Genomic DNA, 256,632 nt, shown 5'->3' with positions numbered 1-256,632 from the left:
AGAGTGCTAATATATGTAGAGCCCACAATGGAGATGGAAGTCATGGAGAAAGAGGGTCAAGGAGGTTGACAGGTGCTAGGATACAGAAGACCCTGCCTATGCCTTGTCAAGGACCTGATCCTGAAGCTCTGGAAAGCAGAGAAGTGTAGGTTGTAATCAGAGTTGGAGGATGGACAGTTTAGGGAGCTATGGCATTAATTCAGTGGGGATAATGAAGCCCAAACTAGATCAGTGACAGTGGAGGCTGAGAAGAAGAGACAGCAGATAGATTTAGGAGGTAGAAACAGAAGAGCCTGGCCTCAAATGGCTGAAGACAATTAATATGGGACAATCCCCAGCTTGGAGCTTGGGTGTCTGGGAATCACAGCAGCACTGATCACTGAGCTAATAATGATAGGAGAAATGGGCATCTGGGGATCCTCAGGGTGGGGGAAGGGTGGGCAGCAAGGCCTTCAGTTAGACATGATCATTGAGGTCCCTTTGGGAAACCCAACGGCAGATGTCTAGAAATGAAAGTTTAAGAGTGAGCTCTAGGCTGGAGCCAGAGAAGCAAAAGTCAACTGCAGACCAGTTGCTGCTGGAGTTGTGCCTGGAGGAGAGGTCAGTCCGGAGAGGGCACAGAGTGAGGAGCCTGGAGAAATGAGAACTCCCCATAGACCATCCACAGTTAGGACTCAGAGACATGCATGCATTCAGTGTCCAGATGGGATTTCCAGAAAGAGAGAATGTGAGGAGATCAAGGTGGATGTGTGTACAAGGTGAATATATCTATGAGGATGTTTATCTTGGCATTGTTCATATTTAAAATTTGAAATAGCTTAAATATCCACAACAGGAACTAAATCATGGTATGACCATATGATAGGGTTCCATGCAGCTATTAAAATATGAAAAATGTATATATATACAAAACACCAGGGGCGCCTGTGTGGCTCAATCAGTTAAGCACTGGACTCTTGATTTCAGCTCAGGTCATGATTTCAGGGTCATGAGATTGAGCCCCACATTGGGCTCTGTGCTTAGTATGGAGAGTCACTTACTAAGTGACTCTCTCTCACTCTTAAATAAATAAATAAAATTTATTAAAATAAACTTTAATAAATAAAATTTATTTTAAAAGAACCACTGGTGGAAAGTACATCAAAATGAGTAGTAGGAAATACTACTTTAGTATTTGTTTCTTATTTCTTATTATTTATTAAGTTGTCCTAGTTGCCTTCTCTCTTTTCTGAATGGTATTCAATAAACTTGTATGACATTTGTGAACAGACCCAGCCAAGGAGGCAGGACAACATTGCTGAAATGCCCATTGGATTCTGCATGTGGAAGTCATTAACTTGGTAGTGCCAAAGCTCCTGAGGGGTGAAAGGGAAGAGAGGAAGTAGAAACTGCAAGTTTAGACTTTTCTTTGAGGATGGCTGTGAAGGAAAAGGGAGACCAAGGGGGCCATGTCTACCAGGGATAAGAAGCTGAGAGAATTACTTTCTCAGGTGGGGAGTCTTGACGAGGTCCCTATGTTTAAAAGAAGAATCGGTCAATGAAACAAGATGGGATTGGGAGGGAGACAAACCATAAGTGACTCTTAATCTTACAAAACAAACTGAGGGTTGCTGGGGGGGAGTGGGGTTGGGAGAAGGGGGGTTGGGGTTATGGACATTGGGGAGGGTATGTGCTTTGGTGAGTGCTGTGAAGTGTGTAAACCTGGTGATTCACAGACCTGTACCCCTGGGGATAAAAATACATGTTTATAAAAAAATTTAAAAAAATTTAAAAAATAAAAGAAGAATTGGTATCTCAGGAGAGGTTGCAGGTTACAGGTATGAAGAGGATTGTTGACTGGGCAAGGAAGGAGAAGAGGAGAAGGAAGAGGAGTCCAGAGCTGCTTTTAGTGATGACCTGTGGGCGAGAGATGGGGAAGAGGGTACAAAGAATGCAGACAAAATCGATGATGAGTGGCTGTGGAGAGGGAGCCAATGACGTGCATTTTGGAGTGAGATGACTTCTTGTCTGAAATCCATGTTTAAGTACTGCAGTGGAAGAGGGGTAGGTAGGGGCGGGGGTAAGGGTTGGGATGGATGAAACAAGATCAGTGAGTTATTGACATTTGCTGAAGCTGGGGAATGGAAGCTTAAGATTCTGAATACTTTTGTGAAATTTCCAAGATTATATAAAAAATGGCCCTATCGTTACTTGAGGATACCAGCTGAGTCTGATCTGCATACTCCTATCTGAAGCTGTTAAGCCAAGTGCTTCCTACCTCAGCATCCCAAACAGTAGATGCGTTGGCTTCCTGGCTGCCTTATTTCCTGTCCTAACTCCTCTGGGGAAGGGCCCCCTACCCCACCCCACAAGGCCCTACTACAACTGGATAGCAGTTTTTGCAGCAAGGATTCAGTGGCCAGATGAGTCAACCTGGGATGGGGGGAAGGAAGCTTGAAGGCAGAACCCCCAAGTAATCCTGGGTCAACAGTCTCAAAACATACAATAAAAAGTAAGTGGGCTTGTGTGTCTTCCAACTCCCCCAGGGTATTGTGTTATTGAGAGGTTCTGTGGGCTGCTGGGTCTCCAGGTTTGAACATACTGTGGACAGTACGCTGGGAAAGAACGATCACTTTGTACTTTGTCCAGATGTCCCATTCCCACGTCCAGGAGCCGGGGGCTTGCTCTGAGAGGCCTTCATCTTCTGAGGCAATTATGGTACCCAGAATAAAAAGTTGAGACCTTTTTCCTTGAGAGAATACTTTTAAAGATTTAGGCACATAATGAATGTTCAGCAAATGTTAGGTCATCGTCATCATTGTCATCATCACGACTAGAGCAGAACTTTCTTTCTTTTTTTTTTTTTTTTAAGATTTTATTTATTTATTTGACAGACAGAGATCACAAGTAGGCAGAGAGGCAGGCAGAGAGAGGAAGGGAAGCAGGTTCCCTGCTGAGCAGAGAGCCTGATGTGAGGCTCCATCCCAGGACCCTGCGATCCTGACCTGAGCCAAAGGCAGAGGCTTAACCCACTGAGCCACCCAGTCGCCCCTAGAGCGGAACTTTCAAACAACATAATGTTTTAAAGCGGATACGATCTCAGAGTTCCTTCATTATCAAATCACTCGTTTCGTAGATAAAGAAACTGAGCTCAAATGACTTGTCCCGGGTCACCCAGTTGTTAGTGGCAACCTTTCTCCTTGAATAAACCAGAGTAAGCATCTAAATCTGCTTGTCACCCTTTCAAAGCCTGGGCCTAAGTGGAGGGTGGTGTGGTAAAAGAAATACTGTTCAGGAGCCAAAAGCAATGCCAAACCAGCTGAAGTCCACTGTTGAACCTTCTTTGAAACTTTCAAGACAATCCCGTTCCATAAACCGTAGAAAAAATGATAAAATCTCTTACCTTCATCCACCGCATCCATCTTACCTCCCACAACCCCAGAATATCACACTCTATAATTCAAGCTCCTCCCCAACATGGCCTCTCTCCCTCGCCCCAGCCGTTCCTTCAGAAGGAAGCCTCCTCCATCTTTGGGAGGGGGAGACAGAGGGCGCCTGCCTGACAAGTGGCAGGTTTGGTTTTGCAGGCTGGCGGAGGGGGCAAGGTGGAGGACGACTCCCATGATAATCGCCTCAGAAGGGCAGCTGGGGTGGAGAGGGCAGTGGTGACAGGCAGGGTCTATGGGACCTGGTTAATGCACATTCGAGGAAATACACTGAATTGAGAGATCGGAGACAGTAATGAAATGATGTGGTGAGAGCAAGACTAGGGGATACAGAGAAAGTAGTCAAGTGGGAATGTCTTCTCCATGTGCCAGCTCCTTCAACAAATCAGGAGTTGCTCCCTCCACCTATGGCCTAGAATTGGGTGATGCCCCTGGACACCCTCCTAGATCCTCTCCCATCAGCTTTAGTGTCCGAGCGAGTAGATGAAGCTTTTCTCTCCCATGCATGTGTATGTCTTGGCTTCTTGGCTGTGATTCCTTCCCAGGTAAGCTTCAGATTCGGGGAGGGTCACCCAGGGATCCTGGCTCACTCTCTTTGTTGAGCTGTGCTGTTCAGTGGCCAAGGAAGGAGGTATATCCAGGTCATTACCCGTGGCTGATCAGGGTGGGCCCTGCCATAGAGGAAGAGGCACCTGGACCTTGTGGAGGGGCTGCCCATGCTATGCTGGGTGCAGGAGAGCCATGGAGATCTATGGGGGGGAGGGGTGAGCCTGTGCCAATTGTTACAGCTCTATCCAGACTTTCTGGAGGATCTGGATGGAGTGGGAACCACTCAGCCTATATTCCTCTCTTTCTATTTATGTGAAGGAAATATTGAGGACTCAACTATATTTATCTTCTTAGGATATATGAGCTTAAACACAGAAATAAATAAGGCAGACAAATTCTGTAGATAAATGGGCAAAGCACTTTTATCCAGTTTTATAATTAAGGATTAAAATGCTCCACCCTCACAGAAAATCTGCCATGTCTCATCAAGACTAATTACAGAATTCATCACTGCCACGACTGAGTTGTTCCTTCCATCCAGGACAAGCTGCTCACAAATCACAAGTTCCTGTTCCACATGGCAGGTAGGTGAGAGCAGTGGCTTTCTCATTGAGTTTTCAGCCAGTAATCAATCCGGCATCTTACTGAGCTCATACGGTTAAGGAGGGGTCATTGTGGAGGGGGTAGAGTTGATCACGGCTAGTGGGGAGGCCTCCTGTTCTTTAGGTGCATAAAGAATAAAGAGAAGGTAAGGCTAAGTCGTGTGCAGCCATCAGAGAACAGACTGGTCTTTCGTAAGGGCCTGTTGCATGGACTGTTCGTTTCTTCATTCATTTAACAAATCTTTTTTTTTTTTTTTTTTTTTAAGATTTTATTTATTTATTTGACAGAGAGAGATCACAAGTAGGCAGAGAGGCAGGCAGAGAGAGAGAGGAGGAAGCAGGCTCCCTGCTGAGCAGGGAGCCCGATGCGGGACTCGATCCCAGGACCCTGAGATCATGACCTGAGCTGAAGGCAGCGGCTTAACCCACTGAGCCACCCAGGTGCCCTAACAAATCTTTAATAAAGAATTTGGGGTATGTGCCAATACCAGGGATAGAGCAGAGAAGAAAACAAATCCCCGACTTTTATGGATGGTATATCCTGGGGTCGGGGGCAGAGAGCATGAACAGATAAATAAACATATGGCATATGGTAATAATAAATGATAAGGGAAAGGGATGAAGAGATTGCTATTTAGGGTGTGTGGTCCAGGAAGATCTTTCTAATTAGCTGGCAACTGGACAGAGTGGAGAGGGGGCGAGAGCCCCGCTGATACCTGTGGGGAGAGACTCGGAGGAAGCAATGAGTGTCCAGGACCCAGACAGGAGTTTGTTAAGGAGGAAGCAGTGTGTTTGCAGGGAAGGGAGTGTAGGAGAGTTGGTGGGGGGCAGTGGGTTTGGGTCTGAAGAGCCCTGTGGACTATTTAGGACATTGACTTTCAATAAGTGACTTTCACTGAGCCACTGGGGGGGTGTTGAGAGTGTGTAAGTGTTGCACATGGGTCTTAGGTTTTTTAGGGCTATTCTGTGTGGAGATTAGGTGGGAAGTAGGTGAGGAGTAGAACGGAGTAGGTGGGGAAAGCTGGGTATAACCAGTGGCTCACGATCTCCAGGGAAGAGCTGATAGTGCCTTGCCCCAATGCAGTCATGGTAGGGGTTGAGAAGTGGAGGGATTATGGATGCATTTTAAAGTAGAGCCAGCAGGACCTGTTGACAGATTGCATGTGGGGCAGGGGGTGTGGGGAGAAGGGAAAGAGGCAAGGATGACTCCAAGACTGAGCATGAGCAACTGGAAGAAAGGAGCTCCTGCAGAGGTTCTAGAAGGGATACAGTCACCGGGAGGGTGACCAAAGGGCTTGGACCCCAATGACTCATGGCATCAAAGAAAAAACTCAGAGTGTATTTATTGATGAATGTGTCTACTTGTAAGGAGGAAAAGGTTGCACATTGGTGGCCCCTGGGCAGAATCTGGCTGCAGACATGTTTGGTTTGGTTCTCACAGTATTTATCAAGCAACTGAATTAGTTGATACTTAAAACCAGTAGGATTTTATATACAAATCTGGATTTCCTGCTTCTTTTAGGAAAGTGGAAGATTTGGCAATGCAGGTGAGGGCTGGCTGGCTCTGAATGACAGTTGGCCCCTCTGGTAGGGCACACCCCCCACTTGCTATTCTCAGATCTGCTGCTCTTCTCTCTCAATCCCGGTCTCCTCATTCGAAAAGAAGAATCACGGTCGTACTTACCTCCTGGTGGTGTTAGGAAACTTAATAGAGATAACTCACGTAAAGCCACTAGAATGCACGGTGTCTACTAAATGTTCAAAAACGTTTGCTATTATTGTAGGTATTATTATCTGTCTGGTCTGGCAGGGCTGTGAGTTTGCAACTCTTGCCATGAGAATTTCAGAAAGCTGGAAGATGATTCTAACAGGGGTTGAGAGGTGAGTGAAACTTCCCTTAATAAAAAATGGCACCAAACCAGAAAGCAGGAGGGAAGGAAGCACAGCTCCGAGACACTTAGAAAATTGTGTCTGCCTGAGCTCTATCAGCCCCACAGATCAGGGTTCATTTCTCTTCTTCCGCAGAGCTGGGCATAGTGGCCTGGATCACCCAGTGACTCATCTAATAGCCCGGTGAGTTTGCCCAGCTTACAGCATCACAAATTACATTTGCAGCCTCCTTATCAGGCAAGCTAGGAAATTAAACCTAAACGGCTACGGCGTTGCTAAGTAATATGGCTGCGTACACAGCCGCCTGAGGCTGAGACCATCACAGCCCTGTTCAAGCATCATTTCCCACTGTGGCTAATACGGTTTGAGACCTTCAAAAAAACCAGTTCTCTTTTAAGGTCAGGAAACAGGGTGATCTGGTTGTAAGCAAGAGAGAGAATTTCCCTTCCAGATGCTAGGTGTGTGTGTGCATGTGTCTGTCTGTGTGGGTGTTTGTATGTGTGTATGAGTATATGTATGTTTGTGTGTGGGCCTATCTTGGAAATCTATAGTCTTGAGGCTAGTAAAAGCAAGGGGCACGGGTAGATCAGAGATAGCATCTTGCCATCCTGGACCTCTTTGTCCTGGGCCATCTATGTCCATTTCAGGGTTAGTATCCTCATGGCCCCACAAGGTGTAGAGCTCCAGGGCACAGACCCAGGGAGTGAGGCAGTAGCTCCATGGCCCCCTGAGTTCCTGCAGTCGGGACCTAGCATGTGTGTATCACATCTCCCCACTGTGGCTCTTCTTAACCCAGTAGCTATGCTGGGTGAAGTGTGGTCAGGGAGTTGAGACATCTATTGCCCAAAGGTCCTCCACAACTTCCTCTCTGAAAGGACTCCCTTCAATTTCTCTGATGTGATCTCCTGGGAAGGAATGAGGGAGTGAATTCCTCTTTAATTAGTATCTTCAATCACATCTTCTTCATAAGCTGCAGATTATATTTCAAGACTCATTTGGGTAGGAGGGCACCCACATACTTCTGGTTGGTAAGAAGAGCTTATAGGCCACTGGAGGGGGATGCCTGCAGGACAGAGGGTGTGTTTGACTTGGTTGGCTCTGAGGTAAGATCTCAGCTCCATTCTCTGGTAGCTCTCAATAATCTGACCTAATCAGTCCTGATCTTCTCTAGGCAGAAGAACATGGAGAATTTCTTCTGGCCTTTGTTGTGTGTGAGACATGGCTGTGCCTAGATGGGACAAGGACTTTCAGATGTCTTCAAATCAAACTTTCTATATGGCATTCTTTCCATTTAGTTGGCAGGCATGGGTCTGTCTCCCTGGGGGTGGGGGTGGGGGAGGCTGTGCTCTGAAAGAACAAGACGAACCCTTGGCCATTGATCTGACTGAGACATCCTCGTACACCACCTTCATGTATCCCTCAGGAAACACTTGACCAAGCAAGGGTCAAACTTCAGTCCCGTCTTTTGTGTTAACAAACAGCTGAGGGTAGATATTTATATTCAATCATTAAACCACCAACCCATCCCATTTTGTAGTGCTTTACAAACAATTGTGTAGCTGTGAGCTGTGACTATTTTCACATGAATTTGCATTGGTACTTGGGTCTTATTGGTTAGTTTTCATATAATATATAACTATCTTTGCCAAATGTTTTCACTACCGACGGGTTGCTTAATAAGTTAAATCAACAGCTTCATGATTTGTATCCCTTCCACTTGAAGGCCATATTTAAACAGTGCCTCTTCCATTTCTCCAGAGGGCCACCACTGGTTGAATATATGTGTTTCTTTCAGTGGATCTTTCATGACTCATGTTGGTCTGTTGCCCAAAAGACTTCCAGAGAGTGAGTTGGCCCCAAGCTGCCTCAAGAGTGCCTCTTTAGCTCTGCTTATCTTCTTCTTGATGACTGGTGACCTGCTAAGAACATGTCTGCGTGTCTATGTACTTGCCCATTTCCAAGAGTCAACTCCATCTGAATTCTCTGAGCTGGTACAGAGACAACCTGGGTTAAGGTCCTCCAAGGGGAAGGAAGACCCTGCCCCCACTGGCAGCTTCCCGGGGCAGAACAAGAACAGCTTCAGGACATCCTGATTCTCCAAGGACCTCAGAAGACACCATTCCTACCTAGAATGGTGGCATGTCAGTGGAGCAGCCTTGTGTTTTGGGGGCAGTCTCTCCTCATTCAGAATTATTTCTTCTCCACCTCTGTTGAAATGTCCTGGCCAGCTCTAGGGTCTCGGATTTCTTCTTTTCCTTCAAAGTGAAGACTGGTCAGAACCTCAGAGATGGTGATGCACCTTTAACAGTGAAAGCCTTTTACAAAATTCTGATGATCAACTATTGCAGTGTCATGGTGAAAAATGCTGAAGATACAGAAAAGTACCATAAAGAAGATAAGAATCGTCCATAACCCATCATTAAACTACAGAATACCATTACTAACATTTTGAAATATCTAGTTCAGGATTTTTTTCTACTCACGTATAGATACACCCACACTTACATATGCTTATATGTATAAATTAAAAAAGGAATCATGCTATTTTGTAACCTATTTTTCCCATTAAGATTATATTGGCATTCCTGTGCCATTAAAGTAGTCTACATCATCATTTTGTTTGCCTGTCATTTGTGATATGGACACATTCTGGTTTATTTAGCCAATTCCCTATTGTGTGACATTTAGGTTGATTCCAATACTTTTTTCTTGTCATTAGAATCTTTGCTGTAAGGAATACCCTTGAGCTATGTCAAAGTTTAGCCCATTTTTAAAAAGACTGTGATATTGTCAAATCATTCTCCTGAAAGGGTAGACGTATTTCTGACCAACTGCATATGGATGCCTTTTATTACAATTTAAAATGTATTTGCCAATTTGATGGGTGAAAAATGAGCATCTCCTTGTTAATTTTAATACCTTGGATTATGCGAGGTTAAACATTCTCCGTCATTAAGCAGCTGGCAGGGATATTTTGTGCTCCCCTGCTTCCAGACGATGGAGTTTAAGTGTTGTTAGTTACCACTTAGGAAGATGAAATTGGGGTGTGCTGCCAGGCAGCGGAGGGCAGTGAAATTAGTCGCTATTAGCCTTAGGAGCCGAAAACCAATCTTCCTAAGTGTCTGTTTTCAATTTTTGCTAAGCGGGCCTCCTGATCTGAGGGAATCTTCTCCTCCAGGCTTCCTGTAGGACAGAACTGGATGGAGCACGATGTGGGACCTAAGAGGCTTGGGATGGCTTCAGGATGCAGACAGGGCGCCTGGCTCACTAATAGATCGATATCCTTCACCTGCAGTCATCCCCCCGTTTTCTTCCTCTCATTCATGCAGATAATCACATATCAAATAGCTTTCATTTTGTTTTGTGGTGTCAGCTCCCTTCAATGATGGAGTCACTTGAGTGTTTGGAGCTATTGCTGATATTTTTGTGTCTGATTTGGGTGGATAATCTGCCCAGGAGGTGGTTTAGGACTTGCCAGGCTTCTGTTGCTCCTAGGCGTGCAGGCCGTCAGGACTAGGTGAGGACAGAGGTCACAGCAAGGGAGCTGGATTTGGGAGGTGCCTTACAGGCGTGCGGTCCGCTCCGGATCAGATCTGTGAGCTGTGATGCGTGATGCGCTGGGGGGCCCAGCAATCCCGGGTTGGTGTGGCTGGGCTTTGAGGACATATTGTGGCACCGTGCTCCTTTCATGATACAAAAATGACTTTAGTGTCATTCATTCCAATTAGAAAGTCTAGGGGTGGATCTAGAAAACAGAAATCACGAGGTATTTTTCCAGTTTCGATAACCAAGTTTATGGGGGAGAAAAGCAATGGCTGTGGGGAAGGCCTGCGAGGTGGTGAAGTCTGAGGGGATTCTGGCTGCCCTCCAGCTGAAGCAGGTGGTGTGAGCAGCTCTTGTGAAGGCTGGGCTAGAATGGCCCCTCCATCATCCCAAACTGGCAGGTGCTCCCAGAAAAGCCGCTGAGGTGTGAGAGAAACGGCCTCGTTACCTGGAATGTGGGAAAGAGCGTGGAGGTTTTATGTATAATTTTCTTTCCTCAGAATCCAAAATAGTCATAAATAAGCCCAAAGAGGCAACGGGCAGGAGAATTAAACATGAATGCCTATCATTTCTGAGGAGCTGGAAGCTGAGAGGAATTCAAATAGCATCTTTCACTGTGGGTTTTGACTCTAAAGTAACTTGGCCAAAGCTCCCTGCTGTCAGCATGTGAAAAGGGATCTGCAAGGTGACATCATGCCACAGAGATGAAGATTTTCGCAGTGGAAAAAACAAGTTTGGCACAAGTGAACTCCTTGGTGTGACGGGACATAAGGCCTTTCGGTGTTGACTGCACACAGGAGAGGATTTGGGAGGGACTGGTGGCCCATGCAATTGGCTGCCATGAAGAGAACTGCCTCTTGGAAGAACCTGGAGGCATTCGGTTGAACTTAGTGGTGGGCCAGGCTTTATTATTCATCACAGTGAGACTGCTTTTTCTTTTTCTTGTTTTTCCTGTAAATCTGATTTGATCTTCATCATATAAAATATTTACCACAGGTTTATTGAATTTTGGCTTTTCAGTTGGGATTTGAACACCTGCTGAGGCTCATGGGAGGGGAAGTTTATAACTGGTGTGGGGAAGAAGAAGGTACGTGTGTTTTATAAGTTATGGTAGCACATGTGTAAGGAGTCAGGCACGGACCCTCAGTCCTGTTGGGGGTGCTGTGGAACAAAGGGGAGAGTGAAGACTCCAGAGTCAGACCATAGGAGAGCGGTCTCCTTTATCTGTGGTCCTGCTTTCTGGGATCTCAGGTACCCGCGGGTCAGCTGTGGTCTGGAAGGAGAGGATCCTCCTTCTAACATATTGTCAGAAGGTCACTATTGCCCAATGCCACGCCAGAACACCTCTGTCATTCATCTCACTTCATCTCTTCATGTACGTGTTTTATTGTCACATGTCATTACAAGACGAAGTAGATTTAGAAGTACAGCGCTCCTTTTATGATACAAAAATGGGCTTTCACGTCCTTCATTTCAGTTAGAAGGTCCGAGGATGGATTTGGAAGATGAAAATGATAAGATATTTTGAGAAAGGAAATCACAATCACATAACTTTTATTACAGCATATTGTTATAATTCTATTTTATTATTAGTTGTTGTGAATCTCTTACGGTGCCTAACTTATAAATTAAACTTTATCGTAGGTAGGTATGTATAGGAAAAAACATAATATTACAGATGGTTTGGTACTGTCGGTGCTTCCAATCATTCCCTGGAGGCTTTGGAACATGTTCCGTGTGGATAAGTGGGGAGAGGGGACCACTATAGGTGCCACTGGAACCTCACCTCCCACTCCACCTGGAGGCATCAAGGTCTTGTTTTCTGTCCCAGGGTCTGTGTGTAACTGGAGTGGGAGGCCCTTTTACCTGAGAGTTATTATCCTTGCTGCTTGACTTGAACCCTCCTGACCTTCGTTCTCACTTGTAAAATGAGATAATAATAGTATCCAACTCAAGGAATCGTGTGGTTAACTGGGTTAATACCTTTAAAAAAAAAAAAAAAGAGCACTTAGAGCACAGAGTGAATACTCCCTGCATGTTAAGTATTATAATGACAGTAGTAGTAATGACCGCGAATACTGGATGTCTCAGATGGAGGGAGCCTGGGATGGTTACCTGCTGTCCCTATCTTCTGGCAAGGTTCCAGTGAATTCCCACTTTACACCTCTGTGGCTTTGCTGAGGACATGGTAAAGAGTACCAGGGCTATTGTTCTATGTACTTCTGGAAGGGGCTGATGGAAATGTAACCAGACCTGTGAGTTTATACAATAATACAATAATTGGTCAAAATGGAGAACTTGATCTTGAGACTTTCATTAATCTCTTCAACGGCATTGAAGGGAGCAAGAAAGTGACTTCTCACATGGATCCCCAAGATTTGAAAGAGTGAATGCTGTCCTCTAAGTCTTTGCCTTGCCCCCATGAGCTGTGTAACCTTGGGCTAGCTACTCAACCTCTCTGAACTGTGGTTTCCTCATTTGCAAAATGGGAAGAATATAGCATTGTTAGAATTCTGAATCAGGTAATATCTGTAGCACTGAAAGCAAATTAAGTTCTTAGAGCCTGGTGAGGGCTCCATAAAAGCCTAGTATCACGCCTATTATTATGTTTATTATAAATGCTTATAGTTACAAACTACCTTTATAGTTTACAATTTAGAAGGCAGGGAACAGGTGACTTTCACACTAGGGCGTGTCCTGGGATGACCTTCTGCCTCACCTAAAAAGATGTTAAGGCTCACAGGAACTCCCTCAGCTTGGCTGAGTCTGATCCCCAGAGCTCAGCGGTTGTCTCTGTGAAGACGGGGCTCGTCCATGGGAAGACCTCCATGTGAATACACATTCACACCTTGTTGCACAAGGTCCAAGTCGTCCTGCCTTTGTATGTGTCTACAGCCCCAGGAAATAACTCATGGCTCCTATTGGATGATCAGGACTTTTGAGGCTTTTTGAGGGTTCTGGACTCGGACCCTCCTCACCACTGACTCTTTCCATTGGGCAAATTCCTAGGAGGAGACTGGCAGGATTATATAGTAAGTGTATGTTTAACTTTTTAAGAAACTGCCAACTGTTTTCCAACATGGTTGTAGCATTTTGCATCCTCACCAGTCCCAGTCATTCAATATCCCCAGCCACTCATTTTCCATTCTTTCCCTTACAGCAAAGTTGGTGCTTTTCAAGCTTAAAGATATATCTATATTTAAAATTTTTTTAAAGAAGTAGAACCTTAAAAATAAAAAAGGCCATACCTAGATTCCCCAGTAAGTAAAGCAAATAGGGAGACAGGTGCTTTGGCTGGAGGTTTGGGGAAGTGCATGGAGCCTGAAGCCCTGAGGCACCTCTGCCCACTCTGGGCCAAGGGCAACACAGAGTGAAGACCCCTTCTGGGTTACAAGCAGGGGTGAGGTTTGGCTGAATTTGACTTTCTATTGAATTCTGGGCCTGCCAGAATAGCCATGATGCTGTCCAGGTTCAGGCTACCCACGTCTCTGCTAGCTGTGCTGGAAGCCTTCCGGGGGGTCATCCAAGCTGGTGGCAGAGGGCGAGTCCCTCAGCGATGGACCAGACCCTGCAGACAGACTAGAACCAGCCCCTCAGAGGTGGACCAGACCCATCGCTCCAGGGATGATGTTTCTTGCTGGATGGAAAATGTTTTCAGGATATGAACACTTTTCCATCACCATGGCGTGTCAGTCAAACTTACTCCATCTGCAGGACGAATATCAGAAGCTGTGGGACTCCAGATGCCGGGGAACAAAGAAACAAATTGGGAACATTGTGCGCAAAAAAGATTTTAATAAAGATTGAACTGGCTCTGTGCGTAGATTCTGCCACTCTTCTTATTGTGATCTTGACAGTGATGCAGGGCAGGAATGAAAAGCCTGAGACTGAGGCGATTCGTATTCCTGGCGCTGATGGGTGAGTGTCACCTGCGTGGTGGCTGACAACAGAGGTGCCTTTGCAGGGGGCTCCAGGGGCATCTTCCACCCTCGACAGGTCTCCCCTCTCTGCCCTCACCACCCAGCGCCCCCTGGCTCAGGGCCCCACAGCTGAGGCCTCAGTGTGCCTGGGGGAGCTTGATGAAAGCAGATACCTTCATTCAGTACCTTTGGGGCAGGGACCTGAGGAAGCTGAGTTCTCACCAAGCCCTCTGTTGAGAGGAGCCTTCCTCCTCCACATTCTACTTTTATTATGGAAACATTTAAACATATACAAGAGTAGATAGAATAACATTACAAACCTCCATGTATCCATAGCCCTGCTTTAACAGATCTTGATATGGACAATATTGTTTTGTCTTTAACCATCTCCCCACCTTTCCCCTTGTATTACTACTTTTTAAAATAAGGAATCAAGCCTAGCAAGGTTAAGTGACTCCTTTTTTTTTTTTTTTTAAGAGTTTATTTATTTATTTGACAGAGAGAGACAGTGAGAGAGGGAACACAAGCAGGGGCCGGGGGAGAGGGAGAGAAGCAGGCTTCCTGCCGAGCAGGGAGCCTGATGTGGGGCTTGATCCCAGAACCCTGGGATCATGACCTGAGGTGAAGGCAGAGGCTTAATGACTGAGCCACCCAGGCGTCCAGACTTTTATTACTTTTGAACCAAATTCCAGACATCCCATTATGTCATTTATAGATAGGTCAGTATGTATGGCTAAGAGAGCAGAGCTTTTTTTTTTAATTAAAATATCCACAGTATCAAACCCCACCTGAAAAAATGAACAATAACTTCTGGGTGTTTCTTATGCAGAATCAAGTGTGAGGACCATGGTAGTAAGCTCTCTGTCCTAGGGGAAAGTCCCCTCGCCAGCCAGCAGGAGCCACCCTGACACATGTTGGAGGAGGATGTGTGTTTTTAAAGCTGACAGGAGCTCTACTTCTGGAAATCCACCCTCACAAGAGGAAAACAGCAGAAAGTCTGTTGACTGATGATGTGCATTGCAAAAGCACCCCTGGCTCTTAGGCCTAGGAATCTGGGAGTCTTGTAGTAGAAGCCTTCTGTTTATTTCTCAAACAAATTTTATATTTTAACCTGAAGGGCAGAAGGGAGCAGACCTTGAGTTTCTTAGGAATAGTCTTTGGGGCTACCAGTATGACGTCACTCTGGGGGCTCCCTGAAATGATGCTTGCTTTCACATGTCCAATTAGGAAATCTGGGTTTCCTTCACGGCTCTGCAGTTTATGTGCTGTGTGGTTTTCTTCAGTGAATTAGACAGATGAGGTCTTCTGCCCCAGTTACCTCACGGGGTGTTTGCTTGAAATAATGACAGTAGATCCCCTGCCTGGTTACATATGTGCTGGAGGCTGGGAGGGTGTGCTGATGCTGGTCATGTGCTCCCCGACCTTCCATGCCAGGCTCCAGTCATGGTTCCTTTTGGGTGCTCAGCAGGAGACAGCCGGGCTTTCCTGACACCCAGAGCCCCCAGAGCTGGCAGGCAGAGCTGGTCCTGCTGGGACTCTTGCCTTGCTTGACCCCCTTCAGGAGCCCTCTACAGTGTGCGGTGTGACTCTCCCTGACTGACTGTCTTGTCTCTTGCTGGTGAAAGCACTATTGTCCATACACAATGGTCTCCTCAGAAGTAAGACTGGTTTGGCCCTGGCTAACCAGGTATCCCTTGATCCCAGCTGGGGATAAGGAACGAGGCAAGGGAACCTTGCCAGAGGAGAAGACTGCATGAGGGGATAGAGACGTGCCAGGTTCTTCTCTTGCTGTCTCTCCTCAGAGACAGGTGGTATTCAGTAGTAAGTGACCACGTAGATGGGCTCACCTGTGTGGAACCCAGGGCAGTGGGGTCAAAGTCTCAAAAGTCCCTGATAACAGCCTTTTCCTCTCAGCAAAGGCCTGATTGTGTCTGGAGAGTGGCCAAAGGAGTAGCTGGGGACAAAGGTCACTTCTCTGCCTCCGTTTTAATGCCTGGAGAGGCCAAGGCATGTCCCCAAGAGCCTAGTCTGTTCAGGAGCTACTGCTTGCTGACTGGCTGGACATTCTATCTCTAGAGCCAAGCAGACCCTCCTCCCCCACCCACCCCAAAACCTGGGGCTTCTGAGGAGGTTCATGAGAGCCTAGTGGTGCAGCTTGGCCACCTGGTGAGTATCCACCTGGTGAGTCCTAGTCATGACTTTGTAGTGGGGAGTGTCAGAGAGGAGGCAGGCATGGGGGAGATGGGGCTGGCTTTGGAATCCGGAGATCCCAGCTTCCATTCCCTCACAGCAGAATGTGGGGGGAGGGCGTGTCAGTACACCGATAATAGAGGGAAGTTTGATGACATCACTCAAAATCACAAATGCACATATCCTTTGATCCAGCAACTCCACTTGTGGAAAAAGACGTACACACAAGGAGGTTCTCTGTGGTGTGTTTGTAGTAGTGGGAGCTCAGCAACATCTAAATGCCCATCAGTAGCCGTTCTTCCATACGACAAACTCTGAAAAAGAATGAGGCAGCACTATGCATTTACGGCTACAGAAGGATCTAGAGATATTGAGTGAAAAAGGCGAAGCTGAGAAGAGCGTTTGCTTTATTAAAAAGATTCCTTTTATTCACACAGAATAGGTATGGACAAGTAGCCAGAAACTGAAAACCCAGTATATCTTTGGGGTGGTGACCTGGGGGGCTAGTGGTGGGAGAGAGATGTGTTTTTACTGTAAACTCCTTTGTAAAATTTGAGTTTTGTACTATTTGTATGTATTTAAAATAAAGTATATTTCAATGAAGTCTCTGACATTTATGGGCTGTGTGACTTTGGGCAAGTCCCTTCCCTCGATGAGCCTCCTCTGGAAAACCAGACGAGATTTACGTCACGGCGTTGCAATAATGATGGGAACTAACGGGTAAGCAGTGCCTGGTGCGGAATGTGCGCATGAGGGGAATTCAGCCATGGGAGCTTCCGTGATCGTTTATGATTCTGTTGAAGTTATTAGCATCTGGATGCCAGGGTGGGGAGAACAATCCCACGCTGAGGTGACTGGGGAGACCGTGGACACCTCAAGGGCGAAGATAGCGCCTTCTCATGTTCATCCCCTCCACGCCTGAGGCGTCGGGGACCTGGGAGGATTGGGGTTGTGCCGTTTCCAGAGCGGTCTCTGGCCGGCGAACGCACGAGTCGCTGAGACTACTCTGTCCGCTAGAGGGCGTCTGCGGCTGCGTCGTTTTCCCTCTCCTTTCTGGAATCTCTTGGGCTGTCACAGTGTGACAGGAGATTTGCCAGGGAGAATGTCTAAGGTGACCTTTTCCTCCTGACGGTGGCCATGAATACATTGCTTATTGGTTGCTGTTAGGCCTGGGGGATTCCTAATCACCAGCAGTGCTGCAGGAACTGGCATAACCCTGGGGATGAGTGTGTGTGTGTGTGTGTGTGTGTGTGTGTGTGTTTGTGTGTGTGTGCGCGCGCATGCACGCACTTGTGTCGATGTGAATGCAAGGGCTTGCACGGTGTACACGTGTATGTCTGTGCACACATTTGCATGGGTGTGTGGGGGTGTATGTGTGTACACATTAGGCTGTGTGGTATGTGTATGCATGAGCACGCATGGTAAACGTACAGATGTGTGAGTACAGGGCCCTGGGCTGTGAGTTCCGGTCCGTTAGCCTCTGCCTGGAGGGGCCTTCTGCCCTGAAATGGACTGAGTTGCCCCAGGCAGGCTTCTCTGCCCCTGGCAGGCAGGCTATAGGACCCATACCTTACATTTGGAGGACGCCTTATATTCCCAGATAGCCCCCTTCCTCCCCTGGACCCCAAATTCTTTCTGGTTCTGTTTATCTGCCATTTCTCACCGCCCCACAGCTTTCTTAATAACCTCTCCCCCAAACAGGAGGAGGAATGAATCCCCAAGAGAATTCCAGGCTCCACATGCTCTTCTCAGCAGGATGGTTTCCACCGGCCCTTGCTGGTGCTGCTGCTGGCGCTGGCCGGGGCACCGAGTAGCCTATGCTTGTGCCCTCTGCCTCCACCTCCCCACTCACAGCAAACACAGAGGGGCTAGGGGACATTTTGTCCCAGGAGCCTCACAGTGACCGCTTCATGGGAGCTCACAACTCCTGACTTTAAGATCAAGTCTCCAAGCCTAGGTAACAGCTGTGGATACCAAGAGGAATGGAAAAATGGTCATGGCCTTTGCAGGCACCTCCAGGTGGGGGGAGGGCGCTGGGAATGACCCCAGGTTCTGACTTGTGGCCATCTATGACCCCTGCCTTTGACTAACGTGGTGTGGACTGGACGGGACTTGGGGTTTGTAATAATGATGATATCAGCTATGAACACTCAAGAGCAAGTCCCGTGGGTGAGGTGCTGTTCTAGGTGCTTTGAATACATCCCCTCATTTAATCTTCTGCCTTGCCAGCTGTTTAAGACCCCACTGGGTGTTACCTTTATTTCACAGATAGGGACATGGAGGCAAAAAGATGGGATGTGATTTACTCGAGGACACACAGCCGGAAGGGGCATAGCTAGGAACTGACCTCAGGAAACTGAGCTGAAAGCCCTAGTGATTTGAAGCCAGTCTATTCAGGCTGGTAGCATTTGTTCAAGGCACCCGGATGGGGAGAAATCTATTTTCAAGGTGAAGGAAGCTAGCTTCCAAAATGAATACAATGCTTCCAGTTTCCTGGGATTTTCTCCGATGTCCTGGTTGAGGAACTCCCCATTCAGAATAAACATGAAAAACAAAGCACCTTGAATATGGGCCCGAATTGGGGTGGGGGGGGGGAGCGCGTGCTGGGAGCAGAGACCCTTTCCTGCTCAGGAACCAGTGTCTCAGAGGCAGTGTCTCTGAAGGTACAGCTGAGACCGCAGGAGGCTGCGGAGGCCTCCCACACCTTCTGCAGCCGGGGAGGGCAGCCGGGGAGGGCAGGCCGTTCTCCCTCGGGGCCTCCCCCAGCTGCAGGGAGGGGAAGAGCTGAAGCCTCTTCCCTCGCAGCTCTGGTAGTGGAAGTGGGTGGGAAGCCGCTGCAGGCACTTTGGCTGCTGTATTGGCGGTTCCTTTTAATTTAATTTAATTTTTTTTGAGCCAGTCCCTCAAACGACCAGGTTTGCTGGCTTCCTGCTGGCTCTTCACAGAACCTAGCCTTTGAATGGGAGACTGAGTCCGAGCAGCCTCAAACGTGCCCCGAAGGTGAGAACTGCAGCTCATAAAAGCACCTTTCAGAGCATTAAATTCCTTTGCTTCTGAGTCTTTGAACCTGGAGTGAGCCACAGGTTGCAGCCCAGCTGGAGATGTGTGATAAAAGAAACTGGCCTGCTTACAGTCCTGTGGGAGCTGACCGAGGAGGAGAGTTTGAAAATGTGAAGCCGGGCCTGCAATGGAGACCCTGGTGACTCCTCAGCATGGGTGGACAGGAGGTCACCCTGCCATTCAGGACACCCCCGAGCCTAATGATATCACTTCAAGCTCCTCCAGACTGAAGAGCGGCAGTGAACCCAGATTAAATGACCTGAGCGTGTCTACGTACGTAATGGACCCACGTTCCTCAACGGTGGGGATGGATGTGTAGACAAGGGTCCCAGAGGATAAGGATAAGGGTCCCTTATCCATCATGGCCCAGGGTAGATGGTACTTCCCAGTCAGATGCAGCCATGACAATTTCTGTGGCAGATGAAAAGTGAGCTGGTGGAAGCCACATCCTTCTTTCCCATGACTGAGGCGCAACGTCAGTGCTCCCATGGGGGGCAGCTGTGCCGAACGGGGTTCCAGAGCGTGTTATATGAAACAGAGGGCCCAGCTAGCCTGTGAGGGTCATGCAGCTGAGAAGTTGAGTCTTTGTGGTTTTAAGCCCCTGAGATTTGAGGGGTGTCTGTTAATGCAGCATAATTGCACTGGTACATACATGGATAAGCAGATCGATGAACTCTGACTATGGAACACAGACTAGTGTGTTAGGCATCCCAAGCGACAAAATGTATGAACCCAAAGAGAGTACACAGGACTTCCCAGATGGAGTCTTCATGGTAGACGCTGCACGCACCACTGCAAGCCACTGGGGAGAAAATTGGGAAGTGGCTCCGAGCAACTAAACCCCACCGCTTATTCTGCCTGGCTTAGAGACTCTAAGTAGGTAGGACACCCAAGCACTGTGATGGGTCAGGTGCTTATTTTTAGTTCTGTAATGAGTCAATGGAAACAGCCACCTTTTGCTCTCATCTGTTAAAGCTACAGAAGCATATCAGAGGCCACTTGAGTAAAGAGGAGAAGCAGGTCTTCTTAATGGGTGGTTCTCACGTTCGCTACACTTTAGAATCACCGGGAAGCTTCAAAGCCCCATGGCTGGGCAATGCCCTAGACCAACCCAGTCAGAGCCTCTGAGGGCGGGCCGGCGCCAGCAGATGATAAAGTTCCCCGTGTGAGGAGCCTTGGGGGCTCCTCTTCTTCCACTGGGGACCATATTTTCACCAATGCCCCGAGATGTCAATTTGCAGAATCTGCTGCCTACACACAAGGTTGTCTCAACCTTGTGTCTCAGGCTACAACCAATGCTGGAAAGAAAAGGCCTGGAGATGCACTAGGGTCTCTCCTTAGTGTGAGGGCTCATAGCAGCCATGGTCCCATCCTATCAGGATTTGGCGGGAGAGACAGGCCTGGATTTGAGGCTCTACCCCACCCCTCCCTCTAACAGTTCCGCAACCTGAAACAATTTGCTTGACATCTCTGAGCCATCTGCAAAGTGGGTCATCTGATGTTGGCCTTATTGGCCTAGCACAGTAGATTCTGCATAACTACTGGCTAATTATTATTTCTCCCAGGTGACTTGTCTTGAGAGATGAGGTAGGTGAAGTAACAGCAAATTCCATCGCTGCCTTTACCCCAGCCCACTCCTTCCCTGGGGCATGGGACCCCAAATCCTCAGCTGCCTAAGCTGGAAACTTGGGAGGCATTCCAAAGTCTTTAGTCTCTCCCTTAATTCCTACACCCAACCCATCATTAACCATGATGAATATACCCCCTAAGAATCTCATAGATCTCCCAGTTCTCCCTATTCTTACTGCCACTGCCTTTCACCACCCCCATGCTGAGTGTTGTCTGCACTCAGCAGAAGCCCCTGGTGGGTCTCCCCAGCTCCCCACTTTGATGCTCCTCTAATCCTCTTCCCAAAAAGTAGAGGGATGTCTCTAAAACACAAATCTCCCTACCAATATGAAAGTAAATTTTTAAAGTTGTCATAGATTAAAACAGTAGGGGTGCTGGTGCATGAATAGACAAACATTATCAATGGAAAGAAAAATAGAAAGTCCAGAAATAGACCTCAATATACAAAGGAAGTTTATATATTTTAAAAAGTAGCATTTCAAATTAGTGGAGGAAAGATAGATTATTCAATAAATAGCATAAGCACAACTGGGTAGTCATCCTTGCATAGAAATAAAATTGGATCTATACCTCATACTTCATACAAGGAATGGTTCAATGATATAAATGTAAAAAAATGGATCAGTAAAGGTACTGGAGGAAAACATAACATATCTCAAAGTGGAGGGGGCCTTTTAAAATATGACTTAAAATCTAGAAGCCAAAAAGGAAAATAAAAATCAAGAAATGCAACTTAAAAAAAATTCTCTATGGCAACAGTTGCCATAGGCAAAATCAAAAGACAAACAAACTGGGAGAAATATTTGTAAATCATATCACAGACCAAAGGTTAATTTCCACAACATGCAAAGAGCTTCTACAAATTAATTAGAAAAAGAGCAACAACCCAATGGTGAAATGGACAAATATATGGAGTGTTGAAAGAAAAATACAAATGACAATTAAGCATATAAAAATCTGCTCAACCTCACTCAACTAAGAGAAATGAAGATGAAAAGGACACTGATACGTTTTCACATATTAGATTGGAAACTATAAAAAATGCTGATGACATAGGGATTGCTGAGAGTGTAGGTAAAAAAAGCATCATCATTCATTGCTGGATGTATAACTCTATGGAAGTCACCTTGGGAGAAAGTAGTGAAATGACAGTGATGCCTGTGTCATTTGTCAACATGGAAAGGCGATCGTACCCAGTTAATTAATCCAACACTAATTTAGGTGTTGCTGTGAAGGTATTTTTGTAGATGTGCTTAACATCTACAATCAACTGACAGTAAGTAAAGGAGATGCGTCTTGATGTAGGTGGTCCTCATCCAATCAGCTGAAGGTCCTAAGAACAAATACTGAGGCTTCTGGCAGAAGGAGAAATTCTGCCTCAAGACCGAAGGAGCAGCTCCTTTCTGTCTGAGTCTCCAGGCTGGGGTCTGCCCTACAGATTGTAGACTTGCTAGCCCTCACAACCAATTCTTTAAAATAAGTCTCTCTCTCTTCTGTGATCTCCTAGTGGTTCTGTTTCTCTGGAGAATCCTGAATGATATGATATCCTTTAATCCAGCAACCCTGCTTTCCCACTTGTGGGAACCTTTGCACACAAGGGAAATGACCCATGTACAATTTATTCATCGCAGCACTGTTTGTAACAGCGAAGAAGGCAATCTGAGTGTCCGTCAGTAAGGGGCTGGTTAAGAAGCTGGGTTAAGCCACAGAGTGAGCACTGTGGAACCATCAAAGAGTATGAGGCAGTGACAGAGGATGGTTTCCAAAACCGATTGAAGAGAAAATAGAAAAATGCCACAGAGTGAGGAATGGCGTAGTATGCTCTTTTGTGTGTAAAAGGGGAGGGGGGATATTTCAGTGTTTATAAATATATAAAATATCTTTCGATGGGCACACCGGGAACTACCACTGCATGCCTCCAGGGCAGAGAAGTGGTGACTGGGGAATGGGACAGGAGGGAGACTTTCTACTTAGGCCCTTTTTTTTCACAAAACAAAAATCCCTCATGTCTCACTCCCCAACAAGGAAAGCGATGGTCCTGTAGGCAGAGTCTCCATTTTTCACCCTGGTTTATAAAGTCCTCTACCACCTACCTCTGCCTCCATCCCATCCCTGCCCCTGACCTCCCATGGCTCCCTATTCTCTGCATTCTCCATACCAGTCCCATGTTTACTCATCTCCATTCCTTAAACTCACATGCTCTCTCTCGGCTCAAACTGGGAATGCCCCGAGGCTCTCTGCACAGTTCCCGTTTTTTGTCCTTCTGGTATTGTTTCCTTTCTGCCTTGTGCCCTGAATGACAAGGCTGGTGTTTGAAGTTCCTCTACCGTGAGCTTGGCTTCCCCAGGGAACCCAAAGATGAGTACAGAGCTCTGCCCACTGGCTTTCTCTGGGCTCTGGACTCTTACAACCATCCTTATTCTCCCTCTTGTACTCTCGGGGACCCCGGTCCCTGAGCTCATCTCATTCAGGCTAAGAGACTCACAAGACCCGTAAGGGGGACTGCTGGGGCATCTCTGTTTTTCTCAGGTAGATGTAGGGAAGAGGCCTCACTGTAGCTGAATTTCACCTATCAGTTCCAGAAAGAACTTGGCATTTGTGTCTTGCAAGGTCTCCTCGGTCTTCAGATAGCCAGCTGGTTAGCACCCAGTCTTCAGGAAGTCCTGTTGTAGGAGGAAGACAGCAAACCCGGGGCCTGCTGTCACAACTTGAGCACTTTAAAGGCAAGCCTGGATAAACACGGTGAACTAGGGCTTAGATTCTGTGTCTTAGGAAAGGACAGGGGAGCGAGTTAGTAGATAAAGCAGGCAGGATCCCAGAGTTCAGGGATGGGGAAGACATGTAGGGTGTGCGTTCTCTGCCCATGGGTTGAATATATGCATTTGGTGATGGATGGGGGAAATGATTTGTCATGTATACATTTTATTTCTCTCAGTCACAGTTTGCTGACTTTGTACATATTCCAGTTTGGAATAAAGTGGTGGGGTCTGATTGGACAGACTGGCTTTGGGGGTTTTGTCCTTTCATCGGACTTCACTCCGGAGCCTGTTAGAATTTTCTTGCATGGATGGGGTGCCTGGGTGGCTCAGTGGGTTAAGCCGCTGCGTTCGGCTCAGGTCATGATCTCAGGGTCCTGGGATCGAGTTCCGCATCGGGCTCTCTGCTCAGCAGGGAGCCTGCTTCCCTTCCTCTCTCTCTGCCTGCCTCTCTGCCTAGTTGTGATCTCTCTCTGTCAAATAAATAAATAAAATCTTAAAAAAAAAAAAAAAAGAATTTTCTTGCATGGAAAACTGGAACCATCTCCTAAAAATGTTGACGTAAACAGGGACACCTAGTCCTGGGGTGTGGTCCCCAGAGGAAGACTTAACTGGAACCTCTCTGCTGTCTCCAGACCCAGCAGCTCCGATGAGACCATTTCACTCACCAAAGCTGTGATTTTTGTTTCTCCTGGATAGGACTTAAAGAAAATAAAACTTCAAAAAACTGCGGAACACACTATTTAAAAACATGCATTCTGAGTCAAGCATAAACACAAAGCTGTCTTTTTATAAAGTCTGAGCTTTATGAGGCTGCCAAAATGTTTCTCCGTCAGTTTTAAAAATTGAAGTAGAAACCACTTAAGAGTGAAAAATATTCCGTGGAGGAAATTCTCAGATGTTGAATTCCCAGGTTTATATCACAGAGAAGTCACTATCTGTGTGTGAGAGCCTTGTGGGCAAAGCTGGTCAGATGGAGCCCTTGGGCCAAGTTATTACCTGGGAGGACACTGTGAAAGACCACTGATTCCAGTGGAACACCTCAATAATTGAGATGTCAGGCTTACGTTCACCAAAATTCCCCAATTTCCCAGTCACCCACGTTTCCTACTTCGTGTACCTGTATCCTAAACGTGCAGACAGACAGACACGCACAGAAGAGCCATCCTCCATTCTCAACCCATCTGGGCCAGAATGGAGCGTGGGAGACACATCTCGGGGGTTGCTCTGGAAACAGTGCTCTATTACTTGTTCCATTTCCAGAGACTCCAGGTTCAGGCTCTCACCTCCCACCACCAGTCCCATTACCTTCTGGATTTTCCTCTTCCTTCCCTTCCAACGTGTCCCCTTTCTCAACTGTTTGTTTTCAGCTCTTAGAAATGAGTGGAGAACAAAGCCATCACTGTTCTTGAGCCCACTTCTGGGTATTTCTCAGACCCGACAGGCACTTCTCTACTGTGTTGTGGGCGTTGTTGACCTGGCATGAGGATCCATCATCTCATCCGGAGGGCAATAGCCCAGACTGATTTTGCACACTCGCCCAAGAGCTTAGGAAGCCAGCACAATGCTACTTTTTTATAGCAATTTGACAAAATAATCTTGTTGACTCTAGTATGATATGGGGACTTGTTTTTAAAATAAATGTTTCTCATGTTTTACAAAAGAATTGGGACTATGTGGATTCAAAATAAATAGCCACAACTGCAATTCATAGATGGTTTTGAAAAACAGAGCGAGCCAGGGCACCCTAGAGCTGCCGTTGACAATCCAGAGGCTGAAGTGCTTAGGGAAGGGGTGGTTTTCCTGTATTGGGACGTGTGGCTGGAAAACAGAGAAGTACTTGTGGAAGGCTTTGGAGTGACATGTGTGAGGGGACCCTGGAGTGTGATGGGCCAGCACTGCCCCCTGGGCACAGTGCAACAGATGACATATGCTTCCCGGTGGGCCAGATCCACGCGGGCCACTCCACGTCTTTGTAGAGAAGAATGAGGTTCTAGTTATGGGTGAGGTCTTCGCTGTCCTCAAGCCGTCCTCTCAGCTTCTGCAAGTCTTGGGCTGATAGGGAGTCAGGGTCGTGGCTAGATGTAGTAACTGTTCAAGGGACCAGGCTAAGGTGTTTTCACAGGAGTTTGGATTCTCCTTGTATTGCCCCGTTGGTAGTCTCCTCACTGGCTTAGAGAGCACGAGTTGATAGTGCCCACTTGTGCTGCTTCTGGATTCCTTACACAAGCTCACCATAGCCTCTTCTCACCCAGTATGCTATAGAGGTGTTACTCATCCCCCTCTAATAATGGAATTACCTCTCTTCTACAGAGAAGACCATTAGGGGAAGTCCTAAATGCTTTATTATGTGAATAATCTCTCCAGGATTGAACATTCCATTACTAAGGTCAATGGCAAAGAGCTGCAGCTTTGCTGATAAAAATCACTAACTCCTTTCAGGCACCATGCTGAGCCCTGTTTCTCTTCATCTTATACCTTTCACATTTACCCTCATTTCACGTGTTGGAAAAGTGAGGGTCAACTTTTCTCTTGCACATTATCCCTTTCTTTTTAGAATACTCTGGTCATACACTGAGCTCTATCTCATTTGAGTTATGAGAATTTAATTCTGGGCAGAATTTCATTTAATATTTCAGCTTATGAGGCATTTCTACATGTTTTCAGGGAGTGTTTTGGATTTTGTGTGTCACTTGAGCAGCTTGAGCCTGGTGAAAAGAGAGTCGGTGTGTGGTCATTCTTACAATGTCAAGCTGTGGTTGCCTTGGATTGCTAAATTTTGGTGGCAATAACTTCTATATACTATGTTTCTTTTGTCTTCATATTCTTTTTTGGATTACAGGTTTAATTATATAAACCTTGAGTATCATAGGCCAAAAAACAAACCAAACCAAGGCTCAGAGAGGTTAAGTAACTTGTTGAATATCGCACAGCCAGAGATTTCAAACCCACATTAGGCTCTTCAACCATTTGCTTAATTGCCATTATTTGTATCAGATATACTTGAATCAGAGGTATTATGAGATTCAAGCCATATGTAGTTAAAATATCAAGGTTCCAAGGAAGCTGTTGTTTCTTTATACCATGGTTAAGGGGTGAAATATGATCTCAAAGACATTGAAAATGGAGAGGAAGCTATAAACATTATCAACCACAAGGACAGAATTTGTAAACCTGGTGATTCACAGACCTGTACCCCTGGGGATAAAAATGTTTATGTTTATAAAAAATAAAAAATAAAAAAAATATGCCTTCAAGTCAGGTGATGCATATACTGACTACTCGGGGCACATATCAAGTAGCATAAATTTTTATACCTCTACCCCTCCTCTTTTGTTTAAAAAAAAAAAAGGGAATCATAGTTGAAGACAGTTTGCATAGACTGGTCAGGTGGTAATTGTTTACAAAGATGTCATGCTCATTCTTCCTTGCTGGCTTATTTCTAAGATTCAGTTCTTGCTTTCTAATCGATCATATCGACAAACAGGAGAAAAGACACACACACCAGTGTTACAAAACCTTGTATTAATCATTTCCCTTCACTTTCAATATAACGTTGATATGAAATATAGCCATGATTCTTAGTTACATGGGAGGAAATGAGTAATAAATACATTGTAGCAAGTTTAAACCACAAGGGTGTTTCACTGGTAACAACATTTGAAAACTGTACACTTGCAAAGAACAGCATCTTCAAACATTAGTATATCTGTATATCAGTAAAGCTTTACATGTAACAAACATGCTATTTCCATATATGACAAATTTAAAAAATATGCATTGCTTGGCAACATGAACTAGGCAAAAATAGTTCTTTGTTCACTAACTTTATACAGGAAAACAGGACGAGAGGCATGCATGTACAATAGGGATGCCTGCACGGGGCATGCAACAAAAGAAAGCTTTTTAAAAGTCAGCTTACATTAGGCATAAATACATGAGGGTTATATATTAATAAGGGAGGAAGTCTTCTGTTTGACATTATTAACATTCCTGTTTTCTTCCTATTCCTCCCAGAGGAATACACATTCACCTTTAAGTAAAGATAAAGGAATTACAAAAAAATAAAACTCACTTTGCAAACATCTCTGATGACTTGTAAAAAAAAAAAAATCAACATTAGTGTTATCACAGCCCCATGTGCAAATGATCCTTCCGCAGGTCCTTCTTGTAACAGGCACGCCTGAATGCCTTGGTCAGGCTGCTTCCCTGTACCCAAGCCGCAGCTCCCTGCTGCAGACATCTCCAGAGGGTCAACGAGACTGGGACCTACTTTTCTGCCCCTCGCTGCCCTTCTGGTTGCATGCCTATGCATTCAGCCCAGCTCGGTCCCCCAGCCCAGGCTTTTGGGGGACTCCCGGTGCTAACTGGGGAATGCACGTCTACAAACCTTGCACTGGCAGTCGCTACAAGAGGTGCAGAAGAACACAGGACCCGGAGAAGGCTCCCATTCCGTAAAAGGCAGCCAATGACACCTCAAAAGAAAACCTTGTTTCCCTCAGTGTCTCTTCAAAGGAATGGGAGATGGGGGCCCAGCTGTAGTTCCAATCCTGAGTACCAAAAAGGGACCATCAATACACAGGATTTGAGAGCTTGGTGCAAACAGCCGCCCTCTGCAGGCAGACCCAGCAGCGTCTATTTTGCTTGCTGGCCCTTGTTCAAAAAGTGAAACTCAAAAAGCGTGTGGAAAAAGACACATTATGAGCAGCAATGTTTCAATTCTTGTACACAGTTCATGTGTGTCTTCCTACTGTTTCTGGTAAGAAACCACTATGAATAAAAAGCACCAATAAAACATCATACATGGTAACAATATCATAGACCACCACTGTCCCTAGGACAGTGTAGAGGTGCCAAATACATACTGCTTAAATCAGAAAAAGGGGGGGAAACATGTAGTGAAATAGATTTTCCTCTAAGATTTTTTTAACGTTTACTATTAATATAAAACAGTTGCATTTGGGGGTCAATGGGTAAATACAAAAAAAGGCACTGCCGCTTTATTACTAAATATCCGACTTCACAGCCTTACGCATGCAACTGTTTGATTTTTTTTTTTTTTTTATAAATAAAGTTCTTTTGCTTTAGGATTTTAAAATTGAGCTGTATACCTGCAGTCAACACAGGACTCAAAACAAGGTGGGGACAGGCTCCTAAAATTTATCAGAACACTCAACTTAAAAAAAAGAAAAATTGAAACATTAATAGCAAAACACAACTAAGTAGATAAATCTATACACAGTCAAAGAAAAATAAGCTTTTCTTTTTTTTAAGAAAAGAATTATGTTGTTATTAATAACAGACTTTATCATGGTTACCAGCCATAGCAAGTTAATAAGTAACATATCCAAAATAATATCTCTAATAATCAGATAACCATTGTTTCTATATTCAGTGAAGGAATAAATAGAAATCCAGATTTGCAAATACTTTAAGGTCTTCTTCCTTTTAAAGGATTCATGCTAATGTGATTGTGTTCACAATCTGTTTTCTGAACAACCCAAGTCTTTATGGATATATGTGTTTTGCAGCAGATCTGAGTGCTTTCTCATTTCCCCACAAGATGTGTAATACCTTTGCTTTTTCTTCTCTTTATTAACTTTCTTAGCATCCAAAAATCACCTTCACAAACCCTCTGGTCTTACCTTTGGCCTTCGACATTTTTGATCTTTTCTTCCTGCCTTACATGTGATCGTCCATCCCAACACATTCCCCAAGCAACAGGAAGCTTGTTTAGAAAAGGGGTGTGGAGGATGAATGTTAATGGCACTTGGTTAAAAAAACAAAAAAACAAAAACCAAAAACAAAACACACTAAAAATTGCTGCCCCTTTCTGCACATGGATTTGCATGTTTAGAATGTAGTCCCCGAAGGGGAGGTCGGTCTGTCTTAACGCAAAATGTGATGTGGTAGGTTCAAGCCCCCTTCCCTTGCTAAAGGCTCTCTACGGTTAAGATGCTCCCACCTTTTTAAACCTTAGAAAACTTCAAAAGCAAGGCTGAACGGGGTGCACATTTTCAATCTTGAAGGTAAAAGAAAGTTGTTTAAATTTCATTAAGGCCTTTTAAATCTGTATTTACTTCATTAATTTTTTTTTTTTTTTTTTTTTAAAATAACCGTAGGCAAGCACAGTGATTTTCATGGTCCAATCTCTCCAATTTCGACGCTGCCTTCGCCGAAAGCAACGGCACCAGACTCACCCATTTAATAAACAGGCCTTAGATCGTCTCCCCGCTCTCGCCTCTGGCGGAGCATTCATACCATCATTTACACAAACCAATTTTCCAGTGCAAAGCACAACTCCTCTTTGATTTCCTTTAATACCCTCCATTGCCTCGAATCCCAAACATAGTCTTTCTTGCCCTTAAGAAACAGAGCTATTACTTCGCGGTAGCACAGTTTGTTAATATCTCGCCAGGTCAGGGCTGGTTTTCTCGCTCTTCTGTGCCGCCCGATCGACGACACAGCGAACCCCTGACGTACACGTGGAGGGAACCACGTTTGCATCCTGAAGCCGCCCTTCCTCACATCTTCCTTCACAGCCCGCCCTGCCGCGTGGACTGCACGTCTCCCTACACGCTCTCTCTGCCACTTGCTGACTGACTCACCCTTAGACACTGTCCTGGGTCTGGCTCTCCTCCCCTTCCTCAGCAGTGAGCGAGCCAGGGGGACGCGGCCCCCAGGCTCAGGTCCCTCTGCGCAATCGCAGTGGAAGTGGTCTTTTGAGCTCCTGATCTGACATGAAGGCCTTTCGCAAGGGAAAAATGTCGGTCCTTGTCATTTTTCCTCCAGTGGAACTTGAACCCACGTGTGTGTGTGTGTGTGTGTGTGGAACCTGAACCCGTGTATGTGTGTGTGTGTGAAGTGAGGCAGAGGGCGATAGGATGAAACCCCACCATAGGGTGGGGAGGAAGAGGAAGCAAATCCAGCCCAGAAAGGGGCCGCAGGATTCTTTCAGCGTCTCACGGTGACCTGCGAGCTGACCCTAACTGATCACACACACGGTGCGGTCCTTCCCCGCGCTTCCGGTCACGTGCTCTCCCCACCAGCCCACCTGTTTGCAGAGCGCGGCCGCGGTGGAAAGACCGACGCCTCCTCGGCCTACGTGACGCGTCCGCCTTCCCGGCAAGCGCGGCTTCGCAGCCATTTTGAGAGACAACCCTGCTGCTATTATAAAAATAGAGGAAAGAAATGAATCCATATCAACAAATCCTTTACAAAAACCATAGTATGAAGAGAAGTTCTATCCAAACTCTTTACACATTATGTACCCTTTAAAATTGTTATGTAAACAATACACAAATCAAAGTTTCTCTGAAATTTTGTTGGAGGGAACATTCCCCCCGCTCTGCCGCCGGGGCCGTGCGGCCCTCTGCTGCGGCTCGACTCCAAGCCGGGTCCTCAGGGAAAGCCGGTCCTGGCGGCAGGGAGGGCGGGCCGCCATCTTGCTTTGGTCGCACTCGCCCACGACAGCGTCCTGGGGCCTGACTACGGAGGCGGGCTGTGAGGGGCGCCTGGGCCCAGGGTTCAGCCTCCCTCCCTCGTCTCTCCCAGCTCTTTGCCAGCGGTACTCTTTTGTTCGTTTCTCCCCCTCTCTCCATCCAGGAAGCCACTTGCCTTCCCTCTCCATCCCCTCCCGGCCCCACCTTTCCCTAGAGACCCCTCCCCACCCCGCACACCAAGCCATCCCGTGACAGAAACAAATGACAAAATAACCAGTCCCCGGTCTACTGATATGTTTACAAGGACGACCTACGCTCTCACAAAATCAAAATGGGAGAGGGACCAGGGAAAAAAAAAGGCTGCAAAGTATCTCGGAGGATTCTGTGCAACCCTGAAGATGGCTGACACTGGACCCGCAGCAGTCGATTTCACGGCCAGCGCGGTCACTCTCATCTTCAGCTTCTAGATTGTGGAGGTCCGGTCAACCCCGTCTGGGAGAGAAAGAATTCATGGTGGGCACAGCTGAGCAAAACCGTTCCCTTCACGGCCACCTTGTCGCACACCCTGCACGCGGGGCTTCCCGGTCTCTGAAGACAGGTGAAGACCACACTTCCCCATTCATCCACCCCTTCATTCACACACTCACCCACTCAACATCTGCGGAGTAGCCATTTTTCCAGGAACTGTAATGAGTCTGGGAACCAAGACAGGAGACCTAGTCCTCACCCTGTAAGTACACACATCCTCGTCGGGACAGCTCTGTAAAGCCACGGGGATGTAGGAGGCATCATTGCTATGATGGAGTTATGTACCAGGCAGAGCAGGAAAAATGGAGGAAGAGTTAAGATGTCCCTGGGAGTCAAGTGCAGTTTAACGGAGAAAGAAAATAACTTTTGTAAGGTGGTGCTTGTAGGAGAGGAGGAGGCGGCAGGAAAGGAAGAGGGTGTGGGGAGGGCATACAACTCATGTACAGGTGTGGTGTTGGTCATTAATTGGTGGGGCAGGGGCTAGATGGGAGGTTTATTTAGAGTGTGGGATGGGGGAATGGAGGAGTGGCAGGAGAGGTGCTGAGAGCTGGCAGGGATACTGAAGCAGACATGCAGGTGGACCTGTCTAGCTCACATCCCTTTCTTTGGTAGCATCCTCCTCCCAGCGAGTCTGAAAGCCGGGGCATGAGGTGGTTGTGACTCTGAGCCCCAATCATAGCTGAGCAGACCAAGGGGATGCGGCTCACCCAAACTGATCTAGATTCTCTGTCTCAAGAATCTGGTTAGGGGCAGACAGCCTAGTTAGAGGTGTGGGCACTGGGAAAGGAAAGATCCTGTGGAAGTGGGTGAATGCTATGCTATGCAACACAGGCTGTGTCTACACAGTCTACACAGAGAGTCAGTGAGACCAGGCTGTAAAGTGGAGGATGTGCATGTCCAACACAAGAGGCGATGAGTGAGACAAACTGCTGGGGGAGCCGAAGGCTGCCTAGCTCCTTTATGGTTGTCTAACACATGGGACTATAGGAGGATCCCCAGAATGAGGCCATAAAGGTCTTGTATACTATGAACAGGAGCTTGGACTTGGTAATTGGGCATTCTAAGCAGTAGAGTAATTAGGTCTGATTTTAGAATGGTTTCTCTGGCAGCTGTGTTAGAAGACCTAAAAAGGGACAAGGCTGGTGGCAGCAGGGCCCCTACAGTGGTCCACGCTAGGGCTTGTCTGACAAGGGCTTATCCAGTGAGCAGAGAGAAGCATGGATGAGCCATTGTAGAGGCAGACATGACTGTGTTCAGTGGCCAGTAAATGAAGGCCAGGGAGAGAAGCAGGATGCTTCCCTGGTTTTGCTGATATCCAAACATCAGCAGGTATGTCCTGGTCTGAGCCTTGATGTCACAAACCTGGTTTACTAGGAGGAGCACCTAGATCCAATAGACAGAACTCAGGTGTGAGAGGGGAGTGGCAGAGTGTTGTGGGAAAGCTGGAAGACCTAAGTGATGGGGGGGGGGGGGTTACTGAATCCACTGTACAAGCCTCCTTGCCTCCCAATGGGTGGTGCCAGTCTGGTGTCTTGCCAGCAAGGACTTGAAGGAGACATGTTTAATTGAAATTTTGACTGAGATTACTGTAGGTTCACATGCAGTTATAAGAGAGTATCGGGTTTCTGGGTTTGCTGGGTTTCTCCCAATGGTAACATTTTGCAAAACTATAATATTACCATGAAGATACTGATGTTGACACAATTCACTGACCTTACTCGGATTTTCCCAACTTTACTTGTACTTGTGTATGTCCATAAATTTCCACATAGTTTTTGGAGAGATTTTAAAAAAGAAAAGCAAATGACCCTGGGAGTGTTTATGATAATCAGGCCATCAGTCCTTGAGGCTCCCAGATGTGAACTTACAATCATAACGCTGCCCTGACTTCTGCAGGTGTTAACCTGAGCCTCTTATGGTGGTTCTGCAATGGTAATGGGTCATGGGAAACAGTGGGTGCATTAAGTATACACACATGTGTTAGTGTGTAGACATCACTCCCTTGTCTGTAGGAGTGAAGTGCACACACTTGCCAGGACTCATGGCCTACTCATTAATGCCAACCCTTCATAGCTGTGTAAGTGGGGAGCGAGAAACATAAAAATCCCAACTAATCCACCCCTAAACTGCATTTTCACTTAATTCCAATCCTATGCTTCATCCTCCAAGGGTGACAGTACTCATCTGTAAGGAAATGACCCACAGGTAAGTCCAGATTCACTATTTACAGTTGTGTAAGGTGTACAACTCCAGGGAGCACCATTTTCATGTATTTGTTGTGAGTTTTATAGTTAATTATGACAAGTAACAAATCAGTGGCAGAACAGCATGTTAAGAAAGTAGAGCCTTTTTCTAATTTACACAAAGTCTGGTATGGTTCAGTGGGTTAAGCCTCTGCCTTTGGCTCAGGTAATGATCTCAGGGTCCTGGGATCAAGCCCGGAGTCAGGCTTTCTGCTCAGCAGGGGTCCTGCTTCCCCCGCCCCCCACCCCACCCCTGCCTGCCTCTCTGCCTATTTGTGATCTCTCTTTCTGTGTCAAATAAATAAATAAATAAATAAAATCTTAAAAAAAAAAAAAAAAGTCTCCATATCAGCTAGAAGTGAGGCTGTTAAGTCTCAAGAAGGAATAAGGAAAGAAGGTGAGAAGGAATGGCAAGGGAATCATGTGAAATCCATGAATCCTGGACCACCAGAGAGTGGATGGGACATTCCTCTTTATGATGGAATTCACTGCAGACTCTGTCCTGCTTAGACAAGGCTTGCTTTTGTAGCCATGGCTGTTCCTGCCCATACAACCTCTGTGCAGGAGGAAGATAGCAGCCAGGCCACCAATAAGGAGCAGGTCCAACAGAGCCAGCTGAAAGCCTTCAACCAAGATGGCAGAGGCAGCCCACCTCCTTGGCTTCCTCATGTTGGAGGGGTCAAGGGGAGGGCAAAGAAGAAGCAGAAATGGAAAGCCAAAGAGAGAAATGGCTTAGACTGGCACCAGGAGGGTTGTAGTTAGTGTAGGACACTGAAAATAGAGATGTCAGCATAGAAAGATGGGCCCCTCCAAGGCCTGGGGCCCATGGACTAGCCACATTAGAAAGTCCATCATAGGATGTGGTATCCCAGAACTTGGCCACCCTCCCATCCTGTCCTGAGACACAGGCAGAGGAACCTCTTTTACTTTGCTTTCCTCTCCATAATTACATGTCCTCCTGTAAAATGATTTAATTCATTGGCATTCTGTTCCCAGCGAGGTCATCTTCCCAGCACCTGGAAGAGGTGGGCCCAGCAGAGAGGAGCAGTTTCATTGTGGGGCGGGCTCATGGCCACTGTGCCCAACGGGGCCACCCTGAACTTAATTTTCATTCTCTGCTCTGGAAACTGCTTACGAGGCTTCCTACCAGACAGGATTATTGAGGAAAAACACAGCAATAAGAAGGCTTAGGAGATTAACAAGATGAAAACATTAGCAAAAAACCCCATCAGTTCATAGAGGTTTTCTGTAAAAGTCGAAGAATGAGCTAAAAAATGAAACCTTTTCAATGAAAACCTCCCTTTAATAAAGAGCATTTGGCATTCTTGCTACTAATGATGATAATGTTAGCACTTAGCAGTTTGATAAGGGCTCCCAAAGTGCCAATTATCGGAGATATATCAAGCCCTGGGGAAGAAGGTCAGTTATCCTTGCTGACTCTCAAAGGCGGAGGGAGTTCCTCACCCACCAGCCACCGTTGGGTGGGCGGGAGCTTGGGCTGCCTGAAGTGGGCTGAGCTTGGCCTGAATGCTCAGGGCCTGGGAGGCTTCCCTTTTTGAAAAAATTGAGATCTAATGTGCATACCACAGATTTCACCCTTTTAAAGTATAATTCCGAGGTTTTCGTATATTCACAGAGTTGTGCAGCCATCACGACTGTCTAATTCCAGAACATTTTTATCCAGTATCCATCAAGCAATCACTATCCACTTGGTAGTTCCTTCTGGCCCCTGACAACCACTAAACCATACTGTCTGTTTCTGCAGATTTGCCTCTTCTGGACATTTCATAAATTCTTAAATGGAATTGTATACTGTGCGGCCTTTTGTGTCTGGCATCTTTCATTTCGTGTAATGCTTCCAAGGTTCATCCATGTTGTAGCATGGATCAGAACTTCATTCCTTTTTAAGCTGAACGATATTCCACTGTGTGGCTATAATGTATTTCGTTCATCCATTTCTACCTGTTGATGGACCTTTGGGTTGTTTCCCATTACTCATTAGGGGCTACCAGTGTGCTGACCCAGTCTCCTTGGTTAGCTGGAGAAGAGCAGTTGGTGGCATCTCCCCACAGAGGGACCAGGAATGGACCAATGGTGTGGTAAAAGCTTCTAGGATATGAGTGGCTAAGAGAGAGAGCAGTGTTTGCAAATAGGGTTCCTGGAACCCCATGGAGGTCACATTAGAAGCTGTGCCTTCCCACCATCTGTTCAGTCAGAGGCTCTGGGAGGCCTTGGGATAGCTCGCTTCTGGTACTGAGTGGAGGATTTCTTTGGGCCATGGAGAGCCCTGAACAGCTGAGGTCAGGTAGGTACAGTCCTTGCTTTCCAATCTCCTCCATGCTGAGCATTTGTTGGTCTCATATTTGGTGTCAGGATAAGACTGTGTTTGCAGGGACTAAAAATCTAAAAGTCCCTGGTCAGGAGGACAAAGCCCGCTGGAGCAGCAGCTGACAGCAGCCTTTCTCCCCACCATGGCTAGATAGCGCACATTTTGGCTTTAGGTGTCCTGACTGCCCATCTCCAGGGAGGGTGAGCGCATCCCGACTGGAGAGGACTGTTGGGAAGGGTCACAGGAGGCCTCTCTGACTCAGAGCCTCCCAGAGGTTGGCAGGAAGGGGTGGACATTGCTCCTCTGCCTGCCAAACATCCCCAGGGCTGGCGCAGAGTTCAGGCTGGAGAAAAGCACTTGGTTAGTACCCGGAGGGCACTGAAGGCCTCCCGGGGCTCCAGTGATGACATAGGGCTTCGACCAGACAGGCAGAGGACAACCCAGCTGCTTCTGGGGCTCCTTGCGGGGCTGCAGCCCACAGGCACATGGAACTAGACCATCCCTGTCACATTGTGAAGGACGTCTCACTGCTTGGGGCTCCAGGCATCGTGGAAACCATTTGGAGCAAGGAGATGTAAAAACAAGCAGAGATTTTTGTTTCAAAAATTCTATTTTTAGAACAAGCTGGGATACGCTTGGACCAGACGGGGAGATCTAGTGCCGAGAAGGAAAGAATCCAATTCTGTTGGCGGCGGCAGGGGGGGCGGGGGGGGGGGTTGTTGCCACTAAAAGCCATGTCTTGTGTTTCTGACTCCTCTGGCTCCCAGCATTTGGCTGGGACAGCTGCTGCGCTAGGACATCAGAGTGGGTGGGTGGCTCTGAGGAAAAAGGGACAGCCTTGGTCTCCGGGTCCCTGACTCACCTCCCAGAAAAGAAGGAGCAGGGCATTGTTGGCTCCTCAGTGTGGTATGGCTTGACAAGGATCCAACAGCACCCTGAGGCCATTCTCTCTCTCTATCCCCTGCCTACCTCTCCTTATGCCTTTCCCATTCCTCCTGAGCTATGGCCAGAGTGTAGACAGCAGATGGCTGCTAGTTCTCCCAGGCATACGGTAAAAAGCAAGGAGGACTCACTCACCTCCCAGGGCGTGCTCGGTCATACTGAGGCACAAGGACTCCAGCCTGTTGTTGATGTCAGGTTCAGTCACAGGAAGCTGGAATTCTGCAAGGGACAAAGGGTTATCTTGGTGATAGAGACTCTGAGAACAAGGAGAAGGTATGCACGGTGCTGTGGGGCACCACCCTGTCCACCCTGGAGCAACTTGGGGGGCTCTGAGGATCAGCATGGAGGCAAGTTACACTCTGATTTCAACCAACCTATGAGTCTGTTAGGCGCACGGAGTCCATTGTGAACATGGGCAGCTGGAAGAAAACTGCTAACTAAAAATAGCTGGTCAGTCTGTCAGTCCTCTGCTCAGAACCCTCCAGCAGCTTCCCATCAGAGTAACAGCCAACCCCCTGCCATGGCCTGCAAGGCCCACATGATCGGACCCTTATTAACCCTTCCCCGTGTACAGCTTTCCTCGCCCTTCCTTCCTTCCCAGGACCTCTTCTGCCCGTTTTTGCACTGCTGTTCCCTCTGCCCAGAATGGTGGTCTCTCGATACTTCCATGACTTTCTCTCTCCCTGCCTTCACATTTCTGGCTCTCCTGTGTCTTTAGAAAGGACATTAGAGATAAGTAGAACTTTCCCAGCCCTATTCCTTTTCCTCTGCTTGCTTTTTCTCCACAGCTGTCACCAACATCTGACCCATTCTTTATTTGCTGCCTGCTCCCAGTTCCATGTGCACTTCGTTGGAGCAGGACTTGGCCCTGCTGCTCCCCGTTCCTAGAAGCGGGCTTGGCGCATTTCTGATTTGTTACAAGGAAACAGAAACCATAGCATGGCACAGTTCTCGAGTGGTCTTAGAGTGACTGGCCAGGTTGGCTGGCTAACACAAGAACCCACAGAACCCACAGGGGTCTGACTCCAGAGCTGGCTCTCCCCAGCATGCTGCAGCGACTAAAGTTGCTAGTCAGTCCTCGCTGCCTCCAGCCACTTAGAAGGTCAGAGATGTCCACTGGGCAGACTCTCACTGCCCAGGACTAGGCTGTAGGCCTTATAGTCACAAAGCCCCCTCTACCATCTGGACCTTCCCTCTCTCTCCAGGCTCCAGTTCATCCTCCGCCAAGCAGGAGGCAGCCGGTAGGAGCCTCCTCCTCTGTTCTGCTGGGCCCCTCACTGTCAGTACGTCCCTCTCTCCCAGTCCCCGTCATCCTGGGAAGCTCTTGAGTGTCTTTCACTGGTTTGGAAGCACCTTGCAGACCGTGACAGTGCTCTCATCTCTTTCTGAACCTCGCCTAATTCCAGCGATGGTCTTCTGGCACACTTCACACATGTCTATTGAGTGATGAAAAAGATGGAAACTCTTGACAGCTAAGAACTGTGAAATCCTATAGTGGGGGTTAGGGGACAGACAGAAATCAGCAGTGGGATATGTTCTGAGGGCCTGGGAATCTCAAGGTTGCCACTGTCTTCATATGTGACTCTGGGAAACTTCTCTTCTTCATTGGGCCTTCCCTCTTCAGTCTGGAAGTGGGGAAAGGATCCTGGTGGCCCAAGCTTCAGGCCATTTCCTCGCTCCTTTTAATCTCCACCAGAGGGCACTTGGGGCTGGTGGGCGGACGACAAATGAGGTTAGGTTGGTGGTTTAGTGGGATAGGAAGTTGAAACCAATGGCTAAACCAAAGTATTTGTTTTCCTTGATGAGCTACACATTTAGCTTTTCTCTGCAATCTGTGTTCCCCATCACCAGCTAATTCAGAGGCAGATATCATTTCTGTTGTTTAAAATTCTGAGTAGATGGGCAAAATGGATCAATACGAAAAGCACTGGGGAGCAGACAGGGTTCTTTCTGACACAAGTTCCAGCATCAATGGGTTTGAAAGGCAACTGTTGCCAATTCATGAACAGAGGATGACTGGGCTTTCCGGGAAGGGGGGCTGCCGGGAGCCAGGGAGAATGGGAGGGTCTCTCCCACCACCACCCATTGTTGCTGTCAGAGTAGGGTCGGGGCAATCAGACAATCCAGAGGGAAGAGTATTTTAGTATTTTCATCCATTCATGTGAAAATCATATGCATGCAAAATTAGCAGCCTTCAGGGTGTGAAATCTATAAAATAGAAACACAGTTTTATATATAGCCAGTTAGCAAATATGAAAAAAAAAACCCTCAGCAATTATAACCATCCATATGCTCATTGTAAAATTTAGTTTACTCTCTAGCACTCCCCTTTAAACAAACACTGTGGAGAGATTTGGATAAATAAAGATGCTCGACATTTGGAGAGAAGAGTTTCAGCTGCAGGATTTCTTGCCAACACGCAGCAAAATGCCATTTTCCAAGCCTAGGACTGCGTGTTCAAAAAGGGGGCTGAGAAATGCGGGGCTCTCTGCTCTAGCATCTCCAAACCTTAGTGGCTGCTCTTTTAGGTTGAAAGTTGGCACGGTTGCTTTTTCTCCCTTGGCTCTTCCCTCTGGTGCGCCAGGGTGTCGCGACCCCCACCACTCTCAGAGAGGCTCCGAAAAATTCTAAGTCTTGGGAGAAGCCCATATGTTCACACTCCAGAGTTTCCTAATAGTGTGACTTTTTAATTGTGTATTTGATAAAAACAGATCCGTGGCATCTCCCCACACATACAAGACAGAGGGAGACCAGCTGGGTAGATAACAGCTTCCATCTCAGGCTAGAAGCCCTCAGCCAAGTGTGGCTTGGGTGGGCAGAACTCTCAAAGCCCCAGGAAGCATTTGGGCAGCTCCCGCCACCCAGGCACACATGATGCACCAGGCCAGCTCTGCTCTGGCTCCTGCTACGCCAAAGGCTCATTGCATTGAGCCTGGGTCCCTAGCTGTAATGGGACAGGCAGGTGCAGTTTTATGTCCTCAGTAAGGCAAAAGGGAAAGACTGAGCCTTCTCTGCTGTTGCTGGAGGCAGGCCTGTTTCCTTAAGTCAGATGATATCTCTGAGAACAGGAATTTTTCCCCTGACCATCAGCACATTCCAGTATTTAGTGAGAGTTCTCCGTCCTAGGAAGCCCAGGGTCTAGGCTGACCTGGGCCTTTTTAAATTGTGCCTTTTCAGAAGTCCCGTAAGTAGAAAGCCTCGTGTACAGGCCCAAGGTCAAGGAGATTCTGGAAGGGAGCAGCTGCCCATGCCTAATGGAAGTGCTTCTGGAGGGTCCACCTGGAGGGTCCAATGTGGCTTTTTCTTGGCAGAAACCAGCCATCCTAGCTTAGTCTCACATGTGTGGCACGTATGGTACAGTCTACAGCTCTCTCTCAGTCCCTGTGGCTGTGGCAAAAAGGCCAGTGTCTTCAGTACTTTATAAAAAGAAATGGGGTATCCTAGCAAAAACCGCTAGAATTCGACTTTGCCAACAACAGCCTAGGATACTTGTTGAATAGCTAGGAAAGCTTCAAGTTAAATGAAAAATGGGGTTGCTGGGAGGCTGAGGAGGACAGAACAGAGGGTGGAGAAGTGGGATCCGGACTGGGTTAAGGGGTATAAGAAAGAAAGGGAGACAGGGAGGATGGGAACCAAGCAGGACGGGGGAGGGTAGTCACAGAAGGAAAAGAAATCAGTGTGGTCAGGGCAAGAGAGCCACGCTGATAATCGCAGAGACAGTCATGGCGGTCGTGGCAAGTGGCAGAGGAACATGAGTTGCACCCCTGAGTCTGCTATGGCAACACAGCTTGTTCTCTGGTGGCCTCATTCCTAAACCTGCAGAAGTTTGTGCTATGAAAATCCTCTAGGATGCACACTTTCATGAAAAATGATGAGAATATAAGACGATATTGTACTGTCTAGGTCTCCAGACCTAGAGGGACCACCTAGACTAGAGGTTGGGTCACTCTCAGTTGGACTTTCAGAGGCAGGGGAGCACGGCCCAGGTGCGTTCTTGGCTGTGATACAGTTGAGTCATTCATCAACCTCTCTACCTGAGCAGAATTGTTTGCCCTGGCCTACTAGAAGGCAGAGAGCAGAAGTGCACCAGGTACTTTAAGTGGGTCCCTGTTCTGGTCCCTTCCTCTGCATGGCGGCCCCTTGCATTCCCCTAATGGACCCAGTGTATGTACGGCACTCTCCCTCTCCCCACTCTTTTGAAAGGCAGTTCTCTGAAAGGGAGAAACTCACACGAAGGAGGCAATGAATGACAACAGCTTGGGGCACTGTGTTCCCTGGTATGCAGCATTCTAATGGTGGAAGAAATACAGTCACGAGCTGGTGCGTAGGGGAGGTCTGCTATGGCGAACAACTACGATACTTCATGAACGGCTGCCATGCAAGGCACCTTATTACCCATCTCACATCTGGGGCAGTACAGCACCAAGGATGGTTTGCAGATGGTTTTGTGCAGGAAGGAACTCCAAAATAAAGCTCTGTGAGACTGCCCAGACTGCCCTTCCTCAGGCTTTTCTTTCAATGTCGGCTTCTGGTCCCTCAGCCCCTTCCTGTCAGGCCCTCCAGATGGTGAGGAGACTTTGTGGCTTCTCAGTGCTACACCCGGGCTGTTTTGAGATCCTCTCTGACTGGATCTCAGTGACGGCTGAGCCTTGGTCAGCAAGGAAGAGATCTGCTTCCAAGAGAAGGTAGTCCTTCTGCAAGCGATTTCCAAACTAATTTTCCAGTTGGGAAAACACCCTGCCTTTTTGGGAGAACATTACTACACTAGGCACCACACCTGTTTTGAGCTCAAGTTACCCCACTGGTGAGTGTAGAAGACCCTTCTCCCTCTTGCTCTGGGAGGACCAGCTTAGTGTTTCTTACTCTTGCCACAGGCCAGTGAGAGGCGGCGATCACTTAGTGGCTCTCCTTGTTTATCCCAGGAAACATCTAGAAAACTGTTCCTGTGGGAATAAACTAAAATACCACTCCTGACGTGGCCTTCAAGGGGTCCACAAATCCTGTAGATCCAGGAAAGAAGAGATTGTTTTGCAAATTTGTGCCAGGTGACTGATTAATTGATACACAACTCGGGAGCTTGTTCTAGCCCCCAGACTATTCTATATTCTTTGGAGACATTTAAAATTTTCCATCATTTTAATGAAAGCATTTTAAGTTTGAATTGTCATCTTCAAGATCTACCCATCTGATTTAAAATGGAACATTCTAAAGATATTCAGTGGCCAGGAGGAAGCCACTGTGCTGTATTATAATGGTTTTCTGAGGATCTAATTTAGGGTTGGTCACACATCTCTACTCCATTTTGTGTTCACTACCACTTCTGCTTGTGTAAAGATGAAAGCCACTTGCTGCCTTCCTAATTTTGACTCCCTGACATGATACTTGTAGTTTGGTCATGAGCCCCCCCGGCTGTCAGCCCCTAGACACCTGCCAAACAAACAAGGACATGCTGCTCTGAGAGGCAAGGCCCATCCTGGATAGACCCTGTCTATCTAGTACAAAACTTCGTCTGGGCCTGACTATGGCTGTTAGCTGTGGTAGCCCTGTCAACAAGGCTGACTCCTCAGGAAGAAGGAAGAGCTCTGATGATGACTTGTGGTCTTAAAAACCAGTGTCTGATCTGCCAGGGGCAGGAATGATCTTGGAGACTAAGGCGCCTCCCATGGCAGTGACTCTGTGCAGGGTCTGTTCTCTTCAGCCAGGAATCCCAAAGTCGTGGCTGTGTCTGCCTTGCTCTTCATGACCATGTCCTGGGAAGAACCACCCAGCATGGGCTGAATGTGCTGGGCAGGACTTAAGAGTAGCTCCTGCCCAGTACTCACCAGTTTATTTGCTTATGCAGGAGGCTAATTGAACCCCTCCCTTAAAAAAAAAAACCTCCAAGCATTCTGGAGTTCTAAGTCCCATTTATAAAGAACATCATTTAGAGAATTTGAGTTAACTACCAGGAAAAGTGAAAATAATTTTAAGTGGCTGTCTCTGGGAGATGAGACTGGGGGCCTAGAGGGGGAGGGGAAGGGGACAGTCACTTTTCCTTAAAAGCCTTTCTATATTATTTGATTTTTTTTTTTATTTTTTTTTTAAATTTTTTATTTTTTATAAACATATATTTTTATCCCCAGGGGTACAGGTCTGTGAATCACCAGGTTTACACACTTCATAGCACTCACCAAATCACATACCCTCCCCAATGTCCATAATCCCACCCCCTTCTCCCAAACCCCCTCCCCCCGGCAACCCTCAGTTTGTTTTGTGAGATTAAGAGTCACTTATGGTTTGTCTCCCTCCCAATCCCATCTTGTTTCATTTATTCTTCTTCTACCCACTTAAGCCTCCATGTTGCATCACCACTTCCTCATATCAGGGAGATCATATGATAGTTGTCTTTCTCTGCTTGACTTATTTCGCTAAGCATGATACGCTCTAGTTCCATCCATGTTGTTGCAAATGGCAAGATTTCATTTCTTTTGATGGCTGCATAGTATTCCATTGTGTATATATACCACATCTTCTTGATCCATTCATCTGTTGATGGACATCTAGGTTCTTTCCATAGTTTGGCTATTGTGGACATTGCTGCTATAAACATTCGGGTGCATGTGTCCCTTTGGATCACTACATTTGTATCTTTAGGGTAAATACCCAATAGTGCAATTGCTGGGTCATAGGGCAGTTCTATTTTCAACATTTTGAGGAACCTCCATGCTGTTTTCCAGAGTGGCTGCACCAGCTTGCATTCCCACCAACAGTGTAGGAGGGTTTCCCTTTCTCCGCATCCTCGCCAGCATCTGTCATTTCCTGACTTGTTGATTTTAGCCATTCTGACTGGTGTGAGGTGATATCTCATTGTGGTTTTGATTTGTATTTCCCTGATGCCAAGTGATATGGAGCACTTTTTCATGTGTCTGTTCGCCATCTGGATGTCTTCTTTGCAGAAATGTCTGTTCATGTCTTCTGCCCATTTCTTGATTGGATTATTTGTTCTTTGGGTGTTGAGTTTGCTAAGTTCTTTATAGATTCTGGACACTAGTCCTTTATCTGATATGTCGTTTGCAAATATCTTCTCCCATTCTGTCAGTTGTCTTTTGATTTTGTTAACTGTTTCCTTTGCTGTGCAAAAGCTTTTGATCTTGATGAAATCCCAGTAGTTCATTTTTTCCCTTGCTTCCCTTGCCTTTTGCGTTGTTCCTAGGAAGATGTTGCTGCGGCAGAGGTCGAAGAGGTTGCTGCCCGTGTTCTCCTCAAGGATTTTGATGGATTCCTTTCGTACATTGAGATCCTTCATCCATTTTGAGTCTATTTTTGTGTGTGGTGTAAGGAAATGGTCCAATTTCATTTTTCTGCATGTGGCTGTCCAATTTTCCCAGCACCATTTATTGAAAAGGCTGTCTTTTTTCCATTGGACATTCTTTCCTGCTTTGTCGAAGATTAGTTGACCATAGATTTGAGGGTCTATTTCTGGGCTCTCTATTCTGTTCCATTGATCTATGTGTCTGTTTTTGTGCCAGTACCATGCTGTCTTGATGATGACAGCTTTGTAATAGAGCTTGAAGTCCGGAATTGTGATGCCACCAACGTTGGCTTTCTTTTTCAATATCCCTTTGGCTATTCGAGGTCTTTTCTGGTTCCATATAAATTTTAGAATTATTTGTTCCATTTCTTTGAAAAAGATGGATGGTACTTTGATAGGAATTGCATTAAATGTGTAGATTGCTTTAGGTAGCATAGACATTTTCACAATATTTATTCTTCCAATCCAGGAGCATGGAACATTTTTCCATTTCTTTGTGTCTTCCTCAATTTCTTTCATGAGTACTTTATAGTTTTCTGAGTATAGATTCTGTGTCTCTTTGGTTAGGTTTATTCCTAGGTATCTTATGGTTTTGGATGCAATTGTAAATGGGATTGACTCCTTAATATCTCTTTCTTCTGTCTTGCTGTTGGTATAGAGAAATGCAACTGATTTCTGTGCATTGATTTTATATCCTGACACTTTACTGAATTCCTGTATAAGTTCTAGCAGTTTTGGAGTGGAGTCTTTTGGGTTTTCCACATATAGTATCATATCATCTGCGAAGAGTGATAATTTGACTTCTTCTTTGCCGATTTGGATGCCTTTAATTTCCTTTTGTTGTCTGATTGCTGAGGCTAGGACCTTTTTTTTTTTTTTTTTAAACGGTAAGAACAAGAGGGTGGAAACAATCTTAGGGTTATTGTTGCTCTGAGCATTAGCAAGTGACAAAGGTGCAGATAGAGGATATGTATCTACAGACTCAAAGAGTCGTCCTAGGGATGGCCCAGCTCTTCCTGGTGGGCCTGGTCTTCCCAATTCACACAGGAGAATGTGGGGGAAAGTAAGGTGAGAAGAGAGGACTGAGGACTTGGAAGAAGCCAAACGAAGGGACAGGGGCTTAGAAAGGAGCAAGGAGGCCACAGGTGTATAGAGACTGAAGGAGAAGGAGAATGGTCAGCTGTGCTAGGCCTCCCATGAAGCTGCAGGGTGGCTGGTATGTCGTCCCAGGACGGGGCCTGAGATCAGGGTCGAAGGATACTTCAAGGTGAAAGATCTCCTCGTTCCCAGGATATCTTCAAATCTCATCTAGCTTCTCTTTTATTGGAAGTGGATTATACAAAATTCTGCATGAAAACAGAGGCTGCGACTACAAGACCCAGGGAGAAGACCTTCACAACCCCTAAATTTCATCAAATATTTCTTCCCGGGAAGCTACAAGTATCAAAGGCATTTTAAAACAAACATGCACAAACAGTAAATGTTCTAGAAGAAGCAAGTTTAAACAAGCATTTGGACCATCTTCCTTTCCTGACACACCTTACCTCGCCTTGCCATTCCTCCTCAGTGTCTCCTGATCTCCGTCCCACCTTTCCCTCACTCCACCAGGCACACTCCTACTCAGAATCTTCCACACATTCTCCACTGAGAGTGGCTGGGGTCCGAGCTCCTTGGCCTTGGGTTCAGAGCCCCTGTCATCAGCCAGGATCTTTCCAACTCCCTTGTTCTACTCACTGCTACTTCAGCTTGACCCTTTGGCTCAGCCACGGCTTCTGGAACTCACTGAGGTACTTGGTACGATTGTGGTCTTGCTCCCTTGTCTCCTTCTGCGTGCAACTCCACCCTCCTCTTTCCACGTCTTCACTCTCCGTCCCCTGAAGCTCAGCTCCAATTCCAAGAGGCTTTCTTGCCTACCCAGGCCACAGCGACACTTCTTCTCCTCAAACTCCTGTAAGACTTGCTGTTCAGAGCGTCCCTCTTGCCTAGGGTGGGTATTTTCCTACAGGTACAACCCCTGTACCTGTCTGATTTTCCCACTTAGAAAGCCATCAAGCTAGATTCAGTCATTGTTTGGATGGCTCTATATTACTCACAGACTCTTAAGAGGTTGCTGTCTCATAGACAAAGTGCAAGTGATCATTGTCTGTGCATCGTTTTGGTAACCCTGCTTTTAGGAGGCACGGTGAGAGATGCCACTGACTTGAAGTGACCACGCTGCTCTTTGACCAAGAAAAGGGAAGATGGCTGGTCCAAGAAGTCATGTTTGCAAGGTGCTCCCCAACCAGGGGTAAGTCTCTTAGCGTCAATGCTGTGGAAGTTTTCTCTTTCTCTGTTTTACTTTCTGCACATCCCCCCGACATACACCCAAAGTAAACACACACACACACAGACATGCACATGCATACTGCACATGGAACCCCTCCCAACTCCCCCAGATACCCTCCAGTGATATCTCTGGTTTAATCAATCTAGAAATATGACTAGTATCAAAAATATCCCCGTCAGATTGCAACCGACTCTGGGGCTCCATGTGCTGGCTCCCAGCCAACCAGCCGCTATTCATGCTGGCAAGGCACAGTTTAAAAAAGGAAAGGCTTCTATAAGCTCAAAAGAATGCGTGGTGACAGTCGAGGCTAAGCACTTTCCGGCTGGGTTCACAGGGGCATCTATTTTGGCGTCCTGGCCTCCCCTGTGTGTCAGGGGGAGGAGAGAGGGAGAGATCAAGTGCAGAGCCCTACCTGGCTGCTGGAACATCAGCATATTCTGTGGAGAAGTGTGCACGGGCAGCGAGCGGGTCCTTTGGACTGAGCTGTGGGTGCGGCTCGGCATGCTGTTGCTGCCCCCAGGGTTGGCGAACCATAGGTTCTATGAGAAACACAAAACGGGGGACCCATTAGCTCACACACCCTGGGGTCTGGGGAGGGTTGTGGAGCAGGGCCGCCAGCCAGAATGCCAGAGGCAGATACCCCTGAAGAACTCTTTGCTAACTTCTGGGAGAGGGCTCGTAGGCTCGTGCTGCCCATCCACATATTTATAGAGAGGGGGGTTGAGATTCCATTCATTTTCTTCCCCTCTCCAAGCCCCAGGCCTCTCTAAACCCCAGCTTAATCTGGACAGCTTTCTCTTTCACGATCTCCAAAACTCTTTTTATCCCTTTTGTTGCCTTTGCTTTTCCTATCACTTTTTTTCGGAGATGGAAAGAGTTCTATAAATGTTTGCAATGAAGAGCACAAACTATTTCGGGGCTCTCATTTGATTTTCTTTTTGAGATTCTTACAACTTACTACAAAGCGAGGGGGAGAAAAAAGAGTCTTTCAGCTGGCACTGAGCTGGCACACTGAGCTCGCGTTTATTATTATGCGGGTGTCCTGGTGGTGACTTCCTCTTGAACTGATGTGGGGCTTCCCACAACGGTCAGCAAGTGGGGCTTTCTCAGACCTTGTGGTGTATGCTCTGGAGAGGAAATCCTGCCCATTTTCCCGGGAGCTCTTCTCTTGTTTTTAAACCAATCATCCCTTAGTTTCTCATGACAATGCAGACCCACTCGTGCCCCTCCAATCCCAGCCCCCAACTGTGGAGCCCCACAAAGCCTTTCCATCCACAAAGCCGGGCACATAGATGGAAGGTATTGGGCAGGGTGCGAAATGGGACTGGTGGGTGGGGAGCCGTGGGACAGAAATCAAATCTAAATCACACAGTAAAGACCTCTGGGGCAGCCTGGTCTTGACAGGTGGAGGATGTCCCGCTCTTTCTCTGACAGCCTCTCAGGCTCCTCTTTGGATTCCCCACCTCAGCTGGGACGGTGACAAAGGAGCTTTTCGCAGTGAATAAGGCTAAGAAAGCTCCTTAGAACTCTGGAACCCAGATCCGGAGGTGGTGAGTTCTGCTGGGGCAGGTCAAGGACCAGGGGCACATAAAAGGTCTTGCATTTCCTTCTACAGGGTGCTATGTGCAGGGCCCCCAAGGTTAAAGTGGCCAGAGGGCATCCTAAGTAAATCCCACGAAGTCAGGTGCAGCCATGGGATTGCTCGGTCTCCCAGAGAAACAGCACAAACCACTGGCTACTTTCGAGCACAGGGACCCCTGTATCTCAGCGCAGCCCTCCTTGGCCTCTGTGCTCACCGTGGGGTCATGTAGGGATAGGTCCTGAAGCCTGGGGCCCTGAGCCTGGCGGCCTACCCCCCTCCGCAGACACAGAACCAACCTGTCTTCCTTGCTTCATGATGGTGGGGTTGGCCGCGGTGCTGCGCTGGGTGGAGCTGACGAATCCACTGGTGCCCAAGAGGCCGAGGCGGGCGGATGGGACGTTCCGGGAGGGGATCTGGTACTGGCGCGGGTTCCGCCGGCCCATACCACCGCCAACAGAGCCGGCTGTCGGGAGGGAGTTGGACTGCCCAAAGCCGCGGCTGCGAGGGGGAAGAGAGCAGTGAGAGGCTGTCAGCCACCCAGTGTAGTTCCCAAACCCCAGGCTGCCAGTGGGCTGCCTTCCCGGAGTCTGCTTGCGTTTTGACAGTTATGAGGTCTCTCTAGGGCCACAGGGTAGCTGCATGCAGGAAAAGGCTAGGATTAAGATGACAGCTAAGAGACATCTGAGAGGGACTATCACGTGCACCATCCTGGGGTTTTGACCCTGATTCTTCAGTCCTCACGAAAACCCGAGGAAGTAGGTGCCCTATCCCCTTTTACAGCTGGAGAATAAACACTGAGTGCTTCGTGATTTTGCAAAGGTCCCGCGGGCAGAAGGGGACAGTGCTGAAATACGAGCCTGGGAGGTTGGCCGGGGTGCTCTTCAGCGGTCTTGCCTGCCGGGTCCTAGGACCCTGAGCGCTCACGTGCCCATCCCAAAGCCACATAGAGCAAGAGTGCAGAGCCAGGATCCGTGCACCTTCTGCCACACCACAGTCTGTTTCTGATGTCTGTGTAGCACACTTGTAAAGGGTAGCCTGTGAGCCCCGCTAGGATAGCAGCTCTGAGACAGAAAAGACGGCATCCATTCTCAGCAGTCCTGCATGGCCCAGGCCGCTGGCTCCCGGCACAGTGAATGCACGCTGAGTGAATGAACGGACATTCACCTCTGCCATCAGGATGCTTCTCCCTGTGGAAGCGCTGACCCCATGTCTGGGGCTCTGATTCCCAGCTTGAGAGTGGGGAAGGGGAACAGAGATGATGATGTTTGCAAGTATTCTGGACCTAGGACACTGATGGCTCCCCAACTCCACAGGCCCTCCCTGTTGCAGAAAGATGGGGAGGTCCCATGCTTCCCCACATGGACCCAGGGAGGCCGCCATGGACCCGTGGCATGGCATTGGGACACCGTGCTCCCACTTCTCCAGTGACCTCAGCGCTCAAGAACTCCTCCTTCTCCAACATGCTTCAGGTTCCATGATGGTGCGCGGCAGCCAGTAGGGTTTCAGAACCAGCACATTCTTTCCAAGAAGAGTCAGCTTTAGTCATTCACTGATGTTTAACTCGAAATGCTTTACCTCCAATGGCCACAAGATGGAACAGACTTGCTTTCCCAGCCACACAGGGGAGGTTCGTACCAAGCCTGTGAGGGGACTCCAGCAGACCGGGATAATGACGTAGTTTAACCAGCTGAAGAATTTAATGGGGATTTGGGGGGGGGGGGTGGTTGCAAAATAGTAATTTCCTGCGAAAGAGAATTGTGTGGGGGGGGCATCTAAGCCATTAGACAGGTGATCTCAGAAAATGTTTCTCTTCTCCCCAGAATGCCTACATTTCCTAGGGGGAAAGGGGGCGGGGAAGAGAATTCCACAGGTGAGCTGGCTGCAACTGATTTCTGGGCCTGTGTCTTCCCACTTCCAGGTTTTTGGGGCAAAGGAAAGGGTTCCTGATTCCTGTCAGGGACTTATCTACATGTAAGTAGATGGGTCTCCCCCACTTCTTCTTCTTCTTTTTTTTTTTTTTAATGAACATTAAAATTTTTTGGTTTGGAAGAAATCTGGGCCTGGAGAGGGTAAGAGCTCCTAGATCACACGATCTAGACGACCTCTTTTGGAGGACAGACAGTCTGAGATCCATGATAGGTGGAAACAAGAATCAAGTGGTTGTTTGTTTTTTAAGCGATGAAAACTTGTCCTTTGGCCACCTGGCAGATGATTCAGTATTCTAAGACTTTTCCTTATTTAGTGCAGATAGTTTTTTTGCTCATTTTCCTTTTTGGTCGGATTTTTAAAAAGTTATTTCATATGCAAAATACAGTAGTCAACGGGTGACGTTAAAATGATTTGTGCTTCCAGGAAGGCAAGATGATATCCTCGAGCAATATCATGTGGGTAGAAGATTCTGTGATGGGACACTTAGTCACTGAAACCAGGGCTCCAGGGACTCCGACAGCTAGGACCCATGAGCTGGGCTGTATGTGGCAGGTAGAGCCCAGAACATTATGGGATCAGGCTAGATCAGGGGTAGAATTTGGCTAGGCCATCTTTCTAATGGCTGTGGGACCCTACTGTGAAACCCTTAGTTGGTTATTACAAAGCCAGAGTTTTGAGGGTTACTTAAGATGACTAGGCTTAATGATCTAATCATTCTTTCTGGGGCGGGGAGGGGGAAGCAAAGTGACACTAGTTCAGTTTTCATTTCTCATTCTTTTGCTCAGCCCATCTGTGTCTTTCTCGGATTCCCTAAATCTAGCCAACTGACTTCATTACCTTGAAATGCGTGCACAGGCTGATTAATAAGAACCAATTAAGTTGGTTTTTCTGATCATTCAGGCAGGGGCTGGGCGGCAGTTACCTTTGTATTATGGGAGAAACGGTTCTTCGAAGCAAATTAATAGCATAAAAAGACCCCAGAAGTAATACTTATGAGAACAAATGATTTTTCTAGAGCTTTAGCCACTTCCACAACTGATGATTGAATTCATTCTTATCTCATCAAGAAAAACAGGTCCATCAAGACTCCAATATGGCAAACTTTGGGTAGCCCAATACACACGTTAGTTAGTAACACTCTAGAGAGCTCAGGGTTCAGGGGAACTCCGATATGCACCCCAGACAGAGCAGAGCTGACAGAGGCAGCTCTTCTCTTTTGAGAGAAGCAAAGAGCTCAAAAGCTCTGTCTTCCTCTTTATCCTCTAAATTCCTTCTTCCTCTTTCAACATGTTTCCTGAGGGCCTGGAGGTACAAGAGGGATCTGGAACCTCATCCTCTCGCTTCAGAGATGTACGACTGCCTTTACAAGAAGGGAGAGCGAACCTGGGTAGGGGGCAGTCCCCAGGACAAGAGACCTACTAGCCTGTCTTGCTTTTCACCTGGGCCCCTGGGAATCCTCAGAGTGCACAGGTGGTCCCAGCCCATCTCCCCGGGGAGGGCAACCCCAGAGAGCTCGGATCCAGGGAGTTGCCATGAGGGGGCCGCTCTGCCTTATGGTTTTTTCTGCACATTGGCTGGAGAGCATGAGGGCTGCCTGGCATGTGTAGTGGGTTAAAAGCACGGACTCTGCAGCTGGTGCTGGCCTGCCTGGTCCAAATCCTGGACACCCACTGCCTACCAAGTCCTCTGTAAATGGAAGTTAATAATAGCAACTCTACCTCATATGGTTGTTGCAAGGATTAAATGTATTAATATTCCTAAAATGCTTGGATACCACTTGGCATACAGGAAGTGCTAAATGTTTGTTTAATAAATAACAGTGTAATGTATGCTGGCAGGTGATAACACATCAACTTTTCCATTAATCTTTAATGAAAACTTTCCATAAATCCCAGCTATCCTTATCTCCCCCAGATGATATAAAACAGTGATGATTTAAGACATACTTCTGCAAATAAATGCCAAAATTGTTAATGACACAGAGCTTCTCTGTGCGCACTGAGAAATGAATTCAGAACTTTTCAGGTGCAGGTGAAAAATTATTTACGCGCTCATGTTTAAAAATGTAAAACAGAATTGATTTTTCACGATGCTTGTACCGTCACCCTTTGTCTCCCCCTAACTGCCTGTCACTGCTGAAGGCTTCACCCCACACCTCCCTAAATTCCTCCCCCGGACTGTCGCTGTACTTCACCTCTAATATGCAATCGGATTCCTCCATTTAAAACCAGATTAAGGTAATGGGTTCTAAAGTACAACGAGGCTTATTTTTAACCGCATCCAAGAAGCGGAAGTACTATGAAAACTCAAGAATGGTGCTGCTTCACTCTGGGACTGCAGCTCAGACCAAAATAGACCAGCACTGGGCTCTTCACCCTGCCACCAACTATAATTAGCTAGTCTGCAGCGAGAAGGGAGAAAGAAATGACACTACCTCAGAAGGTGCTGCTGGAACAACCCATTTTTGTCCCTTTCAGGGCCCCTTTTTGCGGACAACCCCCAACGTGCTTTGCGGGCAGTTCCTTCAACTGTATCCATCTCCCCCTCGATGCCCATCTGGCCCAATGCTGTCATTTTGATCATGTAAAATGCGTTACGAAAGATCATATGTGGTTCTTTTTCTGGGAACGCTCTCTCTCTATAGCCTTTTCCCAACTCCATCTGTTGAAGGAGTGCGATCTGGAACTCCTCACAGGGCATCCTGTGGACCAGGAACGGTGCCCTGCCACGGTCCTGCACAGGAACCAAGGGAGGCAGCAGCCGGCTAGGGAACCACCACCGTGCATTAAGAAGAATGAAATCCCAACATACTTTCTTTGCTGTCGATATCCTGATATGTCTAGAAGGGTTTTCCGAGGGAAAGACCGAAAGAGCTTCTGCACCTGCTGTTTCCATGACAACAATCTTTTTTTCTGAGTCTCTGTAAATGCCTGCAAAAACAAACAGGACTTTTTAATGGGTGGCGCAGCCTGGCATTACAGGGAGGAAAACGCAATTAATAGGGGGGACATCAGAGTCTCTGCAGCTGCCTTTGCTTCACCTGCTTCCCACCTGGTCCAAACAGCAGTCAATTTCACTCGGGAGCCACCTGTACCGACAATTTAACATTTGAGGTGCCTGGTTAAGTATGTGCATTAAGCTTTCGACGACGTTTATTTTTGGCTGCATTTCTGGCAGATCTGTACTCATCTTCGCCTTCTTCCTGACTCTACTCTGGACTCTATAGATTAACCAAGAATGAATAGTAAAAATGGATTGTTGTATAATCTGGCTTTTTTTGCAGGGCCCCCTACATTTTCATAATCAATGGAAATGCTAAACCACTCCAAAAATCAATCAGCTTGATCGTGCGTGGTCTGCAGGCTTTCAAAAAATGGCACATGGTCTCCGCTATACACTACACAACACTGTACTATACCATAGGCCAGGACTGGTGCACTGGGGTTTTTGTAGGGCACGGGGCTTTGCTGAGAAATCTCCAGTTAAGGGGCCCCATGCCTTACAAAAAACTCCACTGCACCAATCCTGACCAAAACTTTTCCTAAAGTTTAAGGAAACAGGTAGATCTGATGCCTTTTCACATGTTTTTAGTAAAAGTGGCACTGAGGCTTGTTTTGCCTGCTTTATAACACACGACATGTCATCTGTATCACATGTACTTTTGTGTACCCTGAACCCCGGGCAGTGACTTTATGGGAGTTGTGAGTCCCCAAGGTGGAAACGCTCAAATCTGGGATACAGAATCCCTTAAGAAAACTATTAAATGCAGATTCCTAGGTCCCTTCCCTGATTTAATACATCTGGACAGGAGTCTAGAGGATGTTTGCAGCAAGTGCCCTGGTAATTCCATTGCCAATGGAACATGGGCATGTGGCATTCTACATGGGTTAAGGGCCTTACATTCAATATAGGAATGTCCTGTCAGGTGCCTAGAACCATGGTCTACAAGCTATGGGAGAGCCTGCAGCTCTGATTAGCAGTAACTGTGATAGAATACCCGTATAGTTTTATCAATAAGACATGAAATCCTTTAAGTAGCAATAAACTATAACTTAGAGTAACAGACTATATGAGTCTTTCCCATAAAGGAAACAGATTCCTTAAACAGAGAAAATATGACAGCTTAATTTTTTCCAGATGACATTTAATCTTTAAGGACCTAAACACAGGAGAGCTATAAGAACAAAAGCAAAAGATGTTATGTTGTGAAAAAATTACTGACTTGCAAAAACCTATTACCCCTGGATGACCTCAGCCAGACGCCTTTAAGGATCTTCATCAAGGAGGGCTACCCAACTAAGGGACTCCATGCTTCCTTAAAGAGGTGAAGACACTGCGCAAGGTACATGGTGGGTTGGTCTCATGGTTACACGGTGAGGCCACGGTTCTACTTTGTGGTCCCTTCTCATTTGTTGGCAACACTTGGTGAGTGTCCAACTATACATGAATGCCTCTGAAAGCCTGAAAGGCAAGCATTTCTACTGGCCGAATAAAGAAAGGGATAGATAGATTCTGCTTTTGACTGGCTTCCTCTGCCAAAGGTTGAGTGAGAACACAGGATGCAGAGGTGCTGATCTAGATGACTTGGGGAGGAGAGTCCAGCCCAGCTGGTCGGGGGAAGGCTCTGGATGGATATGGGCAGGGCTTGAATCCCTACACATTCTTATGCAAGTTCCTTTACCTGACACTCAGTTCCTTTGAAAAACCCAGGATACTATCTCCCTCCAAGAGATGTCGTAAGGGTTAAATGAGATAACACATGAGATACACTTAGAATACTTAGGACATGCCTCGGCTTAGTAATGAGCCACTTAGAACTGCAACTCGGAGATCCTCTACTCAGGTTTTTGTGGTCACACAGACCAGACCTTTGGTGGTGGTATATGAGTGTTTGTCACATTTGGCATTCAGCAATCACATTTAGCCCCAATAAATGACTTCAAGTTCTCAAAACTACAATACCAAGCTGGTCTGGAGCCAGCTTGAAGGACAGCTAGCCTGAGTTTCCAAGGGACAAAAGAGGAAATGGCTCACTTTATAGACAGGCCTTCTAAGTGCTTCCAAGGACACCAGTTCATACAGGACATCTCCTGTGGTGGCAAAGACCGTCCAAGAAGATGGAAATGTTTATACCCCAGCACCACCCGGAGAAGTGAGCTCATTCACTCAACACAGGGCAACACGCTCATTTCGTTCCAGGCTGCAGAGAGGACTAAGGCCCTTGTCCATGCTGAGTGAGTGTGGTGGCCACTTCTCAGTCTTGGAGGCTGCAGCTGGGAGGCCTGGAGAGGAGCTAGAGGTCATGGCTGGCAATAAGGGATTTCTAAAAGCTGGTTTGCCTGTATTTGCCTGAAAAGTAGCCCTCCATTGTGGGAGCTCTTCTGCCAGCTGGGATGGCTGACACCTCACTTCAGCCATTCCACTGGCAGCTCTGGCTTGAGCTGATATCTTCCTCAGGGAGTGGAGGGGAAAGAAGCATCCATACAACACACTGACACAGCCAGTCGGCCTCTTCCAAGTCCTCTGTCTCTGTCAGGGCCAAACCAATGAGTCTGTCTGGACGAAGATGGCTAGGATGCACCCTACAACTTTCGTGTAGAGTTAAAGGGCTCAGAAATGGGCAAAAGCTCATCTCCACAGAACCTCCTTGGGATGGCGAGGAGGCAAGAAGCTGGGGATTATAATCTAGGAGATGAAATTCAGAACTTCTCTGTCCTCTCTTCTGTTACTCTACGGAGTTGGTCCCTTTGTCCCTGGGGAGGAAGGAAGGGGTCTAGGTTTGCTCCCATCCAGTCAGTTAAGGAATGGCTTATTTGGGCTGTGAAAGGGAGTCTTGTTTCATGGGGCCCAGGTGAAATTCAGCCAGGATGGAGACTGTCGTGCCTCCATGGAGCCTCACAGGGAGGGAGTGTGCTCCCCACACAGAATATCCCAAGCCTGTGGAAAATTATTCAGACATGTTTCCTCTTTCTTGAACTAAAATAATAAAAGTCTTGCACAACATTTTCCCTTCCAAGACAGAGTGCAGGCCCCCTCCATCCTGACATGAATGCAGGCAAGCAGACGTGGCATGAGCTCTACTTGGCCCAGGACTCCCATCAGCCAGAGGTCCCTCTACTGTCGTCAGGGTCTCTTGCCAGCCGATGAGTCTACATGGCGCCATCTTTGCATTTAATCACTTGGGCAGGCAGCGAGGAAAAAACCAGGAATTTCTCTAAATGTTCTAAGGAAATGAAAAGGAGAGCCAGGTTGCCCAAGGAGGGCATGCATGATGGCTGGAAGGTGAGAAGGATCAGGCCCCAGTTTTGGGGCTGGTGGGATCCAATTAGGAAGCATGAGCACTGTCCAGTGGAGGCCACTGGAGGGCTCATTACTTTGTCTTATGGGCAAGACAGAAGGTAACTTACAACTTGTTCTCTGGTGTCTGGAAGGCTCGGCGTGAGCATGGGCGTGGAAGAACATGCAAGGTTCTAGTTCTCTTTATGAAAGTTTTTAGATCATCCCCTCATCAGTGCCCTCCAAAACCCACTCCAAATGTTCTCCTGCCCAGTAAGACACAGGGGAGCGCTCCCTCCTGCTTATGCAGTGAGTCTGTACCACACCAAGACTCGGCTTCCCTTTTGTGCCTAGCTTGGAGGCGGTTCCTCTGAGGCAAAGCCATTTCCGGCTCCTGGTTTGGTGGCCTGGCTCCTTATCTGGGTTCTGCGGGATGCCAGCACAGCCCCAGCCTCACGTGTGTGATCACCCACCCTCCTTTAGTCTTCCCCGCTACCCTCACACCATAAGCTACCTAGCCAGGGACAGGGCCTAGGCGTTTAATAAAGATCTATGGAATGAATGAGTTCTACAATTCTTTAAGTGCCCTTGCCTTCTCTTCTTCCTGGTGCTTTTTGCTGGCCGAAATGTGCCGTGTCAGGACTGAAAACACCAAAGGGTGAGTTGGGGGTGGAGGGGAGGGACGCATAAGAATTTGCACTGCTGAGAAAGGAAATAGCAGAAAGGAGAGTTTAGGGGATTGTGGGGCAGTGGCTGGGAAGGTAACCCAGAAGGAGACCGTGCTCGTGAGCGGTGGGTAATCAGACCGTGGAACGGTGGAGGACCCAATGAACTGGCCTTGGACAGATGCGCCTGTGTGGCAGCTGGAGGGTGGGGACAATGTGAGTGGGATGGTGGGTGAGGGGGCTAGACCTCTGCCCTGGGTGTCTCCTTTCGCTGGGGCCCACCGCACTTCTGGAGCTCAGGATGCCAACCCAGCAACTGTGAGCAGACTTGGCGGGGGGGGCCTTTACCATCTTATTCTAACATTAAAATCCAACAAAAGGACCTCAGTGCTCTTAAACGTCTCTAAAGCCTACACTGTGATTCTTGTCTCTGTGACTGTTTGTGGAGGAGGTGTTCCCAAAAAACCACTAGAGTCTCGGGTCTGGGGCAACCCCCTGTCTGCACATGCACCTCGCGGCAGCCGGCCAGGCAGGTGGCTGTCCCAGCAGCAGCCCCCAGGACCTGCCCTGCTCTGTCAGGGAGACGGCGCTCACACTGAGTCTAACGGGGCACAGCTCCAGCCTGCCTGGGTCCTCTTGCCAAAGGACATGTGGCTCAACACGATTCCCATAAAAATCACAAATCGAACCACATGGAACATAAACACAAACACATTATTTCTTTTGTACACTCCCCAACCCTCCCCCAAGTTTCCCTGAGTCGAAAGGCAAAAATTTTCAACAGAAAAATTTTAAAAGACTCGAAAACGCCAAGGCAAGGTGACAGGGCCGGATGTTCCCACCTCAGGCTTGGTCACTCAGGGATTCTTCTAGAGCCAAAGTTTCTCTCAGGCATTCACCCCCACATCAGAGCTCTATCTAGATGAATTTCTAGACACCACCGTGTTACAAGCTGTGCTTAGGTTTGAAACCATCATAGCTGAGTTCTGCCCGGGTATTATTTATGCTTGTCTAGTCTTCAAAAACAAGTTGTTGGAGACCCAAAGGATCACATCACAGAACCTCTGAGAACCATTCCTAAGCAATGAGAAAAACAGTTTTGTGAAACCCATTACTACTCACCTCATGAATTAGACATTTGTCTATGAGCTGTAAATAGGAACTTATATTTTCCTCATCAGGTCTGGAGACCAAGAGCTGTGTGCACACTGTGAGTTAAAAAAAAAAAAAAAAAAAAAAAGAGCAAAAAAAGAAAAGATGAATTAGAAACATGTATAACCATTCCAACCTCCAAGATCTGCCTCTGATTTCCTGTCAGGACCAATATTTTGAGAGGTATGTGAGCCTGTGGTTTTACGTAAGGTTCACAGAAAAGGCCAGGAGGCTCCTCATTCCACTGAAGTCAAAGGCTTGGTCGCCACGGGAGCCCTCGCCTTGAGAAGCCCCTTCGGTTAATTCCAGGCATACCATTCTATATTAAGCCTTCTGCAATCCAGCCTGAGACAGACACTCTGGGAGAAGAAGAATGCAGCCATGTCCTGAGCCCTCTCTCAAAAAGAGGCTCCTTTTGAGAAGGGAGTTCAAAGGCATCAAAGACCGTGGACATCATCAGAGCGCTGTCTCCATAATTTGATGAATGGACTGCGTGCCTCATTTGGAGGCGTGAAGCTCTGGCACATCTTCTAGCACACAAGGTTTGTGGGCACGCACACGAGCAGGACACCTGCTACTCGGTTACTGGAGGGTTATTTTCTCAAAGCGGTAACACACTTACACACATGTTGGTCCACCCACACACACAAGTAACTGAAGTAATAAAATCAGAGAAGGGTGGGTCTGCAGGTAGAGCACACTGCTGCTCACTCCCACCCCCTGCCCCCTGAGCTTCCCACAGCCACGCTAGTATGGCCCGTTCGAATCTCGTCCTGGAGGCTCTGATGCTCTGATCTCCATGGGGGAGTTTTGAAGGCCATAGCACAGGTGGTTGGACAGAAGATGTCCATGAGAAGGGAAAATGCCTTACACTCAGGTAGACCATGCTTGAAACCTAGGCATCATGATTCCTTTCTCCCCCTAATTCTGCATACCCACTCTGTTGCAGAATTCTGCAAATCCCATTTATACCCTATCTTTGCACAGAGACTCTGCACAGTATAGCATTGTTTGTACTAACAAAAATTTGGAGACCATCTCCATGTCCGTTCTCTGGGGCCCTGTCAAATTATGCCTTATGGGTAACAGTGGAACATGGCATGCAACCTTGGAAAAAGAGATTGGGTGGTGCTATGGTAGTGACAAAATACTTTAAGTATACAATGTAGAAATACAAGCTGCAGAAAAACATGTAAACAACACTTGCTTGTGGATAAAAAGGATACTCGTGTGCTTGTCTAGGACTATTAGGAAGTTTCTGGAGAGGCAGTCCAAACCTGTTTAGAGTGGTTACCTCTGCAGAGGAAGAGGGTGGCACTTGGGGAGAGAGGTTATTTTTCACTTTCCATCATATTGTTTCATTTTGAGTTTTTATGTTGAGCATGAATTGATTTTATAATTTATTTGAAAGTAGCCAAAGTTTAAAAAGAAGCCATGCCAGAGGAGTTTGGGTGTCTTGAGGACAGAGCCCACCATGGACGACTCAGGCATCCACCCCCACACGTATCTTCACCCTTGGGGTCATCCATTCTAATCCCCCACAGCAAAGAGCCCACTCGGGGGTGGGAGGTCAGGACTCTGAGGCGAGTGGGGGGAGACCAAGGACCCACCCTGGCCATCAAGCTACTGGCATCTCCCCTCAAAAGGATATCACAGGTCATCTCTGAACCAGATTTCTGTGACTGGACATCTTTATTAGGATGTGTATACACCGGGAGTTTCTCACTGCACCTGTAAGACTCAGGTGTCCATTTCTTTTGGTAAAAGCTTGGTTCTTGAAAATGACTGGACAACCAAGAAAAAATTGTTTCTCCTTCCAAAGGAAATGTACGGGCATTCACTGCATTTTTAACATAATCACATTTTCTCGTGCAACACCGCATTGAGCACAAATTCTTCTAGCGTTGGGACTTTTCAAGGATAATCACGTAATCATGGTGCCATTCACGGGGGAGGCCCAGGGCAGTCCAGGTAGAAAGGGTTCTCTCACCGAGAGGACCACACGAGAATTCTATCCCGCCCTCAAGCAGGCATGAGGCATGGCCATGGTGCCAGCCAGGCACGGTCTCCCATAAGGGCTGACTTCCACCCAAGGGCTGATTTCCGCCCACAGGCCCAAAGGCTCCACGAGCACTCACCCTACCAGGTGGGCCCAGCAAGTCCCGGTTGAGGGAGTGGGAAAGAAAGGGGACTGGAGTAAGGAAAGGCCTTTGGGGATTAGAGGGTCAGAGTTCAGATCCAAATGACCACCTCTGAACCTCACTCTCCTCGTCAGTAAATGGGCAAATGGCCTCTACCCCGACAGGTTTATCCAGCACTCTGGGAAAGCTTCTCAGGGACCCAGGGCTCTGGTTAGTGGTGTTGGAGGTGGGGGGGGAAGAGGCGGGAGGTGTGAGAATCAGGCTCTACCTTTCCCCATGACACGTGTGAACTGCCCGGGGAGATCCCCCTCCGGCAGCGGGGCGACGGCCAGCTCCCCATCACAGCTACTCAGCTGGTGTGGCTGCAGCCCCCCGCTGGCCCCAGCCGAGGTGGTTGCTGGGACCCCGGTGGCCGAGGCACTGTCTTTGCCATCAGGGCTCTGGCCCTCAGGACCCATCAGCGAGGGCGTGTGCGGAGCCTGGGGCTCCCGGCGGCGAGCCTCGGGGGTTGTGCTCGGGGAGCTGTAGGCCTTGATAGGAGTCAGGATCATCTGGTGCAGTTCCTGGAGTGGGACGCGCAGGTTGCCCCCCTCGATGATGTCCTGGAGGGTCAGAGGGAGAAGACCTCTGTTAGCGGCAGGAACAGGGGTGACCCAACTGGGTGCCTCCCCTCCCCTGTCCCGAGCTGTTCCCAGATAGGACTCACAGCTGCTGACCCCTTCATTGCAACATTCTTTGGAAGTGCAATCACTTTAATTTTATCGTCCTAGGATTAGCCCAGGTAGAAAACTTGGAAAATACGGATAGGCATATCCGTATTTGCAGCACCTGCAAATCCCACCATCTAGAGGTGATCATTAAAAGGATGTGGCACATTTCCTTCCCTGGCTTCTTCAGTGCATTTCTAGAAAAAGCATTTATATCATCGACAGATACAGACTTTAGGAGCTGTATAAGAAAGCTGGGTCATGCGGTAACGTCCTGTCCTGCGTATGATTTGTTGTGTAGGAAGGAACCTGTACACTCCCACCTTCACTCAGCCCCCAACACAGGCATCGCGGGGCAATGGTGAAGGATACATATCGGCTCTAGGGCCCGGCGAGGGCAAAGGCTGAGGCGGGAGCCTGCCGGGAGAGTGTGAGGCAGAGCAAGGTGGCCTGACATGGAGCCGGATGGTGAGGGGAGAGGGCAGGAAATCAGGTCCAAGTTGCTACCGGGGCCTGAGCATAGAGGCATGAATGCTGGAAGGGTTTCTAAATGAGAAGGGACATCAGGGAAGGTTTTGAGCAGGGGAGTGACACTTTGGAAGAATCATTCTAGAGAGAAATATGTATAATCTATGTGTATAGGATATACAGCTGACCCTTGAACAACGTGGTTTTGAACTCTGTGTGGTCCACTTACCTGCCGATTTTTTCAATCAATGTGGTGCAGTATTATGAATTTATTTTCTCTCATGATTTTAACATTTTCTACTCTCTAGCTTACTTTAAGAATATAGAATATAATATATATAACATGCAATATGTGTTAATCCACTCTTCTTGGTATCAGTAAAGCCTCCAGTCAACCAGTAGCCTATTAGTACTTGAGTTTTGGGGGAGTCAAAAGTTATACATGGATTTTGAACTGCATAGGGGGTGCCTGACTACCCCATGTTGTTCAAGGATCCCCTGAAGTTATCTATAATATATAAAGGGCTTTATATATTGTAGAATATAGTTGGGTCCTTCTGTACCTACTGTTTGATCTACTGGCCATTATGTATTAGAAAAGGAGTGAAAGTGGATTTTGATTGACATTTATCTGTGCCCCCGATGCTCACGGAGGCACAGAACAGGCTCCAAGTCTGGGCGCCGGGGGTCAGCTACTAGGAGTCTTTTGGATATGGTGAGCAGCCTGGCCCTCTGCTCCGCTGCTGTCCCAGTGCCTCTGCAGCAAACCTCTCCCTGGGACCCAGGAAGGTCACTGACAATTGGGGCCCTGATTACTAATGAAGCACTTGGTCTTCTGAGAGCCCAGAATAGCAAGGACGTTGCTGTAAAAGCCTGAAGCACAACTACCAATCCATTCCTGGGATCCTCTCTTACCAAGGAAAATTGTTGGATGATGTCAAGGAACACAAACCCACGGAACACAATCACGTCTACATCCTGACTTCCCAATCAGTCAATTAGAAAAAGGAAACCTGGGGATGAGAGGCTTGGACAGGCAACATTTCAGTTCTAGGCAGTAGACCACCAACAGCCCAGTCCTGTCTTTGGAGGGAACCTGCTTTGCTCAGGATGCTGGAGGCAGAAGCTTAGCTGAGTTGGCACTCAGGGTTATTGAGGAAAGTGAAATGTTAAGTAGCCATCAGAATTGTTTCAGTCTTGCTCAGAGCTACTGTCCAGCCTATTTTAGAGGGGATGGTCCATTTTTCTTTTAAAGAGGAGGGTTTTAGGGGTGCCTGGGTGGCTCAGTGGGTTAAGGCCTCTGCTTTCCGCTCAGGTCATGATCCCAGGGTCCTGGGATCGAGCCCCGCATCAGGCTCTCTGCTCAGCAGGGAGCCTGCTTCCTCTTCTCTCTCTGCCTGCCTCTCTGCCTACTTGTGATCTCTGTCTGTCAAATAAATAAATAAAATATTAAAAAAAAAAAAAGAGGAGGGCTTTAGAGTCTACTGCCTTCCTTGTAAGCCTGGCAGATATGGCAGAAGTTAAGACTAGCCTACTGCCTGTGCTGGCAAGCCTGATGTGGGAGGCTGGTGGGCTAGGGCGGGGCTGGGGGGTGCTCCTGATCACTCCCAGTTGTCCTGCTGCCCGGACTGGACCAGCCTCTTCCAGAGTCTAGGGTGCAGCATGCAAATGGTTCCTTGACTTAGGACATGGTGATCCACCTGGGCAGGGTGTATGGAGCTAAGCTAGCTGGCCCACAGCAGAAGAACACCTGTTGTCTTTCCCAACTCAACTGTGTGTCAACTGGGGAAACCCTGCGTCAAGGTCCTCCACTTCCGGCCAACTGCGTAGCTGGCACCTAGGACATGGGGGGTTCTGATCTTGCCCCCTGACTGAGCCAGGTGAGTGGGAAAGGAGAGAGAAGGGATGAAGCTTCCCCCAGAGTGAGGCTGAGTAGGCAGAGCTGGCCAGCCTATTTGGGAGATCACATGCCTCCCTGCCACGCTACCCCATGTGCCAGTGACCACTGAGTTGACATTTTGTCACCTGCCACCAAGCAACCCCCGCCCGCTCCTGTCACCTGCCAGAAGGCTTCTGTAGTTACTCAGTGATGGAGGAAGGAGATTCTGATTATGCTAAGAGCTGAACTCCTAGAAACAGGAAACATACAGGTGCCCCAAGTTCAAATCTCATTTTATTCCACTGGAGACAACCACCCCAGAAAGGAATCCATAAACCTAATGAATAATGACGGATGCTCTCTGTAAAATATCTTATCAGGAATCATGAAGAGTTTTGTTTTGTTTTGTTTCCCACCCACAGCCTTCAAACCATTGTCTCCAAGAAAACACCTGGCTACCAACAAGTTAACAATGACCTTTAGGCCAGCTCCCATGGGGTTACATGTATGACCCTTCAAAATCCATTCTAGAACTTAACACTCCATTCCCAGGTTGGGAAGGAAGCTAGAAAATGGCCCGAGTGGGACTCACTCCAGTGTCCTCAACTCACTATAGGAATTAATTCTGCATGTTGACAAAAATAGGGAACCAACCCAAGACTCTATTGATCCTTCAGACAATAAATATAATCCTACATTATAAACACAAAGAGGCAAAATGAAGCTGTCTGTTCACCTATGGGCAGAGCCAAGGAGCTCATGGCAGAGCAGGTACCATGAGACCTGTCCCAGTGCTCTGTTCAGGGGTCACAACTCAGGGCTTGCATGCAGGAATGGGAGCTACTTGCCGACCCACCCCTTGCCTGGCTTTCTTAGGTCTTGGAAGAAGACTGCTTTGGAAACTTTCACAAGGCTCGTGATGGCAGCAAGGGGCAAATCACCTGGAAGACAGGACTCGGGCAGCCAGCATCCTCTGCGTGGGAAGCCCTGGACTTCTCATGCAGGAGACAGCAGGCTGGCATTGGCTGAGACCGGCTCCCTCGCCACCTTTCATTCACCAGACCCCAGCTCAGCCCTACCGGGAGCCATGACCTAAAGCAAATTCAGCAGAATCCTCGCCCTAAGATGCTTACTGTTCCTGGGCCCATACAGTGTTAGCATGCTGCTGGGACCCGGAGCTGTGGGAACACAGCCCAAGTGTGTGTGTGTGTGTGTGTGTGTGTGTGTGTGTGTGTCTCCTTTCTCCAGGCCAGGTTCCCAGAGAAGGGTCCACCTTTCACAGTTTCGGAGTGAGTTGCAAAAAAGACAGTGAATGAAAAGCATGTGGGAACATTTTTAGTATCAGAGATCAATGTTGAAAAGCCTGTCCCAGCGACAGGCTGATTTTCCCTTTTCCTTTTCCACCAGACATCTTTCCCCGATGACCTTCTCACCCATCCACACTCCCTGGCTCACGGGTTTTTGCTCTATCCCTCCATTCTCCTGGCGACCCTCCTCACAGGGGCTACCAGTGACCTGCCGGTGGCTGATTTCGGGGAGCTGGGGTGGGTAGTGTTCAGTCCTCGTGGTATGGGACACATTCAGGACCCCTAATGGGATTCCCTCCTGCAAACACTATCTCTGACCCTCAGGGCAGCTCAGCCTCTGGCATTGTTCGGTCCCTCCATCTTCTGGTGCTCCTCAGGGTCTGTCCTCAGCTCTTACCACTCAACACACACTTCTTGGAAACCAGCTGCCATTTACACACAGATGAACCACAGTGAGTCTTTCAAACCCTTGTGGACTCCAGCGTTGTGCTTCTGGCCACTAACATGCCCTTTGCGCCGCAGTGTCCCATTGGCACCTCAGACAATCTGTCCAGCTGACCTCCACTTCTCCCGCCCTGGCAACTCCTCCTCCATTTTGTTTCCAAACGGCACGACACCCAGGCCAATGCCCGGACTTCTGCTAAATGACCTCCCTTGTCCCTCTCCACCTTCACGCCCCCCCGCCTTAGCTCAAGGGACCACCAAGGCTGGCTCTAGGCTCCTGCCGGGTCTCCAGCCCATGCCGGCCCCTCCATACTCTCCCTCCTCCCCGCGGCAGAGTGCTTGGTTTTATCCCAGGAAGCCCCCCCACCCCCGTCCCCGCCATCAGCCTCGGCGATGGCGCCCATCACAGGGGATTGTGAGAGCACCACAATGTCTGTGTGACATATCCATGTCGCAACATGCATCTGAGCTCCGCAAAGGCAAGAAACACGTATTTCTGTATTACTCACGGTTAGTCTCCAGTGGATGGGGGTAAATCTAGTCCAAGGCAGCTGCCTAGTACGTATTCAGTGAGTGAGTGGAAGTGCTCTGGACCTAGAGCTTACCTGCAGCGACTACTGATTATGAACTAGCCACGGGCGGGGTCCCAGCTATCTCCTTAGAAATCTCTGGGTTCTATGTGAGGTAAGAATGCTGTCGGCAGGGGCCTGATGACAGCATTTCCAACAGCATAATCAGCTCGGGACATCTGGGAATGCCAGAGAAAGGGCTGGTGCGAGTCTGTGGGAGGAGACCTAAGTGGCAACACAGTAGGGACAGCTGCCTCCCTCCAAGAGCAGGAGGGACCTGGGGCCCAGAGGAGAGAGAACAGAGGCGAGGGCCTGAGTCCTCAGTGGATGCAGGATCCCTACCCCCAGGCCATCATTTCCTGAAGGGATGAGCATACTGGTGTCTGAGATCAGGCGTTCTGAGGCAAGGTCAACGCGTTGGTCTGAAACACACACAAGCTTTCTTCCCCCAAGATGTCAAAATAAACTCCTTACCGCTTTTCTCTTGGCCATTAGCGGCCCTCAGACTTTGTGTGACTTTTGTCATCTTTTTAACAATTCCCATTCCAGTGAGCCTGGCAGAAGGTATTTTTGTGGAATTAATATTATTCAAGGTGTGAAATGGCAACGGGCTTCTCAAAGGCCAGGCAGAAAGTGAGCGGCATGTCAGGCCACCTGTGCCACCTTGCTGCTCTTGTGTTTCCACACTGAGTTGGCCCAAGGCCACAGGGAGTAGAACAAACAGCAGTTCTGTCTCTGTCCCTCAGGTCCTTGTGTTTCCTCAGTGACAGCGTTCCTGTGAGTTTATGAGGAAAGCTCCAGAGATAAAGGGGGCTGATCCCTCTCTCGCCTAATACTCAGCTGTCTAGTCCTTGGGCAGAACACTTCCTGGGCTTTCTAACAAAGACAGAGAAAACTGGCATTTTCATGGTCGACAACAGAATGGGTTCTTATATTAAAGATGGCAACAATCACTCAGTCAGACAAACTGCTTTGTAAATGAAACAGAATTAAGAATAGCCTTGGTTTCAGTCAGATAGGTCGCTTGTCATCTGTGATTCACTTTAAGGACAGGCCTCTCAGTACGTACGTGCATGTGAGTAGTCTCTCCCCGTCTATCTATCTCAAGGCTTTCAAAGCCACCTTCCTTATGAAGTTATATATGCATATTCTGTAAGTATATGTTACTTTATATTTTATGAGATATGCATTCAGGGTAGCTTTATATATTCTATGTAAAATTATACCCACACATCTTTGTAAATCAGTTAAAAAAAATCCTGTTGCATTATAAAATTTTTACATGCTCACAGAACTTGTGTTAGCCCCACCAAGCTCCATACTTTCTTCCCTTCCAAAGGCACCCTGGGATTGCAAGAGGACATCACTGCTCAGGCTGTGCAGGGAGCACGTGCCTACGGAGCTCCCAGCCCGCCAATCCCAAGCACCTCCCAGCAGCAGTGCCTGTACCAGAATTCCAGGTTGGGGCAGAGGCAACACGGGAATGAGTCTTGCTCTCTTTTGCCCCTCAGATGAAATCATAAAGTCACCAAATCCCAAAAATGATATTGGTACGAGGGCGATGTCTGTATACAAAGATAGGAAGAGAACCTGTGTAGGCAGCAAACAAAAAGAGACAGTGGCAGCTGATAAGTGCTTATCACCCCAGTGATTCTGATGCCTTCTGTTGAAGCCAGAGTCCCCCGGGATGGCCAGTCACAGGCTGCCTGGACCCAGGGAATAAGTATATGGCAGTGGTCAGGTTACACAGGAGTGTGGATAACCAGGAAACTTGACTTTAAAATCCTTTCATTCTTTTTCTGCCTTTGGTAAGGAAACGAGGTGAAAAAACTCTGCAAGGTATGTCTACCCATGACACCTTCAGCTGAGACTTTTCCCATCATGGCGGCAGAGACACGCCCTCCCCTGGCCGTCACTCACCCTTTCCAAAGACTTCAGGAGGTTTTGTCTTTCTTTGAGCTTCTGAATACTGATGACAATTTTGTGTCTTGCACCTTTGGTAACATTCTGTAATTAAATAAAAGTTACACTTAAAAACATATTTTTAAGAATAAGTTTAGAGACTCCTGGAGGCTATTCAGTACTTCACTGTCTTCTTGGTTCCTACGTTTGTGGACTAGTAAATATCCATCAGTCCCCTCGGTCACAAACCTCCCCTTACTAAATGTTCTAACTACATCTGGCTATACATTTGCCTGTGTCCCTTGGCTGTGACCTTTCGGAGAGAAAAGAGAGAGAAAACTAGAACAGCCAATTACCCACCCAGCATAAAATTTCTTGTCTTCAATGATCATTTTAAAGTTATACACTCTTGTCTGTATTTTGTCATTTCATTCCCACCCAAGGTTGCTTGAAGGTTCCAATCCCATACAGAGCTTCATTGTTTTCTCAAACCTTTCCTGGGTTTTCCCATCTCTGAAGGCTGGTAATGGTTCTCACAGGTACCGTACGATACAGGGTAATTTTTGGCAGTTTACAGCTCATCTTTGGTCTCCATAAGGAAAACAAGAATAGAAAAGAACCTAAAACTCTTGTTCAGTCATCACTTGAGCTAAATGAGGAGGATTCACAGTTAGGGTTGTGGATTTTGTCTTAACGGTGTGCAGTGGTGAGCCCAAGGATTTAGTTCAGTGCTTGTTGATCAGAGATACAGCAAAGTTCCAAACAGGAGGTCCTTTCTTAAGTCAGGTCTCTAAGGCAAACTTCTGGTGACTTCTTCTTACACCAACTCATAGGATTCCTCTTACAGAAGGAAAAGATGGGAACACCAGAGGCATCTCCTTCAGAGATATTAACACTCGAGTGATAGCAAAACTCCTTCTCTAAGATGAAGTGCTGAGGGCAGATTTCTCTTTAGCCTTGACTTGGGGTTCAAGTGAATTAAATTACTCTGCATGCCTCTGGCTTTGCCCTCTCTGTCAATTAGGTCTTGTTTTTTCTCAAGTCAAATAACTGAGGACTTAGATTTTTTTTTTTTTCTTAACTCTGACCCAAATAGCAAAAAATGCTCTTAGAAGTGGGTCTCATCAATCCCTGGGATTGATTAAGGAACAATCAAGAGCCAAAAAGTGGTGGGAGAAGTGTTGGGAAGTTGAAATTAGTGCTTTTCATTCTCTTAGAATGTACAGTGACTTTGGGCTTTGCCTTGCATCTCAATACTGGTATTCACCCAGGCCTGCAGAGGTTAACTGAGGGTACTGATGATGCAATGGGAAACCAGCATCTGCTGGGAGGTAGGAGTCGAGAGCAGTGTTGCCCCAAAGGGTACAATCTCCTCTTCCTGCGAAGGAAATATTATTAGCCTGTTCAGACATTTAATTCTTTTAAATCATTGCTCAAAAGAAACTGAGGTCAATTTGAAACATGCAAATGGCATTTTAAATAAGGGAAACAAAGACATCAGTCAGATTTATTTATTTGAGCACAGCATGCTAGGAAACATGATCAGTTTCGGGGGGTCTGTTGACTGGCCTAGCCTTTGGCATCCAGACTTGGGGCAAAGATGCCTGAGAAGGAAGGGGAAACTTTGTTCTTTTACGGCACTCAAAAGGGAAATGAAACCAGAGACCTGGGGTAATCCCATTCTCTGCGTCAGTCCCATGTTATTCAAGGTAGTTAGAAGAAAAAAATATTTGGCAGCACTTACTCTGATCTCAACTATGTCCAATCTGCACATGTTCTTGGAAAAGTGCTGGGGAAGGTCTGAGGCATGACTTGGTGTTTCTAATTACTAACTACTAGAAGTTAGCTGATTTCTTATCAGACTGGACAACAGACAACCAATCTGTCATAGTCCAAATAACCCCTTGTCCCACAGACGGAAAAGCAAGGGCAGGGACCCAGACTCTTTGGCGCCTTGGTCAGATGTTCTTTCTAGGCCACTCTACCTTGAACTTAGAGCATGCACCTAGGTATTACCTTTTTCATACTCTTTCTCACTGAGCCTTATTTGCCTTCCAGTTATCTGTTGGTCCCCCACCTCCTACTGAACGCTGAAGACAAGAACTCAGCCTTACTCACCACATAATGTGGGCCAGCACCTGGCAGTTCCTAGAACAAGGCAAGCTACTGGGTGAGGATAGGTATGGGTCCGAACAAGGTCTGTCTTGAGCTGGAACTTCAGGTTCCACCTGGGGCAACTTCTCAGGGAATGGTCACCTGCACCCCTTACCTGAGCCTCCAGCTGGCACTCGGTAAGGGCCATCATTTCCTCGTAGGTCATCTGGGAGAAAAGCGCAGCGTACTTGTGCAGGCGGAGACTTTTTAACCAGGCTGGAACATCTGCAGGGCAAGGTGCGCGAGAGATGGGGAGAGAAATTGAAAGGGAACAAGAAGAGATGACAAAAGATGTGGGAATAGAGAGAGGACAGGAGGGTGATGGTCAGAGGGGAAAAAAGAAGAAAAAAACCCTTTATGTTACTACTTGTTCAATTCCATTTTGGCAACAAATTATGGACTTCGAAGTCTTGGTCTAGCCCTGACATTCCCACTGTCAGGCTCCCTTCTTCTATTTTAGACTAGGGGTTGCTACGTTGGGGTCCATGGGCTGCATGGCATATAGGAATTCCCTAGAATTATATCCCAATTTGTGAATATAGGAGTATTTTTCTGGTCAGAGGTCATCCATAGCTTCCATAAGATCCTCAAAATGGTTCATGGCCAAAAACATGACAAAAACCACTGCTTTGGCCAGACTATTTATTACTGATTTGGAAAGAGGTGACTTAGAATGTTAAAACTACATAGGATGAGGCTTCCTCTCCAAGGTTTCCTTTTAGGTTCAGTGTAGCTCTCCATGTGTTCTTTCTGCCACTTCCACAGAAAAGAGCTCACCCAGGCAACTGTGAGAGTCCATGGGTGGAGTTGCTGTCATTCTTAGCCTAATCTTTCTTCTGCCTTTCTCCACCCCAGCGGGAATAAGGGCATCCTAGACTCCAAAACTATTACTCCAGTGTGTGTGTGTGTGTGTGTGTGTGTGCGCGCGCGCAGTTGCAGTGACCATTTCTCCAGGCCATGGAATGTGTCTGGATGTGTCTCAGACCTTTTCCTTGAATATTAACCACAAATATACCAGGACTGGAAAGGCCCCCAAATTGGCTACATCATAGGATAATAGAATCTCCAAAGCATATCTGAAATAAGCCCACATTTTGGATTCTAGAGTTGGAAAATTAAATAGTAACTGCATCAAGATCCATGAGAATTATCACCTTGCTAAGTTCAACCAAAACAAAGCACTTGCCCCTGCTCTTTTAATTCAGAGTTTTTGAGCAAATAGGATCTTTGAGAATTCTTTAGAATCTCCTTCCCCCACCCTTCACCCATTTCACAGATGGGAAAGTTAAGTCATTGTCTAGGTCATGGAGCAAGTATATGATGAAATGGGGCTAGAACCAGGCCTCCTGCCTTGTGGCTTTTTCCTGCCTTGTATCAACTTCTTGTGAGAGGAGGACCACACAGTCCATCAGTGGTAGGGCTGGGGAAACAATGACATCAAAGTACTTTGAAATGTTAAAGCATTGGGTAAATGTTATTCACGTCTCCTATCAAGTATTATCCATTACTAACCATGTTGATCACAAGATGCTATTGTGCCAAGTGCTTTATTCTGAGGCACTGACGAACACCCAGAGTAAGTGGGACACTTCCAATTTCCGATTTTTAAAGTAGTTAACTTTGATTGATGAAGAAAACTGGCCCACTCTGTAATCAGGCCCAGCACCCCCCGCAGAACCTGACCTAGGCTTATGGAATGTGGGTATTTGATATCTCCCCAAATTCAAAGATTACAAGGGGAGGGTAGGCCTGGTAAGGTTACCTCATGATCTGCCATAATGTGAAGGCTGAAGAAGGGGAGCCTGTAGAGAAACAGAACTGGATATCCCCAATGCCTTTGGAAGAACAAACTCAGTCATCTTAGGCAAGAAATCAATTTGATTCTGTGCTTCTAGGCCCTTCCTTCTACCATGACAAGCACAGAGTCCCTTTGGGACCATCAGGAACCACAAAGAGACAAGGCTTCCCCAGGCACAGAGTACCAACTACTTAAGTCCTTCTTGACTCAAACTGTGGTTGCATAGATTCCAGGCCCTGCCAGCTCAGGTTCTGGTACTTTCCCTCCTGCGGCATCCTGGACCCATCTTACCAGACTTTATTCTCCACCATGTTTTTTTGTTGAATCAATGCTGATCCTTCTGCAGTGTGAGCAGCAAATAACCACAGCTCCAGCTTTGGGGCCAGTGACTTATCAACGCTTTGGCATCAGGTTTCATGTTGGCTACTCACATCTTTGAAAAGTCCCAACTTGCTGCTCAGAAAACTCAGTGATCATGATTCAGCAAAGTCTGAGTGACCCTATGGCACACTTGGGCATAATCTGTCACAGAGTATGGAGCATCTCATGGGCCAGACTTTTCACCGGTGCCCTAGTGTTATCAGGCAAAAGCCACTCATGGTAAAACAGAATCCTGAGCTACTAAATCATGTTGAAAGAGTGGGTATTTTATAAGCCAAGAGGGCAATATGGTGTTTTGAGAGTTGGGGACAGTAGGGTATAAATCTTGACTCAGCAAGACTAGCACTCCAGTCAGTACCAGCTCCTTTCTATAAAAGATTTGGACAACTAGAATTCCTGTCAGAGGGTTGGAAGAGCCTGCCTCACCCATTTAGTGAAAATGTGGGCCAGAGGGAGTTTTCTTCCTACCAACTTCACAACATGGTGAGTTAGGCCTTCTGGAGAATTTATTTGTGTATATCTTCCTGGTAAGCACCCATTGGCCACTGTTCCCTGAGGCAGGCACATGTTGACTCTGCTTGTACAGCAAGTGTCTCCATGCCTTGCTTGGTGTTCCATGCTTAAAGAGCTCTCCTTCCTCAAACATGAACAAAGAAGAGAAAATCCCAGTTCTTAAGAACACAGCCTATTAATCTTTCACCCCCTGCTTGGAGACAAGGCGCCTTCTTTTGCCAGAGATTAAAACAAAACTCCTTTAAGAGGGAAAAAAAACCCAGAGAGGTGTGCACCCACACCATTCCACTCCTCCCAAGCCAGGAATCCCAATAATTTGGATGCTAGATTCTGTTAAGATGCTACCCAGAGATGAAGCCTAAATGAAAGTTCAGATCCTTTCCCATGGTCCAGGTGCTACAGGTGGATGCAAAGCTGAGAACCATCTCATATAACCTCAGACATTGTTTCTTCATTCTGAAGAGCTATGGCTATGGTTGAACAAAAAAACAAGTAGGGGTGTTTCTCGAAGGTGCTGATACATGATTGGAGGCATGCATGCCTCCTGGGCTCCCCCCTCTAACTGGCACACAGCCATTTAGCCTCCACGGGGCTGCTTCTGCTGGACTTGCCAACGGAGGTCCCAGACTAGAAAGTCACTCTCTTACGCAGTGTGAGAAAGATTAAGATGCTTTTGCTATATGCTGGGTTGACTTCCTTGCCACGTGTGAGCATCCTGATATTTGCCCACTCAACCCTTACTGAGTGTTTTCTATGGGGGCCAGGCATGTCCCTGCCATCAAAGAAATTTTAATCCAGAGAGAATGACTGACTCAAACAATACATTTATAACAGTTGTAGAACAAGTGCTAGGTCAACTCCAAGTTCTAGGCGGGCACAGAACAATGAGCATTTTGATTTCCCTTGGGGAGTGAGGGATAACTTCACAGTAGGAGCAGCCTGAAAATCACTGGGCAGATCACAGTGAGGAAGCCTCTCTGGAAGCAGGAACAGCATATTAGCAAAGCACAGAGCCAAGAGAGCATTTGGGGCCGAGCAAACACTTGGGTGGGTGATAGAGAATGGCTAGTAGAAGGTGGAGCACACAGGATCTGATGATTGAGATCTGTAATGCTGAAACAAGGAGGGTAGACCTGGTCTTTGGTGATGAGGAACTGCTGAAATCTGAGCAACAGGGGTACAATCCGATGAGGATATTAGAAAGATGATGGCTGTCCATGTTAAGGCTGGACTGGAGGATGTGGGAATGGAGGCCAGGAGATGAACTGAAGCCCTGGGAGATGGCTTGGAAGGGCAGTGGCAAGGAATAGGATAAAAAAGGGTAGTATCTGAAGGTCAGGGAAGAATAGAGGAGCCACAGATTTGGGGTGGGAGGGGAGAAATGATGAGGTCCACTTCATGTCTGCTGAGTATCACTGCCTTTGAGCCATCTAGGTGAAGAAGTCGATAGGACAAGATCTCTGAAGAGAGGTCTGAATGGGAGAACTTGTCAGCAGCATATGGTGGTGACTTTAAGCCATGGAAGTGGTAAGATCAGTCAGGGAAAGAACATGGAGTGAGAACAGGGGTGATCCAAGATAGAGCCTTGGGAGCATGAGGTATTTAGGGGAAGGGATGAGAAGAGAAGCCCAGGAAGAAAACTGGGAGGACAAATCCAAAGGGTAGGTTCTGGGAGAAAGTATCACCATTCATATGCAAATGGTGGGTCCCCAAGCACCATCCTTCATGAAGTCCTTTATTGTCCATCCTTCATGAAGCTCCTTCTAGATCTTGCTGCAGTCCACAGTGGTTTATCTCCACATGGCCATTTTTGGTAATAGCACTACACTCAATTTTTACATGCTCTATGTTTACCTGCTGGTCTTTACCAATGGATTCAATTTCCAATTATGTTGGTTTGCCACAGAGAAGCTTTGTGGCACATACAACAGCTCACACAGAGGCTGGGGTCCAATTAGAACCTGAGTTGCTTTTTTCAAATGTTTGCTGCCAGAATGGCTGCATATACCATTCAATGGGCCATGTGTCAACTGCCTCACAAACAAAGAGTCTCCACAAGAATGAAAGATGGAACCAATACTGCAGAAGGGCTCAATATGGGAAGACTTGTAAGGGCAGGGAGTAAGGTGCCACTGGAAGAGAGAAACATGAACAGCCTTGGTTTCCACAATAAGCCTCACCCGTGGTGGTCCTGGTACCTGCAGACAAGAGAGCAACTTCCATTCACCACAGAGAGCTGAGCTACTCTCAGACAACTCTCTCTCTCTCCCCAAGATACAAGCACATCCTTGATCTTTGAGGGAGAGAAGAGGAAACCAGCTGAGGGTAAGAAGAGACATACTTTTCAGTGTTGAAGTGAGAGGGCAAAGATTCCTTTCAAAAACGAAGCAGAAGTTCAGGAACGGCATCAATATTATGGAAGCCTGTCTACTTTTGGTCAGAGTGGAAGGAGCAGCTCAATGCTGCTCCAGCCTCTGGGCAAAAGAAAGACACGCCTTGGTCTCTGTTCCTCAATCCTGGGAAACATTTGCTGTGGCCTCCAAGAAGGGCTCACCTTGATGGGGAGCCTGTGTGGGTCTCAGAAGGAATGGTTTGAGTAAAATACCAACTTAGACCATTCAATTACAAACACAGGAATTAAATTTCTCAATGTTTCCATGAGCTGTGACACTCCTAAGTGGTGTTCTACATGCAGCTTGTTTTGCGTCATTAAGTGGCGGCTGGGTTCCATGTGGAAAGCTGCCCTCCCCAAGCCTGCACAGTTCTTCAAGCACCACAGCTGAAGACTCATGCTTGGTAAGGAATGGTGATTAAAAGACTTCTATCTTTTAGAATTTGGGAGAATCCTGAAACTTTGCAAAGACAACGGGCCTCTGGCCTACCTGAGAAGAGGGGGCACAATCTGAGCCCATGAGGACCTGCCCATGCAGGATATAGGCTGGCATTTGAGAATAAAGAGAGTGAAGGGAATTTACTAACTCTTGGCCTTCAAGTTAGATGAATTCAAGACAGCATCTAGAAAGTCAACATTCAGAACATGGTGGCTTGTTCCCATGAGAGCCATGCTGAGAAGAGTCCCGGCCACACTCCCAGCCCATCACTCACACCCTTATGACCCTAGAAATGCTGGATTCACCACTTTTCTCACAAAGCTTTATCACAGGGTTCTTCATCTTAAAAAGGATCACACTTGTCAATAATTTTTCTAATCGCATTCTAAGAGAGGCAGAGAAGTTCAAAGGTTTACATTTCAAAACCAACTCGAAACCCTAAACTGGCTACTTCAGAACAGGCAATGCATTTCCTTCACTGTGAGTGAAAAACAGTTTACTTCAGTTTCATTGAAGACGCCCGAGCAAAGGCAACCAAGCCTATACTCCCAGTCCCTGGTTCCCTCCACTCTTAACTGCTAGGTTTCTATCAAGGTAACTGGAGCCACAGGTTTCTTTTGAATCTGTATGATGTCTGAATACAAATAATGCAACAGTTTCTATTACCTCCATATTTTGAGCACCACACCTCATAAGGCAACCCAGTCAACGTCCACTCCTGATGGTGAGGCTGAAGCTCGTGTCAAGAGAAACAGCCCCTGACCTCCACCCCTCTCCCGCTGACAGCTGTGATGAGAAAGTCATGGGGGCCTACCACTTTTAGGAGCCCGAATCTATGGGCCTTACTAGCTAGAAATCTGGAATGGAGTCTCCACATCAGCTTCCCCACAGGCAGTCAGAGTGCTAACCTGCGCAGGTGGGGAGAGAAGCTGGGGCTTAGGGAGACCAGCCAGGGAAGAACATGGCACACTGAGGTCTGGCTCAGCTCCTTGGAGTGTCCTCCTGGTTTCCAGACCCACCAGGCCCCACACTGGCCCAGGATCTGTTTCTTCTCTTTGCTATAGAGGACACCATGGGCTATCCAGCTGCCCCGGCAGGAACCTGGGCATCGTCCTAAATTCCTCCCGCTCCTGCGCGGTCTACTTTCAAGAGGACACGTTCAATTCCGAGCTGTCTCAGTTCTCTCGCACAAAGACCATGCCCACACACTCCTTGGACTCCATTCTCACTGCTGCTTGCCTTGGTCCCATCTCTTTTTCCTCCTCCGTTACTAAACAGCCCCCCCCTCTCAGCTGGTTTCCCAAATCAGAATCCCCTGCTCCTCCTCCCTTCCTATGTCCCCCTCCCCGTCTTCCACTAGGGTCCGATTTCTCAGGAGCAAAGGTAAGCAGGTCACTCTGCTACTAAATGCCCTTGACAGCTTCTGTGAATGCCAAACCTTTCGCAAAGCCTGGCTTTCCCCTCTCCAGACTCCTTCCCATGTCCTTTTGACCTTCAGGCTATAGGAGGTACTCGGTTGATCTGTCTCATCACCATGCTTTTCTTGCATCTTTTTCCCTGTGCACAGAATGCCCTTCCCTCACCTTATGTATTTGGCTAACATGTAACCAGGCTCCAAGACTCAGGTCCAGGCCTCTCCTCCTCAGGAACTTCCCTTGACGTCTCTTGACTTGGCATCAGAGCCCTCCTTGGTGCCTACCCTGACCCAGGGCAGGTCTCCACAATGCAGAGTACTAACCACTATACGATCACGGCCCAGGGCAAGTCTCCAAAGACAAGACAATTTCACAGCTGTGCACCTGCGTCCAGTCCGTGTTTGTTGCTCATGGGACGGGGACTCCCATGAGGCAGGTCCCATCTCTTTCTTCTCTGTGTCCCCAGTAAACTAGTCCAAGCCTCTCTCAGCAGGTGCTTAAAAGCCAACTGACTTGATAAGAACTCAAGTAAAACCCATGAACCAGTCTTTCTTCCCTTCTCTCTGCTTCCATAGAACACCGCCCCACCACCTGTTGACAGCCTTTTGAGAAGTCTTTGGATGTCATGTCTCTACATTATTTCTGAGCACATGATGCTGCTATGAGGGGTAGATGTGCTTCCCCAACCAACAGACTTCTGCTCATCTAGGTTTCTCTTCCTTGCAGGACATTAGGGGAATGTCTTTCTTCTTCCTCTGGGCCACCTGAAGGCTTTGCATGAGAGAAGAGGCAAGAGAGCCAAGGGAAAGGAGGGTATTGTGATTGAGAAGCAACCTGGAAATCATGAATCTTTCCCCTGGGATAAGTCATAGTGATGTTTCTGCCAACAACGAGGACAACTGAATTTAGAAACCCCGATCAGCATATCTGGGCCAACAATGTATAACCAGTAGCCTCCACGGGGCATGTTAAGGGGGAAACTCCTATTCCTGTTGTTTCCTACTTCTGTTCGTTATTTTCTCATCGAGTAGCTGATCCTCCTCCTGCTTCAGCCTGAGATTAGTCTGAGATCCCTACCCGGAGGGACAGCCAATCTGGGCTTTGGAGCTGACTTACATCTTCGGGATGGTATTTACTATAAAAGGAAAAACAAAGCAAAGCAGGCAGATGATGTTATTCCCGTGAGAGTGCAAGCTGGTCTACTTGGGAGAGAACTTTGCGACGATCCCTGGCAGGGTGCTGACCCCAAAACAAAAAGAGGGGCGAGATCAGATCGATTGATGTTCGTGAAAAATTAAAAAAAGAAGAATACTGGGCTGTGAGCTTTATTTCACACTCTTGACCCAAGAGGCCCATTCCTAAGGGACAATTCGTAGCCAGGCCTGGCCAGTTTGTCCAGATGAAAAGGAAGGAATGGATGAACACCGTGTTTCCACAAGGTATGCACAGCTGTTGGCAAGAAAGATGAATTCACACTAAATTAAGCTCAATTATGGCGACTTTTTATTCTTTCCCCAAGGTGCAGGGAGAGGGCTGACACGCATCCTCTGGAGATTTGGAACTCCTCCAAATTCAACTACAGATTCCTTGTTGTTTCTGTAAACCAGGCTTTTAAAAGAACTTTAGAAAAATAGCAATTTACTGATGGTGTCCTCAGGTGGACCAGAAAGTAGCCTAAAAGGGTTGATACTCCTGCCAAAAAACCTAGTTACATGGAAGAAGGGGACGTGGATCTGAGGGCAAGAGCTGGCTCTTTTTAGAAGCGCTTCATTTGATTTCATATTTCATTTCTCAGAAAGTATGAATTAATTTGGAAACTTAAACCTGTGTCTGCTCTCGGACTTGGGAACCAAATGAGAAACTCTTGAGCTGGGCCTGGTGAGGGCTGCCACCTGGGCACTGTCCTGGGAGGCCACCCTGTACAGGCTTCACTGACAGAGTTGCCGTCTCGAGAAGACATCTCCAGGCACCACTAGGGGGCTGCCTTCGGCCCCCCACATTCTGGGAGGCCGCTGTTTCAGGTGTGGACGTTTCTATGATTTGACCTATCAGCTGAACTACAAACACACTTTTCCCACAAATACAACTCTCCGTTGTTTCTGCTGCCTTCTTTCAAATATGTTTTGCCCTCTAATTTGCTACAGACTTTATATTTTGAATCCTGATCGAGTTCTTTGGGAAAAGGACAGTTTGCTAGGTCAGCAGAAGGTGGGTGTATATAGAGTCTTCTGTTTTACCTGGTCACCAAATCCCTTGGGCCTATAAAGAAAATCTTGGATGTAAAGCTTATCTGTGTCACTTTCTGACTGAAGGATCTCTGAGGAGACAATTCTTATCAATTCTAAAGAAAAGAATAGAAGATGCTTACATAGGGGATATTCCCTGAACTTTGGAATATTTTAGCTTGTATTCTAAAACAGCAATAAGAAGTTTATTCGGGTTTTCTGTCATTATTCTTTTCTCACCTCAAAACAACAGCACATTATGAGCACACCTTTACCTACTTTGGGAGGATGTTGAAGGTATACATTAAAGCTGAAAAAAAGAACGAAAGAATAGATGTACAGAAGGAAGGAAGAAAGAAAAGTAAAAGGAAGAAAGGAAAGAAAGCAGACCTCTGATAACCAGACAGGACCAGCATTCCTCTCTGGGAGATGTCTGTAACCCAGAGAACAACCTTCTTGTAGGACCCTCCTTGCCCTTGAACACAAGGGCCAAGGCCTCCTTCCCATAGTCACCGATTAGAACCACACGTACACTTTCTTGGAAATGTGCTGCCCAAACACTCCACTAGGCCTAGGAAGAAGCTAGTCCAGAGGAACGACTGGCCCGGCCTCCTGGGGTCCCTCGGGTACTTGGGGGGTCCCCATGACAGATGTCCTACAGGCTTACCTAAAACATGGCTGAGGCTCATTGGTTACCCATCACCTGGGGCTCAGCTGCTAGAGCACAGAACCATACAGCATGAACTCAGAAATGAGTTTTGCTAGGTCTCCAAAATTATGACACATTCCCTCGAAAACTGTGAAAGAGAAAGAGGACACACATCCCCTCCATGCCAAAATGAGCCATTGTTTGTGCTGTCTGTTAAACACCTTTAAAGACCCACTTGTATCAGCGGAAGAAAGCATCAAGACACATCCCACGCACTCTGGGCACTCACCATGGGATGGGGGTGGCATGGGAGCATACGGGCCTGCCGCTGAGGGAAAGGAATGTTCAAGGAAGACACCAGGGAAGGAACTTCCGGCAGCTTTGTTCCCCTAATGGACAGGCTCCCTGTGTCAGCCTGGAGGTCTCACACAACTGGCCCCTGGGTGGCCATGGATATCTCTCTGTGCCACGCTTCCATGGCGGGGAAGGGACTTGGTGGAGAGACTCCTACACCAACACAGCCTTCTCGAGGGAAAGGTTGGAGACAGCCAGTCCTCAGGACTCTGGATGCCAGCAAAGAGGGCCGCTCTCAGAGCCCCCCTGCAGTATTGTACTCCCAAAAGCAAGGCTAATTACTGTTTCTCCATCTAAATCTGTTATTCCTGGGTCTCTGACGAGCATCTTTCCCCGAGGACTTCCCAGACTTTGAACAACTTGGCGTCTAAAAATACAAAACGCATGTATCCTCTTTGAACCCGTCCAGGGTAATTTGGCAATCTCTGTCTCCTGATGAATAGCTTAAGAAGAGGCTAGATTTACAGGGCAATGTACAAACATTTATTTATGCTGTACGCGAAGCTGTTCTCAGGCTTAACACCCTGACATAGATTCTCAGTGGTACTGTGTTCACCTTCCTTAAACAGGTGCAGAGGAAAGGGTTTAAAAGTTTCTTTGCATATCAAAAGAAAAGGGAGAGAGAAAGGAAGCACGCACGACTACCATTCTGCATTAGGAGAGACTTAAAAGAAAGAGCCTGTGGTTTGTGTTGCTGAATTATTGACAGTTCCCTGGCCACAGCCAATGAGGTAGAAGGCTGGAGGAGCTCAGCGCCTTTCCAAACAGGACAGGCTGAGCAATGTACGTGCACAGGAGATCCTACCGCCAGTAGCGGTGACTCATTTAATTGCCTGCAAGTCACTGCATTTAAAAAAAAAAAAAAAAAGAAGAGCGTTGACCTCTCCTGCTCTGGTTCCTGCATCCCAGGTTTTGGCAAGATACCCTGGAAGGGGAATCGGAGCCCTTTCCGCCAGGGTGGACCCTGGAGCTCTGCAAGGGCTGGGTCAAATGCACGAGTCTGGGGAGGGGGCTGGGCTCCTCTCTCGCTGACTACCTACCTCTCTTTTCACCCTTCTGACTCTAAATAAAGGGACAGATTCTGTTCCCAGTGGTTTCTCGTTCGTCACTCACCTTTCATACCACTACCTTCTTCTTGGAATGTGTTACGAGCAGTGTTCTGATCTTCTAAGTGTTCACTCCCACCACTTCCTGAAGAGGCTACACTGCTTTGTGGAGACAGGGGGGCATGATCGGATGGGAGGCACTGGGGTCCTCTAGCTCGTAAGTCCTCATGAGACATCCATCCGTGGCCTAGAGGCTGGTTTGGCACATTCATGGGTGGGGTAAGGGACACAGATCGTTTCAAAGGGCTGTGGTGTGCCTGGCCTGAGAGAACTGGAAAAAAAAAATAAAATGAAATAGGTTATTCCCCCCCCTTTAGCCTGGGCCACAGAGCACCCACAATACCTTTTAACCCTGAGAAATGACGCTAACTATCTGCGGTCCCCGCAGGCTGAATACAGGCCTGGCAGGGGCCTTCCCTTCAGGGGGTTCAAAGGGATGCATCTGCACCTCTTAGTGGGTTGGGTTTCCCCAAAGAGGCTAAACCTACAGGCCCCACCCATCTGGCCTTCACCTCTGTGGGTCCAGATCTGGTTTTCATTCTAACTCTAGAAATCAGGATCCGTGGCAGGAGGCCTATAAATCAGGTGAGGCTTGACAGCCTGGCAAAGTAGCCATGGGCCAAGAGTGAAGAGAACATGGGCTGGACATTCTCTCTCTCTCTTTTTTTTTTGGGAAACACATAGAACCCGACATTACCCATGTCATTAGGGGTGGACTCCTTGAAGGGTAGGCAGGCTGGTCACCGTTTGGGATCTTGGCTGGGCTGGACGAGAAGGTGGACTAGGCCTGGCAGCCAGGAAGCAGGGGAGCCTCTCAGTTCTGGAGGGGTGTGGGTTCCTGGGGGGCCGCAGGGTGCACACACACCTCAGGGTGTGTGAGCGACACCGGCAGCTGTGTGTGAAAGGGCCGATTCTTTCCCCAGCTTCACAGGTTAATGCCAAACTTCACACTGACAACACTGCCAGGTAACAAGGCCTTCATTCAGAAGCCGGTGGGGCGCTTGCAGTGAGCTGGGGACGGTTTCCACCCGCGGGATCAACGCTTCCCCCCCGGTGGGCCACATCTGCGCAGCCCCTGTTTTCCATGTCTCTCTCTTCCAGAAAAGGAGGAAAAAGCAACACAACTCCTGTAACTAGCCAAACTCAACTGAGGTCATTTGAGGGAGGGATTTCACCCAAATCAACGCCCGGGGAGCCGGCGTTACCCTCGGTTGGTTTTTCTGGGCGTTTAAGTAACTTTACAAAATAAGTCTATTCATAAGAGTCTCTGAGGCCCGCTTCCTGACAGGTCTGGGGTATTTTGACTGCAGCCACGCTCACATGGAATTGAGCCACATGCATTTTTAAACATTTTTCAGGGAAGCCATTAAGTTCCATCTCGGGCCTTATCCCCTACAGTGAGGTTTTGCTCTCCCAGGCCCGGACAAGCTCTTCCTGGCTGGTGTGAACCTGTGTTTTTTAGTAAGCAGAGCTGACACCACAGTGTAAGAAGCACCCACACCACAAAGACCTGGGCAGCAGACTACCTTGCCCCCACTTCAAAGAGAAAGGCCAGAGCCAAAAGGCTGGGTGCTTCCAGAAAGCATATTTGGGGGCAGTGGTGGTGTGGGGAGGTAGTTCATGGTCAGCTGGCTTCAACCAGGCCTTGAGAGCAATGGGGTCACATCTCTGTTGTCAATGTTTCCTTCCATGTGGCTTCACGTGGCCAGAAGGGAGACAACTTGTGCAAAAGAGGGACAGCCTGAAAGGCGAGAAGCTTCTTCATTAGCAGAACAGGGAGGCAAAAAGGGAGCTGCCCGAGTTTACCATTTGTAACCTGAGAGATTCCCACCTGAGGCAGATTCTATCAAAGGCAAGGAATTATCACTGGACTTTAAAAAAAATGCAAAGGGAACTTTGTTTAAAAAAATTTTTTTGACCCTAACAATCTGAAACAGCTTGCCTTTCCACTAAATAGGCTAGGGAAGAAACTATTGAAAAAGGTTCCCTGGAAAACGCAATCCTACCTGGTTGGATCAGAATTACCAAGAGAAAAAGAAAAGAAAAAAAAAAAGCAAAAAGGAAAAAAGTAAATAAAAAGGAAGCAGCAGCAAAAATGAAGAGAGAAGCCAATAGAAAAAAAAAAAAAAAAAAAAGCCAGACATCCAGAAAATCCATTTCATGCCTGTCTAAGTATTTATATAAAATTGGGCAGACTTGTTGAGGGCTCACTGAGTGCTGGAACAGTCCAGCTTAGACATCTTAGCTTTCTGATACCTTGGCAACTGTTTCAGACTATCTAACTGGCTGATGCTCCGACCAGGTGTGCCTCAAGTGGAAATGGGGGTTCCTCTTCACAGCCAGGATTAGAGGTAAACCCCACACCACAAAAACAGGCTAAAGAGAGACACCCAGCTTTGAATTGGAAGAACCCTTAGGACCTAGCTTGGTTAGAGGCGAAAAGTGAACATGTATGTAATCATGGGTGGGCACACCACTAAGAGAATCCCCTTCTTTGGGTGCTGACAGCGATACCCCAGATATGTAGGAGTTGAATTCCATTTCTGGATGGAATCCATTTGCATCTTTCCACCTAAATTTTTCTTAAATGCCACGCTACCTCCCCATTGATGGGCATCCTTGGGGAGGCGTGTTGATTGATATCTGAGGATTCTACCAGTTATTGAGAATGGAACAAGATCGTTACCTAACTTAGTGGGACTTATCGGGTTTTACTCATAGATAACTACACCCATGTCTTCATATATCTCTGAGTTTGACTGACATCACAGGGAACATGGCATCCATTTGGCCTCTGCCTCTAATAAAAAATCAATTATAGCCGAGGGAAAACCAGGGCCTTTCCCCAGTGACTTTCTACTGAAGGCCCACCCTGTCTGCATCATAAAGATTCCCGCAGCTGGCACCCAAACAGCAAGGTCTCCTTAGGAGTCAAACTCCTATAGCAACCAAGCAAAATGCCTCACACACAGCTTCCGATTTACAGAGATGGCCATGTGTTTAGATCCAGGCATGGGACCCACCCCAGTAAGAGTGAAGTCATGCTGGGCAAATGCCGCATTTCTCCAAAGAAAACCAGGCCCAGAGGCAAGACCAGCTCGTCTTCCAGTGTGAAGGAGACAGAAGCAGGTGACAGGTGACCTGTCCAATGTGCCATTCTGGGGCAAAGACAATTCTTCAGGTAGAGATAGTAGGTAGAGGCTTGTACCACAAGGCCAATTTTAGGCTTCATGTTCGGCACAAAATGGCAGAGGCAATGATCAATGCCATGGGCAGCATGTAGGCCTCACCGCTGTGGCATGAATGAGGTGGCCAGGGGCACAGCGCTGATGGTCGTCCCCTCACTCCATTTTTTTTTTAACCAAAGAATTCTTCTGATGTGGTGATAAATAGAGGAAAAATGGATATTCAAGCAAAAGTAAATACCTAAATAAAAAATTCCTTTTTCCTGTGAGTAGAGAGGCAGAGCAGTGAAAACAGTCTTCTGGTAGCTGTCCCAAAATGACTCTAGCTAGAGGCAGACCTTTAGAATGACAACAGTCAATGTTTCATTCAGACTTAAGCTGCCCCTGGGTATCCGAACCCTGAAGAATTAAGTACACCTTGGGGGAAAAAAAAATCTCAATATAGATTAGAAATCAGCAGGTTCCGGCAGAATCGAAGTCCTGAATTTATATTGCATTCGTGACTTTAGAATAGTGGAAGTTGGAGGGACAGCGTGTTTCTGGATGGATTTATTATATTGAAAATCCTACTAAAAATTACTCGGGGAACAAAGGTTGCGCCTCTTTTGCCCTTAAAAAACTGAAGCTAAAATTTAATATAGTGTAGAGTATAAATTCAATATTGTTTATTGTTTTTAGAAGGAAATAGAGGTTCAATATTGCTTACGTCTTCTTACAGGAAATTTCAGGAATGTCCACATATTCACGTATGTACACATAGGTTGGCCAATAGAATATTGTGATTTAGGGGGCATTTATAAATCCAAGTGAACCAAAAATAAATAACAAATACTGAGTAAGTCTAGTTGAAATATGGGGGAAAAAACAGCTAAAAATAATCTTGTTATAGCCATGGAGCCGTGTGATACAGGTTGAGAGGGTCTTATAATCTGGCAATAAACTCTGCCATATCATTCTTGGCTAGCCAATTTCTCTGACCTTATTTAAACTTATGATTTCTTTTTCATCTCAAAACATCTTTAAGGAGACTCCTGTCAACGCCTTTTTAGAGGAAAAGACCATACCTGACCCTGGGACCTATTCTTTTAAGTATTTTCTTAAAAACCTGGAAGTCAGATTTTTTAACCCCTTTCCTTTGACCAAACTTGACTTCAGCTCAATTTCAGCTCAAAATTCAGTGACAGGCTTTTGGGGACAGACTCTTTTAAGAAAATTAGGAATAACTGCTTTTTTTGCTTTCTAATGTGACAAATAATAGGGTTTGCAGAAAGAGGAAGTTTGGAGGTACTGGCCCACGAGCTCTTTGGTTCACCGTTAGGTTAGGCATTATACTTCACCGTGGAGCAGAGAAGAGATCCCCACAAGCAAACAGTACAGATAATTGGACTCCACTGTCAGCGAAACTTTATCCTCACAAACTTTAACGGACATCTTTCAAAGATACATTGCATACTTCCCTGTCCTCCTGAAGCTTATGCATTGAATGCAATTTCTGCTTTAAAAATTATTGTTAGGAGCCTAGATTCATAATGTTTCAGAGCTGGAAGCCCCCTGAAAGGTAATTCAAGAATTCCTAAGTCATGAGCTCTGGGCCCTGGGGAATGAAATTCCCTTAAAATCCCTGTGTGCACCACCCTTTGCTCATGAATGAAATACTGTGTTGCAAATAATCTTTATATATAGGCAGAGTATGAACATTAATAAAAGACAAATTAATTTACATGTTGCTGAGTTCATAGCTCTTTTGGTCCCTTTTTTCTATCAGCAGATTCAGGGTACAATTCTTGCTTTTTGGGGACCCCTATTTTTTTTATAACTTAACAACGGAGCCCCAAATTCAACAAATGGTAGAGATGACTGCTATTCTCTGCTTTGCTGACCGAGGTTTTCATGGGCAGTAAAGGCAGCCTTGGGCACTGTCGTGCTCAAAGTCCCTGGCATATCTTTCATCGTCAGGATATTCCTTCCAGTCCTGTCCACCAGCACTCTGCGTTGCTACTACTATGTGTTTCCACCTCCTTATAGTCTTAACATTTCGTTCTAGAGTTTATAATCTAGAAGCTGACTTCTTTTTGTATAAGGGCAGTAAGTGTTCCCATATTCCTAATCACGCCCTCTTTCCTCAAACCTAATAGCTTGATTTCTCAACCCAAACTTGAGTTCTGTCTCGTCACATCTCTAAGAGTTCAGATGGGATTGGAAATCTTAATCTTTTTTACTCCTCAGGCAGTCTCTCAATTTCTAATTCAACAAGCTGCCCTTCTCACAGGAAAACATGTACTTCCTCAAAATTTCCAAATTCTAGATGCTCATATGATAAAACTTGACAAAATTGCGAGTAAACTTGACAAAAATAACTCATTCTAATTTAGGGATTTGAAGAAGTAGAACGAGGAAACCAAACATCAGCACATGATTTTAAAATATTAACTTCAAAGTTTTTTCCTAAATTAAAACATCCTAGGCTATTCCCTACTCTCAGGATACACGCTGGGCATGTCAACACACTATGACAAAGCCTAAGAATATTCTACGTGTGAGCTGCTAATGGTGTAACTTTAACAGTGTCTATTAGACCTACTCCCCAAAGAAATTCAGAGTATCCACAGAACCTTTGCTGTATACAGCAATTTGCTGTATACAGCAATCATACAATTCTTACATTTTGCTATAGGAGATGGTTTGATACTAGACTAGTTTAAAGGAGAAAAAACTCAACCCACTGCCAGCTACAAAATAGCTTCAATTATTGTTTCAAAGTTACTGGGGGAGCAATTCTGATCATTTCTTTAGATTTAAGGGCTGCTTCTCGGGCATTTTTCAGGTGCCATCCAAGAATTTCTTGAGAGTGCTTTCAGGGCATCTAAGGAACTGCTACTAAAGGCTTTCCGTTTTCAAAGAGTAGAGTTCTGTTAACATCACTTGTTTGAATGATTCCAGGCATTTGCTTAAGGGAAAAAAAAAAAAAAAAAAGCCAGCATTTTCGAGGCTCAGTGGTGAAATGATACCAGAGCCTGGATTCCTCTTCTTTAGTTGGTTTTGTGGGGCCACAACCCGTAACCCAAGGCCCTGTAGTGGGAATCTTTGGGGAAGAGAAGATTAATAGTACTGCAAGAATACATTAAAAAACCAAACCAAACAAAAACAAAACCAGAGTGTTTGATCAGTGACATCATGCAAAAGAAGACAAAATAACACCACTCACATTTACAGCCAAGTACAGATTGGTGTAAAAGGAGGGGGAAGGGGTTATTAATTACTCAGGTTAAAATTAACATGCTCTGCCATCATTGCTTCAGGGAACAAACTGAAAGCCCATCTAGAAGGTTTCATGCCTCAACTCTGCATGCTTGCTCTCTGCTTCTTGTTGAAAGGTTTGGAAAACCAGTGCTTACAACATCTGGACACCAGAAGATGATTCCCCCAAAACAGCTTCAGACTCCACCTCATTCTGGGGGAAGGGGAGAGAACAGGCTACAAAGCAAAGACGTGGTCGGTGGATAGGGTGTTCCCGACGAGCCCAAAGGGGAAGCCACACACTCTCAGGAAAGAGAAAATGTACACTTGCCTAAGCAACAAAACAAATGGAGAGTCTGAAAGAAGACAAAGTTGCAAAGAACATCGCGACGCGGTTGACAAATACACAGTGCCAAACCTCTTTTTCCCTATTAAATCTCATTTTCATACAGCATTGAAACAAAAGCATTCTGATGCAGGGAAAAGCACCTGGAGAGGCTTTTTCAATAACGCGAGTCCTTGTCTCTGATGTCAGCTCTTATTACTCTCCGGACGGCTCAGCCTTTGGGCAGAGGAAAGATGTATGTTTCTGCCTTCACACTATCACTTAAACATTTGGGCTTTTAAGAAGTAAATTAGGATGTTTCTGGCAGACTTTTATTGCTGCATTAATCTCTGGTACATTTCATTTGTCCTCTTTTGTCAGTTTCTATAATGGCAAAACTGGGTGTCATCCAGTAGAAAATCTATTTTAGATAACGGCTATTTGACTTTGTATTGTCATTATTTACGAAATAAGCTAGACAAGAAGCCAATATAGACATTTTATAGAAATTGGTTGAGTCTCACTCACAAGCTTAACTTCAAATCAAGCAGTCCTAAAAGGAAACTGCCCAAATCCTCTCATTCCATTCCATCAAAACCAATGACATCAACTATGGAAGTAATCTGACACCACGGAAGCAGATGTTGAAGCCAATTCAAGGGACGGCGGGATCAACCCAGCCACTTCTGAAGTTGGGTTAACTTCTACTTTCCTGCATTTTGTTTCTTTTCCTATCTATATTTATACCTACACGCGTTCAACCCTGAGGCTTGTCCATGGAATTTCTACCCACATAGAGACTTGAAGCGATGAAATCCAGAAAAGAATTTAGACAGAGACACAGAATTGGAATCATTTTGTTGATGACACCAAGTAGAGTAAATAATTGAGTCAAGCCAGTGGCCAGGAGTGGATTTAAGAGGGCATGTCCTTTTTCATTTTCCACCGTATCCATAAAAATGCTCCAGTCATTGTGTTTCAGGAAGAAAGTGGAGACACTCAGAAAACTAGATGTTCGGGACGCCTGGGTGGCTCAGTTGGTTGGACGACTGCCTTCGGCTCAGGTCATGATCCCGGAGTCCCGGGATCGAGTCCCGCATCGGGCTCCCAGCTCCATGGGAAGTCTGCTTCGCTCTCTGACCTTCTCCTAGCTCATGCTCTCTCTCACTGTTTCTCTCTCAAATAAATAAATAAAATCTTAAAAAAAAAAAAAAAAAGAAAAGAAAACTAGATGTTCGATGAAAAAACATCTCTCCTGTCCCTTTCTTAAAAGACAGCTGTCAAATTGTAACTGCTCACATGCCTACCCAGGAGGTCCTTCTTAGCTTTACAAAATGCAATGTCCATCCTCTGTTTAATGACGTTGGGGCTGCTCACTGAGCATGGGTACCAGAAAAGCAATCCTGATATGGAACTGCAAACAGCTGGAATTTCATGATTGAGCAACTCAGACCCTCTCAGAGCATCAGTGCTCCCAAGGCCACAGCACAGTCGCTGAACAAATAGTCAATGACTTCTACAACCTGACACTGCTAACAAGGCTTCTCCAGAGGAGAAGCAGGTCAATCCCTTGAAATGGGCTCACAAAGGCTATTTAAAAACCTTGTCTATGAAGGCAAAGTCTGCTGTTGGAACTTCAAGGCTCCCAGATAAGAGTCCGGTATGGCTTGTAAATGTCATGGCTCTCATTAGGCAAGGACTGGAATCATTAGATGCCTAAGTCCTGCCTTCGGGGCTCAGCTCAACCCCAGCCCAATGCACTACCTGTGCCAGGATTTCTCTGGGCGTGAAACTCTGAACTTTGCCTTGATCAAGCAGAAATCTTTTTTCTTCGCTTTCTAGTGCTAGGAGAAGGGTGATAAATAATTAGGATGTATTATGTGGTCCTGACTAATTCTTAACTTAGTTACTTGATAGAAGAATGAGAACTGGAGTTTCTCAGCATTGTGACTCGCGGGGCAATTTACTGATTAGGGAACTGGTTCTTGTTTTCATTAAAGCATTCAATCTAAATGTCAAATGTAATAATACACATAAATGACCATTCAAAAACCCCACAATTTGAGCTTACATGGCTAATTAGATGATTTTTTGTTGTTGTTAATTAAGAGAAATTGGATGGTTTAAGCTCTCCTGGCTTCTTAATTATGTTTGATTGAATTCACCATGTGATTCAAGACAAGCTATCGAGGCTTCACACATCCCAATTCCCACTTTGCTTCACCTTTGGTATCTCCTCAGATTCCGAACTGTCACAGCCAGCTCCGGTGGGTGTTGGAATGTGGTGATATTGGTACTGTGTTTGTAAAATTGATTTACTGTGGCCTGTAATTACACATACAGATTTGAATTTTTGACTCGACACTGCATTTTTCACTTAAACCGTACTGTTCTTCTCTACCCCAGAGAAACAGCATTTACGTAATTGCTCTCAACTCATCTACTTGGGTATTATAAATCAGTCCTACAATAAAAGACTTCCAGAGACACTGCAGGCACGAGGTTGCTGGCATAATTCAGCCCCCGGGACTGTTCTAGTTTAAGGACAGGAATTGAACAGCATTCATTTCTTATTGGAGATGAGATGGGAAGGGCTGTATGGAGACTTTGGATCCCGGGGGGGCAGAGAGAAAGAGGCCATAGGGCCATCAGGAGGGCTGGCTAGAACCCAGGCAGCCAGTTCAGATCCATAGGTCCCCTCCCTTTGCTCCTCGCCAACTGTCCCACATACTGTATAACGTTTGTGGGGTCCCCCTCACCTGTCCCACAAACTGTGTGACGTGTTGTCTGTTCTCCTATTCTGTGTCTTATCTGCCGTGGATCCTCCATATTCACAGATTCCATACTTGTGAATTCACTGATCTGCTAAGCTTTATTTGTAGGCCCCCAAATCAACACTTGTCTCATTTTCATGGTCATTCGTGGACGTGCTCAGAGGGGCAACAAATCGGAGTCCCTCATGCACAGACTCCCAACTGAGGTTCTGCCTTCCTGTGTTGGCTTTCATCCTGTAAGCAAGTGGCCTTTTCCAGGCCTGTGTAGGGTCATGGTTTTCTCACTTTGGTGTTTATCTTTGGTGATTTTTCTATTTCTGATGGCCCCAAGTGTGGCAGAACTGAGGTGCTCCCTGGTGTTCCTAAGTGCAGGAAGGCTGCAATGTGCCTTACAGAGAGAATACATGTGCTAAATAAGCTTCACTGAAGCATGAGTTATAGTGCTGCTGGCCTTGAGTTCAAGGTTAATGCATCAGCAATACATAAGACACAAGATGTCTTTAAACACATATGAAACAAAGTTACGTACTGATCTGCGGATGAAAATGTGAGGCTTGCAGGAACGTCACCCTCGATCTCCCCTAGGAGCAGTGGTTCAGGATTTGCTAATTTAGTGTTCACAGTGGTTTTATAGACTCTAACTACTGCAAATACTAAGAACTCACTGTGTGCATATGTTGATACCAACTCTTCATCCAAATGCTGAATACAAACTCCACCTCCCATCCTGGGACATGTTGATCACATTTGCCACATTTTTTTTTTTTTTTTTTTTTTTTTTTTTTTGCCTTAGGCTAGTGGTTCTTCACCTTGGCTACACAGTCACCCTAGCTGGAGGCTTTTAAAAAAAAAAAACCTGATGCCCGGGTCCCATTCCAGACCAAAGAAAGAGACAATCCCTGTAGTGGGTTGGAGTATTTGTACTTTTTAATGCATCTGAGGACCTGTAATAGCTAGCCAGGCTGAGAACTACTATCTTAGGCTATCTTTTGGCCTAAGAGTACCCCCAAAGTGGGTCTGCCATCCTGGACATTGCAAACTTCCCCAGGTTGGATGCCATTTCTGCCTGGTCTTAAAAAGATGCCCACAAACAATGGATATCTTGTTTCCTTTTCAAGTGGCTTTTAAAGGACAACATACAAATCTTTGCTTTTCCTACCAAACAAGTCTTGTTTGCTTTGGATTCACATGTAGAATTCTGTTTGGGCTCTTCAGCTCAGGATTTTATCACTCTCGTTCTGCCCTCCAAATAAAATAAATAATATTTTGCTTCCAGAATTCCAACCTGAAGGATACCTGAGGAGAAATTTCTGAAGACTCCTTAGACACATGTTTTTACTCCTGAACAAGAGTGCCTGCTTCTTGCTGTGGCCATTTTGCTCTTGCTGAGTAAGAAGAGAGGATCGGGGTCAGCGGGAGGCCCTCTCTGAACTCTTTAAGTCTGGAAATTTCTGCTGGTGAAAGCAGAAATGATTTACAAACAGCAAAAACTGTGTTCTGACCAGCACCGACACCACCTGGAGCTCTTTCCTTTTTTTTTTTCCCTCGCAGAAAGGCTGGACTCTCTTGCCTTACCTCATACCTACAGAGAACCACGATCTGATTTAAGATGCCAAGGGATTTGTGTGCATATTTAAGGTTAAGATACACTGCCTATGTACCTAGCTCTGACCTGCTAGCTTGGCACCTGTTCTCTTGATGTTGGGACAGGCATCAACCATACAAAAAGCATCCTGCTAGAGTGAGAAAAATTTGGGGTTTGTATAATAAGTCATATAACCTTTCTGTGCCTCAGTTTTCCCCAATATTAGATATGAAAGGATACAGTGTGGGATTGTTGGGAAAAGGCCATTTAATGTACATAAAAGGGCTTTGGGAAAAAAAAGGGGGGTTGCAAAATGTAAAGTGCTACAGAAATACTAGTTATTAGTTGTCAGAGTAAGAAAACCTCAAATGGAAACCAACACTGCTAATGGAAAAATCAACTCAAATTGTTAGCCAATCTAATGACATTCATGGATCATTTTCAGCATATTATGGACAACATGAAAAATATCTCTGATTATTGATAGTGTTTCACAGATTTACAAGAGATAAATTTCCATCATGGTCTGTCATATCAAAAGGAGTATCTTCCTTGCTCTTTCAGAATTCTTACACTGACAAAATTTTCTCTGCCCTAATCAGAATCCTCTTCCTTTGATTCTGACTCAACTGGGTCTTTCCTTTCCTCTCACATGTTTTATTTTTTAAAGATATGTTTATTTTTGAGAGAGAGAGAGAGAGTGAGTGAGAGAATGCACAAGCTAGGGGAGGGGTAGAGAGAGAGACTCCCAAGCAGACTCCCCCATACCCGCCCCTCACTACTGAGAGGAGAGTCCAATGCAGAGCTTGAGTCCAATGACCCTGAGATCGTGACTTGAGCTGAAATCAAGAGTCAGACACCTAACTAACTGAGCCACCCAAGTGCTCCTCCCCTCACACATTTTAGCGTTCATGTTCCATTTCTATTTTCCGGAGGGTCAGGGCATGTGGCTCACCTTCTTTATCATTAGATTTCAGTACCCAGAACTCCTCATGAGACCCTCTCTTTCTTTGTCCTGATGTTGGTAAGCAACACTGATTGCCCAAAGTCTTATTGAAAATGCTAAGTACCTCCAGTATATTTAGAAATTCAAGCTATAAACCTATTATGTAGCTGGGTAACACTGAGTTCTTCATATGCAAAACAAGGGCGTGGACTAGATGACTTAATTAACTCAGTCATCAGATACGTGTTGAGTGCCTACCATGTTACATGCTCTAAAAGCTGAGGGCACAACATCGAAAAAGCCATTACAGCCCAGTGGATGCTCTTTCAGCCCCTCTCTGAGCCAACCTTCTGCAATGGTATTAGCATGTTGATGCAGTGCCGTTCTCATCTGGACAAGGTATTTTCCCCACATTATGTATTTCTGCATATTTTTAAAAAGTCTGCCTTGTAATACCAATAGCACAGCCAGCCAAGGGTGTCAGGGTAAAGGATCTGCCAGCTGCTCACTACAGGCAAGGTTCTGGAGACCGGAAGGCACTAAATTTTATCATCCTCCCCACTCCTGGCTCATCCCAACGCTCTCATTTTTCCCTGCACATTTTAGGATCTCACGAAAGGGTGACTGGATGAATGAATGCCCTATCCCCTAACTCTGCTTCTTTCTTACCTGCCCCAGGGTGGGGTTACTGTACTGTCATTTCCCCAAATGCAATCTAAAAGACCCATCCCTAAGAACCACCTTTCCTGGTCTTTCATTCTCTGAAGAAGAGACCACATGGCAGTGAGCATGGCACCAGCTACAATTTGCCAATGCCACTAAGTGTCAGCTACAGATCGACATTGTTTCATTTAGTACTCATTTAATGCCTTCTGAGGTAGGTTCTACCATTGCTCCTCCCTCCACCCTGCCCAACACAAATTTCACAGACAGCAAGCTGAGTTGCAAAGGGTAAGGGACTCATCAAAGATCAGATAGCTAGGAAGGGGCAAGAGCCAGGGTTCAAGACCAAGTTCCTCTGACTTGCGAGACTGCCTTCTTATGACCAGCACTACACTGCTTCTTGCAGCAGAAAGAACTCGTGTGCTTAGACTTTCAGCCTTGACCCTGAACACTCAATATCCAAAATCTTGAGCAAGTCTATTGGCTCCTCAGGTCTCAGGAGCTCTTGTAGAACACAGTTCTAACGATGGTAATGCCTTTTCTACCGACTTCCCAGGGTTGCTGTGGGATCACATGCTCCCTGCTTCATCCCCATCCACCCATCCATCCATCCATTTGCTGAGCACGTGCCTTGTGGTCAGAGCATATGCTGGGCACTAGGAAGGACGATCAAGAAAGACCCACTAAGATGATAGGTGAAAAACTGCTTTTGAAATTTTTCAAAAAAATTTTTTGAATTTCTTTTAAATTTCCCCTCTTGGGAAGAGATGGTTCAGCTAATCTCCTCATTCAGCAAACACTTAGTGTATGCATAGGACACTGAACTAGTCACCAGGGCCCCAGATGCCAAGGAGAGAATAACAGAAGACAGGGCAGCCAGAAGCCATCGGTATCTTCTACTGTGTATTAAGCCACCAACCGCTATGGTGAGAAGCACATTGCAGCGAGGAGCTTAAGGCAGTGCTAATATTCTAAGTAACACCTTGCACGAAGGTGAAGAAGTGCTGAAAAAGTAAAAATTTTAGGTGATTTCAATTTCAATGAATTCACCACAGTATCTCAAGGACTAATGAGCCTTTTCCAGGAGGTGTAATAGGCCTGGCCCTCTATTTTGGAATGACAGTAACAGGATATTTGTGAAAGTCAAAGCTCTTCTCTCTGGCTTCCGCAGTAAACGTGCATGTTGTTTCCTTGGCTGTAAGTTGGCTATTCCGTACAATCATTTAAAATTCGTGAATCTGAGATGCATGAAGATTCCCTATGACTGAATTAGAAATCACCTGCTCAACCACATGGAAAGCATCTCTTTTCCATTTGGGCTTTCCCCAAATGACTCACAAAGCTTATGGTTTGGGTCTTGTGTGGGTAGTCTGAGGGCAGAGTCAGGCAATCATCTGCATAAAAAAGCCAAACCAGGATCTTTTCATTTTAAAGTAAATGCTGGAAGAGCCCCAGACTTAAAAGAAACAACATGGCTTGTTTTTTTTTCTTTTCCCTTCAGAGAAGTAAGATAACCACATAATGTGTCCCTGAACAAAAAGCTATGCTTCAAAAATGATTCTCCATGAAATGAAGGAAGCCCAACGGGGGTGCCCGAGGGGGTGAGCTTTTCATTCCTGAGGCAAGCCCTCAGGAGAATTGGTCAAGAGCAACACCAACATTTTATTGAAAAGTAGATGTTGCTGTTGTTTGGGTGCCCAGTAGAGTTGGTCCTGATGGAATTTTAATGATGGTGCTACATTTCTTGGGCCCTTCCTCCAAAAATATTTTCAGAAGACTGGAAGGTATAATACTACAATTTGCTTCCCCCGTTTATTTACTCCCTAATTATCTTGGAATTCCAGAACTTTAAAGCAGAGAGGGAGTTGATAAATAGGATTTAGGAATCATCTATTCCACATCGGTCTCTCCCCTCACTGCCCCCCAACCCCTGCATTTTATCAGTTAAAGAATCAGAGGCTTAGAGAGATACAGCGACTGTCTAAGGCCACTCAACAAAGTTGATACTGAAGCTAAGATGAGAGCCTTGATGTTTTTGGTCTTCATCATTCATATTATATCGACAGTTATTAGTCTTCATATCAGTGATATTGATAAAGAGGAATAGAATAATAGAACTGTGATCTAAAACAGATAAGCCGTCATTTAACACCAGAGTAATACATTGCAGAACCCAGCTGTTGAGGACAATAGATTTGTACAACAGCGTGAACAGTGTAACCCACACACAGTGAAGACCTCTGAAAAATGATCATATGCCATCAGAGTTTTTCCAGAATGAGGGCTGTTGCATCTTCACAGATGTCGGCATTTTCTGGATCTGGGCATTTTGTGCACCTGTCCTCCTCCTATTTGCTGTCTACACTGTTTAGCCATCACCAATCCAGATATGCCACAGAACCCTCTCATATTTATCTCACTGCTCAGAGAGAGAGCCACCACTGATGTGAAATCAAGTATTGTTTATAGATTGGAAAAGGCAACACTTTCTTTAGTCAAAGTCTTCACCTGTAGAAGACTTCTTTCTCTACTATGATTAATCCTGCTCATCAGTTTGGGCTTTATTTCCTTAATTCCATGGTTTTAATTAGACAATACATTTATGGAGAGATTTGCAGCTAGGATGTCTATATGTAGACAGACCTAGAAACCACCATTTATATACCTAATTATCTAAGGAATCAACTGATTTGTCCTTTGAAAAGGCTTGACATTTTCACTGGGATGTCACTATTGTCTGACGTGGGCCTTAGAGATGGTTATGTATTATTTATTGACACTTTGCAATTAGCAGAACTGCAGAATCTGTCATTTTTGGTGCTGGAAAAAAACTTCAGAGATCATTTAATCAGTATTTCTCTTCTCTGCAGGCTAGTTCCCAGATAAGAAAGTGGAAACTGAGCGAAGATGGCTGACAGGCTGAAAGTCACATCCGTAAATGAGAGGCACCGAGCTTGAGTTCCAGGAATCCTTCTACTTGGCATGGGACCTTTCAACAGTCTCTTAGCATCCAAATCCAGCCCTTGCTTTAATGGAAATAGGCGACACCCTATCAGTTATCCAGATTGATGGTGAGAAGATCATCATTAGGAAACGTTCAAACTTGAAAAGGAAGTTCTAGGGAACGTAAAGATATTTCAGGTACTCCCCATTAAAGATCTTAATGTAAAAGTAGAAGATTTTGGGGTGCCTGGCTGGCTCAGTTGGAAAAGCATGTGACTCTAGATTGTGGGGTCGTGAGTTCAAGCCCCACTTTGGGTGTAGAGACTACTTAAAATAATAAATAAAAAACTTAAAAGAAAAAAAGCAGCAGGTTTATCCCCATTTAGTATCAATGGCTATGAGTAGCATAAAATTTTATTTCACTGCTTAATCCTCAAAGACAGAAATAGTTATGGGTAAGGTATTATTTTTTAGTGGGATATAGACATTGTACAAAGAGATCTATATCACAAGTATTTCATTCATGCATTCATTCAATAAGTATTTATTCAACATCTGTGATATGCCAGGCAGGGTTTGGACAATAAAAGTACTGCAGGGAACAAGACCAGGCCCCTGACTTCTTGGATTTATATTCAAGTGGAGGAGACAGATCACAAACAAGTAAACAAATTAAAATATACTTCCAATTTATGCAGATGTTCCTCTGTTCTTTCTGGAAGCTCACTAAAATGACAGCAAATGCAAAAACCCATAAGGAAAAGAGTTCAGACGAGATGACAGAAGAAGACAGAAGAAGACACCAGAAGTCAATATTTTGGAAACTGGAAACAGAAGGACATGGGATAACTGACTCAGCAGAGCAAAGAAAGATGACATGTATGTCCACAGGAAGGAGAAGCATGACTATTCCTGCCACAGGAATCCCAAGAAGTTCCGGACTCAGAGACCAGGTATCTTTCAAGGCAGGGATACGGGGAGGGGCCAAAATTAAAGGTTTGGTAGAAAGTATATCGAAAGCACAAGGAGACCCCTAGATTCTCTCCCACACCCCATAAAATCAAGTGACTATCTTAGCACCTTTCTCATAACAGTCCCTAGAGTTCTTGCAGCCAGGCCTGAATCTTCCAGGAGGAGACAAAGATTCCTCTAGGGGAAATGGACTGGTCCATGAGAAAGGAATTATGGCTGGGTGTTTTGTGTGAGCCTCCAACAGAAGCAGCCAGTCCTGTGGTAAAATTCACACATATAAGGTTCTAGCAACTTCCCAGTAAAAGAAAGGACTCTCACTTGAGAGACAGGGTCCAAAGCAAACCGAAAAAAAAAAAAAAAACCCTCTAAGGAAGCACAAGGTTGGGAGCAGAAAAAGACTCCAAAACTCAATTGTCATGTCTTCAGAGCTATTAGCAAAGATTTTGCACCCATGAAACAAGAACAGAATGCAATACAAAAAGGAAGACTCACAGAACAAGAAAGAAACTCTGTCAAAAGCAAAATGTGATAGCAGAGATTAAAGTTTATATAATAGGTTTGGAGGACTAAAGTCTTAGAAATCATCCAGCAAGTAGAACAAAAAGATTGGAAATAGGACAGGAAAAATTAAGGCGATAACAGGATCATTAGAGAAAGGCTATTATGTAATTAAAAGGAGTTCCAAGAAAAGAGAACACAGAATGAATGAGAGGAAAATATTTTTAAAATTTGAGAAACTTTTCTATAACTAAAGGAGACCAAGTTTTAGGGGTACCTGATGGCTCAGTTGGTACAGCATGTGACTCTGAGTCTCAGGATTGTGAGGTCAAGGTGCACAGTGGGCATGGAGCCTACTTAACAATTTTTTAAAAACTTTTTTTAAAAAATGAAGAACAAGTTTTTAGACCAGGACAGAAACGGAAGGATAGGAGACTCCACAAGGGATATCTTTAAGAGAAAACACCCAGAAGACTCTCTTAATCACTCATGGTGGCGATTAGTCCCCTTTTTATAATATGAGGAAATCAAGGCCAAGAGAGGTTAGGGCATTTCTCCAAGGTCACACAGCTAGTAATCAGTGGAACTGGGACTGAAACACAGGTCGGTCTGACTCCAAAGCATGTGTTCTGAACCACAACTGGTATTGCCTGAGATCTTTGTTGACCCTGTTATCTTTCTGTAACCTAGCATATTAATGACCCTGCCAGATCTGTGCCACCAGCACAAATTCCCGAATTCACCAGAGTATGACAAAGGAGGGAATGTTGGGAAGTGCTGGGTCATTTGCCCGGTCATTTGCCCCAACTCTCCCTTCAATCCTAGAAACAAATTTCTCCAGCACTGAAGGAAGGCTCCCGCCAATGACGCTCTGTGACAGGCCTAGAGATAGAACTCCTAGAGAATCCTTACAATCATCAAGAACTGGTTTGAGTTAGAAATTCCACCAAAGTTCCCATTGGGTAGGCTTGGCTTTGGGATTCTAGAGATTTGTTAAGCTGAAGAGAAATCTGGGTATCAAGATGGTTTTTCTTAGAGTTCTAGGTTGGCCAAGGGCCCATTCAAATCTTTGCCAATCTGGATGATTCCAAGGGCCTAGGTCTAAGCTGATCTAAATGAGGGAAAGTCAGAGGGAAAGGTGTTCCTTTGCATCCTTCTTTCCCAAAGTCAGGGTTCCTAATGAACTTTTTTTCCCTGGTGCTTTGTTTCTCTCAGTCCATACCATTTAGGGTGGCAGAGTGGTTTCACAGGGTAGGAGGATCTCTGGAAGTAGACCATTATTTACTCAATAATAAAGTGGAGTTGAAAACATTGACCTGCAAGCAAAAGCAATCTGCTGGGTCAAGGAATTTTAGCAGCCCTTTTGCTTGGAGTCACATCAGTTTGAGAGTTTGACCCCTGAGTATGTAAAGCGTCTTGCTCCCAAGCCATTGCAGGGACAGCCAAAATGACAAAGCCTTGCTTAAGGAAAGGCACTTGTCTTTTCTCTTGGCCACTCTGTGGCTGTGGTTCTGGAGTGAAGACCCAAGAAGTAAACAAGATATCCTCTGCTCGCTCCATCCTGTCAGAAAAAGCATTTATTTCTGGTGTTGACCTTTCTAAAAAGTTTGTTCTTGCAACTGCACAAGGGATGGAAGGCTGCTCCCATGCAGACTGTGGGGACGTGAATGAGGAGAGGGTCATGAGCGTGACCTCGGCATCAAGCCCTCCTGGTTGAATGCTTAAAGAGCTTTTCTCCAAACAACTGCTTCTCTAGTACCCCATAATTAGCCTGCTCTCGGAACTGCATACAGATTGAGTGGCTGGGGAAGAGGAGCAAGAGAATAACTCTAAAAGCAAATAAAAATTATGCAGCTGTCTCTAGCTAGAGAGAGAGAGAGATCACCCACAGAAAATTAGGGAAAGAACTGTGACCATACAAAGTTTTCCATTCTTTTTTTTGCAAATCTCATAGATTGAAAAGAAAGCCTTCAAGCAACACATCATTTGCTTGCAAGACATCTACCCTCTCCGAGTATTGACAATTCTTATTCCTTAACGACAGTGAGCTATGCACCCAGACTTACCTTGAATTGAGGATCTGCAGCTCAGATCCAGCCTTAGGGACCTGCTGGCCTCAATCACGTTCCCAGCTCACACCCCAAGTAGAGACACTTTGGGGAACCAAAAACTCTGACTTTGAAGTTGAGCTCACAGAGCTTTGGGATTTGGAGCTACGTTGCCCAAAGTAAACAAATGTATACATGTGGTCATTTTTACCCAAAGATGCCACTATTACACTTGCAGTGAGCTCTGGCTTTTAGAATAATACTTAAATAGAACATTCAGTTGGGATATTTAAATTATCCTGCTAAAACCAGCAGAGTTAATAACAATATCACAGGCACAGAATAATTTCTTAGATAATGATGAACATATGTGAATAATTAATTCCCTTCCTCACAACCTAGCTCCCTGAGGCCTAATGACTACTCACCAACTCTTCCAACTTCCCAAACATGCTGCAGTCTTGAATGTTCTCCCACTGCACCCAGTGAATCCAGACCCAGGCGTTATTCTAGCCAAGTACTCCCGCCCCATGCCACCCCCTCCCCCGCCAACGCCCGGGGTCAATATCTCTCCTGGTGGGGGGGTTGGCAGGGGGAGAGAGGCACTCTCCACAGTTAGAAATGCAGCCCCAGGGACTTGTTAGAGACAGCAAACCCAAACCAAAAAAAGCCACCTAAACAATTCCACCTTACTAGCAAAGAGGACTATTAATACACATTACAAAAAAAAAAAAAAATCACCTAATGAAATCTTTCAAATATTTGTTATCTTAAGATACTTCACAAATTATTAACTTTGATAGAAAATCTCAGGAACTGAGTTCCTGCCAATGAAGATCATTAGAAACCAGGATAATGTGCACCCCAAATGAAAGTTCTAGTCAAAGGAAAAATGATGTGATTCCAATAAAGGTCATTTCAGGCCATTTTAAAATAATGCACCCAGCACGTAAATGAGACTTGTCTATATTATATGTTCTCTCCTTAGGCTTCACTTTGACACTAATGATAGATTAGGAGTGTGTGCTCAGTGTCTTCTTCTTTGCCACCACTATATCCCTCTTCCCCTGGGAAGCAGAACTTCCGGGCTGTGTGAGATAGTATTGGCTGCTGTCGCCCTCCACTGATGCCACTCAGAGACTGCTCCTCAGGGAATTGGCACTGAGGGATACATGTCTAAATTTATTTTGACTTGGGTATTGAAAAAATTGTTAGTGTGTGTGTGTGTGTGAATCCAAAATGGGTAGTAGCTTTTGCCATAGAGCCTCAAAGCTGCATGTCTCCACTTCCTCTGTGGAAATATTTGACTTAATGGCACAGGAATAACCAGTAGCACTCCAAATGTGTACCAGATCTCTGAAAACAAAGAACCTTCAAGGAGTCCACTTTCTCCCAAAAGAATCTCCTCGAGATGATGCCACAATCACAAAAAAAAGTGGCTCTCAGGTCATCTGTGATGCGGGCACTAGGCAACAGGACCTGTCGATCCTCTGATGTGTCTTAATTCCTGACAGGGCAGCAAACCCACATTTGTCATCGTAACGTGCTCTGGAGTCTCATCACCACCAAGATCTTTACCTATCATTGTTGCCAATTTTCTTTTCTTTCTATACGGCAGAGACCAAAGAACTCATGGTAACGCCCTTCCTATTAACGTGCTTTGATATCCTTCTCAATGATCAAATCACTCCTTATTTAGCCTTATGATTCCAGGCTAGATCACCCTGCCTTTTCTTTTAGATCTTTTTTTTCCCTCTCTTTCTTCAGGAACATCTTCATATTGTTTCCATTTTATATCTTTTTTATTTTTAGTAGGTGGTATGTGGCACTAACATGATACTCATTTCAAAAAGTGTTTCCCCTGCAGTCCCTGTCTGCCAGACTTTTCAGTTCCAGCGAGCAGTTACTGGTGGTCACATTCTTTTAACAACGACGGGAACTGAAATCTTACCAGGTTCTCACTGAGAGTGCAGTTAATGCCAAATACAACCGGGGAGCCTCCCCCTGGCTTTGGCAGGTGCTACTGCTCTAACACCAGCCCAGCCCAGCACCCACCCCCACCCCCACTCACTACAACTCAACAGCAGCAGCTCCTACCTTAGAAGTGTAGGATCCAAATACTAACAAGGGTCCTTACAGTCATCCAACCTAATGCCTTCATGAAGATGTGGGAGTCCCCAAGATTGCAGGATCACACACCCTGAGTTAGAGTAGGGTGACTTTCCCAACCCACTGCTCTTTTCACTATGCCACATTTTTTTCCTTCCAAATATTTTAAACTCTTGGGACCGGCAGCACTTCCCTGGCCTGTATCTATATGCATAGCCTCCTTTGTCTCTCGTAAATCCAGTCCCGTTCCTTAAGTATCATTTTATTTTTTTAAGATTTTATTTACTTATTTGCGAGGGAGAGCACAAGCAGGGGGAGAGGCAGAAGGCAGAAGGAGAAGCAGGCTCCCCCCTGACAGGGAGCCTGATGTGGGGCTGGATCCCAGGACACCGGGATCATCATGACCTGAGCCCAAGGCAGACGCTTAACCGACTGAGTCACCCAGGCACCTCCCCCATCAAGGATCATTTTTATAAATTTGAATAATATCCTTACACTTATCACTAATTTAAAAAAATTATTCCTGTTAGCAGTGGATCCCAAAGAAGTAACAACATATGTTCACCTTACTCTACTCGTGTTTTTTTCTAGTCCATTTTAAGGCTTTAAGATAAATCACTGGAACGATCCTTATGGGTACACTGATATGTGTGCAGGGCAAGCTCTTTATAGAGCTAAGTCAAAGTATCTTGATTTCAATTTAGCATATAAGAAGAGCTTTGTCATAGGGCTACCCCAGGAGCCTAGTCCACCCCCATTTCCTGCAGAGCCTGGCGTGGTGGAAGAGGCAATCCTTACCATATCAGCAATCCTTACCATATCAGCATTAGTACAGAAATAATAATAATAATGAGGGCTATTATTTGTTGAGCGTCTCCTACTGGCAAGAGCTCTACACACATTTCTCATTAAATCCTCACAACAGGGGCACTTGGGTGGCTTAGTCGTTAAGTGTCTACCTTCGGCTCAGGTCATGATCCCAGGGTCTTGAGATTGAGCCCCACATGGGGCTCCCTGGTCGGCAGGAAGCCTACTTCTCCCTTTCCCTCTGCTGCTCCTCTACTTCTGTTCCCTCTCTCACTGTTTCTCTCTGTCAAATAAATAAATAAAAATTTTAAAAATATTTTAAAGAAATAGATCCTCACAACAACCCTAAGCAGCTCTCAGTTCATCTTCATTTAACCAACTTGCTAGACCAACCAGTACCCTCCTTTTCCTTAGACTACTTCCTGAGGCCCATGGTATACCAACTCTTCAACAGAAATTTAATTGTGCACTTCTGCTCCCACCAGCAAACCTGGAGGGGGACCAAGGGTCCATTAATCTTGTTCCCAAACCTGTTTATGCCACTTGCATTTACTGTAAATATGTCACTGAGAAAAGTGTAACAGATGATGACAAAGGAATTATAGAAAGGTTGATTGCACAAAAACTGTGTTACACGATTTAGAAATAGTCATTGTTTTGCTTAAAAAATCCATTGAATTCAGTGAGAAAACTATAAGCTGAATGATAAAAAGACAAAAAGTCTAGAGAGATTCTGTTCTCTGATTGGTTTTTTTGGTTAATGTCTTCACAGTTTCTTGCTCCATTTTGAAGAGATCACAATCATGCACCCAGGGTGTGAATTATGCAGGCAAGACAGAGCAGCCACAGTCAAGAGCGCTATCCTCAAGGAAAGGCCCATCACTCTGCACAGAAGCAGCATCAGAAGGTATGTATTCAGGCTTTAGGTTAATATTTACGATTTTATTCCTTTATGATTCCCTGCTTTAAACAGCTATTACAATCAACACATCAACTACCAATCCTAATCAAATCATTTAAGAGGTCTCCTACTGAAATTCAGTTTCATTTCACAGACAAAGAAAGCTTTGGAGGCCAAGTAACTTGTCCATCACCACACACCTACTCATGGGATGAAAACCACAGCATCTGACTTTGAAGCCATGTTCTCGATCTTCATGGACTGTGCCCTGTAATCTATACCCCAAACTTGAATATCTAATGTTCTACTTAGCCTTGTAATTCCCTTTGCACAGCAACATTTTCCTGTGCAGTGGAGTAGACCGAAGTATAAAATAATCTGTTATGAATCTTTTAGCTCCATATGGATTTGCTGGGCTTTTCTGAAAGGATGCATCTTAGCAAGGCTGGCTGTGAAACAAATCTGTACAGCAAACCCTATGCGCTCATTGGTTCCTCTAATTCTAGCCATGGAATTCGTCTATGGAAATGGGCCAGACTTTTGGCAAAGAATGATTCCTCCAGGGTATGTTAGAAAATCCTATATAGCATTTTCCAGATTTTGGAACTCCCTGCTTCCTTGCTTCCCCCTCTCCATATCCTTTGCTTAATTGGCTTATACCTGAGATTTCCGATACCCAGATACCAGATACCTAGCCATAGATTTCCTATACTTGGACACCGTACCTTACCCAATAGAATGTTGAGAATGGGGGTGGCAGGAACGGTATGTACAGTATTGGAGAGCTAGAAAATATACCCCGAATTGACAGTAAGCACTACCATTAAGATTCAACCTCACTTGAAACCATGAAATTCAAGGGTTTAATTTGTCTGATATTAAAGATGTCAAATACACACACACCACACACACACACACACACACACACACACAAATAATGTATATATTTAAGTTACATTCACAATACATCTTTCTTCAACGTAAACTGAATTTGTCCCTGGAAGTCTTAAAAGTGAGAAAAGAAAAAAACAAGTATAAGATTAAAAGTTTTCTTGTCAAATTTCTTCCTTTCCTTTCCTCTTTTTTCTTTCTTTTACCTTTCTTTCCATCTGTCTGTCTATCTTTCTTTTTTTTTTTTTTTTTTTTTGTGGAGCAGCCTTTGTTATACTATGACCCTAAATCTTGTGAAATAATAGAAATCATAAGACTACAGGGCTCAGGGATGCCTGGGTGGCTCAGTGGGTTAAGCCTCTGCCTTCGGCTCAGGTCATGATCTCAGGGTCCTGGGATTGAGCCCTGCCCTGGGCTCTCTGCTCAGCAGGGAGCCTGCTTCCCTCTCTCTCTCTCTGCCTGCCTCTATGCCTACTTATGATCTCTCTGTCAAATAAATAAATAAAATCTTAAAAAAAAATATACTGGGCTCAAAAAAGTCTTAAAGAAACCACGTTTCATTTCTTCCTCCTCCCTCCCCTCTTCCAGGCTAGTCCAATCCAAGCCATGTACCCCAGCCAGAGCCCATCCTATTTTTGCATTACAGTAGAGAATCAGAACATAGCTCATCTAGTATTTAATAACCCTCCCTAGAATTAGGGTCGAAGAAAAATCCTCCCAGATAAGGGACGGATGGCACAGCGTCCCGACCCAAGGTGCAGGGAGCCCATGGAGGTCTTTGACTTTTCCCAAGCAGTGGGATCTCCACTGACTCACAATAAACCAGCAGACGTCTTGCTTATTGTAGTGTTTTTCTGACTGTTGCCCCAGAAAATTAACATGAAGCATGGTGAAGAAAAGCACAGTCTTGTAAGACCTCTGGATACTTGGAAGGGAAGCCTTAGGTAGTGGCAATATCAGGTCCTCTGAGATCTCACTGAGCCACCTTCACACCGTACTATCCAGAAGGCCAGCACCATGCTTAAAAAAAAAAAAGTTTCCCCTGAAGGGGAAGGAAGCTGAGGCTAAAAATATATCATGCCAGCTGTTATAAATGCTTCTCAAAGGAAGCAAAGCAACCAGAGTTACCTCTTTGAAGAGCAAAGGAGGGGTTAAGGAAATAATGGAATTTTTCAGTTACATGCCAGCTTGGCTAGATTTGGGGGAGGAAGAAATTTTCCAACCAGGAAGTATGTTGGTAAAAGACAAAATAATTCCATGAAGATTTATTTATACGGCACCAGCGGCTTGGGACGGAGAAGATCTGCAGCCTGCAAAGAAGAACTGGGGTCTGCAGGCCTTGCCCTTTCTTTTCAGTTTCCAAGAGGCCACTCCCAAGACCTCGCTTGCTGTCAGGCTACCTACAGTTGTGTGGCATCCCTCCTTCCCTTGAATACCTGGGTTCTGATGGTTTTCTGCAGACTGAGTAGAATGAGCTTGAAATGGCTGCTGGTCTTGTAAGAAAATGCTAAAGGGCAGAGGATTTCTTGAACCAAACATGTATTTCTGAAGGGAGTTGGCCCTGGCTGAAGGGGGTCAATCCATGGGCTCGGGAGGGGTTTTCTCCAGTGGTGGACCAGGGGTTCCCAAAGGAGCCACTTTCCCTGAGACTCATGTCACCCTCACTTTTCCCCTTGCCTGCTGGAGTGTTTTTTTCCAGGTGTTGGCTCCATGGGGCCTAGCCACCCTCCTTCCCATAAATGAATGGACCCTCCACGGTTCTGGAAGGCCAGGTCACAAGGACAAAAGCCTAAGAAATATCCAGATACTGGATGCCTCGGTAGTTTTTTTTTTTCACTTTTAATTTTGAAGTAACTATAGATTTAACAATCCTGGAATGGAGCCCCACATCGGGCTCTCTGCTCAGCAGGGAGCCTTCTTCCCTTCCTCTCTCTGCCTGCCTCTCTGCCTACTTGTGATCTGTCAAATAAATAAAATCTTAAAAAAAAACAACCAAACCCAAACCCAGGAAATCAACATTTATGCAATACAATTAATGAGATAACGGACATGGCTTTGGGTCTCAGGAGTTTTGTACACATATCTGGGGGCGGGTGCTTATAAATTTGCGTACAACCCTATGGCATTTTTTTCACATGAATAAATTCATATAACACCTCCACAATCTCGATCACAGTATGTTATTAAACGTCTGCTAGTACTGAGACCTAGTTGGCAAAATAAGTCATGCAAAAAAAAAAAGCAAGAGTAACGACAAATGTCACTATGAGGATTATGACAGAAGGCAAAATGATCAATATCATCACCAGATATTTAGTGAATTCCCAAGGACGTTTTCTCATTTATTTTGGAAATTCATTAACTTCAAGAACATCTGCCTGGTGAGCCCAGGAATTTATTAAGTTCCTACTGTTCAGCAAACACTTACGGCAGGGCGGCAGACAGGCTTCAGCTCACATGTCATCTCTTATTGAATTACAGTGGCTGCCTTGAGGGGTCTACAGAGGAGGACTGGGAGGCCACATCTGGCCCGAGCATGAGACAGCCAGAATCTAACAGAGACGCGCTACCACGAGAAGATGGGAGCTGAACATGAGCCAGGAAATGACCATCTCCACAGTTTCTGTGACTTTTTGAGCCAAGCAAGTGTTCTAGGTGCTGGGAAAGAGGGATCGAGAAGACATAACCCTTGTTTCCAAGGAGTCTGCCTCCCCAAGGGAAGGTAAACATGTCAGCCAAGAACTGTGACACAGAATGCTAAGGGCTGACATTGAAACATCAGGGTCAGTGCAAAGTACCAGGGAAGGGGGGTCCAATTTGGCAGGATCTTAGATCTGTGCGCTATGGAGAACCCTGCGGTGGCAAATTCAGAGTCAGAGTCAAACAAGGGTCTACTAGCTAGTAACTGAGTCGATCTCTGGGAATAGGATTAGGAGAGACAGTCATGTCTCCTTAAGGAGACTGACCGGAATGAGCTTGAAATAGCTACTGGTCTTGTAAGAAAATGCTGAAGGGCAGAGGATTCAGAACCAGACTCTGGAGGCTGGCCAACTGGGTTCGAACCCCGGTTCATCCAAACTTGGTTGGTCTGTGACACTGGTCAAGTGACTTCACCTCTCTGCTACCTCAGTTTTCCTCCTCTGTCAAGTGGGGATAACAATGATACCCACATCATGGAGGTATGAGGATTAAATGAGTCAATATTTGTGGAAAGGGTTTTGAATGGTACCCAGCACAGCAAACAATACACAGCAGTGTGCTATCACTGTTAATTTACTTTTCATGATCTCTGGTGCCAATATTTTTTAAGGTATTGTTTTTATTATAAGAAAAATCAACTGAGACTAAGAAAAGAAATGCTAAGGTTCCAAAGTGTACCATAAGATTGTAGAAGCAGTTTAAATGGAACATTTTTGAAGAATTTCTGTTACCCAAAGTTTCTGAGTTCTTGCCTCATACTAGGCTGAGCAAAGGGCAGCATGTTTTCAAACCCAAATGTAAAGAATGTGAAGAAAAATCAAGTACTGCAACAATTTGAATAGAAAAAGTTTCTTTCATTCGTAACCATAGTACATAGTTTTTTTTCTAGGTCCACATCCACCAGCGAAGAGTAGAAAATGGTTAGAAAGGCAGTCTGAAAAAAATAAAAAAAGAAAAAGAAAAGTAAAGAAAAAAGGGAAAGGCAGTCTGTCATAAAAGAGGTGGCACTGACCTCCACACAAGGGAATTCTATGGGCTCTTCAAAAAACCAGGAGGTCTTTTCCTGAATGTTCTTTTCCTGAATGGTTTACTGTTTTCTATAGCAGACTGCAGACAGGAAGCAGACGTAGAGATGCTAAGCCAGGTTCTACGCACTTTACAACTGGAATTGCTTATAATGGCCAAAACAAAGTTGACTAAGGCTTGTGTATGGTTTGCGACAGCCAATGCCTTGGTTCTTTCTGGTCCCATGGGCTCATGAAGAAGAATCTGCATGTTCTTGCTTTTAGTGATCAGACACGTGAATAGCCTTAAGAAGAGTGAGGTACTGAAAAGTACAGTAACGCTTTTCAGAAACACCTTGGTGCTATCCAAAATGTTTACTTGACTTCTCAACTGTCCCAACCCATTCTTTGCTTTCTCATGGAAGTTCTGGCTCAAAGGTCTTATGTGGTCTCACTTGATTTAACGCCAGCAACCAATAAAAGTAACTCTTGATTCTGCTTAAATGGAAGAAAACAGGTTAATTCTCTCATACAGGGTTTAGTTTTTGCCCCCTACTCTTAGCCTCATGCTAATCCCTTCCTTACAAAACTTCCCATGGCACCATCATGCACATTTTAAATATCCTCTAAACATTATTTTTCTCCATCTCAATGTTCTAGCACCTTCTCTAATTCAACACACTCCAAAAATTGAGCTTGTAGCTGGTTTCTCTCCCTATCTTGCTTTTTCTCTCTTTGGCATCACTACCTCAACTTTCTTTATCCCTTAAATGCCTACCATGTGTTAAGTACTCCCAATTTATCTCTAATATTCCTTTTTGATAAATCCAGTGGTTAATTCTTGGTCCTCCTTTTCTTGGATATATCAGCAGAATTTTTTCTGATCACTTTCCCCCCTTGAAACACATTCTTCATTCATTTTGCAAGATGCCCACACGCTTGAGTTTTTCCTGACTTCATTGGTTTCTCTGTGTTTCTTTTTACTTTATCCTCCTCTTCCTCAGTCTTCATGTTGAAGTACCCAGGCTCAGTCTTTGGTCCTCTTCTCTACCTACATCTTTGCTTTGGTAATTTCATTCGATTTCAGAGCTTTAAATACTACTTCTGCACTGGTAAATCCCAGATGTCTATCTCGGATCAGTCCCCCTTCGAAACTGCATACTCATACATCTAAATGCCTACGAGACATGTCTGATCATCTCATGGGCTCCTAGATGCATCACCTGCGATGGGATGCCATATCTATCCTAGCTTATTTGGATTACCTGTTACCTGCAAAGGCTTTCCTGACCCTCTGGTCCACAAGGATCTTTCCATTTTATGCTTTCACAGCCCTTGCAGTACAGACCCCCTGTTCCACTGACACAACCCTATATTGCCCGATGACAGCTACTGGGGTTATTTTTTAACTGCACTTTTATGTAATGCATGGGTTATTATGTAAAGCTTTTGCAGATTAGTCTGGCTAGAGGGAGAGATTTCACTTTTAATTGTGAGACTGAGAGATACATCTTCTCTCTCCACTTATATTATTGGTTCTCTGAAAGGGAATCACTTTCTTCAAGCTTCCTTATATTTCCCATGGCCTCAAACAAACACAGTGCTGGGCACCCAGGACAGGCGTAGTGTTTGCAATGAATGGAGGATGCAGGATCCACAAAGGGAGGTGGTCATGGATGCTAAGGCACTTTGCTGGAGCGTAAGGACCAAAGGAGAAAACGTTCATGCGAAAAGCCAAGATTAAAAACCAAAAACTATATAAGGAAGTTGTCTTCTAGTTAGTTTCTTTTCGTTAACTGTCATAAATGTGGTTGGTAATTTGAAAATGTGAAGCACCAATTGATCTCTGTTCTCTTACTGTGATTTATAATCCTGTTGTAGTATGTGACTATCTTTCCCATTTTGAAAGAAGAAAGACATGTAGCTCGTTGGTGCAGCAGGAGAGGTCCAGCAGCCTTCAGCCCAACCCATTTTCTATTGTAGTGAAATGGCCAAAAGTCATGGCATCAGCGAGGACCCCTAGTCTACTCTGCAAGGCCCAGGCTCAGGGAAAGGTGCTTTCATCAGGTGACGATCAGAGATGCAAATGCAGTTAGATTCTGTGGGTCAGTATTAGCACTTTGCTCCTCCGTGTCCTTCCTACTCTCTCTCATTTATTCGCTTAGCAGACGCCATTGCCGGCTCTGACCAGGGCTGGCCATCCACATACAGAATCTCAAGTGCCTTCACCACCCCCCTCCACGATGGATATCATGAATGTTCTCATTTTGCAAGTGAAGACCCTGCTCAGAGAGGTTAAGTAACTTGGCCCAGTTGTAGATCTGAGATTTGCACTTGGTGAGGCTTTGACCTTTGTTCTTTCTACTTCATTAAACCACCTCCCAGGTGCCCAGGATATATGTGATAGAGGCACAAATGAATGAGTGACCCCCAAATTTGTAGCTTTGACAAACACCATTAAACCACCATAGACAATACAGAAGACTAAAGCAGTAGCACTGTTTTGTTAAAGAGATACTGAGATACAAGTGTTGACACAGCCCAAGGGTTTGCATGAAAGTTTCTGGAAGACAGATCTCAGCTTTCTTTGCCAAGGTTCTGAAACAGGGTTCCAGCCCCTTCCCTCTTCCGAGATATGTGATCTAGTTATCTTGTCAAACCTTGAAGTCTCTTTCTACTCAAGTACTACACAGGGACCCAAAGATCTGGGAGGCCATGACAGTCATCTCTGCATTTCCTCCCCTCTGTGGGGCTGGGCGGCGATGGTGAAAAATGAAAGTACCCACGGACAACAATCTGCTAACCACCCCGAAAGTACTAATCTTGTCAAGACTTATAGCTCTGAGTGTGCAAATCAGGAGAGACTGAAATAGGATGACCTAAGATTAATGACATAAAATTCAGTTTTGAGAGGGCAGGCAGCCTGGAACTCGCCTCTCTCCCAGCTATCAAAGAGTTCTGTAATAATTACTAGATTCTGTCCCTGACCCAGGAAACTTGGGCCAAAAAGCTCTGTCATTCAGCCTTCATATGTCTGCCTTAATAGTCCCAGCCACCTTTCTCTGTCACACAGCGGCTAGTGAAAACGTTCCCTGGATTACTAGTCTGCGAAAGAGACTGCCCCCAGACTCTCTTACATTATCAAGTAACGAGCAGTAGTCCCTTAATTCCCCAAATGTATGAGTTATTGAAATCTCGGTGTAAAAATTAAAAAAAAAGGAGAATTAAAAATCTCATGTTGTAGCTTTATGAACACAGTATCTTAAGTATTTCCTTGGTTATTTCAATTAATGTAGTTCTAATTCGATGCTCCTATGTATTTGAGAAAGCCCTTTCAAAGGGCCCATTAGCTGAGAGATCCGAGTGGAGGTTGAGGCCAAGAAGCCGTCACTGTTAATTCTTACTACTCTTAGATCTTTTAATTGGGGGTCCTGCATGTTGACAGGCACGGAAGATGTGACAAAAGCTTTCCCCCGAGAAAGTTATCTCAGTGCTGACACTGTATTCACAGACACAAGCAACTAGCATCAAGGATTTCCGTTTAATGATGTGTGCCCCTGTCCCAGGTTACCACTGTCTGTCACTTTGCTTAACCTAAGTGGGGAACCGCAGAGAGGACTCCTGGCCCTAGTCCCGGCTGTGCTCAGGGGACTTTGCTTCAGTGGTCAAAGGAGCAGAAAGCTGTCCTCTGCTCTCCCCTTCCACAGAGCTGTCCCCGACCCACCTCTCCTAAGTTAGACTGAGCGAGAAAAGGCCACAGCAGTCACACCAGGCCACAGCACAGAGCAGCATTCTCAGTTAGCAGACCTGTTTCCCCAGTCAGGGGAAAAAGTGCCCCCAACAAGGGGGACAAAAACCAGAAAATGCAAGGGAGGGAACATTCCAGGGTGAAATATATTAAAAAAAAAAAAAAAAGGAAGAAAGAAAGAAAAAGAAAAAAAAAAAAGAAGGGAAAAAAAAAAAAGAAAATGCACAAATCCCATGAGGGTGTCTGGTTAACCAGGGGTTAGAATCAGGTTTAGAGAATCACACGTAACTCAGTGTCTTGGCAAATCCAAAAACCCCAGGGTGAAAGGCATTTCTACTTGTGGAAACAGGAAGTTTCCTTCTTTTACCATTTATTCTCTCTCTTATTTAATTTTTAGTGTGTTTGTAACCCATATTTGGACCATCGATCACTTTTACCCACCCCCTCCCACCCCCTGCATTTTTATCTTTCCAGAATGAAAGGAGCAACAAAGACGGGATCCAAAGATCCCTTTCCCACAGCCAATTCCAGTAAGCCCCTCTCTCCTAGGGTTACAGGGGGCTCGGAGCAGACATTCTCAGCAAGACGTGCCACACACAGCAAGTCACCACACCAGACTGCTCTAGAGGGCTTCCAGGGAACTTACTTGTACTTGTGCTGGTTCCAATTGTATTGATTGTGGTGGGGACAGATGAGGAGGAGTAGAGGGGCACGTGGCCGTTCTCACACCCCAGGCTTTTGTCCTGCCAGTTGGAGGCATTGATGCAAATCCCAGAATCCCGAGAGTTCTGCCACCCATTGAGCTTGTCATCGGAGTTCTGTCTTTGGTGATAGTAGTGTGTCTGCCCATAATCCACAGAGTCCGAGCGGCTTCGGTTCTGGCCACCAAAGCTGGTCGATGTGCGGTCCTCCAAGTGATTCAGCCACATGGCTAACGCGCTGCGGTCTTCCAGCGAAGTGGCCGGATGTATCAAAGCATAGGACAGCAGTTGCCTGCTCTCCTCAATGTGCTGGTTGTGTTCAATAGAGTGCGCCAGGATTTTGGGCAGCAGTTTCATATACTCTACTTTTGCATCAAGGTTTCCTGGCTTCAGCAAAGGCAGATGAGTTAACAGGAGGGAAATCACTTTATCCTTGGATTCCTGTTGCCATTGGTTAATGATTCCTGGAAGGGAAAATATACAGGGCAAATAAGCAAATCCACCCACCACAGCATGAAACACCACACTGTAAAGAGAATTCCTATGGGTTAGAGTCTCCTTCTATGTATCCTGGCTAAGTTTTTTTTTTTTAAACAGCCCATGCATTGGATTGGATAACTAACTCCAGGTTGTCAGGAAGCAGTGACATAAAAGAAACACAGAACAAATGTTCTTAGATGTTGGGGTGCCCAATCTAATTCCCACTCACGTCTCCAAAGAGCCAACAGCTACTTTGGTACAATCAAATAGAATTTACAGAGTGGTGTTCTTAGAAAAGCCTAGCTATGCCTTCAGATAGACGGGGATAAGGATTAAGAAAATCTCCACAGAGAAAAGAAAATCTCCACAGAGAAAAGAAGTGTTGTCTTGTCAGAGGTTCATTGGATCCTTGCGGGGGGGGTCAGTCTGCTTTCTCTTCTGAAGACATCTGTGGAAAAGTGGTTTACACCCTAGCCAAGGCATTTGTGTGAAGGTGGCAAAACTTCCTAGATAGAGAAACCTGTCAGGAAAAGAAAGGACTCCCCTCATCTCAGTGAAGTAAGACTACACCTTTCTCATGAGAAGCTGCCTCAGAAAACCACTGTGACCTCAAAGCTAGATCTCAAAGCTAGACTTAGCTCAGGTGGCACTTCTGATCACACGTGAGAAGCAAAGCTATTTTTCTTTACATATAGACAACCTGTTTAGTTATCTTTATTATGGTAAAGTATGTATAACGTAATATTTACCATATTCACTGTTTTTAAGTGTACGGTTGTGTGGCAATAAGGACATTCACAATGTTGTGCAGCCATCCCCGCCATCCATTTCTGAATCTTCTTCATCTTTTCAAACTGAAACTCTGTAACCCTTGAATAACAATTCCCTATCTCTCCCCTCCCCCAGCTCCTGGTAACCACTGTTGCATTTTCTGTCTCTATCTGACCACTCTAGTTACCTCATATCAGTGGCAACCTACAGTGTTTGGCCTTTTGTGACTGGTGACTTCATTTAGCGCCATGTCTTCAAGGCTCCTTCATGAGAAGATCCATTTGTGACACACTCTCAAGGATCCCTTCCTGTCCCCTTCTACCCAAAACACAACTTGTTGCCTTTAGGTAAACGTGGATAAATGATGTGCTTTGACTTTGACTAGCCTTTGAGAAGTAGCTTGTTCTGGAAACTGGTAGCTATCCTGAAAAGTCACTCCTGACACCTGAAGACATTGTCTCTGGCCTACTGATTACCCTATATAGGGTAGGGCAGGACAGTCCTCCTGGCTTTCATGCAGTGTCTGCAGAGTCTCTGGAATTTAGCAAAAGGGCTTCACGATTCTAGTGAGGCACAAACATATCAGGACATACTCAAGAGTCATTGTTGACCAGAAGCATCAGCCAAGTACCGTAAGCCCGTCAAGACCAAGGGTATATCCAAAGAAAATTGTCAGGCAAGGAAGGCATGATATATAATGCAAAAATGTGGGCTCTGGAATCAGGCAACCCTGGGCACGGATCCCAGGTCTGCTACTTAATTTGCCGTGGGACCTCGGTATGTTACTTTGCCTGTAGGAGCCTCAATTGTGCCATCATTTAAGACTGTTACCAGCAGCATCTGTCCCTCCTTGCATGGTAATGTATCAAAATGACAGGTCAAGTACTCAATGGCGGAAGTAATGCCTTCTACTCATCTCTACATTGATCAGGTCCCACATTAGACGCTTGTGGGTTGGTTTCAGATACCGAGGTTTAAAAATAATTACAGAGTCTAAAGACCACCTGGGGAAGGTCATTAAAAAATATCAGAGTTGGAAGAGGTAGGAAGTCAAAGGGTGAAAAGAAAGAAAGAGAGAAAGAAAGAAAGAAAGTCAAAGGGTGAAAGAAAACAAGCCTTATAACTGAACAACAGGAAGAGATGCTCTATGTGGGGATTTCATAAGAAGACGAAGACTCAGCAATTTGAAGTCCAAGTCTTCAAATGGAAGCAGCAGAGATTAAGACTGGATGTGTAGAAGAAATGAAGTGTCAGAGTGACAAAAGACCCAGAGGAGTAGCCAAGGAAGGCTTTATCATATCTGTCCTGGGGGCCTGAAGAATAGAGATAGACGGTCTAGGGAAGCGCTGTTGGGTAGAATGTAATGTGAGCCACACACAGTATTTGAAATTTTCTAGCATTAAAGGAAAAGTGAAAAGAAGGAGATGAAATTAATTTTAATGATATATTTTCTTTAATCCAATATAGCAAAACATTATCTCAATTTGCAATTAATATAAATCATCGATGATACATTCTTTTCTTTCCATCAAGTCGTCGCCATCCAGGGTGTATATTACCACTGACCTCACATCTCTAACTGGGACTAGCCACAGCTGAAGGGCTCAGAAGCCATGTGTGGCTGCCCAGCCACAGGGCTGGAGATATTCAGATGGGGAAAGAGGATGGCAGGAGGGCACCCATGACCTCAGCAGGTCCCTCCCGGCTCCCTAACTCTATATTTAGCTAACCGCCACCTGACAAAAGACAATCCTGGTGCATTCCATGAGTATGGCCTCCCTTTTAAAGCAGCTTTGGGAGACAGAGGAAGCACCCGTTCCAGCTTCCATCGACACATTTTCAGGAAACACCCAGCATGTTTTTAATTATGAATATGCTTCGGACAAAGATGAAATCTATTCATTAAGTCCACAGAACTAAAGAGTCACTGGCAAGAAGCAAAAGGCCCCAAGAGGAAGATATAGCTGTGTCTGATGCCAGCCCAATGAGCAGATGTGGCTGGCGTACATCTGGAAAATGTACGTGTAGAAAGAAAATTCAGGAACCAGTTTCAATACAAATTCACGGGGTTCAGGAACACCCTGGCTTTCTGCAAGGTTACTTTCCTGTTTGGGGATTCTACCCTTCTGCAAAAGGTCAGCCTGGGGGAAGAAAAAAAAAAAAAGAGGAACAAAAACAGAACATAAATAGGACTCGGAGTGCAAACTAACCACGTTATCTCCATGTAAGTACTCTCTGCCAGGGATTAGCAGCAAAGGGGAGAGGAAAACAAGGGCTCTGGCCCTGGTTCCTTCCATGCCTGGTTCCTTCCATGCCTGAAATGGGTCTTTTTCTATCCTTGGGACAGGGCTTGGGTGGTGTGGAACTGGAGTGTAGCCAGGAAGACAACCATGACTTTTGTTTACTACCACCAGGAACCTGGACATGAGGCTGCCCCCTGAGGGCAGTCTTCTGAGGTGTACTACTGGATCGAACGTTTCCTGAAGCAGCTACAGCTACAACGCTCACAGCTAATGGTGTTGAATGGGGTTTATGTGCACTCTTGTAAGCTTTGTGCATGTCATTACTCATTTAATCCTCCCAAGGAACTGATGAGGTAGGTCCTGTTACAGCCTTATTTTACTCATGAGGACAGAGAGGCACAGAGAGGTCAAGCCATTTGCCTCCAGTCTCCCTGGCAGGGGAGGTGGCAGAATGGGGGTATGCAAGTTAGCATAAAGATACATAATGGTTACCATGCTAGAAGAGTTTGGCCATAAATTAGATACATTAATGTTTAGAAATAGGTAAAATGTGATTCTATAATACATAAGATACATAATACATTAACCATATGTAAAAAGTAAAGATGTGTATGATATTTACAAATATCTGAATAGAGTGCATGGATCAGCAGAAGACTTGCCATCTATGGACATGCAGGAAGAAGAGTAGTTACAGGGTGACACTTACTGTGGTTTTAAAATATGTCCACCACTTCCTTGATATTCCTCTAAAAGATGGAGCCTCATTAATTCCTTTCCCATTCAGGGCAGAGCTAGACTTAGGGAGTCACTTCTAACAAACTGAACGTGGCAGAAGTGATGGTGTGTGAGGTCAAGGATTAGGTTTCAAAAGGCACTGAAGGGGCATGTGGGTGGCTCAGTCGCTTAAGCGTCCGACTTCTGATTTCAGCTCAGGTCATGATCTCAGGGTCGTGGGGTTGAGCTCCGGGTTGGGCTCTGTGCTGAGCATGGGGTCTGCTTGCCCCTCTTCCTCTGCTCCTCCTGCTGCTCACACTTGCTCTCTCTCTCTCAAATAAATTAATTAATTAAAAAAAAAAAAGGCGCTGAAGCTTTTACCTTGCTCTCTCTTGGGTTGCTCACTCTGGAGAAGCCAGCCACCATGCTGTGACAATACTCAAACCACCCAGTTAGAGAGAAGGGTCTTTTTTTTTTTTTTTTTAAATATTTTATTTATTTATTTAACAGAGAGAGATCACAACTAGGCAGAGAGGGAGGAGGAAGCAGGCTCCCCACCGAGCAGGGAGCCCCATGCGGGGCTCCATCCCAGGACTCTGGGATTGTGACCTTAGCCGAAGGCAGAGGCTTAACCCGCTGAGCCACCCAGGTGCCCCGGGAGAAGGGTCTTGATAGTGAGGGACTGAGTCTTCCTGCCAACAGGCAACAGTGATTTGCTAGCACTGTGAGGGAACCATCTTGGAAGCAGAACTCCCAGCCCATTGAGCCTTCAGATGACCACACTCCAGACAACATTTGGGAGACCCTGAGCCAGAAACACTCATATTCCTGATCCACAGAAACTGCATGTGGTAACATGTTAACTGTTATTTTAGCCGCTAAGTTCTGGGTTATTTGTTATGTGACCCAAAAAAAACCAATATATCTCTTCAAGAGTCTTCCTCTAGAAAAATGGAAGTGTTAGCCACTTGGCTTTGAGCAGTTCACTCCTTCAGATTCTGAGATCTACTCATGAAGCCAACTGGTGCCCTTAAACATTCACCTCAGCCTCCTTCATCCTGATTATCCATTCGTCAACAACTTTCGGACAGTGACTAATCTTCCAGTGTCTTTAGGGAAAGAATGAATTGATCACACAGATTTAAGGTGTTTCTAGATTCTGTGATGATGATTTTTCAGGGCGATTTAATGGTTTCTGATTGTGATTTGGTTTTCTGTGGAGGCTGCCTTCCTGTTCACAGTATATAGACTTTGAGTACATCTGGTCCCTCTGGTGATGGCTCCTCATAGCAAATTAATAAGCCAGCATTGTGGGGTTTACTTCCCTGCTTCCTCATTAGTACTGAGTCAGTCTCTCAGGGTGAACATCCCCAGGACACTGATGAGAGTAAGCATCTCTACCTCAAAATGGGAGCCAGGTCCTTTAGGTGGGAACTTGGGACATGAATTCTGGGTCCTGCCCACCTGTCCATTGGTCTTCTTTGGTGGCATCTGTGCCATCTTCCAGAGAGCAAGGAGCTTTTACTGAGATGTGTATTCAATGGATTCTCCTCACTGGGGAAGATTTAGGAATCTTGAAAGTTTAAATTAGTCAATCATTTTTGTGATGCAGTTTCTGTTACCATATACCCCAATATCACTCTCTTCAGTAGACACTCTGGATTACAGAGGTTCAAGAATGGCAAGGTTCAATGGTGCAAACTCACCTCCATTACTCTCTCTGAATATTTTCTCTAGATAGGGAGCAAAGATATTATTTGCTAGATGTTTTAAGTGGGTAAAAGTTGATGATTTATAAGTGACATAAGAGTAGTAAAAAAATTCCTAACGGAACTATAATAAAAGACCATGAGGATTAGGAAACTGTCCTAATGATTCTTAGAGTGACAAAGATTGTGTTTAAATACCAAGTCTGGTAATATTACTACCCAATGGTATGTCAATACTTAAGTGCTCCAGTTGTTAGTAAATTACCCTTAAATTGCTATTTTATTATACCTTTGTTTTCTGTTTAATAACATTTACTATAAAAGGGTTTCTCACAAGTATATTTAGGTAATTAGCTTATGTGAGAGATGGCTGGAAAGTAAGTGCACACATATAAGAAGTACTGTTCAAATAAATGCACTAAAAGGCAGGAATACAAGGGGATCTTAAATGGTCAAATTCTCTCTATATGACAAACTCAATCCTAGACACATCGTATAATAAAACCTTCTAAATGAAGTGCAACTCTGCACAACTCAAGGACAGAGAGCACACACTATGCATTTGGTAGGGGTGTGAGCTGACAGGGCACCTAAAAATTGCAAATACCAACATGGCAAACGGTGGGATTCTTGTATTGGCACTGACACTTGCTTACTGTCTCCCAAGATAACTTCTTGAGCTAGAAATGACTAGAGAAACAGTCCCGTGATTTGGTGAAGCCCCGAAAAACATAAGGATTAGACTAGATGTTATGGGGGACCTGGGCAGACTGTAGTTACTGAGTTCCTCTTGTTACAAGTGGTGCTTCGAGCAGATACAAAGGGTATCTGAGTAGACAGAAACCTTCTCTGTTTTCAAGAAGGGTGACTGCCAGCTTTTCAGCTGGCTCCCATTGACTGCTCTTGGTAGTCACACCCTTGTGTACTCTCCTCCCACACTGAATCTAAACAGGTCTATGTGGCCAATGAGTGTGGTAAGGTGTTATGAGATTAGGTCATAAAAGGTACTGTAGTTCCCACCTTCCTCTCTTGGCTCACTCACTCTGTGGGAAGGTAGCTACATCAGCTATGAAGACTTTCAGGCAGCCCTGGGAGAGGCCTGAGTGGTGGGAAATCAGGCCTTCTGGCTAATAGCCAGCCTCAGCTTGACAGCGATGTGAGTGAGCTACCTTGGAAATGGATTCTCCAGCTCTAATCAGTATCTTGTGAGAGACCTTAAGCCAATACTGCCCAGCGAGGTTGTCTCAAATTTCGGACCCCTGGAAAACTGCAAGGGAAATACTGTGTGAAGATATTGGGTTTTGGGGTAATCCGTTACACAGCAATAGTTAACTAATATAGCTTACTCGTTAACTAATTAGGGCTTCACATTATTTGGTAAAAAGAAAAAAAAAATCACTCAAAAATGCTACTGTCTCTAGAATTCACTAGAAAAGAAAGGGATTTGTGTAGCAGACTTCACAGCCCAAAACTAGAGTTTTCTCTGAGACCATGAAGGTCATTAGCTGTTGGACACTCAAAGACACCTGACCATCTTCAAAAGGTACCCCGGACTCCAAAATACCTACAATGATCCACTTACCATTGCAGAGTGATCTGGTCATCTCTTCAATGGGGCCTTTCCATCTTAGTCACGTTTCGTCCTGGGCACTGGCATAGCTGAAGGACCCAGTCCAATAGTAAACTAGTTCTGAGATCTCAGCCAAGAGCTCAAGCTGGGATTCACATCCAGGTTTCTGACCTCTTCCTGGCTATGGCTAACTTTTGTAGGACTGAGACTGCTCATTCCCAGAGGGTGCACAAAGCCAGCCAGCTCCTCTGACCACTTGCCTCCATTCTGACCTCACATCTGTATAAACAACTCCCACATTTGTATCTCCAGCCCAGGTCTCACTCTGTGCTCCCGACCCACACATTCAATTGCATCTTCTATGTCTCCACTCAGATGATCTCCTAAGTTAGTCTTTCCCAAAATGAGCTCCCCCATCACTCTCACAAGATCTGCTCCTTTGGTCCTCTTCTCTATCTCAGCAATGGCTCTTCCATCTGTCCAGCAGCTCAGGCTGAAGGCTTCGAGTATCCTTAACTGCTCTTTCTTACATCCCGTATTTCACCTGTTAGCAATCCTGTGCACCAAATTTTCAAAATGTACCCAGATTCTGACTACCTCTTACAATCCACCCCCTGACCCATAAACAACATAACCATCAGAACAATCCTTTTTATACTAGAATATAGGTCATGTCACTTCTCTGATCGAACTTTCCAATGGCTTCTCTCCTTACTCTAAGTAAAAGCCATACAACAGCGATTAGGCCCTCTGTGATACAGCCCTAGACCGGACTACTGGTCTCTCATTCTTTTCAGTCCATTCTGGCTTTCTTGCTGTTTCTTCAACATGTCAGATACGTGCCTACCCCCCAACCTTTGCTCTTGCTGCTTCCTGTCTAGGCTGCTGTTATCTCCAGATCCACATCTAGCCCCCCCAGTTCTGTCTTTGCTTAAATGTTGCCTTCTTGATGAGAACTTTTATATCCACAGTATTTTAAATTTCCCACATCACTGCCTCACCCTACACTTCCTTATCCCCCATGCCCTGCTTTATTTTCCTCCCTACCATTCATCATGTGACCTGGTATGGATGATACCTATTTTCTGTCTTCCTCCACTAGACAAAGGCTCTATGAGGGTAGTGGTGATAACTCCATTTTCCCATCCGTTCTCATTTCCTTATTAATCACATTTTATAATGGCTATATAAAGTTGTCCCCAGGCATTTTGTTTGATAGTGGTTTATTAGACTTTGGGATTTCTTACTCAAAATCTTTAGCATTTCCTAGAAATTTCTTGTAAATGAAGACTGACAGAGTGGGTGACCTGCAGACTATAGTGGGTACAAAATGTCACCCCAAAACTGTTTGGTCACCCGTTTCTCATTTGATTCTGCAGAATTCTGATTATTTCTAGCTTTAATATCAAATAAAAATAGGAACATGTAAAAGAGGAAAATAAAATGATGAACTTATTTTTCAAAATCTTTAGTTCATTCCCCTCTCAGGATTCTGTTAGGATGGAAAATTTCCCTACGTGCTAGAAAACAAAAGCATAATGGGTGCTTTTCTTGATTATAACTGACACCAATTAAAGTAATCTTCATGATAAAGTATCGTTAGGCTGAGACAGCAGAATTAGATGTATTTAATATGACTCTTTTGCAAACATCTGTTGAAGAAAGAAAGAAAACCACTGCCAATAGGATTGTGTTAAGACTATTGTATATCCAAATTTTTTGGCCATGAGTAATTATGTTCTAATAAAACCTCACAGGAAAGGGTCTCCTAAGGGTCATATAAATTAGAGATGAAGAAAATGTTACCTTACTCCCAACACATACAAGACAAATCCTTATAAACCACATTCGGCTATTTTTTTTATATCAGAAACCCCTCAGAGGAGAGGCTATAAATGTTCCAAAAGCAGGAAGCTTTCCCACTCACTAATCTTCAGTACCATTCTCGTGCTCCCAGACCACCAGCAACAAAACCCCACATACCAGAAAATGAGTCTCCAATAGTATTTCAAAATAATGAATTAGCAATCCTGACACTGACCTTGCAGAGGAGAAAACCATGCTTTGCACTACAACACTTAGATTTGGGCCTTCTTCGAGGAGAAGCACTAGAAATGAGAACCTTGCAAGCAGCACCCTGCTGTCCAGGTAGCCTAACTGCAAACATATTTGTTAGTGAAGAACTCCCAAGACCAAAATCCTTGGCAATGTCCAGATGGGAGTCAATAAGGAGTGCCTTGGGAGGAATATAAACAGGTCAAGTCTCCAAAGAATAGTTTGTGCTGGACCAAACAGACCAAGCTGAACAAGAGCCACTTCCCACAACAGGTTTACAAACCTCACAAAGTCTGAGAAGAGCTGTTTTACCTCTGACAACAGGGAGTCATTCTACATCTTTAAAGGAGTCTGGATCATTAAGTCACTGGGTCCCACACATTCTAAAATGTGGAAGTTGCTTAAAACTTCTAGACAAAATTTCCCATCTTCAGAGATGGGAATCCAAAGTGTAAGTGTGAATGTAAGAACCCTGTGATGTGTGTAAACACTGTCACCAAGGAACAGCGTACATACACCCCCAAAACAGACATGCCAGCAAAGTTGGTAGTAAGACTTATATATCCCTCATTTAGGTATGAAATCTGAAATACATGTGCAAGTTATTCCACGGAGGAGAGAATGGACGATTTTGTGGAGGGGAGATATTCGAATCCATGGTCACAAATTAACTGTCACTGTATTTGAAAAGAAGGGCCCTTGTCCTTGTCACTTGCCCTTACTAGGTATAGCCTCATAGAGGGAGTGAGAGGTATGCCTCCTTTTCTGGGGTTCTCTTGAGCTATTAGCCAAATCCAAGAATTTATGCAAAGGTAAGCAGCTTATGTTCACCTGTTATCTGTGTACCAAACTTGTGTTCAGGTTGGTAGGTCTGTCGATGAAATCAGAACAAGCTTTCACAGATTTTTTGAATAGGGGAGGTCCTTTTTAATTTCTAAAGCCCTCTGAGGCAGCGGGATAAGAAGGAAGACGAGCAGGAAGGACAATGGCAAGGGATAAAACTCTGCAACCAGAAATGAGAGTGGCCAAGGCTGTTCCTCTCCTTCTGGGCATCCCACCGTGAAGTTAATAGGCCCATCAGCCACTGGCTGGACCAGAAGAAGGAGCGCGGACCAGCTGAGGACCCTTTGCTTGAGTAGACTTTGTGGGAATACTGCCGGAAGAGACAAGAGCTCAGAGCTCACAGAAAGATTATGAAGTCCTCTCACTTAACCTTCTTGAGCCTCAAACGCGCTTTCTGGAATTCTAAACCAAAGGAAGACCCAAAGACAGCAGGAAGACTTAGGCAACATTGGTCCAGAGCTGGGAGTGACCACAGCAGCCTATTTTGTTTTAATCTACCTTTACGTCACCACCATTAAGGTAGGTGTATTTATTAAGCTCTTGGGTCTTTATCTTTATCATCTACTCCAATGTAGATGGTGACTGTTAGGATCTGTCCTCTTCGATGGGGTGTGCAGGCTCAGAGATAACCATGGGAAAAGTTTTATACCCCATAGAAATGTCTGCAATACAAAGAATTTGGAGAGAATCAGAGCAGAGAGGTAGATAAAATACTTTAAGAAGGTCTTCAATTATAGAGCCAACTGGCAACTCTGTAAGGAATAGAATCCATTTTCTAAAATAACACCAGAGCCTCCAGCAGACCTCCAACCAGCATCCAACACTGTTTACTGGAAAAACACATAAAAGCTTAATTGATCACCACTACACCAATGGAGACAACTTTGGCTGTTCAAATCTTAAAAGAGAACATTTTTTATTACTCTGCTGCAGAAATGCCTGTATACATCTAAACCTTGGGCCTCCTGACCCCCATCATCATCCATGACATGGTTTAAGAATCTGCCAACTCCCTCGAATCCCTTTGATCTCCTCTGGCCCTCACTGCCTTTCTGTACTGCACAGACCAGCTCAATGACATACGCACTTGTGTGACACTCTCCTCGGTGAGAGTGCTGGCTCCCGGAGGGCAGGGACAGTGCCTCCCCTGATGTGTCTTCTAATGTTTGTCTAGGTCAGTGCTGATCACACAGGCTTGCTGGACCAGACTGGATAAAAGATCCATGTGTTCTTCTATCACAGCCGATGACAAAGCAGATCAGTTCCCTTCTCAGCTTTGTCTGTCTCTGGTTAGGGTGCTCAGTGTTAACAGTGGAAACCTCTGCACCGGGGCAGAATCATGAGAGGATACTGGACTCAGCAGAAGGGGAGTTCTGGCCTCCTTTCAGAGGTGGATGCTCCCAGAATCTTCACTTTCGTCCCTCCAGAGGATCTCTGAGTCTCAGTCGGCTCTCAAACAGCCACCTCCCACCAACCTACACACACACACACACACACACACACACACACACAGATGGGAGCCCAACTGTCTGGAAACTCAGACCCTAAGACACAGGTTACAGGTACCTAAGATGGGCTCAGTTTGCCTTGCGGCTCCCTTCTGAGGTATTCACTTCCAAGGACTGTAGGCACATCAGATGCTCTAAGTGGTTTGAGGAAAAGGGAAAGAAAGGTAATGGCCGTCTTGTATGGGATGGAATCTTGAATCCTGATCTTCCGTTTGGTTAGCTGTGTGACTTTGGGCAATTTACATAACCACTCGGTACACTTCGGTTTCCACATCTGGAAAATGGGATACATCATAGGATCGTCAGGATGTTTGAATTCTCTAATCTGTGTAAAGCAAGGGACCACTATCTGGCCCATCGTAAATGGTGTGTAATTGTCAGTGATAGTTACCATCATCTAAGGAAAATGCTCCATGGACTCCTCTCCTACAGACTTGGGAAGGGGAGGAAGAGAGGACAGGAGAGCTGAAAAGGCCTAAGACACTGGTTCTGAAGTGTAACACCCCCCCACCACCACCACCATACACACATACCTGGCAGCTGGTAAGAAATGCAAATTCTGGAACCCCGTCCTAGATCTACTGAATCAGAAACTGTTTAAAAACCCCTTCAGGTGATCTGGATCCAGGCTTAGGTTTGAGAACCACAGGTCAAAGGAGCTAGGAGAAAATCAAGGCCTCCAATTTCCAGCTTTGGGACGATGAGCAGCTTAGGCCTGATGTGTAACCAGGTAGGAAAAATAATTGCCTACAAGGAGAGGAGCTAAGAGGAATCAATACAAAGAGAGGGGGGAGGGCAGGGACCTATTTTTAAGAGGAAGCTATTGAATTTTTAAAAAGTCATCAACAAATAAGCAAGCGAGATGTCATCATATTTCTAGGACAGGGGTGATCTCTCCAGTTTTCCATCCATAAGCAACCGTGCTAGTGAAAAAGAGTGAGCACTAGACAGGGAGGCCATAACCCACCTCCCCTGAGTTTGCAGGGACCTGTCAGAACAGTACAGTCTCTCCAGGCCTGGGGTTACGGCTCTCGATAAAATGAAGGTGAGAATTTCCGGTTTAAAGCATCTTTCCCACAGAACCGCCCACTCCCAAACCACTTCCCCATTGTCCCCCCCCCCCCCACCTCCCCCGCACGGAGTTCTCTGCTGCTCCCAGAAGGCTGGAGGGGGGCCTGGGAAGCGTTACCTCTAGACGGTTGCTCCGGAGAGCCCTTTGGTGAAGAAGTATCAACTCACAGGTCTGACGGTGAACCACGAGACATGCAGCAACAGGAGCAAAACTCTCTTGATTAGAGGACCGTAAGATTTTGCTGAGTTTGAGGGAGAGGGCACAGACGCTGTACAGGTGATATGGAGCTGACCACATTACAGTTGAACCGGATGTTAGGTGAAAAGCTGTGAGTTGATGGAATGATCACATAAGGGATTGCTCCATCTCCTCCCTCTCCACTTTGTCCTCCTCCTCTTCTCCCCTCCTCTGGTGGCCCCTAGGCACGGCTCCTCATTATTGAGTGTCCAGCTGGGTATTGTGATGTCAGAGGCATCCCCCACTGCGGGCAACGCTGGAGGAGAGAGTGGCGGCCCAGCCGTGTTTGAGGATACATGGCCCTGGTTCCAGTTCCCGTGACACCAGGGGACACCACGCTCCCTCCATTTACCAGTAACATCTCACACTTCATACACATCTCTGGAACCCCTCATTGTCCCCTCTCAAAACCAATATGATGCTTTGGGGAAACTGAGGCACAGAGACGCTCATCCAAGGTCACGCAGCCATGCTCTGGTAGGACTGTGAACAGTGCCAGAGTTTCCTGATCACTCATCCACACCAGTCCAGGGGCCCCGGCTGCCTTTTATAGAAAGTTTCCACACACCTTCTATTCCTAACCTTGATCACAAGCATTGCCGGTCCGCATGCTTTGGAAGCACCAGCAGACTCTGTGTGTCATGGACTTAGTAACGCGCCCCATTTAGGACCATGAGCACAACTTGTTTGCACGGGACGTTCAATTCTAGATACCCTTCAAGGGCCATATTTTTGTTTTTACTTCAAACACAGCTAGCTAACTCAGGTTTTCTACATTTAAAAAAAAAAAAAGCCAACTTCGATTCTCCAAGAAAACTCAGTGGCTTACCACCCACATCCTTTCCAGATCATCTCCAGGACCCCAAAGACATCAGAAATCTGCAGTTTTGAGTAGAAGAATACTTTGTTCCTAACTGCCCATGGTGGGCAGGGCCCATCTTTTTTGGTTTCTTTTTTGCAAGCTGAGAGGAATAGTAACAGAATATGAAAGATGATCTAATAAGTAGAAATCATCACCTCAATACAGTTACATACACCCGCACAGATAGAAATATATATGAAGCTATCAGAATGTCTTAACCTTGAGATCTAAGAAGAGAAGGGCCTTTGGAACAGAAGGATGCGAGCCCCTCCCAGTAAGACCCGTAGGCAAAGGTGAAGAGCAGACATAGAGCCTTTAGCACATGATTTGTTCCACTAATCACTGAACACATTCCAGCACCTAAATAAAGCCCCAGAAAACATACACACCGGAAGAACCAGCTCACTAAGAGAACCACTGATGGGCCCAAACACGGACTGTTCACCAGCCAGTGAGGTGACTTGGTTTCTCAACGGGACAGAGGTACATTTCGACTGTGTAGTAAATAAAATAAAAGTTCATTGTAAAAGGGCCCCAACCGTCCCCCATGTGATCCGTCTTTGCTGCCTCCTCATGTGACTGGCCTCCCAATTTAGAGCATAACCAACTCCCAGTGACCTGTAATAACACCATTCCCAAATTAGAGCTCTCAATTTGACTTGGCCTCGCTCCCTCCCTCAAAGCAAAATAAAGCATCCGTTTTCTTTTTTTTTTTCACATTCATAATACTCTCCTTTTTGAGTTGCCAACTCAAACCCTGCTCAGTCAGATTGAGCCCTTCCTCTATTTTTTTTTTTTTTTTTTTTCTGGTTAGCCAAAGAGCCTGATGGAAAAACACCAAGAGACAAAAACAAAAACAAAATCAGACAAAAATTCCAAGTAAGTGACATTCAGCTGGAAAAGCTATGATTCACATGCAAATAAAAATCTCCCTGAATTCACTGTTATATGACGCAAGCCTCTGGCTTCAACATAAAAAGGGCAGAATGAAATCACCCACAATTAAACTCACTCTGGAATACTGGAATTCTCTGGCTAGGCCTCCCTCGCTAATGATAAGAAAACCCCCAACTGTGACAGAATGGAGCTAATTGTGCTGGATCTCAGGATATCCCCACCTCAGTAGACATTCTCTCCTGAACATTCCCTGGCCCAGCATTCCCCATCTTCTCTAACTCCCTGTCCTGGACCCAGCATAACCAAGGAGGTAGGGCTCAGCCAGGTCTCCCAGAGGCGGCCGTCCTCTCTGGGTACACATGAGGGCACTGTGCTGAGAACCTTGGACTTCACCTCCCACCCCTCAGCCTGGGCTGCTACTGTGCAAGTAAGTTTTCTAAGCAGCTCTGGGAAGTTCTCCCCAAGAGTGAGCAGAGCCTCTGAACTTTACAGTATCATCTGTCTCTGATCTCAAATCCCAGCCAGAGACTGTTCCACAAGTCACTCTCCTGACTGGTACATAATTTACCATCCCATTTCTCCTATTTCTCCTGGAGGCAGGGAGCTGGGAAGGGAGGGAAGTTGATCTAATACCACTTTCATTTCCTTCTAGATGGTTCCCTTAGGATGCTCACTCCATCTACCTGAGAATCACAGAATTCTGGAGATGGAAGGGCCCTCAGAGATTCTCTGGCTCCTTCTTTACTAGCTGTGGGGGTCTCATCCCATGATTCCTCCCCAGCGGTCACCAGGGCCAAGCTCCTCCCTAGCCACCATCAAGGGGAGCTAGGATTATTAAAGCTATCATCGGGCTCTCTGCAACTTCTTTCCATTCAACAAAGGTCATTTTTCTGAAACCACAAAGAATAAATCTAGAGACACTTACACACCCGTGTTCATAGCAGCCTTATTCACAATAACCAGAAGCAACCCCAATGTCCATAGACAGATGAACAGATATACAAAGTACGGTATACACACACCATGGGATACTATTCAGTCTTTAAAAGGTATGAAATTCTAACACATGCTACAACATGGATAAAAATCAAAAACATTATGCTGAATAAAGGAAGCCAGACACAAAAGGACAAATATCATAGGATTCCTTTGTATGAATACCTAGAGTAGGCAAATTCAAAGAGACAGAAAGTAGAATGGTGGTTATCAGGGGTTGAGGGGAGGGGGGGAAGATGCTGTTCAATGTGTGAATAGTTTCTTTTTGGGATGATGACAAAGTTTTGTAAATGGATGGTGAGGGGAATACAGTGGGAATATAAGATAATGGAACCATATGGGCACCTGGCTCAGTGGGTTAAGCCTCTGCCTTTGGTTCTGGTCGTGATCTCAGGATCCTGGGATCGAATCTCACATTGGGCTCTCTGCTCAGCAGGGAGCCTGCTTCCTCCTCTCTCTCTCTGCCTGCCTCTCTGCTTACTTGTGATCTCTATCAAATAAAAAAAATTTTTTTAAGATAATGGAACCATACACTGAAAAATGATCAAAATGCCATATTTCATGTACATTTCACTCCAATCAGAAATACTAAAAAGTTCTATTCCCCCTTTCATGACATAGCTATGTCCCCTGGATTTTCTTTTTTCAGGCTCCAAACCCCCAGTCCCTTCTAATAATCTTTAGATAATAGGACTTCTAGACCCTCACAGCTTCCCGGCCATACTCCTCTAACTGCAGAGGGGAGGGGGGCGGGGGCAGATGGGGGGACCTGAGGTGGGGCAACAAGTCAGCTGAACACACTCAGGCCTTTCCACAGATTTTCCTCGCTATGCTTGTGTTTGGCAAACGGAAACAGGGCAGGCCCAGGAGGCATCTCTCTCCAGGCACTTGGGGGTGTCCCTTGGCAGCCACCCACCACCGGTCTGAAGCCGCCATCATGGTGTTCACCCCATAAGCTGAACCAGCCTCCCTGGGTTTGACACACTCGCCCCTCTCCATCCCTTCTGGAATAGCTTTTTGGACGTTTGAGGTAGGAAAGTTGCCTTTTGCATTTTAAAGTCTGTTGAAACTGAGCAGCCTGGGTGTTGGTCTGATTCCACAAGTGAGTAATCCATTTCCTGAAAGTAAACTGCTCACCCTTTGGAAGTGGACCAGTGATTTTGGGGTGCCATTTGAAGTGTCTCTCACTGGGTAAATATTTACAGGCACAAGCCATGGAGCTTTTCTAGGAATGTCAGTTAATTTGCTAAATTAATGACCCTTAAGGTGGAACCCTTAAAAAAAAAACAAAACGTTAATTCGTCTCTAACGGGTGAGTAATTTATGCCTTGGGACAAGGTATTCGTGGGGGCGGGGGGAGGGTATGCTTGTCTGACTAGTTAGAATAACCACATGTAAATTAAAACCAGGCCTGACTGAAAGTCTCTATCTTCTAATTTTTTTTGACTCCTGATTTTCTACGACTATCTGAGCCAATGATGGGTTGACTTTGGAAAACTCTTTTCCATGCCAATATTTTGCCTGGAGTTTGAAATGACAAGATTTTTAAAAAATCCCTTCTTGGTAAGTCTCCTGGCCTCAGGGATTGCATACAGAAGACCTCATGTATCTGCCACTCACTAAAAGATTGTGCCCACCTGCCTGTACCTGGAGACCTGCCTCCAGTTCTCCGGTGTGGAATAATTCACACTTTAATCAGCTGGCTTGAAAGAGCCTTTTGTCTTAAATAATCAAAAGGTGATTTCTTTGGGGCTCAAATGATCACTTAAACGATCCTTTCAAAAAGACTCCTGTGCCATCTTCTCCCCCCTCTTCACGAGACAGGCAATCTGCAATAAGTCATCGAAATTTTCTGATTAAAAGTATGCAGCTAGATGAGTGTTTTTGGAGCTCTGTTGGGAAGATAAGTTTGTGTGTGTGGTGGGCTCTGGGTGATGAATAAATCAGGCGGAGATGTGATCCTCAAGGCCAGAGTCGTGGAATTTTCTGCATCTGACAGAGAAGAGTCGTTCTGGATTCCCCACCAGCCTCCCTCGAGCACTCTTGTATCTCTGCACAAGCCTGTATAGTAAAGAACTTAGGAATCCCATGTGACTGATAGGCTCAGCTGTCACCACCACCCTTGCCGGCTTCCCAGACAGAACTAAGGGTTCCCCTGACTCTCCCTGAACCCCGATGTGGTCCTGGGCCTCCGACTCTGTCCTATCTTAAAATCACTTGTGCCTGGGTCTTAGCCCAAGCCTATAAGACTCCCTGGAATTAGTGGCTGGCTCCCTGCTATCCCATTCCCATCAGGGGTCCTCAGAAAGGAAAGGACTCTGTGACTCCGAGCGATGACAGCCCTCCCTCCATGTCCTGGAGCTTAAGCCCACGAAGGCCAGAGCATCAGAACACCCCTCCATCCCTGGAGAACCAGGCCGGGTGCTGGCGGGGGACACAGCTTCCCCAAGAGGGCCCATGTCTGATCAGTACCGGAGGGAAGGAAACAGGTGCAGAGAACCCAGGGCTGGTTATCCAGGTAGCCAGCAATGCTGAACACAGTGGTTTTCCTTCTTCGTTCATTTCCTTCTTTCCCACCAGGCCTCTGTATGAGGCATCAGGGCTCGACACGAGTCACTGAACGCCCGAAAGACAACCGGCCGTATTGTCAGCAGAGTAGGGATTTGGTCTTAATTTATTTCCTTTGATGCTTTAATTTGGCCCATGTTCATTCCCCATTCCATTACCTTTTTTATTTATCTTTTTTTTTAAAATTTTATTTATTTATTGGACAGAGAGAGAGATCACAAGTAGGCAGAGAGGCAGGCAGAGAGAGAGAAGAAGAGAAGCAGGCCCCCTGCCGAGCAGAGAGTCCTATGTGGGGCTTGATCCCAGGTCTGTGAGACCATGACCTGAGCCAAAGGCAGAGAGGCTCAACCCACTGAGCCACCCAGGCGCCCCTTTTATTTATCTTTTTAGGAAGGCAGCCACGGCCGGAGTACAGAGACCCACCTCAGGAGCTTGATTATGTGCTGAGAAACTCCATCTTAAATATTTCTGGGAACAAAAGTAAATGCTTAAAATACAACTGATGATTAGTAAGTATTAATGCCACCAGGGTTACCAGGAATTGGGGAATGTCAGGCTCACAAGCCGAGCCTTCAATGGGCTGTGTGCTGATTAAGTCGGGGACCCAGATATGGTGTGTGCGTGTCACTTGGCGACTGTTGCTACCAGCAACCAACAGCCCCTGACAAACTACCTTACTTTGTTTTTCTGTGACTCCCTCCTGTACAGACCCGGTCTGGGGAGATGGAGAGGCCGCAGAAGAAAGCAAACAGAAGGAAACGGTAGCAAAAGGAGGAGGACATGGAACCCAGAAAGCCCCAGCGGCTTCTGCAGCCTTCTGAGTGCTGGGAGTAAGCCCAACTTCTGGACTTTTCTCCCTGATGAACTCACACTTCGACCTTCTTCCATGCACACGGCAGACTCCCCATGACCCTGAGCAGCCGGCCATGTTGTGGGATGAGAACACGGCTCCTTCTTCATCTGTGGATCCCTCAATCACACACCGCTTTCATGGACTGCCCACCTCACGTGTGTTCCTTAATATTTACCCCCACACCCTCTGTAAGGCCAGCCCTGTAACCAAACGTTGTATATATTTTTAAAATATTTTTATTTATTTATTTGACAGACAGAGATCACAAGCAGGCAGAGAGAGAGTAAAGAGGAAGCAGGCTCCCTGCTGATCAGAAAGCCCAATGCGGGGCTCGATCCCAGGACCCTAAGATCATGACCTGAGCTGAAGGCAGAGGCTTTAATCCGCTGAGCCACCCAGGCGCCCCCAAAATGTTGTATATTATGATAGCTCTCTTCAAGAGCTCTGGGTTTCTCCTTAAGCCGGACCTTGTGTTGGCCATCAATCTTTCCATCACTGGGACCAGTGGTCTGTCATAACTTACTTCTACTGCTCGCCTTTGGGGAAATTTCCAATTCTCACTTTGGTTAAACTTAAACTGCTGAACTGAACTGGTCTCCTTGCCTATTTTTCACTTGAGGCCCCATGAAAAGCGACTAAAAACTTTTCCAAAATTACCCGCGTCCCCCACATATAATGGTCAATGCACACATAGAATCAAACTTTTACCTACTTGGCCTCTGGCTTAGTTCCTAACTTAGTCTGTGGAGTACTTTTTCAAAAACTCCGCAACTCTTTGTAAACATCATCACATCTAATTTTCAAAACCAGCATGAGTGGGTGGGGACCCTGAGGCTGGGGGAGGCAAAGGGCCATGTCGGGGGCTCCCCTGCTGCCCTGACTCTGCTCCCCGGGCCCGGGGCCGGCGTCTCTGTCCTCCCACGGTAAGGCTGAGCAAAGGCTTGCTGGGAGAAGGGTCAGCGCAGTGCAGCCCGACCAGTTCATTTGTTTTCTTGGTTCTTCTTACACATGAATCTAAGTCTAGATGGACATTAGGAAAATCATAGCCGTTTAAGAGCAAATCCCAGCGTGTCTCCAAAACAATAGAGAATCAAATTCTGAAAGCAAATAAGACGTTGCTTTATTCTTCTTTTCTGCGGCTCTGCTGGCTGGGTGTGAGTGAGTTGGGCGTGTCGGGTGAAGCAGAGGAGAGCCTCCAGAACATACCATTATGATTATCTAACAATAACAACACTCTCACTGGCAATGTCAACTGAAAAGATTAAAAGCATGCGGTGTCTTTTTACTTTACATGGCAACTAGCTTCTGAAGTTAAAAAAAAAAAAAAGTAAAACTATTAACTGCTTCATTAAGTCTCAGGGATACTGGTTACTTTAAGTACTCTTCACCCCTTAACATTCTAAACTAAAGAATGTGCTGGAACAGAGACTTCTGGATCGTATTTTAACTTGTTACTTTTCAATTTTTAGGAAAGGATAGTTAACACATGTGGTGAAATTTAAGCAACTTCAGCTTAGTTAACTTTCCCTTAAAATAACCACGCCATAAAGTAATCGTACACTAAAAAGGCCTCAGTCCTCACATGACAAACCTAAAGAGGGTCTCTCCACACAGTCCAGAGACGTGCACCATCCAAGTCTCAGTCACAGACTGGAAATTACACCCCACTGGCAAGAAGCAACATTATAGCAGATGCATTAAAAAAAAAAAAAAAAAAAAAGAGTGGCAGCTTCTGAGGCCCGATTTGCCAGGCATCATGTTATTAATTTTATATTTTGAGAAGTAACTTTTTTTCCAAATAGAAAATGTGGCAGTTGGGCGCCTGGGTTGCTCAGTCTTTGAGCTCGGGGTCCTGGGATCGAGTCCCACATTGGGCTCCCTGCTCTTCCTTCTCCCACTCCTCCTACTTGTGTTCTATCTCTTGCCGTATCTCTCTCTCTCTCTCTGTCAAATAAATAAATACAAATCTTTAAAAAAAAAAAGTGACAGTTGTAACAGGACCAACATTTTTACTTCTCACTTGAATAATTCTTATCCTACAATCACACAAAACCTAAGAAAAGATCACTGGGTGCAGAAAGACACAGTGACCCCAGACTCGCTTGTGAGATTTTCAGGCAGACACAACACAGGAATCAGTGGTGGTGGAGGACCAGGCATGCGCCCTCCAGGAGCAGAAGACAAGGAAGTATGGCCCCAATGGGACTCTGGATACACATGTTCCATCTTCTCTGGACACACATGCACCTGTCCCACAGCACCCCCCACCCCGGTATTACCTCGAATTTTTTCAGCTCATTTCCCCCTCCTGTCCTCTCTATCTCAGGTCCCAGACAAGATCCCTTAACCAAATCTTGAAGGCTGTCACATTAAAGTGTTTCCCTTGGCCCATTCGGAGAGATTGATCCGGTAAGGATAAGCAGATGGAAGAGTTACCGTGGAAGAACCAGCAATGCAAAAGCAGGTGCCCAGTGGCAGAGAGGTACTCAGGGACATAGTAGTAGGTTCTTGGTCTGGGAGGCAATCTCTTGTATTTCAGATTTCAGTTTTTGGTTTTCTCATAAGAAAAAGAAAACATGATAACCTTCCTGCCACCAGCCACTTCCAAACAATGACCTGGAAAATAATGGTGTGTGGATCTCTAGAGACTCTCACTGGGAGAGTGAGAAGGCATTCACTTTGAATATGGTTGTCTAAAGATCTTTACTCCTATAAATAACAATCTCTCCCAACCCCATGCTCCCCCCCGGCCCCCACTCCCCCATGCCCATGCCTCAGGGCATCCTCTGAAATCCAGTGTTTGCCTAGAATCAATCCTGCATCATCTGGAAAGGGAAGAGAGTTTAAACATTCTTGGTTGCAGATTGGTATTTTTAGCACTTTTAGAAAAGATTAGACTGTTTTTCATGTAACTCATTTCTCGTAATATTAGCACTTGTGTTTTAAGAGCACGGAGCAGGGAGCTATTGTTAGAGAAGACAGGATCAGAATAAAGTGGCTGAGTTATAAGCTATATTGCTCATTCTTTTCTTTAGCTGAAAATAGCTCCTCAATGTCTACTTTCCTATTAGCAGCTCCCAAATATTCATGGTCCAAAGGACCGTAGATATATAAGATTCACCAAAAACTGACTTTAAATATTTGACCTTCTGTCCCAGCCTGCAAGAATGATGAGAAACTGGCTCATCTGTGTTTCCAGAAAGTCCTACTAGTCTGTCAGACACAAAATTCAAACCTGAGTCAATAAAAAAACAAGCATTTGAAATACCTGTCTTCCTCGTTTCCTCCACTTCTTCCTGCAGTCTATTTGTTGTTGTTGTTGTTTTACAAGCTTATTTTTTATTTCTTCATATAACCCTGAACTGAAGGCAAGATCTACTGCAATGAAAAATAAAGTAGCACCCTCCCACCCCCACCCCAAAAGCGGTTCAGACACATACAATGGATTAATAAGCAAGTCACACGCAATTTTAGGTACACATGTGCTCCTGATTGGGCCCAACCTCCTGCAGTCTATTTTTTGGCTATTTTACTACTTTTAAATTTTACAATGCACAAAGAAAGGGGGAATATTACTTGAAAGAATTTGGGGTGGGGGGCACACCCGTTGGCTAGGCAGTTAAGCATCTGCGTTCAGCTCAAGTCATGATCCCAGAGTCCTGGGATAGAGCCCCACCTCAGGCTCCCTGCTCAGCGGGGAACCTGCTTCTCCCTCTGCCCCTCCCCCTGCTTGTGCTCTCTCTCTCTCTCTCTCTCTCTCTCTCCCTTCTGCCTCTCAAATAAATAAATAAAATCTTTAAAAAAGAAAAGAAAGAAGTTTGGGGACAAAGTTGGATCAGACACAATGTAAAATAAAAGGTTGGGATTATTCAGGGTTTCAATTTTCTATGCTCTCCCAGTAGACCTTATGTGTGTGTATGTATGTGTGTCCGTGCACACACGCACGTGTGTGTGTGTGTATATATACACCACATGCACGCACAAACACAATTACAGATGGGTAGATCAACAGAATGAATGAGCAAGAATCGGAGACTACTTAAAAAGCGTTCAGATACGCGTATACACCCCAGGAGATTAATTCTGTAGACAAAAACGCCCTTTTAACCAAACAGTTCCAACATAAGAGAGAATGTCCTCCTTCCACCAAAGCCAAATATTTTACTGTACATTAAAAGACTAATTAAAACAATATTGTGGTGTTCAAGCACGGTGGGTTATGAAGAGAAACCTTCACTTCATGAGCAAACACTGAGTCACCGGTGAGGCTCATGCAGGAGTTTTGGAGATGTGGTGTGTTTCATCAATATTCACATATCCACTTGGTAAGAGCTGTAGCTTGCAACTATGATTTCCATTACAAAGCCCCTGAAATGCCAGGAATGAGTCATGGCTTTGTGCCTGGGCATTGCGCGGATTTTCTCCATTAACCAGACTCACATACTGACAACTTCCAGGAGAAAAGCTGAATGAGTCAGTTTCAGGAACAAACTGCATTAGAATACTATGTGTGAAGAGGAGTTCGGGTAATCGGAATTGGGGCTTTTTTTGTTTGTTTGTTATTGTTTGGTTCTCCTTAAATAGAAACTTCCATAAAATTCATTTCTCCAAAAAGCAGCAAGCATAGATCCATGCAGTTATAAGGGTTCTAACACCAGGACCAAATTGGTTACCCAAACGCAGCACAGGGTGCATGAACTGGCTGGGATCAATTCTAGCTTTTTGAGGACCATTCTGCAGTCACTAGAACACACACGGTGCTACCTCTGGACCAGTCCCAAATATCTTCTCTTGCCCTGGCTCTCTTCTTCAGGTGTCTTCCACAAGCTGACTTTCGCATGGGAATGGGACTCACAGGGAGACAAGTCAGCTAAGGGAAGGAGGGAAAAGCAGGGCCAGAATTTGGGCAAAGCAGGGACAGGGTCTCAGCAGTAACAAGATCCCTAACTACACAGACAAAGCTCTGGCATCAGGGGGAAACTGAGTGCATTCTGTGAGGCTCCACACTGTCAGGACCCTTGCCTTCTGTCCTATTCCCTGGTGCTGTTCTAGGAGATAGGACTCCAGATCTCTTCAGCTCTCCTTTTCCTTGAGAGTTGTTCCCATATTCAAGAGGTGAAGGCCTAGAACACTGTCATCCGGGCCATCTTTTTAAAAAATTACCTTATCTGGGGTGCCTGGGTGGCTCAGTGCGTTAAGCCTCTGCCTTTGGCTCAGGTCATGATCTCAGGGTCCTGGGATCGAGCCCGGCATCAGGCTCCCTGCTCAGCAGGGATCCTGCCTTGTCCTCTCTGCCACTCTGCCTACTTGTGATCTCTGTCAAATAAATAAATAAAAATCTTTTTAAAAAATTACCTTATCTGAGCATTTTTGGGGAATGGCAAGGTGGAAATATTCAAAGTACAGTGAGCATCAGAGGCTAACACCTTCTCAGAACTTCTGATCTTATCTGACGTTTGAGACCTGGATCATGAAATGCTTTGAAAACAGCAGGATCACGACAAGTGGAGAAAATCTGAATATGGCATCGGCACTTGCAAAGCCACACTGTGAAGTTAGTTAATGAGAGTGATTCCGCGAAGCTGGTGCCCCTCTCTCCAACACGGGCATCTCATAGGCTCCCCCTGTCTAGGATTATATTCTGTTGCTCTACGTCTTTCCTAGGACTGAGCCACAGGCTTACTTTTTCTCTTTTTTAGATTTGGCCTCCAATGTTTAGGCACGAGTCAGCACACACAGAGGAGTGTAGATGAACCACGCTAATTAAGGGAGCCCTCCCATGGAAGGATTCTCTTTTAGCCCTCTATATTTAGTTAAGCACAATTTCAGCGCAAGACACTGAATTTTCTAAACCTTGCGAGCGAGGAGTCTCTGCCATGAGATCTGCCTCCTACGAGGCTCCTCGCTTGTTCACTGGGGCTATGAGGTCCCCATAACCACAGAGCATTCAAACAGGCCAGTCAAGGTGACCTCATTGAAAGGACGGGGGACTAGCTTCACTTCTGTCAATGCAGCAAGCCTGTACAGTGTTGGGATCCAGACTGGTGAATATCCCGATCGGACAAAACCCACTAAATAAAACTTAATTTGACATGACATCCCTACTGAACTGCTCCCAGAAGCAATCATTTTCATTAAACCACAGGGTTCCTAAATTTTACATTTAGTAGCAGACTGAAGATTTTGAAGCTTCCCATTGCTGAAGCATGGATTCTCATGTTCTTACACTGTTGCTCTGTCAGAACTGATACGTGGTGAAGGAATAAGTTTCACGTCTAGCTCTCAAGCAAAAATTTGAGAAAGATTCCGCAGCTTCCTGGCTGTGACACAAGTTGCTTTCCATGATAAGAGATTCTCTGCCTTCTTATAAAATCTCTCCTCATCCCGTTGATGGGAGCATCATTTGGGGCATGGCTACCTCAGTATTAAGGAATATACTGCACTGTCACGGTGACAAAAGTCAATGGGTTTCCTCCTCATGTTTTTGACATTTAAAGACATCTGCAGAAAGGTAGACTCCATCTGTGTCCTCCTGCTGGTAGAGACTAAACACCTGTACGGAAGAAACCAAGCCAGGATTCCGTTCCGTGTCAGGATGGGCCTTTGGAGAACAGAATCAATTACCCTCTGCTTTCTCTTTTGTTTCTCAAAGTCTTGGGCAGGCTGAAGTGGTCACGTTTCACACAAGCTGCTGTTGCGTTCTGGCTTTTTTAGAGAACCTCATGCAGAAATGTATACCCAGAAGCAACCTAAAGGAGCAGCAAAGCTCCTGTCCTTTTCTCCCTAAAAATGGAATACATTTACTTGGCAGCATCTTTGCTTCCACTGAATATATTTACTTCTTAAATGAGACAAATCTCTTGCCAGGCTTCTCACCCACTCTGCAGGGACATAGGCCTCCTTTGCATAACCTCTTCTTCCCAAGAAAAAGAATGAGAGTGCTATGCTTTCATCTTCTGGCATTTCTTGCTGGATGCAAGTAGGATACCAAAACGGATGTAGGTCCCAGGAAGGAGAAGTGAAAGAATCTTCTTCATTCGCTTCCCCCTTGAATCACGTGTGTCCCAGCATGGGGTTTTTACGACTCGTGGAGTAGGCTGCGTTCTCAGAGACTTGAGAAAGCAGAAAAGAGTGGCCTCCAAAGTTAAGGTCTGAACAAGAAACCGGTCCAGACCCATGGGCTGAGTTTGACGTTTTTAAGACTAATGGCTGTGACTGTGTACACAGACAGAAGATGGTTATTTAAGGGTGAAATTTGATCTACCTTCAGCTCAGCCAAAAGGATGATCCAAGAGAAGTGTAATGCTAGGTCTTCTGAGACTCAGCGGCTGCAGGGTCCTGCAGAAGCAGCAGGACTGGAGGGCTGACACCTGCTGCTCCCTCCCTTGGATCCTAGGCCCAGGACCCCATGGCAGAGCTTCCCCTCAATGATACTGGGTGTCCCAAAGGCAGGTGGGGCTTCAGTAGACTTCCAGAATGTTCCTTCCAAGCAGACAGAGCAGGTAAATGAAACTGGTCCAAACCTCAAGTGCTAAAAGCAGCAGGAAGCCTGCTTTGCTGACACTGTCACAAAACCCATGGTCTAGAACAAGGAAGCCATTAGTTCTCTCCTGGTCCAGAGAGAGCTGGTTGCCTGTATTGTTTTCTAGTTTTGGAAACACCAAATAAGGACGACTTTTGGTTCAAGGTAGGAGACATGGCTCTTTTTATGACCTCACTCCTTCTTACATAATATACTAAACAGGCCCGTTAAGCCAAAGTTTAAAAGCTAAATTCTGCCTCTGCCCAAACATGTGTCATTCCCATTGAAGTTAGTGCGACTTGGCTGTCACAGCTGGGGGCAAACTTCACTCTTCAGCAAGAGTGTGATGGATAAGTAATAGTTTCCAAGACTATTGGAATCTAACGTTCTAATAAAGAGACACTAGAGGACTATGGAAAAAATGCCTTTAAAGACCAAATCAACAAATACTTCCCATCATTTAGGAATGTGCTTGTGGACCTTCCTGGGTTACAAGGAAACCCTTGAAAGAGGGCCCAGGCACCAGTCTGAAGAACATTCAAGATCTCTTTGGGAAAGCTTCTACTGCAGGAGAAATCCAGCCGGGACCGGAAGACCCCACTTCCAACAGTGGACGAGCTGGTGTCTCCCTCCCAGTCACTTGGTGGGGAGATACATAGTGAGTTCTAGAACAACAGATTACATTATAAGTCGCACTTTCTCATTTCCCTGCTCCCAGGCTACACACAGACATTTTATGGTATTTGATCTTGATGTGGTACTTATATAGATTTATTGTATACTACGTTGTTCCACAACAAATTTTATTTTTTTAAAAGATTTTACTTATTTATTTGAGAAAGAGAGAGAGAGAGAGAGAGAACAAGTGGGGGAGGGGCAGAGGGAAAGGGACAAGCAGATTCCTCACTGAGCAGGGAGCCAGATGCGGTGCTCAATCCCAGGACCCTGATACCATGTCCTGAACCGTAGTTAAGACACTTAGCTGACTGAGCCACCCAGGTGCCCAATTCCGCAACGAATTTTAAAAGACTTCCATGGGGTCTTAGGAACTGTCCCACATCCCCGTAACACTTAAAAACAATGAATCTAACTTGAAAACAATATTACTTACTTATGATTATTTTAAAAATTGAAGATAGCCTTTACACAGCTAAAGTCAAAAGTAAACCAAACCTGAGGCATTCAAACCCTCCAATTTTCATTTAAAGACCAAAAGAAGAAGTCATCCTCTCGGCTGTGAACACTGTACAGCCCTTTCCCAGTTCCTACAGAATCCTGCTCTAGGTGCCTAGGAGAGGGCAACATCCACATCCTGACAAAGCATACATCTATAGGTCACTGAAACCAAAGTCTCCAAAAGTCAGCTTTAATCAACCCCACCCTACTCCCCGCCACCCTAGCACAGAAGGTAAAGATGACACACGCATCCCAAAGCTCAAAAGAAATAAAACGACACATGAAAACAAACAAAACAGCTGACTATACCCTAAAGAAAAAAAAAATCTGTACCCTAAAAAGGAAGCAGTAGATGGGGGTAATGGTGTGACCTTTCCTGCCGCCCCGCCCCCCTCCTTCTGCCCCTCGCCTCCCTTCGCTCCCCGGTTTTGCTTCCTGCTCAGGCTCCGCTGCTTGTCTTCCCTGAGGTATCATTTCAGGCCCATGTGTTGAGCCCTGTTAATCCAAGTTTCAACTTCATGCCCACTGGCATCTGGTTCATTGCCATGTTCCCTGCCACGGAAATGTAGAGACCTACCCGGAGACACGTTCAGATTCTGGCTTCACACGCACGGACAATGGAACTCTAGAAGACTGATTTCATTGCACATTTTCAGTAAAGTCTAAGGCCCCTGGCCCACACTCCACAACATCCATAGTCTCAGCTCGAGCGGCATTCCCCCCCCCATCTTCTCCCACCCTGTACCTCAGAGCAGGCTCTGCCTTAGTTCCTGTTACTCCTCCATCTAGAAACATTTCTGCCCACCTTTGCTTGGAGGGTAAATTCAAACCTGTTCTAAGCATGTCACACATCTCACTGAATCCTTACACCAACCCTGAGAGGTCGATATTATTATTATACCCATTTTAAAGATGGGGAAGCAGAGGCACAGAGATGTGACCTAGCCTGCTCAAGTAGCCCAAAACAAGGAAGTAGTAAGGCCAAGGTTTGAACCTAATGGCCCAACCCCAAAATCTGTGTTCCTAAGGATCCTAACCAAGCTGCCTCTTTCATAAAACCTGCATGTCCCAACTCCAGCTAAAATTTTGTTCTTCTCCCAAACTCTATAGCCCATGAGTACTGTCTTTCCTATGGTCTTACCATTTTCTACCCAACTTCCTGGATGTTTATGGGCATTTCCTCCTTCCTGGTAGATGGTAAGCTTCATAAGGACAGAATCCATGCGGGATTGAATTTTGGCCCCTAGGGCTCACCTGTGAGCCCCGCACAAGGCAATGGGTACCTGTCAATATATGTGGGTGGGTCCCCGAGTTGGAGAGAAGCAGCTCGTCATTCTTTGTTTTCATCCCTATGTAGTCGCACTTTTATGTTTACTTTTACTGTATTTAGAGCAAGGACAGTGCTCTGGTAAGGATAGCAAGTTGTCTGACGGGTTAAAGCTGTGTCCTACGTGCATGGGAAGAAGCAGGGGTCAAGTTCCCCTTGGTGCTTCCCACATACAAGAGCTGCTTGGAGAGGCCGTAGTAATGGCAGAGAGGACAACAGCAGAAATAACAAGGAAAACCACCAGCCGCCACAGCACACTAGTGCCGGGCACTTCCCATCCAGTGTCTGTGATCCTTTCAATAACCCTGTAAGCTAGGCCTTGTCATCTTGAGTCCACAGATAGGAACTGAGATTTGGAAAAGTGAATTCTTTTGCTCAGGGTTACAAGAAGTTAAAACCCAGTGCGGTAGCGTGAACCCAGATCTTCCTTCAGGGTCGGTCTGGGCTCTGTCCACTCGAGCAACAATGCCTACAGTCCCCTGGGGGCTAAGAACAGCAAGCTACCTGGTCCATTCATTCTTTACTTCCCGGACTCACTCTTTGGTTTTGTCTTTTGGTGAAAAATGACCCTTGCACACACCCAGTGCTTCCAAGAAACCAAATGAACAGTAACCTACGTTCATGTTGCTCAGAGAGTTCTTAATTACTAGGAACAGACAGGACCGTGGTCATAAAAATGTACCAGGAGATATCCAAGAGGGTGGTGCTGATCCGGGAGGGCAGCAAGAGGTGGGGCCAGACAGATTTGCGTGGAGTCCAAGAGGCAGACAGAGAACTAAATGTTCTGCTTAGAAGAAAGATAAATCACTTTTCATCAACCTATAAAGTTGTCTTAGTTGGACCACAACAAACACTTGATGCGTTCACAACATCACCACAAAAATATTTTCGTGGTCTTGGCTGTAAATAATGGTTTTACACAGGAAGAGCAATGCTTTTCACCCTGCAGGGGCGGGGAGGGGTGGGGGGAGAAGGGAATCCCTCAAAATGCAGCACACACTTAAACATGATTCAGCTGTGATTCATCAAAGCTGGAGTAGTATTCTGTTCCCTCTAGGATTCTGGGTGCAAAGTGTTCTCTCAATGCTGGCAAAATTATCTTCCCATGTTCCTGAATGATAGGCCACTTCCGCTAACATGCTCTAAAGTTCACAATACGTTTAAGATAGATTCTTCTGTGTGTAAGGCTGAGCGGCGCTAGCGTGAGCAGAAATCCTAATAGCTACTGGGAGCCTAGTTAGAAATCAGCCACATTAACAGTCATGCTTCTAAAGATAAAAGCTCCCATTCAATATTCTTTATCAGCTTGCTTTAGCCAAACTTGACGCATTTGTTACTCATGTCTAGTTGTGGTGATTTTAAGTCTGTGACTGTTCCCTTGAAGGCAGCCTTCCGTGAAAAGCACAAGCTCTGGAAGGAGCATCTGGGGAGAGAGCAGCAACCGTTCCCCAGCTTAGGGACTCCGGGCTGGGGGCGCAGGAGCGGTTTAACAGTCCCTAGACCAAGCCTCCTATAACGACTGGGATACAAGGCTGCCAATCTGGGTGCCATGCCTTCAGGGAGTCTCACGGCAACCCATGATCCAGGCAGCAGGGACAAACCCCGTGGTCCGGCCATTACTCCTTCTCAATGGAAATTCAAAGAAGACAGAACATGGCAGCATCATCTAAATGTCCTCTGCTCTGTTGTCTTGGGCACCGATCTGAGGCTCATCCTTCTTTATGTATCTTTCCCTGTCTGTCCATCCTTTATGACTTGGCAGCAGAACACGGTGGAAGAAGAGCACAGGCTCAGTGGCCAGACCCCTTGGGTTCAAGTCCTGACACTCACTTATCAGCTCTGTGACCTCGAGCGAGTCACTTTAGTCTCTCTTGCCTTGGTCTTCTCACCTGTAAAATGAGGCTGAGAATAACAGGACCTATTTCGTAGGGATTTCTTTTTTTTTAAGTAGGTTCCACGCCCAGCATGGAGCCCAGAACAGGACTTGAACTCACAACCCTGAGATCAAGACCTGAGGTGATATGAAGAGTCTGACCTTTAACTGACTGAACCACGCAGGCGCCCCCTAGGGACTTAAAGGGAGTCAACTAGAAAGGGGATTAAGTTAAAACAAAAGGGCCATATAAGGGTTAGTTATTACTGTTTTTTCCCTTCTTATCTTCTTTCTTTTGCTTTCTTTCAATAAATACTTATTGATTAACCCCTAGATACAAGGTGCTACGCAGGATGCTAGGTAAACTTTGAATATAGACAGGGTAGAGTCCTTGTCCTCCAAGAAAGGACAGAAGGTAAAACGCTGTAGTAGAAAAAGATCACCAGTCTGGGACTGGTGGGAATGGGAATGGGCCTCTGGCCCCAGCACCATCACTAACCTCTCTGTAGCTTCCTCATCTGGAAGCCCAAGAACCTTCTAGGGATCATGACAACAGAAAGCAAGAGTACCCAGCCAGGCCCCACACACCATACCATCAGTACCACAGCTAGAGGGGAGAGAAAGGATCTCTAGCTGGGCCAGTCAGGGAAGGCTTCGGGGATCCGGATTTATGCGTGGCCCTGAAGGGCAGCTCAGAGGCTGGGAGATGGAATTGCCGAAAGGAAGGATAATGTGCAGAGGCACAAGAGTATTTGGGTTAACAACACATTTTGCTGGCAGCTGAGAACGGGTTTGGGGAAAGCAGAAGGGAAAAGAGACGTGCTTAGTTTTTGGAGGGCTGGTGTGCATACAACGCTGGGCAGGTTACGAGGCAGAAACCCTAGCAGGACGGCGGTACAGGGGACACGTCTGGTGGTGGCCTGCAGAATGGACCAGGTGGAGAGCGAACAGTTGGAAGACAGCTGCACAAGGCAGCCTTAAAGACTGAGAGGCTGGGGAGGGAACCTCCCCACCCCCACAGGACAGCTGCCTGGTCTGGGGGACTCCTGTCTCTTTCTTCTCCACAGTTCTCTCCAGTTAACGAGAGGATGATGGAAAAAGTGTTAAGCACGGTGCCTGCACACGATCAGAACTTAGTACCCATTCTTGAGAAAGCAAAATAATGCGCATGAGAATAGTTGTGAACAAGAATTACTATTCACTTGGAAGTCAGTTATTGGTGAAACGCATAGCAGGTGAAAGCAAAAGGAGGGGACCCATGGAGACCTCGCCCAGGTCACCAGCCCTGTGAGCAGGGAGATATGACAGAGAGCTGGTAATCCAGGAGAATGTCAGGATGTGGAGAAATGGCGTGTACCTCTCCTTGACTCCAGTCCGAATGACGATGGGTTATTGGACGCTGGAACTGCTATGTAGACTAGAGAGAAATTAAATCCAATGTCCTCCCTGGACTTGGATCCCTGACCTACACTCGTGGTCCCTGAGGAAAAGAGGAGAGTTACACCCTCAGACTCTCAGCCTAAAACCACCAATGTTGCCAATCACAGACACCACTGCATCCCGTAAAAAGACAGTTTGTGTAATTGTTCCCATTTTTCAAAGGGAGGAAACTGGCCTGAGGTCACTTGGTGAGTTGGTAACAGCTGAACCCAGAGCCTGGGACTCTGTCATGGACCTGAAAGCCTGCTTCCTTCCCAGCTGTCTCTCAGGGCTGTTCTTTGCCCCAATCAGCCTTCACAAACAGATCTAAAAACCACAGTGCAAAATACAGGAGCATGAAATTGGAAATAAAATAGGTGCTTCTACATCTATTTAAATCTCATTTATTTTTAGTAACTACTGAGGTTAGGCTTTGCATGAAAGGTGAGAAGTTGGTTTAAATCTTGATTCATGTCTTGGTTGACTAGTAAAATACTGTCATTCTGCTCAAGTGAAGAAAAGGCCCATGGAAAATGCCCCACTTATTTAGCTTTTAAAACTAACTGTACATCTCCTGGGCATTTTCTTCTGTGGTCTTAAACCCCTGTGATCTGCCAGATTTTGTTCACCGGTATGTTTCCTTCCTCCAACACGTGCTGATACATAGGTGTCTGTAGGTCTATGGCAACCAAAGGTTTAACGCTCACCTTGTCAGTCACCCATAAGTTCCCATCCTAAATGGGGATCATTTGTCCTCTTATTAAGCGTCTTTGACAATGTTTATAAACTGAAGGCATCTGGCTCAGAACGGGGGCTAATACAATTGCAATAAAAAATAACAGTAATACAAATTGTTTAGCAGGAAAGTCTTCAATATGAGCAAAAACAATTATGTCAATAAGCCTACCCTAATGTGGGAGTAAATGAGAATATCAGGCCATAGATCAAGAAGCTCACACAGGCATTGTTTTAATTAAATCAAACAAGGCGTTGCTGTTCCTAGTACTTCCCATGGGTGCCTCCTTCCTTTGATCTTGGGGGTCTCCTCTCTACCTCCATGGCCTGAAACAATGCTTCTGGGGTTTTCCCACAATCATCAGCTTCTCCTTATACCTTGTTCCATAGCAGGAGTGACCCCGTCTGTCTTGCTTAGTGATGGGCAGTGAGTCTCTCATTAAACTTAATCTAAGAACCCAAAGGTCTCTCCTTTTACCTGAACAACAGCGGAAGAAACTTGTGTCTTAAACTTACTCCCTGAGCTTTCGAATTCATACCCTGCCCAGTTTTGTCCCATTACCAGGAAAGAAAATCTCCCATTGCTCGAAGGAAGGACAAGATTTCAGGTTGAGGTGGCCCCTCTCTTCTAAAAGCCTGAAAAATAGCAGGTGACTGCTTCTTTCAATCTGTTCAGATTGTAGTCAGAACATTTTGGTTATTCTGGAACCAGAAAATCCTCAGAAATCAGAATTCATTACGGAGGGTCAGAGAGATGGAGATGGATAATGGTCAACCAGGAATTAATGAGGATTGAGAAAATCCAACCAATTTCACCTGGAGATCTCTGTGGCCATCCATCTTTTTCACCATCTGCTCCAAATTTGGACCTATGCCCTGAGAGGCAAAAGACAAACGCATCCATCTTAGAAGTCCGCCCAGGTGAAATGCCATTAAATTGCATTATTGTCCAGAACTGCAGAGAGAAACATTTCTTTCCTAGTTAATCTGGCAGCCATCAGTTGTTCCCCATTAAATTGAGAGAAATATCTGGTTTATGTGCTAGAATAAAATACCTCACCATCTATCAAAATTAAACCCTGAAGAGCTATTATTGAAATGAAGGATGGTGCCTTATTTGTTGGAGGTGGGTATGCATGCTTTCCCACGACGTCTGTGTTCTGGCATCCTTATCTTTGGGATCTGCATTCCCCGGATGAACAGGAACCCAATAATCCTACCTGTTTGATGACTTTAAGCATTTCAGGTTAGCATAAATTAAAGCACGTTCATATGACTATTGTTGTGAAAGACACCAGCCACAGAGACAGAGGATGGTCTTTCCAAAATGTTTGTAGACAGGGAGGATAGAAAACTGACCTAAAACACATTGGATGTGGGGATACCTACAAAAGAATTCTTTCCTTATATCCCAATCTCACTTCATGGGAAGTAGGTGTATTCCTGAACTATCCAATGGAAGTCACATATTAATAAACCAAATTGCATCATCTCATTATTTACAGGAATTCCCTCTCTCCTTCTGTGTGTGTTGGAGGGGGTGTAAACAAAGATAAACAAACAAATATTTCAAATGTTTTTTAAACCAAAGACTACCTTTCTTGAAACAAGTATTTGAAGGGACACCTGGGTGGCTCAGTAGGTTAAGCGTCTGCCTTCAGCTCAGGTCATGATTCAGGGAGTCCCAGGATTGAGCCCCCATGGGGATCAAGCCCCGCATTGGGCTCCCTGCTCAGTAGAGAGTCTGCTTCTCCCTCAAATAAATAAGTAAAATCTTAAAAAAGAAAGAAAGAAGCACACTTTGAAATATACTGTTGTTCAACTCCAAATACTCTCTCCCTTATTGATTTCAGAGTCCTCTGAACTAAACTACATTGGTTAGGGAGAGCGGAGAGAGAGGCAGAGAGGAAAAGAGAAGAGGTGGGGGGGGGGGAGTGGGAGAAAGAAAGTGAGTGAAGTCAGCAAACTTTCATAGACAGTTCTCCCACAGCGTCCCCCAGCTACATGGGTCCTTGATGAGCACTATCGGGAAGACTTGTGTCTGTCTGCTCTCTCCCCAGCCTGGCTCAGTTCTCTTGTAACCTGCGTAGTATAAGCATCTTGACGGGCTCAGTGGACATGTGTATTTTACACAACAGACCACAGCTGCAAAAGAGACATTCCCGTACATGACTGGGTTGACACTCAATCTAAAAAAACCACTTAAAGCATGGAATCATAAAAGTGATACTCTCATTATATTATCTATCTCTATGATATCTCATTATATTATCTATCAATCTATCTATCTATCTATCTATCTACCTAGATATACTCATTGATACTTATTATATAGATTCACAGAATTTACGTGTCATCCTTGCTCAGGGACTATGCTTAATCTCTGTATCATTCCAGGTTTAGTAGATGTGCTGCCAAAACCAGCACCACATTCACAGACATTTAAACATATGAGTGTACACTATCATTCGCAAATTTGGTACAGGAGTAATGCCTTGTCTTTGAAAATGGGTCCACTCTCTGAAAGTCCCAGTTTCCTGTATAAACCAGAAATCTGCTATGATTTTCAGGTTCTAGCTTCCTTCTTTCTTTCTTCCTTTCTTTTTCTTTTAAAGATTTTATGTATTTATTTGACAGACAGAGATCACAAGTAGGCAGAGGGAGAGGAAGAAGCAGGCTCCCTGCTGAGCAGAAAGCCTGATGTGGGCTCCATCCCAGGACCCTGGGATCATGACCTGAGCTGAAGGCAGAGGCTTTTAACCCACTGAGCCACCCAGGCGCCCCAGCTTTAAAGAAGATAAAAAAAATTCCAAAGAAAGCTGAGAAGCAATGCGACTACAGACTCTGCCTAGATTTTTATGATGTTCCCCACCATCTTTTAAGGCTATCTTGTTTCTATTTAATTTGCCCATCATTTTTGTTCAGCCTTGACAAGTCTTTCCAAGACAATGGTGTAGCTTCACAGAAATACCTCTCCTTGTCACACTCACGCAACATTTGTTTACATAACATTTAGTTACATGTCTTAAATGGAGAAAGTACAACTGGTGTAAACAGGTTTGGGAACAAACACATCTCAGTTGTCTACCGATAGCCAAGATCAGGGAAGTGGGAGGGGCCACGAGAGAGCAGCTGCCTCAACCACCGGGCACACAGGCGCCAGGCACACAGGCCTGTGTGCTGGGGGACCAGGGCACAGCCTGATTGGGAGTGGACCCAGTGAGCTTCTCTGAATCTCAGCTGAGACTCAACCAAAGAAACAGCTAGTGAGCTATTCTCATGCCAGAGAGGAAAAAAAACTGACCAGGTTGGCCCTAGGGAGAAACTATAGGCCATTCTCTAACCTGATGCCTTTCTATGGCTTTGAAGGGTTTTCTGTCTGCTTAATTTTTATCTTACATAGTATTGGATAAACTTCCTTATAGGATGCAGTAACACTGCTGTAAACAGAACAGAAATAAAAAGTAGTCATGCTTCTGGCCAAACAGAGAAAAACTAAAAAGGCAGAATATACACTGTGTAAGTATATATAAGTATGTGTTGTATTAAGTATACATACTTTAAAACATATATATAAAACTATACATATTTTATATTTATATTCAACTATAATGGTACATATTATGTAAAAATATATATTGTAAATATTTATATTATATTTATATGTAAAGTGTTATTACATATTTATATTCTATATAAAGTACATATTTTTACATATTATTTTTATACATGTTTTAAGATGTATATATATATATTTCTGTATGTTATGTATTCTTATATGCCACTTTTTAATTATACGTCTTCTGCCTTTTAGTTACATATATGTGTGTATGTATGTCTATAAGAGTACCTATGCAGGTCTATGGCGTGTGTGTGTGTGTGTGTGTGTGTGTGTGTGTGTGTATGCACTTATATGATGGTGCCTCATGAGGTGTGGAGGTTCACACTCTGTCTTAAGATAATTTGACTAAAAGCTTTAATCCCTAAAATTCCAGGTGGATTGAGACATCGACCTAGTCGCCTTGGTTCATTCATTGGGACCGAAGTCCATCATTTTACTCATCCCAGCTGCTCTCCAGGGTTTGGATAAACTTATTGTAGATGAAAAGTATCTGCAGCTGAATCCAGACTCAGTGTCAAGGGTGCCCACCCCTGATCAGTCACCCACACCAATGTCACTGCTTTGCCACCTTGCAACACTTGCAAGCTGTGAGGGATGGTAGATTGAAAGGGCCTTTATTTAGCACCTGCATTTTGCTTATTTATGATTTATGATTTCCATCCTGCCTACTTCCGCGGATTGGAGGCAGTTTAGCTCTTCAGTTAAGCCCATTCTTAATCAGTTCAGTCCCTTCTCCTTCATCCTGCTGCGTCCGACTTCAATGGAGTAGTCTTCCCAGTGTGATCAATTAACTCGGACCCCTGCGGTCTGGGCCTTCCACTGAGCAACAAAAGCAGTGCCTTTGCAGAGTCTGTGACCTTTGGATTACTGCCCCAGCGATACAGGAAATTCTGGCAGCCCTTCCCAGGGCATCCCTTTTGGTGTCAGGACTTCTCAGGGGTGGCATGGGGTGTGGAGACCCACAAGGCTGTCATCAGTTCCACACCCTGTGCGGAAGGAGCTGAAGAGTGGCTTCGAGGACCTTCCCTGGTGAGGACTTAGGCTGTCAATAGCGTCCCATCTAGCAGGGGTCTCCGTCAATACATTCAATAATCATACACCCCTTTGTGAGAAATATGAGAATGAGCAAAGCCTCAGTCTCAGCTTCTATGGATGCCCACCCCTCCAGGTTCACCAGTCAAGACTCTAACCAATGGAGCAAAGCATCCACAGATGTTACTTCAATTTGCCATGATCTTCCTGGGCTGAACAGATCACCTAACTTTACTATGCTTGGTTTTTCCATCTAGACCTCCAGTGATGGAAACACTGGTCACCGGCATGCTTCCAAAACCCCAGGGCAACAACTACCATGTGTGGGTCCAGCAAAAGCCCCTGAAGGCTGCTGAGCCTGACAGCTGCTCCTATCTGACCCCCTGTTCAGGCACCCAACCCCTTGCTCCTGGCTTTTTGTTGCCAAAATGGTAGCCGCTGTTGGAGTCTTTGGGAGTGACCCGTGGCCATGGAAGACCATGCAGCTAGCTCGCATGCTTAAGGAACGAATCCATGACCCACACTAACAGATTCATGAAGGACTGAGGTTAACGAAAAGACAGATGATCCACATGCTGGTCTTGACTGGAATGGAAGCAAATCACAGAAGAGGAACCTCTGGGCTAGATTCCCCAAGGGTCTACCTCAGTGGTCCATTCTTACTTGCTACTCAGCGGTCTGTCCCAACCACCTGGCGAACCAGTTACAGACTTCGAACATGCTAGACATGCCAAGGGCAGGGCTTTGAACTCTTCACGAATAAAATGACAACAAAACAATCTATAGCCTCTATTTTATGTGTCTGAAGATAGGTATGTAAAATTTTTATTCTATATTATATTAATCTCAGAAGTCAAGGCAAGTAAATGCATATCCATGTTCTGGGTATAAAAATGCATATAGATCAAAAGAGAATCCCACTTCTCTCTCCATGAAGCACTTCCAAATGCTACCCTTGTGTGGTCTCATTATGGAAACCTCACTTGACAGTCGCGATGACTAGCATGTTTTCCGTCACTGGCAGATCAAGGTGGTGCCTCCCGTTGTTGAGCTGCTGTCCCCCTGGACTGTGCTGCTTCAGTCCTGGGGACTTATGGGCCCCCAGGTTCCTGCTCTCACAAACTCTCTAGGAACACTGCTCGGCCACAGAAGGAACTTTCTCCTGTTCTTTGCAAACAGAAGACACCTGTGGCAAAACTTATGCCGGGGCAAATGTCCCGAGAGAGCAGTAGATGACAGTGTGACAGCTGCCTGGGCTTATGTCCCCAGCCTATCACTTTCCAGAACAAGTTATCTAGTTTCTCAGAGGGCTCTTGGTTCCGTCTGAATTAGGAAGAAAATAAAAAGAATACCTACATCCCATATTCCTATAGGGATAAAAGGAAGGAAGGTGATTTGAGAACAGCGTGGCACCATCCAAAGAAGAGTTTAGATACATGGTAGCCTAGAAAATTAGACTGGCCAAGACCCTGGGACCAAGGGAGGGAGACTGACAAGAGGCTCTAGAGTGGGCCTGGCTCATTTCTCTACTTCTCCTTCCCAGCTCCAAGCACACACCCTGCCCCCTCCCCAGTGGTGACAGCAGGCCACCTAAGCTCCGTCCCAGTGTGTTGTTATACAGGGAGCTGAGGTTGTCTTAAGCATAGTCCCAGGAAGTGACGCAGCAGTAGATAGTTTCTAAAGGACATCTTCAGAGCCCAGAGATAGCCAGAACTCTGACAGTTGGGCTCCATGATTGTTTTCGGGTGCTATGTTCTACCTCATGACCTCTATCTCCCATTCATCTTTCTTTCCCTAAAGCACCAAGTAGGGCATCCCCAGGAATGAGAATGAGAACAGGGATAGGGATCCATCAGTTGATTATTCATGGTCCAGATAAAGGAAGGGCCATAAAAGAACCAAATGCCACCACCAAAAAAAATCCCCCCCACAAAAAGTTTTGCTAACAGCCCTGAAAAGAATGGATACCACCCAGGAAGATGGCAGGCCTCTCAGGCCCTGTGAGACTGAGTTCCTGATCATGACATATCTCAAATCGTCAAAGGTCTGTGGAGATACTGATCCTCTCACACCTCGAGCAGCTGGGCACAGCCTGAGGCAGCTGGGTGACACCAGCGTGCTGAACAAATGTTAGCATTCTCCATGTTCCTGATCATCTAAGGGCCCCAAAACAGCCACAGCAATGCGGAACTGCAATCCCAAATATCTCCTCTTCATAATACAAAGAGCCAGAGCTAGATAGGATACTTGGCTGCCCCATTTCATCTATTTCCTGGCTTGATTCTCCTCTATGACATTAGGCCCTCTCAAGCAGCCTGTGAACAAGGCAGCCACAATTTACAGGTGCATAAATGGGGCCTTCGAGAAGCCCAGTGACTTACCCAGTGACACTGGGTGCCTCTGAGCACCAGCCTGGCCCCAATTCTCTCATTCTCTACCTCCTGCACAGCATGTAAACCATAGCCAGCCAGAGGTGGGCCTAATTCCTCAGTCTGACTTCTCTTCTAATGTAAGTCATCTTAGAAGATGTGAGAATGGAAACCAAGAGTTAAAAGTAAGGACACTGCAATGGGAAGAGGGTAGAGCGGCTTGGGGGGAAGGCTGGCAAGATGGAATGAACTTCACCTGGAGGCCAAGTGGATACCACAGTGGAAATCTCATAAACGGCAGGGAGAAGTCCGGCCCCAGGCGATGATGGGAGAGACTCTTGGGGGAAGTGGTGGTGTGGGGTGGCAGTCGGGATTTCACTGTCATAGGGCCAGATGGCTACCCACCCAGAGCAGGAAGTCACACAAGCTTTCAGGAGTGTCAGGATGGAGGCCATCGAGAGATGGAATTTGGCAGTCATTTGCCCAAAGAAGGAGGCCGAAACTCTGGCTCGCTGAGGCCTTGTAGGAGAATACGGCCCAGATCCAGCATGTGAAGGGGTCCCTGAGTTTCCATGAGGAGGTCTGGAAGATCTGTGGCCCCAGGTTAACATTTATAATTCACTGGAGAGCTAAATAATGACATCTTCCCTTTAAGCTCCTCGTACATTTACATCGTGTGAGTCAGTTAAAGAGTACTCTTGACCTCAAGGTCCCAGAACCTAAAGTTGAACTGCGTTGTTAAAGGAATCTTCATTCTGCAGAGCCCCAGGGTCCTGGGATGAGGGGGGTAAGGGGGATCTCCTCACCGTGCAATCTTCAGACTAGCCAGATCTACAGAATTGCAAAGTAGAACCCGAAGTGGACATTCTCACCTCCAAGAAATGGGTGGAAAGAAGCCTGGTTCTCCACTGGCTAATTTCAACCGTCCTCACATGGAGTTTCTTAATATTGTCACTTACTCTGTAAGGCTGACTGTCTTCCCGGGGCAGCTGGCCCGTAAGGACAAGCAGGGGGCCATCTGATGTGACTATCCCACCGCAGAGGATGGACAGTGCCTATGCCTTAGCAGAGAACCTGGCACGATTTTGACAGCAAGGCTGCTGTCAAAATCCAGGCAAAAAAACCCTTGACTACAAAGCTAGAAATCGTGCTTCCAGTTGACCTTCCTCTTCCCCTTCAAAAACCTGGCATCTCTCTGAGCCCTCAGCCGGCAGTGAGCAAGCAAGACCCCAATCACACAGTTCATTCTGGCTGCCTTGGAAAGCGAGAAAGGAGTCGGGGAGGAGAGTTGCACCTACAGGGTTAGGAATGCAGCAGAGCAGAGAGGAAAATCTTCCTACAAGAACATCATGATCATGTGACTTACCGAAGGCAAGTTTTAGCTAATTATCAGTTTCAGTTTCTCATTACACTGCAGATAGGTGGTGGGCGGACTAATTTGTTTTAGTGGCCAAGGTACCCAGAATATTTTATAATAAAGTATTTTAATGGCCGATAAGCATCACTGTAAGTTTGGTGAGGAAATTGAAAAGTGCCCAGACTATAGGTATTAGACACACGTGTAAGAGTAGATAGAACGCTTACATTCTTATAAAAGGCACCCTAAATTCTCATCAATCTGGCATTGACTTCCACTGGAAAACAGATGTTAGGTTTCTTCAGGGAAAGGAGAAATGGCCAAAACAATAAAAAATAAAAAATCACATTATCTGTCACCTTGCCTTGTGGGCTTGAAATAGGAGAAAGTGCATAAAAAGCTAGTCCCAGAATCAGCTTTACTCTAATCCTGGCTACTTATTTTAGAGGATATCTGTGCAAATATCTCAGCATCTTGTAGTGTCTCAGCAGACAGGTTCATGTTTGACTTACCACGAGTTAGGGGGCATCTCCTAATACCACCAACTAAGGCAAGTCCAAGCTCAAAGGGGAAAAGCTGGGAAGGGGTGACCTAGGGAAGTCCCACTGGGATGGATCCACCTCACCAAGAACAGAAGCTTCTCCCAAGGAGCACCTTGGGGAGAAAAGCCTTGACAGCTTCAAAGAGCCTCTCCATGTCAACAGAGACTAGCCAACCAAAAACGCGATCAGTAAAGAACAGTCTCAACAGAGTGACAGGATATGAAAATCTACTGAAACGATGAAGGGTGAAAACAGAAACCATAGATTTTTGGAGAGGTGAACTCTATAGGAAGGGAATCTGACTTTTTAGAATCTATAACCCTGCCCATTTGATTTTTATCCATTTTCCATGTCCACCACAAAACTAACTTCCTCAATAATATAAATAATAAATAATTGTTGATCATTCAGATTATGCACCACTCTAAGCACTTTACCTGTTTCAACTCCTTTCCTTATCAAAACAAATGGCGAATTGTATTATAATTATCTCCATTTTACAGAAGACAACATTAAAGCACAAAGAGATCAGGGGTGCTTGGGTGACTCGGACTGTTAGATGGCCAGCTCTTGATTTTGGCTCAGGTCATGGTCTTGGGGTTCTAGGATGGAGCCCACGTTGAGCTCTGTGCTCAATAGCAAATCTGCTCGAGGATTCTTTCTCTTTCTCCCTCTGCTCCTACTCCCATCCTGGGGGGCTCACATGCGTGCAGGCTCTCTCTTTCTCTCAAATAAATAAATAAATAAATAAATCTTAAAAAGAAAAGGCAGAAGGAGGTCAAATAAATTGCCTAATATCACACACCCAGTAGGAGGCAATGCCTAGATTCACACCCGGCCACTCTGGCTTCAGAGTCCTCTTAACCATTATACTTCAGTGTCTTTCAATGAAGAGGAACATCCAAAGGAAAGGGGGAAAACTGTACGAGTGAAATAAAATGGGCTCTACCTTAAGCTTGCTGGAACACATTCAGTACATTCCTACTGCTTGGATTCTGTGTTTTCCAAGGAAAGTGAACACAGTGATTGCCTCACCAGCATCCATCCCAGCTGAACCCCACTGTGGGAAGGACATGGGATTTGGGCAGACCAATCGATTGATTGGTCTGAAAAAGCCTATCTTCTGTTTGCAGACAATGAACTATATTTTTATGTATGGGTTAGCCGCCTGAGAATTTGGGAAAGGCAAGTCTTTCCTGACTGTCCATGAGACTACTGATGAAATCATCCTCAAGATCTGGGTAGCTGAAGATCAGACCCTACTTTACAAGGAAAACAAGCTCCACAGAACAGTGTCCCTTGAAGACCAAACTGAAATAGTCATCATGAAATAGCGCCCTTCACTTTTCTAGGAGAGAATAAAAACAAGCATCATTTACTCAACGCACACCATATATGTGCCAGACACTGATGCGTCAGTGCTGTCCTTCATGCATCCTTTGGTCCTCTCCCTGGAGAGATAGGCTGGGGCTTCCCAGCCCCAGAGTGAGGGCTGTGGTTCCAATGCATCACAGACCAACACAGCTTCTGGGACAAACTTCATGCTGGCCTATGGCTAAGTAAGAGAAACACAATACAATACGATAGGGTTTTTTCCAGAAGCTGTATGTGTGTGGTATAGAGGACTGTCCTTTATTATTTTTTCTTTTTTAAAGATTTTTTTTTTTTTAATCTGAGAAAGAGAGAGAGTGTGTGAGCACAGATGGGCAGGGGGAGAGGGGCAGAAGGAGAAGCAGACTCCCTGCTGAGCAGGGAGCCTGATACGGGGCTTGATCCTTGGACCTGGAGATCATGACCCGAGCCAAAGGCAGATGCTTAACCCACTGAGCCACACAAGTGCCTGAGGACTGTCTTTTATTCTGAGATTATATTCTTCCTACTTCTGGTGTTAAAATATCTTTTCTTTTATGAAAGGATTGTAACATTATATGACAATTTTGCTCTTACTGTTTTTAACATCCTAACTTCTCCAGATAAAAGCTAACAATCTTATGTTAAGCCTCTCGGTTAAAAAAAAAAAAAATTGTTAGATCATAAAATTCCAAAGTGTGGGGTCACTGGCCCAGGAAGCTGATAGCCTGGATTTTGTCCGACCTCAACCACAGGGGGAATTCAGGAAACAAAGAGAAAATCCCAGGTTCAGAAAAGTACCTGCACTGCCAATGTCTTCCTTGCTAAGCTCCTATCTGACCTCTAGTTACTCCCTGGGTCCCCAGTGGCTGCTACCAGTAGGAATTCCCTATCCTTCCTGGCCAAGCTGACATGCTGGGCAGAGTTCAGGACACAGCTTTAAATGTGGTTTCCTGATTAACAGAGAGACTCCAGTGAGGCAGGAAGGAGTTCAAGCTCGAATATTATATGTCGTAGTCATCTACCGGCTCTTAGGAATGAATACATCCACAGAAATGGCCTGGAGCAAAATACCATTCCTGAGAAAATCCCTAACAACCCAGGGAGGGACTCCTGTGACTGTACTCCATCTTTTGTGTCTTCTTTTCACAAGAAAATGGCACATGAAAGACTCCATTCCCTGAAAACACATTTACACAGAAAAATATTTAAGAGGGCTGATGGTGACTAAGAGAAATGAGTGCTAAAAAGAACTAGGCATCACATCTATATGACTTTCTGGCTAAAAGGGATAAGTGGAGAACCCCAAAACAGAAGATGGGGTCATTGACTTGGCTCTACCATTAAATTGCCCTTGAATCTTAGGAGAAATCACTCTCTGCCCTTCTCCTTCCTCACTTGCCAAAGAAGATGTCTGGTCACTCTTGAACCTCACATTCTCTGGTTCTATTCGCTGTCTGGAGCAAAGAGTGAAGTACCCTCATGAATCAAGAAGGACACCAAGAAATAACATGGAAAGGAAACATGGTGCGTTTCCAGGGGCATCTCCGGGGAGGGGTCTCCCCAGAGTGAACTTCCAGCCAGAGCAAACATAGTGGCCCTACATTGCTGAGAGCAGGAAAGAGAAAATAAGGAAAAGAGCAGGAAGAAATGAGGAAGGGCGGGGTCCAGGGTGCACCTGGGTAGCTCACGTCATGATCCCAGCATTCTGGAATCGAGCCCCACATTGGGCTCCTGCTTCTACTTCTGGATGCTGCTCCCCCTGCTTGTACTCTCTCTGTCTCTCTCTCTGTCAAATAAATAAATAAAATCTTTTTAAAAAAGAAAGAAAGAAAGAAGGAAAAGAGGAGGGGAAAAAAATCAGAGAAAAGGCAGGGCTTACAATAAGTGTGATCCTTTGAATAGAGAAAGCTGAAAACAGGAAAAGTGAAGAAGAGTAGAGAAAGAAGGGGAAGAAAGGACCAGACCCCTATGTCTCATTTTGGATAGCAATAGAATTTCCTAGCTCTTCTACCATCCACACACCAAAAACGTCACCAGATGTGAGGTCCCGCGGCATTCTGCCAAATTAAATAGAGAAACGCCTCACTCTTCTAGAGAACAATATAGTACCATGTTCCATAATACAGCGAAAACAGAGGCGGCCCATCTGTCCACAGATCTGACAGAGAAAAGGAAAAAAAAAAAAAACAACCTCCACAAAAGGTCTATAACCTTTAGGGGGAAAAAATGATTCTGGGCTGAGCTCTCCAGAAATAGAACATTTTGATTACAAAATAAAAACTAGGTCAATAAGATAATGGACGTGATTTAAATGAAAATCACAGTATTTGTAATGGGCTAAAAATGGTATCAATATTACTGCAGAGAAGGAATATAATTAAATGTATTTTTACACAGCAGCTCCCCGCCCCAGCCCTACAAATCCCAGCCCCGCCACCAGTATTCCTCCACCTCATCGGAGAGGAATGTGCTGGCGTGCCCCAAGTTGGTCTGAAGAATGCAGAGTTTCCGTACTCCTTTAGAAGATCCCAAATGACACTGGTTAGCTACATTCTTTCACTTTTAGATCACTGTTATTCATTTATAAAGCAAAGAAATGGAAAGGTTAGGGACTGGACCACTTCATTCTTTCACGATTTCTGCTCTATGGACAGGAAACATGCAGAGGGGAGGTGTCAGTGCCACAGTCCTCTCAGGCCGAGTGACCCAGGAATTCCCCACCATCCTAAGAGGGGGACAGAGATCCTAAGAGGTTTTGCTCAGGCCAGGAATTAAGATAAAGGGTGGAAGGGCCAATTTCTGGTTTTCTTCCTACAACTTGGGCTGTGACCTTGTGGATAAACTCTAACTCTGGGGTGTAATTCATCTTCCAAGCCCTCACAAGGGGAAGGGGAACAAAGAGAAGCGAGATGAATGAGCCATAAGGAATCGTGCACTGGGTGGTGACTGGGTGGCAACTAGCGAGCACAGAAGGGCTGCTGCGGCACCTGCCTTTGCCTGGATGTCCACATAAAAGCCTGGGACTCTGTCTACAAGAAACAGTCAATGGTCCTTCCACATTCAGGCTGCCTTCAGGGATCACAGACTCCTGATTGAGATTAAGCAAGATTACTCTATGATGACTATATTATCGCTTTAGAATATATACATACACCCATAGGCACACGGACAGAGCATTCCTTATGACAGAAGGCCACGTCAATATTGATTTCATGGAAATCACAGAATATGGTATTTGCCTGAGAACATACCATCGTCATCATTCTGAAGAGACTGTTTTCTCAAAATCTCTTTGTGGGTAGCGCCCATTGACTAAAAAGTCTTTTTTATAAGAATTAACTCTTTAATATGTTTCGATTCCAACACCCTGGCCACAAAGGGCAAGGCACTCGTTCACCCTTAGACAGCACAAGCTCACTTCCCATGAAGAAGATCTGTGAAGTGACAAGTGAACTTGCCCAACAAAAAAGAAGTAGAGAACTTAGTTATTTGACGTTACGACTCCCCTAACATTGAACTCCTTAAGGGCACTGAAGTGTGTCTGTAAAGTATCACTCCGTTACTGCCCACTTCACCCTCTCTTTACTTTAAGCATCAGAATACAAGGTATTTCAACAAGCAGCAAGTGGACAGACACCCTCACACCACGAGTCCTTTCTGTAAGTGACTTAAGGAGCTCCGAGCCACTGGTATTCTCAGTCAAGTGAAATAAGTCACTATAATAGGCCTTGAGGAATTCTAAGCCAGCAGAAAGGCCAAAAAGTTAAGGATCATCTGAGCTCATCTTATCACTCTCAGGGTTGTTCTTATTTATAGTTCCTTCCTATCACCAGGGCCTCCAGACCATGAAACAAAAATAGTGAAGCAAATGTGTGGCGAGGGTCACTGCAGACGAGGCAAGATTTCTGCGCGTATCCACAAAGCGTGGCACTCGGTTCTCTGCAGACAAGCAGTCTGTCAATCTCATTTTTACTCTGACCTTCCATGACCTCGGTTGGGAGATCCTAAGAGGGGTAAAAGAAAAGAACCAAAAGGTCAAGCGAGTAAAAAACACTGAAAGAATGCTCACTGCAAGCGTAGGATACGGGGCACGCCTCTGTCCTAGGAGTGTGGTAGAGGGAAAATGGATTATTTATAGGGGAAGAGAAACAAGATGACAAAATAAGCTCTTGACAAAGAGGACAGAAGCTTATGTTTGGAAAAGCTTCATGGAGCGGGGTGGGGCGGGTGGCGGCACTGGTGTTCTTTGCACTGTCACAGGGCAAACGTGGTCTGGCCATGACTTTGGCAGATTTGGGCTTCTTGCAGGGAGGAACCAGCTGGGGGCTGGGGAAACTGGTGTTTTTGGAGAAAGAGAAACAGCTGCTTGAGCATGAATGTCGGAAGGAAGTCCTCTTCCCTACTGCCAACCCACAAGACATAAGTATAATCCAGTCGCGGGAGCTACTATAATGAGACAAAGGGGGACAAGATTGAGTCACTGCTGATCAGTGGCCCCGGACCTCTGACGATGGGACCATGCCAACAAACACACGAAGGGAAAAAGCACGAGCCAATGACATGGGGATCCCTGTCTCGAAACAGGACTCAGGGAAGAAATTCTCATTTTATCTCCTCAAGCAGCTATTAATTACTTATACAGGTTTGGAAACAGGATGGACTGATGAATCATATGCAATGTAAAGATTTATCTATAAACAATATGTAAACCCTCTATTCCAAGCCTTTGATCTGGTAAAAGTGGGGAGTCTGTTTGACTTAATTTACCTGCATTTGCTCCTCTTCTGTTGACTGTCAGGTGAGAATCAGTGGAGGAGGTAAGTGGTAATTGGAGTGACAAGACCTTTCTCTCTGGAGTAACCATTCCCTTAGTAAGAGTTCTCAGTAACCCCTTCCACTGCCCTTATTGGTCCATTAGAAGCCAACAACTATAATAGAAAACCTTGCTTTTTTAAATAGCAAACATTCTTATGGTTAAAAGCCTAAGTAGACCAGAGACAAGAATAAACTAGAATACCGAATATTTCAACACTTGGCCATTTTAATGGGAAAAAATATGAAGCACACATTTCCATGTAAATGGAAATCCTACATTTATAAAAGCAGGCAAGATGATTACGTGTGACAAATACTCATAGGCAAATGAGAAAAACTAGCAAAAAGTTCCTTCTTCTAAAATAAACTCCTCTTTTTTCAGCGCACAATTCTCCTAAATTCTGACATTTATGCTTGCTTGAAAAAACAATTTAAGTCAACACTTCCCACTCTGTTATTCAACCCCGAGGCATAAAAATTTGATTAAATAGCCTAAAAATGCCTTCATGCACAAGGAGCAGGCAACAACTGGCTTATACCATGACAAAGTCAGGCTGTAGCTTGACTTCTACCCAGGTGCTCTGTTGGAACCCTCCTAAATCCATCGTCGACTTTTGCTTTCCCTGCCTTCTCCCTTCTCTGAGAACATACCAAAGCCTCCCAGCGTGGGCTTTCTCCCAGTGATTGCCACCACACTACACCAGCCTCTTGAAAAAACACCTGGTCTGTTTCAACAACACCATAACCAGAAAGGCAAGTTCTCCCATCCCCCACCCCCTGGGTCAGCACCTCCATTCCAAAACGGGATCTTGTAACTTCACACTTCCTAAAATCTCTGTCCCACTCTTGAATACTCTGGCCACTCAGCTTCTCCTTCTCTTCTGGTTCCTTCCTTCCCCCAAAGACCTTAGCAAATCATAACTCATCAACTCATGAGACAATCCAAGATCACATGTTCAACTGCTTCCTTGACAGCCTCACTAGGATGTCTAGTAGACATCTCTAGCTTACTATGTCCAAAACAGAATTCTTGATTTGGAGTTGTAAACCTGGCACTTCTTCAGAGTTCCCCATAGCAACAAAGGACACTGCTCAACTGCTTAGGGCGAAATCTGAGAATCACTCCTGACTCCCTCGACCACCACCACCATATGTCTCATCCAACAACAACTTCTGTTGACTCTGCTTTGAAAATATCTCTCTGCAATCCAACCACTTGTCTCCATCATGGCTACGTCAGTTTAAGCCATCAGTCTCTCTCACCTGGCGTACTGTAGTTACCTAACTGAGCTCCCAGCTTCCACACCTACTCTGTTACTGAAGTCTGTTCTCTGGACCCCATTCAGAGGAGTCATTTACAAAGCACAAGAAAACTCATGCTCCTTCTCGAACTTTCCGAATGCCTCCCATCATACTTAGAATACCGGCCAAAGTTATATAAGGACTAGATGACCCCTAGTAGCCCCGTAACCTACAAGTCTACCTCTCCAACTTTATTTCTAACCAGACTTTGCCTTGTTCTCCCGACTCCACTCACACTGACTTTCCTACTATTTTTAAAAACACATAACTCTGAATATTATCTGGGTGCATGGATTACATGTTATCACTATTCAAATGCTAAGTCTGTTTATCCACCTACACCTGCTCTCTGATACATCCTCAGGATACACACTCTGTCTATAAGGCATCTGAAGCTAGATGTTCCTATGCCAACACAAATGAGACATTGCAAAAAGAAGCCGTTTTCCTATCACCAGGGTGGAAACCTTGAGGCAGCTGCCAACCTCCAACCTCCACTGTACTGTCATCCACCATCAGTCATGGACCAAACCCTGCCATGTCCCCTACCCCGGACACATCACCTTGTCCCTTTCTTCTTCCTCCCTGAATTTAGAGTTTTGTGTCTGTCCCGATCTATCTCGTGTCTGAAATCCCACGCCTCCACTTGTCGCTTATCTTCCTCATATTGTTATCCGAGTGTCCTTGCAGAGGGCAGACAAGGACTTCTTTCTATACCCGAGTTTAAGTCCACACATGTCAGCCTCCATCTCTGCCTCCCACCACTTAAACTTCCTATTGCCTTTTACTGTTCCTATGCTGTCCAATAATGACAGCCACTAGCCACACACGGCTCTTTACACTACAGTGAGCTAAAATTTAATACAACCTGAAATTCAGTTCCTCCACTGCACTGGTCACCTTTCAAGGGCTCAAGGGCTACACGTGGCTGGTTGGGGACCCTGCTGTACATTTCCATCTTTACAGATAGTGCTACTGGGCAGTGCTGGAACCTATCCCCTCTGGAAAATTTACTCACCTCCCAAAGCAAACCTTTCTGTGAGAACAAATCCCATAACCAATGAGCCCTTTCAACCTATTTTTGTCAAAACCTCACGCTTCAACATTAAGGAGCTCCTGATACAGTCTTCCCTGCAATCCACCCTAATTTTAAGGGAAGGATAAATACCATACCCTTTGCCCTAACACACATAAACATGACTTTCCTTTCACAAAAGTTCTTTTCTGTGCAAATATTTGCATATTACTATTCAATTTTTTTTCAGTGTTTGATCAGATCTGCTCTTCACTGTCTGCTCAATAGCGTTAACTATTTTAGACTGAACGCCCTTGCAGGCAAAACCAATATTTAATGATGCCAAGTATAGGAAGCTCTTCAAAAAGTGTGTTTTTAATAAGGGTGAGAGCGTAGTGGGAAAGCACCTATGCTTCGGAATTACCCTGCTCTGAGTTCCTGTCCTGATCCTTGCTAGCCACTTGGATCTTGGGCAGGTTCCTTAATCCTTCATTCTCAGCTTAAACATTCATAAGACAGAGAACATGGGGTTGTTGTGATAATTGCATGGGATCGAGCCCATAAATCTCTTAGCAATCGCTGATACATGATGATCACTCATTAACGTCAGCTGAAGATATCAATGATTTTAGTTAGTTGTACACAAAATAAATTTAAATAATACTTGAGGGGGTTAAAAGCCTGATGAAAAAGAAATCATGAATGCAAACTGCTCCTCTTACTGAGTCAAGTGAGTGTCTTCAGATACAATGTGATGGATATTACTTAAGTATCAAACGGTGGAAAATATGTACCAAAGTAACATAAATTTGAGCATTTCTATTCTGCTTCTTGGGTAAAAACTGCATAGAGTTTCCAGTTCTTTGGAAAATTTTCTTCAGGAACAGTGGAACCTTGCTTGGCAAGTTGAAGAACTTTCCATTAGTTAAATGCAAGAAGGATGATTTCATTTTAAAAGTGAAATGTGGAAAGTAGTTAAATGGGCAGGCTATAACTAATCATACTAGTCTTTTAAAAAATCTAAAAAACAAAACAATAATAGAAGAAAGACTCATAATTCAAAGCACATGTGGACATCTTTTTGTATTGATTGCTTCCAAGTCCACATGCCAGTGAACAACTAAAATGAATATACATATTCTGCACATTCCCTAATCGCTATCCCCGGTGTGGGGCTCGAACACGCGACCCCAAGATCAAGAGTCCCATGCTCTACCGACTGGGCCAGCCAGACACTACTCCACACATTCAGAGCATGAATTATCTCTCCCTTCCTTCAGTAGTTGAAATTCAGAAGGGGCTGTGTATACTTAGTAGCCAAAGCCAGTATATGAATTCTGCCAAACCCGATATCCATCCTTCTCGTTCGATGGCTTCTGAAGGTACTAAGCCCGTGTGGTTATCAAAGTTTGCACCTTGGACCAATAGCAACAGCATCACCTGGAAACTTGCAAATTCTTGGGCCTCACCCTGGACCTACCGCACTGGGAAAACTCTGAGGGTGGGGCCCACCCACGTGCGTTTGAAGAAGCCCTCCAGGTGTTTCTAGTGCCAGAGCCTGGGAGGCACACCAGGGGCTGCACCTGGGCCCTCTACTGGAGGCAGCTCCGCAGGGAAGCCGTTAGGCCTTTTCGTGGACAGACTGTATTGAAAATATCTTCAACTGGCTCTCATTTGTTTGGACACGTGATACAGATTCAGCTTCCCTCACTAAGGTATGATCCCCTGATGGGAAAATTAATGGACTCATTAATGACACCAAGCAGAGCCCAGGAAGAGAGGACCCCCCACGGCTCTAAGGCACGAACAAGTCTTCACAATACCACACATTTTGTCTATCACATTTAGAATGGAGTCAAAATTACATGGCCCTGAATCCTACAGCTTTATAAGAAGACTTACTGACCCACAACGAGACATAGAGGAAAGACAGAAAGGTTGGCAGGCTGTGGCTAATTTCCCTTAATGCTTGTTTATTTTTAAATTCATTTGGGGAAACAAAAGAGTCACATGATTATATAACAAAATTGCACCAGCTATATGAAAAACAAACAAAAAGTAAAGATACTAGACGCCCTCTTAAGAGGTTTTTCAAAACAGAACACTTCCAAACAGTCTAAATTCTTTTAGAGGGGAAATGGAGAAACATGCTCAACCTCAAATTTTCATCCTTCAAAAGTACTTTTAAGCAAGAGTCACCCTCAGTGACTTTTGTTGTGATTTTTTAAAAGGCTCTAAGACAAAACGGAAGCTTATTTTAATACTTTGATGCTTCCATAATGTTCAGAAACATTTTCACGATTCAAATGTTTTCTCCAGCACAGTGCCTTACTCATCTTTCGGTGGCAGTCAATGGAATTCAACATGCATTAATTTAAAGTCTTGTGCTTTTTAAAAGATTTTCTTTATTTATTTGAGAGAGAGTGTGTGTACATGAGCAGGGAGAAGGGACAGAGGAAGAGGGAGAGGGAGAGAATCCCAAGCAGACTCTATACCAAATGACCGGCTTGAGGAAGGGCTGGATCCCAGAACAGGATCTGAGCCCAAATCAAGAATCAAGTGCTCAACCCACTGCTCCACCCACGTGCCCCTGAACTCTTGTGCTTTTTTAAAAACAGGTTTCGTTTGAAGATCTTTTTATAAGGTGCCTATAGTCATACATTGCTTTTGCAAATAAGAGAATTTAAAGAAACTAGCAGATTCTTTCAAAAAATTTTTTAAAAGATTTTATTTATTTATTTGTCAGAGAGAATGAGCATTGGCAGAGGCAAAGGGAGAAGCAGGCTCCCTGCTGAGCAAGAAGCCTGATGTGGGACTTGATCCCAGGATGCTGGGATCATGACCTGAGCCAAAGGCAGCCGCTCTACCAACTGAGCCACCCAGGTGTCCCTCTTTCACAAATTTTTATCACAGACTTATTGCATAGTTGTATATGAATAGCCAATTTCTGAAAGGCCAATTTCTGAAAGGAGAAAACAGTAGTAATGTCTGGGCAATGGGACTGGGGTTGAGGGACAGAGAAATAATACTTTTCTTTTCCCCCCTAAATTCTTAAGCCCTATTCAAGCTTATTTTTGTACATATTTTGTAAAATTCTTTTTTTTTTTTTAAAGGAGGCTATGAATACCCTTTTGTGCCGATACAACATTGAAAGTGTTGCACATATTCTAGTATGGGACTGAGTTGGGGAGACATCTTGAACTTCAGAGAGAATTCAGAGAATTAATATTGAGTTCTGAGTGCCTCCTGAAGCCATGAAGATCTTTTTTTTTAATTTATTTGACAGACAGAGATCACAAGTAAGCAGAGAGGCAGGAAGAGGGTGTGTGTGGGGGGGGAAGCAGGCTCCCTGCTGAGCAGAGAGCCCGATGTGGGGCTCGATCCCAGGACCCTGGGACCATGACCTGAGCTGAAGGCAGAGGCTTTAACCCACTGAGCCACCCAGGCGCCCCTGTAAAATTCTTTTAACTACACTAGGCAGAACTAAAATGAGTGAACTTGAAAGTCATAAATCCATGTTGCGGGACCATTAACCTTTGGCATCCATTTCATTGTCCACCCCCTGATAGCTTTGGAAGCAGTTTCTGCCAACTCTGCCTACTTTGGGGGGCACTGTCTCCAGATGACAGAAGGCTCTCATCTGGTACAACTCAGTCACACTGCCAACGAAGAAACCGAGGTCCAGAGAGGTTAAAGTCGGTCCATGTCATCAAACTTACCGATACCGAGGCAAGGCTAAGCCTGAGCTCCAGGCCTTCTTGGTTTACACTTGGTTTGTTTTTGTTTTAATCCTATCATGTTGCCCATCCCATGATCTACACGCCACTCATGCATTAATCTAAGATCTGAATCATCATCACGAAGGTACTAGAGTGTTACACAGACATGATTCCATTAGAACTAAAGCTGGACACTGTAACCGAACCCTGCACCTAGCAATGGTCCAGGCAGAGGACCTACATACAAAGCAGCAGAGGCATAGGGGGCGGTGCTGAAGATCAGGAACTCAGCAGTTTTCTGCCTGAATGTGACTCCTCCACTTAATGACTGTTAGACTTCTTGCACATAACCTCTTTATGCCTTTTTTTTCCCATCAGCAATGTTGCAGTTAAAAAGACTATCTAGGTAGGGAGAGGGTGGTGGGGTGATGGACATCGGGGAAGGTATGTGCTATGGTGAGTGCTGTGAAGTGCGTAAACCCCTGTGATTCACAGACCTGTACCTCTGGGGCTAATAACACATTATATGTTTATTTAAAAAAAAAAAAATGACTACCTAGCTACTTAATAGAACTGTGACAATTAAATGACATAATAGATGTCAAATTTGTAGCCAAATGCCTGATACATAGTAAGTGCTCAGTAAAAGTTAGCCAACATCAATTACAATTTAAATTATCAAACTAGGCACAATCCAGAACCTTCCACACTAACTCTGGCCGTTTTTTAACGTATTACAGACATAGTACCACCCTAAAATTTGATTGTAAGTGTTTGTCTTTTGCGAAGATCTGCATTTATCCCAAGTTAGTAACCTAAGAAAAGACGCACCTCCCTGCCCCATTCTCCCCAGCACTCAGGGCTGAGTAGCTCGAATTAATGAATGCATGTGAAAACACTGTGGAATGGCGAAGTCTCCCAAACAAAAGATAGATTTTGTGTTTAGCTTACCCTGAATCATGGCTGGGAGTCAAGGTTTGTTCTCAGCTCTCCTGATCACCCAAACGATTCTGATGGCTTCTCCAGCTAGCTGCCCAAACAAGAACTTGCTCTAACAGGTCCCTCCTGGGCCGGCCAGCCTTTCCAGCCCAGTGTGAAGTCCCAGGCCCGCCCCTCTATTAAAGCCCCCTCTTTTCTCTTTCCTGCTGGTGGAGAGACCCTCTTCTCTAAACCCAAGGTAGGGCGGGGGAGGGGGGAGAAACAAACCACAAAAAACCTGTGAGTAATTTCTTTTCAAATCTGGAGAAGGTAGTTTTCCACTCTTCTCTTGAGCAAAGAAGTCAGCCAAACCCCTGTGACCTCTAACAAAAACATTCTTTGAAGGCACAACAGAATAAGCAATAACTGATAATTTAAACATACCTAGAATACTTTGCCACACATATTTCTCGAGTGTCTTATAACGGCACAAAACTTCAAACAGCAAACCAACCCCTGCCTACCAGCTTAAATGGAAGTCAAGCAATCTAAATCCACTGTCAAGGCATTTCGAGGATGTTTTAAAATGCCTGCTGGAAACAACTACAACCTACAGAGAGCTCAGGCTATAGACCTCTGGGCCCAGAGGACTTCCTAGCTCAAGGCTGGTGCAGCCATAAAAGGGCGGACATTGGCCAGCATCTGGTCTGGCGACAAACTCAAAAAGAACAGCTTTGGATTTTGAAACCAAACACTCAAGGGTGTGAGGCAGGCACTGGCTGTGACCAACAACCGAGCCAAGGAGGCTCGAAGTCAATTCATTTGCAGGGAGTCAGAGCAACAATTACTCTGTGACCTTCACAATTAGGGCAAACAATCCCGAAGGGTGTATTCCTTTTTTGTCTTTCCTATAGTTCTTTTTCCAAATCAGATCTGTTGAAGAGGAGCGGAAGGAAAGTGAGTAGAGCAGGCAATGGAGTCTGTTGGTTTTTTTTTTTTAATTGAGATATAATAGACATATAACATTTTATTAGCTTTAGGGGTACAGCATAATAGTTCAACATGTGTATATATTGTGAAATAATCACCACAATAAGTTTAGTTAACTTCCATCACTGCACATCATTACAGATTTTATTTCTTGTTCTGAGAACTTTTCAGATCTACTCTGTTAGGCCAGTTCACGGAGTCTCCACACTGTACATCTCATGCCCGTTACGTCCATGTGGAAGATGTATTGGTCTTATAACTGGAAGTGCATACCTTTTAACCACCTTCACCCATTTCACCTAATCCTCCTCCCCACCCCCGCCTCTAGTAATCACAAATCTGATCTCTACCTCTGAGTTTGGCTGAAGTTTGTTTTTAGATCCTACATATAGGGGAGATCATACATTATTTTTTCTTCCTCTGTCTGACTTATTCCGCTTAGCCTAATGCCCTCAAGGTCCATTTGTTGTTGCAAACGGCAAGCTTTCCTTCTTTTTTATGGCTAAATCATATTCCGCTCTACATAGATCACATTTTACCTAAAGGATGGGGTTCCTGGAGCAGGGTTCTAACTCTTCCGCTCCTGCCTGTTGTCATATCGATCTTTACCAAGCTCCTTGCTGATCCAGGGCTTTCTTCTTACTGAATATCTGCCTTCCTGTACAGAGATTAGAGGAACTAAAGATGCGGTTGAATCAGTAAATCACATTGAGACTTTTAAGGAAACGGACTATTTTCCCATAGAGTCCAGGACTTTCCAGCCACATGTTGGGCCCACTGCTGAGCTCCCCATCATCCAGAGGCTCTGGTTGGGCAAGTGACCCCATTTGATATATCTCCTTTTATCTATTAATGCTCACGGACTTAGGATACCATGTTCAGAAATGTAGGATTTGTTCGTTCGGTTCAAGTAGACTCACTTCCCCTTGACTCAGAATGCTTTTCTCTTCATCTGACCCTCTGACCCTTCCCTCCCGTCTCCCTCCTCCCCCATCTCCCACCCAGCAACCAGGAAGCTGGATCATTCATTCAACAGGATATTTCATCCCTGTTATTTCAGTGACTAATACAGGCACGTAGCTAGTATTGAGTGAATGTCTGGTGAATGAGCAAAGATTTGCCCGGATTTGGGGCCAGAGTCAATGCCAGATGGCTTCAAAAGGGATTCTTCAACAGACAGTCAATGCCTGACCAATGTGAGAGCAGCAGTTCATGCCAGGTTTGCCACACCGGCCCTTGTTTTTGTGTTGCTTCTCCCCACTTCCAATTCCCCAGCTGTAAACAGTGCCCTCCTCGTGAAATGGGAGCCCTTGTGCTGTACTCCCCAAGCACGACTTTTCCAGCCTACACAAAGCTTTGTCCATATTATCATGACCCCAGTCCTCAGCCCTCAATGAGATGTCAGGAAACAAACCTAGTGAGCAAGTTCAAGCAATAGTACTGGGAGAAGATGAGATAAATGCATTATAGAGAGAGACTCAGAACTCTCATCTACCTTCCAAGAACTCAGAATTGAATGACTTCTTGATAAAAGCCCAGGTAGAATATTCAATGTTATTGCTCCTCTACAAACACACACGTAAAGGGGACCCACACAGAAACTACACTGGACTTGGAGTCAGAAGGGGGCTTGAGGGTTGGGTCTGTCTCCAATCGGCTGGTTATCTTAAGCAATATATGTACTCTCTCTGATCTGAAATTTTATCTCGTGTACAATGGAGAGCACGATGTCCGCATCTCATAGTGCTGTTACTTAGATTAAGTGCAGTGACATTTATAATGCTGCTTGGTCGAATGAAATGTAGATAAATGAGTGAGTATAGTGAAACAGTGCAGAAAAGAAGGACAAGAAGACTATTTGAAAATCCAGAATTGAGTAGAGAAGAGAAAATTGGCACCATAGGAAATGCATTTCAGAGGAGACCTGGGTTGTGATTTGTAGGGTCTAACACGTAATCATAATATCAAAATGACAAGTGCTCCCTGACGGTAGACCCAGTATATGTCTACAGATGGTGGTGATGAAGGACATGATAATGTCTTTACTGAGTGACGATCATATACCTGGCACTATTCTGAGCACTTTATCTGTTCTATCTGGTTCAATCTGACAATAACCCAATGATGAAGTAAGTAATGTTATTATCCCCATTTCACAGATGAGAAAATGAACTAAGACCCAGACAGCTTAATTCATGGTTAAGTGCAATTCTCCCTGAGCGCATACTTATTTTTTTAGTAAACTCCTGGGAGAGAGGAAAAAAACATCAGGAAGTGAGGGGCGTCTGCACAGCTCCCGGCTCTTGGTTTCAGCTCAGGTCATGATCTCACGGTCATGGGATCGAGCCCCGTACCCGGGCTCCACGCTGAGCAGAGTCTGCTTGAGGTTCTCTCTCCCTTTCCATCGTGCCAGTACTCCCTCTCTCTCTCAAGTAAACAAATCGATTCTTTTAAAAGAAATGAGGACGTGAAAGGAAAGCATTTATTCAGCAGGACTGAAAGGGTGAAGCGAAGAGAGGAAAGGCTCAAGACCGGGAGTGGGTTGAGGTTAGAGATGCTGGAAGAAGCCCACAAGAATCCTACCGGGAAAGACCAAAAGGACATTCTTCATAATGGAAGACAAAATGTATTCTGTGTGTAAGGCGAAGGCCAGTAGGAAGCAAGGAGAATGTAATTGTTAGGAAATCAACAGAGATCATACCATGGCATTTCCCTCACAGCCTGCCCAGTGCACCAGGCACACTAATCAGCAATGTTCTCGTTCTCGGAGGCACGACCCCACTGCTGTGACAGTGGAGGGCTGGGGTCAGAGCACACTGATGAAGCTGCTGCCACCCCAAGAGCCTTGTGCCCCCTCTGAGCCTTCAGCGCCATTCCTGTGAGCAACGACAGGAGGAAGCAGCTAAAGCTAGCTGTCACCACCAGACTGCTAATGAAAACAGTAAGTCTGCAAAAAAAACTGCCAACTTCTTCACAATGAAACGACCACCCAGAAGAGAATCAATTCGGAAAAGGGGTCCCTTCCACGGGGAACAGGTTTCCTCAGTGGTGAGTCCCCGAACAGGCTTGTCTTAAGGGACCATCAACCAAAAGGAGATACATACATCCTGACACTGTCTTTGCCGTTCCATAGTCTTCTCCTTCTACATCAGTAATAACTGAATCTGTGTCAATTGGGACTTATCCCAAACACAGATAAGAGATTTCAGAGATCTTTACGGCCAAGAAAAAGAATTTACAAAACCAGAGTAAAACATGGAAGCCCATGGCACAAAGGCTGCCAGGTCCTATTACAAGAGAGGGATGGAGACAGAGGGCGGCGGGTGTGTGGCGGGGGGTGGAGGGAGGGGTAGATAGAGAAAGAAAACATTTCTGAGGAAAGGGAAAAAAGGCAGTAATCCTGTACTGTGTTTTGTTTGATTGGGGTAAGGCCAACACTAGTCACTCTCTTTCTTGATTTGCTCAGGGTAACAGGTTTTGCATATGATGATTTAAAAGCACGCGGTAAACGAAATATGTAGGTTATCTTTTTATCAAACACAAATATTCTGCTTTAATTAGCCAATGCATGCTGGCGTTTTTCAGCCAAATGTATTCTGTCAAAAATAAACACAATTGCAAAGATTTGGCATTTTAAAAGGGAGTAGTTTGTCGATAGCCGAATGCTAAGACCTCTTTATTACCTCGTCAGTGACCCAGATGTGTTACAACCACAACCTGGTAGCAAGTAATTGTGTGTGTGTGTGTGTGTGTGTGTGTGTGTGTGTGTGTGTGTGTTAATCAACACCAATTCGACATTTAAAACATCTAATAAAGGTAGGCAAGTACTAGCCACTGCTGGCATCCTGAGGAAATGGAAGCAGTGTGGAATAAACTAACTTGTTTGGAATCCCCAAGCAAAGGAGAAATAATCTAAAAACCCCAGGGTTGAACAAGGGACACAGGTCTACATAGAAATGCTGACACAGTCTGAGTATGAGGAGCCCTCCTGGAGGGAAGGAAGGGAACCACCAACCCACCCCATTAGGCCACATTGGCTGCCATTGTTTCCTGTGGCCTGGCTGGTGGCTGCTGTGAGAAGGACCCCCTCCCCCACCCACTCCCCCCTGGCCCCTCCCCGCCCAGCAAGGCTGGCTACCCCCTACCACCTCGATATCCCCTCATCCCCAACCCTGATGCCTCAGTTGAGACAGAAGGTAGGGTGGTGAAGTAAAGGCAAGATGTTTTAGGTAAGAGCGCAGACATGCTTGAGAAGCACAGATGCTGAGAGATTTCATGGGGGTTCAACCACCGTGTTTCTTTTCTTATGTCTTCAAGACTGGAAGGCTGGCTGGAGTGCGACAAGAATGTCACAAGAAGCTGCCATGGCTCCAAGCTCCTAAGCATGGAGCACGGCGTGAGGAACTTTCCAGCCAATTATTTTGTTTAATTCTTGCAATAACTCTGTGATGCAGGTTATTTCCCCCATAACAGAGGTGAAGAAACAGAAGCTTGAAGAGATTCCAGTATTTTGCTGGGGTCAACGACTGCCATGTGTCATGGCCCACAAATCTGTGGAACAGTGTCCCCTCCCTCTGGCATGCCAACCTTACTCCAGCATCTAGAGAGATGAATGGGATTCTGAGCCCTATGGTGAATAAGCCTAAACTTAGTCAGATTTTAAAAAATAAAACATGCCAAAAGGCAAAGTCAACCCTGTTTGATTTAGGGAGGAACGTTTCTTCGAAGACAGCATTGAAAATAGGCATGGCCGGACATCCACTCCCCTAGAACATGAGTAGACACCAGATCCGGGTAACAGAACCAACTTTTCAATTTCTAGCCTGGCTAGAAATGATTATGAATAGTTTCCATGAGAATAGAAGTTAATTTTGAGATTCTGTTATAACTCAGAGTATAACCTATCCTGAAACATTATAGTAAGTGACTGGCTTAATCTTAAAACAAACAAACAAACAAAAAAACCCTCTCTTGTTGTCCAAAGAATAGTAATGGAAACAATTTTACTTACAGATGAATATTCTTATAAACCAAGGACTTATAGATGACTATGCTTTTAAACCAAGGATTTTTAAAAAAAATTTTTTTTCAATATATTCGAGAGAGAGACAGAGTGAGAGAGCATGAGAGGAGAGGTCAGAGGGAGAAGCAGACTCCCCATGGAGCTGGGAGCCTGATGTGGGACTCAATCCCAGGACTCTGGGATCATGACGTGAGCTAAAGGCAGACACTTAACCAACTGAACCACCCAGGTGCCCCTTAAATCAAGGAATTTAACAGCCTCTTTGATAATTATTTTAACTTCTCTTTTTTCCCCACATTTATTCTCATTAAGACAGAGGATAGTTATATTGTTAAAAGTTTATAATACCAATCACTAAATATTCACCCTCAGGACGTCAATATTCTAGAATTCTATTGCCTTTGTTCAAGGTAAAATATTAATGGGTACAGAAATTTGTATAGGATCAACAGAGCCAACTCAGTATGACAAATGGGGCAAATTCTATGCACAACATTATGGAAACATCAGGTTAGTATGCTCCTAACACCAGCTGTTCCGTGCTGGAGCTCCCTGGTATAATCACCTGTGAATCACGAGGATTCACAGTTGCCCCAAGGCTGTGGCATTCACCAAGTGGCTTGCTTGAGCAAAGACAAGACTTCTTCTGCTCCTGGAGAGTGAGGACTCCATATGTTGTGCCGTAATCTTCTTGTAGCAAAAATAGCCTCAGGGATTTATATCATTTCCAGGAAGAAAGGATGTATGGATGGTGACCATTTGGCAAAAAGCTACCCATGTTGGGACTGGGTGCAAGAACAGACCTATTTTGATGTCCGAGTCCTTCCTTACTATAGGAACATATTAGCAGAGAGTTTACAGAGTCTGGGCATTGTTTTTTGGCATATGAAGAATTCTTAGTAAGAATTTCAAGAATTCCAAAGATCCCGAGTGGCACACAAAACGACTGGGAAGGAAATTTCATCTGCAGGGAATCCTTTAGGATTTTAGAACCAAGTGAACATAACCTTACTGGTGGTTCCTGTTCATCCTCCTTGCTAGTTCCCACGCTTCTCCCAGCCTCTCAATGCTAAAATGACTCAGTTCTTGGTCCTTGTCTCTCCTCTACCCTCTACCCATGCAGTTTCATGCCAGGCTGATGGTCTGTAGAGCAATCAACACCCAAGTCCACATCCCCACCCTCGATTACTCTCTTGAATTCTAGACTTGTATATCCAACTGCTTATTTAACAGTGGACTTGGGAGTAAATAAAGATCTCAAATTCAACATGTCCCAAACTGAAGGCACTTAACACACACACATTGAGTCACTTATTTATAACCACTATATGAGAATGCTGAGATTATTCTCATTTTATAAAGGACAGTAAAGCATAGAAAGGTGAGATGATCGTCTAGGGTCACACCTCTAGTGAGTGACAGACCCAAGAGGGCACCATCATCCTTGAGTTCTCTTCTCCCTGTCTTCCTCCTCCTTGCAACTCTTGCTCCTACCCCTCGTCCTCCGAATCCAATCCATCAGCAAAGCCGGCAGACTCCACTTCCTCCGTCCCAACTACCACCACATGCCCCCGAGCTCCATGGTCTCTCTCACATGAGTCACTGCAATAGCTCCTCACTAATCTCCCTGCCTCCTTCCACTTGCCCTCAACTGTCTAGTGTCTACCTCACAACCAGAGTGATCTGATAAAACCAACCTTTAGACCCTCGAATAGCTTCCATTCCACTTAGAACACACTCTTAAGTCAATATGAACTCTGCCTTCCTGTCCAACAGAAAGTCAGGCACCCTCCCCCTCATCCACTAGCCGTCAGCTGTGGTTGTCTGCTCTCCAGTCCTTGAACACACCAGGACTACTACTTCTGCCTTGTAGCATAGTCCCAGCTGTTGTGACCCCAGATCTCACATGGCCGCTGGCTCATCATCTGGGACTCATCCTCAATGTCACATCCACAGAATAATCTTCCTTGACCACCCAACGTAGAGTAGCCCCTGCCTCCACCCCACCTACCCACTCTTATGCACTATACTTTGGATTCATTAGACAGCCAGTTGGCAATATCCATCAAAACCTAAATGCACATACCTAGCCATTTGACCCAGCAATTCTACTTCTAAGAATTCATTCTAAATATAAACTTGTACATGTGTGAAATGATATATATTACAGGATTATTTATTGCTGTGTTGCCTCTAACAGCAAAAGGCTGGGAACACCCTAAATGTCTATCAGTAAGAACTCCTTAGATAAACTATTATATATAATAACAAATAAAATAAATGTATTTGATACCTAATAACCTTAAGAGCTAAGTAGTATTGTAAGCCTTCTTTGTGAGCAGAAAGCTAAGGGAGTTTAGGTAACCAACCCAAGAAGTGCAGCTAATAAGTGGTAAAGGGGGGATTCAGACCCCAAGTTCTTAGTCTTTATACTTTAATGCTTCCCAGTACATGTATCATGGTGAAATACTATGTGGCCATTAAAGGCATTCAAAACATATTTATATGTACTCATCTTTAAGACATGTTATTAAGTAAAAAAAAAAAAAAAAGTATAGGACAGTGCTTTTTAAAGAAGGCAAATATATATGTTTGCAAGACAAGTAAGAAGCAGTAGGACACTATATAGGAAACAGTGGCTACCCTAAAAAAGAAAAGCATGTGGCTAAGGGCAGGGGTGGAAGAAAACCAACATTTCACTGCATACTCTTTTGTGCCTTTTGGTTCTGTTGTATACGCACAGACATATATACCCATTGCTTATTCAAAGAATGAAATAATTGAAAACAGATTGCTGAGGTTTTACAAAAGAACAAAAGAGCATACCCACATCACTCTTTCTCATGACATCTGTTGTATTTTCTTTATCTATGTACTAATAAATGATTTATTTCTTAATATGTGCTTATGACTTCACTAGAGTCACTGTCTAAAATTATTTGTATTTTCTTTGTGGGCAGGGCAGTGAATACTTACTGTACTAAGTATACAAGCTCACTAGACCCCATTAGAATGCGAGCTCCATGTGGACAGGGGCTGTGTGCATGCAGTTCAGTTCCACAGCCCCAAAACTGAGCATAGGAGTCATGAATGAATGAATGAATGAATGAACAAATGAAAATCAGTGCCCAAGAGGCTAAGGCTTAGATAATCAGAGTCAAAACAGTAAGAAGCTTCTTATCAAAAATGCACAAAAGCTTTTAATGTTTCAGATCAACAGTAATTTTTAGTATGAAAAAGTAAGATTTGAGTTCAAAGAGCCCATGCTATTAACAGCTGAAAGTAGAGATTCTAAATAAGCAATATTCACAATGATAAGCCCTACTTCCCATGGGACTTTACTTGGGGTCAGATAAGGTCAGAAAATGCTGCAAATGAGCAAAAAGTGGTAAGGTTATAAAGAAAAAAAAAATAATTCAAAGCTTAAAAACCAGGAATGATTTTGTAATGCTATACAGAAATCTACAAAGCTTCCGTCACTGTTTTGGGTATGTAATTTTGGGTTATAAAAACTGTTGATTTGGTCAGGGAAAAACTCCCTCTTTGAGGCTGCATGATGCTAAAGAGAACATCTGCCCTAGAAACAACCTCCACGAGCCCAACAGATATGCTTTGTCTGTTCATATCTTCAGATACAAAGAACTGAGCCCAATAACAGACCCAGACCATAAAACCTACCAAAAAATGATGATCCTGAGAATATTCTTTATTTTCAAACCAATTAGCAAGACAGAGAAGGATGTATCATTTATCAGTGCATGTGATGACTAACTTTGTATCAACTTGACTAGACCATGGGGTACCCCATTATTTGGTCTAACATTATTCTGGATGTGTCCATGAAGGTGCTTCTGGATGTAATTAACATTTAAATTGGTAGACTGAGTAGAGCAGAGTGCCCTCCCTAATGTGGGTGAGCCTCATCCAATCAGTTGAAGTCTAAAGAGGACAAAAGTCTGACTCTCTCTCCAGAGAAAGGAAGAATTCCTCCCCCCTGACTTCGGGTTAGAACATCAGCTTTTTCCTGCCTTTGTACACAAACTGAAACACAGGCTCTCTTGGTTCTCAGGCCTTTGGCCTCAGACTGGAACTAAATCCCTGGCTCACCTGGGTCTCAAGTTTGTTGACTCACCCTACAGATCTTGAGGCTTGTCAACCTCCACATCGTGTAAACCAATGCCTCATAATAAATATAATCCATATATTGATTCTATTTCTCTGGAGAAGCCTGGTTAATACATGCTGCTTCCTCTGTTAGGAAAGCTGACAGAGTGCAATAGCCCTTGTCTGGTACTACCTATCACTACAAGCCTGAGATGGGAATACAGTGTTTCTCCATCTGTGACCCCCTTCCCAGGAAAATGTATGAATGTATTCTCAGCTAGTGGCAAGAGTGAATGAAGTGCGAGTTCTAGTTTCTGAGAATACCTGTTAAGGGATGGATATCCCAGAATATATAAAGAACTGTCAGAACTTAACAACAAAAAACCAAACAGCCTGATTATAAAGCCAGGCAAAGGATATGAATGGACATTTCTCTAAAGAGAATTTCTCTAATAAGCCATGAAAAGAGGCTCAGCATCGCTAGCCATTAGAAAAATGCAAATCAAAACCACCATGTGATAGCATCTCCTATCCATTAAGATGGCTACTATAAAAAAAAAAATAGCACGTGTTGGTGAGGATGTAGAGATATTGGAAGCCTCAGAGACTGCTGATGGGAATGCAAACTTTGGTGTGGCTGTGGGGAACAGTATGGCAAGTCCCCCCCAAATTAAAAACAGGATACCGTCTGTCTAGCAATGCCACTTCTGGGTATATATAACCAAAAGATTACTGAAAGCAGGATCTCAAAGAGACACTTGCACACCCATGTTTATAGCAGCATTCTTTACAATTGCCAAAAGGTGGGAGCCACTCGAGTGTCCCTCAGCAAATAAACGGAGAAATGCACATGGTACAGATAAATGGTGGAATACTATGCAGCCTGGAAAAGGAAGAACATTCTGACACACACTGCAACATGGCTGACCCTGGGGGATACGGTAAGTGAAATAAACCTGCCACCAAAAGACAAGTGCTCTATGATTCCACTTCTAGGACATTCCCGGAGTTGTCACATTCCTAGAGACAGACGGTGGAAGAGTAGTTGCCCAGGGCTAAGGGGAGAGAAGAATGGGGAATTTCTGTTTAATGGATGCAAGGTTTCAGTTTTACAAGATGAAAAGTATTCTGCGGATGGGCAATGTTGGTGATTGCACAAGAACGGAGTGTAGTTAATACCACTGAGCTGTCCACTTACAAGTGTTTAAGCCATGGGGCGCCTGGGTGACTCAGTGGGTTAAGGCCTCTGCCTTCAGCTCAGGTCATGATCCCAAGGTCCTGGACCGAGCCCTGCATAGGGCTCTCTGCTCAGTGGGCAGCCTGCTTCCCACCCACCCCCGCCCCCGCCTGCCCCTCTGCCTGCTTGTATCTCTGTCTGTCAAATAATAAATTTTTAAAAAATCTTTAAAAAAAAGTGTTTAAGCCAGTACACTTCATGCTATATGCATTTTACCATTAAATAAGCTAAAAACTTACAGATTTCCAAGATCCACAAGTAAACTCAAAAATAAGGCTAGGGGTACCTGGGTGGCTCAGTCAGTTAAGTATCCAATTCTTGGTTTCGGCTCAGATCATGATCTTGGGCACCTGAGATTGAGTCCCATACTGGGCTCCACGCTCAGCGCAGAACCTACTTGAGATTCTCTCCCTCTACTCCTCCCCTGCTCTCTCTCTTTCTCTCTCTCTTTCCCTCTCTGGAATAAAGAAATAAAATCTTAAAAAAAAAAAAAAAAAGCTTACAGCAAAATGCATATAATATAGGCCCATTATATAAAAACGAATATGAATATATATGCATAAAGGAGACAAATCATCCTTAGCAATTAGCAGTATGGTGGGAAGGGGGAGATAAAGTGGAATAGGAAATGTTCATCTGTCACTCTGTATGTCTCTGTCTCGACTGACTCTGGTATAATAAGCATATATTTGTATTCCCTTCCTAGGACGGCTGTTAACAAACCCAGGAACTTAAATTCTCTCCTTATTCTGAAGGCTAGAAGTTCGAAATCAAGGAGCCAGCAGGCCTTAGCTCCCTCTGAGACTCTGGTGGAATCCTTCCTTGCTTCTTCCTAGCTTCTGGTGGTGGCTGTCACTCCTGGCTCGGCGTCCCTTGGCTCCCAGCTGCATCCCTCCAGCCTCTGCCCCTGTGGTCACACGATGTTCCCAGTGTGTCTGTCTTTACCGCGTATTCTCCTCTTCTTGTAAGGACACCGGTCATTGGACGAGGGCCCACCTAATGACCTCATCTTAGCTCCATTACACCTGCAAAGACCCTATTTCTAAATAAGGGCACATTCACAGCCACTGGGGGGTGAGAACGTCAGCATTTCTGAGGGGACACAATTCAACCTATAACGACATTCATGTTTAAGAAAATAGTTACTTTTTCTGGAATACTCTACCTACGAGCCCACAAGGGGATAAGTAAAGATCCTCTGGAGGCAGTTTTATGAGAATAAAGACCCTGGATTCAGGTTCACACTACAAAAGTTCAAATCCCAGTCTGCCACTTACAAACCACAGAACTTCGGGTCCGTTCACAAACTGCCCCCGCCTCAGTTTCCCTGTCTTTCAAATAACAGCACCGAACTCAAAAGGTTGTTATGAGGAGTAAATGTGTTCTAAAGTGCTGAGCATGTAGGACGTGCCCAGTCAACATGAGCAACGGTTACGCTCTCACCACCTTCAGGGTTCTTAAGGTCACCAGGCCCCCCACTCCAGACAGCACTCTGGAAGACAGAGTAGCTTTATGTTTGCAGCACCTACTCAAAGTCCTTCTCTATGGTTCCTCGCCCAAACAGTCTCATGCTTGACTTTCAGAGCACCAGCAGTTTCATTAGATACAGGTTACGCTAAAGATTGCACTAAATATTCTTCATCCACACAGTCATCCAAAACGACCTTCCTGGGGGTGCCCCAGCTGCTGAGTGGCAGACAAGCTCGCCAGGGCTGACTGGGGTCCTGAGCAGCGGCACCTAAGCCATCAGGGCCAAACGCCCATCGCTTCACGTGCAGCCCTGCAGAGGGACGCTGAGCTGTCCTCGGCCTCAGCACCCCCACCCCCCGCTTTCTGTGATCAGTGCCCTAAATTTGGATTTTGATCTTGGCCTCCCTTGCTGCTAAATCTGTATCCAGTTAATCTTACAGGGTTGTGGGGGAGGAGTCACGTTGCCGCGGCAACCCAACAGCTCCGGGCAGGAGGAGAGAAGACTTGGAATTTCAGGACCAACAGAGACCACCAAAGGATCCAGAAGTTCTCCTTTCTGCCTTTGTTTTGAAGATACGAATCTTGATATGCTAAAATAAACAGACCTCTCTTCTCTTTTTTACAAGTTTCCAGCCATTGACAAAAATAAAAGCCTGCTTCTACAAGTATTCTATTCACATGTCATTTCCTAACAGGATAGAAACTAAAACTCGCACTTCATTCAGCAAGTCAGGAAGTCAGCTGATTTCCTTTAACGCTCTCTCCCCACATGAAACGAGCAATTGTCCAGTCGGGATTTTATACATAATATTACTTTTTGACCTGCAGTTTACAAATAAACTACCAGAGGGACACAAATAGAACTCAGGCCCTCTCATCTCCTGGCGGCTGGGAGGAGCCAGAGGACGGCAGAGAAAGATGAAAGAAACTGCCTTGGGGACACACAGATCTCATCTTCCACGAGGACTCCTTACCCTGCCCACACCATAGCAGAGCCGCTCACCCACGCAGAACCCACACCTTCCATCTCCTTGTCTTTGTTTTCCTGCCAACATTCTGGGGGAGCTTCTAAGCAATAGTAAACGGAAAGATAAATCACAGTCAAACACGTGAACACAAACCAGGCATGAAGACTGTGTCTCATATATGCAGGTGTGAAATCATCTGAAATGAACCAATGAAAATTCTGGTAGACTAGCCCAGGCCACGATCAACCAGGGAACAGCAAGAGAGACAGACAGGCTTCCTCTCTGAGAAACTACTCTGGGTTAAACTTAGCACTGACATCTTAGGGCAGCAGTTGAAATGTTCTCTAAAGGAAACAAAAAAGAAGAACTCTTCAATCTGATTCTTGTTGCTTTCCATGCTTCTTTACCTCTTTTTCCAAGATAGTCTTCCAGATTCCGGCTACAACAGAGCTAAGTACAAGACCGGGCTCTGTTAACTCGAGGGTCAGGGAGTGCGGAGGGGAAAAGGTGGTGCATTCGCTGGGTTATGATTACATAAATTTTCTGAATTTTTAAGGGAACAGCAATTGCTTAGAATCACATAATAAGATTACATAAATAAACAGACCGGAGAAGTAGGATGTGATCAGGGAACGCTCTGGTGCAGGAGTCAGAAGATTCAACCCCTTGGCTGGCCTCTACCACTTAACCAGCCACATAATCACAGACAAGTTAGGTAAACTCCCCGAACCTTGGTACTTTCAACTATAAAATGGGTATAATAATACCTGCCTTGACCTCAATTATGGTAAAGATCAATTGAAATCATACACATGGAGAGGTCTGAGATAAAATATTAAGCACTGCTTGGTGAATATATTGCTATTTCTTTCTTTTATTTTATTTTATTTTTTTAAGATTTTATTTATTTGACAGAGAAGGAGAACTCACAAGCAGGGAGAGCAGCAGAGGGACAGAGGGAGAAGCAGGCTCTCCACTGGGCAAGGAGCCCAATGCGGGGCTCGATTCCGGGACCCTAGGATCATGACTTGAGCCAAAAGCAGAACCTTAACTGATTGAGCCACCCAGGTGCTCCGTACTGCCATTCCTATTAGACTCTAGATTTGTTGGATGTAGGGAATGGTTATTCTCTCGCTTTGTGTTTCCTGCAGTCTCCAAGGATTTCCTTGTATCTGGCTGGAAAAACAAACAAATGCGACTGAAAACAAGAATGTGCTAAAATCTGCATCTAGGTTTTTAGACCGGTATTTCCTAAAGTAGGTTTAAGGGAGTGCTGTTGGACTGGGAAAGTCAAAGCGGTGGGCCGTCAGCAAACCATCAGCACCGCATTCACCACTCACGAGGTCCAGAGCACCCCGAGGAAGAGCTGCCCTGCCGTCCTCCATGGCACCTCCATCATCGTATCACTCACTGCTGGGCGAGAGTTAAGAAGTTTAAGTTCGTTAAATTCTAGCTGGTAGTATGCCATGTCAATTAGTTGCTTACTCTATGTTCATAGCATTAACACCGAATTAGAACTAATTACCCTCTGAATTGACAATTTAGAGGCCATTAAAATATAGATCAGCATGAAAGAAATACAGTAACCTGTGGGAAGTGAAATTCTATGGAAAGCAGATAAACTCTAACATCTGTTAGTGTGTTAATGACCCTGTGTCTCGGGCTAACGTAGGGTGTTAATTAAAGTAGAGCTACTACCTCTCCTGACCTCCTGAAACCTAGGGTCTAAAAGGACAAGGTCATTCAGACACACACAAGTTCATGCCCATACCTCACAGAGGAGCGGCCATCTGGTCTGACACACAGTCGATTCCAAACCTGGGTCAGGCTCAAAACCCAGACCCTGCTAAGCATGCTTCAGAAACAACCAGAAGTGTTTTTGTTTTGTTTTGTTTTTAAAGATTTTATTTATTTGTTTGACAGAGATCACAAGCAAGCAGAGAGGCAGGCAGAGAGAGGAGGAAGCAGGCTTCTGAGCAGAGAGCCCAGATGTGGGGCTCGATCCCAGGACCCTGGGATCACAACCTGAGCCAAAGGCAGAGGCTTTAACCCACTGAACCACCCAGGCACCCCCAACCAGAAGTTTTTAAGCAGAAGTCACAGAGATATCAAATTGGTGTAGGACAGAGAGGTACAGTGTCTGGAGAGATGTAGCAGGGAAGAAAGTGGGGAGAACAAGGCAAGGGAGACCAGTAGTTACGAGCTGAACATGCCCGACGAACAAAGCTGCACACAGGAACGCAGAACATTTAATTTTAAAAAATTGTTTTATTACAAAGTTCTATTCCTTCGGTACTTCCTGAGGACTCGGTATTTCAAAACAGGCAAACCACTGTTTAGGGCCTTCTCTCTGAGAAGACCTGCAAATTCCGGAACTAAATTTTTAAAGAGGCATCCCGAGATGGATTTAACCTCTCGTTGTATAAACATCACCAGGGGACCAGAAGAATAACAGTGTATCAACAAACAAACCCCACCTGGGTCTACCAACAAATCAGTACTCCGGGTTCTGGAAGGAAACTTATTCTGGCTATGTTCACTGAACGTGGGGGCAGCTCCTTTCAGAACGGCGGTGTTTACGTTCTGTTTGCTACAACCCCACACCTAGTGTAGGGAAGCCTAATGACAGTGTCGCGAGGCAGCAACTGTGGGAGTAATTACTTAGCAAGGCGGAGTGCTTGTAATCTGGATGCACACAGCAGCAGGAAAGCCCATTACTCCAATTGCTGAAATTATGTCTCACTCTAGTCAAGTTTACAGAAATATTTATAGAATTAGCAAAACACTATCATTGGCAGTTTCTTTGGGTTGCCTAATCTCCTGAAAGCCTTTTGGGGCGGGGTGGGGGCGGGGAGAGCGCCTAGGGAAGGAGGAACATGGGAAGCCATCCACCAAAAAATAAATAAGTGTTAAAAAGAAATAATTGGGCTGTTTGCTGTAGTAGCACAGCATTTAGAGACAGTATGGGAAACCAAACCCATGCCATAATTCATCCTAAAGAACAAACAGACGCCTATCGCTGTCAAATCCAGATATGTGTTCCAAAGACTTCTATTAGCCTACAAAATCCTTACATTTGAAAAGCACTCTGAAAGGTGGTATTGATTTTCCTGATATATACGTTTTTAATCACTGTATATCTTTGTCGTATCCTTCATGTTTTAGTAATTTATGGTTACTTTTCCCCACCCCAAAATAAATAAATAAATAAATAAATAAAATCTCTTTTCTCAGGTCGCCATTTACATTACAAAATAATTGTGGTGTTCATCGATTGAATTTGGTAATTGAGAATAACTGCACAGTCATATGAATAAAACTACTTGCTTTCTTGGCAATTCTGTCAGTTCTCAAAATCTATTAAAAGTCACAAGTGACTCAGAGGGAAGACTGCATTTACTTTCTAGGTCTCAACTGTAGGCGTTTTACCAAACCTCAGTGAGCACATCATTTGGGCTCAGTTAAATTGGTTGTTTCTGAAATTTCCTGCTAGCACTGAAATAGATGTCAAAGCAGGTGGTCTCCAAAAGGTCTTAGATCAGTAATTCTTGGGCTCCCTGGCTCAGTGAGAGTTTGTATAATAAGAGTCAATGGAAGTGGTTCCAGAAAAAAAATAGTCATTCCGTAACGTTTGATGTCTTTTTCCTCCCCACATCACAAACTGACATGTAAGTTATCATGTGATGGGAGAGGACTCGATGGAAATTAAATAGGAATACATGAAATCAAACCAGTTCCTCCTGATACCATCCATTATACTGTCCCCTCACCCTAAGGTCTTATGAAAGTAGAAACATCCTTCTTATTTTCTCCCTGGTTGTTAAGTGAGAGGAGAAGGGCCATGGGCAGTCATCGTCCATTTCCTTCCAATGCTTCAGGGAGAGTAGAAAGAATGAGAACATTCCAGGTCAAGAGATTCCAAAGGCAGGTAAGCTGTAATAGCCAGGACCTCTCAGGTTGCTATCCCCAACTATGTTCAGTATATTTCTACATTGATATTTACCCTTACTTCAAATTCAGCAAGTCCAAATCAAGCTTATCCTCATTCTACCCAAAACCTGTTTATAAAACCTATTCTAGACACCATCCAGCAAGTTCTAGTAGTTTCTGGATCAACTCATTTTTCAGCTACAGAATTAAACCATTTCCAGGTGCCATTAGGACCCTGGGCTATCAAAAGTGCATCTCAGACTTGAATGTACATACTTGGGGCTCTTGTTGCAATGCAGTCTCTGTTTCAGCTGTGCTGGGTGGGACCTGAGACTGCCTTAGAAACAGGCTCCCAGCTGATTCAGCTGCCGCTCCTCCACAGAACACACACAAGAGAAGTAAAAGTCCCAGTCTCCAGGCTATATGGCAGACCCAGGAGATCACAGTCCCAGGGATTGGGACCAGGAGTCAGGAATACTTTGAGTTTTGGATGACCCCATAGGCAGCCAAGGTTGAGACACCCCCCGCCCCCTGGGCCACTGGCCAAGATGCTTTTCCAGGGCCAGGAGATTTTCCCTGGCCGGCATCACTACACTTTACATGCAGGAGCACATAACAAGACTCTGTCTTGCAGAAACCTGGGCTACTGCCATTTCTTGAAGGTCCTCAATGTCAAGGCAAACCGGGACATTTTTTTAAGGGTTTACAGGTGTCCAGCCAATGCCTTTAACACAAAGTACAACTTCACGGATATGCTCGTTTGAAGATAACATCGCAAGCGTTCATGTGAGGCTCATCGTAATCTCCCATCCTGCTTCCCAGAATAGTGCCTCCATTAGTTGCCTGGTTATCTGAGAAAACTGTTCTCTGAGAACTAGATAATGAGAGCGCAAAAATGGCAGAGAGACATTGTAACTGTGGCCTTCTCGGTACAACACCAAAATTGATATGACAAAATAACAAACACTAAATGATTAATTTCTAATTTAAACAAAAACAACATAACCTTCATAGAAAGTGCTTTTTTCGCCTCGATTACAAGCCACCGCATAGTGTCACTGCCACAAAATTCTATCCGTTCAAGAAAATTCGTTTTTTTAAGTCAATATCACAAAGATTGTGCATAGGTAACACGTTTTTATATACAGAAAAAATTCAGTGAAATACTTCCCTTCCTCCAGAGAGAAATTCTTCCATGAAATATTCATTATTCTAATCCTAAATTTCACATATTACCAGCAACACAAAGGAACCCAAATGAATAAAAATAATTATTAAGAGATTAATTGCTTCTCCCCCAAAAAACTGTCCTCCCCTGCTTCACTGGCATAACCAAAAATGAGTCCAGTTCTCACTTAATGGTTTCGAAATCAGGTTTTCCTTTTTTTTCCTCGTAGACAACACATTACAAAGCATCGATATGTATACATTTTAGGTGGTAGATAGGTTTTCTTTGGGTACGGGAAACTAGAAAGAAAGGATGGAATCTAGGATCGTGTATGTACTTCAAAAAGGCATTCCCGGGGCGCCTGGGTGGCTCAGTGGGTTAAAGCCTCTGCCTTCGGCTCAGGTCATGATCCCGGGGTCCTGGGATCGAGCCCCGCATCGGGCTCTCTGCTCAGCAGAGAGCCCGCTTCCTCCTCTCTCTCTGCCTGCCTCTCTGCCTACTTGTGACCTCTGTCTGTCAAATAAATAAATAAATCTTAAAAAAAAAAAAAAAAAAAAAAGGCATTCTGAAAGTTAACACGAAGGCAACAGTCTTCAGGCATTTTAACCATGTGGGTTAAAAATGAGCCTTATTGGGCTCTCTGTGGTGAGTGCCAGCGAGGGAAGGTTATTCTGTGACTGTGCTGTTTGAGTTCAAGAGTTGCTATTTTAAAAAAATCTGAACAGGAAATCTGGGAGTTGCAATGCACGAGACCTTCTCCTAGAGGTCACGCCTTCAAAACAGCTCTCAGATGTCAGCTCTTCCTTTCTCCTTTGTCACCTGATCTGGTGTAAAACTTCAGTTGCACATAAGGAAAAGGGAAAGGAGCAATGTTTTCTTTTCTTAGGTGCAATTTAAAATTACACCTCAGTCTGCTGAGGAAACACCATGGCTTTAGCACATAGTCCTTAGGACCTCTTTCCTATCTGGTTTAATTCCAGTTTCAAGAAAAAGACCTCAGACCTGAAAATAGTAAAAACCATCCCACTTTGCAGCAAGAGCAAGTGTTTCTAAACTGGCAAGGGAGATAACAGCTGAGACATACCCATTGCTTGTTTCTGTTGTAGAGGCAATGTTACGGGCTGTTTCCAATGGCTAATTCTTTCAGTGTTCAGAACAACCTTCTGCGGTGGGCAGTGATATTGGGTCCCTTCGCAGACGAGTTTTGGCTCTACAGTTGCTACCTGTGAGACCTGAGGCAAGTTAACCTATGATGATGCCGACCTCACGGATTGATGTATGGAAGGCTCTCTTCATGTCGTGCCCACCGAAAGGTAACTGTGAGTGTTAGTGGGATGCCTGGTGTAAGAGAGGACCAACAGGGTCTTATGGCTAAGCATCACCTCACATCAAGCTGCGGCTGAATTAGAGGCATGGTGGCAGCATTCATGGGGCTACATTTAAGGTCATCCAGAAGACAAACGTTCTCTAGAGATCAATGAAAACAGAAAAGCATCTCCTAAATCCAAAAGAAGACATTATTCCTAAAAATTAACTGACTTGCCTGTTTCTGTTTTTGTCTTCCAGCTCAAACAAAAAAGGTTATTCCTAGCCACAAGCGTGATCCCTTTTCTGATTTCTTAATGTGTTCTGTATTAAATTTGTTCTGGTCATTTCTTCAATATATGCTACATACGGAAAGAATACCTGTTATATAAAATGCACTAGAAGTTAAGATGTGTCTTATAGACACAGCTAGAAAAGAAAAATGTAAATGAGAAGCCAGGAGCTCAAGATTACCCCTTCTGCCCCAAGGGATTAAAGGATTTTAAATATAATTTAGGATACTGTGGGAAGAGAGTTATCATTTTCAGTCTTGATAACAACTATATCTGAATATCAGAAACTGATCCTGGCTAATTAACTACTGACTTGAAATAGTTATCTATTAATTATATCAATAAATAGATTATCATTCCTAGCAATTTTTCCATTTATAATTCATTCCATTTTAAATCATTGTTAAGAATATATTTGACAGCAGTTGTATTCATGTTGGAAATAATTCTACAAATCTACCTCAACACATATTTAAGTGACATATTGGTCAATAAAGGGGCTCTTTCTTATCTTTCTAATGAAAGCTATATATTTTTATTCAAGACATGACTTTTTTATACGATGCTAGCCCTACTATATGGAAAGCCTTAGGAAAGAAGTACATTGCTTTACAGAGATCCAATAAATAGTGAAGTAAAACATTTTTCTTTTCTGCCCAAGCCATCTTTGAGTAAGTAATTTTCCAAAGAACAAGTGTTATCTTAAGAATAAAACAAACAAAAGAAAAGTGGAAAGCATCTTGTTGGCCCACTTCTCTTGCGCGCCAGGCAAGATGAGCAGTCCCAAGGAAATCTTCCTTAGTAACCGCAACTGGCTTTCTCCAAATGGGAAAAGACCTATACCCAGAAGTATCTATTAAATCAATACATTACCAAAAAAATAATAATACAATACAATACAAAAATACATTTTAAAACATATTTATCTATTCTAATCCAGGCTTAAAATCTCTTGTTCATTTTTAAGTTTGAAAGGAAGCAAGTTTAATAAATGCTTGAGTAGAGGGAAGTAGTTTGGCTAAACCTGTGATTTCTTAATGTCAAAAGCCTTATTTGGTATTTCCTTTGTGATCAATCCTGGGTAGATAGTTTAAAAATCTCAAAACTGCAGAGTTTGTACGTCTTGGTTTGAAAGCAGCAGTGTGTTGGTAAAAGTATTATTAATAACTGGCTCTAGAGAGTGGAGAGGAGGACATGCAGGGTGCCAATTTCCTTGGTGTGAAGACTCCCAACATGGCTGATTTCCGGCTACCACAGTTAAGTCTTCAAAAGTCTAATTGGAAAGAGGTGTGCACTGTCAGCTCCTGGGTGCTGGTGTGAATTGTCTCCAGCACACTAGTACAGATAAAGCACATCAGCAACACTATAAAGCTCTAGGCCAATGGTAATCGGAATTACGCCAGAAGCCACCTCATCTAATTTGAAAGCATTTAATTTTGTATTCTTACCATGTTTGTCACCAAAAGACTAATAATGTTTGGGCACAATCAACTGTGAACTCCTTGAGGGGGGAGAAAAAAACAGGCTAATGAATGGAATCGCTCCTTAAAGAACACCCGCTCTCCTACTGAATCTCCAAAAACTCAGGGACATACCAAAAAGACATTATTCATCCTAATGCTGGGAAGGCTCTGAGTCCGTTCCCATACAATACAGTCCTCAATGAACTTGTGAAAACATAGTGTATATTGAGATTAAAACAGGTACTCAACTTTCAAGAAACTTCTACACTAGGCACAGTGATGAGTCGCGGAGGTAAGAATTTTCCTGGGAATAGTTGTCGAATGGTGCTCCAGTTTAAAGTTATTAAGAGGACCTCGCTCTTAGTCCTGTAGAATGATGTGCGACTAGGGGTCGTCAGAACGCTCTTGGAAAAAGAGGTTGGATGACTTCTTGAAATTAATGGTGCAACATAATGACTCATCAGAATGACTGCATCAGTACATAGAATTCTAGACATTTGCTCATTTTCTCAACTTCACGGAAGACAAAAAATGTGAAGCCTCTAGGGAATGGGCTAAACTAAACTATCTTCCTACACTGCTTTCCTCTGAATTGTCAGGCTCTTCCTCCCATAATTTAAAAAATCAGCCTGAACTCCTGTCTTTGAATGAAGAAAATGGTCTATTACTTGCAGTGAAATTACTGACATAGAAATTCATGTTTGCATGTTCTCGTAATATAACTTACTGACCATTTACGTACGTGAATGCACGGTTGTACTTATTTTTGGTTGAAAAAGCCTATCGTGTTTGGGGAGCTACAATCTTTTCATATACCTCTGGGAAGGAAACACCGTATATATCCTACAGAATCTATTACCTCAAGGAAATGAATGATCCTTTCATGTTCCCTCCTTTATTGTCACAGAATCACAAAGAAGAGTACCATATCTAAACATCTCCACATTTATTAACTATTTAGTTTCAGCACCTTTAAAAATCCTTTGGTTTACAAATATATATTTAAAATTCATCAGAGTTTGGATAAGTTGTTTGACACATCCGTGAAGTAAGGATACATTTTACTCAAATGTAAATCCACTAGAAACAAACTTCAGCTCTGGCTTCAAGGTTCACTATAGCTCACATTCAAAATTCACCTTTTGCAATTAAAGGACATTATTTTTCTCCTGCTACCTTATAAAAAGAAATTTCACATACTTTTAAAAATCCAGTGCCCTTAAAACTGTGCATTGTTATATTGGGAAAAAATACACAACCATAGGATTGGTGACAACATAGTCATTATAGGGCCTCAAAATTGTCAAAACAATAATCACATCAATTTAGCAAAAAGAAATCAATAATAGTATATTTAATTCTATAAGAGCTTAGCTTAACCAGAGGAATTCACAATAGTCAAGTCTTCATATTATAAATTCTGGAACAAGTCAATAAATGGCCTCACGCAGGAGGGGGCTTTCCCACACTCAGATCTTATGCTTTCATGGCTATTGACCCAATCACCAAAACATAGAGCTTCATACAATGACACAAAACCATAACTGGCAGAATGGGCTTCTAATGGAATAAGAAAAGAAAAGAAGGGTGGTATATTAGTATGTGATCTTCCTGTTCAGAAAAGACTTAAGAAATGCGAAAGAATCAAAAAGGAAAAATAGGCATTGTCACCTAATTCAGGGGAGAGCTATGGAAAGATTTTTTTCCCCCTAACAATAAGAAAGTATAACTGAATAGTTTTAAAAAGAACAATAGAGACAGATATTAAATGTGCATGACTGGAGGGAACAAGGCAATTTATAATCTCTCCTATGGGAGGGTTTATATTTTCAATTCTCTATATGGGATATGCTTAAATTGAGGCAGCTATCTGCCTTTAGTTATCGCCTCTAGAAATAGTGTGTAGTTTTATATAGAGTCACATGGGGCATACCACAGACTGTACAGCCACCTATAAATACAAGTAAAATTTACTTAAAAGACGATAGAATACGTCAAAATTTTATTTTTATATAGGCAATCTCTGATAAATCTCTTCTATTATAAAATTAAATGTGCCTTCTGAGGGAGCAGAGGAGGGGGACTCCCTCTACAAAATAAAATAATGAAGTAAAGCTATTGACTTTGGAGGAAATACTATTGGCTTAGTTCATGATCCCAGAGTCCTGAGATAGAGCCCCGCATCCCGGTCTCCATTAGGTGGAAACCTGTTTCTCCCTCTACCACTCCTCCTGCTTTTGTTCCCAAATTCCTTGTCTCTGTCAAATAAACAAATAAAAGCTTAAAAAAAAAAAAGAAAAGAAAAGTAAAAGAAATAAATAAAATAGTATACTGTAAAACTATCGCTTTCAGGTGAAGTATTCTGACTTTTTAGTGATACCATATTACGATTTCAAGTAAGTCACAAAATGAAAACGATAAACATTTAAAAAGAACATAGTCCCCAACTATCAAATGCTTTGTATTTCAAAAGCTCATTTACATACAGGTTGTGTGGAACTTGAAACACCTCTTTCATGGAACAATGCCTTAAGAGGTGATTGGGAATTTAGGTTGATACCCACAAATACCTACTTAGCCCACAGTACTCCTCAAATGTAGTTCTTACAATATCCAGTCCTAAAAACTGCCTGTAACTAGCTATGTCGCTATGGGAAAGCATTCAGAGCTCCAGCTTGAAGAGTCCAATACATCTCCTATGCTTTGAGCACGCATTTCTCAAGGACCCAGAGCCCAGTTGATGTACACCGTGGCAGAGGTTTTGTGCTGTTAGGATGAGGAAGAGAACGAAGTGTCATCCCTACTAATCATATAACCTCTGGTACTTCCTGACACCTGCCTTAGTTACTTCGAGGTTTGTTGTAATCATGACATGAGACAGAATACAAATAAATTACATTATAAACACTAGCGGTGCCCCCCACTTCTCTAGGCCAGTATGTCTTTATTTGACAGATGACCCAGAAGCCCTAGGAATGTTGGGTGACTTATCCAAGGTCACAGGGTGAGCTCATGAGTTGCTGAGAGAAGCCAGGACCCTTGACTTCGGGTCCATCTCCCACTCTACTAGGTATGCACTATCTCAGACAGTCTTTCAATAGTTAATCTCTATCAAAAACACATCGGGGGGCGCCTGGGTGGCTCTGTGGGTTAAAGCCTCTGCCTTCAGCTCAGGTCATGATCTCAGGGTCCTGGGATCGAGCTCCGCATCGGGCTCTCTGCTCAGCGGGGCGCCTGCTTCCCTTCCTCTCTCTCTACCTGCCTCTCTGCCTATTTGTGATCTCTCTGTCAAATAAATAAATAAAATCTTTTAAAAAAAAAAAAACACACACATCGGGCAGAGTACCAAAGAAAGGTGATAGTAACGATGGTACATTTTGCAGTGACTTAGCTGAACTCAAGAGAACCAAGTAACAACCTGTCTCACCTCTAAATCTATGACTCTATGAGATGTCACTTTCCACTTCATAAGTTCTATGTCTTTAATTGAAAGAAATAATGTGGCTTCTCCAGTCTTCTTAGGAGACTGATACTTTGGCTTTTATTTTAACAGATAAATAACCAGAGAATCAATGAAATTTTGTCGTAAAGCTGTGTCCCTCTGGCATAAAGGGCAAAAATGCTTGCTGTTATTAAAGTATTATTGACAACTTGAAACATTTCATGAAAAGAGAATACATAGTAACTAAGTGTTTCCCACATATTTATATAAGGTTTCAGTCAGGTTTTACAGTTATTGGTGTGTAAGGGCAAGAAAGAAGAGGGAGATGTAACAATTCCTGGCACAGAAGACAGGAGAGACCTAGACCAACTACTTTGTAAAAGTCATTATCAATCTCTGACTTTGTAAACATATGTTTATGGACCATACATTTGTGTTATTAAACCACCAGATTTCTATGTTATAAACAAATGCTTACTTTAAAGCTGTGGTTCTCTACCTATTTAGTCTTAAAATCCATTTCCACTCTTAAGAATTGTTGAGAACCCCAAAAAACTTTTATTTGGCTTATACCTATCTAGATGAACCATATTACAAATTAAAACAAAGAAACTTTTTAAATATTTATTAATTTATTTAAAAATAACAGTAAACCAATTATATATTTTGTGAAAAATAACTGTCTTCCAGGAAAAAAAAACTAGTGAGAAGAGCCAGTTTTCACATATTTACTATTCTTTAATGTCTGCTTTGATTGAAGTCAGCTAGATTTTCCTATCTCCCTCTGCCGTCAATCTTTTGTGATCTGCTCTTTCAGTTAAAGTATATGCAGAAAATCTAGCCTCACAGAAATGTAGTTGGAAAAGAAAGGAGTATTTTAATAGCCTTTTAAAAATTCTTCTTTGATATACACTAAAACTTGACCACTGGTTGTTTCTTAAAGGTTACTTGTGGCATGGAAGCTGAATCCTTATTGATGAACTTATACTCTGTACAGTCATGAGATAATGTGAGCAAAAAAAGGCAAGCAATGTCTTAGTAGTAAAAATAGTTTTGATCTTGCAGATTCTCTGAAAGAGTCTAAGGGACCCTTGGGTTCCCCAGACCACAGTTTGAGAACCACCTCTTTAACTTACTTTTATTCTCTCTTTCTTTCTTTTTTTTTTTTTTTTTTTTTTAGTAGGCTCCACGCTGGGCAGGATGCAAACCAACAACTCTGAGATCAAGACCTGAGCTGAGATCAAGAGTCAGACTCCCAATCAACTGAGTCACCCACATGCCCCAAGAACCTTCACATTAAAGACACAAATTGTTTAGATATATAATTGGTAGAATAAAGGAGACACTACGTGAAACTCAAGAAACAATGTAAAAAGAAAGCTACAACGAAATGGAAGAATGATCACGTGCAAACAAATCATTCATTCTATGGTCCACTTTCATGTGGACATGGGCTGGAAATCAAGCACTGTAGGAAAGAAGCACCAAAGAAATGGCCCCAGCTGGAGCCTGGCAATGGTTGGTGCACCCTAACAGGCCAAACGTCTCAGAGGATGACTTTTTAACAGTTTGTCTGGGGACACTGTAAAGACATTTACTGCACCGTAACTATTCGCAACCAGCCCTAATCCTTTCAACCAGCCTGGCATGCACACTCCACGAACCTACCTACCAACAGAGGCAAATCAAGAATACCCAGTTCTCGTCCAAGCAATGCCTGCTATCTGCTTCATTTCATCACTACCTGCTCCCGCCTCCCTCTCTTCACCACCTAGCTCTTGACCCAGGACTTCTGCTCTTATACATATCCTGTTCTCGGTGTCAAGTGTATTTGCTTTCCTTGGCTTTTCCTCCTTATGAGGCTTGTGATTTTTTCTGTTACTGACTGCCTCACGTGGCCCCTTCCCCACCTTCAGCTCTCCCACTCAGGTCCTGACTCCTAGGTAGATGAGGCTGGGTGCAGCAAGTTTGAACAGGCCATCCTAGAAAACTGATGCTTTCCAGTCTTCTTGTACAGAGAACGTGGAAGTAAGTCATTTTCATGCTATTAGCACATTTAGGAAACAGGCTTCTCCCATAATTAAACTAATGAAGATGACCCTAGACTGAAGAAACAGCAATTAGAGTTGACTGAATAGGCATTAGGGGAAATGAAGACATTCACATTCAAAGAAAGATAAGATTTTAAATAAGAGGTAAAACTAATAATAGCCCAAACTCTGTTGAGGAGGAAGAGCTTCTGATGACTCAAAGGATGGTTGGAGACATGCAGATTAGTTCACCAAACTCAAGTGAATACAAAAATGATGGTATCCTAACACAAAAGTATGGACATTGAGGGATAGAATAAAAGAAATGAAAAAAATTAGAAGAAACTGGCTAACTATATGTAACCCAAATGAAAATGGAAAGGATTTTCTTTGAATAAAATTTTCTTTGCTAGGTAAATTTTCAGTTATTGTTTTCCAAAGATAAACAACCAACTTTTAAAGTAATAATTCAAATTCTGTGCTATTCAGAGATGCGATTTGGAAACCAAAGGAAACTCCATTTCAGTGGTACGGGTACCTAGTACTACCCACCCAGTTCAGCTCAGCAGAGGAGTCTGCACATTCAGATGGGTTAAAGGAAGGCCCGATCTGAGGGCTTCCATCCACAGATTGAGTACATCTGTCTACACTCATCATTAGTTGTGACAACATTTATTGCTGGTTTATTTCCAATCAAACCCAGTGTGATACCTGAATCTATGTATCATGCTCTCCTTGTAACCTTACAGGCAACCAGAGGCCAAACCCAGAGGGGAAAAGGCTATTCCCTAGGACATGACTTCTATGTAAAGGCTGATGGAGTGGTTTGCTGGGACCTGGCACTCCCCAGGGAGTTTTGTCCACTCTGGAAGGCAACTTGAGTTCTGAACATTACTCAATTGCCAAGCACAACAGAAACCTCGAAGGCCACCCATGGGGCAAACAAGGAATATGCTCATTATTTTTGATGCTGTTATGATTAATAAATGGGGCTTTATGGATGAAAAGGGGAGTGAGCTATGGCATTATTAACATTCATCTTCTTCATTGATCCTTCTTTGAATCTTTTAGTTTTTTCCCTTCAAGACCCATATGTCCAGCCAAGATTCAGAGGCTCCCTTTTATGAATTAAAGTACTGTATCTCTATGCATAATCACAATCAATATAACTTTTAATGCATAAATTAAACTGCTATAAATTCTAATTATCATCATGCTGGTTTTTAAATCATTTTTATTTGATGAAACCTTAGGAAAAAACACATACCTATCGTGAACACTAAGAGCTTCCTATTTTAATTCTACAAATTTGGGCCTATCTGCTGGCCGAAGGCAGAGGGGAAAAAAATCTCTTTTTTTCCATCTGACTAAAAGTGCTTTTCATACTTTATTTTTTCCATACTCACCCCTAAAAAAATGCACTGGAGCTGAACTATTGTAAGTTTGTATCGGAGTCAAAGAATTATATCACTATCAGTTATGTCACAGGAGAATTGAACTTTCTGATTTTTTTTTTTTTTAAATCAGAATGGACTTTTATAGTAATGAGACTTTATCAACAGTAACTGCACGTTTCATGCAACTTGGCTCAAAAAAAAAAAAATCAAAGCTTCAGCAATTAACTTCGTCATCAAAAACATTTAGCTGTAAGCAACATCCAGCTGTAGGGCACAGAGATGAGAGACATGGGCTAAGAAATAAATACTTTTCAGACGCCGAGTCGAGAGAATAGTGAGAGCTGGTGTCCGTCCACAGCAGTGCCAGGCCGAGCTAGCTGGTAAGTTCTCTGGTGAAGAAAACGCTTTTCTGGGAGGACTATAATGGGTACTCTGTGAGCTCTGGGGCCTGGGCTTGCTTTTCTATAGATGACTTTGTTCCTTCTTTACATTGTGAAGTTCAGTTTATATTTCTGTAGAAATACATTCTTGTCATTTCAAATGTAGATGCCGATAGAGCCCCATTTCAGTTTCATCCTGGCTCGTCTAGAAGAGAAAATCCTGCAGAAGTTCTTGTTTCCCTGTGAAACTTTTATTAACTATTCCGGCCAAAATGGAAGTCACCTAGTTCTGGAAGGGACAGGTCATGTTTATAGTTAAAGACAAAAACCAGGTTACCCAAAGATCGAAAGACGAAGCAACTCCCTAGCTGGTTGGAAGTTAGAAACACAGTGTCCAAGAGTCACCTCCAACTTTAGGGGCAGCAGTGCCAATAAAAGGAGATTTTCAAGGTCATAATGGGCTCCCACTCTTTGGAGCAATAAATTCCTTAGTGGAAAAAGAAAACCACAAAGACATGGTAATTCTTCTTTTATTTCCAAGATCAAATCATGCCTCCGTTGCTTGCTTAAGCAAGCTTAAACACTCCAACAAAGTTTTCCAAATGATTCTGGTAACTTCTGCTATCAGTCTAACACACGAGAGACAGAACAAACTTCACCTTCTTTGAGAGTCAGTTAAAAGTCTGCTCTGAGTAATCATGTGGCAGAGAGAAGTACAGTGTGGCCAAGAGGCACTGGTACTGATGTACAGGTCAACCACTGCTATTTCTTTCAAACCTGTGTCCTGTGAAATTCGCCTTCCCCTCCAGATGCAGAAATCAGCCCTCCAGGAAAGCATTCAGATGCCAGAAAGGACATAATTCTCCAGAGATGAACCATCAGGAACAGACATAGCATACCTTTCGGTGACCATTTTGGAATGGCTTGAGTTTCCTGTTGGCTCCCATGACAAATCACCATAAACTTAGTGGCCTAAAACACCCACATTTACTAGTTCATAGTTCTAGAGGCCGGAAGTCCAAAAATGGGTGCCTCTGCACTAAAATTGGGGTGTCAGCTGGGCTACGTTCCTCCTGGAGGCATTAGAGGAGAATCCCATTCCTTGCATTTCCTAGCTTCTAAAGGCTGCCTGTGTTCCACGGGCGATGCCAGCCCCCTGTCCTCCACACCTCACTCCTGCCTCCCCACCAGGCAAGAAGTAATGGTTACACAACCTGGAGGAGAATTTCCCTCTAAAGTAGAGTCGGCTCCTTTCTCTCTTAGGACAGCACCAAAGACAGTGCTGGCAAATGTATGAAGATAGGCTGACCAACCAATACACCTTCAGCAGCACTTTCAGGAGCCAGAGAATCTCTTCAGCCACCAAATGAAAGCAGGAAGGGGGTGAGGGTATAAAAACATGGCGCCAGGCAGCATGCAGCGTGCTGAATTGAGAGCCATCTGAGTCACTCAGTCTCTCTGAACGTTGAAAGCTAAACCTTTAAACCAGACATTATGAGAAGACATTTCACAGAAAACCTCAAAGAAATGTGCTGAATGAATGCTGACAGTCTAGTGATGATTTCCAGAGCACAGAGACCAAACGGGGCCCGTGGCCTTCATCTTCCCGAGGTTAGTGTGCCTGCCGGGGAGAGGCAGCCTCACCCCCAGCCTGGCTGGGCGGGGTGCACCCTCCCTCCCCGGGCTCAGCTCTGCCTCCCGAGAGGGGACGTGTGAGAAGGAAGCACATGCCACAGATGAGGCAGCACCAAGCAACATTTTGCAAACAGCTTGTAAACATGGACGTCATACCAATCTGTGATGTCTAGTCAGGATGGTAATAAGGTGCTCTCTAATCTCGAACTTGCTCTGCTGGAAACCACGTGAAGCCCATGGCATGGAAGCTGCGCTGCAAAAGTGTGCACTAGGGGCACCTAGGTGGCTCCGTGGGTTAAAGCCTCTGCCTCCGGCTCAGGTCATGATCCCAGGGTCCTGGAATCGAGTCCTGCATCGGGCTCTCTGCTCAGCGGGGTGCTTGCTCCCCGGCTCTCTCTGCCTGCCCCTCTGCCTACTTGTGATCTCTGTCTGTCAAATAAATGAATAAAATCTTAAAAAAGAGAAAAAAGTGTGCACGAACACACATGCACACACACACGCACCCACTCAGAATTAAGACAGATAAAGTCGTGATTGCTTCCTTACAGTAGAAAGTTCAGGCTTCATATTTTCCAAAAGATAGGACTAATCCTTAAACTTATTTGCACAACTTCTTCCCCTTCCTAGTAGTTAGAACAGTCCCAATGTAAAAATGGGCACCTAATACTCACAGAAATGAGTTCATTACTGTTTTATTCTAGGTTAAGGATAACCTGCGTTTAACTAACAAGGATACTGTAAAGGCCTGGATTTCTTTTAAGGTCTGTATATGTAAAGTTAGCAACACTGCAAAGTGTTAATTCAGTAAAATAGCTTTTTAAAGTTATATATACCTGTGTGTCTGCTAGATGCCCAATCTATTTTAAGAAAATAGTTTATTCACAAATATGTTTATGAAAACATTAGTTATAACAGTCAATACCAAACAGTGGATCAATGTAGAAATTACTAGAGTCATTAAAATTATATTTATAAAGATATCATGATGCTAATACTCATATCATCATTATATTATCATTGTAAGTATAAAAGGATGCAGAATTGTTTAGAAAGCATGATAACGATCACAATGATATTAAAGTAGTACAGAAAAGAGGGCAAAATATCAACAGAAATTATGTTTGGATAGTGGCAAGAAGTTTTTCCCCATTTTATTTCTATATATTTTCAAATTGCTCTATAACAAATAGTTGCTTTTATAATAAAAATTAATAATTTTCTAAAATAGTAAAATAGCTGACTCAGGACACCTGAGTGGCTCAGTTAGTTGGGCCACTGCCTTTGGCTCAGGTCATAATCCCAGAGCCCTGGGATCAAGTCCGTCATCGGCTCCTTGCTCTGTAGGGAGCCTGCTTCTCTCGATGCCTGTGCCTGCCATTCTGCCTCCTGGCGTGTACTCTTTCTCTCTGACAAATAAATAAATAAAATCCTTAAGTCTGACTAATCTCAGACTTAGAGAAATGCTCCACACTGACTCTTTACTGCAAAATAGCTAGACTTTCCTAAGTATGCATTGTATGGTGTGCACTGGACCAAGCATTTTACAGTCATTACTTCTTAATCCTAAACACCACCCTAAGAGGAAGGCAGTGTCAGTATCCCTGTTTTACAGATGAGGAAAAATGAGGCACTCAGAGGTTAAGGTAGCTTGGCCAAGGTCACAGAGCTAGTAAGTGGCTGAATGCGCCATGAACCCAAATGGCCTGTCCAATGCTCATCCCCAAACACTCTGTAATTCTTTCTCTATGAGACTGTAGTAGAGACAGTGACCAATGCAACCCCGGCAGGTGCCTTAGCTTCTCTGGGCCTCAGTTTCCTCATTTATAATAGGACCTTATCAAAGCAGTTGCTATGAGACACTTAACACAATGCCTGGCACACAGGAAGCACTCACTGTCAGCTCATTCCTAAAAAAGAACCAATGCCTTTGGCCATGAGCCCATACCTCCAGCAGGATGGGCACTCCACCGGGCCTCTTGAGAACAGTCGTACTAGCCCTCCACATCACTGGGAGGTTTCCCTGCCCATTTCTAAATGACATAATATAATGGTTATCAATTCCTTCACTCTCTCTTTTTCAAAACTCAGATTTTCATCAAAACATATAGTTATTAAATGTATGCATCCAACCTTGGCTCTTTGGAACTGTAGGTGACAACAAAAAATCCACGTCAGAAGTGACAGGGTAGAACTTTGGTGTCCCCGTCACACATCTAGAAAATAATGACACCTTCAATGGATTTAATGTCGACAATTTAAAGACAGTTTCCATTAGCTATGCTTTCTCCCGGGCCTGGATAGATCAGTTTCTAGGCCCCTTGACTTCTCTGCAGCAGAAGCTCAAGCTGATGGATACTCAGCCTAGGCTCCGGGAGGCTACCACTGCTGTCACTGCTACGTGAACAGGAAAATTAAAGTCGTGAAGGATGCTATTATTTTTAAGCAGGATAATTAGCTTGTTAAAGATCAGTTTCTAAGAAGAAGAATTTACTGTTTTCAAGTTCAGTGTCAGGCAGATTAGAAATAAGAGAAACTCTGCTCATGAGATAAAACTGACTGAGCATCTCTCACTTGGGTGTTCACCAAAATGAGTGCTCACAAATAAAACATCGAGGGGCACATTAGAGCTGTCTAGAAATGCACATTAACAGAGAAAGCTTTAAAGACACTGGTAGGGCACCTGGGTGGCTCAGTCAGTTAGGCGTCTGCCTTCAGCTGGGGTCATGATCCCAGGGATAGAGCCCCGAGTCATGCTCCCTGCTCAGCTGGGAGCCTGCTTCTCCCTCTGCCCCTCCCCCCAGCTCAGGCTCTCTTGCTCTCTCTCTCAAAAAAAATAAACAAAATCTTTAAAAAACGTAAAGACACTGCGTAATGTTCTCTTTCTTGGTCTGGGTGGTAGGCACTGAGGCGTTCATCCTATCAGTCTTTAACGGTACATAAATGTGATATACTCTTATATGTGTGATAAATTTCGCAATTTAAGAAAAGATCAGAAGTCAATGGGAATTCCAACTTTAAAGTGCATATTAGATAGAATGTAAATTTAAGGCAGGGAGCCCTTTTTCTCTTCATTTAGAATTTATAAACAACGTTTATAAGAGTTCAAAAATTTCAGACTAGAAAAGACTGAAGATCATCTCATCTAATGGGTTTCCAACAATATCCCAGAAATAAAATTCCATCTTGCATGGACTTACAATCAACTCCTTATTCAGAGCTGGGAGTTTTCTTGGCACTGAAGCTCATTTTGCATTTCAGAAGAGTGGCCCTAAGTCTCTGCGTACCAGACATCACCTCTGGTACTTCCTTTCTTTCTTGATTCAAGAGCCTCTTTCTCATCACCTGAATTGCTTCAATAAAGATATAGATTTAATTTGTGTCTTCATTAAATTCAGAGAGAGACTGACAATGTGCCTTACAGAGACCTATTCTATTTAAAAGGCAGTATGAAAATCCATTATTCTTGCTGGAACGGTAACTAAGCAGGGAAAAACCAGCACCTTGAAACACCAAAAACTCAACCAGCCAAGCAAGGAACAAACAGTTAATCGCACCTCAAACAGGTATGGTCAGCAAGGGCACGCCAAGGGAATGAAGCATTCAAATAGGTAAAATCATGTAGAGGGGGAGGGCATATGGGAAATCTTTGTACTTTCCCTCCAATTTTCCTGGGAAGCTTAGACTACTCTTAAAAAAAAAAAAAAAAAGTCTTAATAAAAAATATGAAGAAATTTTAAAAATAAAATCAAAAAAACTCACAAAAAACCTCTTTAACTAAAATAAACTAATGTAAGTAGAAGAGTTCTCCATTCTGAGAAAATGTTTTCTAGGATGTGGAATGTACCAATCTATAAAGAAGCCATAAGTGACTGATACACACACACACAGACACACACACACACACACACACCGGTCCTTGAAGGATCTGACTCACAGAATTCCTGAAAACGGCACTCACATGCTCAGTCCTATATTGGCTATAGGCCAAAGACCTGTATAATCATTGAAAAGAATCAACTTCACAGGCTAATGGGCATGATGGGAGACAGAGCTATGCACACGGGACTCCAGACAGAGCTGGGCACCACGGGCTTTGTGAATGCTAGCACTGATCAGTGTCTGCTAGCTAGAAGTGAGACGTAGCTTGTGTTAAATCACCTGAGCACATTTTTGTCAGAGCGAAAAATTCCTATTCATACAACTGCCTAATTTATACCCAGTCTACAGTGTTTCCAGGCTTAATTATCTTTGAGCCAATGAAACATAAGATATAAATAAAACAATGACATTTTCAAGTAGTAATGACACTGCAACCAGTTTTATTTATTCCTAAATAAATCGCAAGCTTTCTCTACTAACTTTGTCTCAGCAGTTGGGAACCCACCATGGTCCTAACAGATGCTACAAGTTAAGGGAAGCCTGAAAGTCTTAGAGACTGTCTAAGATGAGCCAGCCTGGCCTCTCCCTCCCACAGGCCAAGTTCATGCTTGTCACATGGCCCTGCCCATCCCCTCACCCAAGATGATGACATTGGAGTGGGCACCTGAGTAAAGGGAACATCGCTATAAATAGCCAGGGAACTACACAGTGTTCCTCAAACCCTAATGTGCAAACAAATCACCAGGAGGTCTTGTTAAAATGCCAATTCGGATCTGGGGTGGGGCCTGAGATTCTGCATTTCTACAAGATTGCAGGTGATGTCCCTGCCGCCGGTCCCCAGTCTCCACTTGGAGTAACAGGACCTAGACGTTGAGCCTGACAAACACAATGAAGGGAAAGAGAAAGTGAGAACGTAGCTGTCCTGGATCCCAAAAAAGCATCCCAATTCTAGCTCCCCTGAGTTTGGGAAGGTTCCTGATCATGAAAGTCTCACATCATTCTCCCAAGAACGTAATCACATACTTGCACTAAATCCCTGTTTCCTTAAGCTGGTTCATGATGGTTTCTGTCCCATGCAACCGGAAGAGGCTTGACTAGAACAGACACAAAGGGAAGTATGTTCATCCCTGAAAGCCACCGTCTGGGCCATTCTGTTTTTGTTTTGTTTTTAGAAGGGCAGTCTTCTAGCAATAGGCAAATACCAAATTATTTTGGTTTAAAATAAAGCAGCAGCACGTGAATGTGCTTCCTCTTTCAACAACAATTTTTCACTTCCCCCTAAAGGAATGGTCCAGTCCTGGAAAGATGTTCCAAGTAAAGAGGACACTGATTCCATGGGGACCTAATCTATGGCCAACTGTCCCACCCACATGCTACATCACAAGCCCTCCCCAGGGCCCAGCTGAGACTCCGTGAGAGAGGACAGGAAGCCTCTGGTTCAACCTGGATCTCAGGATCCTGCTATCTCTGGTTTGCTTTCTCCTTGGTTTCTACATAGTTTTTGCCTGATATTCTCCCCACCACTCCTGCCAGATGTCTTTGGAGTTTTTTTCTTTACCCAATGACCTAGAACTGTCATCTTATCCTAAAGTCTTTAAGTCCCTCTAGCCAGACTGGCTTTCCAACCCTAGTGCTCATGCATCAGTTCTTATGGATAGTGATGTTAGAGTATCTAAAAGGTCAGACTCTTTCCTCCACGTCATCAGCCTTGGTTTCTGCCTAGAACAGGAACTGTAAACACCAATATGAGATTCAACCAAAAAGCACTTTGTAATTCTAACACTGAAGGCTGCAGGGGAGATTTTGGCCATGAAGTCCATTATTTAACCTCAACAAAGTCCCCTACCCAAACACTCTTAACTCCTATGCTGTACCTAAGACAAATGATAGCTATCTGATTCACATGAAAATAAAAATATTTGTACAGTAAGCCTTGTAACTTTATACTTTAAACTACAAAAAATGTTGCCAGGTTTCTGTGGAGGATCCTGTCCCTTTTTTGTTCCTATTCTGGTTTTCATCCCCATCGAAATAGGAGCGAATCAAAAAGGATACAGGAGAAGTTCAGAGGGAAGCAAGAGACTAACGCCAAACATAAATCAATAATGTGACTGTGACAAGAATACGAGCGACAGCATTTTATTTATAATCTGAACTCTACCAACTTCCATAAAGGCTTTAAAATGGCTTAAAATAAACACACATACAGGATCACTGAAATAAAGAGAAGAAGAGCTAATCCCCATGGAAGAAAGGGGAGATAACTACCAGGAAATGGAGACGAGAGTTATTGTAATGAAGCACTAATTTTGGCTCTGAGCTTAGGAAACCAAAGCTAAAAAGGAAACATGATAGGTTATGAATTCTCAATTTCATAAACGTGGAAGCAGATGGATTTGTCGGAAGGAACGTCCATTTTCTACTGCTGAGCTGAAAGAGGAATTTATGGCATAGTCCCTCCATTAAATAAGTTAGAAATAAGGAATGGTGATTCCAGCTGAAGCCAGACTCTTCCTTCAACCGCTGGTAGAAGCCAAAGGCCAGATACTGAAATGCAGCTCGGTAACGGTGTATCTGTGCACGGCTGGTTGACACAGCCCAAGCAAGCTGTTTACTGGGGCTACTATGATAAAATGGAAGCTCTTCGAGAACATACAGTAACTCATGACTAATCCCCCTGCAAAATGTCTTCCTCAAGGAACGATTAAGGTTGCTTGAGCATGTCCAGTGCGGCCGAAAGGGTACAATCAGCTGCTGTTCCATTCAGGAAACGAAGGGATCTGACCTGAATTCTTACCAGAAAAGGGGCTCTCACCTTCTGTAATGGCTCCTAGAGGCAAGAGTCCTATTATTTTTCGGTAGCAAGCTTTTAATAAGCTTTACAATGCGAAACAGTTGCCTGAGGAATACCAACCCACCTGTTCTGGATGACAGAGAGAAACAATTTTCATGTAGAAAGTTAAGGGCAGGGGTTATCTGGTGGCTAGCTCAATCACAAAACCACCACGGCATGGTTCCAGCCGAATGACAAATTTGGAGAGAAAATATACCCTATTGGCAATTCACCAAATTCCAAGCAGCTAGGTCTACGGAAACACTGGAAATACTTCATAATAAAGATCTTACAGGAACAAGCATAAAAAGAAAAACAAAAGCAACAACTACCACCACAAAACCGCAGAAAATGTCTTCCAAAGACCCTCATTTCAGGTGTGAGGCATTTAATGCAAAACATGATTTCGTAAGTAGCTGCTTCCTAAGCCCAGACCGTCTGGGTTTATGACAGTGACATACACAGATGAGGGGCCTGGCTTCCCTTTGGTCTGGCAGAAGCCAGGCATCTGACTCGCCTAAAAAGAGAAAAGGGACATTTAGCTCTAATTTAAAAAGGAGAAAGACCAAAGCACAGCTTTGCTTCCTGGATTTTAAAAAACTGAAATCCGATCTGCCCAAAGGTTGTTATTACTCACTGCAGTTGGGCATTAGGAAATGATGTGGCACAAGGTTGGGAGCAGAATTAAGAGCAGGATTAATGATCTGGGAATAGGCAGGAATACGTGTCTCTTCTCTCCAAGTTCCAAGACTACAGGTTCATAAATTCTCCTGAAATGTTCCTTTCAAGATAGAGAGATCCAGTGTTTTAAGAAGAAAAGAGGCACCAAGTTTCAAAAAAATGTCCATCCAACTAATTAATCTGTGACCTGAGGAGTAACCAGAAGGAACTGCATAGAAAAATTTAAGAATAATATTACTATTATTACTAATATTATCAAGAAATTTGTATATTGTTTTGCAGTTTACAAAATGTGTTTTCATCAATAGTAGTGTTTCGCTCTTACAGTAACACTCTGAATCAATTACGGTATCTTCTCCACTGAGTAAATGAGAAGACTAAGACAAGTCAACTAACCTGTCCAAGATCATATAAACAGAGAAACAGCTGGCCCAGAATTAAAATTCAGCTCTTCTGATTCCAATCTTTTATCATAGAGATAATGAGCCCATTTCTCTTGCTACAATCTAAGCAGTATAGTATTTTTTTTTAAGATTTTATTTATTTATTTATCTGACAGAGAGAAATCACAAGTAGATGGAGAGGCAGGCAGAGAGAGACAGAGGGAAGCAGGCTCCCCGCTGAGCAGAGAGCCCGATGCGCCCCAAAGCAGTATAGTATTTTTTAAAAAAATCTTCTCACAGGGGCACCTGGGTGGCTCAGTGGGTTAAAGCCTCTGCCTTTAGCTCAGGTCATGATCTCGGGGTCCTGGGATTGAGCCCTGCATCAGGCTTTCTGCACAGCTGGGAGCCTGCTTCCCCTCCTCTCTGCCTACCTCTCTGCCTACTTGTGATATCTCTATCAAATAAATAAATAAAATCTTTAAAAAAAAAAAAAAAAAAAGAATATATGAGAAAAAAAAAAAAAAACCTCCAAAACTTAAGTGCTGAGATTATTTACAATATATGGTCCTAGTAGGTAAAAATGTAGTCTGTTTCTGTCATAAATATCTAACAGGCTGCCTTTATTTTGGGTTAAATGTCCTCACTGTTACTCCAGACATATAGGTCAATTTGACAATAAGAATTAAAAGTCTTAAAAAAGAGGTATGCTGTTTGGGAATGTCTTTCAAAAATTTAAATGCACATTACTGCAGCAATTCCTCTTCTAGGAATTTATGCTAAAGAAATCAGGCTAACTTCGCAAAACTATAAGAAACACGATGCTTCTGACAGCTTGTTTATATCATATTACAAGTTATCTGCTTTTTCTCTCTCTCTCCCTCTTTCTTTCTTTCTTTCTCATTTCAGCCTTTCTTTCTCCTTAGCATGCTCTTGCACTGAAATAAGGAATAAACTGGAACATATTTTATTCAACGATCTTTGTTCTATGGAAAAGAATTAAAAGTTTAAAGGTAAACACAGAGACTGATCTAAAAAATCCAATTGAATTTCATGTATCTAGCAAAACTTCTAGGTAGTCTAACAAACACTCAGGCTGTGTCTCCAGGGACAAGATTAATCTCCCTGTCTCTTTATTCCCTCTGTAGAGAAACGCGTCTTCCAAGACAGACCTTACTGTCTTTCTAGGTTAAGTGTGACTTATCTACCTATCCTTCCTTCTCTTAAGTGCTTCAGTAAGGCCAAGGGTCACAAACTGAAATGTCTACGGGGATCAGTCAGAAGCCATGTGGGTTAAAGACAACAATAGGGAGTGGTGGGGATTGAGGCAAAATGAAGAGTTCCTATCTGTCCAAAGGGGCAGCTCCTACTAGGCTTCACAGATTGTTCCCAATGCATGTTCAGTGCTGCCAAATTTTCCATTTGTCAAAAGAATTGTGAGACTCAGACTTTGAGGTGAATCTCCCCAGCGACAATATAGTTTGCCATTTGTGGTTTTTAAAAGAAAACGCTGTGTGAACCACACAACATACCTCTACATGGGTCTCCCCTTCGTAGTATCTGATCTGGAGGCCTACAGGCAAAAAAAATCCTAACAAATGAAGCACTTCATTTAACCCCTCAAACAAACACATGAATGCTATGGACAATAAAGGCCACTTTTCATAACTTGAAGATTTTCCCCCATCTGGATATTCTCCATTTGTCCCTCCAGATCCACACTCCTCCACTTTGCACCCTGATCTGTGCTCCAGGAGTACTCTCCTCAGACTACTTCTCTTGGCTCTGTGCTTTCTGGGGTCCATTTGGGTTATCCAATAGAACGGGCAGCAAGAAACTGAATGGAGGAAAGAGACACAGGTGGCAATATTTATCCCCCCTGGTCCCTGCCCTGCTGGGCTGCTTTGGCAGTGACTGTAATCTTTCCCCAAAGGCCACAGCTCCTGCCAGGGATAATGATGTTCTGTTGTTGTTAACTCTAGGATTCTTGTGGATTTTCCTGACCCCTGCGTACATCTTTGTTAATAATCACTTTATTTCCTCCATTTCCCTTTCAAGTGAGCCATGTCTTTCTTGCCAGAACCTGACCAATCCATCTTCTCAGGCCATAGACCATGATTTAGTTACGATACTCAACAGACAAGATCGAGATCCCTCCCTTCCAGACCTGTGAGTCTAATTCCAGAGAGGAAAGAGATCTGCTAGTAAAGCTACCTTGACACCAATTTTTTTCTTGAAAAAATATTATTTCTTGAGCCTTACATGAACTGTAGTTTCTAAATCATACTTCTGAATTACTAAAACCTTTAGATTAGCAGTCCCACTCTTGACTGTTAACATGGAAGGCAAAAACCAGTATCCTCCCACTAAAAATATAATTTGGAAATCATATAGGCTCAAGGGGCAAAGATTTTTTTCTACTATCTTCCTAAAATGTCCACATAAGACAGTTAACAATTCCTAAATAACATTGAATGAGACATGCCACTAAAATATATTATACTGAAGCTCTTCTCATTTAACTCATTAAACACTTTTAGGTGTTCTGCTTAATTCCATTGTCTAAATATCCAAATATGATAAAGTCTATATTAAGAAGGACATCAGACTGTCCCTCTACTCCTCTTGACACTGTTTCTTGACTCATTGTATTGCTGTTAGGAATATAAAGATTTTGGTCCACGTTACTAGCTTTTTAGTTCACTCAACCATTTATTCAACAAATGTATGCTCCTGTCTGTCTGTCTATCTATCTATCTATCTATCTATCATCTATCTATCTGTCTTGAGCACCTACTACGTATTCATTTTGACTCTATAGCCATGAACATACGAAGGCCCTAACCTCCAGGAATTCGACATCTATATTACTGTGTAGTTACAGGACAATAAGTAATGCCCTCGGGGAGAGGTGTTCGAATGTGAGCTGGGAGGGATCTGCTAAGTCAGTCTGTAGGGCTAACAAGCCTGGACATCAGAAGTGACCTTTGTGTTGGGACATGAAGGATGAGAGAGAGGCTGTCAGAGGAGAGGAAGGTATTCCAGATGGATGGGAAAGCATGTGCAAAACACCAAAAGGGCCGACAGGGGCAGGTTTCACAAGTCTGTATCTCTAATACTGAATATAACAGCACAGAGCAGGTTTTTTAAATGAATGAACAAAGTGGGATTTCACATGCAAAAATTCTACTGCTTTCATTATTGGGCTCTTATGCCTTCCTTTTCTTAAGCTTCCCCTTCTGCTGTATTTTCCATATATAATCAATTCTGTCCTGTTATTTCTACTTATCATTTTACTTCTAACCAGGAGAAACTGTATGTGGTCTGTATACTTCAAAGTTCCTGATTACACTAGCATTTTAAAAAGTAGCACTTTTGTTCTGTGTGTTATGCAGATAATATATGCTAATACAGGCCTAGAGAAATCAAAATGAGCATATCCAGCGCTCCTAAGAGTGGTCATCCAGTGGGAAGGGGGGTGGATTACAGGAGACTTTCACTTTCTCTCACTTTTCTGTACATCTCTAATATAAATCTCTGAAAACCTATTATCTGTCTTTTTTTTTTATAGGAACTATGTTTTCCTTTTTTTTTTTCCCAAAGATTTTACTTATTTATCCGACAGAGAGAGAGATCACAAGTAGGCAGAGAGGCAGGCAGAGAGAGAGGGGGAAGCAGGTTCCCCGCTGTGCAGAGAGCCCAATGAGGGGCTTGATCCCAGGACCCTGAGATCATGACTTAAGCTGAAGGCAGAGGCTTCACCCACTGAGCCACCCAGGTGCCCCAACCATGTTTTACTTTGTAATAGAAGAAACAAAGACATTTTCTTAGAGTAGGCAGGCACATGAGTCATCTTTGCGCGTATGACCCAGTGTAGAAATTTCAGCAGGTGCCGCAGAAGAACCCCCATCAGTTCGAGGGCAACAGTAATCCCACTGCCCATCTGACTCTCTGTTCGCTCATCCTCCCACAGCTCACAACGGGCCACATCTAAGGGAAGCATCTCTCTCCACTGCCTGAGATAGTACCTCTTTGAAAAAGAAGCTGCATACCAGAACTCTCCATTTAAAGATGCTGTGTTTTAAAAATACCAAATACACTTGTTAAAATGTACATTTAAATCAGCTCAAGAAATACACATATTGGTTCAGGTACACTTTAGATGCTCACCATTTCAACCATTTTTCAAGCAAAATTAAGCATTTAAAAAATAATTTTCCATTGACCAAAGATTATTTTTTACCAGATATTGTTTCTCCTGAAGCCATTTTCTCTTTTCTTCTTGTGTTTGCCCCTTAAAATATCTAGAAAGCAAATGCCATCTCCTACATAGTGAGTTTGGGATTTGGGATTTTTTTTCTTCTAAAAGAAGAAGAGGAAAACATGACTAGTTATTCTAATTCACTTGAGACTCATTCTGGCTAATGCAAGAAATACCTGATGGATGGAGAAAGAAAAATGATAGTGAAACCAGTTACAGATATGAAATACAATAAAAACCCCAGAACATTAAACTACTAATAATCAGATTTACTTAATAATGAAGAAACTAATTAGGTTCTCCAAAGAGCAAAAATAGTACTTATGACTAGAAATACAAAAACATAAGCATCTAAAATTATAAAAAAACAGAAATCATCGAAATTTTCAAGAAGAGAGAAGGGGTTAAATAAATTATGTATCATCCAAACAACAAAACAGTGTGCATCCATTATAAACTACACATTCAGAATGGCATACTATTGATAATTAGTGAAGCTGAATGTCAGGTATCTAGGAGTTTATCATATTATTCTACTCTTTCATGCCTAAATTTTCCATAAAACATATTTTATATAAATACAGTTTCTAAAACTATTCAGAAACACAGGAAATGCTCATGATACAATATCAAGCTACATGGGTGAGGAGAGTAAAATACAAATTATAGAAAATAGAAAATTCTAATTTTATAAAAAACAAAACAAACCAAAACCAAAACATAGATATACACAGAAAAGACAACGTAGAGGAAGTTTTCTAAAATGACAGCAATGAGTGGCTCTAGATAGCAGATCAATGATAATTGTTATTTTCTTCTTTTAGTTCTCCATATTTAAAAACGTCCTAACAATGTATAGATTTTACTCTTATAACTAGCAAAATGACAGGGAAGAATTTTTATCTGGGGAAGGAAAGAGGACAGGAGAACACAGCTCAGGAGAGGGAGCTGCTTCCTCAGAACACGTGCTTGGACACGGCATGGGGTCCAAAGAAGACCAAATCAAGCTGACCATCTGCAGGCAGCTTACAAGCTATTTGAGGAAATAACTTCAACATAAAAAGATACGTAACCTTACCAGGCTGAAGACAGGTGTTGAATGAAGAGCTCTTACAAGTGCTACAGTAGTTTAAAAAAAAAAAAAAAAAAAGCCGCGGAGCTCTAGTGGTTGAGGAATGACAGCCTCACAAGGTCGCCTGAAACTGGGCTCTGATGGATGAGTGGGATTTATAGAGGGGTAGATGGAAGGAAGTTGGAGGAAGAGGGATAGTTTGAGTTTAAGGTTCACACGGGGGAAGAGAAAATGGGGAACACACAGTAAAGCACTTTGGCTGAAACAGAGTTTTCGCAGAATCGTGAGAAATAGAGCTGCCGAACTAGGTTGGAATGAAGGACTTCAACCTCATCAGATTCCATGCCCTTTTTATAATCTTATAATGAAAATCACAGTTCATATACTCTAAGCTACACATAATTCTAGGAAATCAGTATTACGGCCTAGCTATGATATAAAAAATAAATAAAAGGAAAATAGTTTGTAACTGTCTAACATATCATAGGTACACTTTCGGGCACGAGATCTCGAGAAGACATCCTCACCCCAATACTACAATCACCATGTAAAGTTACACATACAGACACAGACACCCATTACAGACCACAAGTCATGGTGCTGCCAATGTGGGAAGCAATTCCTGGTAAAATCTCAAAGAAAACAAAATACACACTTCCATTTACTTAACTTGTGCAAAAAACCACCTTCTTCTTACGGAGTTGGCTGTAGGCTCTGACAAGCATTGATAGGGCTTTTCCTGTCTCTGTTGCCAGGTGGTCATTTGAATGTCAAGGGGAATGTTGGGCAATTCTCCGGCATGGGCGGCTGCCCTGGGCATTGCGGGGCTGCTAGTATCATTGGCCCTGCCCATAAAATGCCACTAGTAAACCACCCCTTAATGTTGTGAAAACCAACAACATCCCACAAATTTCTAAGGTACCCCCCAGAGACCACAACCAGTCTTGCTGAGAACCACTGGGATAGAGTCAGCACCTCTCGCTGAGGTAATACTGGCATTGTGGACAGGCCAATTTCTCTTGGACATGGCTGTCTCCTGCAATGTAGGATGCCGGGTATCCTATCATCAGGTGCTAAAATCCAGTCATGGTGATAACCAAAACACAGCCCCTCAACCATCCTCTCCGGGGTGCTACCTCTCTGCTTTTGAGAGATGCTGAGATCTTGGAAGATTTGAATGACAAGTTACACAACTGAGTGGAAGAGATGAATCTATGATGAATCTGTCAAAGAAATTAAGTTCAGAATCATGTGACCAGAAAATGAAGACTATAATAAAAGTATCTGTGAATGCTTACTAACAGTTGCCTATCTATCAACCCCTAAGATAGCCTTTGGCTACTTCTGGAAGGAGCTAGTTACTAAAAAGCCTGCTACCTGGGAGTCTGGGAAGTACACTGTTCAAGAGTTGACCACTTTGGGTTTTCATGCCATTCAAGTGGGAAGGTCAACTTGGAGTGAGGCATGAAAAGAATGTCGCGTGACTCCTTCGAGAGACTCGGCACAGCTGACAGAGTGGCCATGACAGGGCTAGGAGAGAGGAAAGGGGAGGACTCAAAGATACTCAGGAGAAAGAAAAGGGAAGATAAGACTGCCTTATCAGTGTCTTCTCACCTTTTATAACCCAAGGACTTTTAAAATAGATGTTTTTAGGAACTCTCTGTCTCCTTAGCCTCTTCATAGCTCTTTCCACCAACCATAGTGTCAACGACACCACAGGTACGGAAATATTCAGTGAAATAATTCATTCAACAAATATTTATTGCATACCTGCAATATTTGATGTTCTCCTCCTGATGCTGAGAAAAAGCAGTCAACAAAATCGACAACACCCTTCTTTCATGGGCTTTACATTCTAGTGGGGGGGTGGTTCAGATGACAGATACATAACGTAATACTTCTTACAGTGATAAACATGATGCCTAAAATAAATCAGGGTAAGGGTTTTAAAGAGGGTGGTCAGGAAGACTTCTCTGAGGAGAGTACAAAGACCTGAAGGACATGAAGAAGGGATCCATGTAGACATCAGAGGGAATCAGAGGGAACTCCTGTCTTATTTGAAAACTAAAGTTAACATATATCATGGTTAAAATAAATCAAAGGAATGGACTTTGCTTTCAAATGAAGGAAGAGAAAATGTCTTGCCTACAGCTGTATCCTCATCTTCTAACATGGTATGTGTTCCTTCCCATATAAAATAGTTCTGGGGCACCTGGGTGGCTCAGTCGGTTAAGTGACTGCCTTCAGATTGGGTCATGATCCTGGAGTCCTGGGATGGAGTCCCACATCGGGAGTCTGCTTCTCCCTCTGACCCTCCCCCTTCTCATGCTCTCTCTCAATCTCTCTCCCAATTAAATAAAATTTTAAAAATAGTTCTGAATGCCACAAAATAAAAATTCTGAAAAAAATGAATGACACAAACCACCTTATTACCACCTGGAAAGACATATGTCCTCCCCATATTGAGAATCACTAGCTCTAACTGATGTTAATATCATTTGGCCTCAAATAAATTTGCTTACAGTTGAGTCTTGCTACTTCAATTGGTAACATTAGTTTGATGCTGAAAATATCGGAAAAATAACAACATGGAAAATCCAATATTAAGTATCCACACTACATATGGCGATAAGATTCTCACACACTGGAGTGAAGAAATGAGCTTTTTGACCCAGCAGGTGTCTACAAATCAGAAAACCATCCGTTTTGATTGGCCCATAGCTGTCATTGTTTCTATCGATCTCTCGGCATTCCTGAGAGGAGTACACAAATTGTCTGTCTTTAGAAAATTTCACACACAATGACTCATTGATCCCTTTTAACTTTCATCCCACCTCTAATGTGTCTTAAGTTGGCATAAAATAAACCAAACTCTAATATGAGGACTTTCTAGCATAAAGTACTAATTTGAGCTCTTTGACATAGTGTTCAGACAATGTAAATACAGAAATGTCTTCTTAATATATAAGCTGTATACATTTTAACAACTTAAAACCTTCCTGAGAGGATTAAAGGAAAACTGAGCAGTTACCTCTTTCTTCCTTCTGGAAAACTAAATGACATCACACAAAGGGAGAAAAATAAGCTTTTGATAGAAATATCACTTGCTCTCAAAACTCATTTTCCTATCAACAGGCTGCATCATAATTTAGCACTTCCCAGCACAGTCACACTATAAGAATGGAAAGGAAAAAAAAAAAAAACAAAAAACCAACACATGTAAGAAAGAGTCCTCATAAATTAGAAAGTAAAAACAGATGCCCTCACGGAAAAGGAGACAGAGAATAAAAACCACAACTGGATCATAAATATAGGAAAAAGTACCATTAAATAAATGCACCTGAAAATAATAAGTCTATCAAAAAGAGGTATTGTGTTTGTTTTTAATGATAGCCATTTCAGAAAAAAGGGTACAGGAAGTCAGTACTTAAATGTTCGCAGGAACGTTCATTGGGCCAAACCTTCAGAAGGACGATATGGTTAACACACGATATACAAAATTCTAAGAGTGTATGACCCAGAAATTGTACTTAAAGGCATAGATCCAAGGTAATAACCGTGTTTTAAAGGATGTTTACCACAGCATTGCGAGCAACCGGAAATACCCTGAAGGACCATGGGAGGCACAACTGTACTGTGAGAAGCCATACAGTCACTAAAAATATTGTTGTAAGACAATTCATGGCAATGCAGCAATATATGAATGACATACTTGGTTTAAACAGACAGTTTAAATAAGATTTTTTCACAGAACAGCACATAAACACGTATCTACTACTACAATACGGTCATGTGGTCTTAATTTTGTGTATGCATGTAAACAAATTTATTTGTGTATGTGTGCTGGGAAAGAAAACAAAAAGAATTCCATAAAAGGAAGAACAGGATCATAGGTGCTAATTGATGTGATTTTCTCCCTTTTTCAATTTTTCTATCATCGGAACACAATTCTTCCCAAGAACGTTGTCTTCTGAAGAACTTTTCTACCCAATTTGCTAGGACCTGATTTGCACAATTTGATAAATCTTTTCAGACACAGAAGAAAGTATACTTAATAAAATAGACCTCTCAGTAGTAGTTTTCATGTCAAACTCCATCTCATCCATTCAATGCTTCTAATTCTCTATATTCTAATCTGATCTGGTATAAACTTAGCTTAGAACATTTATTTTAATCAGAAAGCATGTTAACAATTGTGTTGCCAAGCAATTGGGAAAAGGGCAGTAACTGAAAGATCTTCTATTTCCAATAATTAAATCATATTAGAAGTTAAGTAACATCCCAAACATAATTATCTAGTACATTTCATCAAACAAATTTTACTTTGAGTGCTCACTGTTTGCTAAGCACTGGACCGATCATTAATTTGACAGAGCCTTCTTCAGTACCTTGGACCCGAGATAAAAGAAAATTCAAGTCTAGGGGGTTAATCTGAACAGTTGCCCTTAAGCCTAAAGCCCAGGAGAACAGTTCCTCTGGTAAAAATTCCTCTGCTGCATAAAGAAGACTCTGGATGCTTTATCCCTCAGCTGCTATGTCTTATCTGTAAGCTTTCCAACTCCTGCACATGCAAGACACCCCACCCTGAACCCAAACCTCAACACTGAAATACAATTTGCCAAAGATGAAGTCAGCCTAGCACTTAATCACAATTCCAACGGTAAAATAATGCTGTGCTTTATTCGAATCACATTTCAGTGAAAGCAGGCCAACCGAAGCCACCTGTTACTTGCATAGACCCCTCTTTTAGTAGCTCGGCAACAAAATACTATAAATATTCATTCTTTATGAAATTGCTCAAAGGTCACTTTGAAGGGGAAGGTTATCAATGGGACAGCTGGCAATAAACTAGCTGTCTTTAAAGACTCCACACCTGCATTTTAAAGGGCACTGGTAATCGAGAACATTGTAATACACTGTTACTACATCGGTGGGGAAAGTTACTGGAAAATATTACCAAGTGTGTAATTTCTAAGACCATTATATTTGATAATTTAACCGTGAACATCATCATCATTTAAATTCTATAAAATACTATTTGCCTGAGCAGCGAGCTCCTCTTTTCAAAAAGTTCACTGAATAATATCGGTGTTACGAATAACCTCCTTAACCCGCAGGAGCAACAGCCTAGATTTCCAACAGCTGTCAAAATAGATTCCAGTATCCATTCTACTCAAGTGTGTTAGGAGAAGATCTTAAAACTGTCAGGAGTGTCAGGATGCTGGTAACTTAGTATAACATGTAACCCAGACGACTCCACCAACTGACAGAGAAATGGAGAAAGCTTGAAGCAGCTCCAAGAGAAAAGCTCATTCAAAGAGAGAAGGACGAGGAGGAGAGCAGGTCCGCGAACAGGCCAAGTCCCAGCTCCACGCTCTGACCCAGTGGCTTTTACCTAAGGGGAGCTACAGAACAGAATTCTGAAAAGATGTGGCATTCATTCCTGGAACAGAGGAACATGTCCTAGGGGCCCCGCATGCTGCGGGTACCAGGGCCATTGCTCGTTTAGGGCAGAGTTGCCAGATACAGCAAATAAAAACATGGGACCCCCGGTTAACCTTGACCTGCAGACCCATCACGAAGAGTTTCTGAGCACTGTGCATGCTATAAGCGTGCTCCCATGGCTCACAGGGTATCAGCAGTCCAAAGGTAACTGGACATCCTATGCAAAGGTCTTCAAACACGTCTCTTCCCTTTGGGAGCCAACGTTCCAGTGCAGGATATTGGTATAAAAAGGTAAACATTTTGAACTTGTTGTTTTTAAAAATGTACTCTCCTGTACATTTCACCAGGATTCACTAATTCTTCATCTTTGTTCACCTTTTAAATAACCGTTTGAGAGTAAGTTGTAGACATCAGGTTCCTTTATCCCAAGACTTCAGTACACATCTCCTAATAATAAGGACATCTTCTGATGTGACCAAGGTCTAATTTTATTAAGAAAAGTCAAAATTGTATATGTTATCCTTATTATCCCCTAAAATGGATAGAGTCCACACTTAAACTTCACCAGTTGTCCCACTATCCTTTATGGCAATGCCCCCCTCCCCCCAACCTAGGCTCCATTCCAGAACCTCCTGTTGCACTTAGGTGTCCCCTCTGTTGATTTCCTTTGCTCTGGGAGAGTTCCTCAGCTAACACAGTAACTGCAATCCAGCATGCCAGGTGTTGAGCTGGTGATGTATAGGGGTGGGGGTGAGGGCACTGGGTACCATGGGACATCTTCTTCTCTTGCCTTCACCCACCCATATCCATTCTACCTAAGGACCAAACCATACTGATGTTTTAACTCTTGAGGAGTTCAACAAAATATCCAAGCATTTTCTCCCTAATTGGAAAAAAAAATGCAAGCATTTCTCTGAGAGTCTCACCCTCTCTCTCAAGGAGAAAAGGGGAGAATCTGAAAGAAAACCAACAGCAGCAATTCACCTCCAAATTACCTCTACAATACTATGAACCCAACATACGCACACGATTGTTTCCCTGTAACCCACCCGTGGCGTAATATCAGAATCACACACGAGGTTCAAGTTCAACCTTACGGATCACAATTTCAATATTTCAACTGTGTTCAGATCATCGGCAAGTACCACAATAATCTGGAAAATGTGCTAACACAGCTCATTCTGCCACAGAAAGGAAATGTGAGAATAGGGAGGTTTTGTTAAATACAAATGACAAGAAACCATTCTCCTCTTTCTACTAAAATTTTGTTCGGTGACAGGTAAAGGCAGAAGTAATATTAAAGAATAAAAAGCCAAGCATAATATTTTCTTGTTTAGCTGAGGTACACAAAAATATGCAAAAGTTCCCCACTCAATGGCTTTAAGTTGAATAATAACTTTTTTTTTTTTTTTTAAATATTTATTTATTTATTTATTTGACAGAGAGAGATCACAAGTAGGCAGAGAGGCAGGCAGAGAGAGAGAGAGGAGGAAGCAGGCTCCCTGCTGAGCAGACAGCCCGATGCGGGACTCGATCCCAGGACCCTGAGATCATGACCTGAGCCGAAGGCAGCGGCTTAACCCACTGAGCCACCCAGGCGCCCTGAATAATAACTTTTATGAGGAGTTCCTTCTTTAATACTAAAACAAAACAAAACCCAAACTGTAATTATCAACAGATTTTCAAAGAATCTAGGCCTGCCAGTTTATGCATAGAATCCCTATGCCTCAACGACTTCTTGAACACTCATAGTGTCATATCTGAAGGCAGGAGTATCATGGTCACAACACAGCATTTTAGGGAGCTTTTCCCCAAAAGACGTTCTTTAGCAATGACATCAAAGTCCTTCACGCTCAAAGAGAATGCACCCAATGACCTAATCAACTGAACGGATGAAAGTGGACACCAACAGAACTTTGACAAGTGACAGCCAGGCCAGGAGCCGCTTCACCAACCAGTGAATGACATCCCTCCCGTAGGCATGGGGACAGTCATGAACAACAGCCTGCTCTCTGCTGGGATTTAGAGTGACTCCAGCGTGGCTGAGTCGGATTCCCCGTAAACATCATGGAACTGTGATGATGCTGAAATAAAGCCCAAACTTTCTACACTGTTACTCTCTGGTGTTTCAAAATATGAATGCCAGTCATCTTCCAATAAAAATGAATCTGTGCTTTACTGTGAGTAAAGAAAACGGAATGGGTTGTGGACCTGAATTCGAGGAGACCAACCCGATGAACAGCCTTTGACACTCAAGTAAATAGAGCATCCAATAATCCTTGAATGGGGTGACTGCAGCAGCCACAGAAAGTGACACGATACCAAGTTCTAGGTCATAGATGGTCAGAAGGTGACGGTGGGTAACAGCAGAACTTCCTCACCAGCAGGTACCCCCAGCTGACCTGAGTCTTCCCCAATCTTCAACAGAGGGGCTGGCATAGTTAAAGTCTCTCCCACCTCCTGAATTCTATGCTGTTCGAAAATAAAATAAGGGGGATTCACTCTTACTCCAACTGTAACATGTGTTTTCTTAAACTAATCTTCAGAAATTTTCCACCATTTACAAACAATGGGAGAGCTTGTTTTAATTTACAGCCCTCAAGTTGGTGCTTTGCCCAATTCCAGATCCTAAGGAGATCCTGACCCAGCTCATCAATTGCTAGCTTGTCAACGTCAAGGATGCCATGAGCTATTAGATAACACATTCCTCATTCTTTCCTCTCTGCAGCCTGCCGAGCCTGTTTCCTTCCCCAAGTCCTGCCCGTTCATGCACAGGCGGCAGAAGCCTCCGTTCCACGAGTCTTTCTTACAGGAAGGGAAATGTCTGAATCGATGCTTTTTGCTAATTAAGAAAAAAAAAATGCCAGTGGAAAGAAGAAGCCAAACTGTATCAAGCTACAAAGCATTAAAATGGACAAGCCACAAAGAATTCTTCCCAGATTAGATTTCTAAAATATTAGAGGGAAACCTATTAAAATTATCATTAAATATCCTTACGTACTTTTCATTTAACCGCCAACATATTTATTTACCTAAGAACTGGAAGAGCCCTGCAGCGTTCAGGTGGTGGTGAGGATTCAACACGGGCCTTCGGAACAGAAACTCCTCAGGGACCTTAGTACCTTTCCAACGGCTCTCAACCTAAGCTCCTTCATCCAGAAAATGGAGATAAGATCTGCTTTGTGGATTTACATAATTTTGAAGCCAGTTAATAAGCACTCACTATGTGCTAAACTCTGGGTCATAAGCACATTATCTAATTATTGAAATATAGTGCATTTAATTTTTACAACCATCAGTTCTGCTCCTTTGTATCATTCATCTGTTCAATAACTGGAGATGGCATCTGAGTATATGTGTAGCTATCTGCACAGTGCCCAACACATTGAAAGTGCTTCTTTAAAAAAACAAGGGTGGTTCAGTAGGTTGGTTAAGCATCTGCCTTCGGCTTGGGTCATGATCTCAGAGCCCTGGGATCAAGCCCTGCGTCAGGCTCCCTGCTCAGCAAGGAGTCTGCTTCTCCCACTGCCCCTCCTCCCATTCGTTCTCTCAATCTCTCTCTCAAATAAATAAAGTCTTTTAAAAAATTTCTATAGTGGCACCTGGATGGCTCAGTGGGTTAAAGCCTCTGCCTTTGGCTCGGGTCATGGTCTTGGGATCGAGACTCGCATCAGGCTCTCTGCTCAGCCGGGAGCCTGCTTCCCTTTCACTCTCTGCCTGCCTCTCTGCCTACTTGTAATCTCTCCCTCTCTGTCAAATAAATGAATAAATAAAATCTTAAAAAGAAAAATTTTATAAAAAGAAAGAAAAGGTAGCTATTACCCTATATATGGTCACTTGTAGAACCCCATGGAGAAAACAAAAAAGATTTAGAGATAGAGATTGCAATTATGAATTAACTCTGCTAATAAGTGACTGACGCTCGCAGGGCTTTATCACTGCTCTGGTGGGACCCAAAAGAAACAAGATCCAATTCAGCTCATCACACCTTCTCTTAAATAGGATGGCCAGATTCATCATAGTGATCTAGCCTAACCTCACTGCCTACTTCAAAAAAGAAAATCACCCTACATATTTCTTTCTTTTTTTTTTTTTTAATTAAGTTTGGGAACCAAAGCGTTAATGTTTATAAGGTTTTGGGGTTTTTTTTTTTAAAGATTTTATTTATTTATTTAACAGAGATCACAAGTAGGCAGATTGGCAGGCAGAGAGAGAGGGGGAAAGCAGGCTCCCCGTCAAGCAGAGAGCCCGATGCGGGGCTCGATCCCAGGACCCTGGGATCATGACCTGAGCCGAAGGCAGAGGCTCAACCCACTGAGCCACCCAGGTGCCCCACCCTACATATTTCTTAAACAAAAGCCACAAATCAGGGACACCAACAGGCCAAGAAGTACAGAAGGAATCCACTGGAAGCAATCTGAAGGAGGCCCTTAAGACCACTCATACAGTCTCTCTCTCTTTCTCCTCTGCTCCCAACAGCTTTGTTATTCGTATCTTTATTTCTGATATGCCTAAGCCATAGAATCTTAAGGTTAGAAGGAACTCTGGAGGTTATCAAGGAGGTCATAGTTTCTTTTTTTAAAGAAACCCATGGAGTGGGGGGTGCGCCTGGGTGGCTCAGTCATTAAGCCTCTGCGTTCAGTTCAGGTCATGATCCCAGGGTCCAGGGATAGAGCTCCACATCAGGCTCTCTGCTCAGTGGGCAGCCTGCTTCCTCCTCTCTGCCTGTCTCTCTGCCTCCTTGTGATCTCTGTCAAATAAATAAATAAAATCTTAAAAACAACAACAACAAAAAACAACCATGGGGTCCCTACAGTGGAGAAGCACGTGGGATTGTCTGGAAGTGAGACTGCTTGTTTCCTCCCTGACCAAGGGAATAATGAGAGTTCCTACCTCATTTCATAGGGTTGTTGGGATGCGTGCCCGGGATAATGGATGCAAAGAATTCAGGATCGTGCCTGGCGCACAGCACGCACTCCATAACAAGGAGCGGGTCTCATGCAGAAGCATTACTCGGTGTCTGGCGCTGTCCTGAATGCTCACCCACCCCCAGTGAAAAGCCAGCCTCCACCTCCTCCACCTCCTACAGCAACTAAAGCCACTGTCCAGGAGCTCTAACCATCAGAAAATTTTACTTTGAGCTAAACTTCAGCTTCCATATATTATCCTCTACACGGATACTGAATTAAAGCCCTCAGCTCCAAGCCAGACTTCCAAGGGACCAATGACAGTTGTCATGGTCTCTGCCCACCTTCTTCTCCAGCCTTCTTCAAGTGTCCCCCGAACTGCTCTCTGGACTCAAGGGACAGTCTGGCCGGCAGAGAAGACCTGTTTCTAAAGACAATATTATTATACACTATATTAAACATACAATGTATTAGTAAAGGTTCAGTGGCTTTGGGGCAACCGCATCGTGCCGTTATTCATTCTGAACTCGAAGTCTACTGAAAGCGAGAAGTCCTTTTCCTGCACACTACTGTGGGGTCGTCCCTCTTCGGGCTGGGGTCTGGGGGATACGAATGTAAGGGCTCTGCCTACAGGGATTTCAGACTGATCCTGTTACATTCAAGTATTTTGGCTCATGAATCAGTCACCAGGTGCCTGGTTGTCCCTCTAGGTTCATCCATGGATTTGATAACTACACCTGGGCTTACGCTGTAGTCCTTGTCATAGCCACCAGCCTTGGGCGGGTGTGACCTGACAGCGCCACGCCTCAGTTGTACCACTTCTCTCCAGCTTTCTGCCTTCTGGCTTCTCTGTCACCCCAGTGTGGGACCCTGGGAAAGACTCAGCACTCACGATGTGCAAACTGGGTAATGCAGAGACTTGGTACCCCAGGGAAGCCCTTGACCAAGGGGAGAAGGGAGCCATGGACCAGTGCCACCTTGTCTCTCCCTTCTGAGGCACGGGCAGCAGCAGTGAAGCTGGATGACATAATCCTGTGTTGGCTTTCCCTCCTTCTATTTCTCTCCAGAGTGCCCTCTCCTGTCTCTGGGATCAGTGCCCTAAATAAGCTACCTGAACGACAGCCCCTGCCTAGGGCTCTGCTTTCTTGGGGACCCCAGGCTAAGTCACATGTCAACATGAATAATGATGGCAGACAGAACACGTGAGCTCTGAGGAATGGCACCAAACTCCTCCCTTAAGGCTGACAGCGCCAAGCCAGGCCTGCCTGTCCGTTCCTGATGCCACACTGAGGCCACATAACTAGACTCTGACCCAGCCTCCACATCTCCATTTGATTCAGCAGGAAACAAGGGGATTTGTCAAAGGCTGTGCTAAAATTCAGATAGGGGCTGGCTACCAATTCCTGTGATCTGCCTGGAATACAGAAGTCTCCTGTAGGCTATCTCCCTTCCTTTCCCAATCTCCCATCAAAAAGGAAATGACATTAGTTCTCCACAACCCATTCTTTCCCTTCTTATGAAAGCCAGGCCACTTCCTACTTCCTCATCCAAACACTCGCAAACTGAGACAAGGTTATTTCTCAAGGTTCTCATGATTGCCTTATTCCTTGACCACTCTTCAGAAATTCACAAGTGGTTCCACATTGCCATTTTAGTCACACACATTTCCATCACGTATTTCGTGCACATATGCACACTGACAGAAAAGTATATAATGAAAAGTCAATGTTCTATATGCATTTATGCTGCACACACAAACACTTGAATTCTACTGACAGACCAGGGTGAGCTGCCTCAGAAATTCCGATGATTGTGCTGTATGGGAGTGCGCTGGGGAAGTAGGAAGAGATCTCTCCCATCCGGTCTCTGGAATTAACATTCCTGCTCTTTCCAGCTCAACTTTACAGCCCACAGCATCAGCAAAAAACAAATCTCTCCTGGAGCCTCATTTTCCATGGGACACTGATCATTAGAATGCCTAAATTCCAGCAGGGACACCTCGAAAAAGCTCAGGGAAATGCTACCGCAGAGCCTGGCGCTGCTTTCCTCCAATCCAGACTCATTTCGGGCTGGGGAAGAGACGGTGGGAAAGCCTCTGAGCCAGGGGAAGAAATCATAGTGCTTGGACAGAGATGATTTTCAAACTGCTCTCCTCCGAGTTAGGGTGGGGGAGGGGAGGAGCATCCACTTCCCATAAGCCTTCATGTAAAGTTTCATTTGCAGCAAACAAAACTCTTCTGATTCAAGGCATCCATAAGACGTGAAAGCCAGGGACGCCTGGGTGGCTCAGTTGGTTAAGCAGCTGCCTTCGGCTCAGGTCATCATCCCAGCGTCCTGAGATCGAGTCCCACATCAGGCTCCTTGCTCAGCAGGGAGCCTGCTTCTCCCTCTGCCTCTGTCTGCCATTCTGTCTGCCTGTGCTCGCTCTCTCCTTCTCTCTCTCTGATAAATAAATAAAATCTTTAAAAAAAAAAAAAAAAAAGACGTGAAAGCCAGTGCACCAATCACCTCTAAATAACTTTCCATCTCTAATCAGTCTATGATCTTTCCACTCAAAGAGTGGTCCACAGACCTGCAGCAGAATCACCTGGGACTTTACTGGAAATACAGACCTTGGGGCGCCTGGGTGGCTCAGTGGGTTAAGCCTCTGCCTTCGGCTCAAGTCAAGATCTCAGGGTCCTGGGATCAAGCCCCACATGGGACTCTCTGCTCAGCCTCCTCCTCTCTCTCTGCCTGCCTGGGTGCCTACTTGTGATCTCCCTCTCTCTGTCAAATAAATAAATAAATAAAAATTTAAAACAAACTAAAGAAAGAAATACAGACCTCCTCAATGAGAGTCTTCAGTCTAACAAGATCCCCAAATGATTTATGAGCACATTATATTTTGAGAACTAGTCTAAGCCACTTATGCCTTTTCCTACACATGTTCAAAATGTTTCTGCTGAACACGAGTTCTAATCAAGATAACATCTAAAAGTACTCTGCTGGGAGGAGCCAAGAGAACTATGACTAAGTCTCATAATTTTATGGCTAATATTAGGAATAAAAATATTAGGGGAACAGATATTTCATTTAAATGTTAGAGATCGGGGCGCCTGGGTGGCTCAGTGGATTAAGCTGCTGCCTTCGGCTCAGGTCATGATCTCAGGGTCTTGGGATCGAGTCCCGCATCGGGCTCTCTGCTCAGCAGGGAGCCTGCTTCCCTCTCTCTCTCTCTGCCTGCCTCTCTGTCTACTTGTGATTTCTCTCTGTCAAATAAATAAATAAAATCTTTAAAAAAAAAAAAAATAAATAAATAAATGTTAGAGATCACATGGGTGCCTGGGTGGCTCAGTGGGTTAAGCCTCTGCCTTCAACTCAGTTCATAATCTCAGGGTCCTGGGATCAAGCCCCACATGGGGCTCTCCACTCAGCGGGGAGCCTGCTTCCCTCTCTCTCTCTGCCTACTTGTGATCTCTCTCTGTCAAATAAATAAATAAAATCTTTTAAAAAATAAATAAATGCTAGAGATCACAAAAAAAATTTAAAAAAATTAAATGTTAGAGATCACAGAAGTGTTTGGATTACTCCTGCTATGCAGGAATTCATTCCTGATAAACAACAGACATCACGCTCCCCTATCTCTAACGTAATCATATTCATCCTTCAAAGGCCCAGGAAGTCCGCTTTCATGACTCACACAGAGAATCCCCCTATATGTGTGGTTTCCTTTATAAAACTTGCATTACGGATACTACAAAGGCAAGAAGTGCAAGAGTCTTAAAGCACTTCGTTTCAAATGACACGTTCAGGTTTATTCCTTCTGCTCATTACTTCTTGGACTACCCAGCCCACCCTGTTCTATTCCTTCCATTCAGCTCCATATTCGTTCTCTCATGGAAACCCCAGCATGTAGTAACTGTTTATGGTCTAACCATTACATATATTGATGTTTGCTTTACCTTCACAACTCAAATGTAAGTTCCTTGAGAAGAATCATTATACCTGGGGTGCCTGGGTGGCTCAGTGGGTTAAAGCGTCTGCCTTTGGCTCAGGTCATGATCCCAGGGTCCTGGGATAGAGCCCCACACCCGGCTCTCTGCGCAGCAAGGAGCCTGCTTCCTCCTCTCTCTCTGCCTGCCTCTCTGCCTACTTGTGAACTCTGTCTTTCAAATAAATAAATAAAATCTTTAAAAAAAAAAAAAAAAGGAATCATTACACGTAGTTCATGTTTTGACGTGGACCTCGTTCTCTGCTCTGATATTTGGGGAATGAATAGGTCATAAGGAACTTGGTACCACAGTTTCTTTTTTTTTTTTTAAAGATTTTATTTCTTTTTATTTATTTTATTTCACAGAGAGAGAGATCACAAGTAGGCAGAGAGGCAGGCAGAGACAGAGCGGGAAGCAGGCTCCCTGCTGAGCAGAGCCCGATGCGGGGCTTGATCCCAGGACACTGAGATCATGACCTGAGCGGAAGACAGCGGCTTAATCCACTGAGCCACCCAGGCGCCCCGGTACCACAGTTTCTTATCCATTAGTCCTTGCCAGGTACCAGTTGATGGTATCATTTACTGTGTAAAAGAAACCACCAAATTATTTGCTTGATTTTTTCTTTCCCCTAGTAAATCAAGCAAGGAAAACTCTATTACAATGTTGCTATGTGGAGTGGGAACAAATTCCTACAAGTAGCTTATCAGTCCCCAAAGTGATGTGCTCCTGCATAAAAGGAGGCGATTTCGTCCCAAACCCCATGCTGGCCTTTGGGTACAGGCCTCAGAGCAAGGCCCTGGCATTGGACTCACTCACCAAGCCCTCTTGGGCTTTCCCTAAGCTCACCTCTCATTCTGAAAGTTCTGCTTTCTTTGGGAGATCCCTGCCTCAGGCAGCTTACACAGAAGCAAAAAAATAGCTCAGAGGAGACATCTGATTCGGCATCTTAATCTATGTGAACTGGTAAAAGTCAGGAAGGCCTTAGAAAGAATGATTGGGAGGAAGGGAAAAGAAGGAACCGGCTAAAACCTCAAGGCAACAGTTCTCTTTTAAAAAGAAAACAAAAACAAAAACAAAAAACCACACCTTTCCTGGCAGATGAGTTCCACAGAACACTTCACTCAGAGATGCAGACCTCTGAATTTCTCCTCAGATCACGGAAGAGAAGTATTTTGCCTTCTCTGGTGTTGTCACGGCTCTCTTTAGAATCACACCTGTGCAGGATATACTGGGAAGTTTCCGGCTACTTCTCAAGCCCCTGTGACCCTCATTTCACCCCGCTTTGTTTATTGAAATGTAAACACACCGATGGTAGCTGTTAAGTTTGTCTACCTCTCACTCGCTTTCACAGGACCTGCTTATGACACATATGCCGTTGCCTGAAGCCCTTGAGCACGGAAGCTGAACAGCCAAATCCAAGTGCTTCACAACAGAGAGCATAAACGTGCGTGACCGGCCACCTGTCATGCTAGACCAACCCATAGAAAATGACACCTTCGGTGTAAAGTGCTTCAGATATAAAGTCCTTACACATTTTGTTCAACAAAACGACTTCTGCTTTTCACATTCACCAACTGGAAGGGAAATAAAAGCATCACCAAGTTATGTAGGAACAGTGGGCCAGGGTCAATTTTTTTTTAGGACCCAACATGATAAAGAATAGAAGAAAGCTGACATGCAGAAGGTGGAGGGAGGTAGACTTGTATCTTTTCGGGGGCCTAGTCATCTTCACTCTCTTCTTGATCATCTTTTCGAGAAAAAGAGTTCCTCTCATCTCCAATTCATATTCCACATTCCACATCCACTGGAGGCAATCCCACATAAGTGAGAGGCAAACTGAAGCCATGCAGCATAGAAGAGGTCCTCAGTGGATTATTAACAAGTAACTTCTGGACAATAACAAGGTTTTATGAGCTCCATTTTACAGATGGGAAAACTGAGCCTCAGAAAGTAACTGACTAGCCCACTCTTATTTCAAAATCCATACTCTAAGAATCCCTTACAACAGATGCCCTCCCATGGATATAATAAATGCCCACCTGGACAGTATCTTTTTTTCATCTCCACATCCATCCTTTCTCCTCCCCCACAGATCAATGCTGAGAGCAACAAAACTGTCCAGAGCTGACGATGCCACCAGGTGACCAAAATGGAAATGGAAATGAACCACACTTGACCTCATTTCTCCCTTTGTGCCTCTCAGAGGATCATGCAAATACTAGAAGCTCCTTCCCCAAAGTGTACAAATACACACACACCCCTTCCATCTTCTACTTCCTTTCCTAAAATCCTTCTTGGGCTTTCTAACATCTCTCCAGGATTGAATCCAAACATCCTAGGCTGGCAAATCCCACACACCCGCAGCTTCTGTTTTAACTTTCGCCTCCTCATGGTCAACATTCTGCTCTCCTCTAGCCACCCTGAACTCACTATTTCCTGCACAAGCCCCTTCAAGAGGCAACATTCTTATCAAAGCTATCCCTTCTGCTTGAAAAATGCCTTCATGCCTACTCTTTACAATTCTTTGGACACACTGAACCAACTCCTAGTCACCCTTCAAAATTCAACTCAAACATATCTCCTTTCCAGTAAAATGTTCTCAGATTCCCCTAGACAATTAATTAGCTGCTAGGTTCACAATGCTCCCAGAAGCCCTTCCTCCACCTTCTTTATTCCCATAATTGTGCTTCAGCACAATGATATTGTATTAGTCATTTATTCGACACTGGGCATCTATGGACCAGGCTCTGAAATAAAGCAAGGCACCTGTGCCCCACACTGCATAACACAGGGGCAGGAAAGTAGTAGGCAATCAGAAAATGAATGTTGAATGAATAAGGGAAAGGAAGAACTACACACAAGGTCTCCTCCAGGATCATCAGGAAAATCTCCATCCTCTGCTTTCCTTTGACTCCATCTGTGATCTAAAAACAAGCACCCTGGGGTATGGCATACCCACACTGTGGAAACCAAACACCATAAAAATCACAGAGTCAACATCTTCATCCTCAAATGAAAGTAAATGGGCACAGAGGTCCTTGTACAATTTCCACAGCTGGTTTTGTCTCAAGCACTGCCATTTCAGATCATCTTTTCTGTTGTATTAATTATAAGTAAAGCAACAATCTTTTTGCCATTTATTTACCACAAACATATGCAACTGCCCCAGAGTATGCACTGTTTTGGAAGTCTTCATGGATTCACTTGTGACCCTCCATTTGTAAAACTGTTTCCACCGCAAAACATATTTCAAGTCCAAATGACAAAAGTCATGAATAAACAATGCCATGCAACCTATTTTTCTTTAGGAAACTGCAAATAAAGCCAGTGGGTTCCATTTTTGCCATTTTAATGCATCAAAGGAATTGTTAGCCCCAGAAACACTCACCTACAAACTGAGGCTGGCCGGAAGTCTCATGGTTAATCTGGGTTGGTGGTCAAAGTGCACTAAAATCTACGATTTTCAGGGTTCTGGAATTCAGCCTCTACTTAGGAAGGTGACCATTAGCAATACCCATTGGTAAATCTAGAAGGGAAACACACACACACACACACAAGCCCACAGGGATGGATTCAACCATTTTTTTGGATCTCACATGACCATGAACTCAAGGCAAAGGATAAACCAGTGAACCCCTAAATTCTCAATAAGTGCTAAATTTAAGAGACTAAAAAGTTAGTATCAAAATACATCCCACAGATCTCAAACAAGCCATGCTTAACGTGAAAAACTCTCTCTCTCTCTATTTAAAGTCAGTCCTGGAGAAAACAGAGCCAAGTTCATACTATGACTAATTAAATTTTTTATTATACTGAGATCATGCCTTAGATAGGAATTTAGTTCCCATCCAGCAAGGTTTAAAATCTCTCAACACCAAAAGAAATATATGCTTTTTAATTGATGATCACAAAGTACAGTAAGTGATACATGATGATTTTGGTATAGGAAACCCCAGCCAGCCAATGAATGAGTCATTCCACACAGCCTAGTTTTCTGAATGGGTAAGAGCTTTACACACCAAAACCGCCTTGGAGGTTAATTATCTTGAGTGTCAATATTTTCAAAGTTTATGGCATATTTCCTTCTCTTCTCAAAGACTGTACTTGAAAGCATACCTTTTGGTAGTTCACGCTCATTCATGCTAAACAGTAATTACTGATTTACATTATTACAGAGTAATGCCTGCAAGATCAATTGAGCGTTTCTATCCTGACATATCCAAACCTTAGGGCTTCTGCTCCCAATTCTTGTGTCGAAAGTAAGAATGCTTCTATCACTTTCCCGGTGGCCAACCTGTCTAGGGTCACCTTGCACTGCTGGTGACAGCAGCCCCTCATCCCATTCTAAAGGTGCTACCCCTAAGAGACTATGGATTAATTTTTCCCATTAAAAAAATTGTTAGGACTGTTGTCTAAAACAAGAGTAAGTATGTTCTGAGAAAGGGTTTGAAATATTCTCCCATAATTTCTGCCCTCTATTCTGATTGCCGGGTGGACACTTTTGCCCCTTTCCTGGCTCTTGGCTAGGTTCCAGGTACGTGAGAGAGTCATACTCCAGACATGGATGGATAATGACAAAGCTTGATGTTCTTTATGATCCTCCTAGAGAAGTAAATCGACTCAACACACACCCTTACTAATGAATTTCTGTCCTGGCCATACAACAAAGTGAGTGTGAAGTTTTCCAAGGAAGCAAAATCAGGTGGAATGATTAATTCCGAAACTGGAAAAGGGTCCCTGTCTTACATAATGGCTCTAGATTTGGTATCCCTATGGCATTTGGCAATAGGAACAGGTAGGCTTACACAAGTTAAGTGTAGTGAGATAAAATTTGGGGTGGGGGGGAATTACCAAGTGACTTTTAAAAACTCAGAGAAATTCATTTTTCTCTTGGTTTATTCAATGGCAAGGTTTTTAAAACGAGCAACTTCTTTTTGCACCACACGTTGAATGCTTTCACTTACTGAACTGCTGCTACGTGGGGGAAAAGTCTCCTTTAACTCGAAGGGTAAAAATGTTGCTCTAACATTTGAGTCACCTAAAGATTCATTACCATTCTTTGAAATAGTCCCTACAAGCGGTGAAGTCAAGCATTGGACATCAATGGCTATACTGAAATCCCCTGCATTCTCTAACACCTGAAAGTTTACATAACCTTGTTTGTCAAACCTGAGAAAACAAAATTGAGCTGCTGAACCAGGCCACCCTGTCATATCAAGGACAGAAGTCAAGAGAGTAGATCATCCCTTTTCCTCGTTATGCTTCCACACCCTTATGAAGGAGGCTGGTCCTTCAGCTATTTATAAATGTGGAACTGAACAGAAAGGGTCCCCCCCCCCACTGCCACCCCTGTAAGGGGGTAGGCTGTCTGGGCTCTGGCTAAATCCCAGTGGGGCCTGTGTGATCTCTCTCATGTGGCCTTCCACACCTGGCAGCACAGGGACCTCTGGGTCCAGTCCTGTCTGGTTAAGAAAAGGGCTGTGAGGATTTCCCGGCTCACTTCCAGCCTATGACCCTATATATGGAAACATCCCATCCAAGGGTTTTCAGCCTCATGAGCACCACACCAGGGAGGAGGAGTGAGGAGGAGGCCAGCTCTCCTCTTGCTGCCCAGACAGCACACTCACTCACTCTGGTGTCTCCCAGGCCCTGCTGCCCTGGACTGGACCTTGTCATCCAAAGGCAGCCCAGACCTCTGCTGAGTCTTGCAGACTGGTGGCTTTAACATGGAACAGCTGGAAGAAGACCCTGCATTCTTTCCTCTGCGTAAACACTGGGGGCTCTGTTCACCCTCCTGCTGCAGCATGAACGAAAGAATTTCCCCTATCCAAAATTATACGACCAACAGACCTTTCCCCCATCCCCCATCCTTACCCCCACTTCCCCACCCGAAGATATAATTTCAGTCTGTCACCACCCATACTAGCAAATAGAAAACTGCAGCACGTTCCCAGTATATTCACTTTCTATACTAGTTGAGATGTCTGTAAATACTAGCCAAGTATGAAACAATTGTTATATTCAGTAAAGTTTTCCGACAAAGAGCATGACAGACCCTGATTCACGCCTTCTCTCCGCGGAGACCCTTTCCATAAGATCCTTTCTACAAGATCCATAATCAACACGATAAGGTCGTGATTGGTCAGTATAACCCCATAGAATACAACCTGCAAATATCATTTTAATAGTCTGTAGCGTCACCTGCGTCTGAGTCTGAAGACAGAGCTCTAAAACTGGAATATCCATGGGGGGAAACGAATGATAAAATTGAATTTCCATGTATTCCTCATACAGCCTAATCAAAGCTCGGCTTTCTGAAGGGCAGTCCGGCTTCTTCATGTGTTGCTGAAATCCAGAGAGCCACGTTGCCCAGAAGGAGAAGAAGAAGAAGGGGGTGGGGGGAAAGCCCAGAAAATCCAGACTCTACGTGACCTGACTTACTTATTTCCCAGGAAACTGCATGAGAGAAAAATCAATCATTCATGCTACCGTGGCTACCACACGGAATGGGCTGAAGGAGTTGACAGTGGGCAAAAAACCAAAGCGGCCAGCGGAGGTAAGTGGGCGGCAGGGACGGGGTGGGGGCGGGGAGGTGGTGGTGAGATGCCAAGGGCCCCGGCTCGCGCCCTCCGCGTACCCGCTGGGAGGCGGGCGGGGGCGGGGCCCTGGCCGGAGGCTGGGAAGCAGGAGGGGGTGGGGGAAGGAGGAAGGTGGTGGGGGGGTAACAGGCGGGACTGCCGTGGCCGCGCACTTACCGGGGCTGTTGGCCTCCCCTTCGAGGACGTGCAGCTCGGCGCAGTCGGCCAGCGAGTGCTCCAGGCAGAGCTGAAGGAAGCGGGCCTGGGTCTGGCTCACGCGCTTAAGCAGCGACAGCAGCGCAACAGTCTGCTCGCACTCGTTCCAGCCCTTAAACCAGCCCGCCAGCACCCCGACCTGGTCGCGAAACATCATGGTTAGGGGGCGGCCCTCGGTCTACGAAGCCCCCTCGGCGCCCCAGCCCGCCCCGCCCGCCCCAAAGTTTGGCGGAGCCGCAGCCCCGCGGCCGCCGGAGACGCGTTCCCGTTCCAAGGTGGCTCTGGTGCCCGGACGCTGCAGGTACGGCCTCGGCTCCTGCCTCTGTCGTCTGGTTTCGGTTACGTTCCGGTGGTTCTGGCTGATTTCCCCAGAGAAGATGACAGACAGTGGCACGGAAATGTTTCTTTTTTAAAAAATAACGATTAAAAAAATTCCCCACAAGGCACACAAACTGAAAGAATGCTCTCTTTCCCCCCCTTCTCGCAGCTTCGGGATGGTGATTTCCGGCGTCCCGGGGTCTCTTCCCCGCTGGGCGGCAGCTCGGACCCTTCACACCCGCATTCCCGAGCGGCGATCACCACTGGAAGGAGAGAAAGGCTGCAGTGAGACCTCGGCCAGGGAGAGAGCGCGCCCGGGAAACGAGTGCATCAGAAGGGGCGGGGGGGCGCCCCGCGGGGGGCTGGTCCCCCCCAATTCTGGCAGCCCCCCTCCGAACCCGGATGCGCGAGAGGAGCTATTCCCGTTCTGGGAATCGCCAGAAGGCTCCTTCCCAGGTGCTTGAGGAGACCCCACGGCTTCCTGTTGCTGCCGCCGCCAACCGCTGGTGCTCCCCACACACCCCACCCGGGGTGGCCTCGAGGGCTGAGCCTGCAAACGCCAGCACCAGCAACAGATCCTCGCGCGGAAAACTTGCAATGCGGCTGCGAAGGGGCGCGGGGGTGGGGGTGGGGGCTAATGCAAAACAGAGGCGGAGGGAGCAGCAGCCCGAGTTCCTTCCTCCTCCTCCTTCTCTACCTCCTCCTCCTCCTTCTCTACCTCCTCCTCCTCCTCCTCTACCTCCTCCTCCTTCTCTCCCTCCTCCTCCTCCTTCTTCTCTACCTCCTCCTTTACCACCTCCTCCTCCTCTTCTCCTCCTCCTCCACCTCCCGGAGAAGCAGCCGAGCGGCTGCAGCTCCATCTACAGCAACAGCCAGCATCTCCACCGCCAGGCGCCCCTCTGGATTTAGGCCGTGAGCAGCCGCGGCAGCAGCTCGAGACAAAAATAAACTCCCCACCCAAAGCTCGGAGCCCAGCGGGCGGAGGCGCAGCCGGAGCCCCGGCTCCCCCGCGCCGCGCCGCGCCGCTCCAGCCCATCCGGGAGGTCTCCAAGGGCCTGCTTTGCCCAGAGCGATCAGATGTGTGCGTGCGTGTGCGTTTGTGTGTACGAGCCTGTGCGCTTTAGGCATTCTGCCCTGACTGCCACCGCCTACGGGCGGGTCCCGCCGGCCCAGCGCCTCGCCCGCGCTTCCCAGGCCGGAGACTGCACGGCCCCGGGCGCGCACCAAGCGCGGAGACCGCCTGAGTCCGAAACACTGTTTCCCCCGGCGGGCTGGGCGGCTCCGCGGAGACTGCGGCTCCACGCCGCCCGCACACGCCCCCCAACGACCGCAAAGAAGAAAGTTCAGCTTCGGGGGGCTCCCCCACTCTTATCCCTGTCCGGGTGGCCGCCAGCGGCGGAGAGAGGAGCCCAGCGGCTCAGCCCTCGAGGGGCCAGCATCCCTCTTCCCGCCTCCCAGAAGTTCTCGAGCAGAGGGGGAAGTCTCTCGGGAAGGAGACCCAGTGGCCGGCAGATCCCCTCCCGGGGTCGGAAGGGTGGGGGCGCTCACCTCGGCGCGGCTCATCCCGGCGGCTCGGGGCCCCACGCGTGTGTCGGGGGCCGCGGCGGCTCTCAGAGAGGTTGCGGGCGCCCGGAGCGCGGGCCGCGGGCCATGCCGTCGGGGCGGGCGGCGCTGAGAGAGTGCGGCGCTGCGGGTCCGGGCAGCCGCCGCCGCCGCTGCTGCTGCCTCCAGTGTCGGCTCGCGGAGGACTGAGCCGCCGGAGCCGGAGCTCCCCACATGCTACTGATTAACATACACCATTACATCATGGGCTTGGCAGGGAGCGCCCGAGAGGGGGGAGAGGAACCCGGGCGGCGGCGGCGGCACGCGGGGGGGAGTCGGGGGGAGGATCCCCGGACCCGGTCGGCGACGGGGGTGGGGGGGGGCGGATTCTTAAGTGGGGACCAGAAAAGGGGAGGGGAGCAGAGAGGGAGGAGCCGGATGGCGCAGAGGGGTCGGGTTGGAAGAACCGCCCGGCGGAGGGAAGAAGTTTGGGGAAGGGGAGGGGTCCGAGTGAATTCCTCCCCTGGCCGCCAGCGAGTCCTGGAGAGGTCAGGGCCCTAGAGCCGCGGGCGTGCTGGCCATAGAGGACCCGAAGGGCACTTGAGAGGGGGCGGTGCTGCCACCGGCTGCTCGTCCTTGGGAATGTGGTTCGCCGACTCGGGTGACCCCTAGGTCCCACTGGGGCCCGGGGGTAGCAGATCGGTTTGGCCGGCGGGCGGTGGAGAGATGGGGTCACTGCCGCTGGGCGGGGGTGGTTGGTAGTGAAGGGGGCGTGGGCGGGTTCCGAGGGTCGCGGAGCAAAGCGAAGGAAACCGAGGGAGCGGTACGCAGGGCTGGACGTGCGTGGGTGTCGGGCTCCTTGTGTCCCTGGTCCCAGCGGCGCGAGAAGTGCCCGGCCTGATCACCCCTCACCGGGCTCTGGCCTTGGCTGCCCTTTGCTCTTGTCCGCGGCCTCGCGGGAGACCCGGCGCCCCTCTCGGGCCTCGCTCTCCCAGGGGAAGCCGCCGGCCTTCTGGGGCCAGCTTGGGAGCTGTGCCTGGCGCGCGGGCTGTGGCCGCGGACCCGGAGTGGGGAAGAGCGCCGCCCTGGGCGGCAGGAAGGAGAGCGAGGCCACCTGTCAGCGCGTCTGAGTCGCGTGGCTGGGCAGTTTACCTGGACCTGGACAGTGCGCCAGGCCGACGCCGGGCTTGGGTCAGAGGTCCAAGCGTGCGGGAGAGAATAGGGGGGCGCGGCGCGGGTCAGAGAGGCACCGGGTGGGCTGCACGAGTGCTGCCGGATTGTCTGGAAAGTAGAGGATGGCTTTAAAAAAAAAAAAAACCCTAAATCCTAAAAATCGCTGTACCTTCTATTTTCAGGTGAATATTCGTAAGGGGGGGGGGGGGGGACTTGATGGCCTAATCCAGTTCTCTCCGTGTTTTCGATGAAACACTGAGCCCTTGAACATTTTCTCCTGTGACTTGAAGCTTTGTTTATAAAAGAATACTTCTTCTGAGAAATCGGTGAAAGGCGCGCTTCAGTCTCAGCCTTCCCTACTCTGGCTAACACAATATTTTTGTAGATAAAGTATTCGAGATATTATCCCACTAGTTCACACATTTCCGTTTTTCAACTCCAGCATATGCCACTGGAATTTCAGTCCTGCTTTCTTTCTTAAAACCTAGTTTCTGCACCGTTTACTTCGTGTCAGACTTGGGACAACCCGTATCTGTTGGAAGTATTCAGAGATCTTGTGGAACTACAAAAGTTTAGGTGTTACCATTAAAATGGGGTATGCGAATAATTTTTCAAGCTCATTATTAACTAACCAGGAAAGACATCTGCATAATTTAATGAATCTTTTCCCTAAAATCGAGAATTCTAAAGTCGGTGTTTTATTTTTGTTTTGTTTTGTTATTAGGCAGAAAATCTTGTCGGCATTTGCTCCGAGACATTGCCATCTATTAGCTAGTTCTTAGTAATAACTTGGGTCAGGAAATGGGGAGGAGGATTAGAGCCATCTACCCTGGTGTACATATACCTTGCTATCAGTGGCAGCAGAAGTTCAAGTTGGGCATCTGAGGCTTTTGAAATCAACAAGGGTGATTTTTTTTTTTTTTGAAGTGAAAGAAAAAGAAAATAAAAACGTAATAGAAACCTCAGTTTCACTAACTTATTTATTGTCACCTGCAGGTTTCTGAAGGAATAGTAAAATTAAAAAACAAAAACAAAACCAACAAACCTTGAGGCAAATGTTTAAGAATTCTACTGAATTCTACTACTTTCTACTGAAGAAAGAAAACACTGCCACCTACTGGAAAAATGTACCTTACACCAAGCTTTAACCTAAAAAAAGATCTTGATTTAGCTAATTTTTTAGCTATTTTTGAGAAATACAAAGATAAGCATAACTGAGTTGCTAGTCCCCCTTGTTTGGTGGATTCACAATCCTTGTGATTTCCCTTGCCTTTTGTCCTTTTTCTCTGATGAGAAAGGGAGTATAGATAAAACCCAGTGATGCAGCTTCATTATTCTGAGTGAAGACTGAAGGAAGGAAAGTAATACTAACAGTTAAATATATGTTTTTGTATTAAACGTGGAATTTTCTCATATGAACCTTTATCCAGCCTTTATGGATAATGATGCAGTGGCTTGGGACGCCTGGGTAGCTCAGTCAAGTGTCTGGCTTTGACTTGGGTCATGATTCTAGGGTCCAGGGATGGAGCCCTATGTTGGGCTTCTTGCTCAGCGGGGAGCTTGGTTCTTTCTCTGCCTGCCATTCCCCTGCTTGTGCTCTCTCACTCTCTCTTTCTCTGACAAATAAATAAAATCTTGAAAAAAAAGTGGCTAATAAGTACTAAAAATCTACACCACTTAGAAAAGGAATGAAAATATGGGTTAAGAGAGATTATTAATATGTCTGTGTTCACTATTTTTCTATTTATTCATACCTATTGTTCACCTACTTTGTTCCAGGCACTGCATTAGGCAGTGAGTAAACAGCACAAGTACTAAGTCTATAATGATGTTCCAACCAAGAGAGTCTCTGTAAATTAACATTCTTTGAACACTCTTTTGCTTTTCTCCTTCCTAGAATCTGGAAAGGGAAGAAATTGGTGTTTTCTCAGTGAATAATAATACTTTTGATCAAATAATTCATGTTCAAATATTTCAAAGATAAATCAATTACTGCTTAAGAAAATGTCTAGGTATTGGGGTGTCCAGGCAACTCTGTTGGTTTTGCATCTGCCTTCAGCTCAGGACATGATCCTAGGGTCCTTCCTCTCCCTCTGCAGCTCCCCCTGCTTGTGCTCTCCCTCTCTTTCTCTATCAAATAAAAAACAAAATCTTTGGGAAAAAAGATGTCTAGGTATTATTTGTATCAATAAGGTATCTCCAGAAGCCCATGTTTATAGATTCTAAATTCACATTTCTTCTAGTAGTAATAAGATAAAATAAGAAAAAGAAGTGCATTAGGTATAGAGACATTAGAGCAAGTCATCTTTAACTATTTGCTGTATGAATTAGTAAAACTATTAAAATCTCCACATAAAGGCAAAAGACAATGAAGAGTTATTCAGTCATTTAATAGATGTGTATTGAGTATTTATTCTGTGTCAGGTCCTCAAGACACAATATTGAAGATAGATGGTGTTTTCTATCTAACATAAAAGACTATATATGTGTGTGTGCATATATATGTATATATATGTATATATATAATATTTGTATTTAATATATAAATATAGTATACTTAATTTATAAGGAAAATGTAATAACAAATAAATAGTAATAAATAATAAAATAAATAAGAATTTTAAATGCTGAAATAAATAAAATTTCATATATCCTCTATATATTAAAATATATTTTATTGCATTTATGCATAGAAAAAGGTGTTAAAAAGATTTCCACCAAAATTGTACCTACTCATCATTTTCCCTGGATGGTAGAATTACTGAGAACTATTACCTTGTTTCTCTATATTTTCTAATTTTTCTACCGTATGTACTAAAATAACAACAAAACGAAACACTGCATAAGCTCAGGACCACTGACCAAACTTAAATTCAGCAAGTATCTTAAAAACACACACACACACACTGTAGGGGCGCCTGGATGGCTCAGTGGGTTAAAGCCTCTGTCTTCGGCTCACATCATGATCTCAGGGTCCTGGGATCAAGGCAGCGTGGAGCTCTCTGCTCAGCAGGGAGCCTGCTTCCCTTCCTCTCTCTCCCTGCCTTTCTGCCTCTCTGCCTACTTGTGAGCTCTGTCTGTCAAATAAATAAATAAAATCTTTAAAAAAAAAAAAAAAAAACCGCACTATAAAAATTGGGTCTTCAACTCCCAGTAATTGTTTAAGGGTCTGTTTGCTTCCTCCTGGGATCCTGTTCCAGCCTCATTACTAAATCTCTGGGCTTCAACTATAGTCTTTCCAGGTCCGGTTCAGACACTTCCTGTGGTTTCTGAATCAACATTGAATACGTTCCAGGCTCTTTGGCCTGAAATACAAAGACTCCAGCATTTGGCCACTATCTGCTGCTCTGGACTTGACTCCCGAATTTCATTCACTGATTCATTCAACAAGAAGTGTTTATTGAGTATAAATCGCTGTGCTGGGCAAATAGAGGATACAAAGGTAGGAGGAAGGCACGCTGTCTTCAGCCTCTGTGAAGGACACAAATTACGTGCACGCACACACTTCACTACAAGGTATGATGTGCAGTAGGTATAGGCGAAGGCCTCACACAGTGTTGAATGAGACCGTGGAGGCAGAAATTTTTCCAGAAAATTCAGAAAGGCACCGCTCAGCTGGTGCTTTTTGACTTGGTGCTCATTGATTGAGTAGTTTGAACAGAGATGGGTACAATTTTAAACGCTGACAGCATCTGGTGGGAGGAAGGATGTATGAGGCCTTGTACTAGTAAAGTGTCTTGAGAACTCCATGTTTCTATACTTTTAGTCCACACTTCTTCTAGCAGCGATAACATTAAACAAGGAGAAGAAATGCAGACCTTTCCAGACTGTTAGTGGCATTGTACTTGTGGAAAGCGATCCAACAGTAACTACTTAATGAGGCATATCCCTTAACCCAACAATCTCATTCTTAAGAATCTATCCTACTGAAGTTAAAGCATTATTACTACAAGGAATACAAAAATATACAAGAATGTTAATACAAGAATGTGAATTTTAGCATCGTTTATGAAACAAAACACTAGACTGCTTATCTGTAGAGGAATGTGAGGATAAATTATCAAAACTCCGTACTATAAATCTTTCACAGCTATTTTTTAAAATGAGTTATAGTTGGAAAAAGTCTATTGGGGCGCGTGGGTGGCTCAGTGGGTTAAGCCTCTGCCTTCAGCTCAGGTCATGATCTCAGAGTTCTGGGACTGAGTCCCGCATCAGGCCCTCTGCTTGCTTCCTGCTCTCTCTCTGCTTGCCTCTCTGTCTACTTGTGATTTCTCTCTTTGTCAAATAAATAAATGAGGGACTCCTGGGTGGCTCAGTGGGTTAAAGCCTCTGCCTTCGGCTCAGGTCATGATCCCAGGATCCTGGGATCAAGCCCCACATTGGGCCCTCTGCCTGCTTCCCCCTCTCTCTCTGCCTGCCTCTCTGCCTACTTGTGATCTCTGTCTGTCAAATAAATAAATAAATCTTTAAAATAAATAAATGAATGAAATCTTAAAAAAAAAAAAAGAAAGAGGATGGATTGATGGATAAATAGAGGGATACATAGGTAAAGTAACATGTGATAAATATGAGAAAATGTTAATTGTAGAATCTAGAGTGTATGTTTAACATAGAGTGAATGCTTAACATTCAATTCTTCTAACTTTTTTGTATGTTCGTGTTTATAACAAATTGTTGGGAATCAAAATGATAATTCAAATTTCATGTATTGGCCTAGACATAAGCTTTATAAAAGTGTGGAATAATATCTATGTTATGATCCTGTTCTTGTGGTTAAGAATCCCACCTCTAGAACAAGAGTCTTGGGTCTTGGAACACAGCCCAACACTTCCTAGCCATTTGACCTTTTACTAGTCACTTCCCACACTGTGCTTAGTTTCACTGGTGACCTGGTAACAGATCTACCTCATTATTGTTATGAGTAAATCAGTTAATACATTTAAGCTTCTCTAAGACAGTGCAGGCATATAGCAAGTGTTCAATAATGTTATTATTAAATATGATTGAGAAGGGAAATGAGAAGTGAAAGAGGTTATGTGGGATGGGAGAAAGCGAACAAATCTTTGTCTCTATAAATATGGGTTGCCTGGGTGGCTCAGTGGGTTAAAGCCTCTGCCTTTGGCTCAGGTCATGCATGATCTCAGGGTCCTGGGGTTGAGCCCTGCATCGGGCTCTCTGCTCAGCGGGGAGCCTGCTCCCCACCCCACACCCCCCACTGCCTACTTGTGATCTCTGTCTGTCAAATAAATAAATAAACTCTTTAAGGAAAAAAAATGCTATAAATACAATATACACATATTTGTATGGGAATGTTTGTTTGTTTGTACCTTTGATAGAACCCCATGAGGGAACAATCAGGCAAATCCAGAAAGAGGAACATTTTCCAAGACAACTGGTCTGGAAAAAGTGGTGGAAGGACTGTTCTAGATTAAAAGAGACATAAGGCACATAAAAATCATATGCAATGTATTATCCTTGATTACCTCCAGGTTTGAAGAAAAGAGCTATAGAGCCTATTAAATTTGGGGGACAAGTAGGGAAATTTTGAGCATAGGCTTAGAATTAGTTGATGATAAGGTAATTGTTATTAGTTTTGTTAGATGTGACTATGATGTGGTTATAAAAAAGATATTTTTTTGTTCTGTTTTAAGGATATTCATGCTGAGGTGTTTGGGTGAGGAGGTCAAGGGGTCAAGATGTCCGCAGCTTACTTTGAAATCATTCAGCAAGGAGGGGTGTCCAGGTGACTCAGTGGGTTAAGGATCTCAGCTCAGCTCAGGTCTTGATCTCAGGGTTGTGAGTTCAAGCCCCATTTTGGGCTCCAAGACGGGCATGGAGCCTACTTAAAAAAAATATATATATATATATATATATACTTATTTTGTTTATTTATTTATTTTAGTGGGGGAGGGGCAGAGGGAGGAAGAGAGAGAACCTCAAGCAGACTCCCCGCTGAGCACAGAACCAGAGGTGGGACTTGATCCCATAACCTCAAGATCATGACCTAAGCCGAAATCAAGAGTCTGACGCTTAACTGACTAAGCCACCCAGGTGCCCCCTGTTTGAAATTTTTCTTAATAAAAATTTGGAAAACAAAGTTAAGTTGAAGGGTCTTAAAACACAGCAGTGGGATTTATGAACAGCATTTGCAAAGGCCAGGAGATGTGCAAGTTCATAGTAAATGCTATCAGTACTTTGGTGTCAAAAACAAAGGCATGAGTTGTAAAAAGGTCAGACTGACTGCAGTATTTCTCAAAGTGGGGGTCCAGGAACCTCGTGCATCAGAATCACCTAGGAGCATATTTTAAAATGCAGATCTCTGAGTTTCCCCGCAGATGTCATGAATCAGAATCTTAAAACTTCAAGTTTCTATGTGAGTCTCAATTACAGTGCTCACTAAGCTTCTGTTGGCACAAGATGAATCTGGACTGTTTAGTAACATAAGAAGATTCCGAGGCCCCTTGCCTGATAATTCTGATTGATTTGGGCTGCGGACTTGAGAATCTGTATATTTGGAAAACGTTCTATGTTATCCTGTGATTGGATTAGTTTGGAAAACACTGAGTCAGAAAATTCTGAAGAGCCTCAAGATAGAGTTTCCTAAACACACTTGGTAAGAATCACCTGGGCTGTTGCTATGAGAAAGCATGCATATTTGTAGCTCTCACTGAAACCTCCTAAACAGAATTTTCTGCGGTAGGCCTAGAAGGCCATATTTTCAATCAAGAGCCTCTGTTGATTTTTTTTTTTTTTTAAAGATTTTATTTATTTATTTATTTATTTATTTGACAGAGAGAGCGAGAGAGGGAACACAAGCAGGGGGAGTGGGAGAGGGAGAAGCAGGCTTCCCACTGAGCAGGGAGCCTGAAGCAGGGCTTGATCTCAGGACCCCAGGATCATGACCAGAGCCAAAGGCAGATGCATAACCACTGAGCCACCCAGACGCCCCTGCCTCTGTTGATTCTTGAGACCAGACAAGTTGTGGGACAGGGCGGGGGAGGGTATCAACACACAGGTGTGCAAAACCATCTGGGTAAGAATGGCCCGTTGAAATAACAAGGTCAGCCACAGAAGCAGTGAGAGAAGAGGGCCCACGAAAACTCCCTGAGTAGCTCAGTTGGTTAAGAATCTGACTATGGCTTGGGTCATGATCTTAGGGTTCTGGGATCAAGTCCCACATTAGGCTCCCTGCTCAGTGGACAGCCTGCTTCTCTCTCTCCCTCTGCTGTTCCCCCTGCTTGTGTTCTCTCTCTTTCTCTATCAAATAAAGAAATAAAATCTTAAAAAAAGATTTTTTTTTTTTTTTTTTAGAAAGATAGCCCCTTTCTCTTCTTGGTCATTCAGGTACATCTCTAAGCATTCTAATCGCCACATTCCAGTGCCAAGAATCTGATTAGAGCCTGTCTTCCCGCACAGAGTACTTACAGTTGAAAACGTGCCCTGGGAGTGTGCATGCAGATTTTTGGTGCCCTTGAAAGTCAAAGATCTCACTGTAAATTAATACCCGGTCATACTAGATGTATGCAAAAATCTCACAAATGTGCTCAATATATGTCAAGCCCTGGAAGATGGAACAATTTTTTTTTTCTTTAGCCTGCAAAAAGGAAAGCCCTGATGAATTTGTAAGGTAAGTCTGTCCCTTTGAATGTTTCTGGGGAAATACCCAGGCATCACTCTTCAAGCCAACTTCACACTCTGCTTTCCCGTGAACTTCCAGCGTATTTAGACAAAGAGGAATATCTGTCACTGAAATAAGGTTGTTAGAGCCCTGGACCGGACTCTCAGCCAGACACCCTGGAAATTCGTCCTGCCGGATCTCTCGGGCTGCCTCACTTTCCCCCATTTCATGTCCCAGTCCCCCCGCCTCTCACCCCGCCTAGGCTTCGCCTCCTCAAATGGGCCAAGCTCATTCTCTTCTGGAGGACTTTGCACTTACTATTCCTGGAGAACTATGTCTTCCTGGCTTCTCGTTTAGCACTTCAAAAGCCTGGCTCCTCCGTTTGCTCAAAAGTCACCTTCTTAGAGAGGCCTTTTCAGACCAGGCTATCTAAAGTCGTGGTTTTTTCCTTCCTGGAGCAGGCACCACGAGGGAGACCGTAGTGCTCAGTAACTGGTTTTCTGCTTCTTTCTCTCTCTCCATTCACCGAATTGTAAGCCACACAAGCTCAGGGACTGAGCTCAGGACACTCACTATCTTCCGGGACCCATCCCACAGAAGTGCATGGTCAATATTTGTGAGTGGAATGAATGAGTCTCGGTGCCCCATCCTGTACGTACATACCCTTGAACTGCGTTTCGAGATCCAGCCCACGAGCATGTTTTTACCTAAACTGCGGCAAAATGAGAGTAGCAAGAACAACGTTTTTTCACTGTTCGAAATGTTTTCAATTCAAAGGGCTTTACTCTGAGATTATGTTCTCCGTGCATTGGGGGGTATTAAAGTATCTTATATTAAATGATGGTGGTAGTAAGGAGTATTTCACTATTAATGTCTTAGGTGGAGAGATTTTAAAAAATGAGGTGGGGGGGACTTTAGTTGGTCTGCTAGTTTTTCTGGCCCATGAAATTCAGAAGTCTGCAAGTCAGAGGTCACATCACTCCCTCCAAGCGGCTGTTTCCATGACCTGGGGTGGCTGCTGGCATTGGATGGTTATTATCTGCTTTCTTCAAGTCCTGTGACTTGCACATGCGGCAGCCACGGACAGGCACTGGTCAGCTCTCCCCTGAAGTGTCTGCCCCAGGATAGTGTGGCCGACCCCAGCTGCCACCTCTTTGCTCGGGGGCACACTGTCCACTTTGTAGGGACTTTCTCAGAAGTGTGCTGTGGTCTGAGGCCCTTCCTCTCACTCCTTCCTCCCTCTCTGCTTTCACCATCCTTGTCTGCAGGCTCTCCCTGCCCAGTCCTGCTCCCTCCCCATGGAACCTTCAGGAGCATTTCCCCCCAGTAAATGGCTTACACATCTAATGTTATCTTCTTGAAGGACCTGCCTAACAGACAGCCTATCCACTGGCTTAAAGTGACCCTGGGGATCACACAAGGGATTCCAAATGTGATCTGACCAACTGCGCAACCAGGGATAGGTGACAATCTTATTTCACCCTCTATAAAATGGAGAAAATACAGAGCTGTTGTGAGACGTGAGTGAATTACACATGCACTGCCTCCCAGTGCCTGTCAGTAATAGCAATGGCCTGTCCCCCACTCTCCCTCGCCCTGAGGATATGGAAATGCCTATTCAAATGCTGTTCTGATCTACGAAGAAGTGTTTCACAGGTTCAAGGGAAAAGTGAACCAAAGTGTAGATTCTTTGAAAGTTGTACATTTGAAAGAACCTAAATGAAGGTCTCCTAGGGTAATTAGTGTGTAGTATCAGACGATCACATGTAAAATGAGCTCGAGTGCAAACTCCAGCTTCCAAAGAGCAGATGTTCGGGCTGTCGTCTGGGTGGAATGGGGTTTAGCTGAGCTAGAAATGTCACTGGCAGGTGGCAGAACCGTTTCCTGGTGGAAGGAGACAAGTGCAGGTGCTTCTCTGTCCACTGTCCTCAGGAAAGGAGCAGAAGCACTGACAGGCATGCTGGTGAGAGTAGGCTGTTCGGGTGGAGGAGATGCAGAGAAGGAATGGACGATGAAAAGACTGGACTCAGGCCAGCACTGATTCTGATTTAATTCTGATTTAAAGTGTCTGCATCAGGGACGCCTGGGTGGCTCATTTGGTTAAGCAGCTGCCTTCGGCTCAGGTCATGATCCCAGTGTCCTGGGATCGAGTCCCACATCGGGCTCCTTACTCAGCGGGGAGCCTGCTTCTGCCTCTGCCTCTGCCTGCCATTCTGTCTGCCTGTGCTTGCTCTCTCGCCCTCTCTCACTCTGATAAATAAATAAAATCTTTTAAAAAAAAAAAAGTGTCTGCATCAGACAGAACTCTGCATTTCCCACTGGGGGCTAGGGTGCTTCTTGGAAAGCAGACACAGCTCTGATAAAGTAGCTTCTGCATGAAAAATACTGTTTAGGGGCACCTGACTAGCTCAGTCCGTGGAAGCGTGCAACTCTTGGTCTCGGGGTGCTGAGGTCAAGTCCCACATCGAGCAGAGAGCTTACTTAAAAAAATATATTATTTACACACAATTGCAATGCTGGCTCTCAGAGGTTCATTAGGAGGTCTGAACATAACTGACCCATTAGGAAGTACTTGATAAATAGTAATTTTCCTTATTTCTGTGCCCAGGTTAGAGTGTGTTTGTTTGGCTACTTTACATCTTAGGGCTGCCTCGCATGGAGACATGCTTGGTTCACTCTTCAAAGAGTTTTGCTCTCTCAAAATCCATATTATAGGCCTAGGACAGGATTGCCAGGGCTTGAGTCAGGATTGGAGGGGATAAAGAGAGAGATGTGGAGGAAGGAACTGCAGAACTGGTGACAGATGGAATGTGGGAAGGCTAAATCAGGAGTCAGGTTTGCTAAGATAGCAACAGTGACAGGCAAGCCAGGGAAGGCCCAGGAGCCATGGCCTGGCAGACTACACTTGAGTTCAGCTCTCATCAGAAGAATGCTCTGAAACATCTGTGTTGGCAGGGGCACACATGCGGATAGAAAGCCCGAGTTCTATGAGCCCAGGGCAGAGTGGGGATTGCCTGGACCAGCTTCCCACATCTCAACTGGGTCGTGCGGGCCTCGGGGAAGGAAGGCAGACTCTTGAGAAATCAGGTTTTGCTTTTCATTAGGGTTCTTAATTCTCTCGGGATCATTTTCAAATTTTGTTCAGTTCCTCCATTTAAAGACTTCTTCCCGGGGTGCCTGGGTGGCTCAGTGAGTTAAGCCTCTGCCTTTAGCCCAGGTCATGATCTCAGGGTCCTGGGATCGAGCCCCGCATCGGGCTCTCTGCTCAGTGGGGAGCCTGCTTCCCTCTCTCTCTCTCTGCCTGCCTCTCTGCCTACTTATAATCTCTCTCTCTGTCAAATAAACAAATAAAATCTTTTAAAAAAATTAAAAAATAAAGACTTCTTCCCCCACCAAAAAAGACTTCTTAAACCCAGTTTAGGTAAATAGAATGCCACTATCCAAAGCTCCTGACAAGTAGTTATGATTAGTTATTGTTCAGGAGTCCAACTGGAATGTGAACTGGACAAGTATGTTGAATCCAGGAAGAAAATGGCTTTTTTAAAAAATTGTGGTAAAATATATAAACAAAACATTAAATTTACCCTTTTTGTCAACAATTCTGAAGTGTGAAATTCAGTGGCCTTAAGCACATTCATGCTGTACAGCAAATCACCACTATTTCTGGAACTCTTCATCCTCCCAAACTGAAATCCTGTACCCATCAAAAAAAACAACTGCCACCGCCCCCCTCCCCTGCCCCATTCCCTCCCAGTTCCCTTAGCTCTTGCTAACCAGTATCTATTCTGTGTGTCTACAGTTTATTTCTAGGGACCTCATGGAAGTGGCATCATACAGTGTTGTCCTTTTATGTCTGTGTTCTCTCACTTAGTGTGATGCTCTCAAAACTCATCCATATTGTGGTACGTATCAGAATTTCATTCCTCCTTAAGACTGAAGAAAGAAGGGCGCCTGGGGGGCTCAGTGGGTTAAAGCCTCTGCCTTTGGCTCAGGTCATCATCTCAGGGTCCTGGGATCGAGCCCTGCATCGGGTTCTCCTCTCAGCGGGGAGCTTGCTTCCTCCTCTCTCTCTGTCTCTCTCTCTGCCTACCTCTCTGTCTACTTGTGGTCTGTCAAATAAATAAATAAAAATCTTAAAAAAGAAAAAAAAGACTGAAGAAAGAGTCTATGAAGAAAGCTTTTGAAACAGCTTTCTCTAAGATGGAGTTAGATAAGAGGGGGTTAACTCTGATTTTTAGAACTTAGTCAGGAACACTACATTTTTTACTGATTTCAAACAATATAATTCAAACCAATTAACTAGTACAGTTATTTAAATAAAATATAAATACTAGCAAATGAACCACAGTTTCAAACACAAACGCAGATGGAGTCACATTTTTTAAAAAAATAGACAAGTGTGTGAAGTATTAATTATAGTTTTTTTACAGTAAAACATCGCACAAGGTGTCATAGGTAAATTTTCAAATAAATATAGTCAGAAGGTTAAATGTAGGCATTGCAAAATTACTTCCATTTACAGGATTTATATAGGTCAGAATTTAAAAATGGGAGGGATTTTGGAGGGATTACTTGTCCCAGATTGGCATAAGAGAGTAAAAATCAGGGGCGCCTGGGTGGCTCAGTCATTAAGCATCTGTCTTTGGCTCTGGTCATGATCCCAAGGTCCTGGGATCAAGCCCCTCATTGGGCGCCCTGCTCAGTGGGAAGCCTACTTCTCCCTCTCCCACTCCCCCTGCTTGTGTTCTCTCTCTCCCTGTGTCTCTCTGTGTCAAATAAATAAAATCTTAAAAAAAAAAAAAAAAAGATTTATTTATTTTGGCAGGTGGGGAGAGGGTCAAGGAGAGAGAAAATCTTGAGCAGACTCCCCCTGAGTGGGGATACCCATGCAAGGCTTCATCTCACGACCCTCAGTGGAAACTGGAAGTCAGATGCTTAACCAACTGAGCCACCAAGGCGCCCCTCGGATCATATTTCTACAATCTATTCAAAGATCAGGCTCTCCCTTCCCCAATATTCTTTTTTAAAATTTATCTAATATTAGGGGCGCCTGGGTGGCTCAGTGGGTTAAGCTGCTGCCTTCGGCTCGGGTCATGATCTCAGGGTCCTGGAATCGAGCCCCGCATTGGGCTCTCTGCTCAGCAGGGAGCCTGCTTCCTCCTCTCTCTCTGCCTGCCTCTCTGTCTGCTTGTGATCTCTCTCTGTCAAATAAATAAATAAAATCTTAAAAAAAAATAAAAATAAAATTTATCTAATATTATGTTTGATTATAGATTTTGTGATACTTGTGGTATTAGTCAGCTTTGTTATATTTGTAATTTGTTATACTTTCCCCCAGTACTTTTTGCAGCAATCTCTGTAGGGTGAGAAGATCCCACTGTTGCTGGCACCAACAAGCACTGTTGCACAGGATATGCTAGGTTAAATATTGATGAATCCCACATTTTCCACACCCTCAGAATGTTCTCAGTCAGAAAAGCTACGAGAAATGGCCTGGTTACATATTTAAATTTTCTTGCAAGATTTTTCAAAGCCTTTATTGAGCTAATGTTCATTAAGCTTTTTCTGGAGAGTATAGTGTAGGTAGGGCAGGCCCTAAATTTACTTGAGCCCGGAACCCATTCTTCATAGCATAGTCTTGTCGTATAGTATTGCCTGGACTATGTTTTAGGAAATGCATGGCTCTGATAATAGGCTTGAGAAAAGCAATAAAAGTGATGAAAGAATTTTTAAATTGTATCTACAGTTCAGTGATGGAAAACCATGAGTTTTTCAGACGATGTAGGAAGGCAACTAGTGACTGAGAGTACAAGCTTCAGGCAAAATAAGAGACAGCAAAACTGAATTCAAATCCCCACTCTACCATCAAGTAGCTGTGTAATGGGGGCTATTTAGCCTGTGGGTCTCAGTTTCCTGTGTACCTCAGTAAATTGAGCCAGGATTACGGGAGATAATATCTAATTGTCAATTAGAGTATACCCAGGAGACAAAAACCACAACAATCATTTTATCAGAGATTATTAATAATAAAGAGTCGTTAACTGAAAAGTCGAAAGGAAAACATGAAGGTATTTAGAGGTAGCAGCAGCAGAGAGCGGCTTTCTTCCCCAGGGCTGGAGAAACACAGTAAAGAAGGTGGAATTATAAAACCTGGGGCATTTGGAGGTTGAGGGGTGGGCGGCTCCCAGAGCTGAACTTCTCAGACCGCTGAGGATGGGGTGCCGCTGGGCTGGGGCTGGTGTCCTGAGTGGGGAGGCGAGGAAGCAGGTTCAGCAAATGTCGGAAGAACGGCCGGGATGGGGGGGTTCAGCAGCTTCTCCTGGAACCAACCACCCCTGCCACGTAGACTGAGGTAATGCCCCCAGGAATAGGAAGCCCACAGGAAAGAGACAGCAAGGAGCAGAACTTTTCTTCCTCTTATCTGCCAGACTCCCTCTGTTGGTCTGATTTGCAAAGCTCTGTAGGCAGCCCACTGGGGAAGCATGAATGTGGTCCACAGAGCCTTATCCCAGCATCACAAAGCAGAGAATGGAAGGGAAGGGTGGTCTGGAGATTAGAGGCAAAACCTTCATCCCCCACCCTCGTCCCCACACAAACCACAAAGTGATTAGGTCATGGAAACTAGGCGACAGCTCTTTCTGCTCCTCCTAATCTGACTAGTTGACTCACTCCTATACCTGGGACAAATTTGCAGAATTTCTGTAGGACGTGGCTATGATAAACACAGATGAGATTAAATGCTAGAGGTTCAACCAATTACATGAAACAAACAAGGTAGGCGTAATGTCACATCTGAAACTTAAAATGTCTAAAATGGAACTCTCGGTTTTGCACAGCCCCTTCCCCAAACCCGTTCCCCCTTTGTCTTTTAAAAGTGCAATTTGAACGAGGTCACCTCCCTATTTGACTCTATTATCTTCCCACTGCACAGAAGACAGTCCCAGATCCTACCGTGGCTGATAAGGCCTGTGCTCTTTCCAACCCCATCCACGTGGCTCCTCCTTGTTTATTCAGTGCGGGTCACACAAACCTTCTCTGCGTTCCTCCAACACCCAAGCTCTTTTTCACTTTGAGCCATCGCACTTTTCATTTCTTCCATCCAAGTGTCAGACTTCCCACCACCACCAGGACCACCACCAGATGACTAGTCTCCTATCAGTCTCTGGGGCTTCTATCTTGACCTCTTCCTTCCCAACAACACACCAGTTCATTCTCCACATTCCGCCAGCTAGCTTTTTTATTATTTTTTTAAATAAAGAGCAGCTCATATAAGGTCACCTTCGTGCTTCAACTCTCTAGTGTTTTCCCATTGCTGTTGTTTTTAATAAAACAAATCAAATCACGTCTGATTAAAACCCTTTAATGACTCCTCTTTATTTTGTGATAAAGCTTAACTCTTACCAACCCCTTCCTGATCTCGCCTTAGTTTTTTTTTTTTTTTTTTTTAAAGATTTTATTTATTTATTTGTCAGAGACAGGAGCGAGAGTGAGCACAAGCAGACAGAGGCAGAGGGAGAAGCAGGCTCCCAGCTGAGCAAGGAGCCCGATGCGGGACTCGATCCCAGGACGCTGGGATCATGACCTGAGCTGGAGACAGCCGCTTAACCAGCTGAGCCACCCAGGCGTCCCTGCCTTAGTTTATCCAGATACCCACTCTTGCCACTTCTGCTCAACATTTTGTGAAGCTTTTTCTGTATGTATTAAGATGATCTTATGGTTTTTATCCCTCCTTGTGTTAATGTGGTGTATCACAATCATTGATTTGCCTGTTGAAACATCCTTACATCCCTTGAATAAATTTCATTTGATCATGGTGGATGATTGTTTTATGTGTTGTTGAATTCAGTTTGCTAGTATGTTTCGAGGATTTCTGCATGAGAAAGAATGTAGTTGAAACCTCTTCCTCAAAGCAGATATAAAATTGTGGAGGCCGAGAAAAATTAAGGCCATCCCACCTCAGGGTCAGCCTTAGCGTAAGTACAGCCATCTCAGACCCTGTGCCCAAGGGCTGAACTTTCCCCTACTTTACTTTAGTTCCAGAGACACCCCCCCCCCTGCTTTAATAACAGGAAGCCCCACCCTGCTTTGGTTCCAGAAACCCCCACCCTGCTTTTGTAACAGGAACCCATAAATACCCCTGCCTTAACTATGCTCGGGGTCCAAGTCCCTACTCTGCTGTGCCGGTTGGGCCCAAGCTTAAAAGCTTGTCGAATAAACCCTCGTGTGATTGCATTGGTGCTGGGCTCCTTGGTGGTCTCTCAGACAGAAAAACTCGGGCATAACAAAAATTTCGCTCAAAATTATTCATGGACCTAAATGATAAAACCCTTGGAAGAAAACACTGCAATCATGACTTAGGCCAAGTCTTCTTAGATATGACACCAAAAGCACAAGCAATAAGAGGAGCAAATAGATACGCTGGACTTCATCAAAGCTAAAAACTTCTGTGCTTTAAAGGACACCATTAAAAAAGTGAAAAGACAAATCAAAGGATGGGAAAATATTTACAAATCATATTTCTGATAAAAGACTTATATCTAGAATATTAGCTCCTACAAACCAAAAATAAAAAGTCAACCCAATGGGCAAAAGATCTGAATAGGTATACAAATGACTAATAAACACATGAAAAGATGCCCAACATCACTGAGCCATTAGGAAAATGCAAATCAAAACCACAATAATACTGTGTATGGTGGTTGCCTGGGGCTGGAGTGAGGCAGGTAGAGTTTATTGAGTATAGAGTTTCGGTTTAGCAAAATAAAAAAGTTCTGGAGATTTGGTGCACAAGAATGTAAATATACTTAACACTACCAAACTCTACATTTAAAAATGGTTAGGTTGATAAATGTAATATTGTATATATTTTAACCACAACTTTGAAAGTTTAAATTATTCTTAAAACCCCCTAATTAGGGGCGCCTGAGTGGCTCAGTGGGTTAAGACCTCTGCCTTTAGCTCAGGTCATGATCCCAGGGTCCTGGGATTGAGCCCCGCATCGGGCTCTCTGCTCTGCAGAGAGCCTGCTTCCCCCCTCACCCCCCTGCTGCCTCTCTGTCTATTTGTGATCTGTCAAATAAATAAATAAAATCTTTAAAAAAAACCCCACAGTTAGGGACTTCTGGGTGGCTCAGTCATTAGCATCTGCTTCAGCTTGGGTTATGATCCTAGGATCCTGGGATCCAGCCGCTTCAGGCTCCCTGAAGCGCAGGGAGCTTCCTGCTTGGCAGGAAGCCTACTACTCCCTCTCCCTCTCTCTCCGCTTGTGTTCCCTCTCTCCCTCTCTCTCTCTCTCTCAAATAAATATCTTAAAAAAACAAAACAAAATACAGTTATATCACTTTTATCCACTTGGATGGCAACAATCAAAAAGATAATGAGTGTTGCTGAGAATGTAGAGCAATTGGAATCTCTTTGCATTGCTGGTAAGAATGTAAAATGGTGCAACTACTTTGAAAAACATTTGGGAAAGTCCTTAAAGTGTTCAAAATAGGATGATAGGACTTCCACTTGTTGTTGTATACCCAAGAAGAATTAAAACATGCCCACACAAAAACTTGTAACCAATGTTCACAGCAGCATTACCCATAATAGCGAAAAAGTAGAAAAATCCAAATGTCCATCAACTGATAAATGGATAAACACAATGTGGTATATCCATGTAATGAAATATTATTTGGCAATAAAAAAGAATAAAATGCTCTTTCATGCAATAACATGGATAAACCTTAAAAACATTATGTCAAGTGATGTCACATATAATTCTACTTGAGCTTCTACATGTGATTCCATTCCATTAACTGTCCAGAATAGGCAAATCTTTAGAGACTGGAAGGAGATCAGTGGTTGTCTAGAGTCGGAACAAGATGGCAGGGATTGAGGATGAATGCTAATGTGCACAAAATTTCTTTTTGGGAGTAATGAAAATGTTCTGAAATTGATTGTAGTGGTGGTTGGAAAATTCCATATTATACTAAAACTAGTCACTATACTAAAACTATTGAATGGCATGTAAATTATCCCCATTAAGCTGTTAAAAAAGAAAAAGACAAAACAAAAAAGGTCATGCAGCTTTTACCTTGTTCACTAGGAACAGTTGCTCTTGGAATCCTGAGCCCCCTTTAAAGAAATCTGACTACGGTGAGACCACCAGGCTGTGACAAAGCCCAAGCCCAAGGAGAGGCCACATGTCCCAGATCAGCCCTGCTTTGAAGTCATCACAACCAAGGCACCAAATATGTGAACAAAGACGACGTCAGATGATTTTAGCCCTCTGGCCTTTGAGTTACACTCCCAAACATTTGAGTTTTCCCAACCTAACTCCCAGGCAGGCTCATGCCTACCATATTCTGCCCCAATACCTGACCACAGAATCTAGGAGCATAATAAAATAGTGCTTGCTTTATTCGACTGCTTTGGGATGGTTTATAAATACCACTCTTCTGGCTTTCTTCCTACTTCACTGTCTACTAGTCTACGGGTTCCTGTCCAATCTCTCTGAATGTCAGATTATCTTCTCAGTATGTGGACTTCTGGTCCTGGGTGTACTCCTTCAGCCACTGCACATACATCCATGGCTTTACATACCACATTGATGACCTTCAAATTTGTATTTTTAGCTGGTTCTCTCCCCTGAACTTCAGAGTACTATCTTTGCCTGTTTATTTGATATTCTTCCTTGGTTTCCAACTAGTAAAACAAAACCGAACAAAAAAAAAATCGCTCTTTTCCTCCAAACCTGCTCTTTTTCCAAGTGGCTCCATCTCATTCTTGTAGTTGTTAAGGTCTCTCTGCGTAGACATTCCCGTGGCTCACTTCCTGGCATTCTTCAAGTCTCTACTAAAACCCCTGGTGAGGCCTTCCCATTACTACTATTTGAAAGAGTAACCCCATTTCCATCCTTCACATTCCCTGTGTGCCCAACCGAGCTTTGATTTTCCCATAGCCCTTCCCTCCACCTGAACTGCTACATTTTACTCATTTGTCTCTCTCTCTCTCTCCCCACTAGAATGTAAGTGCCACAAAGGTAAGTGTCTTGCCTATTATTTTCACTGCTGTATTCTCATGCCCAAACAATGTGTGACGTCTGGAACTCAGTAATTACTTAATTATCGAATGAAGAATCAAATGAGTTCAGGGAGCAGAAATGTGATCAAGAACACAGGTAGAGTGCTGGTCTCAAAAGTAGATATAATACACCTCCTCTTTTAAGGAAGAGAGAAAAGAAAGTCCACTGGCTATGAACGTCTAAACAAAGCAGTAATAGTACTACGCAGCACACATAGGGCTTCCTCTGTGCTCTGCCCAGGTCGAAGCACTTTACACATATTAACTGGGCTAATCCTTTCAAGAGGCTACAGGTAGGTTCTATTATCACCATTTCTACAGACAAGGAAACTGAGGTGGAGTGAGTAAGTAACTTAGCCAAGGGCCAAGTGGCAGAGCTGGGATAAAAACCCAAGATATAGGACTTCAGGCTCTATCACCTTAACCTCCACACCACACTACATCTTGAAGGTTCTTTGCTGGAAGGGATACAGGACTGGTGGGATATAGAACGTGAGAAAAGTGGAGGAGGTTTGCAATAGCTGTTAGGAATTATAGGGGGTCCAAGAGGGAAAAAAATGAAAGGATTGTTGAGCAGCAATGAAGGCCTGAACACAACTAAACAACATGGCTCTGTGGTAGACTCCATTAATTGCTTAGTTCACTTGACCTTCTGTGGTAACAGCAGTAAAGAAACACAGTTGAATTCAGCCAAGTTTGTGGGTTGATGGGGCAGGTAGAGCAGAGAGATCAAGAAAGCAAGCTAAGATAAAAACACAATTTGCTTACTCCAAAATAAAAAAAATAACAGATTCAAAGGGGCACACACATCGATGTTTACAGCAGCATTATCAACAATAGCCAAACTATGGAAAGAGCCCAAATGCCCATCGACTGTTGTAGCATATATATGTATGTAATGTGGGCAATATGAGTATTACTCAGCCATCAGAAAGAATGAACTCCTGCCATTTGCAAGGACGTGGATGGAGCTAGAGTGCATTATGCTAAGTGAGATATGTCAGTCAGAGAAAGACAAATACCCTATGATTTCACTCACATGTGGGGTTTAAGAAATGAGACAGATAAGCATATGGGAAGGGGGAAAAAAAAAAGAAGGAAGCAAACCATAAGAGCCTCTTAACAATAGAAAACTGAGGGTTGGGGCACCTGGGTGGCTCAGCAGGTTAAAGCTTCTGCCTTCGGCTCAGGTCATGATCCCAGGGTCCTGGGATCGAGCCCCGCATCCGG

The 256,632-nt window shown here is 44.7% G+C and overlaps 1 protein-coding gene and 1 non-coding gene across 6 annotated transcripts; both read right to left on the bottom strand.

The window, feature by feature from the left end:
- Window positions 1–27,072: 27,072 nt before the first annotated feature.
- Window positions 27,073–233,841, bottom strand: SAMD4A (sterile alpha motif domain containing 4A). 5 transcript variants are annotated; one of them, XM_059182141.1, is made up of 12 exons: window positions 233,646–233,841; window positions 113,095–113,613; window positions 81,120–81,383; window positions 69,956–70,065; window positions 67,705–67,791; window positions 60,679–61,012; window positions 58,240–58,325; window positions 52,988–53,106; window positions 48,544–48,745; window positions 47,078–47,204; window positions 37,184–37,267; window positions 27,073–31,498 (listed from the first exon to the last, which is right to left on the bottom strand). In XM_059182141.1, the coding sequence occupies exons 1-12, from the start codon at window positions 233,839–233,841 to the stop codon at window positions 31,470–31,472; spliced, it is 2,157 nt and encodes a 718-aa protein (XP_059038124.1). In that variant the 3' UTR covers window positions 27,073–31,469. The 5 variants fall into 5 exon arrangements, with proteins under 5 accessions (XP_059038124.1, XP_059038126.1, XP_059038127.1 ...); XM_059182143.1 differs by lacking the exon at window positions 233,646–233,841 and adding an exon at window positions 126,235–126,541; XM_059182144.1 differs by lacking the exon at window positions 233,646–233,841 and adding an exon at window positions 126,285–126,541.
- On the bottom strand, window positions 148,904–149,009 carry LOC131837432 (U6 spliceosomal RNA). Its single transcript, XR_009356042.1, has one exon. It is a non-coding gene; the product is annotated as a U6 spliceosomal RNA (small nuclear RNA).
- Window positions 233,842–256,632: the final 22,791 nt, after the last annotated feature.

This window comes from Mustela lutreola, chromosome 7 (genome assembly GCF_030435805.1).
Source record: "Mustela lutreola isolate mMusLut2 chromosome 7, mMusLut2.pri, whole genome shotgun sequence".
In the NCBI taxonomy this organism is placed as follows: domain Eukaryota; kingdom Metazoa; phylum Chordata; class Mammalia; order Carnivora; family Mustelidae; genus Mustela; species Mustela lutreola.
This window is presented reverse-complemented; position numbering and strand designations above follow the sequence as displayed.

What these genes read in the sequence shown, in the direction of transcription:
- SAMD4A (XM_059182141.1), bottom strand. Translation starts at nt 233,841, where the DNA reads ATGATGTTTCGCGACCAGGTCGGGGTGCTGGCGGGCTGGTTTAAGGGC. An exon ending in AGTGCCAGCTGGAGGCTCAG is followed by an intron (nt 67,792 to 69,955) that starts GTAAGGGGTGCA and finishes ATTTAATTACAG; the next exon opens with AATGTTACCAAAGGTGCAAG. An exon ending in GACCGAGCACGCCCTGGGAG is followed by an intron (nt 31,499 to 37,183) that starts GTGAGTGAGTCC and finishes TTTCTCTCCCAG; the next exon opens with ACGGGGTTGACCGGACCTCC.